The 274,973-nt window shown below is 47.1% G+C and overlaps 7 protein-coding genes and 2 non-coding genes across 18 annotated transcripts; 6 read left to right on the top strand and 3 right to left on the bottom strand.

Annotated features, from left to right (window-relative positions):
• Positions 1–2,562: 2,562 nt before the first annotated feature.
• CPNE2 (copine 2) lies at positions 2,563–40,420 on the top strand. The gene is made up of 15 exons (XM_030924760.1): positions 2,563–3,100; positions 5,464–5,643; positions 7,601–7,675; positions 9,621–9,692; positions 11,937–12,020; positions 12,302–12,391; positions 13,651–13,749; positions 14,232–14,318; positions 16,050–16,109; positions 18,457–18,590; positions 20,502–20,556; positions 27,456–27,507; positions 29,844–29,977; positions 38,568–38,804; positions 39,999–40,420. The coding sequence occupies exons 1-15, from the start codon at positions 2,921–2,923 to the stop codon at positions 40,104–40,106; spliced, it is 1,647 nt and encodes a 548-aa protein (XP_030780620.1). The 5' UTR covers positions 2,563–2,920; the 3' UTR covers positions 40,107–40,420.
• Positions 40,421–44,849: 4,429 nt separating this feature from the next.
• PSME3IP1 (proteasome activator subunit 3 interacting protein 1) lies at positions 44,850–79,532 on the bottom strand. 8 transcript variants are annotated; one of them, XM_030924532.1, is made up of 8 exons: positions 79,241–79,474; positions 72,269–72,330; positions 66,627–66,768; positions 65,674–65,772; positions 65,152–65,273; positions 59,585–59,718; positions 56,477–56,541; positions 44,850–46,892 (listed from the first exon to the last, which is right to left on the bottom strand). In XM_030924532.1, the coding sequence occupies exons 3-8, from the start codon at positions 66,751–66,753 to the stop codon at positions 46,675–46,677; spliced, it is 765 nt and encodes a 254-aa protein (XP_030780392.1). In that variant the 5' UTR covers positions 66,754–66,768; positions 72,269–72,330; positions 79,241–79,474; the 3' UTR covers positions 44,850–46,674. The 8 variants fall into 8 exon arrangements, with proteins under 8 accessions (XP_030780392.1, XP_010363770.1, XP_030780391.1 ...); XM_010365468.2 differs by lacking the exon at positions 72,269–72,330 and adding an exon at positions 67,792–67,860 and having other exon boundaries at positions 79,241–79,446; XM_030924531.1 differs by lacking the exon at positions 72,269–72,330 and adding an exon at positions 67,374–67,458 and having other exon boundaries at positions 79,241–79,446.
• A 180-nt stretch (positions 79,533–79,712) lies between these two features.
• Positions 79,713–132,185, top strand: RSPRY1 (ring finger and SPRY domain containing 1). Of its 3 annotated transcripts, none has more exons than XM_010365472.2 (15): positions 79,713–79,867; positions 94,979–95,483; positions 98,811–98,863; positions 99,961–100,073; positions 104,824–104,950; positions 105,741–105,799; positions 107,981–108,047; positions 108,775–108,906; positions 112,288–112,403; positions 112,829–112,972; positions 118,839–118,950; positions 122,275–122,377; positions 122,725–122,877; positions 128,398–128,502; positions 130,593–132,160. In XM_010365472.2, exons 2-15 carry the CDS (start codon positions 95,134–95,136, stop codon positions 130,687–130,689), a joined length of 1,731 nt encoding a protein of 576 aa, XP_010363774.1. In that variant the 5' UTR covers positions 79,713–79,867; positions 94,979–95,133; the 3' UTR covers positions 130,690–132,160. The 3 variants fall into 3 exon arrangements, with proteins under 3 accessions (XP_010363774.1, XP_010363775.1, XP_030780390.1); XM_010365473.2 differs by having other exon boundaries at positions 79,714–80,207; positions 130,593–132,185; XM_030924530.1 differs by having other exon boundaries at positions 79,714–80,478.
• Positions 132,186–136,763: 4,578 nt separating this feature from the next.
• On the top strand, positions 136,764–145,841 carry ARL2BP (ADP ribosylation factor like GTPase 2 binding protein). The gene is made up of 6 exons (XM_010365474.2): positions 136,764–137,060; positions 137,739–137,800; positions 140,486–140,592; positions 142,018–142,103; positions 142,643–142,739; positions 144,388–145,841. Exons 1-6 carry the CDS (start codon positions 137,023–137,025, stop codon positions 144,487–144,489), a joined length of 492 nt encoding a protein of 163 aa, XP_010363776.1. The 5' UTR covers positions 136,764–137,022; the 3' UTR covers positions 144,490–145,841.
• A 3,065-nt stretch (positions 145,842–148,906) lies between these two features.
• PLLP (plasmolipin) lies at positions 148,907–176,472 on the bottom strand. The gene is made up of 4 exons (XM_010365475.2): positions 176,178–176,472; positions 154,698–154,871; positions 151,279–151,401; positions 148,907–149,853 (listed from the first exon to the last, which is right to left on the bottom strand). The coding sequence occupies exons 1-4, from the start codon at positions 176,310–176,312 to the stop codon at positions 149,737–149,739; spliced, it is 549 nt and encodes a 182-aa protein (XP_010363777.1). The 5' UTR covers positions 176,313–176,472; the 3' UTR covers positions 148,907–149,736.
• Positions 176,473–192,765: 16,293 nt separating this feature from the next.
• On the top strand, positions 192,766–192,848 carry TRNAL-CAG. Its single transcript has one exon. It is a non-coding gene; the product is annotated as a tRNA-Leu (tRNA).
• A 355-nt stretch (positions 192,849–193,203) lies between these two features.
• TRNAL-CAG lies at positions 193,204–193,286 on the bottom strand. Its single transcript has one exon. It is a non-coding gene; the product is annotated as a tRNA-Leu (tRNA).
• A 52,279-nt stretch (positions 193,287–245,565) lies between these two features.
• CCL22 (C-C motif chemokine ligand 22) lies at positions 245,566–254,199 on the top strand. Its single transcript, XM_010365477.2, has 4 exons — positions 245,566–245,675; positions 246,456–246,558; positions 248,495–248,618; positions 251,541–254,199. The coding sequence occupies exons 2-4, from the start codon at positions 246,486–246,488 to the stop codon at positions 251,623–251,625; spliced, it is 282 nt and encodes a 93-aa protein (XP_010363779.1). The 5' UTR covers positions 245,566–245,675; positions 246,456–246,485; the 3' UTR covers positions 251,626–254,199.
• A 6,573-nt stretch (positions 254,200–260,772) lies between these two features.
• CX3CL1 (C-X3-C motif chemokine ligand 1) lies at positions 260,773–273,351 on the top strand. Its single transcript, XM_010365478.2, has 3 exons — positions 260,773–260,955; positions 267,942–268,062; positions 270,304–273,351. The coding sequence occupies exons 1-3, from the start codon at positions 260,886–260,888 to the stop codon at positions 271,334–271,336; spliced, it is 1,224 nt and encodes a 407-aa protein (XP_010363780.1). The 5' UTR covers positions 260,773–260,885; the 3' UTR covers positions 271,337–273,351.
• Positions 273,352–274,973: the final 1,622 nt, after the last annotated feature.

Genomic DNA, 274,973 nt, shown 5'->3' with positions numbered 1-274,973 from the left:
GGTTTCACCACGTTGGCCAGGCTGGTCTTGAACTCCTGACCTCAAGTGATCTACCTGCCTGCGCCTCCCAAAGTGCTGGGATTACAGGCGTGAGCCCACCATGCCCGGCCAAGAGCAGTCTTCTTACTGTAGCATTCCCAGCACTGGAACAGTTCTTGGGACCTAATGGATACTCAGTACACCCTCTAGAGTGAATGAAAGCCTCAGTTTCCTCCTATGGAAAATAAAGGTGATATTACTATACTTGCCTCGTAAGACTGAATGAAGATTAGCGACATTGTGCAGGTGACATGCTCAATTAGTGCTCACAAGCGCAGTGACTTGGATTTGTGTCCACTTACCTCCCTCCACTGGAGAAGTGCAGGGTCAGTAAACCACTTAGCCTCAAGAGGACAAAGTATTAGTCAGGGAGTTGGAACCTGGCCATTGTCGGGTAAGTGTTTAGGGGCCAGGTTCAACCACTGGGATGACGCGGCCAGTGTTAAATGCACACGTGCCGGTGGAAATAAGACCTAACCCATAGGAGGCTCAGAGGGCTGTGTCCTGATGTCTCGTGGGCAGATGGGAAACTGAGCCAGAGAGAGCCAGAGGACTTGTCTGCTGGGCCTGTGATGGGTGTGACCTAGGTCCCCCTCCACCCCTTTGCTCAAGTCTCACTAATACCTTGCACTCAAAGGAGAACAGAACTCCTTCAAGTGATCACATGTCAGTAATTAACCTTGACAGGAGGAGGATACCTGAGGCCCAGGGCACAGAATTTTGGGAAATTGTGTATGAGTGAAAGGGTGAATTGTATGTTGAAGATAAGGACCAACGCTGGCAGGATCTGAGGCATATGGAGGGTTTGTCCATTCATTCATTTATACGCTCAACCTTTTTTCATTCAGCAAATATATACTGGATACTTCCTGTGCACTAGTCACTGTGTACAAACTGGAGATACAGGGTGGACAATGAATAAGGGTGAATTTTTAATGTTACTGTTACAGGAAAGGGGTCCCGATCCAGACCCCAAGAGAGGGTTCTTGGATCTTGTGCAAGAAGGAATTCAGGGTGAGTCCATAAAGTGAAAGCAAGTGTATTAAAAAAGTAAAGGAATAGCCAGGCGCAGCAGCTCATGCCTGTAATCCCAGCACTTTGGGAGATCCAGGCGGGTGGATCACCTGAGGTTGGGAGTTTGAGACCAGCCTGGTCAACGTGGTGAAACCTCGTCTCTACTAAAAATACAAAAATTACCCTTGCGTGGTCACGGGTGCCTGTAGTTCCAGCTACTCGGGAGGCTGAGGCAGAAGAATTGCTTGAACCCAGGAGGTGGAGGTGAGCCAACATCATGCCACTGCACTTCAGACTGGGTGACAGAGCCAGAATCCCAGCACTTTGGGAGGCCGAGACGGGTGGATCGCGAGGTCAGGAGATCGAGACCATCCTGGCTAACACGGCGAAACCCCGTCTCTACTAAAAATACAAAAAACTAGCCGGGCGAGTTGGCGGGTGCCTGTAGTCCCAGCTACTTGGGAGGCTGAGGCAGGAGAATGGCGTAAACCCGGGAGGCGGAGCTTGCAGTGAGCTGAGATCCGGCCACTGCACTCCAGCCTGGGCGACAGAGCGAGACTCCGTCTCAAAAAAAAAAAAAAAAAAAAGAAAGTAAAGGAATAAACGAATCGCTACTCCATAAAGCGACCCCAAGGGCTGCTGGTTGCCCATGTTTATGGTTATTTCTTGATGATATGCTAAACAAGTGGCAGATTATTCATGCCTCCCCTTTTTAGACCATATAGGGTAACTTCCTGATGTTGCCATGGCATTTGTAAACTGTCATGGCGCTGGTGGAAGTGTAGCAGTGAGGACTACCAGAGGTCACTCTGTGGCTGTCTTGGTTTTGGTGCTGGCTTCTTTCCTGTAGCCTGTTTTATCAGCAATGTCTTTATGACCTATATCTTGTGCTGACCTCTTATCTCATCCTGTGACCCAGAATGCCTAATCATCTAGGAATGCAGCCCAGTAGGTTTCAGCCTTATTTTACCCAGCTCCTATTCAAGATGGATTTGCTCTGGTTTAAACGCCTCTGATGTTCCCAGAAGTGAGCTTCCTAGTGGTCAAAGCAATGAGAGAAGTCTGAGCAGTTGTCAGCTCTACTGTGGCCACAAGACACATGACAACATGTTAGTTGCTCAGGAGAAGCCCAGGTTTTCCTGGCACGATGAGTATCTGAGATACCCATGTCCACTGTGATTTGTTGCTCATGTGACGGGGCAACACACAAGGAGCTGTGCATCCTTACAGGTGAAGACTGACCACAGCAGAGAAAAACTTCAAAGACAAATTTAACACATCTACCAGAGACTCAGACTCTTTTTTCTTTTCTTTCTCTCTCTCTCTTTTTCTCTCTCTCTCTCTTTCTTTCTTTTTTTTTTTTTTTTTAGATGGTTTTATTCTGTCACCCAGGCTGGAGTGCAGTAACGTGCAATCACAGCTCACTGCAACCTTGAACTCCTGGTCTCAAGCAATCCTCCTGCCTCAACCTCCCAAGTAGCTGGGACCACAGGCATGTGCCACCATGTCTGGCTGATTTATTATTATTTTATGCAGAGACATGATCCTCCTGGTTGTCAGGTTGGTCTTGAACTCCAGGTTTCCAGGCACCTGACCTCCCCAAGTGCTGAGATTACAGGTGTGAGCCACTGCGCTTAGCTCAGACTCCCTTTTCATGCATTTCCTCGCATTCTTCTTTCTCCAAACCTTTGCCCATGTTATTTGACAACCCACCTCAATTTGCCTTCCATCTCTCCACTCACCTCTTAAAGGCCAAGTGGTAATGCCTCTCTGTGGTGGGGCAGCATAGCAGGTGTCTGTCTACTTTCTGACCCTCACTCCTGTTCTCCTAGACTGCCAGGAACTCCTGCCACCGCCACCGGCTCCCATGGCCCACATACCCAGTGGGGGTGCCCCAGCAGCGGGGGCAGCCCCCATGGGTCCCCAGTATTGCGTGTGCAAGGTGGAGCTGTCGGTGAGTGGCCAGAACCTACTGGACCGGGATGTTACCTCCAAGTCCGACCCCTTCTGTGTCCTCTTTACAGAGAACAATGGCAGATGGATCGAGGTGAGGCTCTTCCGTGTGTCTGCAGTGGGTAAGGGGGTGGCTAGGCTGCTGGGGAGGAGGAGTCTCCCAGGACTGGGATCCAGGGACTCCAATAGAAGTAGTTGGAGTGTGGGCTGGTGGCAGGGGATTACTCGGTAAACTGTTACTCTTAAAATAAAATTTTATTTTAAATATATTTAAAATATTACTTTGTGTTTATTACAATTAAAATCTATAGATTTATAGTTATATATTTTATATTGATTATTTGATATCTCTTTTTTTTTTTTTTTGAGACGGAATCTCTCTCTGTCCCCCAGGCTGAAGTGCAGTGGTGAGATCTCAGCTCACTGCAACCTCTGCCTCCCAGGCTCAAGCGATTCTCCTGCCTCAGCCTCCCAAGTAACTGGGGCTACAGGTGTGCACCACCACGCCCAGCTAATTTTTGTATTTTTAGTAGAGACATGGGGTTTCGTCATGTTGGCCAGGCTGGTCTTGAACTCCTGACCTCAAGCAATCCACCCGCCTCAGCCTCCCAAAGTGCTGGGATTACAGGCATGAACCACCACACCCCATCTTGTTATAAATTTTTATATACAGTTAAAATTTATAGTTTTACAAAATGTTTGCTTCCACTTTTAAATAACCTTTCCCTATTATTTCTAAATGAATACATGGTCAGTAAGAAATAGAAACAGTGAACTCAGGCTTTGGGAGCTGTTCCAAGGCCCAGTGATGCTACTCCCTGCTGTGTGGCCTTAAGCAAGTGGCTGTCCCTTTCTGAACCTGTCTCCTCATCTGTGAAATTATTATATATTTTTTTCTGCTGACTCCCTTGGAAGGCCCAGATCTGGGGATATTAATGGTGCCCCAGGCAAGGACTTCTGAGCTGGAAGACTTTGGCTTGAAGGTTGGAAAGAGTTGCAGCTTGAGGAAGGATGTTGAGAAACCTAAGCTGTTAAGACCTTCAGGTTTTAAAACTTGCTTTGCTTTTGCAGAAGGAAACTATTGGAGTAAATGTAGAGAATCCAGATAAACCCAAAGGAGAAAATCAAAATTGTTGGGAACCCACCTGTCATAGAGAACCACTGTTAACAGTTTGGTATCCAGCCTTCCAGATGGCTTTATATGCATGTATATTTCCCAAAAGATGTGTGTACTTTCTAATGGATATTTAACTAGGCCACGGTGGGAGTTCACCTGAACATACTGTGGTTTACAAAGAGTTCCTATGGATGTTGGCTCCTTCTTGTGATGCCAAGAAAACAGTGTGGGATTGTTGACCCACTTTACAGAGGGGGATACAGGGCCCCAGAGTGGGTAGGGACTTTTTCGTGTCACCCAGTGTGTTGATGGTGTAACTGGAAGTGGGAGGTGGGACATGGGGCCAGCTGAGGACTCCTGGGGGAACCCTAGGCCTGTGAGAGGCGTGTCTGGGGGCACAGTTCCCCTCTGCCAGGTCTCTAGAACCCCTGAGTGCCCCTCAGGGAGTGGCATCCCCCTGACTCACGGCACACCCCCCACCCTCCCTGACAACCTCTGCCCCCACCCAGGCCAGCCACCCTGGATAAAAATAGTCCAGGGCCAAGACTTCCTCAGTGCCTGCTGCTCCAGCCCTTGGAAATGGACTGGGTGGGAGGTAAAGTCAACACAGCCTGGGCCCCAAAATAGACTGTCACCCAGACTCCGCGGTTTGAGGCCTCAGCATCCAGAGGCCAGGAGGCGGGTTTCCTGTCCCAGGGCCACTGCTGACCCACAGTCCAAGGCCCTGTCCTCAGCCAGGCTTTGGTATCCACAGTAGGTGGGGTGTTGGGCTGCACAGTGTCAGGATTCTATAAAGATACAAACATCTCCCTGCACCCCCGTGGGGCGTCCCTGACCCCACCTTCCCCCAAGAATCCTCCCTTCTTTTTGTTTCCTTTCTCAGTTTCCATGTAAAATGTGGTTTGAAAAAGGGGTTTTCCCCAAATAAAAAGTGAAAACCACAGGGAGTCAAATCCTTTCCCTTTACAGAGGTGGAAACTGAGGCAAAGGTGGGGAAAGGGCCTTGTGTCCTCCATCTCTTAACCAGACAGGGCAGGGCCCGAGCTCTTACCCTTGCACCTGGGTATGGAACCAGGACCGAAGAATTAAGAGTACAGGTAGTAGAGTCAGACCTCGGTTTCAAATCTCGGCCCTGCTGTCCAACCTTGGGGAAGTCACTTAACCTCTCTGTGCTTCAGCGTCCTCGTCTGTGAGCTGAGGGTAGTGAGTCACAGACCATGACCACGAGAGCCTGGCACAGAGTAGGCATTGTACAAGTTAGCAGAATGATTTCCAGCAGCCTGCGAGGGCTTGGACCAGCTGCCTTCACTCTGACTTCCATTTCCCTGCCCCTCTGCTAGTACGATAGGACAGAAACCGCGATCAACAACCTCAACCCCGCCTTCTCCAAGAAGTTCGTGCTTGACTATCACTTTGAGGAGGTACAAAAGCTCAAGTTCGCGCTCTTTGACCAGGACAAGTCCAGCATGCGGCTGGATGAGCATGACTTCCTGGGCCAGTTCTCCTGCAGCCTGGGCACGGTGAGCTGGGCCCTCCTGGGTGGGGGAGCAGGGACCCAAAGACTGGACAGCCCCTCAGAAAGTCTCTTCTCGCCCCATCTTCCTGGGTAGGTCCCAAAGTGCAGATGCAGAGTAGGGAACAGCCTGGGTGGGTTTGAGGCCGGGCTGAAGAGCTCCCATCTGGAGGGGCAGCCAAACAGACCGGGGCCCCAGGTGGCCAGGGATTCTGATTGTTAGATGTAATCAGGTGTGGTCTTGACCTCCTGGGGTGGGAGCATCTGACCAGCAACTAAGACACCCATAGTAGTCCCGCTTTGTGGCAGACTCACTGTGTGACCTTGAGCAACTTCCTTTCCCTCTCTGGGCCACACTTCCCCGTCCATCTCAGTCCTTGGTAAGTTCCTGGAGGCCGGGAGCAAGCAGGGCTAGGTGCCCCTGACACAAGTCTCAATCATTCCTTATGGCTGTATGCCCTTGGGCAAGCTCCCATCCCCCTCTGGGCCTCAGTTTCCCCACATTTCCCTTGGGGATTATGATGACTGCTCTGCCCAGCCTAAACTGTTGATGAGGGAATGAAATGGAAAATGCTTTGAAGGGTCCTAGTGGAGACTGAAATGTCCGGGGCCTTCCAGGAGATGGTGACCATGCAGAAAGCAAGTGACTGCCGTGGTTGTGATGTCTACTTTTTGTGTAAGAAGCAGGGTACAGTAGTCAGGGTCCCTACCCTGTGGTGTAACTGAGAAGAGAGTTTAAGGGCTTGTGGACTGGGCAGGGAACTGACAAGAGATGGGGAAACCAACCCAGGGCTTGGCCCCAGAGGAAAGCTGACCACCTTCACTTGGAAGGAAGGCAGGGTGAGGAAGTGGCATTGCCAGGGCCTGATGAGACCTGTGGCCATAGAGGGAGGCCTCTGGACTGCAACTTAGGCAGAAGCCAGAGTAATGAAGAAGCTCCCATCAAACCGGGGCCCCCACTGCTCACGCCACCTGCTCTCCCGTCTCTTGCCTGTCCCCTCAACTGGCTGAACCTCTGAAAGTCAGAGGACAAAAGAGCCAGGTGGCACAGTCCCAGGGCACAGAGCAGGTGCATGGATCTGGGGAGAAGAACTACCCCCGCAGGAGCAGGACTAGATCATACTGGTGTGTGCTCCCCACTGCACAGGATGACGCTTGCACTGCACCCAGGAAACATGAACCATGCTGGCCCCTGAGTGCAGTGGGCAGACACAGGTGGGAGGGCGACTTTTCAATGTGGCTCACTTTTCCTCTCTATGTCGTTTTGATTATTGCACCCTGTGTGAGTGTATTACCTATTCAAACCAATAAAAATACATAGAACGATTTGGCTGGGCTCTATAGCTCATGCCTGTAATCCTAGCACTTTGGGAGGCCAAGGCGGGAGGATCGCTTGAGGCTGGAGTTCGAGACCAGCCTGGGCAACATAATGAGCCCTTGTCTCTACCAAAAAAAAAGTTAGCCAGGCGTGGTGGCACATGCCTGTAGTCCCAGCTACCCAGGAGGCTGAGGTGGGAGGATCGCTTGAGCCCAGGAGATTGAGGCTGCAGTGAGCCATGATCAAGACCTGTCTCTAAAGGAAAATACATAGAATCAGAGCTTGACTCTCCATCAGAGATCATATCCTGAGGCAGTTGTGGTCTGTGGAATGCCTCTGGAGAAGGCAGTTGGGGGCTAACCTCCCACAGTTGTCTCCAAAATGCCTTTTCCTAGGGGCAAACCCAGCAGTGGGAGTCCAACTGCAGCCGGAGACCTCAGGCAGGTCTCTTACCCTCTCTGGGCCTCAGGCTCCTCACTGCCCAGATTGGCTGCTGTCCACCTCCCAGGGTGACAGTGACGTTCAGGCAGGTCACCAGCCAGCCCAGGACGGGAGGCAGCCCTGCCGAGTGGCGCCGGTGGAGGATTTTTCCTCCCGGGGCTTCCCCCACTTCCTCCCTGTGCGCCCTTTCTCCTCTCTCCCCTAGATTGTCTCCAGCAAGAAGATCACTAGGCCTCTGCTGCTGCTGAATGACAAGCCTGCCGGGAAGGGCTTGATTACGGTACCAGTCCCCTCCCGCACCCCCTCCACCCCCACTCCACACCCTCCCCCATCAATGGGCCGCTTCCCTGGCAGATAATCACCAGCTTTGTTTGGAGTAAAAAGGCCCAAGTTACAACTTAGCAACAGGTCTCTTAGCAACCGGCTCCTGGCTCTACAAATGATGCACTGGGGGCTGACAAGCTGGGGAGGCCTCCAGAGCCCCGCCAGCAGCCTCCTCCCTGCACTGGCCCCTGCCTGCCCTCCCCTGGGGGTCGTTCAGAAGCGCCTTGCCCATCAGCGCCCTGCCTGTGGCTGCGACGCGCAATGATTCCTGCAATGCGCAACGATTCCCGCGATGCGCAGCAATTCCCCCTGCGATGCGCAGGCCCTTCGCAGGAATGAGCTCCTTGGTCCTCAAAGACTCCCAGAAGCCAGGGCACCCCTGAGGCCCAGAGAAGAAGTTCCCTTGGGCAGCTGAGCTAGCGAGCTCGTCCCCTGGGTTGTCTGGCTGGCTTCTGAGCCCATGTGATGCCTGGGGAGCCGGCCAGGCTGGAGGGAGAAGCCATGCCTTTGTGTGTTCCCGTGCATTACTCCCCTGCCCTGGAACCTCCCAGGGCTCCCCACTGCCTGACCAACCCTTCGGTTCAAGGCTGTGAAGGACCCTCAGACCCTGCCTGGCTCTCCTGCCTTGGTGTTTTTTAATCTCCTTCACTTAAATGCCCTGTGTTCAAAGCAAACTGAATTCTTAGCATAGCCTGAACATACCCCAGGCTCTTACTGTGTTCCTGCCCCATGGGTCGCCACCTCCCAAACAACCTCCCCCCACCTCTTGGTGTTCTAACTGCCCCATCTAAATGCTTTTCCAGGCCAGGTACATGGCTTGCACCTGTAGTACTACTACTTGGAAGGCTGAGGCAGGAGGATCCCTTAAGGCCAGGAGTTTGAGGCGCAGTGGGTTATGATCATGCTACTGCCCTCCAGCCCGGGCAAGAGAGTGAGACCCCATCTCTAAATGAATGAATGAATGAATGAATGAATGAATACCTTCACAAGGCAGCTTCCCTCCACCTAGAAGCCATCCCAGACAGACCCCACTCAGCTGGGTATGCCATCACCCCCAGCATTTCTGGCAGTTCCACTCTAGGCCTCCGTCCCTTCCCCTGGGAAATGGGGGTGATAATAGGACCTACCCTATAGGATTGTTGAGCAAGTCCCAGTGGGAGGATGGCAGGGGAGAACGGGCAACCTGGCTGGCCTCTGTCTGTGGGTCCTGAGGGCTGGATGCCTTGCATTGGGTGAGGCCATCCTAGAGGCAGGAGAGGAGACAAGGCCCCAGCGAGAGGCCCCAGCCCACTTGTGTTGCTGTGGGCAGCAGGGGAGGGAGAGAGGCCTAGAGAGGGCCTCAGCAGCCTTGAAGTCACCCAGCTAGGCCATCACTGGCTGAGCTGGGGTCAGGGAACCATAGCTGATGGGGAATGCATATAGGACAGATGACCAGTGTGAACTGATGGGACTCAGTTTCTCCCCTGGGCCTCAGTTTCCCTAGCTGCACAATGATGTGGCTGTGATGCTGACACCTTGGTGTTCTGAGGAAGCTGTGCTCTCTGTGGCTACAGCAGAGGCAGGAGGAGGCCAGTCATGCTGCTCTCTGGCCCAGAACCTCTCCCCAGGACTCAAGACCACCCCCGGTATCTGCTTCATCTTCCCCCACCACCCCATGGGCCCTGCGGATTTGCATAGATCCACTTCCTGATTCCTCATCTCCAGATGGGTTATTTCCCCCATTTTCCAGAAGATGGAAACTGAGGTGTGGGGAAAACAAGAGATTTGTCCGAGATCACCTGGCACTGCCCCTCCCTTCCCCCTCCTGACCCTGGTGGATTGCTCCTGGGGCACCCTGTGCCATCCTGCCTGGCAGGAGGCTGGGGGAGTCTGAGGAGCCCCTCATGTTCCCGGCCTTACAGATTGCTGCCCAGGAGCTGTCTGACAACCGGGTCATCACGCTGAGCCTGGCGGGCAGGAGGCTGGACAAGAAGGTAAGGCGGGCAGAGGAGGGGCTCCGAAGGGGAGCAGTAAAGCCCCACCAGCCCCAGGGCTGTGTGGCCTCACTCCGGGGCCCCGGGCCACCACCTCCATCACATTCCAGGGACTGATCCAGCACAGGGCCCTCCTGGCCACTCCAGATTAGGACTCCTTCACCTCTGAGGTAGTGAGTGTTCCATCCCTTAGGGGTATTCAAAACACAGCTGGAAACCTGCTCATCGGGGCATCCCCATCTCACATAGTGTAAGTACATGCCAGGGTCCTTACACAATGGGGCCCTACCTGATGTGTCCCCAGTGCCTCGACTCCCCGACCTCACCCCTCCTCCCTGCATGTCACTCTGCTTCAGCCAAATCTAGCCCCTTGTCCGTGAATTAAACGAGGCACTTTCCTCCCTCAGGAGCTTTGCACTTGCTGTTCCCTCTGCCTGGGATGCTCTCTTCCTTGAATTTTCACACGGCACTCTCTCACCTCCATCAAGCCTTTGCTCCCACATCACCTCCTCAACGAGGCCTTCCCTGAAATTGGTCTTTGATTTCCCACCCTCTCCTGCTTGTCTCCTTAATACTTACTGCTGTCTAGCATACTTCCTTTTCTTTTTCTTTTTTGAGACCGAGTCTCACTCTGTTGCTCAGGCTGGAGTGCAGTGGCGCGATCTCGGCTCACTGCAAGCTCCACCTCCCGGGTTCACGCCATTCTCCTGCCTCAGCCTCCCACATAGCTGGGACTACAGTCGCCTGCCACCATGCCCAGCTAATTTTTTTTTTTTTTTTTAAGTAGAGACGGAGTTTCACCGTGTTAGCCAGGATGGTCTTGCTCTCCTGACTTTGTGATCCACCTGCCTCAGCCTCCCAAAGTGCTGGGATTATAGGCATGAGCCACTATGCCTAGCCCATACTTTCTTTACTTATTTTATTTTCTGTCTCCCTCATTTGAATATAACCTCTTTAAAGTAACACTTGCCAGGTGCAGCAGCTCACACCTGTAATCCCAGCTACTTGGGAAGCTGAAGCAGGAGAATCACTTGAGGCCAGGAATTTGAGACCAGCCTGGGCAATATAGTGAGACCCTATAGATGGGTGGGTGGATGGAGGGATGGATGGAAAGAAAGAAAGAGAGAAAGAGAGAAAGAGAGAAAGAGGGAGGGAGGGAGGGAGGGAGGGAAGGAAGGAAGGAAGGAAGGAAGGAAAGGAAGGAAAGGAAGGAAGGAAGGAGGAAGGAAGGAAGGAAGGAAGGAAGGAAGGAAGGAAGGAAGGAAGGAGGGAAGGAAGGAAGGAAGGAAGGAGGAAGGAAGGAAAGGAAGGAAAGGAAGGAAAGGAAGGAAAGGAAGGAGGAAGGAAGGAAGGAGGAAGGAAGGAAGGAAGGAGGGAAGGAAGGAAGGAAGGAAGGAGGGAAGGAGGGAAGGAAGGAAGGAAGGAGGAAGGAAGGAAGGAAGGAAGGAAGGAGGAAGGAAGGAGGAAGGAAGGAAGGAAGGAAGGAAGGAGGAAGGAAGGAAGGAAGGAAGGAAGGAGGAAGGAAGGAAGGAAGGAAGGAAGGAGGGAGGGAAGGAAGGAAGGAAGGAAGGGAAGAAGGAAGGAAGGAAGGAAGGAAGGAGGGAGGGAAGGAAGGAAGGAAGGAAGGAAGGAAGGAGGAAGGAAGGAAGGAAGGAAGGAAGGAGGAAGGAAGGAAGGAAGGAAGGGGAAGGAAGGAAGGAGGAAGGAAGGAAGGAAGGAAGGAAGGAAGGAAGGAAGGAAGGAAGGAGGGAAGGAAGGAAGGGTCACACACAAAAAGTGGCCCTTTTTAAACCTTAAATGATTGTTTAAAGGCCATGATATTCCTTATGTCATGTGCAGGATAGTTTCAGGATAGTTTTCACATTCCCAATAAAATAGATTTAAATGACATCCTGCTGGGGGCCTCACCCTACCTTGGGAATAGGCGCCCTCTTGAAGTCCTGGCCCATCTAAAGTGCTGGAGTTCTGACTCACACAGGGTGTAGGTCTCGGGGGTCTCTGAGCACAAGCTCTGACAGCCTCAGGGTGGTGGATTTCTGCTGGGGGACCTGGTTGATCCTAGAGGGCTGCAGCTGCCCTGGGCCTCTGCTGAGCCTTGCAGAGGCTGAGGAGAGGGGGCCAGGCTGGCTCTGCCCACAGCTGCCACCCTGACACCCGGCTGGGGAGGCAGCAGGGCCACACCCCCATCTGCCTGAACCTGGCAGGGCTGTGCCTCTCTGACCCACATCCTCCCATTTCTCCCAGGACCTCTTTGGGAAGTCAGACCCCTTTCTGGAGTTTTATAAGCCAGGAGACGATGGCAAGTGGATGCTGGTCCACAGGACTGAGGTGGGTACGTGGGGGCCCAGGGGTATCTAAGCAGTGGGCCTGCAGTCCAGCCCCTCCACAGCTCTGAAAAGGGCAATGCAGTCACAGCTGCGCAGTGTGCAGGAAGACCCACAGTGGCACCTGAGGGACGTGCTTCCTGCCGGCCACAGGGACGCTCGCTTCCATCTCTGGAAGTGTGGCTGTGGGTCTCCATTTTGTCACCCTGTCCCTATTGGGCTGACCCAACCCCAGAGCACTGCTGCCCAGGGCCTGAGCTCACCATAGCCCTCTCTGTCCCACAGGTAATCAAGTACACACTGGACCCTGTGTGGAAGCCATTCACAGTGCCCTTGGTGTCCCTGTGTGATGGGGACATGGAGAAGCCCATCCAGGTGAGGGGGGCTCTGGGGACCCTGCTCCCCACCCTGCCAGCTCCAGCCTCCCTGTCTATCTGAGGCTCCCAGGGATGCCTTGTAGAAAGCTCTTTCTCATACAAATGGAACGAGCCCCCATCTTTGGAGGAGGGAGGGCTGGAGACTGGGTCCTCATCCTGGATCTGATGCCCTGAAGTACCCAGGCAGGGCCCCCACCTTTGAACCCCTCTCCAAAACTGTCTTGCCCTCCCCAGAGGGCTGCGGAGCTGCTAGCTAGGGAAACACCTTGGAAACGATCAAATGTGGCATGGTAAGGACAGTGATTACCAGTCTCTCTAAAAGCTCTCAGTCCTCTGGCCGGGTGCAGTGGCTCATGCCTGTAATCCCAGCACTTTGGGAGGTTGAGGCAGGCAGATCACTGGAGGTCAGGAGTTCAAGACCAGCCTGGCCCACACGGGAAACCCCATCTCTGCTAAAAATACAAAACAGCCAAGCATGGTGGCGCACGCCTGTAATCCCAGCTACTCAGGAGCCTGAGGCAGGAGAATCGCTTGAACGCAGGAGGCGGAGGTTGCAGTGAGTCCAGATTGAGCCACTGCACTCCAGCATGGGTGACAGAGCAAGATTCCGTCTAAAAAAAAAAAATTATAAAATCAAATAAAATAAATAAAAGTTCTTGGTCCTCAGGGGCTGGGTCTTAGAGCAGATGGGGTTGGGGAGACAGCTAGGTCAGGACAGGGATTCCCAAGTAGGATACCAGGAATCTTGGGTTCTAGTACTGGGTCTGCTACTGCTGCTGCGAGACTTTGGTCAGTTACTTCTCTTTCAGGGCCTCAGTTTACCCATCAGTGGGATGGGAACAATAATCCTTGCCTTCCTCCTAGGAGGGCCATGGCATCTCAGTTAGACAGCATATAGAGCTGTGATTTCTGTGCCCATCTCAGAAAAAAATATGTCTAGAGAGGACCCCAGGCCATAAGCTGGGTGAGTCACAACCCGAGGCAGAGGGGAAGCCAATTGCCAAGTGTGTAAGGAGTGGAGTTGCCTGCACTAGAGGGTACAGCCTCCATCAGTGGGGCAGACACATCTTCTTTTCCCAGCAATCATGGAAGGCTTCCTGTAGGAGGTGGTTCAGGAGCTATCCAGGCCAGCTAGGCAGATGCTGAGGGGAGGCACTACCCAAACAGAAGACAGAGGGTTTGCTTGGGGAGTTGAGAGGGGCTGGAGAGCACCTCTTGGGGGACAGCTCTGAGGTGACCGTGCTGAATCCACCCCAGGTCATGTGCTACGACTATGACAACGATGGGGGCCATGACTTCATCGGCGAGTTCCAGACCTCAGTGTCACAGATGTGTGAGGCTCGAGACAGCGTCCCGGTGAGATGGGCATGTGTATTATAACCCCAAGACCTCAGCAGGGCTGGGGGAAGGGGCACCGGGTCTTGGGTCAAGCAGCCTGGGGCTCAGATCCCCCTTCTGGCTGCATGACCTTGAGCAAGGCATTCAGTCTAAGACTCAGTTTCTCCATCTGTCAGTGGGGGCAGAGGATTTGGGTGGGGATTGATGAGATGATGTGGGTAAAGTACCCAGCACACAGTGAGCAGTCAGGAGCTGTCCATCATCCCATGATGTTGGGCCCTCAGCTGCACAGGATAGGGATGCGTTATCTGGGGAGGAGGGAGTCAGATGCTGATCCTGCTGCCATTTCTGGGTGTGGACATCCTGGAAGTCTCCCTGGAGGAAGCATACTGCCCCCGTTGTCAAGCCTGTGGAAAGGATTATAGGGCCAACAAGGAGGATCTGTCCCCAAAGAACAAAGAAGCCCCGAGTTGAGTGTCTCTTTCTTCTGCGTTGCCCAGCTGGAGTTCGAGTGCATCAACCCCAAGAAGCAGAGGAAGAAGAAGAACTATAAAAACTCAGGCATCATCATTCTGCGATCCTGCAAGGTGAGCCAGTGCGGGCAAGCATGAGCCAGGGGCCAGGTTTCAGGCCACACAGAAGGGAAAGACAGGGCATTGGGTCTGGAGCCAGTGAGGCCTGTGTTCAAATCCCAGCTCTGCTACATCCTGGCCCTGTGGCCTTCTGAGCTTCACCTCACTGGGCCTCAGTCTCCTCATCTGTGGAATGGAGATATTAATGAGGCAGAGCATATCCAGGGTTACTCTTCTCTCATATTCCTGTGTGGAGGCCGAAGAAGGCACGGGCTGACCTTCCAGGGCCTGTTCTGGTGGGAGAATTGTCATTGCAAGCCGCTACCACCCACGGTGGGCTTGCAAGGGGCAGAGGACATTGGGTGGGGGCACCCTGTCCTCTCTGGTATCAATGTCACTGTGACTCCCATGGTACAGCTAGGGCCAGAAAGGCAATGAAGTTCATGTCAGCAGTGGCCAGGCTGTGGGCGGAGGCCAGGAGACCTGGTGGGCAAATAACTGCTGGATCTGGCAGAACATTAAGGAAGGCAGCCTGGAGCAGGAGAGCAAGAGCCCTGGGCTCAGGGCCTGACAGCTCAGGAGTCTGGCCGCTGCTCTCCACCATCGGGTGGATCCCAGACCCCAGCCTTATTTGGAGCCTCGTCTGGCTGGGGTTTACACGAGATTCAGTGATGTCGCGACAAAAAAGCACCCTGTTAAAGGTCAAGATGTCAGGTTGCAGCCTCGCGATGGATGGTCCTTGTTTCTGAAATTTCCATCATTCACATCACTTTTCACAATTTCTGGCACCTGCCTTACTTACTTTTTTCAATCAGCCTTTCTTCCCTGCATTATTGTTTTTCGTTTTTGTTTTTGAGACAGAGTCTCACTCTGTTACCCAGGCTGAAGGGCAGTGGCGTGATCTTGGCTCACGGCAACCTCCGCCTTCCAGGTTCAAGGGATTCTCTTGCCTCAGCCTCCCGAGTAGCTAGGATTACAGGTGCACCACCACACCTGGCTGATTTTTGTGTTTTTAGTAGAGACGGGCTTTCGCTATGTTGACCAGGCTGGTCTTGAACTCCTGACCTCAAGTGATTTGCCTGCCTTGGCCTCCCAAACTGCTGGGATTACAGGCGTGAGCCACTATACCTGGCCCCTTCCTTCCTTCCTTCCTTCCTTCCTTCCTTCCTTCCTTCCTTCCTTCCTTCCTTCCTTCCTTCCTTCCTTCCTTCCTTCCTTCCTTCCTTCCTTCCTTAAATACATTTGTTTAGAAAGGAATTATTAGAACTCTACCAAAATTAAAAAGTCTGGCTTCTTTGCCAAAAAGAGACAGAGACCATCAAAACGAATACAGTCTTAATGGCTTGATCAACTTCTAGAGGAAAGCGTTGAGCTGGAGGCCTGCTCTTTCTCTTTGTTAAAAAGGTAGATTAATAAGGGCCAGGAGAAGGTAAGTACCTAACAGTGACAAATTGAGACACTCTATGTCGGGTAACTGACACTGGGCCCTGGGACCCTCCCTGGAACCAGCATGTGTCTGTGTATCTGTGGGATGTGGGGGTCTCTGTGAGTCCCCCACCCACTGGGAACCATTGCACTGATGGCTTTGTTATAGAGAGATTTGGGTTATGTTGTAATTAGATCAGGCCCATCAGCCTTTTTTGAACTCCTTGTCCCTACTGAGGCTGCAGGACATAGAGCAACAACTCTCCCACCGGGAGTGTGACCAAGTCAAGGGGGCCCACTGACTCGTCTGCTTTCTTCCAGATAAACCGAGACTACTCCTTCTTAGACTACATCCTGGGAGGCTGCCAGCTCATGTTCACCGTAAGGCTCTCCCCTCTGGCTCCCTTTGCACCCCCATCCCAGTGAGGGTCCTCCCTGAAGACTAGGGCCACTAGTGCAGCCAGAGGGACTTAGGATAGACTTCAGGAAGGACTTCCCTGGGGCAAGGAGTGTGTCTGGCCCAGTGAGGAGGGCATTAAGTGGGCTGTCTGGTCCTGCTGGATGGGGCTGAGTTGGGGCTTAACTACAGGTCAGAGCACAGGTGCATAGCTCTCAGTCTGGTGGCTACACTCCTTCTGCAGGTGGAAGAAAACAAATTCCTCCTCACTGGCCACAAGACCTTCAGCGATCACTGCGTCCCTCATCTGCAGTCTCCTTCCTCCTCGCTCACTGGCCTCTAACCACACTGTTCCTCTGTTTGCCCAACACGCCAAGCTCTGCTTCGTCTTAGAACTTTGCATTTGCTGTTCCTTCTGCATTTGCTGTTCCCTCTGCCTGAAACACTTCCCCAGAACCTTTGCATGGCTGCCCCCTGCCATTTTTCAGGCCTGAGGAGGTAACGGAGGTCATCTTCCAGGGAGCCCTCCCTCCCTCAATGCCTTGCTGCTCTTCTGTCATATCTTCCTATTTTCTTTCTTTTCTTTTCCTTTTCCTTTTTTTTTTTTTTTTGAGACAGCGTCTCACTCTGTCACTTAGTCTAGAATGCAGTGGCACGTTCTCAGATCACTGCAGCCTCCACCTTCAGGGCTCAATTGATCCTCCCACCTCAGCTTCCTGAGTAGCTGGGATTACAGGTGCATGCCATCACACCCAGCTAATTTTTGCATTTTTTTGTAGAGATGAGGTTTTGCTATGTTGCCCAGGCTGGTCTCAAACTCCTGGGCTCAAGTGATCTGCCCACCTTGGCCTCCCAAAGTGCCAGGATTACAGGCTTGAGCCACTGGGCCTGGCCCTCCATATTTTCCTGTTTTCTGGGCACTTGCCACCCCAAGATTCATATGCATTTGTTGCTTCTCCCTGATCGTTGCACCCACTGGAATGAGTGCTTTAAGTGTGGGCACTTTGTTCATTTTGCTTCCACTCCAACCCCAGCATATCACACAGCACTTGGCACACAGTAGGTGCTCCATCATTTCTCGTTGGAAGAATGAGCTGCCACCTTGCCTGTGGCCTGGAGTCTTTGCCTCACAGACTCTGGGCCATTCATCCTGGCTTTGCTTCCTCACCCCAAGGGAGCCTCAGTCCCAGAAGGGAGGAAGCTGCTGGGGTGCCACACTCTGCCCACCTCCCCATGTTATCTCACTGCTCCCCATCACCACCCCTAGATCCCAATGGGAGATGGAGGGCATCGCAGGATGCCATGGAGTCAGAGGACTGGCCTTGCTGACCTCTGACCCTGCTGCCCACCACTGCCCCCTCCCCTGCAGAGAGGCCAGGCCCTCCTGGACCTCCTGCATGGGTTTGTTCATTCAGCAAACTCACACTGACTGCCTCCTTTGTGCCAGGCTCTAGGCTGTGTCCCTGCAGGGGCCCCTCAAGGACTAAGACCTTCTGCCCCTGGCCTGGGGGGGTGACCCTCTAGCCATACGAGGATTTGGATGGGTGGCCCCTTCTCTCCTACCCCACAGCAACTGAGTTCCCATGTAGCCAAATCTTCCCCTAGGTCCTACTTCTAACCTTCCCCTGCTGGGTAGGGGTCGTCCTTGCCCACCCGTCTGTGCCGTTTCTCCAGGGATTAATCTGGGATTCTTTGGGGCTGAGAGAGCAGGTAGAGCCCCAGTCCCTGCCCGCCTATCATCCCTGAGTCCCTGTTAAGCACGTGCCTTGTCTGCTGTTCCCAGCCCTGGGCCAGGCTCCTCCAGGGAGACTGGCACTGTTCTACCAGGCAACCCCAGGTCCCAGGCCCCTTGATGGTCTGAGGGATAATGGGGAGATGGCTTGGGTTGAGGGTGAGGTTATCTGGGAAGGTTGCAGTGGAGCAGTGGCATCTGAGTTGGGCCTGGAAGATGGAGCAAAGTTAAACGGGGAGAAATGATAGCCTGGCACTACATGCAGAGGGAAGCTCATGAATAAATGCCTGCATATGGGAACAGATGTATGTGTGGGTAGGGATAGTAAGGAGAAAAAGGAATCTGGGACTGTATGTTAGTCTTATGTCATCACATCTAGGCAATGGATTTTATGCTTGGGCAATAGAGAGCCATCGATGGCATTAGAGCAGAGGAGTGACACAATCAGACAGTTTCTAGGTTTCAGATCATCATATTGTGGGGAGGGCTGGGGGATGAGTGGGCTTCCCATGTCCCATCTACGTCTCCTATTCCCTGGGAGTGGGATAGGGTGCCAGGGTCTCTGGCCCCACTGGGTGGCCTTTTTCTCCACTCTGCAGGTTGGAATAGACTTTACAGCCTCCAACGGGAATCCCCTCGACCCTTCCTCTTTGCACTATATCAACCCTATGGGCACCAACGAATATCTGTCGGCCATCTGGGCTGTTGGGCAGATCATTCAGGACTATGACAGGTAAGGTTGGAGAGGGGCTCTGAAGGTCAGCCAGGGTTCCATCCAACCTGGGAAGCTCAGTGTGTCAAAGCTAGAAGGGACCCAGAAATCATCAAATCTAGGAATGGACAGCAAATGGCATAGGTGTAGTTATTACCCATTCCCTTACCCTTGACAGACATTGCTAATCAATTGCTGAACTCCAACCTGCCAAGCCCAGATTCAAACTGGGATCGTTTTCCACACAGTACACCAAGTAGCTAATAAGAAAATGAATCAGGATGGAAGATGAAACTTGTTCATTATTGCTGCATCCTCTCCTTTTAGAGCTAGGGAATGGGAGGCCTGGGGTGGGAGTGGAGAATTTGTTCCAGGTCCCGCAGATCATGGGACTGGAGGTCAGCCATTCTGGTTCCTGAGCCTGATACTAGTTCCCTAATGGTCTCACTTCTGTTGGGAACGTCTGAGGAGCAGCCAGCATGCATGGACCCTCCTCCCATGACCTTGCTTCCTGGGGACCTTTGGGTCAGGGTGGGTACCATGGAAAGCCAGTGAAGGGAAGCTGTGTGAAAGTATGGCAGGTGTAGCCACTGACAGGATATGACATCACTGTCACAGATGGTGCTGGTTGGGAGCTCCAGGTCAGAGGATTGAATGACCAGGAGGCTGACACATTGGGAACAGGGGAGGAAGGAGCAGTTGCCAGAAATTTGGCAGGAATGAGAGCAGGTTCAGGAGCCCTATGTGGACTTGGCCTCCTAGAGAGGGGCAGCCGGGGACCAGCATTTGACTCCCAGGGGGCCCAGGGCCTGAAGGGTGGCTGTGATCCCAGGCCACATTAAGAGAGGTACAACATGCAGAACAAGGGAGGTGGAAGTCGTCATCAGCATGGTTGGGTGGAGTCCCAGGTGTCCAGCTGCCCATTCAGCCCATCACTGAGCTGTCTAATGGGCATTAAGACTTAGCATGGCCCCAGTGAGCTCTGGTTGCCTGGGTGAGCCACTGTCACTTCCTGCCAAGATCATTTCATTAGCTTCCTCATCAGTCTCCCGGCTTCTGCCTTGGCCGCCAGCTGTGTGTCCTTTCCACTGCAGCCAGAGGGATCCTTAGTAGATGTATGTTGAGTGCGTATGCAAATGAAATGTGGTCCCTGTCCTCGGGGAGTTCCTACTTGAAGAGGAAGATAAGGAAGAAATTGTTGGAGTTCTGAGAGACCAGTTTACATGTGAAGTAGGAGCTATGGGAGCACAAAAAGAGAGGCATTGTAGGGTATCGAGGAAATCGACAGAGAGAAGGGGCCATTTTGATTGGGCCTTAGAGGATGAGTAGGAGTTTGCTAGGGGAAACAGATTAGGGAGAGATGTTACAGATGGGGGCACAACAGCATTGAAGTTGGAATGTGAAGGTACCCTGTGTGTTTGGGGAATAGCAAGTGGCTAGTGGCCAGGGCTAGGGGAGTGGGGTGTGAAGGGGCACAGGTGGAAGGAGATGAGACTAGGCTCTGGGGCTGGATGACACAGCACCTTGAATGCCACAGGAGGGTTCTCATATTAGTAGAGTTTTCCCTAGCTATGAGCAGGAGGCTGAGAGACAGCCGGTACATTCATTCTACTTCCGTCTTGACCTTGGTTTAGTGGCTGGCCGGGGTCTTAGTTTGAGAAGGATCTAGAAGCTACGCCCAGGCCCATTGGTTAGAAGTACCATTGTTGTGTCTGCCATAGGTATAGATATGGTCAGGCCACAGGTTCCCCAGGTCCCCGGAGGTGGGTTGGGCTCATTAGGTAGATGATCCTAACAGCTTTTTCTAGAGGTGGTGAGCTCCTCCTTTCTGTCCTTGAAAGTGTATGAGGCTGAGCGGGCCCAGCCCTGGGCAGAGGGTCAGGCGGTGTCCTCAGGTGTCTCACAGTGTGTTTCTCTTCTCTCTCTGATTAGTGATAAGATGTTTCCAGCTCTGGGATTCGGGGCCCAGTTACCCCCAGACTGGAAGGTAAGTGAAACCGGAGTTAGTTTCCTTTTGGTTGAGATGGGGTTTGTGTGTATGGTCTCTCTGGGATCTGCTCTGGAAAGGTCTTGGGCTGGGGCCCTGTTGCCCTACCTTCCCTGTGTTCACCCCAGGCCACGCTCATTTCTCAAGTCTGATTCTTGGGCAGACACTGAGGCTGTAACGGGGCAGCACAGTTATGTGCTCTGCTCATGAGACCCATATGAAGTGGGGAGGACAGACAGGATGGCCAGATGTCACAAATCAAAATACAAGACACTCAGTTAAGTTTGAATTTCAGATAAACAATGTGTATTTTTATGTATTGATATTTATTTATTTATTTAGAGACAGAGTCTTGCTTTGTTGCCCAGGCTGGAGTGCAGTGGCACATTCTCTGCTCACAGCAGCCTCCACCTCCCAGGTTCAAGCAATTCTCCTGCCTTAGCCTCCCGAGTAGCTGGGATTACAGGTGCCCACCACCACCCCCAGCTAACTTTTGTATTTTTAGTAGAGATGGGGTTTTACCATGTTGATCAGGCTGGTCTCAAACTCCTGACCTCAGGTGATCTGCCGGCCTCAGCCTCCCAAAGTGCTGGGATTACAGGCCTGAGCCACTGCGCCAGTACAGATAAACAATTTTTAAAGTATACATATGTCCTGAATATTGCATGGAACATACTTATACTTAAATCATCCATTGTTTATCTGAAATTCAAGGTTTTGTCTGAATCTAGGGGTACAAGTATTGTTGTATTACCAGGATGTATTGTGTGAAATATGGACTTTTAGTGTATTCATCACCCAAATAATTTACGTTGTACCCAGTAGGTGGCATTTCATCCGTCATCCCTCCACCCCCCAACTGTGTGGAGTCCTCAGTGTCTGTTATTCCCCGCTGTGTGTCTGTTCTGTGTGCACCCATTGTTTAGCTCCGTCTTATAAGGGAGAACATGCAGTTTTTTGTTTTCTGTTTCTGAGTCATACTGGGCATCCTGTATTCTATTTGGCAACGCTAAAGACAGGGCAGTGGCATCAGTGCTGAGGCGGGGGCACTGAAGGCCTGCAGGGAGCCGAGGAGGGAACCCAACCCAGCTGGGGGCCATTAGGCTTCCTGGAGGGGGCAAGCTCTAAGCCAAGAGGGGAAAGGGAAGTAGCAGAGTGACTAGGAGTGGCAGTGGGGCAGGGGGAGCCTTCAGGGCAGAGAACAGCCTGTGCGAAGGCTGCAGGATGAGCTGGAGGAGCTGGCAGAGGTGGGTGATGGACCCTCCATTGGAGGTGAGCAGGGTGGAAACAGACGTGGGCATTAAAGGACCGTGGGGACCCCTGCAGGGACCACATAGGGGCTCATCAGCAGATTGGCATTTCTGAAGGCCTCCCCGGGCTACTGAGTGGGGCGTGGCTAGGACAAGAGTGGGCAGAGTGGAGGGCGGAGAGAAGGCGCAAGGGCAAGGAGACTCAGGGCAGAGGCCAAGACTATCTGCGTGACCAAGTGCGTGTGGGCCGAAGAGCTCACCAAGATTTCCAACTGAGCACTGAGGCAGGGGTGGTACTGCTTACTGAGATGAGGAACGGGATGGGTGCTAGGCTCGGCAGGGGAGATGGTAAGGTGGGAGTCCCAGAAGAAAGGTGGATGATGGCTGAGCACAGTGGCTCACGCCTGTAATCCCAGCACTTTGGGACGCTGAGGCAGACGGATCACTTGAGGTCAGAGAGTATGAGATCTTCCTGGCCAGCATGGTGAAACCCTGTCTCTACTAAAAATACAGAAATCAGCCCAGCGTGGTGGCATATGCCTGTAATCCCCGATACTTGGGAGGCTGAGGCAGGAGAATCACTTGAACTTGGGAGGCAGTGGTTGCCGTGAGCCGAGATTGCGCCACTGCACTCCAGCCTGGGCAACAGAGTGAGAACCTGTCACACAAAAAAAAGAAAAAAAAAAAGATAGGTTGATGATGGGTCAATGGGTTCAGGCTCTGGGGAGACAGAGAGAGACCTGGCCACCTGGGCCAGGACCCATGGTGCCACCTCTGGGAGGATGAGATTGCTAGGGAGACAGGTGGAGTGAGAAACAGCCACATGAGGTGGGGCACAATGGCTCATGCCTGTAATTTCATGCTTTGGGAGGCCAAGGCAGGAGGATTGCTTGAGCCAGGAGTTCAAGACCAGTCTGGGCAACGCAGTGAGACCCTGTCTCTACAAAATTTAAAAGTTGGCTGGGTGCAGTAGCTCACGCCTATAATCTTAGCACTTTGGGAGGCCGAGGAGGGCAGATCACAAGGTGAGGAGTTCAAGACCAGCCTGCCAATATGGTGAAACTCCATCTCTACTGAAAATACAAAAATTAGCTGGGTGTGGTGTGGGCGTCTATAATACCAGCTACCCAGGAGGCTGAGGCAGGAAGATGCCTGGAGCCCAGTAAGCTATGAGTGCACTGCACTCCAGCCTGGGTGACAGAGTGAGATCCTGTCTCTAAAAAACAAAATTAATTAATTAATTTATGTATTTAATAAAATAAAAAAAGAAACAGCTGCATGAGAGATCCAGCGGAAGCAGAGGAAGTAGAGATTGAGCCAGGCAGGCAGAGCGGGGAGGAAGCAAAGGAGGGGCAGCATGAAGCCCATAGAAAGCAAACCCATAAGTAGCAGCATTTATTGGTCCCTTAGAATGTTCTAGATACCACTCTGCCTGCTTTACCAGTTTCAACTAATTCTCACCAAAGCCAGTGAGGTAGGCCCTGTTATGAACCCATTTCGATCACTGAGGAAGCCAAGCAGTCAGGGCTCGGGGAGGAGGGAGTGGGGTTGGAGGCTGCCCCGGGCCTGGTGAGGTGAGGCTGAGAAGAGATTGCCCATTTCACTGACCACAGCTGGGGCCATTATGGCAGAGACAAGACGGGGAGGGGAGAAGGGCATGGAGACATCAGTGTGGCAGTCAGCCAGCACGGAAGTCACCCGGCTGTGAGGGAGGGGAAGGGGCAGGTCAAGCAGGAGGAGCCAGGAGAGGCATGGAGGTGAATTGAGGGGGGGTCCCTTAGGTGTGGCTGTGGGTAGTCCTGGGGCAGGAGGCGGGGACTCCTCATAGAACCCCGGGCACCAGGGGAGGGGTGGTTTGGTGGCTCAGAGATGGAGATGTCAATGAGCGCAGAAGCTATAATGCTGGGGAGTCACTGCGGACAGGGGCAGGGAATGCTGTCCCATTTTACAGGGCAGTAAACTGAGGCTTGGAGCCTCAAAGTGACTTGCCCAAGGCCATGTTCACCAACTGGACAGATGGACTCTAAAGTTTCTTCTCAGAGTCTGTTGCTTCCCCATGAGAAGCCTGTGGGGTGTGAGCCCAGAGAGCTCCTAAGTCTGCACATGGCTCTCGCTCGGCCAGTGCCCCTGCTTGGCTGCCCTGCTGTGCCGCATTGCTGTTTCCAGAATGAATTTTTGCCTCCCGCCCTTTCTGGTCCTCTCTGGGGAGGATGATTTTCACCTAGAATTTTGGGGAGTGGCCCGAGGGCCAGGGCAGGAGAGGTGGGCATCCTGGCTCCCTGTGGTGTGAGGCTACGCCTCAGATGGGACCAAAGCTGGGCCACATGATGCCATTGGGGGGGCAGGGCGAGCTGGTGCGGCTGGGCCCAGCACGAGCCCGTTGCTAGGACACCAGCCAGCTTTCAAAGAACTGAATGAGATGTTTTCTTGAGCAAAAGCCTCCTTGTAAATGTCACAGGGCGATGCTGGGGAGGCCGGGGCTTGGCCAGGCTAGAGTGCCCAGCGGTGCCAAGAAAGATGCTGCATCCAGGCTAGGAAAGGACAAATGCTGTGTCCTGCCTCCCCCGCCACGGGAGCCGCCAGGCCTGGCTCCTCTGGCCCCTCACCCTCTCTCGCATTCTGACTTGACTCACTCCTGCTGCCTGAAGCTCCTTCATTCACTCCCACCTCAGGGCCTTTGCACATAGCCTTCACTCAGCCTGCACTCCCTCTCCTGGGCTTCCGTCACCGATTTTCACCTAGAATTTCGGCGAGTGGCCTGCCCTCTGGGAGCCATGCTCACGCTCACATGAGGGCCCTTCTTCCTGCCCAGATCCCTGCCCTCATGGAACTCTGTGACTTGTTTGTGATTGCCTGGGGAAGGCACTGGGTTTCCCTCTGCCTGCATCCCAGCACCTGGCCTGCAGTGTGCACTGCGTTGTTTGTTGACAGTGAATTTGGGACCCAGCCCAGATTTGGGGCCCCAGGCCTGAGCAAACAGAGGGGTTGGTTCTCTGAGGGTGGGAAGCTAGAAGGAGCCAGAAGGAGCATGCCACCAGGCTGCCTGCCTTCGAGACCTCAGTTTCTCCCTGAGGGTGGCCCAGATGAGCCCAGAGAGGAATCCTGCCCTAGAGAGTGGCTGAGGGGCTCAGGACACATTTCCCTTTGGAGATGGCATGAGGTCTTGGCCCTTCAACGTGAGCAGAGTTACTCACATGAGGAACAGGATCTGGGCAGAAGGCATAGTCTGTGCAAAGGTCTGGGGGGAGGGGGAGCATACTCGGTGGGGAAACTGAGGCTCGGAGAGGACAGTCACTCTGAGATCCCTTGGGCTTTCTCCATGCCCCACCCCCTGCGCCCACCACCTGCCTCAGCCAGGGCCGCAGGGAGCTGAGCCTGAAGTAACTCCCTGACCTCAGGGCCGAGGCAGGCCAGGTTGGGTGAACAGGGCCATTGGCTGTCGGAAGGCAACAGGGAGTCCGAGGACAAAGGCCTGTGGCAGGCAGCCAGTCCCCAGGAGCCCCTCATCAGCTTCTGTGTCCTCCAGGAACTTGTCCTGTTTATGACTTTTCTCAGGCAAACCAGGGCAGCCAGTACGGGAGGGGCTGAGCTGCCACTGCTGGTAGCATGGACACTTGTCCCCAGGCCCCACTGTGTGACCTGGGCACTCCCTGGCCCTCTGGGAACCTCACTCTTTCCAGCTATGAAATGGAGCTGCTGGAGGAGGCAACCTCTGGGGCCTCTGGGGTGAATGGACAACCTTCCACGGCCCCCATGACCGCAGGCTGGGCCCTCCCCAAAAAAGATGGGGGGAAGAGTGGGGATGAAGAGTGGGGGGCCCGAGAAGGCAGAATATTCCTCCACCCCTATCAGCAGGGGGCTTTCCCACTGTGGTCTCTAAAATCTCCTAAAATCTGATTTTTCGGGAAGTCATTGGCCCAAGGGAGGCCTGTTTCCCTGGCAACCATTTTCTCTCTCAGACCCTCCATACAAGCCCCCCTGGTAATCTCTGTAGAGGCTCAGGAAATCTCCATGGCAACAGGGACCTCCAGCCCCCAAACCTGGAGCCCAGACTGGGGACAGGGTGAAGGGGGCCCTGGACAGGGACAGGACCCAAGAGGGACACCAGAGGACTGGCTCTGAGCCGGGCACCTAAAGCGGACAGCAAAGAACAGAAAACCCCATTCCCTGAAACAGGGAGGAATCCTCCCACCGCCTCCCCATCCCCCGGGCTACCAGGGCTGCCAGACTGAACCCCACTGCTGCATCCCTGCCCTCTCCCCCAGGAGTAGGACCAACTCCCACCCCCAGGGGAGGGGAGGGCACTGGGTCTCAGGCCTGTTTGACTGTGTGGCTCTGGTGCCTGGCTTCCCTTTTCTGGGCCTCGGTTTGTTTATTTGTAAAATGGGGACACTGGATGCAGGACAGCCTCCCAGCACCCCCATCATTGTGTCTTGGAGCTGAAGGGTCTGTCTGGGATTGTCTGTGCCCAGACAAAAGCCTTCCTCTGTAGCTGAGGACTGGGGAGGGGGTCACTTTGCCCTGGGCACCCCTCCACCCTCCTCACTGAAAATCCCTGGGGGAGGAATGCCTATGGAGGTTAGCGTGAGCTCTGGGGGCAGCCTGACCTCAGTTCAAGTCCCAGCTCTGCCCGCCAGGAAATGTGGGAAAATTCTAGTCCACTCTGTGTCTCAGGTTTGTCATCCATAAGATGAGGTGATAACAGCTGCCCTTCCAATGGGGCGTTGTGAGGAAGGAGTAAGGGGATCCCTGCACAGCACTGAATGTGGATGTAGTATGTGGTAGGAAGCGGGCTGAGGGGAATTTGGGGCGGTGGGACTGCAGGGGAGGGAAGAAAGGAGGGGCTGTCCCCCATCTGAGCTCTGCAGCATCTTCCGAGGCCCAGGTTCTGCAGGCACTGCAGTCTCACCCACAGCCCTGAACGGGGCCAGTTATGAGTCCCCCTGTACCCTGAAGCCATGCAAGCAGCAGCAGCCAGATGTGATGGGTGCAGCAGTGTCCCGGAGTGTCCAGGTCAGCCTCTGATGATCCTCCGGGGCTGGGTGCTGGGCCTGGAGGCAGAGAAGCAGGATCAGTCCCTAGGGAGCCTGTGACAGCCCCATCTGACCCCCTTGCAGCCCCTTACACTCCCTGATCGCCAGGTCAGCTCTGAGCGGGCTGTCAGCTTACCCCTGTTTGGCTATCTGGCACAAGGCAGGCTCCTCTCCAAGCCCCTTTGCTTACTATTAAGGTAGGAAAAGCCTCTGAAGCCCAGAGAAGCAGTGCTCTAATGGTAGAGCCCACATCCAGCAGTAGCAGTGATAAGGGAGCATCCTGGAACCCTGACCCACAGGGGAATCCTTGTCCCACCCAGGACTCTTAGAGGACTGATGGGGCATAGGCAGCCCCAGTCCCCAGAAGAGCCTGGGGTGACACGCCAGGGTCTCAGTTTCCTCCACTATGAGGAGAAGGTGGTTGGGCCTCTCTGTGGGTCACACCCAGCAGTGGAGGTGAAAAGCAGATGTGGGGGGTATCAGTGGTCTAGAGGAGGGTAGGGGTGGGGGTTACGAGCCAGGTGCTCTCCAAGGAAGCCTTGGCCTGGCAGTGGGTGGTGGCCTGGGTCTGGGTTTGGGGGCGGGAGGCTGCAGCTCTTTTTTCTCTGCGTTTCAGGTCTCCCATGAGTTTGCCATCAACTTCAACCCCACCAACCCCTTCTGCTCAGGTGAGTGTCAGACCCGCCTGTAGCCGCCCAGTGTTTGCGACAGGCCTGGCCAGCTCCCTGGGTGGAGGGTGGGCAGAGGACAGGTTTTCATTTCTTTCTCCTTTCTCCTCCCCCTCACTGTTGCTCAGAGTGACAGAGCGGGAAGAGCTACAGTTTGGAGTCAGATAGTGCTGGATTCAAGGCCAGCTGCTGCCCTTCCTAGCTGTAGGACCTTGGAAAGGTCACTGTACCTCTTGGGCCTTTGCCTCCTTACCTGCTCCAGGATAGCTATGATGGCTGCTCTTCTCACTTTACTGGGTGGTTTGGTCAGAATTACAGGAAGCCACTGACAGGAAACCCTGTGTAAACCAGGAGGAGGTGAGGGTGGCACCAGACACACCTGCTTTTACCTCCTTCCCACCCGCCCCCTTGCTGGGAAGGCCAGCCCTGCTCTCGGAGTACTTGGCAGGGGATCAGGAGGAGGCAGGGGCTGGGAAGTGAGTGTGGTGTCTGTGTTCATCCCCACCCCTGGGCCTAAGAGGATTTCTGAGTCTCCTAGGGACAGTTAAGAAACTATTAGAGGCCGGATGCCATGGCTCATGCCTGTAATCCCAGCACTTTGAGAAGCTAGGCAGGACGAGCACGTGAGCTCAAGTTCAAGACCAGCCTGGGCAATAGAGGGAGACCCCATTTCTACAAATTAAAAAAATTACCCAGGCATAGTGGCATATGCCTGTGGTCCCAGCTACTCAGGAGGCTGAGGTGGGAGGAAAGAAAGAGATGGGGAGGGAAGGGGAGGGTCATACCTGTAATCTCAGCACTTTGGAAGGCCAAGGTGGATGGATCAGAGGTCAGGAGTTCAAGACCAGCCTGGCCAAGATTGTGAAACCCCCGTCTGTACTAAAACAAAAATTAGCCAGGCGTGGTGGTGCGCACCTGTAATCCCAGCTACTCAGGAGGCTGAGGTGGGAGAATCGCTTGACCCAGGTGTCAGAGGTTGCAGTGAGGCGGGATTGTGCCACTGCACTCCAGCCTAGGTAACAGAATGAGACTCCATCTCAAAAAAAAAAAATAATAATAATAATTTAAAAAAAAAAGAAGAAAGGAAGGAGAAAAAGAAAGGAAGGAGAGAGACAAAGAAAAGGAAAGGAAAGAGAGAGAGAGAAAAAGAAAGAGAGAGAAAAAAGAGGAAGGAAGGAAGGAAGGAGGGAAGGAAGGAGGGAAAAAAGAAAAGGAAAGAAAGAAAGGGAGAGAGAGAGAAAAGGAAGGAAGGAAGGAAGACGGAAGGGAGGGATAGAGGAAGGAGGAAGAAAAGTCTGAGTCAAGGAGGGGGATGCATGTGGGTATGGAAGAGGGCTGTTTCTACCATCATAAGACCTTTCGGCCTAGGACTTGGCTTCAACATAGCATCTACCTTCCCTGGGGATCTCCAAAGCTGGGCCAGGGTGTCTGATTTGGGATAGATCTCCAGTGACATTTTGGTTGGTCAACTTCATCCCTGGCCAGAGGCCTTCTGGGTAGGGCTACATGGCACTGTGCTCACAACAGCAGCTATTTACAGAGCGCCTACTCTGTACAGACACTGTGCAAATGCCTCGATTCCCCAACCCTGAACAGAAGCCATAGCATGTCCAGAATGGACCTCCAGATGGCTTCCCATTGTCTCCAAGCATCACTGCAAGCTTTGCCAAGCCCCTTCTCTGGAAAGGCCTGAGAGACCCCCCTCCTGCCAACTGCCAGAGTGTAGATTGTCAGTCCCATTGACAGACAAAGACGTAGCCTCAGAAAGATTAAACCACTTGCCCCAGGTCCCACAGCTAAGAAAGGCAGGATTCAGGCCGGACACGGTGGCTCACCCCTGTAATCCCAGCACTTTGGGAGGCCCAGGTGGGCAGATCACCCGAGGTCAGGAGTTTGAGACCAGCCTAGGCAACATAGCAAAACCCCGTGTCTACTAAAAATACAAAAATTAGCCGGGCGTGGTGGCACATGCCTGTAATCCCAGCTACTCGGGAGGCTGAGGCAGGAGAATTCTTGAACCTGGGAGGTGGAGGTTGCAGTGAACTGACATCCTGTCACTGCACTCCAACCTGGGCGGGAGAGCAAGACTCTTTCTCAAAAAAAAAAAAAAAAAGGCAGGATTCAAACTCTTCAGGCCTGTCTGACTTCACATTCAGGGATCTTGACTTTTTACCATGCTGGCCTTCCCTCTGGGAGCTTCCAGTCTCACGAGGCCTATGCCAGCCGTGGCAGGGACATTTTGGGTAAGCATGAAATAGATGCTTCATCAGCAGTGGGATGAGAGCGGGTGTGGGTTCAGGGACACCTGGCTGATCCAGACTCTTCTCCCGAGGCAGGTGTGGATGGTATCGCCCAGGCGTACTCAGCTTGCCTGCCCCACATCCGCTTCTACGGTCCTACCAATTTCTCCCCCATCGTCAACCACGTGGCTCGGTTTGCGGCCCAGGCCACACAGCAGCAGACGGCCACGGTGAGTAGTCAGCTGCAAGCCAGGCATGCCAGGAACCACGCACATCCTCTGGGCTGGGGAGTAGGATATTCTGCCTTCCCTTTGCTCTAAATCCTAGTGGACACCTCTGGGCCTCAATTTACCTTCACGTATTGTAAGAGAGTTGAGTCAAGCTCCTGGCTTCCTGGAGCACAGACTGGAGAAAGTAAATCCATTCGTGCTGAGCGGGAGGCAGGGCTGTGATCAATGGGAGCTGTCTCCCCAGGGTGAGGCACTGGTTATTCCCATAAGAGAAACAAGATGGAAAACTGGAGGCGGTGATCCCTGAGGCCCTAATGCTGACCCTTCCGAGCCACCTAGTTCTAATCACAGCTGCCCCTGCCTCACACTGAGGGCTGCTGAACTGTCTGGCCCTGGCCCTACACTCAGCAGCAAGCCTAGAGCCTCACTGCCCCAGCCTGAGGCTGCCAAGGCAGCTGCGTGGCATCTGGAATATATGGTGAGCAGCCATCCCAGGCATCTGCAACTCTGGTCTCCCTTCCCTTCTCCCGCCCCCAGCTGCAGGCTGGCTCCCAGGCAGGCCCTACTGGCAGGACCTGATGCCAGTGATGGGGTCACCAAGGGTCACCTTGCCCACCTCCCAATTTCCACCATGACCTGCCCTTGCCTCCCTCTGCAGTATGAGTTGAGGGGTCTTCTCCCCCTGCCCTAAGGGCAGTTCTCTGATGTCCCTTCTGCCGTCTCCTGACCTTGGGGACCTGACTGACCTACATGCCCTTTGCATAGGACTTCTCAGCCCCTGACCCAGCCCTGCTCCTCAGGCTCCAGCGCCATGATGGGGCATCAGGCACCCAGCCCGGAGCTGTGGATGCTGGTCTGGGTTGAGGAGACTTGACTCCATTTCCTTTCTGGCCACCACCTCCTGGGAGACCTCGGCCAGCCCCCACCCCTTTCTCATCTTCTACCTCCATTGAAAGAAGAGGGTTGCTGAAGTCGCTTCTAGAGTGTTCATTTCACTAGATTCTAAAATATCCCAAATTCACCCACTTCCCCATGGCCACAGGTCTCACTGGACCCTGCAGCCGCCCTCACCACTCCTCACACCACCACTCCACACACTACCGTTTGTTTCCCCCACTGGAGGGTCATATCCAGCCGCTGCCCTGCCAAAAACCCTCCGCCATCAGATTGGATCCTCTGAGGCCAGCCTCTGCCTTCCTTACCGACCCCCTCACTGACTGCACAGCCCCTTCCTTCTCTTAGGATGATTCTGCCACCCAAACCCCTCTGTGTTCCTCAAGCAATCCCAGCTGTTCCCCCGCAGGTCCTTCCTGGACTCTGCAGAGCCCTCCCTCAGGGCCTCCTCCCCCAAGCAGCCTTCCCTAACCACCTATCTGAAGCAGATCTCTTGCCTTCTCTGCCTGTTCCTGGCTGACCCTGATGATGGTCGGCAACATCTAGTTCACATCCTTCTTTCCACGCCTGGTCCAGCGCCTGGGCTGTGCAGGCTCATCGTGCTCTGTGAATGGATGAAGTCAGCGCTGGCTGAGGGATGTGAGCTGTACAAGTTCAGTCAGAGCCTCCTCCCCCAGGGAAAGGGACCTGGTCCCATGCCTAAGGGAACCATCTAGGGGAAGGAGGCACCTGGTCATCAGGGAGGTGGCAGTTGGCTTCCGGGAGATGGTGGGAAAGATAGTGCAACCGCCCAGTGGGTTCACCTTGCCTGCTGCCTAGACAGAACTGATTTATCAAGACAGGGGAATTGCAATGGAGAAAGAGTAATTCACACAGAGCTGGTTGTGCAGGAGACCGGACTTTTATTATTACTCAAATCAGTCTCTCCGGGCATTTGGGGATCAGAGTTTTTAAAGACAATTTGGCGGGTAGAAGCTTGGGAAGTGGTGAGTGCTGATTGGTCAGGCTGGAGATGGAATCATAGGGGGTCAAAGTGAGGTTTTCTTGCTGTCTCTGTTCCTGGGTGCGATGGCAGAACTGACTGAGCCACATTACCGGTCTGGGTGGTGTCAGCTGATCCATGGAGTGCAGGGGCTGCAAAATATCTCAAGCACTGATCTTAGGTTTCACAATAGTGACATTATCCCCAATTTGGGGGAGGTTCAGACTCTTGCAGCCAGAGGCTGCATGACCCCTAAACTGTAATTTCTAATCTGTAGCTGATTTGTTAGTCCTGCAAAGACATACTGGACCCCAGGCAAGAAGAGGGTCTTTTTGGGAATGGGCTGTTACTGGTTTGTTTCAGAGTCAAACCATGAACTGAATCCATTCCCAAAGTTAGTTTGGCCTACACCCAGGAATAAACAAGGACAGTTGAAGGGTTAGAAGCAAGATAGAGTCAGTTAGGTCTGATTTCTTTTGCTGTCATAATTTCTTCAGTTATAATTTTGCAAAGGCGGTTTCCATAGGAGCGGGGAGGGTCAGAGCCTGTTCTGATGGTTCAGGAGGCAGCAGAGGGTCTGTGGGAAAAATGGGTACCCTGGAGTGGCGGGTGCCAGGGTTTGAATCCTGCCGCTATCCCTTCCTCACTGTGTGACTTGGACAAGTCACACAGTGACAGGCCAGCAAACAAGGACAGGCCAGCAGAGAGCTCAGGGAAGAGCGGCCCGGGTAGAGGGAACAGCAAGCGCAGGACGCGGAGGCAGTGCCCAGCCGGAAGGAGCTCAGAGTGCCAGAAGGAGCGTCCTGGCAACCCTGAGCCTGGGGCATGTTTCTCCTTATGGAATGGAATGTTTCCGGCTCTGAACCCATTTCCTCTTTTTGTTTTTTGAGACAGAGTTTCACTCTTGTTGCCCAGGCTGGAGTGCAATGGTGTAATCTCAGCTCACTGCAACCTCCGCCTTCTGGGTTCAAGCGATTCTCCTGCCTCAGCCTCCTGAGTAGCTGGGATTACAGGTGCCCACCAACACACCCGGCTAATTTGGTATTTTTAGTAGAGATAGGGTTCCACCGTGTTGGCCAGGCCTGTCTCGAACTCCTGTCCTCAGATGATCCTCCCGCCTCAGCCTCCCAAAGTGCTGGGATTACAGGTGTAAGCCACTGCACCCAGACCCATTTCCTCTTATGAAATGGGCGTAGTAAACCCCTAGTGTGCTGTGAGGACCTGGGTGCAGGCTTAATGGGCAGTAACTGGGAAAGGCCTGGGAGGGATTTTTTTTTTTTTTGAGACAAAGTCTCATTCTGTTGCCCAGGCTGCAGTGCAGTGACACAGTCTCAGCTCACTGCAATCTTCACCTCCTGGATTAAAGTGATTCTCCTGACTCAACCTCCTGAATAGCTGGGATTACAAGCACCTGCCACCATGCTGGGCTAATTTTCGTATTTTTAGTAGAGACAGAGTTTCACTATGTTGGCCAAGCTGGTCTTGAACTCCTGACCTCAACTAATCCGCCCACCTCAACCTCCCAAAGTGCTGGGATTACAGGCGTGAGCCACGGCACCTGGCTGGGATTTTTTTTTTTTTTTTTTTTTAATTCCTGGGGTTGCTGGGCTAGAACTGGCTAGAGAGGGCACAGCAAGAGGCAGGCTTCAGCTTGCACTCCCTCCTGTTTGGGTGCCAGGCCATTGTCCCACCCAGTCTTGTCCACCTGAGCAGGTTTCAAAGGGATAGAAAAAGAAAGTCCTGCATGTTTGTTTAAGGGGAAAAATGTGGGGCAGGGAGTGGGCCTGTAGCCCAGTGTTAGCGCCAAGGCCCTTTCACCACTGCACCTGCAGAGCCGGGGCAGGACTGGGTAGGGAGGTGGAGGACCGGGGCAGGACCTGGGGAGAGGTGGGTCTGTGTCTGCTGGACCCAGATCTGAGGAGGTTTGGGCCCCAGGAAAGGCCAGGAAGGGTATTTGTGTGTTCTGGGGAGCAGCTGCGGAGAGCTCCCCAGAGGGAAGAAGCAGAAGGACTTGAGGCCCAACCACCTGGTGCTAGTCCTCTGGACATCCCAGCCACTTCTACTGCGACTTGGTCCTCCCAGCCTGGGGGAGGCAGCCACCTCCTGGCTCCCTTCTGCTGGAAAAGCTCTGTCACCCACCCAGGCTGTGTGATCTCAGGGCATGTCTGAGCATGTCTAACCTGCAGGAGTGGGCCCAAGGGGCCTGTATCAGGCCCTCCCACTCTGATGTCCAAGAACAGTCAAGGCCATTCTCTACCTCCTGCCTTACCTTATCTCCTTGGCCTCAGGGTGCACCAGTGGAGGGGAGGTGGGGTTGCCTGGTGGTTCGGCCTCAAGCTCTGGGAGGTTCAAATCCCAGCTCCCCCACTTGCTGACTTTGTGGGACCCAGAGCTGGTAGCTTAAACTCTGTGAACTTGTTTCGTCTGTGCGACGAGGATAATGGAAACAGTTCCTGCCTTCTAGAACTAGCTAGGCATAGAAATTGCTCAGCATAGTGCCTGGCACACATAAAGTGCTTCCCTGCTGGCCAAATCTTTTGGGGACAGCTCTTGGGCTAGCATTCGGTGATGCCAAGCACAATTAATCCCAAAGCAAAAGGAAGTCATTTATGAATTATCCCCTGATGCTTTTGTCAGCCGTTTTTTAGTTTGGGGAAGAATATTTGGTGTGGCTTCACCCTCCCCATCCCCAGACATATGTGCACCGATGCACACCCACGTACAGGAAATTGAGAGCAGGTGGTGGAAGCCTCTCTCTAGGCAGGGCTGCACTCTCCCATTCATTCACTCAACACATCTTTACCGAGCAACTTCTGCATAGCACTGGGGAGACCATGATGAGTGAGACAGGGCCTCTGCCCTCCAGTGCCTGCAGTCTAGTGAGGAGCCCTAGGCCAGGAGCAGGAGACAGGGGGACTAAGCCCAGTTGGAGGGCTCAGGAAAGGCTTCTTGGGAAAGTGACATGTGAGCTGAAACTTGGAGGATGCTTGAGTTAGCCTCATAAAGGATGTGTGCGCGTGGAGTGTCTCAGGCGGAGGGAACGGCACGTGCAGAGGCCTGGAGGTTTGGTGTGTGGGTGTACCGGAATGAAGGAATGTGTTGAAAGAGGAGGAGGTGGGGTGAGGTGAGGCTGAAAGGTAGGCCAGCTCCTGTGGGGCCTCAGAAGCCATTGAGAAATCTGGGTTTTCTCTGGAGGGCGGTGGGGAGCCACTGGAAGGTCTTATGCAGGTTTGAGTGGGCCTTGCGGGGACTCCTATCTCAGGCCTTCATCTTTCCCTCTGCCTCGGCCCCTGAGACCTGGGCCTTGCTATTCATGGCCCATTCCTGGTTGGTCGCCCAGGTGTCTGTTGTCCCAGTGGAGGGGGAGCTGGGAAGCTGCCAGCTCCCTGGGAATTCCACCTACTCCCCTGGCAGGGTCCTCAGCAGCCAACTTCCCTGAAATGAGCCAGGGAGTAAGTGCAACTTCCCTAGACTCTGCCTGGAACTGTTGTGGTCAAGTCAATTTCTTATAAATCAAATCACACGTTAAATGCATTAGGGGAAGCAGTTGTTTACAGCCCTAGAAACCTGAAAAACCTCGGGGTAAAGGCAAGAGTTGCTTCATCCTTTTTGGGAGTTGGGTTTCGGGATTCAGTCTGACAGTGATGGGCTGTTTCCAGAGGTGGCAATGCTGGGGACAGGGTGAACCAGGACCATCTGCACGGACAGCAGAGCCTGCAGAGCCTCTTCCAACCCCTCACACCCGATTCCACCCTCCGTTCTCTCCATCCATAACCCCTTCCCCTTTGATCTGTCCTGGGGGTAGGGCTGTGTAATAGACGTTTGAGGCTCCTGAACAACTCTGGCTTTGTCCAGGCTGGGTGGGAAGCCGGGGACTTGTCAGCTGCACTTCCGCTGCCGAGGTCTGGGCTGCTGACCTCAGGCGTGGCTGGGCACTCGCTGAGGCCAGGCCCCTGGATGTGGGCATGGTGGCTGGCTGATTGGCACACAGGGGTGCGGGTTAAAGTCCAGTACCAGGGCTCTGGGCCCCACCCTGGGCTGCTATCCTGGACATTCAGGCCCTCAGACACTGGCGTGCTAGGTGGGAAGAAAGCTTTTCCCTGCCAGGCCCCTCTGCTGGAGACAATGACAGGCCACTGGTGCCAGTGGGCGGTGGAGGAGGACATCATGTAAAGAGCCCCAGAGTCAGCCAGGCTGGGTTCAGTCTGGACTGTGCCAGTTCCCGGCTGTGAGGCCTCAACAAGTTACATCACCTCTCTGAGTTCGACTCCTCTAGAATGGGAGTCTGTGTGAGGGTGACAGGCAGGGTCTGGGTAGTGCCGTCACTGTGTGGTATCACCTCCTCTGGCCACTGGTGCCCACAGTCCTGCAGGAACTGTCTGCCCCCAGGCTCCCCAGGGAGTGGGAGCTGCCAGCTAAGAGGGAGGCCCAGGCCTGAGTCCCACACATCTCCTAGGCATGGGGCTGATAGAAACGAGGGAGCCAGGAGGGCCACGTGCAGAGGGAGTGGGCACTGCCTGCCTGAGCTGGAACGGGCTTGGAGACAGATCCCACCCACTGAAAGGTGGGGCCCGTTAGACCAAGGCCAAGCATTCTTTTCTTTCCTCATTGTCCGGCCTCTTAGTGTCTTTCCACCTGTCTGCTTAGGTGTCCCAGAAATATTGCCCTGGACTGTTTCTGATGGTATTGAGGTGGGGTTGGAGGGCCGCCTAAGGGAAGGGGCCCAGGAACGATGGTGGACTGTCCGGGGTAGGGTCTGGATGGGCTTCTGAGGCCCCTCACAACCAGGGATGGGGGGCTGGCAACAGCAGCCCTCCACTGTGGGATTCAGGCCGCCATCTCCATGGCAACAGGTATCCCCAGCCAAGGGATTGGTCTCTTAAAGGCACAGTGCTGGAGCTAGACCACTGCTGCCTGGAGCTGGGGTTGAGGATGGTGGGGTCCGTGTCTCCACACAGCTCACCCTGCTCCTTCCCTCCACAGTTGTACTTGGGGGGCAGACAGGGGGACAAGACACCTTGGAGGGCTGAGCTTGTAGCCTCTACAACCTCCCCAGGGAAGAAGCGGCTTTGCTGGATATGAAGGTGGCCAAGGGCTGACCTGGGGTCCAGCTTAGTTCCACCCTCCTTAGCTCCATGACCTTGACTAGTCCAGGCCCCAGTTTCCTCTTCTGGAAGATGAAAGCCCCAAATAGAATATGAAGACCACAAGAGCTGATCTGTTGATGTTAGGGGTGGGGGAAACTCAGCTTCCCCTAAAGGGTCAGTGGGTACTAAGGACATAGCTGAGCTGAAAATGAGTTCTTGGCTGGGTGCGGTGGCTCACGTCTGTAATCCCAGCACTTTGGGAGGCTGAGGCAGGTGGATCACCTGAGGTCAGGAGTTTGAGACCAGCCTGGTCATCGTGGTGAAACCCCATCTCTACTAAAAATACAAAAATTAGCAGGGCATGGTGGCGGGTGCCTATAATCCCAGCTACTTGGGAGGCTGAGGCAGGAGAATCGCTTGAACCCAGGAGTTGGAGGTTGCAGTGAGCCCAGGTCGTGCCACTGTACTCCAGCCTGGGCGACAGAGTGAGACTCAGTCTAAAAAAAAAGAGTTCTTGGCCGATTTGGAATCCTGGGCCCTCACCCTCAGATGGTCCAGTGAGCCTCCCTGCACTTCACTCAGGCACACCCCGGCCCCACTTCACAGTTTGTATTTTATATATCTCCCACACTAATTATTCAGTATTTTTTAGATTTAATTTATAAAGAAACTCTATATCCCAGTGTATGTGAAAAAAGCAGTATCACTTGCCATAAATAGAGAGTAACAAAAATAAACACAACAAGCTGTACAATGGTATTAAAGTCTAGCTGGAGACTATTGTCTCAAGTTCTGGGCTTCCTGCCTTCCCTTTCTGTTGATAAGGAAGCTCAGCAAATGTTAGATGTGAAAGACACAGTAGTACCAAACCAAGACTTGCTCCTGGGCGCAGTTCAGAGAATTGAAAGGCCACTGCAAACCAGTCCTCTTCCCGGGGTGACTTGATGGTGCTCAGTGCTGTGTTTGGGATGTGACCCAAATCGACTGATTTGCCAGCAGAGTCCCACACTCCTGGAAGCCCTGGCCCAGATGACCTGCTTTAGCTCCTGCAAGGTGTCTCAGATTGCCGTGTTGAGTAGGGAATGGAGGGGGTCACAGGTGCCCATGCCCAGGTGCAGCAGAGAGGAGGAGACCGATCCCAGAGCAGCCCGTCAGCCAGATGTGTCCTCCTGCACCAGCCGTGGGCCTGTCGGGAATGCAGCTGACTGGGCCACTGCCACATGTCAGGCACATTATCTGCAACAAATCCCACTCTGCAGATGAAGAAACTGAAGCACTACAAGTCAAGTCAGTTGCCTAGAGTCCTACAGTGTAGCAACCGGCAAGGCCAGGCCAGAGTCCAGGGCTCTCAGAGGCCACAAGGGGGAGTCTAAGATAACACACAGCACAGGAGGGGAGAGCGGTTTGCACTTCCTGCTGTGACCAGGTCAGAGTTTAGAGCGTGAGAGGCCTGCAGGGGTTGGGTGCCGAGAGCAGGATGCATAGGGAGTTGTCTGGGACTTGGCTGCAGCTGGGTAAGATGCACTGCCTCCCTCCAGGACTCAGAGGGTTTGGGGTGAAGGAGGGAAGGAGAAGGGGTGCCAGGGCCTCGGCCTTGCTGAGTGTCCCGTTGACCCCCTCCCCGCAGCAGTACTTCATCCTCCTCATCATCACGGACGGGGTCATCAGTGACATGGAGGAGACGCGGCATGCCGTGGTGCAGGCTTCCAAGCTGCCCATGTCCATCATCATCGTGGGCGTGGGCAATGCCGACTTCGCTGCCATGGAATTCCTAGATGGGGACAGCCGCATGCTGCGGTCCCACACGGGGGAGGAGGCAGCCCGCGATATTGTGCAGTTCGTTCCCTTTCGAGAGTTCCGCAACGTGAGTGTGGGCCTGGGCTGGGAGGCAGCGGTTACAGGACCCCAGGCACCATAGCTCATAATCAAGCTTGAGAGTCTTGGGTTGTCTGGCCCAATCCTAGACTTCTCCACTCCATTGACTATGCTCTTCTGAGGGCCTGCTATGGCCAGGTGCCATGCCAGGCCTTGCCCTGGTGGTGGCCATTGTGATAGTGTGCGCACTTGCTTCCATAAACTGATGGAACATGGAGCTGTGGGCATCTAGCCTGAGGCTCTGGGGTGGGGCTTCCTAGAGGACCTGCCCTCTAGTGGGGTCTGATGAGAGGCTCGGGCTATCCATGTGGTGTAAAGTGCGGGAGGAGAGAGGGGTTTTCCTGATCATCACACCCCAGCCAGCTCCCTCATTTTGCAGATGGAAAACAAGGCCTCCCCGTCATCTTAGGTTGACCTCCTCTCCCTAAAGGGCTCTGCCTGGGAGAGTGGTGTCCCCTGCCTTGTTCCTGGAAGTGGCTCTGGCTTTATTTGCAGGTGATCCCAGGTCTGCCCACAAGGAGGCCAGGGTTGGCTTCCTGATCACTGCCCTAGCAGCAGGGCCCATGAGGAGTCCCATAGGGGAGCAGTCTCTCCCCTGTACTACTGGCTGGGGACTTAACCCAGCCTCAGCAAGAACTGCCCACGGTGGTTTGCACCCAGTGGCCCTCACCTCTCTGCCCAGCATCCTCTGGGGTTGCCTGCGATGGTTCTACTCCTTCCTCTGGAGCATTCGCTTCCTGAGGACAAACGCTGGGCATCAGTCACCCCTTCATGCACAGGTCGGTGACCGAGTACCTCCATGTGCCTGGCCTGTGGCTGGCCGTTCACCAGTGAACCAGACTGTTAGGCCCATTTATTCCCACCAAGAAGGTGCTCAGGAGATGTTTGCCAGATGCATAGGTGCTTCCCACAGACGGAGTCATCCTAACCCATTACTCCCAGGCATCTCAAGTGCTCCAGGTAACACTTACACCTGACTAAAGGAAGGTAATGTGATCAGGGGGAATTTCAGGCCTGGGCTGAGAAGAGGGACGCCACTTGCAGACAGCCCTGGCCCGCAGCCCTAATTTTGTCCTCAAAGGACACCTGCTGCAGCAGCCCTCTGGGCATAGTGCCGCTCACAACTTCCGGTCATTAATCCTTATTCTCTCTCTTCCCCACCCCACCCTCGTCCACCCTGCAGGCAGCAAAAGAGACCTTGGCCAAAGCTGTGCTGGCGGAGCTGCCCCAACAAGTTGTGCAGTATTTCAAGCATAAAAACCTGCCCCCCACCAACTCGGAGCCCGCCTGAGCTCCAGTGCCCAGCAGCAGCATGTCGGCTGAGCCTCCCGCCCTCCCCCAGGAACATGCACGCTCACCCTGCTTCCTTGTGGGTGGCCTTTTTTTACCAATCCACATTTTTATTTTTTACAACCGGACCTCCACCCCCAACTTCCTCCAGCCCAGCTGGGCTTCCTTTGTTGGAGTCAACTGTTGATGCTTCCAGGCCAAACTGGGTTCCTCTCCTCCTCTCCCCACCTTTGCCATTCTTAAGTATTGAATGTACTTTGTATAATTTTAGTGGAATTATTATTGTTATTGAGAATAAAATTTTTACAATCATAACTGGCTTTTTCCAAGTAACTATATGCAGACTCTGATGAAAGGAACGTGTCCTTGGTGCATACTTCGTGTCGTAGCCTGCACCTAATTAATTCCGGCTGTTTTTTTTTTAATACTGTGACTGTGTTCTATTTGTTATATACTCAGGGTAATAAACGAGTTTCAGACGTCCCTGCGTCAGCTCCTTCCTCAGCAGGGACCTGACAGGCTCACTGATCTGAGAAAGGAAATGGAAGATGAAAATCCACCCTGCAAGTCTGCTAAGTTGGTGTAGTCATCTCTGCATGGGGACATGCATTCCAGATGATAAGCTGTTAAATCGCTGCCAGTTAACAGTGATAACCTGTTAAACTGGCACAGAACCGGGCACATTGTACAAACTCAATAAATATTTGTGGATGAATAGAATGAATGTACAGGACCACACCAGTTTCTGGTTGGTTGCACTCAGGTGCAACCAATACCACATATCCCTACCCCACAACTGGACAGCAGTCCCAGTCACCCATCTGCTCCTCCTTGGGTCTCCCGGGTGTTTGGGTGGGCCACTGGGAGTCTGTGAAAGCCTCTCTGGCTTCAGGACCCCAAATGGGGCTGCTTCTGACCCTGTTGTTTCTTCCGCATCCCCCTCTCTAGGCTCAGGCCCAGTTTTATGAAACCAGTCAGAGGACCCCTCTCTGAAAGTTCAGCCCCCCTCCCAGGTCCCTCCTTTATTCCACATACATCTCCTTCTCTTTTAGCCACCTGACTCCCACTTGGAGCTCCAGGTAGCCCCTTGGACATGGGCTTCCGTGTAATCAGTAACAGCTAACCCTCCTGTTAAGCACTGATTACAGCTCCATGTTCAGTGTTTTGCAGGCACTTTTTCTTTTTTGAGACAGGGTCTCACTCTGTCCCACCCAGGCTGGAGTGCAGTGGTGTGATCTCGGCTCACTGCAGCCTCAACCTTGTGGGCTCAAGCAGTGCTCCCACCTCAGCCTCCTGAGTAGCTGGAACACAGGCATGCACCACCACGCCCAGCTAACTTTTGTAGACACGGAGTTTCACCATGTTGCCCAGGCTGCAAGCACTATCTTGGTGAACCCTTACCATAGCTCCTGACAGTGACCATTTCAGAGATGAGGAGACAAGCAGAGAAGCAAATCAAGTCTACTAGAGGCAGAGCCAGGCCTCTTACCCAAGTCTGGCTGCCTCATGGCCCTCACTTGCTCCACTGCACTGAATGCCTTCCCTTGGCTCTGGATGGGGTTCTTCTGCTCAAGCTGCTAATGAATTAGTCACTCTGTGCCACTGACATTAGAAAGTCACTTGTACCCATCTACTCTTCTGCTCAGTAATTCTTACTGGGGCCTGCTAGGATTGGGCACCACAGCAGGTAGATTCCCATCTCTTAGTGCCTGGTGAGCTCCAGCCAGAGTTTTTCTGGCAGGAGCGAGTAAGGGATACCTTCATCCTAAGCTTCTGGTGCCCCTGCCGATTCTGTGGACACCAAGAATCAGCTGAAGGATCTGTTAGGGACACTTCTCTCAAGAGGGCCACAGGATTGCACAGAGCCCTGATTTGCAGACTGTCCTTCGGAAAACCACAGTGCACTGGCCCCCAGGCTGGCAACATGGGTGGAATCCCACCCCTCCCTTACACCTTCCCATGGGAGCGGCTTACAAGCTTAGTGAAACTAGGGAGACTGCCATCCACTGGGCCATGTCAGACCCAGCCTTGCAGTGGGGGTCTGTCCCACATGCTCCCACTCTCAGGTCACTTCCTCAGGTGTGGTGGCTGCAGTCCCCACATCCAGGCTTCACATGGGGGCAGATCCAGCCATCTCTGCTCTCTGTCTGCCCCTTGTCAAGAGTTTATCTAAACTCTTGACAAGGCCAACCAAATCACTTTTTATTTTTTTATTTTTGAGACAGAGTCTCACTCTGTCACCCAGGCTGGAGTGCAGTGGCACAATCTCAGCTCACTGCAGCCTCTGCCTCCTGGGTTCAAGTGATTCTCCTGCCTCAGCCTCCCAAGTAGTTGGGACTACAGGCGCATGCCACCTTGCCCGACTAATTGTTGTATTTTTAGTAGAGATGTAGTTTCACCATGTTTGTCAGGCTGTTCTCGAGCTCCTGACCTCAAGTGATCCGCCTGCCTCCCAAAGTGCTAGGATTACAGACATGAGCCACGGCGCCTGACCCCAAATCACTTTTGTAAAATTCCAAGCTTTGGTGCCGCTACTTGGTTCCTGCACATGGATGGGAGGCTGAAAAGTGAACTTGAAAACTGAGCCAGAAAGACTCCTTTACCCTTGAATCCCCTCCACGGAGGCCTGGGCACTGGCATTTGTTTAGAAGTTTCACTGAAACCAAAGAAAGCCAGACTTAAAAGTTCAAATGAAAATTCTGGTTCTGTCACTTAGCTATGCAACCTCAGACAAGCCATTGAGCCCCTAGGAATTCTGATTTCCTGTAAAATATAGAGACAGGCTGCTTCACAGGACTTTTTTCCCCCAGAATGAAAGACACTACAGTCCACAAAAATAACGCACAAATGCCCCAAACACCCTGGCACATACATAGCAAGCTCTCAGTATACACTGAATGAAAGAAACCAACACAAGCAATGATGTGCATGACTATTACTAAAACAGTAATGGAAGACCAGCTTGCACTATAAAGCATAGGTGAATGGCTGTCCCTCAGGGTTTTTCTGCCCCTCCCCTCTGCAAAGCTCTCATGCTGGGGCCATGTTACCACCATGAGGCTCCCTCTCTCTCCGAACTGCTGCTCCAGCAGGTAAGGGAGCAAAATGTCAGCCCTTGCCAGTGTCACTAAAGCACAAATGTGTGACTGGTTTCTGTGTTCAACCTGTAACTACAAAAGTGTTGCCAAGATCCTAGCGTCCCACTGAGCAGAACTTGCATTCCATCCTGTGACGCGTAAGTGGGCTGGGCATGCCAGAAAATCAAGAAAATACCCAAGTCCAAATAATCTGCACCACCATGGAGCTGTTTTTCTGGAAGGGCCGAAGATGACAGCTGAGCCATATACCCACGGCTAGGACAACTGCGCCAAGGAACCGGGTGTGCCTAAGCAATTAACATTTAGCCAAAAGGGAAGCATACAGCAAAAGCTGGTGGTTGGAGCTTTGATGACCAGATCTGACCCTTCGCCCATGCCAGTGTTCTAGCTGCAACTGAGGAATGCCAGTGGAATGGATAAACCTGCATAAATCACCACTAATGGAAGCTCTGGCTACACCACCCAAAAACAAGGGAGGGCTCTTGGTAACAGCACTGAGGGTGGTCACCAGTTACTAAACACTGTGTGTCAGATACTGCACACCTAGCACCTAATCTAGGTTATCTCTAACTCCCTAGGAAGTTAATGGTGTTATTCCTATTTACCAAGGAGGAAAGTGAGGTCCAGAGAGGTCACACTAACCTTGCCCAGTGACACAGCTAGTCACAGCTGGCTCCTAACTCATAACCACTATGGTGGAACTAGGCTGAGTTCCCAGAGAGGAGCAGCAGAAACAGCGGGGAAGGGCTTAGGCAAATGAAGCTCCTCTCTTGGGTGGGAAGGAGGTAGCCAGACGGGAAGAACTCAGGAGCTACAGTGAAAGAAATGAGAATGCCTGGCACTAAGTCACCCGACTTAGGGGCTCCTGACGCCCAGTATAGAATGATCCTGAAAAAAGCTGAAGCCACTCCCCACCCCACCCCTCTGAATTTGGGGAGCCAGCTCTCAGTCTCTTGCATCCTTAGATTCAGGGAAGATATACACAAGTAGGTAGCCAGCCACCTTTTTGGGGTCTAGTCACATCAGCTTCCCTGGTTTTTACGGATGGAAAAATAGATGCTTTGAATATCACATTCACTTTCTCCACCCAGTTAGGTGACACAAGCCAGATAATCCTCCCCAAATAGAAGTGGCAGTAGGATTCCTATTAGCTTTCTCCCTCACGTGGTTGGAGAATTATAAGAATCCAACCACTCAGGACAAAGTAAGCGAGTTTAAAGAAACCCATGCCAAACTTTGTTTTTGTCCCGTAATTACCCAGTTATAAAATCCCAATTATTAAGGCAGGAGTACTACACTTTACAGTTTAAAGCAGTGTTTCTTTCCAGCCCTGTTTATTCTATTCTCCTTTGGGTTTGAACTTCAAGTCTACACTAGATACTTTCCCAGGCTGCTTCCTCTGTTGGTCAGATCAGATGCTGCTTTGTTAGCTGTGGTTTCTACAGAAGCTCTGTTTCAGTTCCAGAGCTCTGTGCTAATGGGTACAAGGGAATATGATGCAATGATCACCAGTGATTCTCAGTCTCTCCTGAGACACCAAAAGATAAGTCACAGTCTGGAGCCTCACTCAACTTTCTCAACACAATCTAGCTGAGAGACATGGGGAGAGTTGGAAGCACAATATTCAGTAGAGGAAAAACAAGATCTTGTTCTCTGACAGGTTTATTAGCTTTCATGTTAATGTATGTTTTTAAACCCTGCAACCTTTTGTCAAGTTCTTTCCACATCAAGAGGCCATGAGGTACAGTAATGTGGCTTGACTCAAGCCACATAAAGATGGTGACCTGAAGCCCTAGCCTGCCTCCTGTAACAATGTGAGGCTGTTTTGGGTACATGCTGTAATAACACGACTATCACAGGAACAATGAAGCAGAGAAGCAGAAGGTGCCTACACAGTTTTACCTAAACATCTTGTTTGTTAGGATGGAGCTGACGCGCCCATACTGGCAGTCAGGAACAATTAGCACAGAGTAGTTCTGAAAAGGAGGAAGAATTCACAAAGCATCAGTTATGGGTGCAGGGAAGTCGCCATCTGCCAACGGGCACCGGAGTGTCACTGCACTGGAAGGGGAAACTGAGTGGGCTGGATGAGATCCAGGGGCCTCTCTGCCCACGTTCAAAGTCAGTAGCTGTTCTGCCTGCCGGCATCACAGTGTCAACACATTTTGTGTGTGTCTCACTCAGTCTCACACCCAAGACAGTAAAAACAATTGACGTAGGAACAAGGGGAATGGATAAAGAACGGTACACGCTCATTCTAAAGCAGGAGAGCCTACAGATTGTCATCAAAGCTCATATCTTATCTCTTTCCTAGAGGCCTCCAAACCGTCTCCCTCTCCCTCCTCCAGAATCCAAGGGATGAGCCCGTTTCCCTTTATGAGACAAGGTGGGGCAGCACCTCTAGTTTTTGGCTGCTCATGGCCTCGGAGTTGCTGTTTGGAAAGGAAAAAGAGCAGCAGGGGCAGCAAAGAAAAGTACTAGGGCAGCACCTTTAGGTTAGAAATAGATTCCACAGTGAAAAGCACAAGTATAATGTGCATTAAACAGAGAAAGGCCTCAGTAGAACAGTCACAATATGCAAGTGTGTCCCACTCATTTACAATATCAGGATTCCAGGAGCTGCCAGAAATAAGTCATCTCATTAACATACCTACCCGCAGTTCTGATGTCTGGCTATGAGTAAACAAGGCCTACGTTTGTTTCTCTAAAATTTAGAATCTTAAACTAAATCCTTTATTTCAAAAACAAACATAAAATAATTTCCCAGGCAGAGAAAAGGTTTGAGATGGAAGCTTTCTTGTTAGCAGTCCCTTCCTGCATAAATGGGGTTGGATAAAGAGGGGAGAGAGAATGGCCAAGGGTATGGAAAGCTTTCACAATGCATGCCGAGTGTGAAGTGACACCCCCAGCAGATGGGGTTTATCATCTTTACTTAGTCATATAACATCAAGGACTGGTTAGTTCCAGGGAAGGACTCCATTTCATCACCTGGGTCAGTTCTCTTTCCCCGCATGCTCCACAATGCAGTAGAACCAAACAACACATTCACCTACAATAGAATGTTTAAATAACACCTGTCCAATAACTGCCCTTACTTCTTTGTGCTGTCGGGAAAAGAAAAAAACAGAAAGCAATAAAACCCAAACCCTTTGGCAAGCCAGCCGGTGCCTATTCTCCTAGGGCATTTTTAGTGGAACTTCAGCTGGGCCTTGCCCTCCTCCCAGTATCAGTGAGGAAAGTGGCAGCGGGACAGGTTTGCTCATGTGCACTGCAGTAGAAAGAGAAACCAAACACGATTCGGGCCACAGGTGGATTCTGGCACATTTTTAAATTGGATTGGTTAAAAATGTCATGTTGTGCACAGGATGCAGGCAAAGGAGTTTTTTTTTTTTGAGGGATGTAATGCCCGAAGGCAGCATGAACGGTCCAATCTACCCTTGGGGAGGAGCTCCCTGTGTAAGGACAGAGAAACTAGGGGGCCTCGAGGAAAGTGTTGGTTCGGAAGATGGAGGAGACAATCTTTCCGGTGGCATTGATGGTGCCTTCGCTGTCTGAGCTGGACTCGGAGTCGCTGCTCCCAGAGTAGGCGCCCAGGCCCGGGAGGATGCCGATACAGACTGCAGCAGAGGGGCAGTGGATGGAGGGGCCACTCAGGGAAGTGTTTCCGAGAGACTTGCAGGATGAGGGCTCTGCAATAAAAGGTGAAAGACTGTCACTTTGTCACCCTTTTCCAAAGTTGGAACTGACTTACCATGTGCCAGGCACTGTACCACCGGCTTTTCCCACAGAGAAGCCTCAGAACAACACTATGCAGCCAATACTATCATCACCCTTAGAGGTGGGGAAACTGAAGGAGGAAGGGAGGCTCCAGAAGGTGAAAGGACTTCTGAAAGGGGCAGAGCTGAGACTTGAATTGAGGTCTTTTTAACTCCAGAGCCTGACTACACTCTCTTGTCCCCCATCAAATCTGAGCTGGAGAACAAGCGACTCTGGAGTGCAGCCTAGACTGCTTTGATTTCCCCGTGCTCACACAGCCGTGAGAATCTGAAGACAGATTAAGAGAGAAACTGTGAGCAATATTAACAATTCCATTAAGTTCTCAGCATATTACGCCATTCCTTATTTACTGACCAATAAGCCAGCTGGCACAGATACAATTTCAAGGACAAACATCAGCTACAAAACAACATTCTTTTCTTTTTAAACATTTTAAAAAATCGGGTAGCCCCCTGGACTAGAATAGGCTTAGAAGGACTCACCAGAATAACGTTCTTTATTAAGAAGGGCCGCTTTTCCCAGATGGGAGAGAGGAGCAATTCAGAAACCAATTTAACACAACCTTTGCTTTCTAGTTGTATTCTTTTACAAATGATAAAACTGAAGCCTGTCAGGTAACATTTTAAGGCCATGCAGAATGTAACCTAGGAGCTGGGACTCTTTTTCTTACAGGAAACCCAAAGTTACTCTGCCACCTCAATGACAAAGATCTCAATCTAGACAATGCAGGACTTGGCTGGGCATGGAGGCTTATGCCTATAATCCTGACCCTTTGGGAGGCTGAGATGGGAGGACCACTTGAGGTCAGGAGTTTACCAGCCTGGGCAACACAGCGAGGCCCTGTCTCTACGAAAAAATGTTTTGAAAAATTAGACGGCGCCAAGCGTGGTGGCTCATGCCTGTAATCCCAGCACTTTGGGAGGCCAAGGTGGGTAGATCACTTGAGGTCAGGAGTTCAAGGCCAGCCTGGCCAACATGGTGAAACCCCATGTCTACTAAAAGTACAAAAAATTAGCTGGGCGTGGTGATGTGTGCCTGTAATCCCAGTTACTAGGGAGACTGAGGGAGGAGAATAGCTTGAATCCAGGAGGCAGCGGTTGCAGTGAGTTGAGATCATGCCACTGCACTCCAGCCTGGGCAACAGAGCAAGACTCCACCTCAAAAAAAAAAAAAAAAAAAAAATTAGTCGGGTGTAGCTGTGCATGCCTGTGGTCCCAGCTACTTGTGAGGTTAATGCAAGGATTGCTTGAGCCCAGGAGTTCAAGGTTACGGTGAGCTATGATGGTACCACTGTACTTCAGCCTGGGCAACAGAGCAAGACCCTGTCTGAAAAAAAAAAAAAAAAAGAAAGAAAGAAGAAGAAGAAGGAGAAAGAAAGAAAATGCAAGACTTGAAGACTAAAGAAAATGTTAAGAACTCTACTCCAGCCCTTCCGTTCTTCCCTGAAATGTTTCCAGCCTTATTTAATCACTACAACCTGATGTATAGGCATTATCCCCATTTTACTGATGAGGAAAGTCAAATGACTTGGCAAGGCTGCAGGTTGCTTAGGGCAGAAAATGTGAAACTAAACGTGAATCAAAAGAGAATATCCTAAAATGTTAACCTGAGCTCACTGCAGAGTTAAGGGTTGGAGTTCATACTTTGTTGCCATAGGCTGACAAGCATACTACCTTCTAGGGTTTTGCCTTAGATGTACTAGTACCTCATTTGCCCAGACACCTCAAGTAAATGTGAAGGGAATACACAGTTCCAAGTAGAGGAAACCAGGAGTAAGCAAACAATACCACTGAGGAGTTAGAAGAGATATCAAACGGCCCGCACACAAAGTTCAGATCAATGCATTTGCTTGTTTGTGCAAGAAGCTCTAAGAAGGGAAAAGGAAGCTGCCAAAGATAAGCAATGTTAAAACAGGGAGATGGAGAAAAGTAACATGAAAGCCAACAATGGCTACAGAGATAGAGCAAGGCAACAAAAAAGGCAGGAGCAAATACTTGCAATATCGCAAAAGTAAATTTCCTTAAAATACTAAGAATTCTTTCAAATCTGTTAAAAAAACAACCAACAACCAAATAGAAAAGTGAACAGAAAACATGAACAACTCACAGAAAAAGAAACAGGTGAATTTTTAACATAAGGGGATAAACAATATATTAGGAGGGAATGTGTTGGGAACAGCAAACTTCGTATGCTGTTCAGGGGGTACAGAGAAATTTGGCAATGTTCTTTGAACTTAAATGATGTTCATAAAAGAACATTCATTGCAGTACTGTTTATAGTAGCAAAAGAGTACAGACAACCAAAATGTCCATTAGATGACTAGTTAAGTAATGGACTACTATTCAACCATTAAGATGAATAAAGTAGCTGGGCATAATGGCTCATGTCTGTAATCTCAGCACTTCGGGAGGCCAAGGCAGAAGGATCACTTGAGCCCTCCAGGAGTTTTGAGAACAGCCTGGACAACACAGGGAAACTCTGTCTCTACAAAAAATTTTAAAAATTAGCCAGGTGTGGTGGTGCACACTTGTAGTCCCAGCTACTCAGGAGACTGAGGTAGGAGGATCACTTGAACTGGGGAAGTTGAGGCTGTAGTGAGCCATGATCACACCACAGAACTCCAAACTGGGTGACAGAGTGAGAACGAAGAAGAAGAAGGAGAAGGAGAAGGAAAAGGAGAGGAAGAAGAAGGAGAGGAAGAAGAAGGAGAAGGATAAGGAGAGGAAGGATAAGAAGGAGAAGGGGAAGGAGGAGAGGAAGAAGAAGGAGAGGAAGAAGAAGGAAAGGAAGAAGGAGAGGAAGAAGAAGAGGAAGAAGAAGAAGAAAGCATCTCTGTGTGTACTGTTATTGAATGATCCCCAAGATATTGTGCTAAATGAAAAAGGCAAGGAGCAGGACAGTGTGTGAAAGTTATAATTTGGGGCAAAGTGGTCATGCCCATGTATACGCATGTCAGTGTCTGAGAACAATAAAAACTGGTAGCAGTGGCTGCTCAGGGGAAATGAACTTAGTGGTTGGAAAACAGGGGAGACTTACTTTTTACTCCACATTCTTTTGTCCCTTTTGAATTTTTCCTTTTCTTTTCTTTTCTTTTTTTTTTTTTTTGTTAGAACATAAGTCTCACTATGCTGCCCAGGTTAAACGCCTGGGCTTCAAGCGATCTTCCTGCCTCAGCCTCCCAGAGAGCTGGGATTACAGGCATGAGCCACCTAGCCTGGCCTAAATGTTTTATTATGTGCATATATTACCAATTCAGACAATTTTTCAAAATGCAGCTGTGCTTGGGTAGATAATTTTTTTAAAAAACAAATACAAAAAATTCAAAGAACATCCTGAGCACTTAAACTAGGGAGGAACAGTCCCGTTTATCTCTGTAACCCCAAGAGCATCCCAGTATTAAAGCTAAGAAGGCTGCAGAAGACAAGAGGGGTTGCTTGTTTGTATTCTCCACTAACTGTAAGCCCCTTGAAGGCAAGCACTCTTTTATCACCATTCCACCCCCAGGCCATATAGCACAGGGCCTGGCTCAGAGCAGGCTTGCATCCACAAGGGTCAGAAAGCAGAATGAAAGAAACTGTGTCAGACAGTTTACAGTTTCATTGCAAATGGCTAATTTGGGGGGAAGGGGTATAAAAATGTGATGCTCTTTTAACATTTGGAACATAACATCAAACTATACCATTCATGACTTAAACATACATTGTAGTACTTATGTATACCATATAGAATGATACTTTCAGCATTCTGTTAGAAAAATTTGGTTGTTTAAAAAAAAACAAACCGGCCAGGCAGGTGGCTCATGCCTGTAATCCCAACACTTTGGGAGGCTGGGGCAGGTGGATTACCTGAGGTCAGGGGTTCGAGACCAACCTGGCCAACATGGGGAAATCTTGTCTCTACTAAAAATACAAAAATTAACTGGGCGTGGTAGTACACGCCTGTAATCCCAGCTACTTGGGTGGCTGAGGCAGGAGAATCACTTGAGCCTGGGAGGTGAAGGTTGCAGTGAGCCAGGATTGCGCCACTGCACTCCAGCCTGGGTGACAGAGTAAGACTGTCTCAAAATAAAAAAAACAAACCAACAAACAAAAAAACCTTATAAGGGTATATAGATCAGTTACCTAGAAAACTAATTTATGTGAAATTGTTGAATGAGGTATTTCATTTTATCAAGTATAGACACTCCTGCTTAATGATGGGAATATGACCTGAGAAATACATCATTAGACAATTTCATCATTGTCAAAATCAACATCATAGTTATACAACCTAGATGGTACAGCCTACTACACATGTAGGCCATATGGTATATAGCCTATTGCTCTTAGGCTACAAACCTGTACAGCATGTTACTGTATGAATACTGTAGGTAGCTGTAATACAATGGTTAGTATTTGTGTATGTAAAAGTAGCTAAGCATAGAAAAAGGCACGGTAAAAATACGATATTATGATCTTAGGGGACCACCATCGTATATGCACCCATCATTGACAAAAATGTCGTTATGTGGCACATGACCATATTTCAAGGGCGAATGGAATTTAAAGGTCTATTTTATATAGAAAAGAAGGATGAGAGTCAGAGTGCCTGTGGGGGTAGAGAACTGGCCTAATGGAAGGACGGAAGTTAGCTACAGAAATATAATCAAGGAATCTGGACCACTGTGGCATCAGAAGAGTTTAAGTAAAAAAACCAAATACCCCAATTATCTAGGAGGTTTCAAGAAAGAAAAGAGACTGCAAATCTGACAAATTTCATTCCAAAAGCAGTTAACTGTCCAAAGAGAACAAAATGGTGCCCTCTGATCTCACCCATTTGGTGAAGTTTCCTGCCAGCTTCTGCATTTGCAGGACCACATTGTCATACTAAATTAACACAGAAAATTACTAATAGAGAATGTTCTTAGTATTCAGACAGATGCGTGACTTGGGAGTAGATGGGGCCAACTTGTGCATTCACTGGCTCTGCTCAGTGCTTAAGTTCAGAGTCTTCACTGGGGAAAGCCTGAATCTCTATCAGAGTCATAGGGGCCCAAGGAGGAAATCCTCCCACTGCTAAGGACAGGGCTGAAGCAAGCTTCAGGGAGCATTCTTCTTGTGGCGCCTTAATTCCTAGCAAAGGAGGATACTTCCTGCCTAGGTTCTGTTGCCAGAATGCAGGAGTAGGAAGAAGGGATTTAGAATGACAAAAAGATGGCTCTAAAACACGACTGTCTGCCTGAGATAGTTCAAAGAAGCTACACAAGTTTTCCTTTCCATTGATTCATTTGTATAGTTCCTACCAGGAAATAAGTACCATATAGTGAGCAAATAGCTTACTTGTGGAAATACATTTAAGATTCCTATGCCAAGCGCGTTTAACCCCAGCTACTCAGGAGGCTCACGTGGGAGGATCGCCTGAGCCTGGGAGTTTGTGGCTGTAGTGTGCCATGATTGCATCTGTGTATAGTCACTGCACTACAGCCTAAGCAACAAAGTGAGATCCTATCTCTAAAATAAATTAATTAAAAGAAAAATATTCCTATGAAGTTTTATATGTGTGTGTGTGTATACACATATACAGTTTAGATTTATCCTATTTAAGCAAGTTTCCTACTTATTAAAAAGATGTCAGTGAAAAATTCCAAAATTGTTGAAGGTAGTATAAATTGGGATAACTTAACTGAAGGGCAATTTGGCAATATTTACCTAAATTACAAATGCATATCCTCTCTGACCTATCAAATCTACTTCAAAGTATTTAACTTGATAGATCTGTGCATGTGAAAAATTATGCACATGCAGGATTATTACTGAAACACCAGAACAGGGGAAGAATGGAAACAATCTAAGTGTTCATCAATTAAAAAGTGGGATAAATGATATACCCATACAATATACAATACTACACAGCCTTAAAAAGCAACGAGGAAGTGCTCTATGTCCAATTATGCAATGATTCCCAAGGTATAATAACTGCTGAATTAAGCAATGAACAGAGTAGGTTAGATTACAATACTACTAATAACGAAAGTATAAAAAAATATATAATGTATTCCTGCTGAAAAAACCAACCTGATCAAGCTTCCAGATCAAATTACCATTTTACAGGAAACACAAGGTAGCAGGAAACAGCATGGGGAGGCCATCAGTAAAATGTAGAGCCAGAGAAATGCTAAAGAACAAAGACCCAGTTTCTCCACAAATAAAATACAAAGAAAACAAAATATAAATTTAGAAAGGAAGAACTTACAGATTAAATTCAAATTAAAAGGTGTATTAGCCTATCGCTAAGATGGCAATATTGCCAAATTAATCTACAGATTCCAGCAATTCCTGTATCAAAATCTTAGCTGCCTTTTCTGCAGAAACTGACAAGCTGATCCCAAAATTCATATGGAAATTCTACAGACTCCAAATAGCCAAAACAATCTTGAAAAAGAGGAGCCAAGTTGGAAGACTCACACTTCCCAATTTTAAAACTTACTCCAAAGCTATAGTGATCAAGACTGTGTGGTAATGGCATACAGATAGACATATATAGCTCAGTGGAAGAAGAAAGTCCAGAAATAAACCCACACATTTATGGTCAACTGATTTTTTAAAAATATAAACCACTGAGTTGTATCCTTTTAAAGGGTGAATTTTATAGTATGTGAATTATACTTCAATAGTTTTTTTTTAAAAAAAAGCCATAGTAGCCAAATATAATGTCTGGTCCTTGTTAAGATCATAATTTTTTTTTTTTTTTCTTGAGACGGAGTCTCTCTCTGTTAACAGCCCAGGTTGGAGTGCAGTGGCGTGATCTCTGCTCACTGCAAGCTCCGCCTCCCGGGTTCACGCCATTTTCCTGCCTCAGCATCCCAAGTAGCTGGGACTACAGGCGTCCACCACCATGCCCGGCTAATTTTTTGTATTTTTAGTAGAGATGGGGTTTCACCATGTTAGCCAGGATGTCTCGATCTCCTGACCTCGTGATCTGCCCGCCTTGGCCTCCCAAAGTGCTGGGATTACAGGCGTGAGCCACCACGCCCGGCTAAGATCATAATTTTTAAAAAAAAAGTTTTTTTTGAGACAATGGGAGAAAATACTAACTTAACATTTGATAATATTTGGTAATTATTGTGATTATTATTTTTTTTTTTTTGAGACGGAGTCTCGCTCTTGTTGCCCAGTTTGGAGAGTAATGGTGCAATCTCGGCTCGATGCAATGGCTCACCGCAACCTCTGCCTCCTGGGTTCAAGCGATTCTCCCGCCTCAGTCTCCCAAGTAGCTGGGATTACAGACATGCACCAGCAGCCCAACTAATTTTGTATTTTTAGTAGAGGCAGAGTTTCTCCATGTTGGTCAGGCTGGTTGCGAACTCCCAACCTCAGGTGATCTGCCCGCCTCAGTCTCCCAAAGTGCTGGGATTATAGGCATGAGCCACCACGCCTGGCCTGTGATTATTAATATAATTGTATTGTAATTGTTAAAACAAAGAAACAAAATAAGAATTTGTATTTGCTAGAGACACATATTAAGAATTATGAATGAAATGATAATGTCTGGAATTGTCACAAAATATTACAGTTGAGAGATATAAATGAAATAAAATTGGCTATGTGTTAGAAACTGCTGACTGGGTGTGCTGGCTCACACCTGTAATTCCAGCACTTTAGGAGGCTGAGGCAGGTGGATCACTTGAGGCCAGGAGTTAGAGACCAGCCTGGCCAACATGGTGAAACCCCATCTCTACTAAAAATACAAAAATTAGCTGGGCATGGTGGCACATGCCTATAGTCCTAGCTACTTGGGTGGTTGAGGCATGAAAATTGCTTAAACCAGGAAGGCAGAGGCTGCAGTGAGCCAAGATAACCCCACTGCACTCTAGCCTAGGTGACAGCAAGACTGTCTCAAAAAAAAAAAAAAAAAAATTGTTGAAGCTCTTTCCTGTAGGATAGCTTACAAACGAACAAAAAAAAATCACTGAAGCTTGGTAATGGGGGTTTACTATACTTATCCCAACTTCTGAATGTTGCTTAAATTATCCATAATAAAGCATTTAAAAAATACATATTTACAATTGCTTGCACATGCATAGAATAGCTCTTGATGGATACATAAGAAATGTGGCTGGGCTTGGTGGCTCACTCCTGTAATCTCAACACTTTGGGAGGCCGAGGCAGGCAGATTACTTGAGCTTAGGAGTGCAAGACCAGCCTGGCTAACATGGTGAAATCCCATCTCTACTAAAAATACAAAAATTAGCCAGATGTGGTGGCGCACACCTATAAATCCCAAATACTTGGGAGGTTGAGGCAGGAGAATTACTTGAGCCCAGGAGGTGGAGGTTGCAGTGAGCTGAGATTGGGCCACTGCACTCCAGCCTGGGCGACAGAATGAGACTCCATGTCAAAAAAAAAAAAAGTATAATTCTGTTTCCCTCTAAAGAGAACTAGATGGAAGAGGATACGGTAATGGCAGACTCTTTTTTTCTCCCCACACTCTTCTTTTTAAAAGTAGGTTCTAGAGCAAAAGGATAACAGCAACAGACCACCACCACTGGTGCTTAGTAGATGCATAATAAAAAGCATCTTTTTTTTTTTTTTTTTGAGACAGAGTCTCGCTCTGTCGCCTGAGCTGGAGTGTAGTGGCCGGATCTCAGCTCACTGCAAGCTCCACCTCCCGGGTTTACGCCATTCTCCTGCCTCAGCTTCCCGAGTAGCTGGGACTACAGGCGCCTGCCACCTCGCCCGGCTAGTTTTTTTTTTTTTGTTTTTTAGTAGAGATGGGGGTTTCACCATGTTAGCCAGGATGGTCTTGATCTCCTGACCTCGTGATCCGCCCATCTCGGCCTCCCAAAGTGCTGGGATTACAGGCTTGGGCCACCGCACCCGGCCGAAAGCATCATTTTGAGACAAATTAATGTAAGCCCTGCTGATTGATGGAATTTAGTTCAGAGTCTCAATCCCACATGGAGTAAGAATAAAACTGAAAACACACTCTTGAATTTCTCACCCCTAATCCAGCCCCAGTAACATTCACCTTCACTTACAAGTTCTTGCCACTTAATACAGAGGCAGATTTTCATCACATAAAGGTAAAAACCAAAGAAGTATACTCCTGGAGACTGTATTAAGCTTCTAGGCTCAATCCAATTCAACAATGAGCAGGAGCCAGGTATTTACCTCCTATTGGTAGCAAACCAGGTGAAATCAAGAAACTTGACATTTGGGGGAAACAGAAAAAAATCTTTTGTGAGCAGAGGTGGTATGACCAGGGCCTGGTAAGCATTCCTGGGAGAGTACTATTTTCATTGATCAGTTTCACTGGTTTCTAATATGATAACTTTTGCAGGTATAAAATCCTGCCTGGTATAAAATCCCGCCTGGCATAGAAAAGTTGGGTAAATTAAGTGTAGGTAGGCTTGCTTGAAGACAGAAATGCATTCATTTGCAGATGCAATGCATTACAGCCCTTTACTGTGGTTCGTGTGTATTCTGAGTATAAGGAAGTAATGAAGGCTGCCACCCACCTTGATTCTTGTCATCTGGCTCAGGGTCCGGTTTCAGTCTTTTCACACTGTGGCCACTCTCTGAGCTGTAACAAAACACATGGTGATTTGAGCCATGTCCAATCTTGCAGATCAAAGCTTAGGGAATCAGGAGCACCAATAACTATTTATATGTGTCTTAGGCAGTCTCAAGAGGCTGGGATGATAAAAATGAATGAAAAGTATTCATTTCAGATTCTTAATCTCCTTCCAATTGCATCATTAGTCATAAAGACAATTTAAACTCCTGACAAATCCAGGGAATAAAGCACTGTATCTTCAAGCATCACTTCAGCTTCAGATTCTTGGCCGTCTTTATCACTCAAATTGGTTAGAACCACAGATGGATTTCAAGAATATTTAGACATGTTCATAAATGACAAACATTTAGTAATTACAGATTGAAGAAAACATCTTTAGTGACAAGCTAGAGATTCTGAGAGTCACCCAGAAGACTTTCACTAAAAGAATGTATAAGGAATATATTTCAATGAAGAAAGAAATGATCCCAGAAGGAAGGAATTCCAGAAGGAAGGCGTGGGGAACAAAGAAACTGGCAAAAGGAAATATAAGTCTAAACAAATACTGTCTGTATCAAAAAATAATGTCTAGTTTGTGGTGTTCAACACGACCATACTGAAGTCACCTCTAAGACTGGGACATTGCTGTGTGTACGTACTACCTGGCATTTTCTTGCAGGGAGTGCAGAGCAGGTTCCAGAGTTATGTGGGAAACCCAGGCGCAGTGGCTCACACCTGTATAATCCCATCACTTTGGGAGGCCAAGGCAGACGGATCACCTGAGGTCAGGAGTTTGACACCAGCCTGGCCAACATGGTGAAACCCTGTCTCTACTAAAAATACAAAATTAGTCAGGCGTGGTGGTGTGTGCCTGTAATCCCAGCTACTTGGGAGGCTGAGGCAGGAGAATCACTTGAACCCAGGAGGCAGAGGTGAGCCAAAATCGTACCACTGCACTCCAGCCTGGGCGACAAAAGCGAAACTCCGGCTCAAAAAAAACAAAAACAAAAACAAAAAAAATCAGTGTATACAAAACCACAATGCAATTAAGTTGGAAATCAATGACAAAAGAGAAACGTATTTTGTAGCCTCTAAGACACTGTTACATATATATATCATCATAAGGTGTTAAAATGTGTGTGTGGCAAGGGGGAAGGCTTATCTTCCCCCTTACTGAAATATGGTTGTTACCTCAATATGGAGATTTAAAAAATACATTTCTAAATAATTCCTGAGTCAAAGAAGAAATCATAATGGATATTTTAAAATACTTAGAAGGAAATATAAAACTTATATACAATGAAAGCTAAGGAAAATTTATAGCTTCAGATGCCTATAACTAAAAAGGCTGCACATTCATGAACTAGGTATCTGACAGTTTTTTCTAACAATAAATAAAAGAATAAACTAGAAGAGAGTAAAGAATATTCCTTTGAAGAAGGTAAGAAATTGCTGCTTGTTTTGTTCTTACGCTTCATGACATATACATGCCAATGGCTTCCAGACCTTCACCAGGCAGCAGAATCACTCATGGAACTTTAAAAACTACAACTCCCAGATTTCACTTCAAACTTACTGAATGAGAATTAGTGCGAGGCCTACAAATATAAATTATTAACAAACTCCCAGGTGATTCCAATAAACTCAGGGTCGGACAGATTAGGAACTCCTGCCCCAGGAGACTAATTCATCACCTTGCTACACAAAGCAACATTAAGTGATGTTGTTTCAAAATCCAAAAAGGGGTTATATGCAGGTCACCAAATATGCTACAGAGCCTTTTCCAAAAGTGATCTAAGGACTAAAGGAGACAGCTACAACACCCATTCTGCGACCATCAAGAGCAGTCTCAAAGGATAACAAATTGATCACCTGGAGAGCCCTCCCTTGGCATATTCCAGTAAAACTGACCCAGATCCAAATCCTGCGAGTCCCTGGTCTTGCAGGAAAGCTTATGTGAGAACTTGAAAGGAATAATTCATGGTTTGGGTAGTGAGCACTTCTCAGGATAACTCCTCCCCTCTGCTACTATACCAGCATGACATTTTTACATGTAGGCAGTGTTCCTAAGAACATCTGCAGCAGATGGGTGGTGTGCCAAACCACAAGACTGCATCAATACACTCCCTTCAAAACATATGGCTGGTTGCCAATATATCATATTGATTTTCCTAACAGACTTCACTTAAACTTATCATTTCGCCCACAGTCTGTTGGGTCAAATCGAAATGACCAGATTCAAGCACTCTGATGCCATTTCAGGATTTGGAAAGGGAGGAGCAAACATAGCAAAGAACTTATCATAGCCTCAAGACAGTGCTATCACTTCCCCATCAATCCAACCTAGCCACAGCCTAGGTTTGTAACCCTAGGCTGTACACAGGTCTGTAACCCTGTCAGGGCTGCCATGTTCTCTCAGGACAGGATGTCTTTGCAGCAGCTATTCCCTCTGCCTAGACTGTTCTCTCCCTTTTTGCTTGTCAAAGCGCTAGTCGTCCTACCTAATCAGCATCTTTCCAATGGTTTCCCCAACCTCCCCAACATGGAGATGCACACACCCTCAAAGCAGCATTGTATGCTCCTCCTCCTTGCTCTCAGTACACCCTACATAGATCCTTTCACAAGACTCACTACCTCATTTGTCTAGACAGAAGCCCAAATACTGAACTCGAGCTCTCTATTTCTCTATGATCTTGCACAAAGAAGGGTCTCAACCTCTCAAACTCTTGGTCTTCTCATCTACAAAACAGGGATTATAATTGTACTTTCATAGGATTGTTGAAGAATACATGAGATTATGCACAGGAAGCACTTAACACAATGTCTGGTGTGGCAGATCCCCACTGAAGAGTAGCTAGTATTTATATTTGTTGAATAAATGATCAGAGAGACGAGGGTTGAAGCCTATAGAAGCCCCCAAATCTGGAAAGGGAGAGAGGCATAGGTGAGCACAGAAAGGGAACTTCACCAGGACTCAGGCGAAGTAAGCGTTGGCTCTGTCTTCCATTACAAGTGGTGTTTCAGAGTACATGGTCAGAGCGAAATCTAAGTTGTGTGAGTGCTGACTGACCTCTTATGCTTCACAGCTCCTGCCAACAGCTTTGCCTGGGAGAACTTGTTCTTGGTTTCCATGGGCTTCACAGTCAGTTTCTTTTCCACTTCCTTCTTGTTCTCTTGAGAAATTCCAACCTTCTTGAGGTTATTGTGAGTTACCAGTTAAGGGTCAAACTAAGCAAAAGGAAGGACAACAAATATAACCCACTAGCCCTTCGGCTGTGCTATGTAATGTCTGGCCTACTTATTTAAATAAATGCCCCACCCTTCTTTATTCTGCCAGTCAAATCCAGTCAATTCAAAGATAAATGAAAGAGACCATGGAGGAAGACAGCATAGAAAGCCCAAAATAATACAGATAAGCAAGCTTCTCCTCTGATTCTCAAGGAAAATCTAAGCATAGCCACAAAACCCACTATTACCAAGGACGTGGCCAATATCATGCTTGATGGGGAAAACAGATCTTAAGAAGTATAAAGAAAACACACGGCCGGGCGCGGTGGCTCAAGCCTGTAATCCCAGCACTTTGGGAGGCCGAGACGGGCGGATCATGAGGTCAGGAGATCGAGACCATCCTGGCTAACACGGTGAAACCCTGTCTCTACTAAAAAAAAAAAAAAAAAAAAGAAAACACACACACAAAAATGTGGCTCCCCTGAAAACGTGCTTCCCCCTTCAAGGGTTAAATCAAATTTTGCAGAATGTTGTTATGACTATCAGTGGCATTTAATCTTAGACATTACTAAGACTAACTCCTGCTCCACTGGTGCAAGGAAGCATCAGAATCACCCCAAGGCTCATCAGACATGTCAAATCCCTCCCTGCCCCAAACCTACTGAATGAGGACCTCTAGAGGTCAGGGAGTTTGTTTCAAACACTCTCTGAAGGTGATTTTACACTTGATCTTAGCCAAAAGACTGAGAAACGATCAAAGGTGATTTTAATGAGAAATCCTGTGCATGTATACAACAACTGAAAAGCTGTTTTTAAAAGCATGACCAGTTCACCTGTAACATCAGTTTTTCATTCTTGATGCCAATCCCTGGCTCTCAACTTTTTATTTCTTTGAAGTGAAGAAAGGCCCCAAATTTTTGTCGGGGAGGTCACTTTCACTTGTTCCCTCCACCAGCCCTCCCTCCTCTTCCTCCACTTCTCCCTCCGTTTTATGCTCTCTCTAAACGTCTTAGACAACAGATGTCTGGCCTACTTATTTAAATAAATGTCCCACCCTTCTTTATTCTGCCAGTCAAATCCGGCTGATTCACAGATAAATGAAAGAGACCATGGAGGAAGACAGCATAGAAAGCCCAAAATAATACAGATAAGCAACCTTTTCCTCTGATTCTCAATGAAAATCTGACACGGTGCAAGTCCTTATTTACGATGCAGTAGTGCCTGGAACAATAGTGACATCTAGTGCCCAGGAAATCTAAGAAGCATGAATTATCAGCCCAAAGAAGTGGGTGGAAGTAGAGAATGTATGGTTAAGGTTATTTGTCTAGGCATCTTTGAACAATGGAGAAAACTGAGTTCCAGAAATCCTAAGATTCTAATTCTAATCACTCTCCAGGCAACTAACTCTGTTCTTATGGGCACAAGTTACCTTAAATATTTGCAGTATGCAACGGAAATTAGATATAATGCTCAGTACTATTGAGTTTAATGAATTTAATGTTTTTAGGGTCATCATGGAAATAGATAATGTTAATACTCATTTTTATTTAAAAAAAAAAAAAAGAGAGATTGGCCGGGTGCAGTGGCTCACGCCTGTAATCCTAACACTTTGGGAGGCCAAGGTGGGTAGATCATCTGAGGTTGGGAGTTCAAGACCAGCCTGACCAGCATGGAGAAACCCTGTCTCTACTAAAAAGACAGAAAATTAGCTGGGTGTGGTGGCACATTCCTGTAATCCCAGCTACTCGGGAGGCTGAGGCAGAAGAATCACTTGAACTCAGGAGGTGGAGGTTGTGGTGAGCTCAGATCATGCCACTGCACTCCAGCCTGGGTAACAAGAGCGAAACTCTGTCTCAAAAAAAAAAAAAAAGATTTCATCTTTCTAGGAGAAAATGCCAAAAAAAATTAGCATGTTGTGAGGGGTAGGGGGTGTTAATAATCTTTTTTTTTTTTTTTTTTTTGGGACGAAGTCTCGCTCTGTCACCCAGGCTGGAGTGCAGTGGCACGATCTCCACTCACTGCAAGCTCCGCCTCCCGGGTTTACGCCATTCTCCTGCCTCAGCCTCCTGTGTAGCTGGGACTACAGGCGCCCGCCACGGCACCCGGCTAATTTTTGTATTTTTAGTAGAGACGGGGTTTTCACCGTGTTAGCCAGGATGGTCTCGATCTCCTGACCTTGTGATCCGACCATCTCGGCCTTCCAAAGTGCTGGGATTATAGGCGTGAGCCACCGCGCCGACCAGTAATCTTATTTTTGATCCACAAAGTATAAGCAATTTTTCCTTCTTAAGCCCCTCTTCTCCCAAAATGCTTTAAAAACACAAACACACCTCAAAAACCTCAAGAAACTCATTAGATGCAGCATTCTCTTAAAATTGCACCATTTTTAACATACGCAATACTGCTAAATACTGGTTTAACCTGAGAGGAAACAACAAGAGTTCTGTTATTTACATGGTTTAAACCACAGTTTATTTGTATTCAGAAGTATCCTATTATACAACATATTATATAGTAATCAAGCAAAGCCAAGAACAAGTTCCTAACTTAGAGCTTCAATAAACAAATGTCTAATCCTTCAATTCCTATCTCAACATGTCCTGGCTACTTGCATGCTTGGGATTAGTGCATTAGATGTCAGTGAGTTGAAAGGCCTGCTTTTTTTCGGTTTTTCTAGACAGTCAGAACTTTCCAAATTTCCAGTTAAAGCCCTTATCCCTGGAGCCTCATTGTACTGCAATGTTACCAGGACACAAAGGTTTCTTTTGTCTCATTGCTGCCCTGTTCATTCTTCCCTTTTAATTGAAAACCAAAGGGCATCTCACACTCAACAGCACTTCTCCCCAGATGCTGCTTTGGGGGACACTATATGTCTTATTTGCTAGTCTGCCAACATAAAACAAAATATCATTCAAGTGAGAAATGTAATGAATGTATTTCCTTGGAGGAAAAAGCTTTGTGTCTGAAACAACGCAATATGGGTGTCTGCCTACCTCTACAAAGGAACACATATTATTCTGGGGTCATCAGGGTCAGGGAAGGGGGAGTTCAGAATAATCAGCCTCAATCCTACAGTTGAGATTGAGGTATAACTTTCCATAAACTTCTATCTCCATGTTGCACATGAATGCCAGTAACAGAACTGCGACTGGAAGCCAGGTCTTTTCTGGTACAGAACACCAGTTCTAATGTAAATCAATTCCCAGGGTATCTGTCCATTCCATGTCTTCTCCCACATAATCCTTTTTTTTTTTTTTTTTTGAAGACGAAGTCTTGCTCTGTCCCCAGGCTGGAGTACAGTGGCGTGACCTTGGCACACTGCAGTCTCCACCTCCCGGGTTCAAGCGATTCTCCTGCCTCAGCCTCCTGAGTAGTTGGGACTATAGGCACAAGCTACCATGCCTGGCTAATTTTTGTATTTTTAGCAGAGATGGGTTTTCACCATTTTGGCCAGGCTGGTCTCAAACTCTCAAACTCAGGTGATCCTCCTGCCTCGGCCTCCCAAAGTGCTGGAATTATAGGCATGAGCCACCGTGTCTGGGCTTCCCACTTAACTCTTAAAATGGAAGCTGCTGCACATTCTGTGCAAGAAAATACCAACTAGTACATATACACAGTCAAGTCGTCCATTTTAGAGGTGAAGCCTGTTGGATTATACCAGTGATGTTACTCAACATATAAGCCTGAAATATCCAAATAAGCTTCCTCACATGAAGACAAATGGTCCTATTAATATCTCTTATTAATCATTTATTAATTTATTCACATATTTACTGAGAATCTACTATATGCCAGGCACTAGGGAAATCAGAAGTGGCCAAAGTCAGATAGTCTTTTTCTTATGGAGCTCATTTATTTCACATTCTAGCAGGAAAGAGATAGACAAACCAGTAGGCAAATAAATAAAGACAACTTTCAGATAGTGACAAATCTATAAAAATTATATTACTGGCCGAGTGCAATGGCTCACACCTGTAATCCCAACACTTTGGGATGCTGGAGTGGGCGGATCACCTGAGGTAAGGAGTTCGAGACCAGCCTGACCAATATGATGAAACCTCGTCTCTACTAAAAATATAAAAATTAGCTGGGCGTAGTGGCGTGCACCTGTAATCACAGCTACTTGGGAGGCTGAGACAGGAGAATCGCTTGAACCCGGGAGGCAGAGGTTGCAGTGAGCCAAGATCACGCCACTGCACTCCAGCCTGGGCAACAAGAGAGAAACTCCTTCTCAAAAAAAAAAAATTGATATTACCGATAGCAATTTTAGGTGGGGTGCTTAGGGAAAGTCTCTAAAAGGGAGAGCTGAGCAGAGGGCTGAGCTGTGAAATGCGTCTTGCAAAATCTGAGGGCAGAACATTTTGGGCTGAGGAAACAGCAAGTCTGAGGCCTTGAGATGGACTCAGAAAGCATGGTGAGAGAGAACATAAAGAAGGCCAGCAGGCTGCAGTACAGTCAACATGAGAAAGAGTGGCTTCAAGATGCAACAAGGAGGTGGGTTGGCCTAAATAATGTAGAGCCTTCAACAGCCTGATACAGAATAAGACTTTAGTCTAAATATAAGGGGAAGCCACTAGAGTGTTTCAAATAGAAAAGTGACATAATGCCATGTATGGTTTTTAAAGTTCCCTTTCTTGTCTACGGAATAGATTATTGAGGATGAGAGCAGAAACAAACCAATTAGATGGTCACAGGAGTCCAGAAGAAAGTCTACTACTACTACAGTAGCAGTAGATACCTAGAATTCAAGAGATTTGGAGTATATTTTGGAAGCAGTTCTTGGCCCAGGCACCTGGAAGCATAGGACTACCAGTTACTGGGACTGGGAGAACCAGAAAAAGAAGAGACTTTGGGGAAGAGCAGTGTGATGAGTGGGGGTTATGTGGCACAATATTGAGAATTTTGATTCGGCTAAGTTACATTTGGGATGTCTATTAAGACATTTCAGTGGATGACCAAAAGGCAACATTGAGCCACAGCAAAGTCATCTTTGCAGATTTCTCAGCCCTTCTATGGAGAGAGGGCATGCTATAACCAGTAGAGAACATCTCACTAAGAATATAGGAAAGTTGCTAAACATGTTTTTAAAACTCAGAGGCCAATTTCTTCCCTGGATGAAGCTGGCTGCACTGCCCACCTGTCTGAGAGTCTAATCCCAGTACTATTAGGATTGATGCCTTGAGTTAACCCTAAGAAGGATGTGGACTTTTGACTACAACACTCTTGCACACAACACAAACTCCACAAACCGTTGCCAGCTTTTCAGAATCACAGGAAAATCAGTGTTGAAAATGACTTGAGAGATCACCAGGTAGAAAACCCCCCTTCTGTTGATGAGGAGACGACATCCATAGATGCTGATGAGAAAATGGAAAACCTTACAGGTTTTCCTCCAGGTACAAAGGATATTCTGTATTCCTTCAGTTCTTTCAGTTCTTCTTCTCTTCGTTGTTTTTCTATTAGTTCCTGCTGTCGAGAAACCTCATCAAGGAAGTTGGTCTCATCTTCATCTAAGCCTCTTACCATATTTTCTGAGGAAATAATTAAACAGGGAACACTTAGCAGGCTAAAGGGAAAAATAAGATTTTTCCTTTCCCCTTTTTTAATAAACAGCAGATTCTTCAGGGGATTAAAAAAAAAAGAACTGGTAAATACCATGGCGTTTGAATAGATAACAGGGCATAAAAAAACAGGGCATTTTTCCCATTACTAAATATTACCATAGAATTAAAATGGGTGTTTTGAGCTCTAAACAAAAATATTCAATGTGGTCTAGAAGGCTGAAGGCTGTCTCTTTTCCACCAAATGAGCATCTGGAGACTCGAAAATCAAGACAATTCCATGGCTAGTTAGGAAAAGTGCTGCACGAGGCAGAAGTGCATCAAAAATACCCCACAGAGTCCCTTGAACTCTGTGTTTTCGGAAGCTTACTGAATTTGAACTGTTCCTCATACTCCTGCTGCTTCCTGTCCTTCTGTTCCTGTAGTCTTTCATATAGAGAGCGAGGGTCATAAACCTCCTCTGGACATTCTGAAAGGAAAAGGAGATGGGAGAGAGGTGGAGGGGGAGGAGATACATACTTCAGATTGTTTTCGTATTATTTTGGAATCACAAAAGGTTTTAAAGACAAAGTCAAGTCTCTGCATGATCTGAGGGTGTGGACAACACAAAAATAGTACAAAGTCCAGTTTCCCTTTGGACCTCAGAGAGGGGCCAGCAGTTCTCAAAGCCAACTATCAATGTCAATAGCGCCCATGGCCTGAAACAGTTAACTGATTGAGGGGCCAGCCCTAACCCTCCACAGCAGCAGTGTTCTCAGTTGTTCAGACCATGGATCCACCTGTATAGATGGAGGAGAGGAGCAGAATCTCTTGGAAGGCAGTGTGGTAGGCAGAAAACGAATAGGATGTGAGTATCCTGGCTCTACTCCCAGCTGTGCAGAACCTTACACAGGTGACTTAGCCCCTCTGAGTCTCAGTTCCTCAACTCTAAAGTAAGGACAATTGGCCAGGTGTGGTGGCTCACGCCTGTAATCCCAACACTTTGGGAGGCCGAGGCAGGAGGATGACTTGAGCTCAGGAGTTTGGAACCAGCCTGGCCAACATGATGAAACTCCATCTCTACCAAAAATACAAAAATTAGCCAGGCGTGGTGGCAGGTGCCTGTAATCCCAACTACTCGGAAGGCTGAAGCAGGAGAATCTCTTAAGCCTGGGAGGTGGAGGATGCGGTGAGCCAAGATCGCACCACTGCACTCCAGCCTGGGCAAGAGTGAGACTCCGTCTCAAAAAAGTAAATAAATAAAACAAAGTGAGGACAATTAATACCTACTCTGCAGGGCTACTGCGTGGATCAAAGACCATTATACTGAATGTCACAGTATACCTTCTGGATCTTCAGGTTTCCGAACTTTCTCCCATTCTTCTTGCCTCCTTTTGCGCCGTTCATCTAGTTCTGCCTCAGACACAAACCTCTTTTTGATAACAAGGTTACCATCATCCCCTCCATCCATAATGAAACAACCAATCTACAAAACAAAAACAAAAACAAAAATATCATTTCAAGTGAGAACTGCAATTAAAATTCTAAAGAGAAACAAGGACATTTAGCTCTGTCTCACCCAGCAACAAACTAAAAATTATCTTCTAACTTTGAATTGAAAAAATTCTCGGCCGGGCGCGGTGGCTCAAGCCTGTAATCCCAGCACTTTGGGAGGCCGAGACGGGCGGATCACGAGGTCAGGAGATCGAGACCATCCTGGCTAACACGGTGAAACCCCGTCTCTACAAAAAAATAGAAAAAACTAGCCGGGCGAGGTGGCAGGCGCCTGTAGTCCCAGCTACTCGGGAGGCTGAGGCAGGAGAATGGCGTGAACCCGGGAGGCGGAGCTTGCCGTGAGCTGAGATCCGGCCACTGCACTCCAGCCTGGGCGACAGAGCGAGACTCCGTCTCAAAAAAAAAAAAAGAAAAAATTCTCAGCAGGGCGCGGTGGCTCATGCCTATAATCCCGGCATTTTGGGAGGCCAAGGCGGGTGGATCACGAGGTCAGGAGTTCAAGACCAGCCTGACTGACATGGTGAAATCCCATCTCTACTAAAAATACAAAAATTAGTCAGGCATGGTGGCACGTACCTGTAATCCCAGCTACTCAGGAGGCTGAGGCAGGAGAATCACTTAAACCTGGGAGGCACCCAAGCCTGAGCGACAGGGCAAGACTCTGTCTCAAAAAAAAAAAAAAAAATACTCTCAAATAGTTTAATTTATAGGCCATTGATGAAAGCACATGAATATACTTTTCCTATCAGGGAATTTTTATTAACATCGATGTTATCTACACAGTTGGCAAGAGGACCTGGAATAATTCTTATTACCTGGTGTTCCATAGTAAATCTCACATTGCAGATACTTCTCTGTCCCTCTAATCTAGATAAATTGGCCTCCTGAGCATCCCATCCTTTTCCCAGCTCTCATCCTCCTTTATTTCTGTAACATCTGACATTGTTTCTTCTTGAAATTCCTGTTTCTGGGACATTACACTATCTTGATTCACCTGCTCTTGCCTCCAAGTAGATGAAGATGGAGAATCTCAGCTACCGAAGATTTAGTGATCAAGTCCAGTCTGTACAAACCATGAATGGAGAAAGTGAGACTGGAAGAACAGATCTCCCAACTCCAACTTCAGTTCCATGTACTTTCCTGAATACTAATCTGACTCTTCATTGTCATTCTCCTGACCTTCCTCCTTGTAAACCCCTTGTCTGTGCCATTTAAGATTTGAACTTCGTGGCCGGACGCAGTGGCTCAAGCCTGTAATCCCAGCACTTTGGGAGGCCGAGACAGGCGGATCACGAGGTCAGGAGATCGAGACCATCCTGCCTAACACTGTGAAACCCCGTCTCCACTAAAAAATACAAAAAACTAGCCGGGAGAGGTGGCGGGCGCCTGTAGTCCCAGCTACTCGGGAGGCTGAGGCAGGACAATGGCGGGAACCCGGGAGGCGGAGCTTGCAGTGAGCTGAGATCCGGCCACTGCACTCCAGCCCCCGGCGACAGAGTGAGACTCCGTCTCAAAAAAAAAAAAAAAAAAAAAGATTTGAACTTCAATCCTTCTCTTTTCTCACTCTCACAACCACCTCAACCATTTTATGCATATTTTGACACAGAAGATTACCTAATCTGTTATTTCTAACTGAGCTTTTCTTCAGAGGAGAGAAGGAAATAAAGATAGCAGAGTGTGTATTACTTATTACTCCTTTTTTTTTTTTTTTTTTTTTTTGAGACGAAGTCTCGTTCTGTCGCCCAAGCTGGAGTCCAGTGGTGCACTCTCACTGCAACCTCTGCCTCCCGGGTTCAAGCAATTCTCCTGCCTCTGCCTGCTGATTAGCTGGGACTATAGGCATGTGCCAACACACCCAGCTAATTTTTGTATTTTTAGTAGAGATGGGGTTTCACTATGTCAGCCAGGCTTGTCTCGAACTCCTGACCTCGTGATCCACCTGCCTAGGCCTCCCAAAGTGCTGGGATTATAGGTGTGAGCCACCGCAGCTGGCCGTATTACTCCTTTTAAACTAAACCTCTGTTTTTCTTTATTGGTTTCTTTCCTTTTGAGTAACTGTGGAATCAACCCCTACCCAGACATGTTATGTGTTATTCACAGCACTATGTGCTAACAAGGAGGCACATATTCAATCCAATGTCCATTCCAAGATGAACACTAACAACAAAAACAGTAAGTTTCCACGCTACCACAAAAATAAGGCAGCTAACCGCTAATGAGCTCTTACCATGTACTGTATACTTTTTATGGATATTATCTAATTAACATGGTCATTGATCCTATGAGAAATATTATCTGTTTATAGATGAAGTTGAGGTCCAGAGGAGTTAGATTATTTGTCTAAGGTGATACACGTGGTGAATGGTAGAGCTAAGAACCAAAGTCAGGCCTAACATCAAAAATTCATACTCTTACCAACTTTACCATACTCTTCCCCAGAAAACACTAAATCTTGGTTGAAAACAAAGACATGTCAACTTCAGCTTTCTTCCTACTTCAAATTCCAGTGTTGAGAATATTCATGCAACATTTTTATTTAGTAAAGCTAGAAATGGAAGCTGAAAAAACAAACCCAAACGTTCAGAACAAGAGAATAATCTCAGCCTGTTGCTGAGGTTTAGTTTAATGTAACAATAACAAGAAAGAATTGTGAAAATTACTAGAAAGAAATGAAATCAACTGACAGACGCTATTGCTCCCACCTAAAGCCCACAACCTGGACACTTCTGATTTAGCAGCACTCAACGACTCCAGCCAGAGGCTCATTACTGAAGCAGAACTATTCAGTCTCTGTGAAAATGCCAAAAATTCCTCAAGTTCTACAGAACAACCTCTTATGAAAACAGAGCCAACAATTTCTTAAATGTCTCTGGCAGAGAAAACGTGAACTTTCTAGGGCTCTAATGGTTGGGAGAGACATTCTGGACAACCCTCAGTTTCCCCCTTTCTTATACCCTATTAACCATTAAGTCTCCTTTCTCATCCTGTATTAATCACCTGGTTTCTTTCCATCACCCATTTTTCCTAAATAATTCAGAGTAGGACAGGTCCTTATAGCCTACCTAACACGATAATCACTCGACATCTGAATTTACCATACACACCCAGGAGAAGGTCATCCACCTCATATATTAAAACTTCAAGAAGGACCACTGCACTCCCTTCCTATGCAGCCAACTCCCTCTCTAAGCAGATTTGACCGTTAGGACAGTTCTTCCTTAAACTGAACTAAAATCTGTTTTACTATAAATTCAACACATAGGTTCAATCTGCTGGGACTATACAAAAAGAATCGAATCTTTTCTAACATGACCATACTTCAGTTGTTTGAAGACAATTCCCATGTTCCTCCTAATTTGTTGTTTTTCTGAGCCAAACATTCCTAGTTACTTTAATCTTGTAAGATGGAGAAAAATAATCATGTCTCAGGGAAATGAATTTATCAGATTAGATATGATTTAAACCTGGGAAATAAATACTAGGATATGCCAATGCCATTGGCGCCCCAGTAAATGTCTCTCTTCATTCTTGTTATATATATATAATTTTTTTTTTTTTTAGGACAGAGTCTCGCTCTGCTGCCCAGGCCAGAGTGCAGTGGCATGATCTTGGCTCACTGCAACCTCCGCCTCCCAGATTCAAGCAATTCTCCTGCTTCAGCCTCCTGAGTAGCTGGGATTACAGGTGTGTGCCACCATGCCCGGCTAATTTTTGTATTTTTAGTAAAGATGGGGTTTCATTATGTTGGCCAGGCTGGTCTTGAACTCCTGACCTCAAGTGATCCACTGGCCTTCGCCTCCCAAAGTGTTGGGATTGCAGGCATGAGCCACTGTGCCCGGCCTATATTTTTAAAACAGAAAATTAAAAAATCTTCCAATATGCCAAAAAAAAAAAAAAAAAAAAACCAAACCCTAGATTTTTACATTTCTATCTAAATAAGAAATCAGAGAGCCTCCTGGCTTCAAGCAGTTCTCATGCCTCAGCCTCCCGAATAGCTGGGACTATAGGCATGCACCACTACACCTGACTAACTTTTTTTTTTTTTTTTTTTTGCAGAGACAGGGTTTCACCATGTTGCCCAGGCTGGTCTCAAACTCCTGGACTCAAGCGATATGATCTGCCCACCTCAGCCTGCCAAAGTGCTGGGGTTATACATATGAGCCACTGCACCCGGCCTACAATCTTTTATACACAGGGACAAAATCAGAAATCAGTTGGTTAATGAAAATAAAAAAGCAAATGCATACATTAAAAAAAAAAAATTAAAGACAAGTGCTGCAGAGGCGAAAACGGGACAAGAAATGTATTTCTCATCAGCTCTCAGTGGGTTGGTCTCCCAAAAGCACAGTCACACTGTCAAAACTAATGCACACTTATAAAAGTCTGCTCTTTAAAACTAATATCTTAATTCAGGTTGGGCATGGTGGCTCATGCCTATAATCCCAGCACTTTAGGAGGCCAAGGCAGGAGGACCAGCCTGAACAATAAAGCAAGACCCCCCATCTCTACAAAAAAATTTTAAAAACTAGCCAGGCATGGTGGTGTGTGCTTGTAGTCCCAGCTACTCAGAGGCTGAGGTGGGAGGATCATTTACTCCAGGAGGATCATTTACTCCAGGAGGCTGAGGCTGCAGTGAGCCATGATTGCACTACTGCGCTCTAGCCTGGGCAACAGAGTGAGACCCTGTCTCAACAAATAAATAAATTAATAATAAAACTAATATCATAATTCTGGCATTCCCTTGATCCCCAAATAAAGAAAGTAAGCCAAGTTAGATGGCCACAATAGTAATAAATTTCTGTAAGTTTAAAAGGACTAGACTAAAACATAGACTGCTTTATACATCTTTTTTCAAATTAGCATTTTCTTCTGTAGGTCCTCATTCTCTGCAATGGCTTTGCTCAGGCTGTTCCCTCTGCCAGGAATACCCTTGCTTTCTTTTCACCCCATGCAAACTGCTGCTCCACCCACCCAGAATCTCACTGAAGACCATCTCCTTTATGAAAAGACCTCCTAGAGTAGTTAACACGTATTTCTTTCCTTTGTGTTCCTGCTACGATCATTCATAACTCTACTACGGCCCTTATTCATTGTGTTTTATTATCTATGACTGTTCCAACAGCTCTTCGTCTCCACAGTGCTTATTATTATTAGCACAGTGTCTGGCATATATCAGGTATTCAAATACTTACTAAATAAACCAACCATGAGGAGCTGAAGAATCTGAGCAGGGAGGAAGGAACTCACATGAATATTCCTAGGTACTGTCCAGTGTAAGCTATAGAGATTGGCAGCCACCAAGCAAGTATTTGCTGAAGTGTCAGTATCATAGGAATACACCATACAATTTATGCAGTAAGAAACAAAGGACCAAAACTTACATCACTTTACTATATCATATATCGACATCATCTTTCAAAAATAACTGCTACTTTCCTTTAATTTCAACTGATTAAAAATGGTCACTTAACCTGCAAAAGCAGTACTTGACGCAGACAGCGTATTTCTTTGAAGAGTCCAATGGCTGTTTATTCTGCAAGAAAGAGGTGATAAGTACCTGTAACTTACTGACCTGCTGGAAGTAGACAGAGAAGCTAAAAAACTAGATTGTAGTGACTTCTAATTCCTATTGTCTAGGTAAATTTTCACAAGTCTCTTCTTTTCCCCTTTTGTTTGCTAGAGTAATTAAAAACAAAACAAAAGACAGCCCAGGGATATGGGGGATATAGGCTCTAACTGTGAAGACCCCTATAGGAATGCAGAGGACTTACATTAGGAATGCTTATTTTGTTCCACTTTAGAAAGAGTAAACAAATGCTGTCAGCTTTCCTTTACTCACATGTTTTTCAAAGTGACTCAAGTTTAATTATCAAACTAAACATTACATTATTTTTTAAAGGATTTATTCAAGTTCTTCAAATAGGGAATTCATAGAAAACTAAAATCATTTCAAAATTCACTTTGTCCACCAAACTTAGAGTTCAAACTGGCATAAATAAAGAACGTGGTTTTCAAATCTGCCTGACAGTCAAGAAAACAAAGTTCTTATATTTCAAGCCAAAGTAATGGTTAAACACTAAACTACTGGGTTTACATTGGAGACCGTGGTATTTAATTTCCAGGGTGGTGGGACAAAATGGGCTCAGTTCTTACATAGCACACTACACATTTTAAAATACAAAACTTACATTGCTGCTCCCCAAATAATTGCTATTCCTAACTTGAAAAATGACTCCATTAAGCTGGTGCCATGGCACGGGTAATGAGATCTGGTTTCCTACGGAATTGAATCCTGTGATGGCAAACGACTTAAGCGTTTACATCACTGGCCACCATATCCTTCTAATTCTAAAATTAGACAGATTATACATGTAAAAACACACTGGAATCAGGTTTCTGTGTTCTGTTGTTTTAAGGCTTCACTCTGAGTAGCAAAAGCAATAGGTCAATTCATTTCCTTCTGTCAGTAAATATAGATTATTGCTTTCCAATATTTTTTACTCTGATGTTCAAGTCACATTGTACTTCAAAATGCAGGACAGCAACTAAGAGGAATTTGCCATCTGGCTAACTCAATTATATTCCAAACAAAGACTGCTTTCTGGACAGAAGGCACTTCTACCAAGATACAATAATTTAGATTTTTAAAAATTTAGCTGACTTTTCCTATATCATAAAATATATTTAGAGGATGATAACTGCTAACAGAGAGCCCGCTGTTAGTATTTATTACTAGGCAAAGTAAAGTCAATCTTCTAACACTGAAGCTTATTTAACATACTCCAGTAGCAAAGAAGACTAAAAGAATCTAAAAACTAAACCACAGAAAAAGCAATTTAATCCATATTTTAAATGTTTATTATAAGGGGCAATTTACAATAACTTTTCAGGCATCTATGAAACACATACAATAAAAAATTCGGCTTTGCAATAACCTTTCAGGCATCTATCAAACACATATAATAAGAAATTTGGCCAGGCGCGGTGGCTCACACCTGTAATCCTAGCACTTTGGGAGGCCGAGGCAGGTTGATCACTTGAGGTCAGGAGTTCAAGATCAGCCTGGCCAACATGGTGAAACCCCATCTCTACTAAAAATACAAAATTAGCCAGGTGTGGTGACATGCACCTGTAATCCCAGCTACCTGGGAGGCTGAGGCAGGAGAATCACTTGAACCCAGGAGGTGAAGGTTGCAGTGAGCTGAGATTTCACACCACTGCACTCCAGCCTGGGCAACAGAGTGAGACTCCGTCTCAGAAAAAGAAAAAAAACAAAAAGAAATTAAGGTCTGGTGCAGTAGCTCACACCTGCAATCTGAGAACTTTGGGAGGCGAAGGCAGGACTGTTTGAGTCCAGGAGTTCAAGACCTGCCTGGGCAACATGGAGAGACCCCATCTCTATTAAAAATAAACAAACAAACAGATTGGGCACAGTGGCTCATGCCTGTAGTCCCAAAGCTGTGGGAGGCCAAGGTGGGAGCATCACTTGAGGCCAGGAGTTTAGGACGAGCCTGGGCAACACAGTGAGACTCTGTCTCTACAAAAAAAATTTTTTAATTAGCCAGGTGTGATGGTGCACTACTTAGGAGGCTGAAGCGGGAAGATGGCTTCAGTCGAGGAGTTCCAGGCTACAGTGAGCTATGAGGGCCACTGCATTCCAGACTGGGCAACAGCATAAGACCCTGCCTGGGGAAAAAAAAAAAAAAAAGTTAAAAAAAAGTATTGATTTATCTTTCCATAGCGCAAGAGCAGAGTCTCAAATATGCGTTTATCTTGAATTCATCTATATGCACTAGAAGACAACTAATTTAAATATCGGTTCCCTTAGCTGATCCTCATTCACACATGCCTCTCCAAATATGAACACTTCCCTCACTATGCATGATTGTATTCATTGCATTTTTTACATATTGTGACTCCTAAATACAAACCAACAACTTCATCTGGGGCTCACAGGAAGAAAAACAGCAGTTTTTTCCAAAGCCAAAATAAAACTTGCCTGAGGATCTAGAGAAAAAAACCCCAAACCAAAGTGTTTTTCCTATTCTCTCACTCAACAATCAACACAGTATAATTCTGTGAGGGATGTGTCCCCACACACCAAGCAATCCACCAATTCTGCAGCAGACACCAACCGGCTGGGTGTCCTCTAATTCAGTTCAATTCTGACACTACCTACTTGGACAGAGACTGCATCAGATCCCACAGGCTGAGGGCTGAGTCCCACAAGACTAGCCTCCATTGTAGATACCAACCACGAGAACCAGGTTGTTTTACCTGTGGTTCGGACCAACTGGCTATTAATCGGGGTTCCCATGACCCCCTCCTTAGGTTCTATGAATTTTGCTAGACCAGTTCACAGAACTCAGAGGAACTTAGAGGAACACTTACATATACCGGTTTATTATAAAAGGATATTACAAAGGACACAGATGAAGCGATGCATAGGGCAAGGCATGTAGGAGGGGCACAGAGCTTCCATGCACTCTCTGGGGCACCATCATCCAGGAACCTCCCATGTCCACCTATTCAGAAGCTCCCCAAACCCAGTCTTTTGGGGTTTTATGGAAGCTTCATTACTTAGACATGATTAATTAAACAGTGACCACTGGTGATCAACACAATCACCAGCTCCTCTGCCCTCTCCTCTCCCCAGAGGTTGGACACTGGGGAGGGGCTGAAAGTCCCAACTCTCTAATCTTCCCTGGGTCTTTCAAGTGACCAGCTCCCATCCTAAAGCTACTTAGGGGCTGCCAGCTACCAGTCAGCTCCTTAGCATATAAAAAGACACCAATCATTTTGGAGATTCCAAGGATTATAGGAGTTGTATGCCACAGGAGACAGGGAAGAAGGCCAAATATGTATTTTATAATATGACACTGGCCATGTCAGAATTCTGCAACACTAGTACTACAATTAACATGCTGCTTCCCTGAAATTTCAAGGGTAGCTTTGCTTGTAAGCTATTTTGTCATCTAGGCTCGCTTCAGAACCTAACCCACACCTCAAGTCATACTCCATCCTCAACCCCCACCCTATGTAACTCCACTTCAAGACCAAATTAAAAACAAAATAAAACAAATAATCGCAGTCCCAGTTACTCAGGAGGCTGAGACTGGAGGACTGCTTGAGCCTAGGAGTTCAAAGCCAGCCTGGGCAACATAACGAGATACCCATTTCCCTTTAAAAAAAAAAAAAACACGGTGGGGGGGGGGGAGGGCTTTGCATTACAATAACCAGACAAGGCCAAATAATTTTTTTTTTTTTTTTGGCACAGTGGCTCATGCTTGTAACCCTAGCATTTTGAGAGGCTGAGGCAGGTGGATCACCCGAGGTCAGGAGTTCGAGACCAACCTGACCAACATGGCGAAACCCTGTCTCTACTCAAAACACAAAAATCGCTGGGCGTGGTAGCACATGCCTGTAATCCCAGCTACCCGGGAGGCTGAGGCAGGAGAATTGCTTGAACCCGGGAGGCAGAGGTTGCAGTGAGCCAAGATTGCACCACTGCACTCCAGCCTGCGTGATGCGAGCGAGACTCCATCTCAAAAGAAAAAAATTTTTTGAAGCAAATATTTACAGAGAACCTATTACGTGCAAGATACAATGCTATGTACTAAACAGGCAACTGAGGAACTTACACTCATTCAGTAAAGAAGTAAGGTTGGCACACAGCAATTTAAGGAAAAGTAAAACTAGGTTATAGGCCATTAAGAGGCACTAAAGAGTAAAGAAAGGAAGACTAGGATAAGCATTGGGAAAGCTTAATTTTCACAGTGGCTGTGACGACGCACAGTGAAAGTGGTGGAAATTTTAGGTATATGAAGAATAACCATCTTTAACCTAAGGATGCTAGAAATCACACAAATTTCACATTCCAAAAATCAGAATACAGGGGGATTTTCATTTCTTGAAATAGTGGGCTAGGTATTTGAGATCAATTATCCACCTCTGCACTAAATATGCCTGAAATTTGTTAAAAAAAAATTTTTTTTTTGAGACAGGGTCTTGTTCTGTCACACAGGCTGGAGTGCAGTGGCACGATCTCGGCTCATTGCAACCTCCACCTCCCAGGTTCAAGCGATTCTCCTGCCTCAGCCTCCTGATAACTGGGATTGCAGGTGCCCACCACCATGCCTGGCTAATTTTTGTATTTTTTTAGTAGAGACAGGGTTTCACCATGTTGGCCAGGCTGGTCTCAAACTCCTGACCTCAAGTGATCTGCCCACCTCGGCCTCCCAGAGTGTTGGAATTACAAGTGTGAGCCACCATGCCCGGATAAAAATATTAATTCTTAAATAGAAAAGCTAACAAGATAGTAAAGAATTTGGACACAATCTAGAAGGTGAAAACCAGAAATTAAGCCCAATATTCAAAATGGATTTCATCCTGAGGATTTCTCTGACCTAAAAGCTAAAGTTTCAGTGCCTTTATGAGATAACAGAAACAATTTCAAGCCAGGAGCCCATCCAGGGAGTGGAGTCTGACAACTACCTCCCTCTCCATCTTAATTTGGTATCCAAAAGAACTACAGCTTCAAAGTAAAGATGAACTGGGAAGTAAAACAGCAGGAATAATGGACAACAGAAACAGACTCTCCCAAAGGGAATTCAGACAGTGGAATTAAACATAGAGATTACAAAAACAACTATACTTTCCATGTTTAAAGAAATAAAATTAAGCCTCAAAATTAATAGTAAGAAATAAGAAACTGTAAAACTGTGTCAAAAAAGAAACAGAACTTCAGAAACTAAAAAATGCAATACATGATTTAAGATTTCAGTGGCCGAGGTTAATAACAATGGAAATAACTTGAGAATAAAGAAATTATCCAGAATGTACTATGAAAGAACAGAGTAAAAGATATAGAGAAAAGAATGAAAAGGTTAGTTAATTCAACAAAAAAGAGAGACAATGGGAAGAAGCAGTATATGCATATAAAGTGGCTGAGAATTTTTACAGAACTAATGAAAGACACTAATCCACAGATTCAAGAAGTCTAATAAATACCAAACAAACTGAACAAAAACAAACCCATAGTTCCATACAGCATGGTGGAAATACAGAAAACCAAAGACAAATCTTTTTTTAAACTTGTCGGTACTTCATTTTAGACAAAACAATCAACATTCTATAGTGAAGAATGAAACATAATATTTAAGAATGAAGACAAAGTATGTTCAAAAGGTTACTAATAGTGAACACGTTAAAATGCTTAATTTAGCTGCCGTAAAGGCATAATTACACTATGACCCTGTACTTACACTGCACTTGTTACTTGATTTACCACATACGTGGTTTTCAATAGCTAAAACAGCAGCTTGACTCTAACCAAGCATCACGATTCTTGGAAGATGACAGTGAAGACTGATAATCAACTAAATGGTTTTGACAAAATTATTCCTTTCTTATATCATGAAGCACTTCCCCACAGGGTAAGGACATGAAGACTTCAGTTGAGAAAGATAATCGGGCAGCCTATACTTTCAGACCCTTACAAATTGTTCGCAGGTTATCTAACTAAAAGACTGTAAAAGCTGCTGTCGGCTCAATATTTTGTATCAAAAAGGAGTCTACCCACTGATTTCCTTCAAAGATTTCAGAAGGGTGCCTTCTATTTTATGGTGTCCCTGTGGACACATGAATACACCAAATAATTGAAGAATCGACAAATCTTATCTCACAAGTGGTAGGCAAGAGGTCATCAGGAATTCCGACCACCAGGCTCACATGTGGCTTCTTGGGCCAGTCGGACTACCCGAGGGTGCGGGGATCTGAGAGTCTGTATTTTAAAAGGGCCCCAGGAGATGTTGTTTTCCACTAACGTTTAAGAAGCACGACTACCAACAAACAGGTCTTCCCTTTTCCTCTGTGTGGACTGACAGTCACAAGGACCACCAACTCTCAAGCATGACGCTTCAACTCTCCGTCTTTGTTCCTTAAGTTTTCTGCAAAACGGGCCAGCTGGCTTGTTTTCCGTAATAGAAAATGCGCTTGGCACAGCAACTGGTACATGGCACACAATAAATGTGCTTCCCATCCTGCACTTCCATTCTGGGATGCAACCATTTCCAACCAGACGCCGCACATCGGAGTAACCTGGACCTGTTCCAAGACCTCTGGAACGCAGCCTGCTACTCACTTGAAGCCTGGGTGGCCCTATCTAGCAGAAAAGTGGGGAAAACCCACTAAACGCCCGGCAGTGTTGGGCCCGCCTGAAAGGGTCCTCCCCCGCCACCCAGATGCCTTCCCGCGGGCACCCTCAGCTACCCTCAGGCTGGGCCTGCAAGCCCCAGGCTTCGGCTACTCCGGGCAAGGGGCGGGTGGGCGGACTGAGAACAGGCCTGGCCCTATCCCTAACAGCAGCTACAGCTCCCCTTCTCTTCGGCAAAGAAGCTGGAACCCAGGTGTCGCCGCCAGGCCAGGACCGAGGCCGCACTCACCTACCGGCGCGCGGGAGGCGAGACGCCCTCACCTTGGCGGCGCCTACCCCAAACCGCCACCGCAGAGCCGCTCGCTCTTAAAAAAGAAAAAAAAAAAAATGAGAGGAAGAAAGAAAGAAACAGGAAGGAACGAATGAAAGAAGGAAAAAAAAAAAGAAAATAGCCTTTGCTTTTGTATTCCTTTTGACCCTTCAGGGCTTCCTGTTCCTCACCGCCACAATAGAGTCCCGCCCCACTTCCGGCGACGTAACCCAATCCGCGGAGCTCTTCCTCCCCGGGAGCCCGATGGAAATCCGGTACCCTGAAAACTGGCCGGAGAGACTTGATTGGGCCGTTCATGTCTCAGTATGAGGATTGGCCAGTTTACGCTTGGGGGGCGGGCCGGTTCTTCTGATCACGTGACACGATTTTTGAAAGGTGATTGGCTGTCAAGGAGAGGGATTGCCACCGAGGAAGGGGCGTTTCCAAGGGGACTGAGGGAGGGCTGGGGCGGTACGAAGCGGGGGTGGGCTGTGCGCGTAATGGCAGCGCCGTGGCTTCGCGTCCATCTTTACCGTTCTCTCGGACCTGTCACAAAGGAGTCGCGCCGCCGCCTCCTCCCTCTGGTGGGCCCGGGAGCTAAAGAAAGTCAGTGCCGCAGCCCGACCGCGCTGCTCTGAGAAGCCCCCTGGGCACGCGGAGCGGGAGGGAGTGTGAGGGTTGGAGGCGACTGTGAGGAAGGGAAACAGCCGCTCGAGCCTGGGGCGGGCGGACCGGAGTGGAGCCGGGGCAGGCTCTGGGAAAGGGCCCGGGAGAGAGGTGGCGTTGCTCAGAAGTCGGGAAACAGCCGAGAGGTTTTCCACCGAGGCCCGCGCTTGAGGAATCCAAAGAGGTTCCTAGAAGAGGGTGTTCCCTCTTTCGGGGGTCCTCACCAGAAGAGGTTCTTGGGGGTCGCCCTTCTGAGGAGGCTGCGGCTAACAGGGCCCAGGTGAGAGGCAGCTATCTAACTCCTGGGGTGGCTCCTGGTGCTGAGGGGGTCCTGACCCACTCAGGGGTGCCCGGGATAGAAAGGGTAGATGAGGGGACGCTTTGGGAGGGTTCCTTTTGTGGAGTTTGCGGTCTAGGTGGCACGGGTGAGAGGCGGACCTCCCCTGGGAGATTTAGAAACGCCTTGGGATAGAAAGACAGAGAATGGGGCTGGGAGGTAGGAGCCAGAACTAGCGGATTCTCGTACTACGGAGGCCGGAGCTGAAAATTGGGTAAGGACCTTGGGGAGAGGGGGTTTCTGGGCGGTGATGGGAAGAAGACACCTCCATCCATAAGAAAGCCAGAGTGGGGAATAGTGAAAGGGAAACGGGAATTCATCGACCAGGTGTCCCAGACACAGGATCCAACTGCTTCCGGGCTTAGTGCCCGAGTAGGGTGGGGAGAGTCCATCTCACCAACACGTCCTGCGTGAGTCCAAATTAGGCATTTGTCTCTGCCTGCTGCCTCACTTTCCCCGTCTTTGGGGAGGGAAACCGACCGAGACCGAGACGGTCACCTGAGACTTTGAGGTCCTGTCTTGTATAGTTCTCTCAGTGAGGTTGCTCCCCTTGGAGTGTTGCACTTTGAACTTTGAAGGGTTAGAAGTGTCTGTTACTGACTGAGTAGAATCCCGCAGTTTTCCAGGCCCTTCACCTACCATCTGTTTGTGCTTAGTGGAGTGACTTAACCTCCTTAAGTCTCTTCTGTAAAATAACCAGCGCAGTGTGTGAAAGTACAAACTACAAGCTGCGTGAACGTAAGTTACTGTGATTCTACCACCAAACGGGTTGCTGTTGAGGAATAAAAGTGAAGGCATTTTATAAATTGTAAAGCAGTATGTAGAGGTAAGGGGTGAGATTAATACAGTAGTTGTCTGCCACCTGCGGAGTGCTGGGAGCCATATTGTACTGAAAGCTTCAAGGTTCACAGCTTCTTAGGTCATATTATGATCTAAACCCATGGTTTCAAACCCTGCTTAGATGGGGATGGTGGGATTTCCAGCTTTTACTCTCAGAATTTTTACTTACTTTGAACTTCTTATGGTGCTGGCAGGAGTTACCATTGTAATATTTTTTCCTTCAGGATTTTTTTCCCCGACAGCTGAAATTTTCCTCTAAGTAATTTGATCTCAACATTATAAACCTCTTCCCCCTTTTGCATATATGTATATATAGACAGAGAGAGAGGCATGGCTTTTGGATGTCTACAGCTAGTGAATATCATGCTTTCTCCCTCAGTTGTGATTTGTAAAGACTTGCCTTTTTTCCTCCACGAATACTATGCGTTGTTGTGGTAGCCCCAGACTATAGATCATGAGGCACTTTGGAAGTTGCTTTTAAATTTCTCTTGCACAGTAGTTCTCTTTATTTTTCCCCTTATGTGGAGTTTGCATTTCCTGGGATGATATCTTGCTTTGTAGATCCCTCTATGAGATTATAAGAGACTTGTGTCCCTGTGTGACATTTTACTAGTGTTTGGTTCGTGGTACTTGTTAAAGATGGTTTTTCAAATATTGGGCAATTTATGTGGGATTTAGTTGGGTTTTTTTTTTTTGTTTTTTGTTTTTTTGTTTTTTGAGACTGAGTTTCACTCTTGTTGCCCAGGCTGGAGTGCAATGGCGTGATCTCGGCTCACTGCAACCTCCGCCTCCAGGGTTCAAGCGATTCTCCTGCCTCAGCCTCCCAAGTAACTGGAATTATGGGCAAGCACCACTGTACCCGGCTAATTTTTGTTTTTTTTAGTAGAGAGGGAGTTTCACGGTGTTGGTCAGGCTTGTCTTGAACTCCTGAGCTCAAAGTGAGCTGCCCACCTTGGCCTCCCAAAGTGCTGGGATTAGAGGCATGAGCCACCGTGCCCAGCCCTCAATTATTATTTTTAAGTTACTGATTATAGGAGGTATTCTAGCATACTCTATATGTGGGCTTCTGCTTTTTTCAGCAAAATAACTTCTCATTTAGCAAGTATCAAAGGGAAATAAAAACAGCATTTTGTATAATAGTGTGTTAATCTGTAGTGAATCAGGTAAAAACAGCAAATCTGAGTTATGTAGCTCTATGGGGCCTGGAGGCAAAAAAAAAAAAAAATATATATATATATATGTTTTGGCAAGAGTTTAACAAACAGTTGTTCTGTATTTCTTTTTTTCTGTTTTTTCTTTTTCTTTTTTTTTGAGACAGGGTCTCATGCTGTCTCTCAGGCTGGAGTGCAGTGGTGCAACCGTGGCTCACAGCAGCCTCTACCTCCCCGGCTCAGGTGATCCTGCCACCCCAGCCTCCCAAGTAACTGGGACTACAGGTGTGAGCCACCACACCTGGCTAATTTTTGCACTTTTTTTAGACAGGGTTACGCCATGTTGCCCAGGCTGGTCTCCCAAGGTGCTAGGATTACAGGTGTGAGCCACCATGCCTAGCCTCATGAGCTTAATTTAGTCTATCGAGAATTGTATATACTTTCCTTAACAATGAAGTAATTTGTTATAATGAAGTGGGAAATCCCTTTGCATCTTTTTAGATACAGCTTTCTTTCACACTCTTTATAGTTTAGAGAAAACGTTAGGAATTCTTGAGGATAGTAATCACTATTACACTACTTAAAATTGGAAGTTATGGCTGGGCATGGTGGCTCACACCTATAATCCCAACACTTTGGGAGGCCAAGGTGGGAGGATCACTTGAGCCCAGGAGTTCAAGACCAGCCTGGGCAACATGGCAAAACCCCATCTCTACAAAAAAATACAAAAATTAGCCCAGCGTGTTAGCACATACAGATAGTCCCAGCTACTTGGGATCCTGAGGTGGCAGGATCTCTTGAGCCTGCGAGGTTGCAGCTGCACTGAGCCACAGCGCTCCAGCCTGAGTGACAGAGCAACACCCTGTCTCAAATAAATAAATAGGAAATGTTCTGTATTTTTGAGTAGGATACTTGTAAAGTAGGGTGTGATAGTCTCAGGATTGCAAAATAAGTGGAAAGTCAATAGTCACCACAAATGGGAAACACAGGGGAACAAACAATCAATTTCAAAAGAATTATTTGGGGATAATAAACTATGGATATAGCTTCTCTTCAAGCTTTTGGCATTTTCAAGGCAGTTATCATTGAATTTGGGTAGTTTTTTTCCCTGGTATTCAAATTAGAAAATTGAAAAACAGAATAATCACGAAGTAGTAAATGCCATAATTTGGGCCACAACCTTTTGGAGGGGACTTTTACAACTTTTAGAAGTGCGAAGGAATGAATATTTCCCTTTGGTTTATGATTCAGTAAGTCAGCTTTTGAAATCCTTTTCTTGCCAACCTTTGTGAGTAGAAAAAACATACAAATGTGTCCATTCCAAAAGGGAGTGGTTGCTGGTTAAGTATGTAAAAGCAATAACTTTAGATAAATGTGTGGTATATACAAGGTTAAATCAGGAAAAGTTATAAATAGTGGTGGCCTCTTAGAGAACATTCCACTTTGTTTCTAAGCTTTTGAAAACTGAGAATACATTTGAAATAGTAAGGAATTTATATACTCCTTAAATTTGTTAAGGAATGAACTCTGCGCATAGCTTGAAATTATAGTTTCCAGGCATAATTTCATGGGTCCTATATACCTCAAATAGAAGGTTTGAAATACCTTACTCAGCAAGTATATTACCTCATAGTTTAATGTTTGGTGTTAGTTTTTTCTTACCCCTTTACCTCCTGAAGAATTATTTTCGTTCCTGTGTTCCCTTAATACAGTGATTCTCAAGATGTGGTTCCTGCCCAATCCCTCCACATGGGAAATATACCTCCTTTTTTTTTTTTTTTTTTTTTTTTTTTTTTAGGTTCTTATTGCTTCATAGTTGTTCATACTTAGGTATGCCTAAGGGCTACTTATTAATAACCTATCAAGTAAATTACTAAGGATTACTAAAACATGGTATTCATAACCTAAAACTAGAACAATATTGGAGTTTACTGTGATCTCTTAATACTTTTTTCACCCAGGAAGTCTGTCCTGGGAAACCTGGTACCAGTGCAAGCTTCTCACGTGTCATATGCAGAATGGGTATTCCTGCAGTATTCAGGAATGGTGCTTAGTTTGGGGTGCATCATCTGTATTGTCTCAAAATTATCTTGGTTTTCATCATAATTCCTCTTTTTTTAATTAGAATTTTTATTTAGCTTCATCTTTATCAATTTAATTTATAGGTTTTTGGTTAACTTTTCACTCTGTGGGCGAGGATATTTATACCAATATTTTGGCTTATAATGTAAGATATAAATGTGTTACAATGCAAAGATAGATTCTCTATTCCCCTTTTGCTATTGCTGATTTGTATAGTCACCTAAAAACTTGCTCACACAGAGATACTTCAGTGTTACCAAAGTTCCCTTTTCCACTGGAAAACTGATGGAATGGGAGGTCTCCTTCTAGTAGATGCTTTATCTGTAGGCTTTGGGTAGGGAGCTAAGTTTGTCCCTAACCCCAGCTCCCTTTGTCAGAAGCATGAGGGACCTTTTTCCATCTTTCCTCACTGCCCGCCGTATAAGCATTGGATATATATTTATTGAATGGTGTTGTCTCAGTTTTTCCAAATGGTAAATATTTTGGAGAGACTTTATGTTTTTACAGATTTTAGAATACACCTAAGATATTTATTGAATATGTATTAGGGTCTAATAAGTATCGAAATGAGTTTGCAGTATGAGTGTTTTAGACATCATTTAAAGTAGACATCATTAAGGAAAATGTTGATATTCATACTGCTTATATATTTTATTTGCTTTTCTTAACAGCAAAGAGTTTTCTATAATAGAAAAATCCTTTCCTTCAGATCTGTGTATATTTGAATAACATATGATCTCCTATTATTTGGCTTTCTGGAGGGAAAACCACAAAGACTATGGAATATTACATTTGTTTTTCTCCCCTGTACTGCAGCTGTCATAAGCACTCACGTCAGTTCTTCCTCAGTATTTTTTGGAGGTCTAAGGCAAATTTTTCAATCCTTAAGACTTTGGGCAGGGATTATTTACTTCCTCTTTTTTACTATTATTTGCTTCTGGAAATTCCTTTATCTTAGGCCTAAATTTTATTTTTTAATAAATTCTTTGAATGCTGAAGGGATTTGTCTTTTTCTCCTTTGTACCGTTTTAGGTCAGAACTAAATTCTGTAATTCTTTCTGACCACAGATGCACTGCTACTAGGTTAAAAAAGCTCTCAACATTTTAGATGAAGGTTTTTCCAGATACTTTTTTTTTTTTTTTTTTTTTAAGGTCTCACTCTGTCTCCTAGGCTGAAGTGCAGTGGTGCAATCATGGTTTACTGCAGCCTCAACCTCCCCAGCTCAGGCGATCTTCCCACCTCCCCACTCCCACCACCCTTCCCAGTAGCTGGACTACAGGGTCCAATCCGCCATGCTGGCTCATTTGTGTATTTTTTGTAGAAACAGGGTTTCGCCATGTTGCCCAGGCTGGTCTCAAATTCCTTAGCTCAAGCTGTTTGCCTGCCTTGGCCTCCCAGAGTGTTGGGATTACAGGTGTGAGCCACCAAGCCCTGCCCAGATACTCTTTCAACCAGAAAAAATATCTACTTTCAACGGCATGCTTTCTTAAAGATCTTCAGTGCATAAGGGAAGTGTCAGAATCATCCAGTGCTTTTCCCAAACTTCTTGACGGTTACAATTCAGGGGATAATGGTACCCTGTGTGACTTAAACCTCCAGATAGATAGCTTTGGACATCTGGGAGACATGTAAAAACACCTTATCAAGGCAGCCTTTCTTTTTGGGGGAAAAGTAAAATTCCAACCAAATATTTCACAATCTACCCCCTTCTTACCTTCCCCAACAAAATACCAGAGGCTTTAGAGTCTAAAGACAGAAACACTCTTGTTGAAACATCTTTAGGTAGTTTCTGTTTCAGCTGGCAAGTGTAATCTTCTTGCATTACCAAATCAGTATTGACTTCAGAGTTTTCCCCATGTATACACAATCTTCAGCAAGAAGATTGTGGTCTTTGAGGTGTTCTGCAGGCTTTTGTTGTTGTTGTTGTTTGAGACAGAGTCTTGCTCTGTCACTCAGGCTTGAGGGCAGTGGGATGATCTCAGCTTGCTGCAACCTCCACCTTCTGGGTTCAAGTAATGTTCCCACCTCAGCCTCCCAAGTAGCTGGAATTACAGGCGCACACCACTGTGCCTAGCTAATTTTTGTATTTTTTAAAGCAAATATGTTTCTAGATAACGTTCTCTATCTTGATAGGGTTTGAGTCACAGGTGTATGCATTTGATAAAACTCAGCACATTACTGTGCTTAAGATTTGCACATTTCTGCCAGTGCGGTGGCTCACACCTGTAATTCCAGCACTTTGGGAGGCTGAGGCAGATCACTTGAGGTCAGGAGTTTGAGACCACCCTGGGCCACCTGGTGAAACCCCATCTCTACTGAAAATACAAAAAAGCTGGGTGTGGTGGCATGTGCCTATAATCTCAGCTACTCGGGAGGCTGAGGCAGGAGAATTGCTGGAACCCGGGAGACAGAGGTTGTGGTAAACCAGATCACACTGCTGCACTCCAGCCAGGGCAACAGAATGAGGCTCCGTCTCAAAAAAAAAAAAAAAAAAAAAAATTTGCACTTTTCAGTGTGTGTAAGTTTGATTCCTAAAAACTTGAAGTTTATTGAAGTCTAATTAGTGATGTGCATGCTGAATTATTTAAGGGAAAGTATACTGATGCCTGTAGTTTACTTTGAAATATGTAAAAAAAAAAAAAAACTGCATGGATTGATGGTTATAGAGATAGATAGTGATAAAGCAAGTTTAGTAAAATGTTAGTAGTAGAATCTAGGTGGTGGGTATATAGTTCACATTTTACAGTGAACTCTAATTCAATTTTCTGTATGTTTGGAAAATTTCATAATAAAATATTGGGAGTAGGGGGTAAATGTGATGATAGAAGCTATCGCTTTAACACACTTAGGGAAAAATCCAAAAACATTTTCTAATGAGAGGACATCATTAAAATTTTCAGGATGTTACACATTTTGCTATTCATGCTATTTGACTTAGCCTTTGCGGGGGAGAGTTGGAAAAAAATGTCGCATCCTCTAACACTATTTTGGAATGACAAGGTGAAGATTATAACAATAGTAATTTAGTGCCTGGTTTTTCTTCTTTATGGTCACTCTTTTAATCAGCTTTTCCTTCCTTGGCAGTGTAATTCTGCAGTCCTATTTTCAAAGAAAAGAAAGTGTTCTTTCTCACTGATCTGTACTAGGGCTAAATGCAAGCAAATATTTGAAGAGATGAATCATTGATTCCTGGACCATTTGTCAGAGAGGGTTAGACCAGTTGGCCAGATGTCTCCATGGTGAGTTGTTCATGATGGTAGAGGTCTGTGTTTTATAGACAGTGAGTACCAGAACCTTACTGCTTTAACACCAAACTTACCAAGACCCTAAGTTTGATTATTTTTCGTCTCAGAGCAGCTTTAAAAAAATATAAAGTGTTAGGTGCTTCATTTGCCCCCAAGAAAAAAGAAAAAACATGTAAAATGTAAAAATCTAATAAATAATATAGAAATGGAGGGAATAGTCTTTAGTTTCTTTTTTAAAAAGGCAAGAATCAAAATCAGTAATACCACACTTCAGAGAAATAGATTTGCAAAGGAAATATTTGATCATAAAGGTGCTTTTGCAGCAAAATTGTTATCAAGAGTGTATTAGGCTGGGCATGGTGGCTCACGCCTGTAATCCCAGCACTTTGGGAGGCCAAGGTGGGCAGATCACCTGAGATCAGGAGTTCAAGACCAGCCTGGTAAACATGGTGAAACCCCATCTCTACTAAATATATAAAAATTAGCTGGGCGTGGTAGCAGGCACCTGTAATCCCAGCTATTTGGGCGGCTGAGGCAGGAGAATCGCTTCAACCGGGGAGATGGAGGTTGCAGTGAGCCCAGATCACACCATTGCACTCCAGTCTAGGCAATGAGAGTGGAACTCCATCTGAAAAAATAAAATAAAAATAAAAAAAGAGTATAATGATATTAAAAGTATTGCCATTTAGGTGGTGAGAAGAGTCTTTCTACTAAGCACTGGCATCCAGTGATAAAAATTATTAAATCAGTTGATCATTGCCACAGATGTGTATTTAAATTCTGTGACTAGCTTTTTTTTGGTCTCGAAGTTGACTTCACCAGCTAATGTTGTCTTTGAAGTTAAGGTAAAGAATATAGGTATTGGCCAGGCACAGTGGTTCACGCCTATAATCCCAGCACTTTGGGAGACTGAGGTGGGTGAATCACAAGGTCAGGAGTTCAAGACCAGCCTGGCCAACATATTGAAACCCCGTCTTTACTAAAAATACAAAAAAATTAGCTGGGCATGGTGGCACGCGCCTATAGTCCCGGCTACTCGGGAGGCTGAGGCAGGCGAATCGCTTGAACCCAGGAGATGGAGGTTGCAGTGAGCCGAGATCACACCACTGGACTCCATCCTGGCGAAAAAATGAGACTTCATCTCAAAAAAAAAAAAAAAAAAAAAAAAAAAAAAAAATATATATATATATATATATATATGTATGTATTACAGATGTGTTGTCTTTATAAATCTCATCTTACTCATTTTCTATTCCATTCAGTCTCTTAACCTTGGATGATATTAGCCTTAAGCAGCATACCATTTAGGTTCATTTTGATGCTTCATAGGATGGACCTCGGGAAATATATAGAGCCGTTTTTTTCTTTGTGTTAATATGTACTGTATATGTCACTTCTGGATATAACTCTTCTAATGGCTTTTTAGGCTTACCTCTCCAAAGGACTGCATTCAAAGATAGTCTCAGTTCATTTTACTGGATAAAGAAATTAACATTTTTGACCCGAGAAGAATCTCCCTTTAGTATTTCAGTTTGCCCCCTAATTTAGTCAGTGGGTCCTTCCTGCTGTGCCAGTTTCTGTGGTAGGTTCTATACACAGTGATTTCCAAATGTGGCTGCCATCAGAGTCACTTGGGGAGCTTTTAAGAAAACACAAGCTTGAGCCGGCATCCTAGAAATTCTGATTCTGGGTATTTGTAGTGGGACCAGGGATTTGCATTTTAGTAAGTACCCTAAGTGATTCTAATGCCACCTATGGGGTGATTAAGCTACAATCCCTCCCAAGATTCTCTGTCCAAAAATATAGGTAAGTATAGGTTATAGGTAAGTAGAAATTAGTTCAGTATGGGGTAGTTCTGTAAAAGTTTTCTTAGTGCTTTTAACTCAAGTTTTACTCCAGAATCCCCCTCCCCCAGGTTATTTAGTTATTTCTGATTAGATATGTGCTCATTTTATGACATCTTGCATTTTTTGATCCAGTTTAAGTTTTAGACACTGTGCCATGCATATTACATGCATTATTTTGTTTAATCCCCACAGTGGTACTTTGAGATAAGAACTATTACTGTCTCTGTTTCTTAACATGTGTCAAGAGTCAGGTTAATTAGGATGCATGTCAGCAAATATTGCAGGGCTGGGACTTTCACCTAGTCTGACAACAGAGTGTGTACTGTGCTGTGGTGGCCTTTCATATTGTGTGTAAAATCTGTAAACTGAGTTTTATTGTCTTAAAGCAGTGGTCCTTGGAAAGTGGGCCACATAAAGCTTTTTCTGAATGGATAAAACAAAGTTGTCTAAAGTGTAATTGATTAGCTTTCAGCCAGTCTTTTGCTTACAGTCCATCACTTCTCTGTAAAAAAAAAAAAAAAAAGTACCGTGAATGACAACCATTTCCAATTGAAAACCTACAGGGTTTTAGTGCCAAATAAATCTGAAAGATCATATACTTGTTCATTTATGTGCCCTGTCTGTGGCTGTAGCCCTCAAGAGTACTCTGTGTAGTCATCTCAAAAGGTATTTAGAGGTAGTAGCTCTTGTTTTGTCCTTGTATGTTTCATAGGCTTGCCTTTATGAAATGCCTTACAGCTTCATCCACCTAGTTAACCTCTTCTTTACACTTGGTTTTCACAGCTGGTCCTTTTTATTTAAAAAAAAAAAAAAAGTCTTTGGTTTTAAAGTATTTAAAGTTTTTTTTAAAGCCTCATTTTCTTCTCTGACAAATTTTATAGTCGACATTTTCTGAGTCATTTAAGGTAAATTGCTCTTTTGGAAGAAACTGACTCAAAACGCACTTTAGTTCAATTTGGAAAAAAAAATTTTTTTGTCTTACCTTCATATTTAGTCAGTTTTTGTTTTTTGTTTTTTGTGTTTTTTTCCAAAAACAAGAGTCTGGCTCTGTCACATAGGCTGGAATGCAGTGACACCATCAGGGCTCACTGCAGCCTCGACCTCCCAGGCTCAAGTGATCGTCCCACCTCAACCTCCTGAGTATCTGAGACCACAGGTGTGCACTACCACACCCAGCTAATTTTTTAATTTTTTCTGTAGAAATGGGGTCTTGCTACATTACCCAACCTGCTCTCAATCTCCTGGACTCAAGCAGCCCTCCCAACTCAGCCTCCCAAAGTGCTGGGATTACAGGCGTGAGCCACTATGTCCAGCCTATCAGATTTAGTCAGATTTTTAAAAATATCTGCATGTATTGGATATCTTCCAATCACCTTAAAATTGTACTAAATGGGCTGGGCATGGTGGTTCATGCCTGTAATCCCAGCACTTTGGGAGGCCGAGGCAGGCGGATCATGAGGTCAGGAGATGGAGACTATCCTGGCTAACACGGTGAAACCCCGTCTCTCCTAAAAATACAAAAAATTAGCCGGGCCTGGTGGCAGGTGCCTGTAGTCCCAGCTACTCGGGAGGCTGAGGCAGGAGAATGGCATGAACCCGGGAGGCGGAGCTTGCAGTGAGCCGAGATCGCGCCACTGCACTCCAGCCTGGGCGACAGAGCGAGACTCTGTCTCAAAAAGAAAAAATTGTACTAAATGGAAATCTGCATAGATTATTCTGTATTCAGTGTATAAAAACCTTAGAAAAAAATGATAAAATTAAGAATTTAAGATCCAACAAACCTCTTTTTAACTTCTTTCCTCACAGGCACCCACAAGATGGTTTCTTGTTAATCTAAATACCTTTATGTGTTGGCATTAAGTTGTAACTTTTTAGGATCCCCTATCCTTTTTGCTTTTTTCCCCCCCTGAAATTACTGAGCTTCAGCAAGATCCCTGTTCTCTCCCCTTCAGGGCTTTGTTTTCTGGAACTTGACATTCTCAAATCATTGCCAATTATTTTTAGTATGTGATTAGCCTCCCTTCCTCAGGTATGTTTTCCCCAATTTGGGTTTAATCTACTGTTTGTATCTTGTTTCCCATCCTACCTTCATACAGATTGTGTGGAAAGGCTGTGGGATAGTAGAGAAGCCAGTGGAGTTCCCCTCTGCTGTGGCAATGTTGACACCACAGAGCACAGTCCTAGGACCCTTACCACTGTGAGGAAGGAGTTTGGAGTTAGCACTTCCCCAGGGGATGACGCATTCCGCAGAAGAGGTCCCATGTCTCTAATCCTGGACTACTCCCTTCTACCATCCCCAAAATGTTAGTTGGGTTAGCCACAAGTTTTTTATAGCATAGTGGTCAAGAAATTATGATAATCCAGAGTATGAATTTCTATACAACCTTTAAATGCATGAGATAGTTATATATATACTGATATAGAAGGTTGTGGTATTAAAAAGAGCAAATCATAGAACAGTATTTATGGCTTCATTCTAGTTAGATTTAAAGAAAAAGCAGCCAGGCGCGGTGGTTCATGCCTGTAATCCCAGCACTTTGGTAGGCTGAGGCGGGCGGATCACTAGGTCGGGAGTTTGAGACCAGCCTGACCAACATGGTGAAACCCTGTCTCTACTAGAAATACAAAATTAGGCATGGTGGTGTGCACCTGTAATCCCAGCTACTCAGGAGGCTGAGGCAGGAAAATCACTTGAACCTGGGAGGGAGAGGTTGAGTGAGCCGAGATCGCACCATTGCACTCCATCCTGGGCGACAGAGTGAGACTTCATCTCAAAAAAATAAATAAATAAAAGAAAAACCTAGTTTATAAGTATATAGTAACAGGTGTGGGAGCAAACATATGAAGCTTTTAAGAGGTTATTTCTGGGAAAGGCATGGGCTAGGTAGAGCAGAAGAGGAACTTTCACTCTATAGGCCTGTGTAGCATTTAGGTTTTAGAAATGAATGTGTATATTTTTAAGTTTCTAGATAAAGATTTTTTTAAATAAGACACTTTATGATTTCAAATAAATACTCTAGTGGCACAATCATCTGAGCTACTGCCCAGAGCCACACCTGTCCAAAAACCTTGCATTGTTTACCTCTTTTCACCTGAAATACTCTAACAGCACCTTATCAGTGAAATTTCTGTGAGAGGACCCAGAGCATAGCTTCTTAAATGTTGCTTTTATCTTTCTCAGAAACCAGCATAATTTATAAGATCTGTAGAAATTCATTCCAGGGACCCTTTAAAGAGTTATTCCTATTTCTGATTTCTGTTTCCTCTCTTCTTTTAAGCGTTGAAATCTCTTAGTTATCTACCCTCTAAAGCGAATCATACTCTGATCCGCACAGTAATGGCGATGTTATTACTTCGACTCTGCTGGTTTAGAATGTGTTCTTTTAAAAAGCTATTTCCAACTGGTCCTTGCATCATGCTCCTACCTATATATTTCAGTCACATCCTTTTCAGTACAACCTCCAAATTTTGAAGACAGCCCGAGTGGTTTGGGGAAACCAAGAACATCTGTGGTATCACTTGGCCCAGCCATTGCTGTCTTAATAGCGAAAACATCTGTTGCCTCTCATTTCTTTTCTCTCTCCTTTTCTTTCTCCTCTCTTGTTCCATCCCATTCCATTCTTCTCTCTCCCTTCCCTTTGCTTCCTCCCTCTTTATGTATATTTTATTACATATGATTATATATACATATATATATATGTGAAGACTTTCTGTCTCCATTTATCTCTTTTTCTTCTGTGTTTCCTCTGTAGCAGTAATCAAACTGGGAAAATAATAAAAAGAATTTGCCATGAATCTGTCTAAAATAATGGAAGTAGGCTGGACACAGTGCCTTACACCTGTAATCCCAGCACTTTGGGAGGTTGAGGTGGGCAGATAACCTGAGGTCAGGAGTTCGTGGCCAACATGGTGAAACCCCATCTCTACTAAAGATATAAAAACTTGCCGGGTGTGGTGGCAGCACTTGTAGTCCCAGTTACTCGAGAGGCTGAGGTAGGAGAATTGCTTGAACCCGGGAGGTGGAGGTTGCAGTGAGCTGAGATCAAGCAACTGCACTCCAGCCTGGGTGATAGAGCGAGACTCCTCAAAAATGAGTAAATAAATACATAATGGAAGTAATATTTCTCTCCTAATTCCACTGAATTATAAATTTTGTTTATATTATTCCTGGCCAGTGCTTAGGGTATGAGGAATTAATTGTAACTTGCCAAATACTGTATAGAGACTACACACTAGCATGGTCTATTCCTTATGTGACCTATTCTCCAGATGTCAGCCTGTTTGTTGTTTTTTACTTTTTGCTACCAGCCCATGTAAGTCTCCTGTTTCTAAATCTTTACTTCCTTCCAGAATCTAACCAGATTTTATCAGCTTCATGAAGAACTAATTCTTTCATTAGGTTTTTTTTATGATAAACATATTGTGTGGGATGAGAATGGCCATCCATGAATTCCTAGAGGGCAGGAACTATTCCTTATTCATCTTTATTCTCCTAGTCCAGCGTGGTACCTGGCACAAGGTGCTTAGTCAGTATTTTCAGGCAAAGAAATTGGTAGATCTTATTCTGAACTTTGTAACGGACATGTGCAACAAACTGATCTTTGTGAAAATACAACTTTTGTGATATCAATTTGCCTTTCCCAAAACAAAGCCTTGCTTACATAACAGAAACACTTTGTAACAACTTTATGAATTCCGTCAATTCTTGAGTGAGCTTCCAATGGGGAACTCTATCCTTTTATTCTCCTTGATATCAAATGGTGCTATCATATTTGTATCGTAAAACTTGTTAAATTATCCTGTGGGTTTAAAGCAAGGAGACAATTCATTTTTTTAAAGATTTTTCTCGGCCGGGCGCGGTGGCTCACGCCTGTAATCCCAGCACTTGGGAGGCCGAGGCGGGCGGATCACCAGGTCAGGAGATCGAGACCATCCTGGCTAACAGGGTGAAACCCCGTCTCTACTAAAAATACAAAAAATTAGCCGGGCGTGGTGGCGGCGCCTGTGGTCCCAGCTCCTCGGGAGGCTGAGGCAGGAGAATGGCGGGAACCCGGGAGGCGGAGGCGGAGCTTGCAGTGAGCCAACAGGGCGCCGCTCACTCCAGCCTGGGCCACAGAGCCAGACTCTGTCTCAAAAAACAAAAAAAAAAAAAGATTTTTCTCTTTTTAACACCTATCTCTTACACAGAAAGACAACTGATTTTTTTTATGATAAAAGGAGCCCTTGAAAAAAAACACACACATCCTTCTAATGTATTTCTGTATACCTAGGAAAAACTATACATGTGGTTTTTAAAAAATGATAACTCCTCTGGTCTATAAGAATATGGTTTGACAATCAACTTTGTAATAGAATAATAAAAAGAAATTACTGATTGATTGCTAATTCTGTTATCCAAAGCTGTCTCTTGGTATTGGAAACCCATAAAAATAACCAAAGATGATTCTTCATTAGAATCCTAATATCTATAAAATCAGACTAGGAAAGTTTGAGTAATTAAGTGGTCAAGAATCTTCTATTCATTTTCCTTTTTCTCATTTTCTTTTAGAACTGCCATTGGATGACCAGAATTCCCTGTAGTTGATAATGTTGGGAATAAGCTCTGCAACTTTCTTTGGCCTTCAGTTGTTAAAAACAAATAGGATGCAAATTCCTCAACTCCAGGTTATGAAAACAGTACTTGGAAAACTGAAAACTACCTAAATGATCGTCTTTGGTTGGGCCGTGTTCTTAGCGAGCAGAAGCCTTGGCCAGGGTCTGCTGTTGACTCTCGAAGAGCACATAGCCCACTTCCTAGGAACTAGAGGTGCCACTACTACCATGGGTAATTCCTGTATCTGCCGAGATGACAGTGGAACAGATGACAGTGTCGACACCCAGCAGCAACAGGCCGAGAACAGTGCAGTACCCACTGCTGACACAAGGAGCCAACCACGGGACCCTGTTCGGCCACCGAGGAGGGGTCGAGGACCACATGAGCCAAGGAGAAAGAAACAAAATGTGGATGGGCTAGTGTTGGACACATTGGCAGTAATACGGACTCTTGTAGATAAGTAAGTATCTGACTCACAGTCACCTCCAGTGGAATGAAAAGTGTTCTGCCAGGAACCATGACTTTAGGACTCCTTCAGTTCCTTTAGGACATGCTTGCTAAGCCTTGTGCTCACAGGGCAAAGGAGAATATTTTAATTCTCCTCTGATGGCAGAGTAAATGAGATTTGATGTTTTTGCTTGCTGTCATCTACTCTGTCTGGAAATGTCTGTTTCTGTAGCAGAAAACACTAATTTTTTTTTTTGAGACGGAGTCTCGCTCTGTCGTCCAGGCTGGAGTGCAGTGGCTGGATCTCAGCTCACTGCAGGCTCTGCCTCCCGGGTTTACGCCATTCTCCTGCCTCAGCCTCCTGAGTAGCTGGGACTACAGGCGCCCGCCACCTCGCCCGGCTAGTTTTTTGTATTTTTTAGTAGAGACGGGGTTTCACCTTGTTAGCCAGGATGGTCTCGATCTCCTGACCTCGTGATCCGCCCGTCTCGGCCTCCCAGAGTGCTGGGATTATAGGCTTGAGCCACCGCGCCTGGCCCCAGAAAACACTAATTAAAGCTATGATCTTTGTTAGAGAATAGAATAAATATGGAGTGAGTTTATGTTGCTAGCTACAACAGGAAATGGTTTCGTGTAGGCTCACTGTTAATGGTACATGCCTGTGTATTCCACTGACCTCAGATTCAAGATAAGCTGTTTTACCGAGAACATGGCTACAGGCAACTTCTCTTGGCAACATAAGGACCAAGGTCAAGGAGAGTTTTCATTATCGTTTATTTGATCCTTTATTTATCCCTTATTTGACTGTCTTTAATCCGTTTAGGAAGCTTGTCAGTTGAAACTGCAAGGCACACCTGTACCTGTTTTGTCTTTTCCTCTGCTTTCTCTACCTCTAAATACAAAATCCCAGATTGAATAACAGTGAAATTAAAGGACATCATTCAAGTGGAAAAAACCATTTAACTTAAAGTTGTATAGTTCAGTAGTTAAGAGCACAAAGCTTAGAACCAGGATGGGCCTGGCTCAACTGCATGACATTGGGTAAGTTACTTCTTGAAGCCTCAGATTCCTCATCTGTAAATGGGGGCATAATACTGTTCCCATAAGGATTATCATGAGATAATGTACATAAGGCATTTAGTGTGGAGCTTTGTACTTAACAGTTGCTCAGTAGATGGTAGTATTTTTTAAAAAGTTACTTAGGTGTTCTTTTTGCTTCAGGCCCTGCTAGTAAATTTAAGTATATAAACATTTGATAATCACGTTTATAGAAACCTAGTTTCATTTAGTTCCTCAAAAATTAAGCATAAAACAGAGTGTATCTGTGAATACAAATGAATTTTTAGAGCTGTATTAAAGTTTTCCATAAAATACTGGAGCATTTGTTAGTCTTCTAGAAGAGTAATTTTTTGGCCAGACACAATGCCTCCTACCTCTAATCCCAACACTTTGAGAGGCTGAGGTAGAAAGATAGCTGGAGGCCAGTTCAAGACCAGCCTGGGCAACATAGGGAGACCCCCCATCTCTACAAAAAAATTTAAAAATTATCCAGGTACAGTGGCGTGTGCCTGTGGTCCCAGCTACTCAGGACTCGAAGACCAGAGTACCGCTAGAGTCCAGGAGTTTCCAGCTGCAGTGAGCTATGATCACACCACTGCACTCCAGCCTGGGCAATAGAGCAAGACCCTGTCTCAAAAATAAATTAATTAAAATTTTTTTAATCTCTTTTACCAAATTGTAATAGAAGTTTTCCTTCCCGAATCAGGAAGTAAACCACAAGCAATGTTAATTTAAGCTCATTGGAAAAATGGGTGCAGAATAGACTTTGAGAGAGAGAGTTTTTTTGTTTTGTTTTGTTTTTAAAGAGACAGGGTCTTACTCTGTCACCCAGGCTGGGGTACAGTGGCATGATCATGACTTACTGCAGCCTCAACCTCCCAGACTCAAACAATCGTCCCACCTCAGCCTCCTAAGCAGCTTGGACTACAGGTATGATACTGCATCTGGCTAATTTTTTAAAAAGCTTTTGTAAAGCCAGGTCTTGCCATGTTGCCCAGGCTGGTCTCAGATACCTGGACTCAAGTGATCATCCAGCTTCAGCCTCCCAAAGTGCTGGGATTGCAGATGTGGGCCCCCATGCTTGGCCCCTTGCAATGTATTAAAAGACAGTAATGTAGTTTTACAAACCTCTTTGTTTTTAACTTCTTTCAACATTGAAATCTATCTTGCTATATATAAATCTACAACTGCTTCTGACTATTACAGAGTATTCCCTTGTATGCCTGAAAGTATTATATTTTGTTACATTTTCATCTGGTGATGGTCACTTAGGTTACTGCCAAATTTTTGTTCCTACAAATAGCACTGCAGTGAACAGCACAAATATGCATCAATTTTTGGACCTGTGTAAAAATTTATCTAGAAGTGTTGGATATATGCATACTTAATTTTATTATTGCCAAATCATTCTTCAGAAATGTTTGCATCAGTCAATTATATTGTTTAAACAGGCAGCACCTAGTGAGTACCTGAAATTGCCATACTAATTCCCATATCACAAGGTTATTCTCAGGATTAAATGACTTAAGATGATAGTTTTTTAGGCTTTTTTTTTCCCCACAGTAAAACAGAGACCCACAATATGTAAACAAGTAAGTGGTGAGTTCTTAAGCAGTTAGAATTGTTTAATGGAAAACATTTCATTATTGAAGTTCCCCTGAAGACTTTTTAAAGATCTCTCGATCACACCACTGAATTAAGGTATAGAATGCTACTTTGGATCAATGTCTAGAATGTTAAATAGCTCCTTAAGTTTGGTTTTGTTTTCTTGTAATGCCATTTTATGAAGTATAAGCATGTAGTGGTATTTCCAGAAGAAAACTTCAAAATGAAGATGTGTCTATAGACCCTTGCTTCCATAAGTCCTCAGCCAGGATTGTCATCTCTTCCTGGCATTTCTCTGAGGTAAGTATGAAGATGATGTTGACCTTCCTGGCTTGTCTCAGTTGGCACTGGGCCTCTGAGTGTAAAGCTGAGAGTAGGCTGTGGTCTCCAGTTTAGTCCTGTGCTTTTACCCCAGGACACAATAGTCCTTGTCTGTACCCACCTGCCCATTTTGTCTGTGGGTCATTGTGGACAATGACTGGAAATTAGCACATATGGTATACATTCATCCTTACAGGTCATAGCTCAGGTTGTCTCTTCTATCTCTTTCCTTACATTTGTGTTCATTTCTTCTGTCCCTTTTTACCTCCACACCTCCAGTTTGAATTTTTATTTGAAATTGTCATTTATTTCCTCAGGTTTAATGCCTTGAATTTTTTTTTTTTTTTTTTTTCAGTGATCAGGAACCTCCCTATTCAATGATAACATTACACGAAATGGCAGAAACAGGTATTTTTAGTTTTGTTTTTATTACTTTGTAAAGAATATATAATAAGAAAAGTAGCCACCTTTTGTTTTTTGTTTTGTTTTGAGATAAAAGACTCCAAAAAGACAGCATACATAACAATGAAAAAAGCCCTTACTATATGGAAATTTCCCTGAATAGGTATAATAGGCAATGTGCATAATGGCATTGCCCGGCCTATATTTTTAAAAGAGAAAATTTAAAAATCTTCCAGTATGCCAAAAAAGAAAATAAAAACCAAACCCTAGAATTTTACATTTCCATCTAAGTAAGAATTCAGAGAGCCTCCTGGGCTCTCACCATTTTCTTTTTTTTTTTTTTTTTTTTTTTTTGGCATTGATGGATCTTCGACCATACTGTGCTGGAATGGAGAGATTATTTATATATAAATTTTTTTTTTTTTTTTTTTTTTTTTTTTTTTTTTGAGACAGAATCTTACTCTGTTGCCCATGCTGGAGTGCAGTGGCACAGTCACAGCTCAACTGCAGCCTCAACCTACTCTGGCCCAGGTGATCACCCCACCTCAGCCTCTCAAGTAGCTAGCACCACAGGCACATGCCACACTACCCAGCAATTGTTCTGTTTTTTGTAGAGACAGAATTTCACCATGTTGCCCAGGCTGGTCTTGTACTCCTGGGCTCAAGGGATCCTCCTGCCTCAGCCTCCCAAAGTGCTGGATTACAGGTGTGAGCCACAGCCCCTGGCCAAGGATATTTTTTCTTCCTTAGTTTCCTAAGTATCATTCTGAAAACAAAGCCAACTGCTGAGTATACTTCATTTTCTCAGTTAACTCCTATGTAGTAAATAAGATGCTTAAAACTATTTTAATGTGAGAACACAAGACCATAGCTTAACCTTTTTCCAAATACAGGTACCCACAAATCACCAGACTCCTGTAACTTAAGATGTTTTTACTTCACCACGATGACTAGCAATTGATGATTATGTCCATGCCAAGTATTAGCTGCTAAAAATCTATAGACCAGAAGTCTTTCTTTTAATGTGAATTGATCTTGTGTGACATATTTTCACATTTTAAAAATAGTGACTCCATCATATAATCTTCTTGATTTGCTCTTAGATGAAGGATGGTTGGATGTTGTCCAGTCTTTAATTAGAGTTATTCCACTGGAAGATCCACTGGGACCAGCTGTTATAACATTGTTACTAGATGAATGTCCATTGCCCACTAAAGTAAGTTAATACTTATCTTTTAGGAAACTATCATTTTTGCTTAAGCACAGGATAAATGACCACAAAGAACATTTGATGTAATGTGTTTCATCTTTATACATTTGGGGTCTGTTTTATTCAGTATTGATTTTATTATGTAAATTTATTTTGTATTATGAAGAATTATGTCCTCTTTTTTTTTCTCTTTGAGACAAGAGTCTCGCTCTGTCGCCCAGGCTGGAGTACAGTGATGTGATCTCGGCTCACTGCAACCTTCGCCACCCAGGTCCAAGCGATTCTCCTGCCTCAGCCTCCCAAGTAGCTGGGATTACAGGCGCCCACCACCACACCCGGCTGATTTTTGGATTTTTAGTAGAGACGGGATTTCACCATGTTGGCCAGGCTGGTCTTGAACTCCTGACCTCAAGTGATCCTCCTGCCTCAGCCTCCTCCCAAAGTGCTGGGACTACAGGCATGAGCCACTGCGCCCAACCCTCTGTCTTTTTTTTTGTTTATTTTGAAACAGGGTCTCACTTTGTCACCCAGGCTGGAGTGCAGTAGAGTGATCACAGCTTACTGCAGCTGCAACCTCCCTGGGCTCAGGTGATCCTCCCACCTCAGCCTCCCATGTAGCTGGACCACAGGTGTATGACCCCGTGTCTGGCTGATTTTGTATGTTTTGTGGAGATGGGGTTTCATCATGTTGCCCTGGCCGGTCTTGAACTCCTGCGCTCAAGCAGTCAGCCCACCTCAGCCTCCCAAAGTGCTGGGATTGTAGATGTGAGCCACCGTGCCCCGCCACATTCTCTATCAAGACTTTATTTAATTTCTTTTTTTTCTTCTTTCCCTTCCCTCCCTCCCTCCCTCCCTCCCTCCCTCCCTCTCTTCCTTCCCTTTCCTGCTTTCCTCCCTTCCTCCCCTGGCCCCACCTAGGCTGGAGTGCAGTGGTGCAGTCATGGCTCACTGTATCCTCAGCCTCTCAGGTTCAAGTGATCCGCTTGCCTCAGCCTCCCATGTTGCTGGGACTACAGGCGTGCACCGCCATACCCGGCTACATTTTTTTAATTTTTTGTAGAGAAAGGGTCTCACTGTATTACCCAGGCTGATTTTGAATTCCTGGGCTCAACGGATCCTCCCACCTTGGCTTCTCAAAGTGTTGGGATTATACACGTAAGCCACTGTGCCCAGCCTAGGTTAAAATTTTTTAAATGTTAAAAATAGAAGCATTTAAGGCCAGGCGCGGTGGCTCACGCCTGTAATCCTAGCACTTGGGGAGGCTAAGGTGGGTGGATCACCTGAGGTCAGGAGTTCGAGACCAGCCTGGCCAGCATGGTGAAACCCCATCTCTACTAAAATACCCTGTCTCTACTAGAAATCAGCCAGGAGTGGTGGCAGGCACCTGTAATCCCAGTACTCAGGAGGCTGAGACATGAGAATTGTTTGAACCTGGGAGGCAGAGGTTGCAGGGAGCTGAGATCGTGCCACTGCACTCCAGCCTGGGCGACAAAGCAAAACTCTGTCTCAAAAAAAAAAAAAAACAGAAGCAGCAGTTAGGTTGGGTGCAGTGGCTCACACTTGTAATCTCAGCACTTTGGGAGGCCAAGGCAGGCAGGTGGTTTGAGTCCAGGAGTTCAAGTCCAGCCTGGCAACATGGTGAAACCCTGTTTCTACAAAAAAATCCACAAGTTAACAGGGTGTCATGGTGCATGTCTATAGTGCCAGCTGCTCAGGAGGCTGAGGTGGGAGGATCATTTGCACTCAGGAGGTCGAGATTGCAATGAGACAAGATTACGTCACTGCGCTCTAGCCTGGTTTTTTTAAAAAAAGTAGTATTTGTATCTGAGGTGGCAATCTTTTTTTTTTTTTTTTTTTTTTTTTTTTTTTTTTTTTTTTTTTTTTTTATTGAGACGGAGTCTCGCTCTGTCACCCGGGCTGGAGTGCAGTGGCCGGATCTCAGCTCACTGCAAGCTCCGCCTCCCGGGTTTACACCATTCTCCTGCCTCAGCCTCCCGAGTAGCTGGGACTACAGGCGCCCGCCACCTCGCCCGGCTAGTTTTTTGTATTTTTAGTAGAGACGGGGTTTCACCATATTAGCCAGGATGGTCTCGATCTCCTGACCTCGTGATCCGCCCGTCTCGGCCTCCCAAAGTGCTGGGATTACAGGCTTGAGCCACCGCGCCCGGCCGAGGTGGCAATCTTTATTCAGAAACTAGAAGAGAATGTTGAGTTGCTGAGCTGATTTTCTTATCTTTCTCTAAGTGATTTCCTCAAAAGTTTTAATAATGTTTTTTATTAGGAGGAAAAACTGGGCTGGATATAGTGGTTCGTGCCTGTGATCCCTGTGCTTTGGGGGACCGAGACAGGAGGATCAGTTAAGCTCAGTTGTTTGATGCCAGCCTGAGCAACATAGTGAGACCTTGTCTCTATTTAAAAAAAAAAAAAAAAAAGCCGGGCATGGTGGCTCATGCCTATAATCCCAGCACTTCGGGAGGCCAAGACAGACAGATCACTTGAGGTCAGGAGTTCAAAACCAGCCTGGCCAACATGGTGAAACCTCATCTCTACTAAAAATACAAAAATTAGCCAGCACGATGGCGTGCACCTGTAATCCCAGCTACTTGGGAGGCTGAGGCAGGAGAATCACTTGAACTTGGAAGGTGGAGGTTGCAGTGAGCCGAGATTGTACCACTGCACTCCAGCCTGGGCGACAGAATGAGACTCCGTCTCAAAAAAATAAAAAGTTAAAACTGCAAGCACTTTTGAATCTTACTCAAATGTATTAATGATTAGTGTAACCCTGGTTATCCCTTACATAGAACAAAAGCATCAAACTTTCATTGTCTTAGTCCATGTGTTTTACATAGTCCTTTTTTTTTTTTTTTTAATTGGATTCTCGCATCTTTCATTTTTAAGATGGAGTCTTGCTATGTTGCCCAGGCTAGTCTCAAACTCCTGGGCTCAAGCATCCTCCCACCTTGGCCTCCCAAAGTGCTGGGATTGCAGGCATGAGCCACTGTGCCCAGCCTCGATTCTGGCATTTTCATTCATCTGTTTAAGCCCAGCACAGAAAAACATTGTGGACAGAAGGGGAAAGGCTTTAGCCTACTCGCTGATGAATTTACCTTTGCCTAGGCTTATAAGAGGTGCCTGTTTCAATTTGCCTTCAACTCTGTTGGGTCAGGGTGCAGTGGTTCATGCCTGTAATCCCAAAATTTTGGGGGGCTGAAGCAGGAGGATCACTTAAGACCAGGAGTTTAAGACCAGCCTGGGCAACATAATGAGATCCCCATCTCTACAGAAAATTAAAATTATCTGGGCATTGTGACATGTGCCTGTAGTCCCCAGCTGCGAGGGAGGCTAAGGTAGGAGGATCACTTGAGCCCAGGAGGTAAAGGCTACAGTGAGCCATGATCACTTCACTGCACACCAGCCTGGGCAACAGAGCGAGAGCAAAAAGAAAAGAAGAAAACTGTTGGGATTTGTTTTTGCTTAGTAAAACTTTTTTTTTTTTTTTTTTTTTTTTTTTGAGACGGAGTCTCTCTCTGTCTCCCAGGCTGGAGTGCAATGGCGTGATCTCAGCTCACTGCAAGCTCTGCCTCCTGGGTTCATGCCATTCTCCTGCCTCAGCCTCCTGAGTAGCTGGGACTACAGGCGCCCACCACCACGCCCAGCTAATTTTTTGAAGTTTTTAGTAGAGACAGGATTTCACTGTGTTAGCCAGGATGGTCTCGATCTCCTGACCTCGTGATCCGCCCACCTTGGCCTCCCAAAGTGCTGGGATTACAGGCGTGAGCCACTGTGCCCAGCCGTAAAACTTTTTTTAAAGTAACTTTTTGCTTCAACATCACTAGCCTTTAATGTTTTCTTTTTTTTTTTTTTTTTTTTTTTTTTTTGAGACGGAGTCTCGCTCTGTCGCCCGGGCTGGAGTGCAGTGGCCGGATCTCAGCTCACTGCAAGCTCCGCTTCCCGGGTTCACGCCATTCTCCTGCCTCAGCCTCCCAAGTAGCTGGGACTACAGGCGCCCGCCACCTCGCCCAGCTAGTTTTTTTTGGTATTTTTTAGTAGAGACGGGGTTTCACCGTGTTAGCCAGGATGGTCTCCATCTCCTGACCTCGTGATCTGCCCGTCTCAGCCTCCCAAAGTGCTGGGATTACAGGCTTGAGCCACCGCGCCCGGCCAGCCTTTAATGTTTTCATAATGGCGTTTGAGTGGGTTTAATCTGTTTAGTGATTCAAGAATATGTAGCATATATTTGATACAACTTAAGCATTCTGAATGAAATGGAATCTAGTAAGTCATGAAAGGAGACTTTCAGGTTGATCAGAAATTTCCCATCAATGATATCATTGGAGTACATTGCATAATTTTTATATGGTCTTTCTGAGTTTATTTAACACCTGGTTATAGCTCCCCCCACCCCCCTGAGGCGGAGCCTTGCTCTGTCATCCAGGCTGGAGTATAGTGGCGTGATCTCAGCTCACTGCAACCTCCACCTCCCGGGTTCAAATGATTCTCCTGCTCTGCCTCAGCCTCCCGAGTAGTTGGGATTACAGGCACGTGCCACCACGCCCGGCTAATTTTTGTATTCTTACTAGAGATGGGGTTTCACCATGTTGGCCAGGCTGGTGTCGAACTCTTGATCTCGTGATCTGCCCGCCTCGGCCTCCCAAAGTGCTGGTTATAGCTTTCGTCTCAAAAAAAAAAAAAATGAGCCTGGGAAAACAACCTGTGTAGTATATGGGTCAAACCCACTTGTACTTTTTTGTTTTAGGATGCACTCCAGAAATTGACTGAAATTCTCAATTTAAATGGAGAAGTAGCTTGCCAGGACTCAGGTCATCCTGCCAAACACAGGAACACATCTGCAGTCCTAGGCTGCTTGGCTGAGAAACTAGCAGGTAACTTTGGGACACTCCGCAGTGGAAGATCTTAAGTTGTTTGACATTAAAGGGAAATTTGTACTGTAAGTCTTTGATCAAACCTGCTATACCAGAAATAAATCTCTTAACAATGATATTGAGAGACATAGACTAACTGGAAGAAAATTACTGAAAGGCTACAGAGGTGAATGCAATTTAATTTAGCTTTGTGGATTTTCAGGGGAAATTTTAAAAGAAAAAAGTTGTGCTTATTTGCTTTAAGAATAAGGAGCGGGGAAAAGAAAAAAGGGGAAAAAAGCTAAATTCAGCATAACAAAGATATGTATGTATGTATACAATATATAATTTGCATATATACACACTATAAAGTTTAGCTAGATTATGAAGACATACAAGGTAGGGGGAGAGGAAAAGGAACTTCTGATTGGAGCAGTTCCTGAGAAGCAGATATTTAATTTGTTTATGAATATTACCCATTTTAAGAAAGTTAACAGCAAAGTATAGGGGCATAGCTCAGCTACTTACATCACATATTGTGGAAGAAACAATGGATTAGAAATCAGAACATGTGACTGCTGGGTTGGACTCTCCCATGTGCTCGCCAAGTGCCCTGGAGTTAGTTGCTTCACTCTGTGGGCTCACTTGCTTAACTGTGAGATGGGGCTGGTACTATTTTCTACCTTAGAGCAGGAGGCTTGAATAAGATACCGTGCGTGAAAGAGTTCTACCAAAACAATTTGATTGCTACCAGTGATTTAAAATAATATGGCATTTTAATTTATATAAAGTGTTTGTTGTATTTGTCTAGGTCCTGCAAGTATAGGTTTACTGAGCCCAGGAATACTGGAATATTTGCTACAGTGTCTGGTAAGTGAGACATCAAAACTATTTATTCCCAGTCATCTAGAAGTAGGCATCATCTAGAACTGTGCATTTTCTCAAATTGCTGGCATAGCCACTGGCACAGAAAATGGAATCAATTGTAAATTTTATTTGCAGGTGTTTCCTGGGTGCTTATTTATTCCCTCCTATGTTTAAAAAAGAGAGTGGGATTGGAATTTATCCCAACCAGCAAAAACAGCTGAGTTGGTCTGGTTTTAAATTTAGTCATAAGATAGCTGCTATGATTGGCTCTTTTGCATGTTCCTAGAGTTTGCCAAATGGTAATAGGGACCTCCACAGTGGAAACAAAATTACATGGTGTTCCAAGCCAGGAGGCCATCAAGTCAGATTCCCAGTGTATATAAATCTCTACTCCTCCCTGCCCTCCCTGTCACTGCTACTGTTCTTAAAACTGTTGTCACTGGAGTATTTAACATATTATGTGTGAAGCTTGTGGTTTGCTGAGGCTGTACCCTCAGATCTCTCATAGTTCTGGCCTGTGGTCTTGAATGGTCTGTATTTTTAAAAGTTATTTTTGTAAGCCTAGTGAGCATTGGCCTTTTTCAAAACTCTAGTCTGAAAACCCTTATTTGTCAATAGACACTGATATGTGCTTAAAACACTTACCTTACTCTCAATGAGCACTCTGGGGATACAGCATGGCAGTCCTTTGATTTCAAGAAGTTTATTGGTTAGTTGAGGAAACAAAACTACTCAGACAAGATAATTAGCCTCCATTTTATCACAGGATGTGATCGTGGGATAAAGTACTTCGTCAAGACTAAATGAGGGCCGGGCACGGTGGCTCACGCCTATAATCCCAGCATTTTGGGAGACTGAGGTGGGCAGGTCGCCTGAGGTCAGAAGTTCAAGACCAGCCTGACCAACATGGTGAAACTCGGTCCCTACTAAAAATTAAAAAATTAGCCGGGCACGGTGGCATGTGCGTGTAGTCCCAGCTACAGGAGGCTGAGGCAGGAATTCACTTGAACCTAGAAAGCAGAGATTGCAGTTAGCTGAGATCTCACTGCACTCCAGCCTAGGTAACAGAGCGAGACTCCATCCCAAAAAAAAGACTAAATGAGAAGGTGAGGGAGGTGGGTGGTATGAGTAATGAGAGCTGGGGTGTCATGAAAGTCAGACTTCCTGATGAAGGTGGGCCCTCACCTGGGTCATGCCATAAGATTAGGATTTTACTGTGCCCAGAGGAGGAAAAATTGGATTTCTTAGCTAAGGGAACATCACAGGCAGAAGCCCAGAGACAGAGAAGTATCTGATGAGAGAAGACAGTGTTCAGAGATAGGACACAGACTGAGTAGCCAGCTAGAAAGGGTTCAGGGCCTGAAAAGCCAGGCAGAGGGATTTAGATGGATTTGAGAAGAAATAGAATGCTGAATAGGCTTTCCAGCAGCAGGGATGGTGGTTATGTGAGCTTTCCGGAACTTAGGTGGGTACCAGGGAAGTCAGTGGGAATCATCTGATGTTCTGGAGCTCCTCTGGTGGCTCCCAATGCAGCAGTAGGGAAAGCATGGCTATGAGAAGGTGTCATGTTCAACAGATAGACCTTTCCTTAAAGGGGAACTCGTGACATGAACTTAAATGTAACTAAGAGAGTTCACTTGTTGCTTTCTCCTGTCTACCATCAGCATTTGTAGAATTCCTTTCAGGAAACAGCTTAAAAACTAAGCTATTAATTGTTAATTTAATTATTTATAATTTTGGAACTTGGTAGTAATAAGTGGTTCTTTTTAGGGTTCTAAGTAAAAGATCATTTTTAGTTTATAATTCAGGGTTTCTGTTTAGCTTGCATAAATGAATGTGAGAATCAATGTTTTATTTAACAAAGTCCTAATATAAGTTTTACTAAGTAAAATAACATAGTGTATCTAACAGGATACTTTTGAAATTTCCAAATCTATAAATTAACCTAGTGACTTTAAGAAAAAATTATAAGATTAAGAGAGCCTGTCCAGTTCATTACTGTTACTATCATTACTAACATTGTTAGCCAAACGGATAATTGAGGACTTGAATGAATGGAACTTTTCTGACCACTCAAAAAAACATCTAGCACATACTGGGCAAGGAAATGAAACTGATAACTTGCCACCTCTGCAGGGGAATGATTTTTTTTTTTTTTTTTTTTTATCTTTTGTTGTTTTTCAGAAGTTACAGTCCCACCCCACAGTCATGCTTTTTGCACTTATCGCACTGGAAAAGTTTGCACAGACAAGTAGGTATAGTGACTTCTTGCACTAATGATCTTCTGTATTGGTTGTTAAAAATTTTATTTTTCTTAGTTACTGGATGAGCCTACACTTTCAACCCCATCAGATGGGCATTACATTCTGTTTTCGTCTGGATAGACACGTTAAAGCCAATGAAGTATAACAGGGACAAAGGCAAGGATTTTCTCACCTAAGAATCAAAACTTGGTAACCATGATTACTCACTTTTTATAGCCAAAAATTTAGTAATGCAATTGCTACTTTCTAGAAAGAAGTGTGGTGGCTCATGCCCATAATCCCAGCACTTTGGGAGGCCAGAGCCAGAGGATCACTTCAGGCCAGGAGTTCGAGACCAGGGTGGGCAACATAGCAAGACTCAATCTCTACAAAAAATTTTACAAAATCAGCCAGGCATGGTGGCATGCACCTATGTTCCTAGCTACTTGGGATGCTGAGGCTGGGGGATCACTTGAGCCCAGTAGTTCAAGGTTACAGTGAGCCATGGTTGTGCCACTGCACTCCAGCCTAGGCAACAGAACGAGACCCTGTGACTAAAAAAAAGGAAAAGAAAATAGTCAAAGCTCTTTGGCTATGTTATCCCTAGAAATTTTAATTGAAGTCTAATCTAGTCTCCAATTCTTTAATTGCCTCTTCCCCTTAGCAATACTAATTTGCTGAGCAAATCATTCTACTCTTTCATTGTTAATTCAAGAATTATGTCTTTCCAAACAGGTGAAAATAAATTGACTATTTCTGAATCCAGTATTAGTGACCGGCTTGTCACATTGGAGTCCTGGGCTAATGATCCTGATTATCTGAAACGTCAAGTTGGTTTCTGTGCCCAGTGGAGCTTAGACAATCTCTGTAAGTGAGAGTTGTCCTTTATTAAAATGTCTGTTTCCATTTCCAGACTCATTTCTTTCATAGGCTCACTGGTCTTCCTTTTGCAGTGGTAAGTATGAGTCCTTATAAGGACCTCTAACTGGCAGGTTGGATATATTCTAGCAGAAAAGTATCCTAGAGACCCTTTAGACAAGAATTGTATAGTATGCTTCTAATTCCAGCATTTCTTGTTCAAAAACCTTTACTGGCACCCAGTTTCCTGCTGCATCAAAGCCCTTAATTATATGGCACTGTCTAACCAGCTCTTTCCAATACAAATCATCTCACTGTCCTACAAACAGGTCCTGATGATTCCTACCTCTGGACCTATTCCCCTCACTTGGAATTCCCTCTTTACTCCTCTCCCTTTCCCAACTTTGCTCTTCAAAACCCAAGTCATGTCTTACCTACATCATGAGAACTATTCCTGATTTTTCTCTTTTCCTCCTCCAGGGGCTTCTGGAACAAAAACTACTATAGGTTGAGTTTCTCTTATAGGTTGAATTTCTCTTATCTGAAATGCTTGGGACTGAAAGTATTTCAGATTTCACATTTTTTCAGATTTTGGAGTATTGGCAGATACCCGGTTAAGCATCCCTAATCAAAAAATCTGAAATCCTCCATTGAGCATTTCCTTTGAGCCTCATGTCTGCACTCAAAAAGTATTGAATTTTGGAGCATTTTGGATTTTCAGATTAAGAGTGATCAACCTGTATACTTCTGTAACCTCACTCCCCCATCCATAGTTAGTACTGTGCTAAAGCACAACTGACATGTAAATCCACCCCCACTGTTACCCCAATATTGTGGGAAGGAGCTTCCTGCACAGCCTGTGAAGTGCCAGTTAAAGAATAATTCTGAAAGAGTGCAATTTGGATTTTGTTCATACAAAGTGATTCTCTAGGGAATGGAACCATAAATCTAGCAGTGCTGCCTTTCCTAGCATTTGTTTGGTTGATCTTCAAATGGCAATGCTGCAGCAAAGCTCTGGCTATGTCTCCCCACCTATTCTGCCATTTACGAGCACCTCTACTCCTTAACTAGGATAGCACTACCTTATTTATTTGTTTGTTTATTTTTAATGTATGAAAAATCAGTGTGTTTTACCTTCCAGGAGGATTATTTTTAATGGAAATATAGTAATACATATTTCTGGAGCACATGAGATATTTTGATACAGTCATACAATGAGTAATTACCACATCAGAGTAAATGGGATATCTGTCCCCTCAAGCATTTATCATTTATTTGTGTTACAAACATTCCAATTATACTCTTTTGGTTTTTTAAAATTTCTTTGTTTTGCACTTTTCTTTTAGTTATTTTTAAATGTACTATAAATTGTTGACTGTAGTCACCTGTTATACTGTCAAATACTAGGTGTTCTTCATTCTATCTAGCTATATTCCCATTAACCAACCCCATTTCTCCCCCACCCCGACTACCCTTCCCAGCCTCTGGTAACCACCCTTCTATTTTCTATTTTCATGAGTTCAGTTGTAATTTTTAGCTCCCACAAAAATTAGTGAGAATGTGCAAAGTTTGTCTTTTTGTGCCTGACTTATTTCACTTAACGTCATGTCCGACAGTTCCATCCATGTTATTGTAAATGACAGGATCTCATTCTGTTTTTGTGGCTGAACAGTACACTATTATGTGTATGTGCCACATTTTCTTTATTCATTTGTCTCTCTATGGACACTTAGGTTGATTGCAAATCTTGTCTATTGTGAGCGCTGCATGAAACATGAGATTGCAGATATTTCTTTGATATGCTCATTTCCTTTCTTTTTGGTATATATCTAGCAGCAGAATTGCTGGATCATATGGTAGTTCTGTTTTTAGTTTTTTGAGGAACCTCCATACTGTTCTCCATAGTGGCCGTACTAATTTACATTCCTACCACCAGTGTGCAAGGGTTACCTTTTCTCCACATCCTCACCAGCATTCACTGTTGCCTGTTTTTTTGGATAAATGCTGTTTTTACTGGGGTGAGATGATAGCTCATTGTAGTTTTGATTTGGATTTCTCTGATGATCAATAATGTTGAGTACCTTTTCATATATCTGTTTGCCATTTGTATGTGTTCTTTTGATAAATGTCTATTCAGTTGTTCTGCCCACTTTTTAATCAGATTATTGGATGTTTTCCTATTGAGTTATATGACCTTTTTATATATTCTGGTTATTAATCCTTTGTCAAATGGATAGTTTGCAAATAGTTTCTCCCATTCTGTGGGATGTCTCTTTACTTCGTTGATCATTTCCTTTGCTGTAAGAAACTTTTTAGCTTAGTATGATCCCATTTGTCCATTTTTGCTTTGGTGCCTGTGCTTTTGGGGTATTCAAGAAATCTTTGCCCAGGTTAGTGTCCTGGAGACTTTCCCCAATGTTTTATTTTAGTAGTTTCATAGTTTGAGGTCTTAGATTTAAGTCTTTAATCCATTTTGATTTGATTTTTGTAGACTATGAGAGATAGGGGTCTAGTTTTATTCTTTTGTTTATGGATATGTGGTTTTTCTAGCACCATTTATTGAAGACACTGTCCTTTCCCCCAATGTATGTTCTTGGCACCTTTGTTGAAAATGAGTTCAATGTAGATGTATGGATTTATTTCTGGATTCTCTATTCTGTTCCATTGGTCCATGTGTCTGTTTTTATGCCAGTACCATACAGTTTGGGTTCCTGTAACTCCGTAGTATAATTTGAAGTCAAGTAATGTGATTCCTCCAGTTTTGTTTTTTTGCTCAGGGCCAGGTTTTTTGCTATTCTGGGTCTATTGTAGTTAGGATAAATTTTAGGATTTTTTTTTTTTATTTCTGTGAAGAATATCATTGGTATTTTGATAGGGATTGCATGGAATCTGTAGATTGCTTTAAGTAGTGTAGACATTTTAACAATATTGAGTCTTCCAATCCATGAACATGGTATATCTTTGTGTCCTCTTCAATTTCTTTTGTTAGTGTGTTTTATAGTTTTCATTGTAGAGATCTTTTACTTCTTTGATTAAGTTTATTCCTAGGTATCTTATTTATAACTTTTGTAAATACAATTTCTTTCTTGATTTCTTCTTCAGATTGTTTGCTATTGGCATATAGAAATGCTATTGATTTTTGTATGTTAATTTTATATCCTGCAACTTTATTGAATTTGCTTTTTAGTTCTAATAGCTTATTGGCGGATTTTTTTAGGTTTTCCTAAATATAAGATCATATTATCCACAAACACGGATAATTTGACTTCTTCCTTTCCATTTTGGATGCCCTTTATTTCTTTCTCTTGTCTGATTGCTGTAGCTGGCACTAGCTGCTTCTTTTCCCCACAGCTGCCTGCCTTAGAAACATGAACACTCTTTCTTTTGCAGTTTTAAAAGAAGGTAGACAGCTGACCTATGAGAAAGTGAACTTGAGTAGCATTAGGGCCATGCTGAATAGCAATGATGTCAGCGAGTACCTGAAGATCTCACCTCATGGCTTAGAGGTAGGTAATGCTTCTACAGTTAGACCCTTTGGGGGATGAGAGAGTCATTATTATAATCCTTGCATAGCCAGTTGTCTTAGGGCTGGTGCTTCCCTCTCTCCCTGTATTTTGGAAATGTTGCTGACTTCATGGGGAAGTCTTGATGAAAGAGCTGCTTATGAACAGAAGGTACCATAAGGCACTAAATGTGTCAGGATTAAAGAACTGTTTGAAGAATGGCTGCAAACAATTATTTGATTCTGTATGTTGCCAAATGCCTTATATAGTTTGATTTTGTACTTTTTGTCACTGAGGATGGACAGAGGAAACAATAGTCCACCAGAAGCTTTAATAAGGAAAAATACACTCAGCCTTCCCAGTAGTCAGTTATCTTGGGTGGTCTTCAGGCCCTCATGGTTGATTGTCACATTTTTTGGTTTTGCCAGGCTCGCTGTGATGCCTCCTCTTTTGAAAGTGTACGTTGCACCTTTTGTGTGGATGCTGGGGTATGGTACTATGAAGTAACAGTGGTCACTTCTGGCGTCATGCAAATTGGCTGGGCCACTCGAGACAGCAAATTCCTCAATCATGTAAGTACCCTAGAGAACTGTGAAAATGGGGGCAGTGGCAGTTTGCTTTTTCCCCCTAGTTGGTGGGTGGAAAATACTTAGACATACTTATTTTTCAAATAGATTTGCTCAATAATCTTTTCTTGGGCAGAGCCACATAGTACCATATCCCTAACAATGATCTACTAAACCGATAGAAAAATAGGAAAACACAGGTGAAATTGCCCCTCAGCCTTTTCTTTTTCTTGAATCTTAAGTTCACACTAATTTTTCACCTAGAGGCTGGATGTGTCCTTTGTCTTTGTAGGCTCTGCTTCTGCCCCAGCCACATATTTGGCTCATTTCTTATACAGGAAGTAGTGCTGATTATTACCTTGAGTTTAAGCTCTAAGAGCTTTGTAGAGATTCTCTTCCTTTCAAGAAATAGAGTGTTGGCTTGACTTCTTTCACTTGACTTTTACCTAGTAATTAGTTGGCACATTTTTCTCAATATTTAGTTATTTATCTTTTGTTATAGAAAGCTGTAATATAAAGGGGAAAATTAAATCCTGGCGTAAGTAGCATTGAAGGTGTTGGAGTTCCTCCCTTTCCTACAGATGTATGATTTCTTGCCACTTTATACCCTTCTAACGCCCAGGCCATCTGGCTTTCTTCTGTTGATCAAATTATAAGCTGTTTGGAATTAATCCAGTTTTGATCAGGAATATTTTGTTTTCATATGATTTCTATCATTTGAGGTGGGAGAATCCCCTCCCCCGTCCAATATGTAAGATCCTGGAATGGGTTTTAGAAGTGATCCAACAAAATCAAATTAAACTTGCCGGCCATAAGCATGGTGACGTTTTCTGGTTTTTTGCTTTGCTTTTAGAGACAGGTCTCACTGTGTTGCTTAGGCTGGCCTCGAACTCCTGGGCTCAAGCCATCCTCTTACCTCAGCCTCCCGAATAGCTGGGACTATAGGAACATCCCATGGTGAGCTACTTATAAGCATAGTTTTTAAAGGCCTATTTCAGCAAGGCTGTATTTCACCCTGGAATTGTTGATGGTGTATTATTAAAACTCCTAGGCTGGAGAGAGACAAATTGGAGGAAAAGGGCCAGTGGAGAGGTCAAGTCTGGACTCTTGTCTGGGGTGGAGAACTAGACCCCAGTCTGCCAATCATCTGATTCCCACAATAGCTTTTACTGTTAGAATTTCCATTTCACAGGTGAGAAAACTGGGACAGAGTAGGAAGAAACTCATACCAGAATTTAGTGGCCTTCCTATTCTACAGCAGTTGTTTTCTTTGTATTCAAAAATGGGGAAAATCTCAGAGAATTAGCCGGTTTCCTCATTTGGAAATGAAAAATTGTTCTAGAGCTAGAAGTAATATAGGGGATTCTTCCACAGAGGAAGCTTCAATATAAAATGTGTTTCTCCTGATTTGGCAGCAAACGCACTACAGATCTAGATCTGACACCGAATGTTACAAATGTGTTTTTTTAATGACCAGTGAAGCTGGATCTTTTCATTTGCTCGATGAAACTATAATTTTTGCCATGTAGTTGCAGACCTTTGGCTTCTCAAGTTAAAGACTTAAATACTGTTTTTTTATCCTCCAGATCACTTGACAGGCTATTGGTTTCTTTAAAAGCAAACATTCTTCCCTGATCCAAGCATTAGTTGATTCCCTATTAGAAACTGATAAAGTCTGATATGATGTCTTTTCCCAAATACAGGATTTTAATGATGTTGCCATATTTAAAACTTTGCTTCAAATGTACATTGTTCTGGTGATTCTGAATCTTTTTGCCTATTCAGACAGGGTGTGATTCTATGGAGTAAGTCATTCCTAGGATACATCCAGTTTCAAAAGATTCCAAGTGTCTCCATAGTGCCTCTTACTTGAACTCTTGCTGCTTAGGTTTCCATTTTAAAAGGCTGGCCACTGGGCTCAATTTTAGGTCATTAAAATAAGCTTAAGGATAGTTCTGTTCAGGTAATCTACAGAACAGTTTGTCTTGTTGTATTGTATATTTTTATGGAGGCTTAGGAGGAGCAACTCTCCAAGGTTGTACTCTGATTTATCTAAAATATCTTTTCCCTTTTGGCTGGGCACTGTGGCTCACACCTGTAATCCCAGCACTTCAGGAGGCTGAGGTGGGTGGATCACTTAAGGTCAGGAGTTTGGCCAACATGGTGAAACCCCGTCTCTACTGAAAATACAAAAATTAGCTGAGTGTGGTGGCGGGCATCTGTAATCCCACCTACTCAAGAGGCTAAGGCAGGAGAATTGCTGGAACATGGGAAGCGGCGGTTGCAGTGAGCCCAGATTGCACCACTGCACTCTAGCCTGGGCGATAGAGTGAGATTCTGTCAAATAAATAAATAAATAAATAACTTTTGCCTTTTCATGAGCGTCTGTCATGTGATAGATCTTCCACATATTCATCTTTAATCTTTTTGAGAGTTTGGAAAGATATTATTCTGCCATTTAAAGATGAGGAAAATCAAGTTCAGAGAAATTAAGAAACTTGTCCAAAGCCATCTAGTCTCCAGCTGCTAGAGATTTCAAACCCTGGTCAGGATAGCCCATGCTCCTTCCCCTGTTGAAGCATCCTGCCTTGGAGAAAATGACTCTGGCTATCTCAGACAGAAAAGGAATGACTTAGAAGCCTTTCCGGGGCCTCTAGATTATGGAGAAGTTTGGGAACTAGACAGGCTCCAAGGCAATGTCAGGGCCAAGAAACAGGAAGTACAACAGCCAGTGTTTTAGGGGAATGATCTGGCCAGCATGTAGCCACCATTGCTGCTGGAAATCAATCCTAACTATCCCTCTGTGTGGGATCACTTGCACCATACTGAGTGTTTGATGGGAAGGTGCAGCTGGCCAAGGCTAGGTCATATCTTTACCTTTCCACTTCCAAAGGAGGCGGCAGAACACTGTCTTCATACATTTCCCATAACAGGAAGCAGTTGGGATGCTCTACAGCAGGAAAAAGACAGTGTCCACCACATGGGACTATTCCCTGAATGACAAGCTGTGGATAAACTTTCTTTTGTTTGTATTTGGTAATGTTTCCATTGCTAAAATATGCATGACCAAAAAACAGTTCAAAATAAATACCAAGCTAGCCACTCTATTCTCTCATTTATCTGTCCTAGCCAATGGAAACCGAAATTAATCCTGCTGGGAACATTTTGAGCTGAGAGAAGGTGTAGAACATCTAGATTGTTCTCTGAGATGTAAGCTCAAGAGATTTTTAAAGTGCATCTCAGCTAGGCAGAGGCATCTTCTCCTTAAATCTGTAGATACTGCTCTGTAAAGTTATTAGAGTTCCTTCTTTGTGCTACAGTGCCACTCTGTTGTGGAACTTATCCAGTCATCAAAGACACTGCATGGTAAAGAATGTGTAATGAGTCTGCTCTTTACCAACTCATGGTGGCTAGTTTCTAGGAATTTCTTTCAAGTGTTCTATCAAGGACTTATCAGGACATTAAAAGGTGAAGATAGAAAAGAATTGCTTGCCTTTTACCTATGCCCCAATGCCTACACTTTAGTGGTTTTTAAGTTTTTTACTTACTGACTTGTTCAGCCTTTGAAAGGGATGGCAAGGCATTCTTTCTAGCAAGTGGTGAATTTGTTTTCTTTTGTTTTGAGACAGAGTCTCACTCTGTCACCCAGGCCAGGGTGCAGTGGCACGTGGTCTCTGCTCACTGCAACCTCCGCCTCCCAGGTCCAGGCAATTCTTGTGCCTCAGCCACCAGAGTAATGGGGGTTATAGGTGTGCACCACCACACCCAGATGATTTTTGTATTTTTAGTAGAGACAGGGTTTTGCCATGTTGGCCAGGCTGGTCGCAAACGCCTGGCCTCAAGTGATCCGCCTCCCAAAATGCTGAGATTACAGGCATGAGCCAGCACTCCTGGCAACCTTGGGTGGTGAATTTCTAAGGCAATTAGATGCAGGCTCATTTAACTCTTGAATAGTCTGAATAGTGAATATCAGTAGTTATTTCAGAAGAGTCCCTTTGGAGAGCATTCATCTAAATTCAGTATGTTGTAATCCAAAAATTTAGTACAAAATCGTTGCGTTTGAACTTTTTTTCCAATCTATCTCCTCACTGTATTTTTTGCCCCATAGAAGAAGCAGGCCATCAGGACCTGATCTTACCTGGATTTGGCCATTTTCAATTTCTTTCTCTAGTAAAACTTTTCACCATTGTTCCTTAAAGATAGCAGTTGTCTGATTTGCATGCTGCTTCTATTTTTTATAAGCACTCAAAATAATTTGTTAAGATCTCAGCCACCCTTTTATTTTAACAGTTCTGTGAAATAATTGAAAGGCAGTAAGTAAGAAAAAGAAGAAACTGCCAGGTACAGTGGCTCACGCCTGTAATCCCAGCACTTTGGGAGGCCAAGGCGGGCAGATCGCCTGAGGTCTGGAGTTCGAGACCAGCCTGACCAACATGGAGAAACCCTGTCTCTACTAAAAATACAAAATTAACTGGGCATGGTGGCTCATGCCTGTAATCCCAGCTACTCAGGAGGCTGAGGCAGGAGAATCGCTTGAACCCGGGAGTCAGAGGTTGCAGTGAGCCAAGATCGCCCCATTGTACTCCAGCCTGGGCAGCGAGTAAAACTCCATCTCAAAGGAAAAGAAAGAAGTAACTGCCAAGGACCTGTACAATCCTCAAATCAAGCTGATCTCAAAATAGCTTTTAGCTGAGTCTCCACTATAACCTTTCTCTTGACTCCAGTTTTGAAATCTCTGAATATTTGGGTATTTTGAAGTCTGCTACATGCAAGAAAGGTATTTGCCTGATCTGATCTTGTTACTTGAAAGGGTCTGGATCCAGATCCCAAGAGAGGGTTTTTTGACCTTGCACAAGAAAGAATTTGGGGCGAGGCTATAGAATAAAGTGAAAACAAGTTTATTAAAGAAACAGAAGAATGTCTACTCTATAGGCAGAGCAGTGGCATGGGCTGCTCAACTGAGTGGACTTAGGTTATTTCTCGATTATATGCTAAACAGTGGTAGATTATTCATGAGTTTTCTGGGAAAGGGGCAGGCAATTCCCAGAACCAAGGGTTCCTCCCCTTTTTAGACTATATAGAGTAACTTCCAAACTGCCATGACATTTGTAAACTGTCATGGCACCCGTTAGAGTGTCTTTTAGCATGCTAATGCATTATAATTAGCATATCATGAACAGTGAGGATGACCAGAGGTCACTTTTGTTGCCATCTTGGTTTTGGTGGGTTTTGGCCAGCTTCTGGCTGGCTTCTTTGTCGCATCCTGTTTTATCAGCAGGGTCTTTGTGACCTGTATCTTGTGCTGACCTCCTGTCTCATCCTGTGACTAAGAATGCCTGACCTCTTGGGAATGCAGCCCAGCAGCCCAGCAAGTCTAAGCCTCATTTTACCCTGCCCCTATTCAAGATGGAGTCTCTCTGGTTTGAATTCCTCTGACAATCTTGTACTGATACACAAGTGTACTGATCTTGGAATCAGAAGAATTTAGGTTCAAACCTGGCTCTCTTTCTTGGGCAAGTAATATATGCTTGGGCAAGCTGGGTGACCTCTCTGAGCGTTTGTTTCCTCTTATAATGGAGTCTGATGCCACCAGCCTCATGGTAGTTAGTGAGAATTAAATGAACTAACAAATGTGAAAGTGCCTGAACAAAGGAGGTACTGGGCAAATATTTGTTGATGAAGTCATTATCTGTTCACTTGGGACCAGCCCTCTAAGTCATAATTTTAGTATTTTCCGAAAACCATGAGCTCTCTCTTCATCCAGAAAGCTTAGAATCCCAGCCACTAGGTCAGTGGTTGTAAAAAACACACTCTCTCTTCCCAGGTCAGAGCAGGCAGACTTGCTAATCTTCTGGACCTTGTCTCCCTCCAGGAAGGCTATGGCATTGGGGATGATGAATACTCCTGTGCATATGATGGCTGCCGGCAGCTGATTTGGTACAATGCCAGAAGTAAACCTCACATACACCCATGCTGGAAAGAAGGTATTCATTCCCTCCATTATAAATTTATCAAGTGGGTTAAGACATATGGTTATTATGAGGCATTGATTACATTAAGCCTTAAAATGTCTTAGAAGAAGATCAAATGTGAAAAGGGATATTAACTTTTGTGTCACTGCCAAAGATAAAAGTGGTACTCCTCCAATAAATTTACCTCTGGTGGAGTCCTTCCTGTAGCAAAAACATTTCAGAAAATAAATTTTTTACATTCGTCAGAAAATGATACTGTTAAGATTAGTATGAATTCTCTTCCTCTTTGGATCTATTTTGAATTAAAACAGCCATGCCAATATCAGGGACACTGGAATTGTAATGCCACTAAAATGAGGATTTTTCAGGGACAAGATGGCTATGGAACACATCCTATCCAGTGACCACGCTCTAAGGAAGAAGGGTCATATGGTAGAAGATATAACCTCTGGAAGGATTGGATTCCTAGCATCAGAGATAGATAGAGGATATAACCCAGCTCTTTCTCCAAGCATCCCTCTCTCATTTTGCTACCCTAGTCAGCATTGTGGATATAAACTGAATTTTTAGGCATGCTAATAAAGCAGAAATTTAGGCTGAGGCGGGTGGATTGCTTGAAGTCAGGAGTTCAAGACCAGCCTGGCCAACATGGTGAAACCTCATCTCTACTAAAATACAAAAATTAGCCAGGTGTAGTGGCACCCACCTATGGTCCCAGCTACTTGGGAGGCTGAGGCAGGAGAATCACTTGAACCCAGGAGGCAGAGGTTGCAATGAGCCAAGATTGCGCCACCGCACTCCAGCCTGGGCAACAGAGTGAGACTCTAAAAAAAAGGAAAGAAAGCAGGAATTTGCCCACCCCCATGTGGAAACAGCTCCACTTGATTAAATTGATAGTGTGGGAAAAAAAGTCAGAAAAGCCAACAGGAACACTCATTTTAATGACTTGCAGGTTCTTGAAGGAACATAAAACTTCTTCATTTAATTAAGCGTATAATAAAGGCACTGTTTTCAAAAACTAGCTTGTTTTTTAATAAGAATTTTTAAAGGATTATTCGAGTAATATGTTTATTATAAAAATGTGAAAAATAGAAAAAGAACAAAATGAATAAACTAAAAATCCCCTGTAATTTCTCCAGAGCTTTTTAAAAATGCTTAAATTATATATGTGTGTGTGTGTTGTTGTTGTTATACTTAATACCTTGAACAGCTTTCCAGCTTATTAAATAACATTACTTTTTATTGTTGTTGTTTTTGGGACAGGGTCTTACCTATCGATAGCCCAGGCTTGAATGCAGTGGTGTGATCACAGCTCATACAGCCTTGACCTCCCAGGCACAATCCATCCTCCCACCTCAGCCTGTCCAGTAGCTGGGACTACAGGGACACACCACCACGCCTGGCTAATTTTTGTATTTTTTTGGTAGAGACAGGGTTTTGCCATGTTGCCCAGGCTCATCTCAAACTTCTGGGCTCAAGTGATCCATCCAACTCTGGCCTCCCAAAGTGTCGGGATTACAGGCCTGAGCCACCATGGCCCAGACAGTAACATTACTTTTCTTTTTTTTTTTTTTTCTCACACACACGCTCACACTCACTCACTCACTCACTCTCCCATACACTCAAACAGAAAGGCCAGTAACATTACTTTTAATGGCTTCTCAATATTCCATTATATAGTTGTACTGTGATATACTAATTGATACCTCATTGTTGGACATTGACATTTTTGCCTTTTGAAATTATCATTATAGACCATTCTGGATGTTCTCAAGACAAAACCCTTAGAAGTGAAACTTCTCTGGCAAGGGGGATATAGAATTTCAGAGCTTTTGCTGTATATTGCCAGATTTTCCTCCACCAGCATTGAGTGTCCATTTTTCTTGTCATTGCTGTGTAATTTCATTTGTTTATCTTTGACAAACAAATTTGTTTATCTCATCTTTCAAAACCAAAATTGGGCCAGATGTGGTGACTCATACCTTTAATCCCAGCAGTTTTGGAGGTCGAAGTGTGAGGATCCTTTGAGAGGATCACCTGGGGCCAGGAGTTTGAGATTAGCCTGGGCAACATAATGAGAACCCCCGTCTGTAAAAAAATTTTAAAAATTTGCCAGGTATGGTGGTACATGCCTGTAGTCCTACTTACTCAGGAGGCTGAAGCAGGAGGATCACTTGAGCCCAGGAGTTTGAGGCTGCAGTGAGTGAGCTAGGATTGTACCACTGCACTCCAGCCTGGGTAATGGAGCAAGACCCTGTCTTAACAACAAAAACAACAAAACCAAAAACTGAAACCTTAAGAGTTTTACTTTATTGGGTAAGTGAAGATAAATGCTCTTTTTTTTTTTCTTTTTTTTGAGACAGAGTCTCACTCTGTCACCCAGGCTGGAGTGCAGTGGTGTAATCTCAGCTCACTGCAACCTCCACATACAGGGTTCAAGCGATTTTCCTACCTCAGCCTTCCAAGTATTAGAGGCACCCGCCATAACACCCGGGTTATTTTTGTATTTTTAGTAGAGATGGGGTTTCACCATGTTGGCTGGGCTGGTCTCAAACTGACCTCAGATGATCTTCCCGCCTTGGCCTCCCAAAGTGCTGGGACTACAGGCATGAACCACCATGCCCTGTCTTTTTTTTTTTTTTTTTTTTTTTTTGAGACAGAGTCTTGCCCTGTTGCCCAGGCTGGAGTGCTATGGCATGATGTCAGCTCACTGCAACCTCCACCTCCCGAATTCAAGCGATTCTCCTGCTTCAGCCTCCCGACTAGCTGGGATTACAAGTGCCCACCACCACACCCAGCTAATGTTTGTATTTTTAGTGGAGACAGGGTTTCACCATGTTGGCCAGGCTGGTCTTCAAACTCCTGACCTCAGGGGATCTGCCCACCTTGGCCTCCCAAAGTGCTGGGATTACAGGCGGGAGCCACCACACCCGGCCTGCCTTGCCTTTTTTTTTAAAGAAAGGCATATTTTGGGGGTAGTTATCTAGGGAGTTATAAATCTCACCAGAAAGGCAAGTAAGCACATGATTTTGATCTTACCATATTGCACTGAGCCCAAAATGCATATTTTTCCCCACATTTTAACATCTTTGAAATTGGGGTGCATCTTAAGATTGGCTTGTCGTAATTTAATTGGCGGTATTTTTTTCTTATTGTTACATTAAAATATTGGTGTGTAGGGGTCAGATTAGTTACAGAAGAAACAAAAATGAACATGTTGAATGCATAGCTAAAGATGCAGACTTAATACAGTGCCACTGAAACACTTGAGATGCTTATCAGAGAATCCTGGTAATACACATCATTATCCTAACAGTGTTTCACTTTATCCTCTAGGAGATACAGTAGGATTTCTGTTAGACTTGAATGAAAAGCAAATGATCTTCTTTTTAAATGGCAACCAGCTGCCTCCTGAAAAGCAAGTCTTTTCATCTACTGTGTAAGTAGCTCTTCTCAGTCAAAAATTTGAGTAGATGCATGGAATGCCCTTTTCTCTAGGAAAAAAAAGTCTTTGTCCATTTATGTACGTAATTGTGATGAGAAATTGATTAATTTCAAGTGATTAGGAACCCATTTGATCAGACCTAAAACTATCCCGAAGTTTGATACAGGAAGATAAGGCACAATATTCTCTGGTCACAGACTTGTGTGGGTTATAAACACAATCTGTCACTCTTCTGCCAGGGTAGGACTGACTCACCCTGCCTTTCTGAAAACTGTTCTATCTATTAACTCAATTTTGATTTTTATTAATTCTGTTGGCCTCTGTACTCGTTTTATTTGTAGATCTGGATTTTTTGCTGCAGCTAGTTTCATGTCATATCAACAATGTGAGTTCAATTTTGGAGCAAAACCATTCAAATACCCACCATCCATGAAATTTAGCACTTTTAATGACTACGCCTTCCTAACAGCTGAAGAAAAAATCATTTTGCCAAGGTAAGGGATCTGCCCAGGCTATCTCCAGACTATCACATGAATCTTAGGAGAAATTGAACAATTTATAATCAAGTTTAAAAGAACATAACCAATACATTTTGAAAACCTGAGTAAAATGGATGACTTTTCAGGAAATATAAATTATTAAGATAGATCCCAGAAGAGATATACACAAACCAATTATTGTGTATATCTGTCCCCAGAAAGCACCAGACCCAGGTGATTCCACAGAGGATGTCTACCAAATCTTTAGGTAACAGATAACCTTATTGTTATTTAAAATGTTACCAAACCCAGAAAGAAGGAACACTTTCAATTTTTTTTTGTAAGATAAATAAGATTGGTATAAAAATCAGAAAAATATGACACACGTACACACAAAGAAGCTGCAAACTAACTTCACTTGAATGTCAGTGTCAAAATCCTAAATATTAGGAAATCCAGTGCACCTTTTTAACAGACTCGGTTTTATTGAAACAGACTTTTTTTTTTTTTTTTTTTTTTTTTTTTTTAATATTTTTTCATGTTTATTCTGCAATAGTTTGTGTATTTCTTACAATTTTTAAAAAGCTGAAATGACCAGTTATGACTGCATTTTCAAGATTGTCAGAGGAATTTTTTAGGCAGTACATATTTTGCTATTTTGATTAATAAACTAAATTATTCATCCTTCAACATATGTCATTTATTCCTAGAGAAAAAAATAAACAACACAAAATGTCGAGAAAGTGAATTCATTATATCATCATATATTTTAAAGGTTTTTAAACATTAATCTTATTAATATTTACCTCTAGATCAATTTCATTTCTGAAATATATTCATATAAAAATAATTACTGAAAACACAGAATTCTAACTTTAATCCAGCTCCCTATTTTATGCAGCATATTAAATTGTATTCACACATTATTTCCCACAATGTAGTGCAAATGTCAGAAGAATTTAATCAAAATTCTGGAATATATTTTGACGTTTTATGATCGTACTTGTTTTATTATTTTGTGGAAAGATTATAAAACAGTCACTTGTCATTTATTAATTTACCTACAATTTAATTTTCACTTTTTAAAATGAGATTAGTATTGAGCATTAATTACATTTGCATTTAGGAAAAATATGTGACTTTATTTTTTTTTTTTTTTTTTTTTTTTTTTATTTATTTATTTTTTTTTTTATTATACTTTAAGTTCTAGGGTACATGTGCATAATGTGCAGGTTTGTTACATATGTATACTTATGCCATGTTGGTGTGCTGCACCCATCAACTCGTCAGCACCCATCAATTCATCATTTATATCATGTATAACTCCCCAATGCAATCCCTCCCTCCTCCCCCCTCCCCCCTCCCCATGATAGACCCCAGTGTGTGATGTTCCCCTTCCCGAGTCCAAGTGATCTCATTGTTCAGTTCCCACCTATGAGTGAGAACATGCGGTGTTTGGTTTTCTCTTCTTGTGATAGTTTGCTAAGAATGATGGTTTCCAGCTGCATCCATGTCCCTACAAAGGACGCAAACTCATCCTTTTTTATGGCTGCATAGTATTCCATGGTGTATATGTGCCACATTTTCTTAATCCAGTCTGTCACAGATGGACATTTGGGTTGATTCCAAGTCTTTGCTATTGTGAATAGTGCCGCAATAAACATACGTGTACATGTGTCTTTGTAGTAGACTAATTTATAATCCTTTGGGTATATACCCAGTAGTGGGATGGCTGGGTCATATGGTACATCTAGTTCTAGATCCTTGAGGAATTGCCATGAAACAGACTTTTTAAGTGGTTTTAGCTGTGTGGCAAAGATGACAACAGTGTTCCACAACCATCAGTGAATACCATCTTGCATAAAATTTCACAACCCTTATTTGACAAAATCTGTGTTTGGCATTAATTTATCAGATGAATGCCTGCTTTGCTTCCTTGTGAGATGAATGTAGTCTATTCCTTAGGCTGGGGAAAGACTCCAGCTGCTTCCTGGTAATTATTACTTCAAGTTGAAGCTTGTTTCACAATGTGAGCTAAAGTTTATCATTTTAAACAGAGCAGCTGCCTGTTTAAAGGGTATTCCTATTACAAATACCACATGTCTTATATCAGTAAGAGAGCCTCTCTCAACAGGCAAGGCCAGCATACTGGCCATGACATAGCTAATGTCGCACTGTTATGCCCCAAAGGTATCTGTGGCATAATCCTAGCTCTTGTTTTGACTCAAAAAGCAGATCTGCAAGCAGCGCTCTGGGCTGTGCTTCACCTTGGACTCACTGTCTCAGTGTTTCAATAGTTTCCAGATGAACTAGAAAATGGCATGATGATGGTAGCATTGTCTGCAGCAGCAGAGCCTCGGTAATAGCCCAAGAACATAAGGGTTGCGTATGTTCCTGCTCAGGGTTCTGAGGTTAATTCCTAGAACTTTTCATTCAGCCTCATCCTTGGTGCCTGACAGAGATTCTGAACTTTAAATTCCTCTTGGCCAAAGTCTGAGAGGACATCTCTCCCTTATCTGTCATACCCCATTCTTTTTCATCTAGCCTGCCTTTTCCTTGGATGAGGCCCACAAATAAGTCTTCTCACATGTACCCTAAAAGGGACAATTGATCCATCTAAGTTCCCCTGGGGACTGGCCATAGTTAAAATGCTTCAGCATTTAGTTAACTGCTCCTGCAGAATCAAACCTTCCAAAACTCAGATGGCAATGGGCATCAACTGTCAGAAAGTCTCATTTTATGGACAGCTTATACACACTCTCTTGGTAACCATGTATATAAATTTGGTACCCAAAGTTCATCTTGTCTTGAATAAGAACAGCTGAATTTCAAGCTATGTCAATCCTGTGCTGTCTTTTTTTTTTTTTTTTTTTTTTTTTTGAGACGGAGTCTCGCTCTGTCTCCCGGGCTGAGTGCAGTGGCCGGATCTCAGCTCACTGCAAGCTCCGCCTCCCGGGTTTACGCCATTCTCCTGCCTCAGCCTCCCGAGTAGCTGGGACTACAGGCGCCCGCCACCTCGCCCGGCTAGTTTTTTGTATTTTTTAGTAGAGACGGGGTTTCACCGGGTTAGCCAGGATGGTCTTGATCTCCTGACCTCGTGATCCGCCCGTCTCGGCCTCCCAAAGTGCTGGGATTACAGGCTTGAGCCACCGCGCCCGGCCTTTCCTGTGCTGTCTTTAGACTGTTTTCTCTGACAGTAACAAGAAGAGTTGTCAGGAGCCTAATTGAGTGGCCACCTTAGTGCCAACCTCCTTCTTGCACCTTGCTGCCCTTAACATTCCAGTTGTGCTTAATTATAAATTGTGGCATTAAGTATGAACTTAAACTTAAGACCATTTTCTGTACCGTTAATATTTTCATCCTGTGTTCCAAAAATGTATATTCAGTGATACTTTATATTCATTGGAATATTACTCCTTTCTGGCATCAGGGTAGGAGATCATGGTCCTGTTACTACTAACTGGGATTTTATAAATTGTTCTATGTTGTATATACTCTCTGTCTCTAATTCTTCTTCCATTCATTCTTTTTTTCTTTAACCTTTTTATTATGGAAAATTTCAAATACATACAGAAGAAAAAAATAATAGTACGGTGAAGCACCACATACCCACTCTCAGCTACAAGTCACCCACTCACAGCCGGTGCTTCTCCTACAGTCTTCTCTCATCTCTGTTTTTTTATTTTTATTTTTTTGAGACACGGTCTCATTCTGTTGCCCAGGAGTGCAGTGGCACAATCTCAGGTCATTGCAACCTCCATCTCCCAGGCTCAAGCGATCCTCCCACCTCAGCCTCCTGAGTAGCTGGGACTACAGGCATGCCAACACACCCAGCTAATTTTTGTATTATTTGTAGAGACTGGGTTTCGCCATATTGCCCAGGCTGGTCTCGAACTCTTGGGTTCAAGCCATCTGCCTGCCTCAGCCTCCTAAAGTGCTGGGATTACAGGCGTGAGCCACTGTGCCCGGCCCCTCATCTGTTAATAACTACTTTATCATCCCTGTTTTCCTGGCCATAACCGTAGCCTGGGAGATGGAGGTTGCAGTGACCTGAGATTGTGCCACCACACTCCTGGGCAACAGAGTGAGACCCTGTCTCAAAAAAAACAAAAATAAAAATAAAAAAACAGATGAGAGAAGACCTTACTTTCTGCTGTTCCCACATTCAGTCCCTCAGCAAATCCAGTAGGCTGTGCCTTCAGAATATATCCCAAATCCAACTACTCATCACCCTCACTGCTGCTACCATGGTCCAAGCCTCCACCATTTCCTACCTGTATTATTTTTGTCTTGCCTTCGACCTTGTTCCTCCCCAGAACCTCTTCAGTCTATCCAACACAGCCTCCAGAATGATTTGTTACAGCGTAAGTCAGATCGCACACTTCTCTGCTCAAAAGACACCAGTGGGTGGCTTCCTATTCACTGAAGGGAAAAGCCAAAACCTTTCCGGTGACCTCCCAGGCCCTGTACAATTTGTCCTCTCCCTTCCCCATGTTACTTTTCTGACCTCTTTGCTACCCTCTCCCATTTTCTCATGCTCCTTCAGTCACCCTGGCCTCCTTGCTGCTCCTGAAACACACCAGGCCTGTGATAGCTTTAGGGCACTTGCTGTACCTGCTACCCAAAATGGTTCCTCCAAACAACCACAAAACTCACTTCCTCACTCCCTTTACCTCTTTACTTAAATATTACCTTAGTGAGACCTTTCCTGGCTGCCGTATTTAAAATTGTTTTAATAACTCCCCACCTCTGATGTGTACACTCCTTGTCCTTCCCATTTTCTCTTTCTTCATAGTATTTATCAGCATTTAACACTGTATTTTACTTATCTTGTTTATTTCTGTCTTCCCCCACTGGAGCATAAACTCTCCAAAGGCAGGGATACTTTTTTAGTCCTCTGTTCACTGCTGAATCTCTAGGGCTTGGAACAGTGCCTGGCACACAGTAAGCCCATAAGTGAACTGAATAAATGCTTCATACTTCTGTTGCCTATCTATTTGGGCTGTACCTTCAGCAGAACAATTTTGCCTGTCTGCTTCCATTCCACACTGAGTGAAAGTATAATGGAAGGGTTCTAACTTGAGGTGTTTGGACTTGCAGGGAGTCTAACATGGACTGTTATAAACCCCTTGAAATTGTATAAAAACTTGTATATGTGTGTTTTTCTTGAGAAAGGCTCTATGGTTGTCAGCAGACTCTCACATATGTGACTTAAAAGGTTGAAATTTGCTGGTAACATAAAAAGAGCACTGGACTTAGAACTAAAGGATTTGAATTTCATTCCTGACTGCATGCTTTATATAAGTCACTTCCTTGAACTTTGTCTATAAAATGGAAATGGTTATACCTCCTTCATTCCCTACTTTAGAAAATGATTATAGGATTGAAAGGAGATAGCACGTATGAAAACTTGACTGAACAATGTTTAAGGAATATATCTCACAGGTGCAGAGCATTTTCAAAACATTTCATATGCATCACTGCTAACAGGCCCCCTGTTGACAAAATGCATTTCAAATTGCTTTTTCTACTCAGGCACAGACGTCTTGCTCTATTGAAGCAAGTCAGTATCCGAGAAAACTGCTGTTCCCTTTGTTGTGATGAGGTAGCAGACACACAATTGAAGCCATGTGGACACAGGTAAGAGGATTTGTTTGGTTGTTTCCTCTTTTGTACGTTAGGCAAAGTTTCATACTGTTCTTGAATTGCTAGTTCCATAGCTAGATGAGGGCAGGTTTTTTTGAGATGGAGTCTCACTCTGTCGTCCATGCTGGAGTACAGTGGCACGATCTCAGCTCACTGCAACCTCTGCCTCCCAGGTTCATGCAATTCTCCTGCCTCAGCCTCCCAAGTATCTTGGATTACAGGCGCATGCTACTAGGCCCAGTTTTAATTTTTGTATTTTTAGTAGAGCCGGAGTTTCACCATGTTGGCCAGGCTGGTCTCGAACTCCTGACCTAAAGTGATCCACCTGCCTCGGCCTCCCAAAAGTGCTGGGATTACAGGCATGAGTCACCACACCCGGCCTACAATATAGAAATACTTAATATAATTACTCAAATAGGCCAGAGGCAGGAGGGGCAGTTATCACTTTCTTCAAGAATGCTGAGAGAGCATTTATTAAAATTCTTTTTTTTTTTTTTTTTTTTTTTTTTGAGACGGAGTCTCGCTCTGTCACCCAGGCTGGAGTGCAGTGGCCGGTTCTCAGCTCACTGCAAGCTCCGCCTCCCGGGTTCACGCCATTCTCCTGCCTCAGCCTCCCGAGTAGCTGGGACTACAGGCGCCCACCACCTTGCCTGGCTAGTTTTTTGTATTTTTAGTAGAGACGGGGTTTCACCATGTTAGCCAGGATGGTCTCGATCTCCTGACCTCGTGATCCGCCCGTCTCGGCCTCCCAAAGTGCTGGGATTACAGGCTTGAGCCACCGCGCCCGGCCGCATTTATTAAAATTCTATATCCATTCCTAATGGATGAAATATTGCAAAACAGAAATGAATGGAGGGATGAAAACAATATAAAAGAGAAGTGGATGGATACTTCCGTAACAATATAAAAAACACATCTATTTCATCCAAATGCTAGCATCTTTTTATTTTTTTATTTTTATTTTTTATTTATTTTTACTTTTATTTTTTGAAACGGAGTCTTGCTCTGTCACCCAGGCTTGAGTGCAGTGGTGCAATCTCTGCTCACTGCAACCTTCACCTCCCAGGCTCAAGCTATTTCTCCTGCCTCAGCCTCCCAAGTAGCTGGGATTACAGGCGCCCGCCACCACACCCAGCTAATGTTTGTATGTTCAGTAGAGACAGGGTTTCACTAGCTAGCATCTTTTTAATGGTGACACGCGGGAAGCATTTCAAGATATACAAAATATACAAAACTCAGTCGCTTTTCTAGCTATATATATAAATAGCAGCCAATTAGAACATATAATTGGAGATCCCTTTTACAATGGTTAAAAAAAAAAAGGCTAAGAATACATAGCAAGAAATATGTAGAGCATATATGAAGAAAACTTTTAAACTACCAAAGAGTATAATAGAAGACTTAAATAAATGAGTCCCTTCTTGGATAGGAGGACCTCTCAGTATTGTAACGGTGACAGTTTTCTGTAAACTCTAAGTTTAATTTGGTCAACGTAAAAAGAGCAACATGATTTTTTTCTGGAACTTGACATGCTGATTTAAAAGGGTAAGGCAAGAAAATTCTGAAAGTTATGGAGATGACAGCCATACCACATCTTAAAATACATTAAAATAAATGTTAGTAGTTTGGTCCCATTACTATTATGACAGGAATGACAGAATAATGGAATACAATAAAAGCCCAGAAATAGAACTAAAAATGAAAAGTTACCATATGACAAAGGCATTGTGTCAAAACTGTGGTAAAAGATGGACTGTTTGGTAAATGATTCTGGGATAAATGGCTTTCTGGGGAGAAATACTATATCCCTACCTGTATGTACACATCTGTATGTATATGCTATGCACGTATAGAGTGTCTGGAAGAATGCATATGAACTTTTTACTTGTTCCTCAGACTAAGACAATTGAGGATCAGAAGTGTAAAATTTACTTTTTATTTAAATATTCATTTTTTTAAACCATGTATAATTATTAACCCTTTCAATGAACAAACTTGTTAACATTTTAGATTTAGTTGGCAGGCAGTTGGAGTTTGACCTTTTGAAGCATTAAATTGACTGGCTTTTCTGTGTTTCTCCCCAGTGACCTGTGCATGGATTGTGCCTTGCAGCTGGAGACCTGCCCATTGTGTCGTAAAGAAATAGTATCTAGAATCAGACAGATTTCTCATATTTCATGACACATGTGAAGAGGCATCGTGGACTTTTTTCTACTCAATTCCAGCCAATGTTGAAAAGAAAAAGAAAAAAAACTCTCTAATCAGTTGTACACATACTGAAACTTATAGCCATGGCCAGATTTTATGCTAAAAATGGTAGTTTGTCAAAGACAAAATTCTCTTAGAATCTAATCCAACTTGCCAGCCCTGAGAAAATCCCTTTAAGGCCACGGAAAGCTGAATGCTAGCAGCCAGGCCTGTGGTACTTCCATGAAAAACCATAGGAGACAATACCCTCCCAAGTACTGAAATCACACTGGAATCCTCCATGTTGGGTTCATTTGATTGTTTTACACAGGACGTGTTGTGTCATTCTGAAGTTTTTATTTGGGGCAGAAGTCTTATATGGAGATGTAAATGACAGCATTTCTGGGTTATGCATTACTTCTCACTGGTTGGAGAGACACCGGTGCGTTAAGCATGGATATTGCATTGCAAGACTTGAATCTATAAACATTAGAATCACACAGTCAGTACTACAAGCAAAACAGAGAACCTGAAAGAAGGTGCACAGACTGTAAGAAAAAACCCAAGTTTGTGATATTTCAGTGATTCCAAAGAACATTCTAGGTTTTTTGTTGTTTTATTGTTTTTTGTTTTTTGTTTTTTTTAACTGCAGAAAATTGGTGGTATTTTCACATTCATAGTGTTCCTATCCAATTTCAATACCCACATTTTATGAGGAAAAAATGTTTTACCAATGCAGAAGGAATTCTTAAATTAGCTGTAATGTTAGGTTGGAGAAAATTTGGTATTTAGGGTATTTTTAAGGTACCATCAAATCAGATTTCTGTTTTTTTGTTAAAAAATTTTTTTTAATCAGTATTGTTTTTACAAGTAATATACTTTGAAACTCTTGAACTAATAGTCTCACAAACTCTAGAGGACAGTCTGAGAACACGTATTTCTATTGTTCTAAATAAATACATGTTTTCGAATAGTAAGTTCAATCATGAATTATTGACTATGTCTTCATCAAAGGTGTTAATCCCTCTCAGGGTCTCCGGTGAAGACCTTCAAGAGTTTGGTTTTTTCTCCCAGGAAATTGGAAGGTAGAATTGTAAATTCATAGAACTTCTTTTATAATGGTGTACCTCTGCAGCTGCCTTTCAATTTATGCCAAGTCCTTACAGAGTTTATACTTGAATAGTAAATATGTCTTCTGAGTTTTACAGTGTCTTAAACTCAATGCACATTTTTTTTTCTTCTTTTTCCGCCCCTTCTTGTTTGTAGTTCATTATACCTGTCCTATTACAGAGCTGATTTCCTTCCTGGCTGTACATGTTGGGGTGCTGGATTTTCTTCCATGTCTTTAGTCTTCCATAAAACCAAACAAATATATATATATATATATATATATAAATATATATGTAGATACCTGTTCTCTTCTTTAGCTTGTGGTGAATACAGTAATTTGCATTGAAGAATAAAACATCTGTTGCCTTTTTTGACTAAGATTTCACAACTTTCATTGGTATGTACTGCTAGGTTCCAAGACATTATACTCAGACTTTAAGGGCCACTTTTGGGAGTAGGAGAGAATCAAGTATTAGAATTAAGAATAAGGCCAATCACTTACTTATCCAGCAGATTGTTATTGAGCACCTAATATGTGCTGAGCACTGTGCCTATGTGGCATACAAAATACCTGTTTGTAGAGCTTATGTCTAATAAGCTTGTCTAATTATTGTCTATTATTATGTCTAATAATAACTTGGAAGTGGTCCAGCTGAGACTAAAGGTAGTCTGTACATTTAGTGGAGAGAGGGAAAAATAGATGGAATTAATAGATAATTTGCCAGGCCAAGGAATGCAGGAGCCTAACAGCTTTCTAAAAATCTACCCTTGAAGTTTGTTCCTAAGGTGGGGAGAAGACAATATATTTGTGTTTATTGTAACAAATTTGTAGTGGAAAAGAATAGGGTCCTAGAGAGAATGAGGGGGAACTAATTTAGATAGTGGTTGGAGTGTCAGAAGAAACCTCACTGAGGAAGTAACATTAGTGAAACTTAAAGGAGGAAGTAGGACATAGCCTGGCAGAGACTGAGGACTAGCTTCTAGGACTGGGTAGCTAGGCGAACACAACATTATAGGCAAAGGCACTAACTGAGGAAGAACGGGTCTCAGTGGGTTTGGGGATCAGATGGAAGGCCCCTGTAACTAGAAAAATAGGAAGCAAGTAGGTAGAGTAGGTAATGCTACAGTGTTGAAGAGGCCAGGGAACTGCTCAGGAAGGCTATGTGAAGGGTTTTCTATTTTATACTAAGTGCAGTAGAAAGCAAAGGTGTTTAAGCATGGAAGTGCCTTGATAATTCTAACAGATGGCTCTGGCTTCTATTTGGAGAATGAAATGGAGGAGTGGGGTGAGCTGGGGGTAAAGGATAAGCAAAAAATGTAAATAGACCATTAAAGAAACGGTGGTCCAGCCGAAACTAAAGGTAGTCTGTACATTTAGTGGAGAGAGGGAAAAATAGATGGAATAAATAGATAATTTGCCAGGCAAAGGAATGCAGGAGTCTAACAGCTTTCTAAAAATCTACCCTTGAACTTTGTTCCTAAGGTGGTTTACTTTTCCTGTTCTTAACTTCTAGATCATAAAACAAAAGGGCTTCAATATTACATTGATCAAATCATCCAGGATGGAAGCTAAGTTGTAAACGTGGAGCCACCTCCAAGGGAAAGACAGGAATTCCGTATCAAAGAAAAAACTAGGGGTTAGCAAGCTATGTGGAAAAGTAAAATCGTACATCCATATTCTGAACTGAATGTAAGCATTTAAGAGAAAAGCTAGACTTTTACTACTGATAAATTGTTACCAGGGAGAAAAACAAAAAATTACGGTATTTTGTCAGGTGATTCATTGGGGAAATCCAGCATTTCAGCCAAAAACATTGTAATGAATTAGCCCCTTTTTAAAATGACATAGAGCAGAAGTCATGGTGCCATTTGCAGAGTGCCAGGAAACAATGATTCACAAAACTGACACAATTTCACTAGCAGAAAATGACTTTTACACAAGTTTCAACCATCTTGAATGTGTATCCATGAAAAACCAACTAAGGTCAAGTCTTTCCAAGATTGCCCATCATTTACCTTTTGCTATTCACTCAGAATTCCTGGTGCCAACCCCCAAAGGATTTAAAAAATGAGTATTAATGGAAAAACATTTAGTATATTCAAGTCAACTTTTAATTTTGCTACAAGTGGAAAAAGACCATTCTGTATTCAGGAGAAAACATGTTCTGATTTCCAAGAATATGGTTTAACAACCCAGGGATTAGGGGCTATACAGCATGATGGTTGAAATAGGCCTTTTGGGTGGGATTGGACCCAGGTCCCACTACTGCTTGGTTTTCCAGACTGTAAAGTGGAGATACTACCCACCTCATATCGGTTTTTTGTTTTTACGGGGTTTCAAATATTTCAAAAGGTGACGATGTATTTATAAATGTTTAGCACACTATCTGATACATCCCTGAGTGGGTACTTTTTATCTTTATCCCCATTTGTTCCTAGAGTCAATAAGGGTGGTGAAATGGATTAAAAGATGGCCACAAATTATTTGACATCCCCCCCCCCCCCGTCAAGAAATGAGGTTTATGTCCACTCCCCTTAAATTTGGGTGGCTCTGTGTCTGCTTTATCAGTGGAACACAGTGGAAGGGATGCTGTGCCAGTTTCCAGTACCAGGCCTTTAAGTGACTGCCAGCTTCCATTTCTGTGTCTCTAGAAACACTTGCTCTTAGACCCAGCACCATGGTGTGAGAAAACCCAAGAATCCCCTGAATCCTATACATGGGGAGGAACTTGGACCCCCAGCCCCCAGCCCCAGTTCTCTGGCCAATGTCCACAACTGAGAGCCAAGAGCCAACACTAACTTGCCAGCCACGTGAGTAAACCTTGGAGGGAGCTCCTCTAGTCCATTCCAGCTGCCCCAGCCGACACCAACTGGAATAGAGACTAGCTGGCCCTGCCAAGCCCTGCCCAAATTACAGATTAGTGAGCAAAATGGTTATTTTAGGCCACTAAGTTTTCAGGTTTGTAACAGCGATAGATAACCAGAACAGATCAAATCAAGGTGTATTCCTCCTCCACTCCATCAATGACTTAGGAAGGGCAGGCAAATTCATTTTGTCCAGAAATGTGTGGTATATAGAGAAAGGTCATAAATTATGAGTTTGCTGTGGAGCTGCGTGACCAGGGCTTGACTAAACTCAGTCCAGTAATTCAGCAAACCTTTTAAAATGCCTATCTTCCACTTGGTGCTAAACAGAGCAACTCATAATTGATGTCACCTGACCGGGCGTGGTGGCTCACGTCTGTAATCCCAACACTTTGGGAGGCCAAGGTGGGCAGACCACCTGAGGTCAGGAGTTCGAGACCACACTGGCCAACATGGTGAAGCCCCGTCTCTACTAAAAATACAAAAATTAGCCGGGCGTGGTGGTGCACGCCTGTAAGTCCAGCTACTCAGTAGGCTGAGGCAGAGGTTGCAGTGAGCCGAGTCTGCGCCACTGCATTCCAGCCTGGACGACAGAGCAAGACTCCGTCTCAGAAAATAAAATAAAATAGGCTGAACACAGTGGCTCGCGCCTGTAATCCCAGCACTTTCGGAGTCCGAGGCGGGCGGATGACCTGAGGTCGGGAGTTAAAGACCAGCCTGACCAACATGGAGAAACCCCATCTCTACTAAAAATACAAAAAAAATTAGACGGGCATGGTGGCGCATGCCTATAATCCTAGCTACACGGGAGGCTGAGGCAGGATAATCCCTTGAACCTGGGAGGCAGAGGTTGTGTTGAGCCAAGATTGCGCCATTGCACTCCAGCCTGGGCAACAAGAGTGAAACTCCGTCTCAAAAAATAAATTAGTAATAATTGATGTCACCTTGGTCACAGCTGTCACACCCAACTGTGTCTTTGTAACCATCTTTGTTCCAAATCCCACAGATATCTATTTTACGTCCATTCAAAGATGCCTGCTAGGCCGGGCGTGGTGGCTCACGCCTGTAATCCTAGCCCTTTGGGAGGAAAAGGTGGGTGGATCACCTGAGGTCAGGAGTTCAAGACCAGCCTGGCCAACATGGTGAAACCCTGTCTCTACTAAAATAGCCGGGCGCGGTGGCGGATACTTGTAATCCCAGGTACTTGGAAGGCTGAGGCACGAGAATCGCTTGAACCTGAGAGGCGGCCAGCCGAGATCATGCCACTGCACTCCACCCTGGGCGACAGAACACGACTCTGTGTCAAAAAAATAAAAATAAACAATGTATGCGAACCCATTCTGACAGGCCACCTGACCCTCAGTTCATACCTTAAATATCTCTAGTTTCTCTAGTCATATACCACACTTTGGCCAAAAGATATCATGCAACTAAAGAGACACAATGCTTAGTTGTCCAATCAAGAGAAATCAGCTCAAACGAATCCTTTGTTTCAAAGTTTGGCAGTTTTGCAGAGGCCTTTTCCTGAAAAGTATCTGATTCCCGATTGCGTGGTTCAAAACAGTTCTTCGACTCTCATCTTGTATAATTAGTCAAGAAACCAGTTATTGCCGAGTAAGCTTTATGATGCGAAGATTATAATGCAAATTACAAGACATCTACTTCTTGCGATGGCGCTTCCTTTCACGAGGGGTAGGAATTGTCTTGAAATCAGACGTCAGCATCACCTGGTTTTAAGGGATAAAGGACTGGCTCTCCAGCGACTTGGCAACTTAGAAGCGCTCTTCAAACGCGCCTTAAACTATTTAATTTTCCACACTCTGGGAGGCGCAATTTATTCTCGAATTGCGAGTGAGGAAATTCAGGCTCGTGGCTTCGTTTCCTTCATCCGTAAAATGGAGCGACTTGAGACTGAGTCGCCACGCAACGGGGACTTGGCCAGGCCCCGCATCCCTCCGCATTCCCTTCCGGGACTTCCTCTCCCTGTCTTGCCCCGCCCCGGCATCGGTGACGCGCGCCTGTGATTGGCTGTCGGCCCGCCGTGAGGCAGCGGAAGGGGTTGCAGTGGCCATGGTGACGGGAGGCGGGGCGGCAGTCACCTAGGCCTGGACCTGCGGCGTCGGCTGCGCGCGCAGAGGGCCCGGCGGGGCGTAGAGGCCGGGCGGAAAAGTGGACGCTGCGGGTATCCAAGGCGGTGCCTGGCGCGCAGGCGCTGACCCGACCTGGCAGTGAGCGGGCCGCGGCCTTGGCTGAGAGGCCTTAATCCCGCAGGCCGCCGCGACCTGCATGCGAGTTGGGCCGCGGGCGGGATAGGAGCCTACTCGGGGCAGGAGCCTACTCGGGGCGGCGGCGATGGACGCCTTAGAAGAAGAGAGCTTTGCGCTGTCTTTGTGAGTAGCCCCGCCAGGGGGCAGGTGACTTGGGGACGGGGACAGCGGGCGTTTGCCCGGGCCTGACCCTATAAAACAGGTGTCGTTAGGGGCGGGGCAGGGTGGGGACCGCCAAGGCGCCGTCCCAGCCCAGGCCTTCGTTTTGTAGAGTACTAAGGCCGCAGGTTTCAGGCCCCGCAGGACAGGAGTGCGAGTCGGGTGTCACCGTTGATCAACACCTCCATCACAATCCCCAGCCGCCAACCCTCAGCTGTCAGCCAAGCCTGGTGGGGTTGAGCTGCCGAGGCCCGGCCCCGCGCCCGAGGCCCTTCCACGCCTCCCTGGCCCCCGCCTCCCGGACTCCTGACCAAATGACCCCCCTGGCAGGTGTTTCACCCGTGCCGGGTTCATGCTCACAAGCAGACAGGTATGGGGTGATAGCGAAGAGCATGGAGAACCAGTTTTTATTAAAGTGGAGTCATGACATTGAACGTTCATGTCACAAACGTGCCGAGTGTGTTTTCTTCTGTTTGGACTTACTAGATTAGACAGTCATTCTTATATTGTTGAAGATGGGTGATGGGAAGTTCGTTTTGCTTCTCTTTTTTTCCTCTTGTGCGTGTTTGAAAACGTCCATACTAAAAACATTTTTTTTAATGCATTATTTGAAATAGCACCTAATCCAGGCATGTTTTTCAGCTCCTCCGCCTCTGATGCAGAATTTGATGCTGTGGTTGGATATTTAGAGGACATTATCATGGGTAAGCTTTTAAGATACTGTTTTTAAGGACTTGCTTGCTTCTTCTTTAAGGACACTGAAATCAATTTGGAGAGTTAATTTTAAAAAGAGAAAACATCAAGCTGCCTGCAATTTTTAATGTAGCACAATGTAATACTTAAGTAAAGGCTTACTGCAGTTTGTCTTAGAAACAAACGGCCCAGTACTCCTGAAAACATCTAATAAGCATAGATTCAGAGGCCTGAAAGGGACTGACTCAGGTAATGGGGCCCCAGTAGTGTGGAGTTCTTTGCAAAACTATAGGAAATAATGATCTACTCTATTTCTTATGTAGGGTGAGAGCAATTTCATTTTTAGATAGTTTTGAGTTTTAACATTTTCATGCCATAAAACACGTAAAACCAGGCCAGGTGTGGTGGCTCACGCCTGTAATCCCAGCACTTTGGGAGGCCGAGGCAGGTGGATCACGAGGTCAGGAGATCAAGACCATCCTGGCTAACATGGTGAAACCCCGTCTCTACTAAAAATACAAAAAAATTAGCCAGACGTGGTGGCGGGCGCCTGTAGTCCCAGCTGCTCAGGAGGCTGAGGCAGGAGAACGTGAACCTGGGAGGCGGAGCTTGCAGTAAGCGGAGATCGCACCACTGCATTCCAGCGTGGAGGCGACAGAGCGAGACTCCGTCTCAAAAACGAAAAAAGATACATAAAACCATAACCACAAGCATACATGGCTATAAAGAAAACAAAGTGTTAAGCTTCAGCTGGTTCTGTATTTTCCTAGGTTTTGAGTTCCTACTTGTGGATGTATTTGGGCATCCATGAAACCTGCTAAGTAACAGACAAGCAGTAACAGTCCCCAGAGGTTTAAGACAAGTATGTGGGAGGGGAAAACTTACATTTGCGAAATTCTGTTGACTTTAAGTTTTATGAGAATTAGGAAAAGAACACTGTTATTTGGTGGTGTTGGCTGTATGGCTTAATCCATTTAGTATGAAAATTACTGACCAGGCCGGGCATGGTGGTTTATGCCTGTAATCCCAGCACTTTGGAAGGCTGAGGCGGGCGGATCACAAGGTCAGGAAATCAAGACCACGGTGAAACCCTGTCTCTACTAAAAATACCAAAAATTAGCCGGGCGCGGTGGCGGGTGCCTGTAGTCCCAGCTGCTGGGGAGGCTGAGGCAGGAGAATGGCATGAACCCGGGAGGCGAGCTTGTAGTGAGCAGAGATTGCGCCACTGCACTCCAGCCTGGACGACAGAGCGAGACTCCGTCTCAAAAAAAAAAAGAAAAAAGAAAATTACTGACCAATGTTTTATACCTTCAGGTATAAAGGTTATAAAGGTTCATGCCCTTAACTCCTGAATATAGATGTTTCATCATTAAGTTCGTTTCCCATGTGGACTTGGGGATTTCTGGGGAATACTGAAGAATCCATTCAGTTATCTTGCCTATTATACCCTATATGCTATGGGAAAATGAGCCTTCTGTGAGCCTACAGTATTTATCCCAAGGTCTAGGTCCTTTCTGAAACTTTTATTTTTAGAAATAATCTATTCAGTTGTTAAGATTCCTTATTCCGGGCTGGGTACAGTGGCTCACACCTGTAATCCCAACACTTTGGGAGGCCAAAGCAGGTGGATTGCTTGAGTCTAGGAGTTCAAGACCAGCCTAGGCACCATAGGGAGACCCTGTCTCAGTTAAAAAAAAAAAAGATTCCCTCTTCCCTATCATCTATTAAGTGTTCACTATGAACTAATCTATTTACATGAATTCTCATCTAAATTCCACTTCCAGTCGTATATGATAACTACTATAAACCATTCTTATTTTCCAGATAAATGAGAAGTTTATATGGGGTTTAGAGAAATTAAGTAAATGACCCAAGGTCACACAATTAGTAAGTAGCTGAGATGCGATTTAAACCCAGACAGGCTAGCCTCTTTCAGACCCCATACTTTTAATCACTACAGTGTTTCCACAATTGCTGCTAAAGTTATATCAAAATAAGAGAGAACCAATCCATTCCTTTCCAGAAAAGTAATGTGAGGGAGTTCCCAAGCCACCCTGTGTGGATGTGGTTAAAATGGACTGAAGGATGGTGATGATCACTGCACAACAATGTGAACATACTTAAAGCCACTGAGCTGTGTGCTTCAACATTAAAATGATAAAAAAAAAAAAAAATTTGTATATCTCACCACAATTTAAAAAGAAAACAGGGCTGGGCGTGGTGGCTCACACCTGTAATCCTAGCACTTTGGGAGGCTGAGGCAGGCAGCTCACCTGAGGTCAGGAGTTCGAGACCAGCCTGGCCAACATGATGAAACCCTGTGTCTACTAAAAATACAAAATTAGCCCAGCGAGGTGGCACACGCCTGTAATCCCAGCTACTCAGGAGACAAAAGGCAGTAGAATCTCTTGAACCCTGGAGGTGGAGGTTGCAGCGAACCAAGATTGCACAGTTGCACTCCAGCCTGGGCAATAAGAATGAAACTCCAGCTCAAAAAAAAAAAAAAAAAAAAGAAAAACAGGATTGGTCTATTTCAACATCAGGGTCCCATTTAATACCCTCTTAAAACATTAGCTTTCCTTCCAGAGACTGACCATTGAGAAAGTAGTACTGCTGACATAGATCCTGCCTACTTATAAATCATAATGGTTGGTAATCTCCATTAAAAAGAATAAATTTTCCCCATTGTGGTTCAGATGACGAGTTCCAGTTATTACAGAGAAATTTCATGGACAAGTACTACCTGGAGTTTGAAGACACAGAAGAGAATAAACTCACCTACACACCTATTTTTAATGAATACGTAAGTAGATTTCTATGTCTCCTACCAGGAGGTCAGAGTTTTAAAAATTTAAATTTAGAATCAAAAGACATTGAAATTTGCTGCTTTTTAAAATATGCCACCAGTACACTGCCAGGAATCCTCTTTAGAATCTGGTTTAAGTTCATTTTCCTCTGCACAGCCTTTGGGGCTATTTTCCAAAAGGCTTTCAGGCAAATATTTGATTAGCTCATCAGCTTCTTATTTAAAAGAAGTTTGACCTGGGCTTGGTAGCACACCTGTAGTGCCAGCTATTTGGGAGGCTGAGGTGGAAGAATCACTTGCGCTCAGGAGTTTGAGACCAGCCTGGGCAACAAAGTAAGACCTCTTTATCTAAAAAAATATATAATAAATATAATAAATAAAGTTTGGCTTATCATAGTCCTGCTTTCAATCACAGTACATGAGTTCTTCATACTTTGCATTTGCATGCTTTTGACAAACCTTTCTGCTTTCACATACTCTTTCTTTCTTCTATATAATCCAGTCATAGTATGCATGACTATTAAGTAAAAGTGAAAACTGAGACCAGGATCACTAACTATTTGGTAGAAAAACCAAGACTGGAACCCAGGAACCTCAGCTCGTCACCCTTGGGTCTCTACACTTTACCCTGAGGCCTCTTGCAAGCCCCTGGGATTCTGTCTTTTTTTTTTTTTTTTTTGAGACGGAGTCTCGCTCTGTCGCCCGGGCTGGAGTGCAGTGGTGAGATCTCAGCTCACTGCAAGCTCCGCCTCCTGGGTTTACGCCATTCTCCTGCCTCAGCCTCCCGAGTAGCTGGGACTACAGGCGCCCGCCACCTCGCCCGGCTAGCTTTTTGTATTTTTTAGTAGAGACGGGGTTTCACCGTGTTAGCCAGGATGGTCTTGAACTCCTGACCTTGTGATCCGCCTGTCTCGGCCTCCCAAAGTGCTGGGATTACAGGCTTGAGCCACCACGCCCGGCCCGGATTCTGTCATCTAAGAATCCATTTCAGCCTCCAAGACTTTATTTTCTTAACACAGAAGCATGACATAAACAAACCTGCCCAGAAGGAACCTGTGACTGCCTCCATGTCCATATGTTCTGTTTACACAGATGCCCTCTACCTAGGAGGCAAAGCCTCCATTTATTGCATCCTGCACTGGGTTGTGGGTGTGGGCACTGTGCTACTCACTGTCTCCACCTGTGTCAGAGCATTCACCCTGCTACAGCATCATTATCAGCTAATGCTTCTCTTCCACACCAGGCTGAGTTCTCCAGGACAGGAGCTGTGTTTTGGTCCTCTTTGGTATCCTTGGCACTCAGTGTAGGTTGTGGCACACAGACCTCAGGAAATGTTTAGGAAGGGCTGGAGGGCAGGCTTTCTGAAAAGAAGTCTTGTTTTTCCAAAGTGTGGTCTCACCAAAATCCTTTCCACTGTTGCAGATTTCTTTGGTAGAAAAATATATTGAAGAACAGCTGCTGCAGCGGATTCCTGGGTTCAACATGGCAGCTTTCACCACAACATTACAGTGAGTTGAGCTTGACTGATTTTTGTGTTTTGTTTTCTCACTTTCTTCCTTCCCTAGGCTGACCAAAAGACCTTCTTGTTTTGTTTGTTTTCCTGTGCATGCCCTTGGTGGTTAGGTCCCATCAAACCTTTTAATGAAATCTTGAAAAGACCAGGCAGTGGCTCACACTTGTATTCTCAGTGCTTTGGGAGGCCAAGGGAGGAGGATCACTTGAGCCCAGGAGTTCAAGACCAGCCTGGGCAACATAGTGAGGCCCCAACTCTACAAAAAATAAATTAGTTAGGTGTGGCGTTGCATACCTGTCGGCCTAGCTACTCAGGAGGCTGAGACTGCAGGATCCCTTGAGCCCAGGGGTTCAAGGCTACAGTGAGCTATAATTGCACCCCTGTACTCCTGCCTAGGTGACACAGCAAGACCCAGTCTCTTAAAAAAAAAAAAAATGCAGGGGGTGGGGCTGGGGTGAGGGAAAGAAAAACAAAAGCAATCTTGAGGACTGTCTCATCATTCATTCACGAAACAGCCGTCTGTTCCATTTGCAGGCACCATAAGGATGAAGTGGCTGGTGACATATTCGACATGCTGCTCACTTTCACAGATTTTCTGGCTTTTAAAGAAATGTTTTTGGACTACAGAGCAGTAAGTTACTACTGCCTATTTATTTAGCCACTTTGAGCCACTTAGAAAGTTCCAGGTAGAAATACCGAACACAAACCTCCCACGCTTCCCCCATCATTCTCCCTTCAAACTGGCCAGTATCAGTCCAGCAGCTGATGAGGCATCAGAAGAGTGAGTTGCTATTCTACTGTGGCTGGGACCTTCTCATGTTTTCATGAACGAAGCCCCAGGTACCATCTTAGAATTCCTAATCAGAAGGACAGAACCCAAAAAGCAGGTCTCAGGTCTCATTCTGCCTTGCCTTTCTTTTTTTTCTTTGAGACAGAGTTTTGCTATTGTCACCCAGGCTGGAGTGCAGTGGCACGATCTTGGCTCACTGGAACCTCTGCCTCCCAGGTTCAAGCGATTCTCCTGCCTCAGCCTCCCGAGTAGCTGGTACTACAGGCACCTGCCACCACGCCCAGCTAATTTTTGTATTTTTAGTAGAGATAGGGTGTCACCAGGTTGGCCAGGCTGGTCTCAAAACTCCTGAAGCATGGTCCGCCTTGGCCTCCCAAAGTGTTGGGATTACAGGCATGAGCCACTGCACCTGGCCCTGCCTTGCTTTTCTTACAATGCAAGCTCTTTATAAGAAAAATAGGAGACTGGATATGGTAACTCACACCTATAATCCCAGCACTTTGGGAAGCCGAGGCAGGCAGATGGCTTGAGCTCAGGAGTTTGAGACCAGCCAAGGAAACATGGCAAAACCCTATCTCTATGAAAAATACAAAAATTAGCTTGGTGTGCTGGTGTGCACCTGTAGTCCCAGTCAGCTACTTGGGGGGCTGGGTGGCAGGACCGCTTGAGCCCAGAAGGTTGAGACTGCCGTGAGCTGTGATTGCCCCGCTGCGTCCAGCCTGGGTGACAGAGTCAGACCTTGTGTCAAAAAAAAAGAAAAAGAAATGGTGTTGGGTATGGTGGTGCATGCCTGTAGTCCCAGCTACTTGGAAGGCTGAGGCAGGAGAGTCACTTGAGCCTAGGAGTTTGGGGCTGTGTTGCACAGCAGTGATGCCTGTGAATAGCCACTGCACTTCAGCCTGGGCAACATAGCAAGACCCCTATCTAAAAAAAGAAAGAAAGAAAAATGTTTTCCAGTGAAGGGAGGTACATTTTAAGAGTGCACTTTAAGAATGACCAGGGCCAGGCTGGACACAGTGGCTCATACTTACAATTCCAGCACTTTGGGAGGCCAAGGCAGGAGAATCACTCAAGCCCAGGAGTTCAAGACCAGCCTAAGTGACATACCAAGACCCTGTCTCTACAAAAATAAAAAAGTTAGCCAGCTGTAGTGGTGCACACCTGTAGTCCTAGCTACTCAGGAGGCTGAGGCAGGAAGACCATTTGAGCACAGGAATTCCAGGCAGCAGTTAGCTATGATCAAGCCACTATGTTCCAGCCTGGGTGACAGAGCAAGACCCTACCTCTTTAAAAATAATAATAAAAAAAAATTAAGACTAGGGCAGGCCAGTATTGAGCAGAAATGCAGAATAACCAATAACCTGTGTTCCCTTCCTATGTACTCTGGAGGTCCACGTTCCCACCTTCAGCTCTGCCTTCGCCATATCAGAGGCAAGATTCCAAGCCAGGGCTCTTTCTAGTCCTTCCTTTTGGTTGTTTTCTCATATAGGAAAAAGAAGGCCGAGGACTGGACTTAAGCAGTGGCTTAGTGGTGACTTCGTTGTGCAAATCATCTTCTGTGTCAGCTTCCCAGAACAATCTGCGGCACTAGGTCCTACCTCCAGCCAATGAATGGGATCATTCTGGATGTCACCAGCCCAATAGGCCCAGCTCATGATGACAGAACACATCTTGGAAAGACTGACTCTGTTATGTAACTCATTTATGTTAAGTATTGATAGGTCAAAACCAAAAAGACCTAACCCTCCTGGACCTATTTCTCCTGAAACACCTCTTGTATTCATTAACCATAGTACTCCTCCCCTCCTCAAGTAGACACCTCTCTCAGGAGCTTCTGGGTCAGACGCCTCTGGAGCGAGCCCATGTCAAGCACTCCACCTGGGGGGTCCTTCCCCAGCATACCTGCTGGTGTGTAAGTGTGAACTAACCCACTGCCACCACCCTGTGTTCCAGCAGCCTCTGCATGAATCTTTGTGCACTTGCACCTCTTTTTCACATGGGTCACAGTTTCAATACTTCAGCTGCAGTGGGGTTCCTGATTTTTATCTAGGGTGTTACTCAAGCCCAGCTTGAGATTTCGGAATCTCCTGTGATCATATCTTGTCTTGGCTGTAGGAATCAACAGAAAGAGATATCCTCTACATAAAAGCTCCATATGAAAAGCTACTCCTAGTCTTAACATTTGCAGTCCTTGTGTCACTGTCTTCTGGTCCTGATGTAGTCCCACTGTTTCTAGATGTCTCTTTTAGCATTATTTTTGGGAAAAAAATATATTTTTATAGATGAATACTCAGGCTAACCTAGTGGATGTGATCTTGGAACTTCCATGATTATCCACTTAAAGATCAAAGTATTATATGCTGTGTGCTTTTTAGGTGTTAGTACTGTGAAGGCAAAAATGCTTTCTACATTGGCATTCGTTCCTATTGTACTGGGCACCTATGAATGTATGCTGTGTGCTAGAAATAGACTAAAACATTCTTATAGCATGTTAGTATGTTTGCTGAAAATCCTTTCTGTATAAACCAGTTTGTAAGGTTCTCTGGGTTAGGTAGGGACTCTGCAGTTTCTTCCTGTCAATATATCTCTTACTAAGATGGTGTTCCACTGTCCAGCCCAGCATGAGTAGCAGGTAGGGCACAGCTTTACTGGCTGTTTGTATGCTTTGGTTTAGTGCAATGTGTGGTAGATTACTTATCGGAAAACATATATGTCATCTCTAGAATGAAGAAAAAGCATAGTAGTTCAATTCCCAGTGTGTCCCTTTGATTTTTTTAATAGTAAAAATAATCTGTACAGACTTTTCACTTGGCCATTCTGGTTTTAAAGGACAAGCTATAAGCTTTACCTAAGCTCTGTTTTTCTGTACTGATGTGTCACTTATTAAATACTTTTGTACCATGAGTAAAATTTGAGGTGTTTTGCAAGAACCACCATTCTCAATGAGTCGTACTCTTTCTTTAACGTAGCTACTGCCATCAGGTTATTATTGCTTTGGTCTTTTTTTTTGGCGGGGGAGGGGGGTGCGGCTAGTCAAGTAAAGCAATGGGAGTAGAGAAAGAACAAAGAAATCTGCCACTGGTTGTGATCTATTAGTTATAAACACCACTGCACTCGCACCAGCCCACTTTGGCCCTTTAAAATCACTCTCAGAGCCAGCTTTTCAAAATACCACCTCTCCTGGGCTTGTTTTTTCCCTTGCTTTGTCTATAAATGAGACTGTCCACCTCAGCCCAGGCAGGTTGGGGGCACTTGCTAAGACCTGTGGACCAGCCTGCCTGCTTGAGAAAAGGCCAGTGGACAAGACCAGAGATTAAATGATGAAAAAACGACAATAAAGGCAAATTGATTTTTCACCCTTTTTTTTTTTTTTCTTTTTTTTGAGGGGGGATGGAGTTTTGTTTTTGTTGCCCAAGCTGGAGTGCAATGGTGCAATCTTGGCTCACTGCAATACTCGCCTCCCGAGTTCCAGTGATTCTGCTGCTTCAGCCTCCCAAGCAGCTGGGATTATAGGTGTCCACCACCAAGCCCAGCTAATTTTTGTATTTTTAGTAGAGACAGGGTTTCACCATGTTGGTCAGGCTGGTCTTGAACTCCTGACCTCAGGTAATCCACCCGCCTCCCAAAGTGCTGGGATCACAGGTGTGAGCCACCATGCCTGGCTGGTTTTTCACCCTTTCTGCTCAGTAAAAAGGAGGCAAGTCTGTTGTCACTTAATATTATAAGTAGAAGTTCTGATTTATCTTAAAATAAACTGGCAGCCTGTCTCTCCATCCACAGACACTTAGACTGTGATGTCAGGTGCCACCTTTGATGGGGCTCCCACCTGGCCTGGGGTGAGGAAGCCCCAGTCCTCTTGCTTAGGACTCCTCCCCAATGAGAAGCAATAGTCACGCAAACTGCTGAGCCTTAGCATTGACTGAGCGCCTTTAATGTTCCCCTGAAACAGGCTTTTTGATTCATGTCGGAAACATAAGAGGGGTGAGCTCTCCAACTTGCCTGCGATTTTGTTTTGCATTTAAGTGCACTGTCCTTCCTTAAAACCAAACTCTTATAACTTACTCCTGGAAGGACTAATTTATTATTCAAACTCGGAGAGACTTGAGAGTAAAAAGTGATGGTATTAATATTTATACCAGGGCCAGGTGTGGTATCTCAGCACTTTGGGAGGCTGAGGCGGGAGGATCACTTGAAGCTGGGAGTTTTACGACAAGCCTGAGCAATATAGCGAGACCCAGTGTCTACAAAAAAAAATCAGCCGGGCGCGGTGGCTCACGCCTGTAATCCCAGCACTTTGGGAGGCCGAGGCGGCCGGATCACGAGGTCAGGAGATTGAGACCATCCTGGCTAACACAGTGAAACCCCATCTCTACTAAAAACACAAAAAATTAGCCGAGTGTGGTGGCACGCACCTGTAGTCCCAGCTACTCGGGAGGCTGAGGCAGGAGAATCGCTTGAACCCGGGAGGCAGAGGTTGCAGTGAGCCAAGATCACACCACTGCACTCCAGCCTGGGTGTCAAAGCGAGACTCCGTCTCAAAAAAAAAAAAAAAAAAAAAAATTAGCTGGGCATGGTGGCATGCACCTGCAGTCCAAGCTACTGAGGAGGCTGAGGTGGGAGGATTGCTTAAGCCTGGGCAGTCAAGGCTGCAGTGAGCTGTGGTTGTGGCACTGTACTCCAACCTGGGCAACAGGGCAAGACCCTGTCCCTTAAAAAAAAAAAAAAATTGGCCGGGTGCGGTGGTGGCTCATGTCTGTAATCCCAGCACTTTGGTAGGCTGAGGCGGGCGGATCACGAGGTCAGGAGATTGAGACCATCCTGGCTAACATGGTGAAACCCCATCTCTACTAAAAATGCAAAAAATCAGCTGGGCGTGGTGGCGCTCACCTGTAGTCTCAGCTACTCAGGAGGCTGAGGCAGAAGAATCGCTTGAACCCAGGAGGCAGAGGTTGCATTGAGCTGAGATCATGCCACTGCACTCCAGTCTGGGTGACAGAGCGAGACTCCATCTCCAAAAAAAAAAAAAAAAAGAAATTATACCAGGATAACAACAGCACAAACTGGGCTTGTCCCAGGTGGACTGGGACATAGGTACTGGATTTAATCTCCCATCCCTGAGTAACAGAGTAGCTCATCTGCAACTGTTTGAACTTAGTTACATTTTAATTCCCAACTTTTAAAAAGGGACCAGAGGCTGGGGCGGTGGCTCATGCCTGTAATCCCAGCACTTTGACAAGCCCAAGTGGGTAGATCACCTGAGGTCAGGAGTTAAGACTAGCCTGGCCAACATGGTGAAACCCTGTCTCTACTAAAAATACAAAAATTAGCCAGGCATGGTGGTGCATGCTTGTAATCGCAGCTACTTGGGAGGCTGAGGTGGGAGAATCGCTTGAACCCAGGAGGGGGAGGTTGCAGTGAGCCAAGATTGTGCTATTGCACTCCAGCCTGGGCGCTAGAGTGAGATTCCATCTCCAAAAAATAAAAATAAAAATAACAAATAAAAAGGGTACAGAGGGTGCCTAGAAATGCTTTTATCTTATTGTTCAGAGAACGTTGCTCTGTGGTCTTGGAAAAATAAGCTCAGGAGTACTCAGCTGCTTTCCTCTGCTGTCTCTACCAGCTCTGAGTAGGCAGCATGGCCAGCCACCTTGATTATATGACCTCCAAGCTTCACAGACCTTCAAGGTAGGTGATATTATTGAAATCTTTCATTTAGTAAGCTCACCTAACCTGCTCAAAGCAAGGGTGACTAAGTTATTGTCAAATTGAATCACTTGTGAGAATAAAAGGCCGTGCTATTCTACTTATGCCAGCACAAACAGCATAAACCAGGACTGTTCTAGACCCAGCAAGCAGGAAGTAAAAGCAGCTTTCCTTGGTCAAAGAGTTGGCAGGTGGTGCTGAACGACTCCGGAACGTGAACTGCCCTGCAGCAGGCATCTTCTACAGTCAAGCTGAGGTCTCCTGGAGGTTACAAGCACCTGCAAAAGTGATTCCCCAACATCTTGTCCAAATAACTTCTCTTATCTTTTTATTAAAAAAAAAAATAAAACAGTCACCACCAACCACATGACAACTTGCCAGGCAAGGCCTCACTTCCCTCCCTCCTTCGCGTCCCGTGTGCCTAGTCAGCAGGGTCAGGGAGACAGTCAGCACTAATGTTAGCTTCGCCCAAAGGCAGTATTACAGAGAGAGGCTTGGGAAAGTGAAGGAAACCTGGACAGGCTTTTCAGCATTGAGAAGTCACTTAAAACTGATTTGTTTCCAGTAACTGGTATGTCTAAAATGCAGGGAGGGAAGACCATGCTGTCAACAATCATAACCCACTTTTTACAGGTTGGCTCCAGGGAGAGGTCGGTTGGAACAGTGTTTAAAGGAAGGAGAGTGGTTTCATAAGCTTGCTCAGCTCTCCTGGAACGAAGACTAAGATGCTACATGTTGCTTGTTAGGCTTATACTACGGTGGGTCTGGGGCTGCAGGTCAGGAGTCCTTGTTAGTGCATTTAGTGCTGGTGAGAAGGGTAGGCCCCAGTCTTGGACGCTGAAGTCCTCTAAAGACAAGACAGAGACACAGCCTCAGATCCCCCGTCACCTTCCACTGAATAAGGGGGATGGAGAGGAGGTCTTAGTGGTTGGCCTCCTGTAAGCCCAGATGCCTGCCAGCCTGGGCCTGCTTCCTTAGCGCTATGAGAGCTTGTGTCTGATGGGCAGAGAGGAGCAAGTGCAGTCGCTCTTGGGTTGACTTGGTGCAGGGCTCCCCAGCTTCGGGCTTGCAGGGTGACCCTGCTCTGTGACCCAGCAGCGGCTTCAGCCCCAGAGAGGGCCGTGGCACAAGTGGTTTAGGCATAGCCACCAGCCATTTGACTGGTGGCTGCATTGCTGCCTACTCCTCGCCAGGCCTGGTAGCTGAAGAAGGCACTCACTCCATAGGCGATCATCACCAAACATGCAAAGAACTGAAAGAGAGGCAAGAAGGGTGTAAGGACCAAGAGGGTAACAGTGACACAAGCTCCAACCAGATCTCAGGCCAGGCAGGAGGGGTTTTGGCAGCTGCACCATCTCACACTCAGCCAGATGCATTTCACAGCTGTTTATCATGGAGCTGATGAGCACCAGGGTCCTGGGATGCCAACATTACCTTCTAAGCACGGGAAACAGCTAAGAACCACAGGCGGGGCCTATCAGATTGTGACAAGGACAATGAAGGACAAGATAAGAGTGACAGAGGGGACATCTCACAAGGATTTAGTTCTAAAAAGACAACATTCAAAGGCCACCCTAGGAATTTTTCTAGAACCAGTTCACACCTCTATACTAACACCCGCAGCCACATTCAGAAGCTCCCTGTCTCTGTCCCCATCACTGAATTTGCTGATTTCAAAACTGCCCTCATCAGGAAGAGTAAGGAACCAAATGAGTGCCCATCGAGGCCCTGCCCTCCCCTGGGCTTGGCCGTGGCTCCAGGCCCGGAGTCCAACCTCTCTGAGCGGGAGCCTCCTGTCTGTCAAAAGGGACTGGTAGTCCCTTCCTCTCCCTCACTGTGGGTGCCGCAGGATCTTGGGAGGAAGTGGTGTGCAGGGCCTGGTGGTGTGAAGGGTGACAGGCGTGGAGGGGACTGCAGCCACTTCACTGGCCACCTGATGTGGGCCTGGAGTCTGGGTTTCACGGGAGAGCCTATGAATGTCCCAGAATGGTTTAAACCAAAAGGTTTTTGCACGTGCACTTGTCAGTGGGAGAGCATCCAGTTTTTCACATTCGCCAAGGGGGCACGTGACCCTAAGTCAGTGTGGCACAGTTGATTTACAACAAGGTTCCATAGTTAACCCAGGCAGGGTGTGGTAGCTCACACCTATAATCCCAGCACTTTAAGAGGCCGAGGCATTTGGATCACCTGAGGTCAGGAGTTCGAAAGACCAGCCTGGCCAACGTGGTGAAACCCCATCTCTACTACAAATACAAAAATTAGCCGGGCGTGAGACTCCATCTCAAAAAAAAAAAAAATAGCTGGTGTGGCAGCATACACCTGTAGTCCCAGCTACTTGGGAGGCTGAGTCAGGAGAATCACTTAAACCCAAGAGGCAGAGGTTGCAATGAGCCAAGATCGCGTCACTGCACTCCAGCCTGGGCAACAGAGCGAGACTCCATCTCAAAAAAAAAAAAAAAAATAGTTAACCCAAAACTTCCATTGCCCACCACACATCACTCCCCACTGTTAATTATGGAAGCCTGGAGGCAGCCCAGCTCCCCTCTGAGACCCACTGAGCACTCAGGTGACAATTTCTCAGGAGCTGACAGGTGCCTGGCCTCAGACCAAGCAAGCAGCGTGAGTCCTGGGGCCGAGACCCTGCAGACCACCGAGGGAGCCTGGGAAGCAGACTCACCGAGGCAGCCGCACGCTGGTTATACGGCCGGGTGCCCCTCAGGGATGTCAGGTCAACTGCTGCAGAGCAGGCGATGAAGGCGGTGATGTAGAGAACGGTGGCGCTGATGTTAAAGATCATTAACTGCAGGACATGGGGGTAGGGAGTGGGGAGAGAAAAGGCTTAAGACACAAAGAGAGGCTGGGCATGGTGGAATCACACCTGTCATTCCAGCACTTTGGGAGGCTGAAGTGGAAGGATCGCTTGAGCCCAGGAGTTAGAGACCAGCCTGGGGAACATAGGTAGGCCCCATCTCCACAAAAAATAAAAAAGGTAGCCAGGCATGGTGGCGCACGCATGTGATCTCAGCTCCTTGGGAGGCTGAGATGGGAGGGTCACCTGGTGCCACGAGTTGGAGGCTGCAGTGAGCCATGATCACACCACTGCACTCCAGCCTGGGTGACAGAGTGAGATCCTGTCTCAAAAAAAAGACACACAGGAGACCAACAGTTGGGGCCTCTTTGTTCCCACTGGCACACCCCTTGAGTAGCCACTGGAAGGGGACGCAAACACCTGGGTCTTTCCCACCAACAGGGCCTCAAGAGGCCGTGGTTTCCAGGGGTCAGCCTATCAAGCCCTGGTCCCCAGGAAGCCTGCTAAGCAGGGAGCATGAATACACCTGAGGCTGGGGAAGGGGAATGACAGGAAGGCCTCAGTGATGGGGTAGGGGCCGTGCCAAACCCATTCCTCACAGAAAGAGGCCAGTCCATTACCCATCTCTTTGTACCAGCTAAAGAAACACAGGCCACTCCTCCAAGTGTGGCCCAGGGCCAAGCCCAGGCCATCCCTGGTACCACTGCAAGGTTTGGCTCTGTGGCCAGTCCTGGGGCTGGGCCTCACATCCCTCTCTGCCTCCAGGGGGAAGAATCTTTGTCTACCTTTTGGCCACATCCTAAGCTCGAGGCTCTAAGCAAATGCCAGGGTCAGAACCAGGAGGACCAGGAGGACCAGATATTCCCAGCTGGATACAGAACCAGACTGGCAGGAAGGGGCCCTCCCTCTGCTGACAACCAGGCCCCAATCCCTCATCTCAAACGCTTGGCCCCAGGAGCCCATTTACAGTCTTCAAACGCATGGCTCTCAAACATTCATTCAGTTTGTCCAATATACCTTTTAAAAATTACCAACATTATAAAATTAGATTTCATGAAAACCTGAAAACTTCATGTAAAAATTTCGTATTAAAAAAATCTTGGCCAGGTGCAGTGCCTCATGCCCGTAATCCCAGCACTTTGGGAGGCCGAAGGCAGGCAGATCACTTGAGGTCAGGAGTTAGAGACCAGCCTGGCCAACATGGTGAAACCTCGTCTCCAATAAAAACACAAAAATTAGCCAAGAGTGATGGTGAATGCCTGTAATCCCAGCAACACAGGAGGCTGAGGCGGGAGAATCACTTGAACCCAGGAGGCAGAGGTTGCAGTGAGCTAAGATTACGCCACTGCACTCCAGCCTGAGCGACAGAGTGAGTGAGACTCTGTCTAAAAAAAAAAAAAAAAGAAATCTTAAGATATCAAAAGATTCTGCGCCAAGGGGGTTGCACTCCCACTAGCAACAGATGAAGTGAGTAGAGGCAGCTTACGCTGGGCAGATGGATGCTGGCTTCTCCAGGGTCCCTCCTGACCCAATTCACTCACATATCTTGCCTGGATCCTGTAGGGGTCTGCAGCCCCCATGCCAGAAAATCCCAAATTGGCCATGCTAATCCAGCCTTCTCTAGATGCAATTAAGCCCTCTCTGCCCCATTCGTTGAGGGTCCAGAAGCACAAGAAGCAATGCCCTGCCATCGTGGCAGAAAGGAGCCTCCTTCCATTAACAGCCACGGCTGGAGCCCCAGATCCGCACCTAAGAGACACACAGGCTTTTATCTCCAAGATTTCTCTGTTAGAGGCTCCTGGGACATGAGGGAGGGGTGGACCCTGAGCCCGGAAATCAGGGTGCCGCCTCCTTGCTGCAAAATCTTCCCTGCAAGCCCAGCGACCCCTGCAAACGCTGCCTGTTTCTGCCAGGGACGTCAAGATCTAACAAACCCATTCTGTCTTGAGGATGACTCACGTTTCCTCGGTTTAAAAAGTCATTGAATTCCAAACAATGCTGCCTAGTCCCAGCCTTGCTTGTCTTACAATCATGTGCCTTTCTCGCCTCTCTTCTCACTGAAAGCCTCAGACCCCAGCTGCAGGGGTTTTCCGGGTCAGAGGAAAAAAAAAAAACCAGCAGCTTTCTGTGTGTCTGGCCAGGGTACTTCCCATGACCGCTCTCAGCCTTGTGTCCTGGGAAGACTGTCCTGGGGCAAACCTGGGGAGACCAGCCTCTCCCAGGCCTCAGAGCCTCACCTGCAAGCAGCCGGGTGCCCGAGCTTGTCCTGCACACTTGAGGCCCTGGCCTAGGCAACATCTGACAGCTTGCCCCCAGCCTCCAGCCACAGGGCTGCCTGCCTGGGCCCGCTAGAATCTCACAAACCCACACAACACAGGCACAAATTCTGACCACCCGGAGAAGGAAAATTTTTTTTTTTTGGAGGTGGAGTCTTGCTCTGTCACCCAGGCTGGAGTACAATGGCGCGATCTCAGCTCACTGCAACCTCTGCCTCCTGGGTTCAAGCAATTCTCCTGTCTCAGCCACCTGAGTAGCTGGGACTAGAGGGGTGCACCACCACAGCTGGCTAATTTTTGTATTTTTTGTAGAGATGGGGTTTCACCATATTGGTCAGGCTGGTCTCAAACTCCTAACCTCAGGTGATCCACCCGCCTCAGCCTCCCAAAGTACTGGGATTACAGGTGTGAGCCACCACACCCAGCCGGGAAAAATATTTTTAAGATTCCAAATGGCCTCTTATAAATCTACTCAACAGCCCCTCACTTCTACTCTCCTCCTGGGACAAAGTCAAGCCTGTGTCCTTCCTGGCTCATGGTTCCCCAAAAAACCGTACACCTAGGCTGGGCATGGTGGCTCACTCCTGTACTCCCAGAACTTTGGGAGGCCAAAGTGGGAGACCTGCTTGGGCCCAGGAGTTCAAGACCAGCCTAAAGTGAGACACCCTCCTCTACAAAAAAAAAAAAAAAATTAGCAGGGCATGGTGGCACGTGCCTATAGTCCTAGCTACTGGGGAGGCTGAGATGGGAGGATCACCTGAGCTCAGGGCTTCAAGACTGCAGTGAGTCATTATCAAGCCACTGCACTCCAGTCTGTACATAGTGAGACACTGTTTTGAAGGAAAAATAGAAAAACTGGACCCCTGAACCATCAATCCTTACCTCCACCCCTGGCTCTGCAGACCAGCTTAGATCAGTGAGGATGTCAGGAGACCCCCTATACCCTGCCACTTCTTTTAGGGAAAGTCACGTCCTGTCATAGCCACTTCCAGTACCCCCACCCAGACTCACCACCAGTGGCCAGGGCACCATGTACAACTTCATGTGCAGCTGAAACAGGTAGAGAATGAAGAGGATGATTGTCACCAGCCAGAGGAAGACAGCGACGAACATCACCCAGCCATAGGCCGGGTACAGGTGGTACGGGGTGTCCGCAATCAGCGCCCACACCAGCAGCCCCAGCACCTAGGAGGGTCAGACAGGGCAGGGTCGGCCAGAGATGCGGTTTCATTTCTCATCTAGCTAAGAAATATTGGCCAGGCACAGTGGCTCATGCCTGTAATGTCAGCACTTTGGGAACCCACGGTGTGATAATCGCTGGAGGCCAGGAGTTCAAGACCAGCCTGGGCAACAGAACAAGTCCCCATCTCTACAGAAAAATTAAGGCCGGGTGCAGTGGCTCATACCTGTAATCCCAGCATTTTGGGAGGCTGAGGTGGGCGGATCACCTGAGGTCAGGAGTTCGAGACCAGCCTGGCCAACATGGTGAAAGCCTGTCTCTACTAAAAATACAAAAATTAGCCGGGCGTGGTGGTGCGTGCCTGTTATCCCAGCTGCTTGGGAGGCTGAGGCAGGAGAATTGCTTGAACCTGGGAGGCAGAGGTTGCAGTGAGCTGAGATCACGCCACTGCACTCCAGCCTGGGTGACAAAAGCGAAAATCCATTTCAAATAAATAAATAATAGTCAGCCAGGTATGGCGGTGTGCACCTGTGGTCCCAACTACTCAGGAGGCTGAAGTGGAGGATCACATGGGCCCAGGAGTTAGAAGCTGCAGTGAGCCATGATCATGCCACCACAAGCCAACCTCAGAGACAGAGTGAAATTGTCTCAAAAACAGAAAAAATTCAAAAAAGGAATGTTGATTTGGCTCATGCGGTACACCACTGTACTGGGGCCCTGACCTGTACTCACACTCCTCTTCCAGGTCTCAGCTGAGATGTCAGGTGCTCCAGGACACCCCTACACCTCCAGCCTGCATCCCAGAGCCCTTGTCAGTGCTCACAGGGCCCCCCAGGCACCCACCATCCAGGGCCACAATTGTTCCCTGCCCCAGACTGCGAGCTCCACGAGGGAACGGCCGTGGCTGTCTCACAGCTGCGTCCCCACACCCAGCACAGGACCTAGGCCCTGCCAGGGGCTCAGTAAAAGCTGCTGAAAGAAAGTTCAAGTCACCACAGTCCCAGAGGCAGGAAGACAACAGCCCTGTGTCCTCCCTCCCAGCTGGGCCCAGCAGAGAACATCACAAGGGCCTCTGCCTGACACCCCACGTCTCTGGCTCTCCCAGATGCCCTTCTATACTGGTATTGCCATCTCACAGGTGAAACTGGGCCTCCAGGAAGCCAAGGGGCCTACCTGTCATGCCGTTCCCACGTGGCAGGATGGGCCCGACCATCCCAGCAGAGCATGGGTAGTGGCTAACAGCATGGACTCTGGAGCCCAGCTGCCTGGCTTCAATCCCGGCTCTCCTTACCAGTTGTGTGGCCTTGGGCAAGTGTATAATCACCCTTGCTTATCAAATGAGTATAATGATCATTCCTACCTCGTAGAGCTACTGTGAGGACCCACAAGTTCATGTACATAAATGACTGCAACAGAAGTGTTTTTTTTATTATTATTCCACAAGTCCAAGGTAGACTGCACAGGCCCCAGTCCTCACAGCCACAGAGAATTCTCTGTAGGCAGGTTTGTCGACTCACCATGCAGACTGTCTCTGGTGCGGGCCAGCAAAGGGCCAGCAGGGGCAGGGCCCAGGGAGCTCCTGGAGGCCCCCCAGAGGCACCTCGGATGTGGCCATCCTGGGCCTCCCCAGTCCCTCCTACCCACCCCCACTTTTCCATGAGGGCACTCTCTGGAATCCCTGGCCACAGAGAGGACACAAGGGTCTAGCTTTGGAGAAAGGCTCCATTGCCAATGAAGACACACAGAAGTGTCCTCTTTTTCCCCTGGTCAGCACCCAGGTACATGGCACCAAGGCTGCGGAGTGACCTTGCCACCAGCCCAAGGACAAGTCAGTGGGATCAGAGAAGCGGTTCCGGAGCAGGGCCCTCCTCTGGCTGCTAGGCTTTGGAGACAGAAAGTCCTGGCTGCTTCCAGGAGCTGAGGGGTGCCGCCAGCCCCTAGAGGACCTGAGGGCCCCAGGCCCAGAGCACAGCTAGAGCTGGGGTGCCTGCCAGGCACCCCACCCAAAAGCACCCTCGCTGAGGACCAGAAGGGAAGCTCCTGCATGGATCCCTGCAGAAGCCAGGGACAAGACTGGGGCGCGCCTGTAGCTGAGCTGGCCCAGGGAGCCCTCAGCCCTCACAATCCTCCTTCCTCCACCTCCTCCCCATCCCCCAAGGGTCTGGCTCAGGAAGGGTGTGGCCCAATGGGGAAGTGGCAGGTGGGGTCTGGAGCTTGGAATTCAAAAGCCGTGTGGCTGTGTGACACTGACCGAGTACCTTCCCTGCTCTCCGAGGAAGATTCTGGGTTTTGTTCATTGCTATATCTTCAGTGCCCAACAGTGCCTGACACATAATATACGCGAAATACACAATGTGCTTAGGAGCTAACAATCCTATTCATCCGTGACAGAGATCAGAACTCTGCACAGGTGCTGTGTATTAAAAGAGGAAGCCGGATGGCCAGGCGCGGTGTCTCACGCCTGTAATCCCAGCACTTTGGGAGGCCGAGACAGGCGGATCACGAGGTCAGGAGATCAAGACCATCCTGGCTAACACGGTGAAACCCCATCTCTACTAAAAACACAAAAAATTAGCCGGGCGAGGTGGCAGGCGCCTGTAGTCCCAGCTACTCGGGTGGCTGAACCAGGACAATGGCGTGAACCCGGGAGGCGGAGCTTGCAGTCAGCCGAGAGATCGTGCCACTGCGCTCCAGCACTCCAGCCTGGGCGTCAAGCAAGACTCCGTCTCAAAAGGAGGCTGAGGCAGGAGAATGGCGTGAACCCGGGAGGCGGAGCTTGCAGTGAGCTGAGATCCGGCCACTGCACTCCAGCCTGGGCGACAGAGCAAGACTCCGTCTCAAAAAAAAAAAAAAAAAAAGAGGAAGCGGGGGGGCTGGGTGTGGTGGCTCATGCCTGTAATCCCAGCATTTGGGGAGGCCAAGGTAGGAGGATTGCTTGAGCCCAGGTGTTCAAAACCCCATCCTGGGCAATATACAGGGAGCCCATCTCTACCAAATAATTTAAAAATTAGCCAGGTGTGGTGGTGGTGTGCCTGTGGTCTCAGCTACTCGGGAGGCTGAGGGGGGAGGACCGCTTGAACCTGGGAGGTTGAGGCTACAGTGAGCCATGACTGTGCCACTGTACTCCAGCCTGAGCAACAGCAAGACTCTCAAAATAAACTAAAATAAATAAAATTAAAATTAAGTAAAATTAAAATTAAATTAACAAAATAATAAGAAGCAGGTGTCCATCTGTGAATTGCCCCTGGCCTTGCCCCGCCCCCCAACCCAAGTAAGGGGCTCAGCCCAAAGTAGGAGGCCCAGGGAAAGTGTCCCTCTCTCCAAGGCTCAGCAACTGCTCCTCCCCACACTGGGGTGAAGCTCCAGGGACCCATCCCCCCCACACACAGCACCCTGCCCGCCTCTCCCCTACACACAGCACCCTGCCTGCCTCTTCCCTACACACAGCACCCTGCCCTCCTCTCCCACACACACAGCACCCTGCCAGCCTCTGCTGCCCGTCAGCACTCTCCTTTCACCGCCACAAGCAGGCCAGGTAAGGGTAGGGAGGTGAGGAAGCCAGGGCGGAGCCGCACACTGCTGTCACACACCAAGCTGGGGGCAGAGCCCTTACCAGTGTGGACCCAGGGCAAGATGTCTCACAACAGCCACACCTGGAGAGGCCACGAACCCCCAGAGCCGGGGAGGAGGCCAGTGTTCTGAAGGAGAACAAACACTTCAGGCAGCACGCCTCTGTCCCTTCTCCAGGTGAGAACTGGGCGTGTCCTGGATAAACAATTATTTTTTCATTGAAAGCCAGTTCTTTATGGGACTCTGCTGCCACTGTGTTGCCTGCTTCCAAGTAACTAAAGGAAAGTCAGAAAATGCAATGGACCAAAAATCAAGAAAAGACCAATTCAGGTTTCCACTATCATACGCCTATCAATCACCTGTCCCATGACTCACAGCCTAGGCCACAATAGCCCCTCAATGCCCTCCCACTCTGTGCCAGACACGTCTCATTGATTTCTCCATCACCAGACCCTCCTCAAATGTTCTGTTTGTTATCCCCATCTTCCAAAGGGAATCTCAGGAGGCGATGTGCCTGTGGTGACTGTGGGTAAATGATAGGGCAGGAGGCTGGGTGCAGTGGCTCACATCTGTAATCCCAGCACTTTGGGAGGCTGAGGTGGGTGGATTACTTGAGCTCAGGAGTTCGAGACCAGCCTGGGCAACATGGGAAAACCCCATCTCTACCAAAAATATAACATTTAGCTGGGCATAGTGGCATGTGCCTGTGGTCCTAGATACTTGGGAGGCTGAGGTGGGAGGATCAATGGAGCCCGGGAAGTCAAGGCTGCAGTGAGCTATGATCGCACCACTGTACTCCAGCCTGGGTGACAGAGACCCTATCTCAAAAAATAAATAAAAATTTTAAAAGGATAGGGAAGGGCAGGAACCCAGATCTGTGCTTCCTTGGAACCTGCGCTACTATGAGTTATTTAGTGAAGCGTGAAAAATGAGGACACTTCGGCTGGCTCCAAGAGCTAGGCTGGGCTGGGCACCCAGGCTCCCTCCGTCCCTGCCCTGCCCTGCCCTGTGCTCTAGCCCCACCCCTGGTTTCCAGATCAGCGAACGCAGCGTCCAGATGAAGCTGGAGGATAAGCAGTGGGAATTTCTGGCGTTCTTCTGGCTGTGCTGCCTGGCTCTGTGCCTGGGGAGCCGCCTCGGTTTCTGCCCTAGAACAAGGAAGGTTCTTTCCTGTATTTGAACCACACAGACTGGTTTCTCCTGGTCCCTGAGCTCCCAGCCCAGTCCCCCCAGAGAGACCCTGCTCAGGACAGGGCACCCAACACAGGCCTCACTGTGGGCATCTCTCTGGGTTCATACATTTAACAAATGTCTATGGAGAAGGGGAATGGGGGTGGCAACGGGGTCATGGTTGCAATTCTGGATAAGGGGCCAAGAAAGATCTCACCGGGAAGGTGATGATAGGCAAAAACCCAGGGAGGTGACGGAGGGGCAGGGAGGGTGCCATGTGAGTATCTGGGAACAGAACTCTATGCCTTCACCTCTGGGCCCTGTAGGTCTCTTTCTCTTGCTTACGTGTTCATCTGTCCCCGAGTTTCTCTGGAGGTGTCTACACCAACATCTAAGTGTCTCTCCCCTACACACACAGGAAAACCACATCCTCCCCTCCTTCCTAGCTCTCTGAGGTCCCTGCCATGCCTCCCCAGACAGGTCCTGCAGATAAACAAAGGGAACTGTCTGGAAATCTCAAGGGCACAGGGCCTTTTTTTTTTTGCTTTTCTGAAAACCTGAAGAATTCGGATTAGGAACTTTTTTTTATATATGAAGACTACAGTGTCAAAAAGGACCTTTGCATCTTCAAAGAATTTCCAAACAACTGGGTAACGAAGAGATGTTTTTGTTAAAACCACCTGCAGGATCAGAGAGAAGATTCATCACAAATGCCTGACCAAGAGGCACTCCTCACTCCAGCGAAACCCTGTTATTACAGTTTTCCCAGAAGCTGCCAACACTGACAGCCAGACAGGCCAGGTTCCTGCAGGGCGTGTGCCCTTCAATGACTCTAAGGGAAGTTTTTTCTCATCTCTTGTTGTGGTTTGCAATGTGTTCCCCAAAATATGTTCAAGTTCTAACCCCTAGTACCTGGGAATGTGGCCTTATCTGAAAACAGGGTCTGGCCAGGCCTGGTGGCTCAAACCTGTAATTCCTGCACTTTGGGAGCCTGAGGCGCGTGGATCAGTTAAGGACAGGAGTTCGAGACCAGCTTGGCCAATATGGAGTAACCCATCTCTAGTAAAAATACAAAAATTATCTGGGCATGGTGGCGGGTGTCTGTAGTCCCAGCTACTCAGGAGGCTGAGGCAGGAGAATCACTTGAACCCAGGAGGCGGAGGTTGCAGTGAACTGAGATCACACCACTGTACTCCAGCCTGGGGGACGGAGCAGGACTCTGTCTCAAAAACAAAACAAAACAAAACAAGGCCTGGCGCAGTGGCTCACGCCTGTAATCTCAGCACTTTGGGAGGCTGACGCAGGCGGATCACCTGAGGTCAGGAGTTCAAGACCAGCCTGGCCAACATGGTGAAACCCCGCCTCTACCAAAAATACAAAAAATTAGCCAGGCATGGTGGCACGCACCTGTAATCCCAGCTATGTGAGAGGCTGAGACAGGAGAATTGCTCGAACCCAGGAGACAGAGGTTGCAGTGAGCCGAGATCATGCCACTGCACTCCAGCCTGGGCGACAAGAGCAAAACTCCGTCTCAAAAAAAAAAAAAAAGAAAGAAAAAAAAGAAAACAGTGTTTGCAGACATGCTCAAATTAGGGGGGGTTATACTGGATTGGGGGCATCTCTAATCCAATGACCAGTGTCCTTATAAGAGAAATGTGAACACAGAGGCCACAGGGGTAGACTGCCATGTGAAGACAGAGGCAGAGATGAGAGTGATGCATTTGTAAGCCAAGGCACACAAAGGCTTGCTGGTCACCACCAGAAGCCAGGAGGGGGACATGGCACAGACTCTCCCTCAGAAACCCCAGAAGAAAGCAACCCTGCCAACACCTTGATCTCAGTAACTGAGACAATACATTTCTGCCTCCCTGTTTGTGGAACTTTGTTACGGCAGCCCCAGAAAACGAATAGGTTTTTCTCAGCTGCTCTCTGAATCTGTGAATGGGTGTCATAATCTTGTTCACCTGAGTGACACTGGCATCGGTTCTGTTGGAGGGGTGGTGTATCGACCCCTTGAGTTCACGCTCTGACCCTGCCAACTTTACCAGCTGTGTGACCTCAGGCAAGTAGCTTAGCCTCTCTGTGCCTTAGTCTTCATCTTCCTTCATCTTCAAATGTGTCTACCGCCTAGGGTGGTTTGGTTTGGTTTGGTTTTTGAGACAGGGTCTCACTTCGTCACCCAGGCTGGAGTGCAGTGGCACTACTGCAGCTCACTGCAGCCTCGACCTCCTGGGCTCAAGCGATCCTCCCACCTCATCCTCCCGAGTAGCTGGGACTACAGACATGCATCACCACACCTAGCTATCTTTAATTTTTGTAGAGGTGGGGTCTCCCTGTGTTGCCCAGGCTAGCCTAGAACTCCTAGGCTTAACCAATCCTCCTGCCTGGGCCCTGTGGTAGTTTTGAAGAGGGTACTTAGGCCGGCAACCAGCATAGGCTTAATATTCAACATGGCCAGGTGTCATGATCACCCTGAGGGGTTAAGAACATGGCTTTTCAAGTCAGCACCCTGGGCCTACTTTCCTGCATTCGCCATGGTGTGTGCGGCTCCTCAGGAGTGTGAGGCCTCACTGAGAGAATGACGGTATCCACATTCAAGTACGAGGCACAGCCCAGGCACAGATAAGGACCCACGCCCGTGCCAGACCCACCCACCTGACAGATAAGGCAGTGGTGCTCCCACAGGAGGCCTCAGAAATCCAGCCCGCCCTCAGATCTCCCTTGGAGCTGCACTCTCTCAGCTCCTCAGAGGCTGAGGGGCCTTGGGCAGACCCCTTCACCCCTTGGCACAGTGGAAGCAGGGAGGTTTGGCTCACTGATCTCTGAGATTCCCCACGGCCTGAGGTTAACAGTCCTGAACATGGGCCTCCTCCAGGGGCCCCAAAGGGAGGGGTTCGACCAACCCTATTGGCACTGAGCTAACTGTCATGCAAAGACAGTCACCCCAACTCTTTTCACTCTCCTCACTTCCGGGGTAGCGTCAGACCTTTGTGGGCTCACTGTGTGGCCTTGGGGGAGTCACCTAACCTTTCTGGTCTGCTTCCTCATCTGACAAGTGAGGGAATTAGGGTATGGGGGCCCTAGGGAGACACCTGGTCACCTCACAGGTGTGTCATACATATGAACCTATGTGAAAGAAAATGTTAAAAGCCATAGCAGTCATGAGCAGTAGTGAAGGCTGTGAGACAGTCCGGGGCTGGGGGAGGGAAATCCCAGAGAGGGGAGCCATGAGGCAGGAAGGCAGCCGGGGCCTGGAGGACACTCCAAGGCTTAAGCTCAGCAGCTGCCAGGGCTGGCAGGTCACAGGAATGACTACAGTGGGCTGGGGAGTCCCTGGAGTGGCTGCTGGGAATGCAGGCCTGGGGTGACCAAAGTTTCTAATTTTTCAAGAGACACTAGAAGTCTGGATTTTATGTGCAAATCAGCTATTTATTTATTTATTTATTTATTTGATGGAGTCTCACTTTGTTGCCCAGGCTGGAGTGCAGTGACGCAATCTTGGCTCACTGGAACCTCTGCCTCCTGGGTTCAACTCATTCTCCTGCCTCAACCTCCTAAGTAGCGGGGATTACAGGTGTGCGCCACCACCATGCCCAGCTAATTTTTGTATTTTTGGTAGAGACAGGGTTTCACCATATTGGCCAGGCTGGTCTCAAACTCCTGACCTCAGGTGATCCACCTGCCTTGGCCTCCCAAAGTGCTGGGATTATAGGCGTGAGCCACCGCACCTGGCAAAAATCAGTTTTTTAAACATAGGTGACTGAACCAAAGGTTTTAGAAACAATGTGATGGCCAAACGGGCCAAGGCAGCGAATCCTTCCATGGCCCCCGAGTCCATCCGCAGTCGCTGAGTCTATCCACAACCCCCTTTTCTAGCCCCCGAGTCCTTTACTGGCCCCCGAGTCCTTGCCTGGCCCCTAAGTCCTTCCCTGGCCCCCGAGTCCATCCCCAGCCCCCGAGTCCATCTCCAACCCCCGAGTCCATCCCCAGCCCCTGAGTCCTTCCACAGCCCCCGAGTCCTTCCACAGCCCCCGAGTCCTTCCCCCACCCCCAAGTCCATCCATGGCCCCCGAGTGCTTTCCAGGCCCCTGAGTCCTTCTCCAGCTCCAGCCTCTCTCTCCCCACTGCTCCATCCAGGAAACGCACACAGGGTGGCAAAGTAAACTCTTTCTGGGGTCCCCCTCACTGAGGACACATCTGGGCAAGCCAAGGACACTCAGAACTCAGCCTGGCCAGGCTCGGCCCCCACCCCCGCTCTGGCCCTTCTCTCTACAGTGAAAGGGACTTTATGGGGACAAAAAGCCACCCATTGTATCACACGAGACAAAGGGGCAGGGGACAGAGGCTCCGGGCGCCTGAGCTGGCCACAACACAGCCACACACCACCCCCTGCCTGTGCGAAGGGGAGGGCACCTTGGAATTCCCGTGCCACGCACTCCAGCATTCGAGGATCCTAGAGTCATCCCTGCTCTCCAGGAAGGCGACAGCAGACTCGGAACCCAGCCCCAGATCCACTAGACCTGGGCAGTACTGAACAGCCCTAAGCTCTCTTTTGTCATAGGAAAAATGGGGATGTAAGTCACCAAACAGAGTCATTCAGTCATTAAACAAACTGTGCCAGGCGCTGTTTTAGGCCCTGGGAACACAGTGGGGAGCCTGGCAGCCAGGGTCCCCACCCCAGGCCACAACCACCCCACCCCCACCTCCCGCATGGGCCCTGCTTCCTGGGGCTATGGCAGGAGGACGATGCTGGAGGTGAGGGCTCAGACCTGGTCCTCCTCCAAGGCATGCATCGTATCATCTGTTATTTCTGAGTCCTGGGTCTCAGAGCAGAGAGCACTTCAATGCCAAAGGCAGAAGAGGTTGCAGCACACGTACCCCGGTGGCTGAGCCACCCCTAGAACCCCAGCAAGGTCCTGCAGCCCCCACGTGTACTTGCAGCCAAGGAGCCACTACCACTGCATCCTTGCTGTGAGGTCTCCCCTTAGGGCTTTAGAAAAGTCTTCCCAGCTGGGCATGGTGGCTCACACCTGTAATTCTAGCATTTGGGAGGTCGAGGCAGGTGGATCACCTGAGGTCAGGAGTTCCAGACCAGCCTGGCTAACATGGTGAAACCCCATCTCACCTAAAAATACAAAAAAATTAGATGGGCATGATGGCAGGCACCTGTAATCCCAGCTACTTGGGAGGCTGAGGCAGGAGAATTGCTTGAACCTGGATGGCAGAGGTTGCAGTGAGCCAAGATCGCACCATTGCACTCCAGCCTGGGCAACAAGAACAAAACTCCGTCTCAAAAAAAAGAAAGAAAAGAAAAAACGTCTTCCCAACTTGAACTCAAACTGCCCCCTACTTATTCCTACCCCATTCCCATTCTGCTCTCTGGTCAGACCAAGCAGGTCCTCCCTCCACAGGCAGGCCTCAGGTGTGTGAAGGCAGGTGGGGGCCTCTTGAGTGACACTCCAAGGCCCTCTCTGGCTCCCAGAGCAGGTGGCAGCACTCGCAGGTGGGATCTCAGAAACTCAGAGCTCCCTGCCTGCAGGTCCCCTTCTCTGCTTCCTCCCTCCTTCCCAGGGTCTCCTAGGCCTACTCCACAAAGCCTACCCGAGCCTCCCCAGCACCCAGGCCCCTCCAGCTACACAGAGCGTTCCCAGGAAGGCCTTACCCTCCTTGTAAAGTCCCAGGTGGAGCCCTGCATTCATTCCCTCCAATCCTCGACCCCGCAACTACCTTGCCAGGCCCCTGATGTTCATGTCACCCAGAACATCAGTGCCAGCAGTGGGTGTAGAACCAGCGTCGCAGGAAGTCCAGGAAGAGAGGAAGACCCTCACTTTAGCACCCCCCATTCCTCCAGCAGGCCAAGACCAGGGTACACAGGGCTGGTGAAGCTCTATATGCTCCCAACAGCAGCTGGTTCTTTCTCTGGAGGGGCCGATGGAAGGATGAGGTGGCCTTGGGGTGCTGAGACTATAAACTTCTTGTTATCCCAGTTGCCCTGGGTTCGAGCTGTGCCACTGCCCCCTCTCAGCTCTGGCCTCAAGAGCAGTAATGCTCTCTTCAAATAAAGTAGTCTCCAGGGGAGTGTCCCCACATCCTGGGTGACAGGGGAAGGGGAGCTCATACCTGCAAACCCAGCACTTTAGGAGGCTGAGGTAGGAGGAACGCTTGAGCCCAGGAATTTGAGACCAGCCTGAGCAACATAAGCAAGATCCCCATCTCTAAAACAAAACAAAACAAAACAAAACAAAACAAAACAAAAAAATTAGCCAATTAGCCAGGCATTGTGGCACATGCCTGTGGTCCCAGCTACTTGGGAGGCTGAGGCAGGAGGATCATGTGAGCCCAGGAGGTCGAGGCTGCAGTGAGCCATGATCACACTACTGCACTCCAGCCTGGGTGACAGAGTGAGACCCTGTCTCAAAAAAAAGTTGGGGGGTGGGCGCTGGACACAGTGGCTCACGCCTATAATCCCAGCACTTTGTGTGGCTGAGGTGGGCGGATCATGAGATCAGGAGATCGAGACCATCCTGGCTAACATGGTGAAACCCCATCTCTACTAAAAAATACAAAAAATTAGCAGGGCGTGGTGGCGGGCACCTGTAGTCCTAGCTACTCGGGAGGCTGAGAATGGCATGAACTCGGGAGGCGGAGCTTGCAGTGAGCTGAGATAGCACCACTGCACTCCAGCCTGGGGGACAGAGCGAGACTCCGTCTCAAAAAAAAAAAAGAGGCCGGGCGCGGTGGCTCAAGCCTGTAATCCCAGCACTTTGGGAGGCCGAGACGGGTGGATCGCGAGGTCAGGAGATCGAGACCAACCTAGCTAACACGGCGAAACCCTGTCTCTACTAAAAAATACAAAAACCTAGCCGGGCGAGTTGGCGGGCGCCTGTAGTCCCAGCTACTTGGGAGGCTGAGGCAGGAGAATGGCGTAAACCCGGGAGGCGGAGCTTGCAGTGAGCTGAGATCCGGCCACTGCACTCCAGCCTGGGCGACAGAGCGAGACTCCGTCTCAAAAAAAAAAAAAAAAGAAAAAAGAAAAAAAAAAAAAAGTTAGGGGGACAGTGTTCCCATCCTGCCACCCTCACACAGAGTGGCAGATGTGAAAAAGCTCATCTGGTATCTGACCCCAGCCCCAAATAAAAGCTGGAACATCCCAGAACAGGCCTGGGTCTGTTCCCTAGCAGCTCAGGCTTTGGGCTCTGCCTCACCTTTGACCTGTCTCCCTGCCCACAACTCCCTGTGAGACCCTGGGGTACCACCCTGGCCTCTCCCCATTGGACAAACAGGAGGGACCAATCCAGCCCTTTGGGAGGCTGAGGCAGGCAGATCACCTGAGGTCAGGAGTTCGAGGCCAGCCCGGCCAACATGGTGAAACCCTGTCTCTACTAAAAATATAAAAATTAGCTGGACATCGTGGCTCATGCCTGTAATCCCAGCACTTTGGAGGGCTGAGGCAGCAGATCACCTGAGGTCAGGAGTTCAAGACCAGCTTGGCCAACATGGTAAAACCCCATCTCTACTAAAAATACAAAAATTAGCCGGGCATGGTGGTGCATGCCTGTTATCCCAGCTGCTTGGGAGGCTGAGGCAGGAGAATTGCTTGAACCTGGAAGGCAGAGGTTTCAGTGAGCCAAGATCGCGCCATTGCACTCCAGCCTGGGCAACAAGAACAAAACTCTGTCTCAAAAAAAAAAAAAGAAAGAGAAATGAAAATGATACTACATTGACCTATCATTTTGGTCTATTAGATTGGGGCACATCCAGAAGTGTGTTAAATCACCATGTTGGGAGGCTGTGGGAACAGGAACCTTCCAGGAGGCATGCTGTTGCGGGCAGGAAGGGTGTGACCTCTCCAGAAGGCTGGCAATCTACATCACAATCCCAAATGCACATACCCCCCCACCCAGTAGTCCCACTTCTGGAAACGTATCATACAGATGCACTTGGTGGCATTTCTTGCAGCAGGGTGCGCAACAGCAAAGGAATGGAAAACCCAAAGTGTCGGTCAACAAAGGGACTGACCACACAGTCACACCACAGCTGCATCATGGAACACTACAGAAGCCACAAAGAAAGAAGCAATTGCACTCCACACACTGAGACAAAAGGACCCCCAAGATTCATTTTTTAAGTGTAAAAGAAAAAGTGCAGAAGGATGTGGCTAGACTATATATCTTGGGGAGAGTATAGAAACTGAGGAGAGACAGGAATCTAGAGCCACATTTGCATAGATCTCCTTAAAGAAAGTCTTAAAATGGGATATAGGAAACTGAGAGTGGGCATGAAGGAATCAACTTTAACCAAAAAGGAACAGAGATTTTTCACTGTACTCTTTCCCACTTTATTTTATTCTCGAGCATTGTAAATACATTACCTATTAAAAAAATTAGGGGCTGGGTGCGGTGGCTCATGCCTATAATCCCAGCACTTTGGGAGGCCAAGGCGGGCGGATCACATGAGATCAGGAGTTTGAGACCAGCCTGGCCAACATGGCGAAACCCCATCTCCACTAAAGATATAAAAATTAGCCAGGCTACGGTGGCATGTGCCTGTAATCCCAGCTCCTTAAGAGGCTGAGACAGAAGAATCGCTTGAACCCAGGAGGCAGAGCGCTTGCAGTGAGCCGAGATCACATCACTGCACTTCAGGCTGGGTGACAGAGCAAGACCTTGTCTCAAACAAAAAAAATAAAGAAAAAGAAAAAGAAAATTAGGTAAATAAAGGTATGAAAAAAATGGACACAGCTTGCCGTGCGCTCATACAGAATATCCCTAGGTGTATTTCCGTGGGGGAAAAGCATGGCTTGGTGCATGCACAGAGAGCACCCATCTGTGGTTAAGTGAGGATATGGGTTTTATGTAGAAATATGCATCCACTCACCCTGGAATGAGACACATGGCATGTGGTTGCCTGGGGTGAGGGCAGCTGTGGGGCGTGGTCAGTCAGGGATGAGCGTGATTGCATTTTCATGATTACCCTTTCTACCATTGGAGTGCTTTGTATTATGTCTCTGTAATTTTTTTTTTTTTTTTTTTGAGACAGAGTCTTGCTGTGTCGCCCAGGCTGGAGTGCAGTGGCGCGATCTCGGCTCACTGCAAGCTCCGCCTCCCAGGTTCCCGCCATTCTCCCGCCTCAGCCTCCGAGTAGCTGGGACTACAGGCGCCCCCACCGCGCCCGGCTAGTTTTTTTTGTATTTTTAGTAGAGACGGGGTTTCACCGTGTTAGCCAGGAGGGTCTCGATCTCCTGACCTCCTGATCCACCCGCCTCGGCCTCCCAAAGTGCTGGGATTACAGGCTTGAGCCACCGCGCCCGGCTTCTCTGTAATTTTTTTCAAAGAATAAAACAATTCCATCAGTAGAGAAACAGCTAAATGAGCAGAGGCTACTGGGACACTGTGGGTTACTCCAGAACAGTTTACAAGGAAGGAAGACAAGTCTCAGAACATGAAGAGTGGCGGGGCGCTGTGGCTCATGCCTGTAATCCCAGCACTTTGAGAGGCTGAGACAGGCGGATCACCTGAGGTCAGGAGTTCGAGACCAGCCTGGCCAACATGATAAAACCCCCGTCTCTACTAAAAATACAAAAATTAGTTGGGTGAGGTGGCAGGCACCTGTAGTCTCAGCTACTCGGGAGGCTGAGACAGGAGAATCGCTTGAACCCGGGAGGCAGAGGTTGCAGTGAGCGGAGATTACACCACTGCACTCCAGCCTGGACGACAGAGCACATGAAGAGCTCTCAGATGCACTGAGTATGAGAAAAGCAACTTGCTGAACAAAGGATACAGAATAAAACCATCAATGTTTTCAAAAATGTACAGGAAAAAAGACTAGAAACACCCCAAATAGTTGTCCCCTTAGGGACAGAGGTGGGTAATCCAACTACAGCTTTAGGGTAATCTGTACAGGTTTTTATTTTGTGAGGAGAATGTATTCATATATTCAAAATGTAATTACAAATTAATTCCCAAACACTCAATATTTCCCCCGTGGCAGTAAGTGGGGAGTGTCGGGGGAATTAACAATACAAGGCATTTATTGCTCTGTGCAGCAGAGCTGGGTTGGATGAAGATACTGGGCATGCAGAGCCTGGCATGCTGTACTAAAAAGACTGAACCACCCACAAATCTCAGTGCTAAGGGAGGCCCTGCGAGTCTCAGACATTGCAATCCCAGTGTGACCAAGCCCTGCTCACACCTCTCTCAGACTCCAACAATCTCATCTAGGCAGCCCCTTCCTGGAGACCAGAGCTGACTTTCAGTCCCTGCCCTGCCCTCCATCTGCAGAGGAGCTGGTCTGCCTCCTGGGGCTGGAGACAGAGCCGGTATCACCATAAGGAAGAACTTTCCAACACTCCCAAGTACCCAAGGATGGAGCAGGGAGCCTTAAGAAGAACTGAACTCTCTGCCTCTGGAAGCATGCAAGTTCATGTTGGAGATGCTGCAAAGGGACCTCTTATGCTTGCATAAGAACCCGCGGATCCTATAACCCTGTGAATCCAAACTGTCCTTCATTCCCACATACAGGGCTAGGCTAGCTCTTTGCAGGCATGATCTAGATCCTGCCACCACCATCTGACAGACAAGGAAGTGAGGCTCAGGGAAATTCGGGAATTCCCCCACGATCACGCAGCCAGAAAGGAACAGAGCCAGTTGAACCCAAGGCTCTCAGCGTCCAGGCCTGTGTTCCCATCAACACTCTCCATGCCACCCCATAGATCATGGAGATCTAGGGAGATCTAGGGAGATGGAAGATCAGGGAGATCTAGGGAGATCTAGGGAGATCTAGGGAGATGGAATTGTTTTATTCTTTGAAAAAAATTACAGAGACATAATACAAAGCACTCCAATGGTAGAAAGGGTAATCATGAAAATGCAATCTCGCTCATCCCTGACTGACCACACCCCACAGCTGCCCTCACCCACATGCCATGTGTCTCATTCCAGGGTGAGTGGGTGCATATTTCTACATAAAACCCATATCCTCACTTAACCACAGATGGGTGCTCTCTGTGCATGCGCCAAGCCATGCTTTTCCCCCACGGCAATATACCTAGGGATATTCTGTATGAGCGCACGGCAAGCTGTGTCCATTTTTTTCATACCTTTATTTACCTAATTTCTTTTTCTTTATTTTTATTTTTTTGTTTGAGACAAGGTCTTGCTCTGTCACCCAGCCTGGAGAGCAGTGATGTGATCTCAGCTCACTGCAAGGACTCTGCCTCCTGGATTCAAGCGATTCTCCTTCCTCAGCCTTCTCTTCTGTTTTTTGTTGTTGTTGTTGTTGTTGTTGTTATTGTTAAGAGTAGAGGGCTGGGTGCAGTGGCTCACACCTGTGAGCACTTTGGGAGGCCAAGGCAGATGGATTGCTGGAGCCCAGGAGTTAGAGACCAGTCTGGGCACCATGATGAAATCCCATCTTTACAAAAAATATAAAAACTTAGCCAGGCATTGTGGCATGTACCTGTAGTCCCAGATACTCAGGAGGCCTGAGGTGGGAGGATCGCCTGAGCCTGGGAGGTTGAGGTTGCAGTGAGCTGTGATCACACTACTACACTCCAGCCTGGGTGACAGAGCAAGACCTTGTCTTGAGGAAAAAAAAAAAGTAGGGGTCTTGCTCTGTCACCCAGGCTAGAGTGTAGTGACGTGATCAAGGCTTACTGCAGCCTCAAACTCTGAGGCTCAAGCAATCTTCCTGTCTCAGCCTCCCAAGTAACTGGAACTACAGGCATGTGCCACCCTGCCACCTGCCCATAGGTGAGGTTTTGATCTGTTATTCACCTAAGTGGGAATTGTGTGGCCACCCCCAATCCCAGGAGGTGGGGCAAAATGGAAGGACAGAAGGTACCAAACCAAATGGCCTTACTGCCACAGGGCATTCACACAGCTTCCACGTCCTGGGCCTCAAGGGCGCCTACTGACTGACAGGTCTCTGTACAAGCTCTGGTCTGTCCTGATCCTCCTTCTCCCTTCCTATGGCAGGAAGCCCTCTCTGATGGCCTTGGCCCCTGATGAGTCTCCCTTCCTGAAGTCCCCCTTTTCCCACTCCAAAGCACTCTAGAACTTCACACCCCCAAAATAAACAAGATGAGGATTAGCTAGAGTCAGGTTTTGGATTTCCAGATCAAAGTGCAAAGCCAAGCTGTCACTCTATCCTGTGTGACCTTGGACAAGTTCCTCACCCTCTCTGAGCCTATTTACTTATTAATAAATCCAGATAAGATCATCCTTCTCCCCACAGCTTGGGGAGGCTTGAAAAAATAAGAGATGGGCACCTAATAGCAATACTTTATACTCATTGTAAAAAGGCTTTGGGAGCTCCCCTTAAGCAAATAACCACGCCTTCTGCATTCTTCCACCTGAGTCACACAAAAATGTATAGCACTGAGGCCTTTTTTTTTTTAACCAAAAGAGTTGTCTGTAAATCAAACTTGCATGCCTTGTGACATGAATCCATTGGTCAGAAAAAATAAAATAAAAAAAACAAAGACCTGCCTCCTTTTTTAGAGGCTATCTGCATAGATTCTTCGTTTCCCTTTTTGCCTAGGCTGCTAGGAAGTTCAACAAAGAATCAACAGCCTCAAACTTGCTGCAAGTCAATTCTCCCCTCCACACTGCCAGCTTTTTTTTTTTTTTTTTTTTTTTTTTTTTGAGACGGAGTCTCGCTCTGTCACCCAAGCTGGAGTGCAGTGGCCGGATCTCAGCTCACTGCAATCTCCGCCTCCCGGGTTCACGCCATTCTCCTGCCTCAGCCTCCCGAGTAGCTGGGACTACAGGCGCCCGCCACCTCGCCCGGCTAGTTTTTTGTACTTTTTAGTAGAGACGGGGTTTCACCGTGTTAGCCAGGATGGTCTCGATCTCCTGACCTTGTGATCCGCCCGCCTCGGCCTCCCAAAGTGCTGGGATTACAGGCTTGAGCCACCGCGCCCGGCCGACACTGCCAGCTTTTAAAGACACATTGCTTTAACTCTTCTGTCTTATGTGATTTAATATCATATTCCATTTGGTGTTCTTTCTGAATTTACAAGGAATAAGGATAGTGATAAATCAATGAACACCACCAGACATCTGTAAAGAATACTGAGGTTGGTTCTTCAGGACACATTCTGATACTGAATGAAAAGTATATCTCCTTCTCCAGGAGCTGGGGGCTTTTCTACCCACCTCTCCTTCCTCCCAGCACACCAGGAACATTCATCAAATCCTGGGAAACAGAGGGGTCTGATGGGGAATTAGCTTCCATCTTCTCATTTATTTCCTGCTCCATGCAGCCTTCTTCGATCCCTCCGAGAGAAGCACATCCTCTGGGCACCTCTCTCACTGACCAAGAGCTCCTGGAAAGTGGGCACTGGGCCTGGGGTCCCCACCACTCCCTCCATGACAAACCCTGGGAAGGTAGCAGCAAAGCCCCATGTGGTCATTAAGACCATGGGCCAGAAAAGTCAGAAAAATCACTCCTGTGGAGGAGGGCTGTGAGATCTTGGGCAAAGAAATGACCTCTGAGCCTCAGTTTCCTTACCTGTAAAATGGGGCCGACTAAGAGGATCTAAAGCCCTTGGCAAAGGGCCTGAGCCTAGTGCTGGCCTGATAGATGGGAGCTACGATGGCTTCCCAGCAGATGGCGGTGACTGTTGGATGAACGCCCACATACCCCATTTCAGACCCAGTAGAACTATCTGTTGCCAGAGAAACAGCTCAGGATGCAGCTTCTCCAACAAGCAGATTTCTCTTTTTTTTTTTTTTTTTTTTTTTTGAGACGGAGTCTCACTCTGTCGCCCAGGCTGGAGTGCAGTGGCGTGATCTCAGCTCACTGCAAGCTCCGCCTCCCGGCTTCATGCCATTCTCCTGCCTCAGCCTCCCCAGTAGCTGGGACTACAGGTGCCTGCCACCACACCTGGCTAATTTTTTGTATTTTTAGTAGAGATGGGGTTTCACCACGTTAGCCAGGATGGTTTCGATCTCCTGCGTTGTGATCCGCCCACCTCGGCCTCCCAAAGTGCTGGGATTACAGGCGTGAGCCACCACACCTGGCCCCAACAAGCAGATTTCTAAGGCACTAAAATGTGCAGGTCATTTTCAGAACTCTGATGGGAGACCCTCATCCTCCCAAAGGCACTGCAGGTAGGGGGCAAAAGGAGCCCACTTCCCTCACACCCAGTCCCTGAGAGTCAAGAGACCCAAGTGCCAAGCTCTATTATAGGACTCCTGGTGAGTCCTTCTACCTAGACCTCAATGTCTACATTTATGTAATGGGACCCAGATGCTCAGGGCTGGATTGCTCAGCCCACAAGGGATGCGCCCCCGCCCCCCAATCAGGAACACAAGCCTTCTCTAGAAGCTACCAAGACCCTTGCAGCCCACAGCAACATCCTTCTCTTACTCCAATGCCTTCCACTCCCCCTATTGTTAGTCTCTTTCTTTCTTTTCTTTTTTTTTTTTGAGACAAAGTCTCATCCACCCAGGCTGGAGTGCAGTGGTGCGATCAAAGTCACTGTAGCCTCAAACTCTCAGGCACAAGGGGTCCTCCTACCTCAGCCTCCCAAGTAGCTGAGACCACAGGTGCACGCCACCATGCCTGGCTATTTTTTTTTTTTCCTTTTTTTGTAAAGACAGGGTCTCAATATGTTGTCCAGGCTGGTCTTGAACTTCTGGCCACAAGCAATCCTCCTGTCCGTCAGGGGCCAGCCTCAGGATCTCCTTTACCAGGTATGCTGAGGGATCCCTCACAGGGATCTTGCTGGTCATCATCCTGCACCCAGCAAGATTCCTCTTCTGTTCCAAAACCTCTTAAGGTCACCAACAGACCCTAGACCCTGTAGCTTGCAGAGATGACACAAGGCCCTTGGCTTCTGTCCACATCAGAAACAAGTGCTTCAACTCCAGCACCATCAACCTGTTGGCTACTCCCTGCAAATTAATTCAACTTTCTCATCACTACATCTTGGCTCACACTGTTCCCTGCCCTTGGAACATCCTTTCCCTGCCTCTGCCTCAGATTTCAGTGAAGTCTCTGCTCAAAAACCACCTCCTCCAAGAAGCCTTCCTGGTCGTGGAATTGCTCTCCTCCTCCTCTGCCCTTTTGCACCACTTCTCACACCCACCTGGCCCAGCAGCTGCTCATGGCTGTGCCCCTCACAACCATCTCAGAGGCGAGCACTCCAGCAGTGGCGGGGTCAGTGGCTCTCCCCATCTGCAGAATTAAATGATTCCAGGAACTAGACCTCTTTCCTCAGAAGATAGAATCTTCTCCCCCACCCAACAAAAGAGAAACAAACAAAAAACTCTGGGAGAAGAGTTAAAAATGTAGATTTCTGGCTATACTTCCTGAGATTCAAATTCCAATTGCACATTTTTTCCGGGGGTGGAGTCCAATAATCTAAATTTTAAACAAACCCGCCAGGATGATTAAGAGGCTGCGGAGGGGGCCCACAGAGCCCTGAGAAATCCTGAAATGAGATAGCACTGACCCAGGTGGAGGTGGGCCCGCACCTGGAGAGGTCAGCGGAGGGAGACTGGACCTCAGCCCAGGGTCTGGCACCAAAGCGACCACTCTGCCCTCCAGCTCGGGCCTGGCAGCCCTGCTAGCACCCAGCAGTAGGAGACAGTGGGAAATCTCCACTCGCTGGATTGCAAAGGAAAATAGGTCCCGGCGCAACTCCAAATCCACCGAGTCCTCTGAAAATGTATCAGGCCCTCACCCACCCAGGGCACCCACCCAGCTTCCAGACCCTCACGAAAGGGTGGCAGAAGCAGCAGCTAACATCCGGTCCTGTGGCTGGGAGTGGAGGATGTTCCCATGGGTCCGCCTCAGTTGGGGTCTGTACAGGGCTCTGGGAGAGAGTAGGAGTCTTGCCCCTGGCTACCCACAAACCCCTCCCTCCAGCGCAGGGTGCGATATCTAGGCCCCGTGGGGCTGGCCAAACCGGCTGAAACCTGGCGGGTCACCCAGAGAAAGCTAGAAGAGCCCGGCTCCTGCGCGGGCGCCCACAGTTTAGTACCTGAGTGTGCGTGTTGGGGAGTCGGATGTGCCCTCTAGATTAGATGAGGAATGTTCTGGGGTGCGGCCACGCGGAGCCGCTGGGAGCAGAAGGTGGTTAGAGTGGACTTTACCTCAGACTAGGTTCCGTGGAGGGCTGGGGGCACTGTTCGGGCAGAAAGTGGGGTGAAAAAGAGAAAGGAGGGAAGGGAAGGGTGGGAAGGGTTGGGGGGTTGTGCGCAGTGACTGTGGCTCCAGTGGGGGCCTCTCTGTGGCCGCTGGTAACCACCTTGGAGGGGGCACGATGGGGCACGGGCAGTGGGCACTCTGTACACGGTGCACAGAGTAGGGACGGCCCTACTCTGTAGGGACACTCGCAGGGACGGCCACAGGGGAGTCTCGTGGTGAGAGGGTTGCAGGGCCATCTTGAGGGCGTCCGTGCGGGAAGCGTCCTAGGGGTACGCGCAGCGCTTCGGTGAGCGTGTGAGCCCGGGTGGGGAGCGCAAGGTTCGCGAAGAATGAACGCAGCGCCGGAGTCCCTCACCCATTCCGGCCGAACCGGGAGCCCCCGGCCAGCCCAGTGGGCCCGCGCGCGCTCTCACCAGCTGCAGCAGCATGAGCGCCCCAAGGCTGGAGCGCACGAAGCCCAGGTCCGGGCGCAGCGCCGACACCGAGACTCCCGCGCCCTGCGCAGGACTGCTGGTCCGCGTGCTCACTTTCGACGGGAACTCGGCCATGGCGGCTCCGCTTGCCTCCCGAGGTCGCTCCGGCCGCCGTCGCCGCCCCTCCAGCGGTGGGTGCCGGCTCCCGCGCCGCTCTTCCCCGAGGTTCCCGATCCCGGTGTTGCTCCCGGAGCTGCAGGAGGCGTCGGGGCCTGGAGCCTGGGGCGCCAGGTGCGGCCGAGATCCCGGCCCCGCCCCCGCCACCAGGGCCGCCCCCTTAACCCTTTGCTCGCCGCCGCCGCTCCAGCCGCGACAGGTTCGTGGGCAGCCGCGTCCACTCCCGGGACCAGTAAACAACCCCGGGTCCGTGAATCGGCTCCGCCAGCACCAGCCTAGACCGCTTCGCCGGCCTTCCCCGGGGCAAATCGCCCAAGCCGTGGTGGCTTCCGCGCCTAGGGATAAACTGGTGATGGCTTACGGGGGACACCGCTCTCCCAGGCGCTTCCTGCGCGCTGTGCACCTTCGGCCTAGGCCCTGCGCAGCGACTCTTGGAGAGTCCCGGGGGGCTGGATGCAGTGGCTCCTGCCTCTGATCCAAGCACTTTGGGAGGCTAAGGTGAAAGGATAACTTCAGGCCAAGAGTTCGAGACCAGCCTGGGTAACACAGTAAGACCCCTGTCTGTATTTTTTTTTCTTGTTTTCCCTTTTGAGACAGATTCTCTCTCTGTCGCCCAGGCTAGAGTGTAGTGGCGCAATCACGGCTCACTGCAACCTCCACTTCCCAGGTTCAAGCGATTCTCCTGCCTTAGCCTCCGGAGTAGCTGGGACTACAGGCGCTTGGCTAATTTTTTTTTTTTTTTTTTTTTTTTTTTTTTTTTTTTTTATTTTTAGTAGAGACAGAGTTTCACCATATTGGCCAGGCTGGTCTGGAACTTCTGACCTCATGATCCGCCCACCTCGGCCTCCCAAAGTGCTGGGATTACAGGCGTGAGCCACCGCGCCCGGCCCCCTTTCTGTATTTTATAGAAGAGTATCCCAGGAGACCCAGCTCGGGGAAGGGGAGGGTCTGGGTAAGCAGTGGGTGCGCAGGAGAAGGGGGAGGTCCTTTTCTGCCTATTAATGCAGTTTTCACTTCTGAACATATTTTATATAACTCAGATGATCGCGGAGCCTCAGTTTCCTCGTCTGTAATATAGATATGAAGGAAACTTAACCTCACAGAGCGTTGTAGGAAGTAAATGAAATATTCTGTAGAGAGTTCCTGACCGCGTGAGGAAGGAGGGGCCACTCAGAAGGTGGGAGGTCATATCGAGGTTACAGTTTCATTGCCACACATGCACCCTAAAATCCTTACACATACACACACACACACACACACACACCCCTTGAGCCTAGAGGTTTGCACAGATTGGTCATTCATGCATTCATCAACCAATGTTTGCTGAACACCCACTACATGCCAAGCCCTGTGAATACAGCAGGAAACGAACTAGACAAGGCCTTCTTGGCTCCCACATTTTTTTTCCCCAAATACCCACACTTCAAGGAGAGCCACTTAAAAAATTGTTTTTAATTGACATGTAATATTAGGTTGGTGCAAAAGTTATTATGGTTTTTTGCATTTAAAAGTAATAGCAAAAACCGCAATTACTTTTGCAGCAACCTATTATTGTACCTAAATGTGGGGTACCATGTGATGTTTTGGTACCTGTGTACATTGTGTAAAAAATCAAATCAAGGTACTTAGTATATCCATCACCTCATACATTTCTGGCTTCTTTGGGATGAGAACATTCAAAATCCCCACTTCTAGCTACTGTATTTTGAAATATACAATACTAGGGCCAGGTGCGGTGGCTCACGCCTATAATCCCAGCACTTTGGGAAGCCAAAGTGGGCAGATCACCAAAGGTCATGAGTTCGAGACCATCCTGGCCAACATGGCTAAACCCTGTCTCTACAAAAATATAAAAATTGGCCGGGCGCGGTGGCTCAAGCCTGTAATCCCAGCACTTTGGGAGGCCGAGACGGGCGGATCACGAGGTCAGGAGATCGAGACCATCCTGGCTAACATGGTGAAACCCCGTCTCTACTAAAAAAATACAAAAAACTAGCCGGGCGAGGTGGCGGGTGCCTGTAGTCCTAGCTACTCGGGAGGCTGAGGCAGGAGAATGGCGTAAACCCGGGAGGCAGAGCTTGCAGTGAGCTGAGATCCGGCCACTGCGCTCCAGCCTGGGCGACAGAGTGAGACTCCGTCTCAAAAACAAAAATATAAAAATTTAGCCAGGCATGATGGCGGGTGCCTGTAGTCCCAGCTACTCGGGAGGCTGAGGCAGGAGAATCACTTGAACCTGGGGAGGTTGCAGTGAGCCGAGATCGTGCCACTGTGCTCCAGCCTGGGTGACAGAACAGGACTCCATCTAAAAAAAAAAAAAAAGAAAAGTGCAATATTGGTATTTTTTACTTTTCACTTTTATTTATTTTGAGGTGAGGTCTCACTCTGTCACCCAGGCTGGAGGGCAGTGGCATGATCATAGCTTACTGCAGCCTCCAACCCCCAGGCTCAAGCGATCTTCTCACCTCAGCCTCCCTAGTAGCTAAGACTACAGGTGCACACCACCGAGTCCAGCTAATTTTTTTTTTTTTTTTTTTTTTTGAGATGGAGTCTTGCTGGAATTACAGGCTTGAGCCACCATGCCCGGCTAACTTTTTGTATCTGTAGTAGAGACTGGGTTTCACCATGTTGGCCAGGCTGGTCTTGAACTCCTGACCTCGTGATCTGCCCATCTCGGCCTCCCAAAGTGGTGGGATTACAGGCGTAAGCCACCGAGCCCAGTCCCAACTAAGTTTTTAAAAATTTTTTGTAGAGATGGGGTCTCACTATGTTGCCCAGACTGGTTTCACACTCCTGGCCTCAAGTGATCCACCTGCCTTGACCTCCCAAAGTGCTGGAATTACAAGTGTGAGCCACCATGCCCAGTCCTAACTGTAACTTTGTACCTGTTAACCAACCTGTCTCTATCCTCCTGCTACACCCCAGCCTCCTGTAACCACTATTCTACTCTACTATGAGATCAATTTATTTATTTATTTATTTATTTATTTATTTATTTATTTATTTATTTATTTATTTGAGATGGCGTTTTGCTCTTGTTGCCCAGGCTGGAGTGCAGTGGCGCGACCTCGGCTCACTGCAACCTCCGCCTCCCAGGTTCAAGCGATTCTCTTGCCTCAGCCTTCTGAGTAGCTGGGATAACAGGCGCCCACCAGCACACCCAGCTCATTTTTTTGTAATTTTAGTAGAGGCGGGGTTTCACCATGCTCGCCAGACTGGTCTCAAACTCCTGAAATCAGGTGATCCGCCCGCCTCGGCCTCCCAAAGTGCTGGGATTATAGGCATGAGCCACTGCACCTGGCCGAGATCAACTTCTTTATTTCATTCCACATATACGAGAGACCATGTGGTGTTTGTCTTTCTATGCATGGCTTATTTTACTCTCATGATGTCCTCCAGGTTCATCTGTGTTGCCACAAATGACAGGATTTCAGTCGTTGGATCCCACTGTCTGATGGGGATGAGAAGTAATAAACCAGGGAGGAATAATACTTTCAGATAGTGACAAATTCTGTGACTAAAGTAAAATGGGGGAATGTGACACAGAGTCACCCACAGGTGATTTCTGGGTTAAGGTGGTCAAGAAAGACCTGTGGGAAGAGGTGACATTTATGCAGAGACCCAAATCATGAGTAGGGGCTAGCCTTGGGAAATCTGGGGGAAGAATTTAATAAGTGCAGGAGCCCTGAGGCTGGACCAGTTTTGAGAACAGGGAAAGGTCCTTGGTGGGGCTAGAGCCAAGTGAGTAAGGGTGAGATTGGCAACATGGGCCAGGGCCGGTTCACACAGGGCTATTTAGAGGGTTGTATTAGTGCCCTGTGGCTGCTATAAGTTGCCATGAACTTGGTGACTTAAAACAACAGAAATGTGGCCAGGCATGGTGGCTCACGCGTGTAATCCCAGCACTTTGGGAGGCTGAGGCAGGCAGATCACCTGAGGTCAGGAGTTAGAGACCAGCCTGGCCAACATGGCGAAACCCTGTTTCTACTACAAATACAAAAAATTAGTTGGGCATGGTGGTGCATGCCTGTAATCCCAGCTACTTGGGAGGAGGCTGAGGCAGGAGAATCACTTGAACCTGGGAGGCAGAGGTTGCAGTGAGCCGAGATCGAGCCATTGCACTCCAGCTTTGGCAACGAGAGTGAAATTGTCTCAAAAAAAAAGAAAGAAAGGGAAGGGAGGGGAGGGGAGGGGAGGGGAGGGGAGGGGAGGGGAGGGGAGGGGAAGGGAAGGGAAGGGAAGGGAAGGGAAGGGAAGGGAAGGGAAGAAAAGAAAAGAAAAACCAGAAATTTACTCTCCCATAGTTCTGGAGGCCAGAAGTCTGAAATCAGCTTCACTGAGCCAAAATCTTCCAAAATTTGGGAAGAGCCAAAATCAGTTGTCCCAAGGGTCATGCTCCCTTTGCAGGGTCTAGAGGAGAATCCCATCCTTGTTCTTCCAACCCTGGTGGGGGCTGCTGGCATTCCTCAACCTATGACTGCATTGGCCGTGTCTCTGCCTCCTACTTCACATGGCCTCCTCCTCTTCTGTATGTATAACATCTTTGTCTGCCTCTCTTATAAGGACACTTATGATTGGGTTAGGGCCACCCAGATAGATACTCCAGGATAGTCTTCCCCAAATAAAGAATCTTAATTTGAGACTGGGCGTGGTGGCTCATGCCTGTAAACCTAGCACTTTGGGAGGCCAAGACAGGAGGATGGGTTTGGCTCAGGAGTTCGAGACCAGCCTGGGCAACATAGCAAAGACCCCGTCTCTAGAAAAAAAAAAAAAAAATTGACCGGGTGTGGTGGTGCACACCTGTGGTCCCAGCTACTCAGGAGGCTGAGGTAGGAGGATTGCTTAAGCCCCAGGAGGTTGAGGCTACAGTGAGTCATGTTTTTGCCTCTGCATGTTTTTGCACTCTGCAAGGTGACAGAGCAAGATCCTGTTTCAAAAGAAAAAAAAAAAGAAAAGGAATCTTAATGTAATCACTTAATCTGTAAAGACCTTATTACTTTATAAGGTAAGATGGACAGGTTCCAAGAATTAGGATCTGTTTTGTTCGTTTGTTTGTTTGAGACAGGGTCTCACTCTGTTGCCCAGGCTGGAGTGCAGTGGTGCCATCTCGGCTCACTACACCTTCCGCCTCCATGGTTCAGGCAATCCTCCTGCCTCAGCCTCCTGAATAGCTGGAACCACAGGTCCTTGAGCCACCATGACTGGCTATTTTTTGTATTTTTTGTAAAGACTGGGTTTCACCATGATGCCCAGCTGGTCTCGAACTTGAGTTCAGGCAATCCTCCTGCCTTGACCTCCCAAAGTGCATAAGCCACTTATATCTTTTAGTGGCCGTTATACAGCCTACCGCAATGATGGAGAAGGGCTAACATTTTATTTTAAGGCCTGGAGTGTTTTGTTTTGTTTTGTTTTTTTAGATGGAGTCTCGCTCTGTCGCCCATGCTGGAGTGCAGTGGCACGATCTTGGCTTACTGCAAGCTCTGCCTTCCGGGTTCACGCCATTCTCCTGCCTCAGCCTTAGCCTCAGCCTCCAGAGTAGCTGGGACTACAGGCACCCGCCACCACGCCTGGCTAATTTTTTGTATTTTTAGTAGAGATGGGGTTTCCGTGTTAGCCAGGATGGTCTCGATCTCCTGACCTCGTGATCTGCCTGCTTTGGCCTTCCAAAGTGCTGGGATTATAGGCGTGAGCCACCGCGCCCGGCCAAGGCCTGGAGTGTTTTAATCAGGTGAGAGACAAGCTCTGATGAACACTTTAAAAATATCATTGGTTGATGCTGACTTAACCCTTTACTCACTCAACAGGATGTTCAACCCCTTCCCCTCAATGCACCTGAGACCCTTCCCCTGTCCCAGCACCCCACTTGCAGTAGGTACTCTGGAAATGAGAAGTGCTTCTTGGTAGCTGCAAAATTGTTACTGAGAGACCAGCCTCTCTGCAGACCAGTCCAAGTGCAGAACAAAGCTCGGGTGAGCCCTTAATTTTATTATGACACAGAAAACAAAAAGATTATTGTTTCTGAGGCAGATTCTAAAACAGTAGGGTGTTTTTGTTTTGGTTTTGGTTTGGATTTTGTGTGTGTGTGTGTGTGTGTTTTTTTGTTAATCCCACTTTCATTCCTTTCAAATGGCAGCAAGCAAGACTGAATCACTCCACTGTTTTTCACTTTGACATTTTCTTCCAAACAAACTTCAGTCGACCCCTAGTCAGAAATAGTGGGAAGGAACCTGTCCCCAGACTGGAACCAGCTGCCCACCCACAGTCTCCTCTGGCGCCATGGGGTCCTGGATTCTTAGGATGGGGTTGGGGGACAGACAGCCTGTCTACGGCCAGGACTGGCCTCCCCTTCCCAGGCTCTGAGTAGCCATCTCCACACAGGATACCTGCAGTACATGTCTTGCCTCAGTTTTCTTCAGTTCTACAATGTTCCCTATTCTGACCAAATCCCCACTGGGTACTGGGCCTGCCCAGCTGTGGTCCCAGCTACTCAGCTACTCAGCAGTAGGGGTTCAGCACGAAGCAGATGGTTAGTGTGTGCCTTGGGAGTCCCAGGCCCTGGGTACAGAGCTGTGAGCTGTGATGAGGGCCCCCACCTTCAAGGAGACTAGTGGGGGAGACAGTCTAGATGTACAAACCCACCAAGAAATAGCAACTCACCAATAGTGATGATGCCACCACAGAAAAAGAGCAGGATGCCAGGGGAGAGAGTAATTCTGAGGATTGGGGGTTGTCATTTAGATAACTGGGTCAAGGAAGGTCTAAACATTTTAGCAGAGACATGGAGGATGAACAAGAATCAGACAGGAGAATAACATTGCAGGCAGGGAAAACTACCTTCTGTGCAAAGGCCCTGAGTCAGGGAAGACTTTGAGATCTTTGAGGAAGGACAGAAGACTAAGAGTTGGGAAGACAGGGAGAGATGAGGTTCAAGAGGCAGCCAAGGGTCAGATCACCTGGGTCTTAAACCACTGAAGGATTTACACTATTAGATTTACAGTTGTTGTTGTAGCCGGGTGCGGTGACTCACACCTGTAATCCCAGCACTTTGGGAGGCTGAGGCGGGGGGTAATTGCTTTGAGCTCAGGAGTTTGAGACCAGCCTGGCCAACCTGGTGAAACCCTGTCTCTACTAATAGAAAAAAAATAGCCGGGTGTGGTGGTGCATGCCTGTAATCCCAGCTACTTGGGAGGCTGAGGCAGGAGAATCACTTGAACCTGGGAGGGGGAGGTTGCAGTGAGCTAAGACTGCACCATTGCACTCCAGCCCGGGCAACAAGAACGAAACTCCGTCTCAAAAAAACCAAAAACAAAAAAACGACAATTGTTGTTGAGACAGGGTCTCACTCTGATGCCTAGGCTGGAGTGCAATCGTGTGATCATGTCTCACTGCAGTCTTGACCTCCTGGGCTCGAGCAATCCTCCCAGTTTAACTTCCCCAGTAGCTAGGACTATAGGCATGCACCACCACACCCAGTTAATTATTTTATTTTATTTTTATTTTTAATTTATTTTTACTATTTGTTTTTGAGATGGAGTCTCGCTCTGTCACCCAGGCTGAAGTGCAATGGCGCTATCTCAGCTCACTGCAACTTCCGCCTCCCAGGTTCAAGCGATTCTCCTGCCTCAGGCTCCAGAGTAGCTGGGACTATAGGCGCCCACCACCATGCCTGGCTAATTTTTTGTATTTTCAGTAGAGACAGGGTTTCACCGTGTTAGCCAGGATGGTCTTGATCTCCTGACCTCGTGATCCGCCCACCTTGGCGCCCTAATTTTTTTATTTTTTGTAGAGACGGGGGGGGGGGTCTCGCTGTATTGCCCAGGATGGTCTCGAACTCCTGGCCTCAGGGAATCATCCTGCCTTGGCCTCCCAAAGAGCTGAGAGCACAGACATGAGCCATTACGCCCTGCCTGATTTACAATTTTAAGAAATTCACAGAAAGGTTCCCGTGGGGGTTCATCTAACAGCTTCCAGAAGCCAACTTCCATGAGTTGCTGATTGCAGTCAACGAATATTGATTGAGTACTTTTCCAACTGGCCGTATGCTTGGTGCTGTGGGAGTGGCTCCTGTTTTTTTTTTTTAATGCATTTTATTGTGTATATATAAGATATACAATATGTTATAAGATACATATACAGTAAAATGGTTACTGTAGTGAAACAAACTAACATATCCATCATCTCACATGGCTACCCATTTTCCTCCCTGTGGCAAGAGCAGCTATAATCTACTCATTTAGCAAAGATCCTGAATACAACACAATGTTATTAACTATAACCCTCGGCCGGGCGCGCGGTGGCTCACGCCTGTAATCCCAGCACTTTGGGAGGCCGAGGCGGGTGGATCATGAGGTCAGGAGATCGAGACCATCCTGGCTAACACGGTGAAACCCCGTCTCTACTAAAAATACAAAAAATTAGCTGGGCGTGGTGGCGGGCACCTGTAGTCCCAGCTACTCGGGAGGCTGAGACAGGAGAATGGCGTGAACCCGGGAGGCAGAGCTTGCAGTGAGCCGAGATCCTGCCACTGTACTCCAGCCTGGGCGATAGAGTGAGACTCCATCTCAAAAAAGAAAAAAAATAAACAAAAAAACTATAACCCTCATACTGTGCATTAGATCTTTCCACTTCTTCATCCTACATGTTTGCCACTCTGTACCCTTTGAGCTACATCTCCCCATTTCCTAGTTAGTTTTGAGGGCTTTTTTTTTTTTTTTTTTTTCCTGAGACGGAGTCTCTCTCTGTCGCCCAGGCTCAAGGCTCGAGTGCAGTAGTGTGATCTTGGCTCACTGCAAGCTCCGCCTCCTGGGTTCAAGCCTTTCTCCTGCCTGGGACTATAGGCACCCGCCACCATGCCTGGCTAATTTTTTGTATTTTTAGTAGAGACGGGTTTTCACTGTGTTAGCCAGGATCGTCTCAATCTCCTGACCTCGTTATCTGCCTGCCGTGGCTTTCCAAAGTGCTGGGATTATAGGCGTGAACCACCCACCCGGCAAGATCTAGCTTTTGTGCTCAGTATCTGGGTGTTGACCTCCAAACCCTTGGAATATCATATCTGATAGCCATTGTTTAGGGTGGAGCTGGCCACACCCGATAGTCTAACAATGTGGTTTAGCATGGGGTCTGGCTGCAGCAGGTCACCAAACAGTGTGGCTTAGGGTGGAGGCTTTGGGATGCAAGATATGGACCCACATAGCTGGACCTTAGGAAGAGCTGGAGTCTGAGATTTGCTGCCCGGGCAATCAACCCTGCCTGCATGATGGGACCTCAATGAAGACTCTAGAAACCAAGACAGTGAGTTTACTAGGGTGGCAATAGTCTGCGTATTGTCACACATTGATGCTGGGAAAGTAACGCTGTCCCTGATTCCACAGGGAGAGGATAATGGAGGTTCCAGGTTTGGAACTTTCCTGGCCCCTCCCTATACACCATTTCCCTCGGCTGGTTTTAATTTGTATCCTTCAGCTGTAATAAACTGCAGCTGTGGTTATACAGCTTTCAGTGAGTTCCGTGAGTCCTGGCTGATTATGGAACCGAAGGATGGTGAACCGAAGGATGGTTTGGGGAAACCCCTGAACTCTGTCATTGTGTGAGCAGTGTCACTCAGCCACCTTGTTTATGCTTTTCTTTCTTTTCTTTCTTTCTTTCTTTTTTTTTTTTTTTTTTCTGAGACGGAGTCTGTCCCCTAGGCTGGAGTGCAGTGGTGCGATCTCAGCTCACTGCAACCTTCGCCCCCGCTGGGGTTCAAGCGATTCTCCTGCCTTGGCTTCCCAAGTAGTTGGGACTACAGGGCTGCACCACCACACCCAGCTACTTTTTGTATTTTTAGTAGAGACAGGGTCTCCCTGTGTTACCCAGATTGGTCTTGAACTCCAGGGCTCAGTGATTTGCTCCCCTCGGCCTCCCAAAGTGCTGGGATTATAGGTGTGATCCACCAAGCTCAGCCCGGTCAACTTGTTTTACTTGAAACAGGCTGGGTGTGATGGTTTGTGCCTATAATCCCAATCCCAACACTCTGGGAGGCGGAGGCCAGTGATGGTGAGGGCATGATTTGAGGCTAGAAGTTCGACACAGCCTGGGCAACAGAGTGAGACTCTGTCTCTATTTTTTCAAAAGCAAAATAAAATAATTATATATATATGTGTGTGTATGTGTGTGTGTGTGTATATAATTTCTCAAATATATATATATATATATTTGAGATGGAGTCTCTATCGCCCAGGCTGGAGTGTAGTGGCGTGGTCCCAGCTCACTGCATCCTCTGCCTCCTGGATTCAAGGGATTCTCCCACCTCAGCTTCCCAAGTAGCTGGGACTACAGGTGTGTGCCACCATGCCTGGCTAATTTTTGTATTTTTAGGAAAGACGGGGGGGGGGGGTTTCACCTTGTTGGCCAGGCTGGTCTCGAACTCCTGACCTCAGGTGATCAACCCACCTTGACCTCCCAAAGTGCTGGGATTACAGGTGTGAACCACCTTGCCCAGCCAAATAATATTTTTAAAAAGATATTGCATTTTCCAGTGGCTGGGCGCGGTGGCTCACGCCTGTAATCCAGCACTTTGGGAGGCCGAAGCAGGCGGATCACGAGGCCACGAGATCGAGACCATCCTGGCTAACACAGTGAAACCACGTCTCTACTAAAAATACAAAAATCAGCCGGGTGTGGTGGTGGGCACCTGTAGTCCCAGCTACTTGGGAGGCTGAGGCAGGAAAATGGCATGAACCCAGGAGGCGGAGCTTGCAGTGAGCCGAGATCGTGCCACTGCACTCCAACCTGGGTCTCAAAAAAAAAAAAGAAAAAGAATCAATGTTTGGCCAGGTGTGGTGGCTCACACCTATAATACTAGCACTTCAGTAGGCCAAGGTAGGTGGATCACTTGAGGTCAGGAGTTTGAGACCAGCCTGGCCAACATGGCAAAACCCTGTTTCTACTAAAAATACAAAAATTCGCTGGGCGTGGTGGCGGGCACCTGTAATCTCAGCTACTCAGGAGGCTGAGGCAGGAGGGTCACTTGAACCTGGGAGGCGGAGGGTGCAGTGAGCCGGGATTGCACCATTGCACTCCAGCCTGGGCAACAGAAGGAGACTCTGTCTCAAAAAAAAAAAAAAAACAAAAAACAAAAAAAAAACGTTTTCCAAAGTGGCCTCACCATTTTACATTCCCATTGGCAATATATTAGAGACTTCTAGCAGTAGCCTCTCATCCTTGCTAATACTTAGTATTGCCAGTTTTTTAAAAAAGCCATTTTAATAGGTGTGCAGTAGTGTCTCATTGTGGCTTTAGTTTATTTCCATAATAACTAACAACGTTGGGCATCTTTTCATGTGGTTGTTAGACATTCATATAGCTTCTTTGCTGAAGTGTCTATTTAAAGTTTTTGCCCATTTTAATATTGGGTTGTCTCCTTATAATTGAGATATAACTGGATGCAAGTGCTTTATCAGATATATCTGATTTTAAAAAAACTTGCAAATATTTTCTCCCAGTCTGTGACTTGTCTTTTACTTTTTAACAGTGTTTTCGACTGGGTGGTGGCTCACACCTGTAATCCCAGCACTTTGGGAGGCCCAGGTGGGCTGATCGCTTGAGCCCAGGAGTCTGAGATCAGTGTGGCCAACATGGTGAAACCCTGTCTCTACCAAAAAAATACAAAAATTAGCCAGTCATGGTGGCGTGCCTGTAATCCCAGCTACTTGGGAGGCCGAAGTGGGAGGATCACTTGAGCCCATGAGGTGGAGGTTGCAGTGAGCCGAGATTGCGCCACTGCCCTCCAACCTGGGTGACAAAGCCATGCTAATTTTGAAGAGCAAAATTGTTCTTTTTTTTTTTTTATTTTAAAGATAGGGCTTCCTTCTGTCACCCAGGCTGGAGTCCAGTGGCATGACCATAACTCACTGCAACCTCAAACTCCTGGGCTCAAATGACCTCAGCTTCCCAAGTAACTGAGACCCCAGGTGTGAGCCACCTTGCCTGGCTATTTTTGTTTTTTTTTTTTTTTAGAGTCGGGTGTCACTATGTTGCCCAGGCTACATTTGTGTCACAACTAATGAGCCAATATTGCTACATTGTTATTAAATACTTATTCAGAGTTTTCCAGTTTTCCCCTAATGTGGTTTTTCTGTTTCCAGGATCCCAACCCGGTTACCACAGTACATTTAGTCATCCTGTGCCTGTAGACTCTGCTTGGCTGTGACAGTTTCTCAGACCTTCCTTGTTTTGGATGACCTTGATCATTTTGAGGAGTACTGGTCAGGGTTGTTTTTTTTTTTAATTTGTTTTTGTTTTGTTTTGAGACAGAGTCTCACTCTGTCACCCAGGCTGGAGTGCAGTGGCGTGATCTCAGCTCACTGCAACCTCCGCCTCTCGTGTTCAAGTCATTCTCCTGCCTCAGCCTCCCGAGTAGCTGGGACTACAGGCACGCGCCACCATGCCCAGCTAATTTTTGTGTTTTTAGTAGAGACAGGGTTTCACCATGTTGGTCAGGCTGGTCTCAAACTCCCGACCTCGTGATCCACCCGCCTCAGCCTCCCAAAGCGCTGGGATTACAGATGTGAGCCACCGTACGCGGTCCTGGTCAGGGGTTTTGTAGGATGTTCCTCAACTGAGATTTGTCCGATATTATTTTCTCATGATTAGACTTAGAGTAATGCATTTTTGGAAGGAAGGCTACAGAGGTAAAGTGCCACTCAAGGGTACCTGCTATCAATGGAACCTATCACTGTTGACGTTGACCTTGATCACCTGGTAAGATTGTATTTATGCATTTATTTTTTACTTTTTGAGATGGAGTCTCACTCTGCTGCCCAGGCTGGAGTTCAGTGGCACAATCTTTGTTCCTTGCAACCTCTGCCTTCTGGGTTCAAGCGATTCTCCTGCCTCAGCCTCCTGAGTAGCTGGGATTATAGGCATGCGCCACCATGCCTGGCTAATTTTTGTATTTTCATTCGAGAGGGGATTTCACCATGTTAGCCAGACTGGTCTCAAACTCCTGACCTCAAGTGATCCACCTGCCTCAGCCTCCCAAAGTGCTGGGATTACAGTTGTGAGCCACTGTGCCCAGCCCGTTTCTGGTTTCTACTTAGCTTTTTTCACTTAATCTTTGTCTTGAGATTTCTCCATGGTATGAACCCTTTTTTTTCTTTCTTTCTTTTTTTTTTTTTTTTTTTTGGTAAGTTAGGATTGTGTTATTTATTTCTTTCATTACACAGCAAATATGGACCAAGCCCTATTATGTGCCAGGCCCTAGTCCCAGGGCTCCGGCTAATCACCAAGCCACAGAGTGACCAGAGTTTGGTTTTGGGGGTTGTTAGGGAGAGCCATTAAACAAAGGATTACCCAGATAATATGCTTGGATGGAGACCCAGGCAGCTGGGAGACACTGTGCCAGACAACTCGATTTATGGGAGTGAGCAGGGAAGGTTTCCCAGTAGTGGAAAGATCTGGAGTGTGAGGGTGGCCCTCTTGGTGTTGAACAGAGACAAGGTCCTGGCCAGAGCTGCCTCCAGAGAAGCAGAGAGGGGCACAGGTGGGAGAAGTTCTAGTCCCTCACTTCCTGGGGCCCCTGAGATCCAGCAGCCTGCCTGCCCACCCCACCTTCTGTCTCATGAGCCAACAAATCTCCCTTTTTTTGCCGGCCGGGCGCGGTGGCTCAAGCCTGTAATCCCAGCACTTTGGGAGGCCGAGGCGGGCGGATCACGAGGTCAGGAGATCGAGACTATCCTGGCTAACACGGTGAAACCCCGTCTCTACTAAAAAAATACAAAAAACTAGCCGGGCGAGGTGGCGGGCGCCTGTAGTCCCAGCTACTCGGGAGGCTGAGGCAGGAGAATGGCGTAAACCCGGGAGGCGGAGTTTGCAGTGAGCTGAGATCTGGCCACTGCACTCCAGCCTGGGTGACAGAGTGAGACTCCTTCTCAAAAAAAAAAAAAAAAAAAAAAAAAAAAATCTCCCTTTTTTGCCAAAACGAGGGCAAGCTGGGTCTTTTACACCCAAAGAAACCGATGGATGGCGTTACAGTCCCCCTAACTCAGTGGTCCCCAGCATTTTTGGTGCCAGGAACTGGCACTGGTTCTGTGGAAGACTATTTTTCCCAGGGAGGTAGGGGTGGGTTAGGAGGGTGGTTTTGGGATGATTCAAGCACATTACGTTCATAATGCACTTTATTTCTATTATTATAACATTGTAATATATAATAAAATAATTATAGAACTCACCATATTGTAGAATCAGTGGGAGGCCTGAGTTTGTTCTCCTGCAACTCGATGGTCCTTTCTGGAGGTGATGGGAGATCATCAGACGTTAGATTCTCATAAAGAGTGCACAACCTAATCCCTTGAATGCACAATTCACAATAGGGTTCACGCTGCTATGAGAATCTAATGCTGCCCGAATCTGACAGGAGGCAGACCTCAGGCAATAATGCAAGCGATGGGGAGTGGCTGTAAATACAGATGCAACTTCCTTAGCTTGCCTGTGGCTCACCTCCTGCTATGCCACTGGTTCCTAACAGGTCACCGACCGGTATGGGGTTAGGGACCCCCGCCTCTACTCCTCTCTTCCTTCCTATATGGCTCAGAGAGGTGAAGTCATCTACCCAAGGTCACGCAGCAGGAATTCAAACGCAGTACTTCTCAACCTGTTCAAGGTTTAGCAGGGGCCTCTGGGATCCACCAGCCAGGTTTGTGATGAAGGAGGAGGTGAACTCAGAGCAGTTTTTGGGAGACTGAACAGCGAAGTGGTAGGGAAAGTTGGTCTCAGACCAAAGATATTACAGAAAATTACCCCTGGATGGAATCTTCCAAATCAAATTGTGCTTTAGGTCACTGTTAGAAGAATGAGTCTCCTCACCATATCCTAATCCCTGGAACCTGTGCCTCTGTTACTTTAAATGGTTAAAAGAGAGTTTGCAGCTGTGGTTAAATTAAGGCTTTGGGCTGGGCGTAGTGGCTCACGCCTGTAATCCCAGCACTTTGGGAAGCGGGTAGATCACTTGAGGTCACGAGTTCAAAACCAGTCTGGTCAACATGGCGAAATCCTGTCTCTACTAAAAATACAAAAATTAGCCGGGCGTGGTGGTGTGTGCCTGTAGTCCCAGCTACTCGGGAGACTGAGGCTGAGGCAGGAGAATTGCTTGAACCCAAGGAGTCGGAGGTTGCAGTGAGCCGAGTTCGTGCCACTGCACTCCAGCCTGGGCAACAGAGTGAGACTACGTCTCAAAATAACAATAATAATAATAATAATGGACTTGGAGATGAGGTGATGACCCTGGTTTATCAGACGGGCCCAGTGTAATCACAAGGGTTGTTATAAGAGGTTAGGCAGGAAGGTCAGAGTCAGAGAAGGTGATGTGAAGACACAGCAAAGGTTGGAGTGGTGTGGACTGAGGAGCCAAAGAATGTGGGTGGTCTCCAGCAGCTAGAAGAGGAAAGGAAATGGATTCTCCCTTCTGGCCTCCAGAAGGAATGTAACCCTGTGGTCCATTTTAGACTTCTGACCTCCAGAACTGTAAGATAAATAAATGGGATGATTTTAAGCTACCAAATTTGTAGTTACATGTTATGGCAGCAATAGAAACTCTTGAATCTCCTTGGCAGCATTTCCACCAAGTTACCATCCATCCTCGTCTTGAATGCCTCCAGCGACGGGGATATCACTACCAATACAGTCACCCTGTTTCCTTTCCAGCAAACTCTTTCTTCTCCCAAACCCATCCTCTGTAACTCTCCACCCACTGCACCCCCACCTCGGGCCCCAGTTCTGGGAGCAAAAAGGACAAGCGGACACAATCCCAACCCCTTGTGTATCAGGCTTTTGTAGACAGATAATAATTCTCTTCCCCAAGCTTAACAATCTCCAACTTTTCCCCTCGATCAGCTTATTATAAAGGTCTAAAAGCCAACTCTTTCTGGATGAGGCCCTAGGTAATCATTTGCAGAGTGGGATCTCCCAACCCAAGGCCTCCCGTCCTGAAGAGCGGATGACAAAAACCTTACAGAGTATCCTCCTTCCAGTAATAATTCTCCAAACCCCGCCCCCTACTCCTCCAGTGCCCCATTCACAACCAGAAACATCCTACCGGTGTTAGTAATAGTTCATAATAATACCAACACTTGAGGCTCAGAGCCTGGCCAGGCGGCTAGAATTTAGCAACGTTTTTTCGTTTTCATTGTGTTTATTTCTGTTGATGGTAAGGGAAACTGATTTTCCATTTAAATTATCTGTGTATTCAGTAGAAAGCGCCAGTTTGAGAGCAGCAGTGAGTCTCGGCTGCACCCGGTGGGTTTGGTTGTGGATAACCTAAGCTGTCGGCCGGACTCAGAACTGCCCCGGAGGCCACTTCTGGGTTCTGGGTCCGGAGCTTCGTTGAAGCATGAGAAGAACTACATCAGACCCCAAAGGATCCCCTTTTTACCAGAAAGTCAGGATGGCCGAGCGGTCTAAGGCGCTGCGTTCAGGTCGCAGTCTCCCCTGGAGGCGTGGGTTCGAATCCCACTTCTGACAAGTGATATTTTCCGGTATTTTAAAAGAAATCTTAGACGATCCCTCCCACCCTTCCCACCCCAACAGGGGACGTACATTTTACAATCCAAAGTCAAATGAAAGTCTGTCAGGAAGAAAAAGTTCGACAGGACGTGGTGGTGCGATTCTGAACTCCCTACTTCTGAGGAGGTTGAGGTGGGAGGATCCCGCCACTGCACTCCAGCCTGGGCGACAGAGCGAGATTCTTTTTAAAAAAGGAAAATGCTCGTTAATAAGAAAAAACTCGTTTTGTGAAAGAATAAAAATGTTATGAGAAGATACACACAAGCCATTATAACCTCATTAATCTGCGGTCTTGATGAGAAAAACTAAGCTCTGTCAGAAGTGGGATTCGAACCCACGCCTCCAGGGGAGACTGCGACCTGAACGCAGCGCCTTAGACCGCTCGGCCATCCTGACTGCTGGGGAAACGGTTTGCGACAAGCCTCTTCACAAGCGCTGTAATGTGCGCATGCGTAGCGGACAGCAAAGACCCAGGCCTAGTTCTCCGCCCGGCGTTGGGTAGAGCGAGATACATTCACTTGCTCCAAGGGGCGTGGAGAGATGGGACGAGGAGGGTCAGCGCGATACACCTAGGCAACGCCAGAGGGTGCGCAAGGCCTACTAGAGAAGGCCGAGACGGAAGACCATTACTTTAATACACATGCATTCGTGCCTCCAGAATGTATTCATTCTGCATGCATACATGTACTATTCATGTCAGCTTTGATTCCTGAAATCTGCAAGCAACCTTGCATTTCCCTTGTGCACAATGCAATCAAGTCCGTATATCTGCACTGATCTGTAGACATTTCCGTGGGCTGGCGCCCAATCTAGGTAAAGCCTGGTTATTGCAAGGCCACCTGGCACTCTTAACCGCTCTCTCCTTCCAAATACTCGCCCCAGCTGCAGCTTCACATTTGTATGTGTGTTTAACTCATTTACTCAGGCTCTGGAGTAGAATGAGGCCTGCAGCGGCACGGCCAGACCCGCCCTATTCCTATGTTCACAGTGCCCAAACCGTGCCAGGCACACAGTATGTACTCAGGGAAGATCCCGTGGATTCATTCTTCCCTCGCTTCCTCTTTCCTGCATCCCCTCATTTCGTGACTCATCTCTTTTCCTGGCCCTTGCAGTATCTTCCTCTCTTCCCTTGCGCCCCCTCTAGGCTTACGCACGCCGCGCACAGGCTGTTTCCAGGGGCCAGAAGACCTCCGTACCGGGAGGGTGCCCTTCACCACGTGATTTCTAGGATCTCAGGGTGCTGGGCCGCTGACCTGGTGTGGAACAATTACACATTAATTAATGAATTCCCTCATTAATGACTCATGTTCCTACAATGGCAGCTGCTGCCCCTCTTTGTACACAGGCACTGACAGAGAGGGTCCGAGACCCTCGGACATCTGTGAGCCAACTCTGGAATCCCCAGGGGTCAGGCCCAGAAGGTGTGAGCTGTGGGGTCACATTAACCTTTTAGTGCCCTTGGACTTGTCTGAGATGGTATCACAGAGCGGCCTCAGCCAGAGAACAGCAGTCCTTACCACCCTTGGATCAGATTCCCTTTAGATGCTTGGAGCTTGGGATGCAGCCCCTTGGGGGTGAGCAGAGGTCCTGGTTATTTGAAAGACGATGAAGCCCTCCTCTTTCCCCGTCCCAAATGTCCTCCCCTCATTGACTGCCAGATTTCTTTCCTTTAGGTTTAGCACTAACCTCTTTTGTGTCCTCTTCTAAAATACAAATTGCCCTGGAAGCTGGAAAGAAAGTCAACAAACATTTATTAAGCACGTGCTATGTGCCACTCTTCTAGATGCTGTGAACGAAACAGAATTTCCACTCTCAAGACACATTCAGGCATGGAGCAAAAGGAGAAGGATAAGAAACAGGTGAACAGTTATGTCCAGGTGTTGTTAAATGCTGGGTAGAGGATGCATCAAGAAACTCAGGAGAGACTTTAAAACAGGCAAAAAAGATAGCTGGAGGTTCTGTCTGGAGCACCCATCAAGCTGTCTGATTCTATAAGGGCTTGCACCTTTCATTACTTTTATGTCCAAATAATTCTTGTTTACAGAAATGCAGGTGAATTTTGTTAGGGTAAAATGCAATTGATCATTGTCCTGTGGATATTGACCAATTTTGCAATCTACTTATAAATTCATTTCAGCATTCCTGATTGCCAATATATGTGTGTCTTTGAATTCTCTTTTGAATTGGCTGTAACATTGAACAGGTCCTCCCATTAATTAATGACTAAAATAAAATCTTTGACGTGTTCATTTTATATTTATATCAGAATTATGATTTTATATTAAAAATTATCCTTTTGGCCAGGCGAGGTGGCTCATGCCTGTAATCCCAGCACGTTGGGAGGCTGAGGTGGGCAGATCACGAGGTCAGAAGTTTAAGACCAGCCTGGCCAACATGGTGAAACCCCATCTCCACTAAAAATACAAAAATTAGCCAGAAGTCGTGGCACGTGTCTGTAATCCCAGCTACTCAGGAGGCTGAAGAAGGAGAATTGCTTGAACCCAATAGGCGGAGGTTGCAGTGAGCTGAGATCACACCATGGCACTTCAGCCTGGGTAACAGAGTGAGACTCCGTCTCAAAAAAAAAAAAACAAAACAAAACAAAAAAAAAACCCTTTTAACAGTGATCAAGAGTGATTGGGGCTCTCCTAGGCAGGGTGGTTAGGGAGGGCCTCTGTGAGGAGCTGACACTGAGTTCAAAAGGAGAAAGACAAGCACTATCAAAGCTGCAGGTGGCAGCATTGCAGATGAAAGACATAACTGGTGCAAAGGCTCTGAGGCAGAGAGGAATATAGTCTGTCGCAGGGACAGCAAGACCAGTGTGGCGGGGTAAGGTTATGGGAAGGTTCAGACCATATCACACAGGGCTGGAGTGCCAGGGAAAGGAGTTTGGATTTTCTTCTGTGATGGAGTAACTGGTGTGTTTTTGTTTGTTATTGTTGTTTTGAGATAGGGTCCAGCCCTGTCACCCAGGTTGGAGTCCAGTGGCACAATCTTGGCTTACTGTAGCCTTAACCTCCTGGGCTCAAGCAATCCCTGCCTCAGCCTCCCAAGTAGCTGGGACTACAGGTATGCACCACTACACTTGGCTAATTTTTGTACTTTTTGTAGAGACAGGATCTTGACATGTTGCCCAGGCTGGTCTCAAGCTCTCGAGCTCCAGAGATCCTCCAGCCTTGGCCTCCCAAAATGCTGAGATTATAGGTGTGAGCCACTGTGCCCAGCCTGGAGTGTTTTAAACAAGGGAGTGGCATGGTCTTGAGGGCCCTTCAAAGACTATCGCTTTGGCTGCTGTGTGGAGGATGGACGGGAGGCCAAGGGAAGAATTGGAAGTCCAGGGAGAAGGCCAGGGCAGGGAGGGTAAGAGATGATGGTGGCTGGACCAGGGAAGTGGAGATTGCAAAAGGTGGTAGAATTCAAGAGTCAGGATGTGTTTTGGGGTAAAACAGACAAGCCCTGCTGGCTGACTAGTGGGTGTGTGGGGTGTCAGGGTGGAGACAGAGGATGCAGGGATGCAACAGGATATCACCAAGCCATAGAGGAGCCAGGTTACTAGATGCTTGGTTTCCCTTGGAGGCAAGGGCTTTGAAGTAGGGGCTGCTAGCTTCCCACTTGCACCCCATTTTGCAGACCAGGGAGGTAAGGCTCAGGTGGGCTGAGTGACTTGCCCAAGGTCCTCTTTGGGGCAGAAGTCCTGCACTCTCCACCACTGGAACCCTCCCATCATTTCTTCCATCACCAACCTCTCTGAGTGCACATCATTTTAGAGAGGAGGAAACAGAGGTAAGACCAGAGCTGGAGCCCACACCAGCCCCGCCCTGCCTGCTGCCCTCCTGGCTTGCCTGGGAGAAAGTGTTCCCTTGATGGGGCTCAGCACCAGGTTCCCACATAGCCCTGTCTCCTGGGTTTGCATGGATGATCAGCTGTCCTCCCTTGACACCTTTCATGTGACAGCCTCCTGGCCTGGAGGAAGCCTTGCACCCCTAGGTCCCTGACACCAAAATTGGGAAGGGAGAAGGCCACTATTTCTGTTTACGTCCTATTTCCACCTTATCAGCAGCCCAGACACCAAAAATGAGCCCTGTGGGACAGGCCTCACCCATTCCCTGATCTGGGCATTTGTCCAGCTTGGAAGAAAAAAGTCCCCTGAGTGGAGCCTGAAAAGCCCACAAACAGCTGGGGAAGCCCCGACATGGCTCTTCCTGTGCTTTGCCCTATTTTGCAAGATGAAGTCAGATGGCCAAATGAGGACCTAGCGTTTGTCCAGCCAAGGTGCCTGAAAGGGGTAATTCCTAGCATTCCTGGGTCTTTGGCACACATCACCAGCCCTGCCAGGGATACGTGTGGCAGGAAGCTGAGTATTAGAGAATATTTCCTTTCCATGCATTATCTCACTTAATGTTCATCACAGCATCATAAACACAGGTCATCATTTCATTACCCCCATTTTACAGGAAAGTGAGACTCAGAGAGACCACATGAATTGCCCAGAGTCACAGAGCTGATAAATGGAACTTGATTTGTCTGGCTCAAAACTCCTTGAGGCCAGGTATGGTGGCTCACACTTGCAATCCTAACACTTTGGGAGGCTGGGGTGGGAGGATCATTTGAGCCCAGGTGGTCGAGGCTGCAGTGAGCTGTGATCATGCCACCACTCCAGCCTTGGCAACAGAGTGAGATGCTGTCTCAAAAACAAAACAAAACAAAACAAAACAAAACCCCTTCTTGAAAATTGTGTGCCAAGCATTGTGCCGAGCACTTTCTTTATATTGTCTCCTTAAAAAAAAAGGCCATGAGGGCCAGGCACAATGGCTCACACCTGTAATCCCAGCACTTTGGGAGGCCTAGGCGGGCGGATCACCTGAGGTCAGGAGTTCGAGACCAACCTGACCAACATGGTGAAACCCCCGTCTCTACTAAAAATACAAAAAATCAGCCGGGCATGATGGCAGGTGCCTGTAATGCCGGCTACTCAGAAGGCTGAGGCAGGAAAATTGCTTGAACCCAGGAGGCAGAGGTTGCAGTGAGCTGAGATCATGCTACTGCACTGCAGCCTGGGCTCGACAGAGCGAGACTCCATCTCAAAAAAAAAAAAAGAAAAAAAGAAAGAAAAGCTACGAGAGCTTGCCAATTCACATGGCAGGATGCACTTTGAGATGCTGTTTTTAGTCCTGTTTTCATTATCGAGGAGATTTAAAAGAAAGGGTAGGATTTTCCCCGTAAGGCAGTCCAAGTAGCATGGCCAAGCTTTTGTTGTTCAGGCTCTGGTTTCCTTGGCTGAGGGTGGAGGGCAGAAGCCACTGGATGCCAGGAGTGAATGCCTGTCAAGGTCCTGGTTTGGACATCTTGACCACTGAGGGGGAAAAGCCAGGCCAGTCCCAGGAAAATGGGGGAATCCGAAGGTGAAGTGGATGAGGCAGGCAAAGATGTCTAAGGATGGGGTGGGGAAAGTTTGGTCCCTCGGGAGCTGGAGCCAAAGACCCCAAGGTCCACCCTTGGCATGGAGGGAGACAGGCGGCTCAATTTCTTGGTTATGAGTAGATCACGTGGACAGTGAGCATTTCAGTGACAACCAGAATAGACCAAGGGCCAGGAGCTCATTTCCAAGTTCTCTGGACTGCTTCTGCCCGTGCCCCCTAGGTCTTTGGCCATCCTAGAAGGAGAACCCCAGGAATGGATGAGATGACAGCTTACCACCCTGATAGGCAGGAAGTAAAGGGCCATTCTTTTGTTTGTTTGTTTTAATTTTTGAGATGGAGTTTCACTCTTGTTGCCCAGGCTGCAGTGCAACGGTGCGATCTTGGCTCACTGCAACCACCACCTTCCAGGTTCAGGTGATTATTCTGCCTGAGCCTCCCGAGTAGCTGGGATTACAGGCGCCTACCACTACGCCCAGATAATTTTTGGGTTTTTTTTTTTTTTTTTTTTTTTTTTGAGACGGAGTCTCGCTCTGTCGCTCAGGCTGGAGTGCAGTGGCCGGATCTCAGCTCACTGCAAGCTCCGCGTCCCGGGTTTATGCCATTCTCCTGCCTCAGCCTCCCGAGTAGCTGGGATTACAGGCGCCCGCCACCTCGCCCGGCTAGTTTTTTGTATTTTTTAGTAGAGACGGGGTTTCACCGTGTTAGCCAGGATGGTCTCGATCTGCTGACCTCGTGATCCGCCCGTCTCGGCCTCCCAAAGTGCTGGGATTACAGGCTTGAGCCACCGCGCCCGGCCAATTTTTGGGTTTTTTTGGTATTTTTAGTAGAGACAGGGTTTCACCATGTTGGCCAGGCTGGTCTTGAACTCCTGACTTCAGGTGATCCACCTGCCTTGGCCTCCCAAAGTGCTGGGATTGCAGGTGTGAGCCACCACGCTCCGTCGGCCAATTTTAATTCGAGCCCTCATGGCCGAGTGCGTGGACTCTGGGACCACCTGAGTTCCAATCCTGCTTCTGCCATTTGCTAGCTCTGTGACCTCAGGGTAGTTACTTAGCCCCTCAGTTCCCCAGTTCCCCCATCTGTAAAATGGGCTTAGTACTGGTATCTATCTTAGAGGATTGTTGAGAAGATCAAATAAGTTAATACATGCTGAGCACTTAGAATGCCTGGAACAGAGTAAAAGCTTTATGTGTTAGCCCCACAAAATAAAACAATGTGACTTTTTTTTTTTTTTTTTTTTTTTTTTTTTTTTTTTTTTTTTGAGACAAGCTCTTACTCTGTCACCCAGCCTGGAGTGCAGTGATGCAAACACAACTAACTCCAGCCTCAACTTCCTGGGCTCAAGTGATCCTTCCACCTCAGCCTCCGGAGTAGCTAGCACTACAGCCACATGCCACCACTCCTAGCTAATTTTTGCAAAAAAAAAAAAAATTCTGTAGAGATGGGGTCTCAATATATTGCCTAGGCTGGACTTGAACTCCTGGCCTTAAGCATACCTCCCACCTCAGCCTCCCAAAGTGCTGGGATTATAGGCATGAGCCACTGTACCCAGCCCAATATGATAGTTCTTGTGCCTGGTGAATACTATGGGGCCAGTTTGACCTGCCAATCTGACTTTGTGGAGAGAATCTCTAGCCTGCCCTCTCCACAACCACAGTGCATCCTGACTGCCTCACCTGAGTCAGCCATGACCAGCTCTCCAATCTCTTCCCCCACCTTCATCTCCCACCTCCATTTTTTCTGGTTTTCCAATACAGAACGTACTCCCTCCGCAGGGCCTTTGCACTGGCTGTTTCCTCTGTCTAGAGCCATCTTTTTCAAATGACTCTTCCTCAGCGCATGGCTAAAGCAGCCTCCACCTCTTCTCCCACTCACTTGCTATCTGGCCCCCTATATGAGATTCGAAGTCACTGTGCTCATTGGCTGGCTTATCTGTTGATCGTGTTTCTCCCTGACTAGGCTCTGGGCTCTGCGAAGGCAGGGACCTTGGCCATCTAGTTCACCAGGGTATTCCTGGCAGGTAGGGCATTCCTGTCACATAACAGGAGCTTGGTAAATAAATAGTACATGAGTGGGTGAACGGACAAAGGAATGCATGGATGGATGGATGGATGGATGGATGGATGGATGGATGGATGGACGGACGAACGGACAGACAACTGAGTCAATTCTCTGGGCTCTTCAAGTCAGCTTTTTGTGCCTTTCCAGGCGGAGCTTAAGAAGCCTACCCCCCGCCCCGCCCCCGCCGCCGCCCCAGCTGGGAAGGCCATTCATGACCCTTGCCTTCCCCAGGAGTCTTCATCTCTGAGTCCTGTGCCCAGCCCTCCCCATTGGGATAACAGCCCTTTTGCCTGCCTGGGCTCGGGGACCTCCAGACCCTCTGAAAGGTCCGTCTGCTCTGTCTTTTTGGGCTAAAAGGTTTCTGTGTTCTGCTTAGAGCTGCACCAGTGCAGAGCTTTCACTCAGGGTGGGCTGCATCCTTAGTGTGGGGTGTGGGATGCAGTGTCTGAGGTCAAGGCCTCTGGATGGTCTCCTGATGTGCTTCCTATGGCCATATCAGTGGCGACAGGTGGAAATACTGCTGTTCTCCTTGGTAAGCGGGGCTGCAATGAGCCTCCCATAGTCCCCATGACCATCCCGGCCCGTCCCCTCTCCGGGATTCCCCACAACCCCAAAAACTCCTGGGCACCCAGCACTAAGGCTATTATCAGCTCTCATTGGCATGTGCCCTACCAGCCATCACATCTTTTGAACATTTCCGGCAGACTAAGACCATGTCTTTCCTGTTCAATCTCATACTCCAGTCCTCTTGGGAGCCTCTTTTTATTCAATCCAACCTGCATTCTGAATGCACCTCACATCCCTCTCCCTCCCCACCCTGTGTGGTCCTCTTAGTCCTCGGGTACCAAGCCTCCTGATTCTCCTTTGGGAAACCCCTCCATGGCCACTCTCGTCCCAGCAGGTAAGGTGAGGCTGACTCTCCTCGCCTGTGATGCTGGGAATGGTCAGACGACTCTCGTCTGACTAGTCAGCCATTCCGCCCATCTTGCCATAACACTGATTGGTTCAGAAATGAGTGCAGAATTCCAGTTGGTCCAGTGGGAGTCTGGTTTGGGGGAACACTTGTAATAGAGAAGCTGGATGCGGGGTCAGGTGGCTGAACTGGTGGTAGCTGTCTTTGCTATGCCATCCAGAACCTACTTGAGAAGGAAAGCTGGAAAATATACAAGATCAGCTCTCTGATGACATTGACATCATTGGAACACCTGCATCTAGCTGTCCCTCAATTTATCTCTTTTGGTCTTGTCAGTTTCATGAGTCAATGCCCTTTTCACTTATGCCAGTTTAATGTGAACCTCTGTCACATGTAACCCAAAGACAAATACAGCCTGGACCTGCACCCGCCCACACAGTAGTCACTCACTGGCTCTTGAGCTTTTGAAATGTGGCCAGTCCCGACCAGGTGTAGTGGCTCACACCTGTAATCCTAGCACTCTGGGAGGCCAAGGCAGGCGAATCACTTGAGGTCAGGAGTTCGAAACCAGCTTGGCCAACATGACAAAACCCCATCTCCACTAAAAATACAAAAATTAGCTGGGCACAGTGGTGTGCACCTGTAATCCCAGCTACTCAGGAGGGTGAGGCAGGAAAATCACTTGAACCTGGAAGGCAGAGTTTGCAGTGAGCTTAGATCACGCCATTGGACTCCAGCCTGGGCGATACAGCAAGACTCCGTCTCAAAAAAAAGTAAATAAAATAAAATACAATAAAAAAAGAAATGTGGCCAGTCTGAATTGAAAGGGATCATAAGTGTAAAACACAAAGTAGACTTCAAAGACAGTATGAAAACAAAAATGTAAGCTATTTTATTATTAATTTTCAATGTGATTATACTTTGGCCATGTTGGGTTGAATAAAAATATACTATTAAAATTAATGTCCACTGTTTCTCTTTACTTTTTCAATGCTGCTACTAGAAAAATTTAATTTCTGGCCGGATGTGGTGGCTCATGCCTGTAACTCCAGCACTTTGGGAGGCTGAGGCAGGTGGATCACTTGAGGTCAGGAGTTCAAGACCAGCCTGGCCAACACGGTGAAACCCCATCTCTACCAAAAATACAAAAAAATTAGCCGGGCGTGGTAGTGCGCGCTTGTAATCCCAGCTACTCGGGAAGCAGAGACAGGAGAATCTCTTGAACCCGGGAGGTGGAGACTGCAGCAAGCCGAGATCACGCCACAAGATCAGGATTGCAGTGGTGCAATCCTGGCTCGCTGCAGCCTCAAACTCCTGGGCTCAAGAGATCCTGCTGCCTCACCTTTGTGAGTAGCTGGGGCTACAGGTGTTTGGCCACCATGTCCCACTAATTAAAACAACAACAACAACAACAACTTTTTTTTTTTTTTTCTTGTAGAGACAAGGTCTACGTTGCCCAGGCTGGTCTTAAACTCCTGGCCTCAAGCAGTCCTCCTGCCTTGGCTTCCCAAAGTGTTGAGATTACAAGCATGAGCCACTGCTCCTGGCCCTATGTGCATGGTGAGAGCCCAGAGCCGGTACAGCCATTTCTCCAGCCTTCCAGAGTCAGAGCTAGCCCCTAAACTGCTTGGACCCAGTGTTGCAGGTCATATCCAGGATGCAAACCCATCCAAGTGGGGCTTCCAAGGAGGGTAAATGGGGACCACAACCCTGGGGAGGGGCAGGAACCGGCAGCTGCAGCCCTTTTCCACCTGTGTGGAGCCACTCAGAGTTTCGACATTTCCTCCGGAAATTCTTTTATCTTCAGATAGCTCCCCGTTTCCCTCTGGATTTTGATATGCCTAACGCTGTTTTCTCTAGGACTGTTTGTTGCAGTCTTTCTCTATGGTTGCTGGGACTCAGATCCTGGAAGACCAACCTATGTCCTTTGTCCTGGGGACCTTAACAGAGGATGTGCCAGCAGGGGCACAATGGGTCTGCCCAGGGAGGTGCCTGGACAGGCAACAGGTGGACTCTCAAGAGTCCCAGGAGGTCATCACAGGGTGGTACAAGTCAGGTGCCCTGTTCCCCAGCCAGAGACACGTTGTGTGTTGGGTGGGTGAGCTGGGGGAGTCATGTTTCCCAAAATGCACTGCTTTTGCAATGTGAAAGGAAAAACAGCCATGAAAATTACTATTCAATCCAAAAAAAGAACATTACTGATACCTCCTTTGTTCTCCAAAGGTTTCAGCAGATATATAGAGCAAGTTTCTTCGTTTATCAAGTTCCTCATAAAAATGAGGAAGTCTGATGCAATATTTTTCTAGGTCAGGTGGTCTGAAAAAGGTTCCGCGTTGCTGAAGGAGCTCAATGCCTTCACCTGCCCTGGGCTCTCCTCTGGTCCCTTCCCCGGAGAGCCTTTCCTGACCTCCAGCCTGGGTCAGCTCCCCTGTCTGCACCAGAACCCTTGGCATGGTGTGTGTGTGTGTGTGTGTGTGTGTGTGTGTGTGAGTGAGTGAAAGAGAGAGACAAACAGAGAGAGAGAGAGAGAGGAGAGTCTTAGGCTATATGTGTCCCCACCAGAACCCACACTTGCGTGGGCTGGGACTCTTCAATCCCCACAGATCTCAGTGCCTGCTACCTTGTAGGAGTTTTTTTTGTTTTTGAGACAGGGTCTTGCTCTGTCACCCAGGCTGGAGTGCAGTGGCTCTATAATGGCTCAATGCAGCCTCGACCTTCTAGGCTCAAATGATCCTCCCACCTCAGCCTCCCGAGTAGCTGGGATTTCAGGCATGCACCACCACGCCTGGATAATTTTTGTATTTTTTGTAGAGACGGGGTCTCACTATGTTGTCCAGGCTGGTCTCAAATTTCTGGGCTCAAGTGATCCTCCTGCCTTGGCCTCCAAAACTGCTGGGATTACAGTCACTGAGGCCAGCCTCCTTGTAGGAAGTATTTATTAATTGAAAGAATAATTGAATAAATCTCCCAGTAAATCCCCAATTCAGGGTATTTCCTCCATATATTCACAGCAGCCCAACTAGGGCCCTCAGTACTTGTGCTCAAGTCCTCAAGATTACATTTTGGGGATCCAGTTCTCTCCTGGTTGATGTCTGACTATGGAAGAGAAAGGTGTTCTTCTCTCCACCTACCCAGCTCTTCAATTGACCTCTTGGCTATCAGATTGAGTGGCCACCCTGTGCCAGCCCCCAGAGACCCCACGTGGGTCTGGGGGCAGGACTGTGTGTTTTCATGAAGTTCCTAGTTGTCTCTGGAGTGTTCAGGAACCACATTTACAGGTGAGACAAATGGAGCCACGACTGAATGTTCAGGTCCCCATCCTCTGAGAACTGTTGGGAGAAAACTGAAGTAAGGGATTTGGAAACGTTCAGAGAAAATGAAGAGGGTCTGGAGCGAGGGTGAGCGCAGATTCTCAGGAACAGATGGCCCCTTTCAAGCTATGTGTGCACACCTCAGGAGGCAGGAGTGGTGAACTCTGAGGTTCTTCATCAGATCTCTTCAAGGCACTAGTGCCATGTGGGTGACAGAGGCAAGGACAGGAAGCCCTAGAATTCTGCTAGCTTGGCTGGGCGTGGTGGCTCCTGCCTGTAATCCCAGCACTTTGGGAGGCCAAGGCGGGCAGATCAGCCGAGGTCAGGAGTTCAAGATTAGCTTGACCAACATGGGGAAACCCTGTCTCTACTAAAGATACAAAAAATTAGCTGGGCATGGTGGCACGCACCTGTAATCCCACCTACTCAGGAGGCTGAAGCAGGAGAATGGCTTGAACCCAGGAAGTGGAGGTTGCAGTGAGCCGAAATCGTGCCATTGTACTCCAGCCTGGGCAACAAGAGTGAAACTCCGTCTCCAAAAAAAAAAAAAAAAAAAAAATTCTGCTAGCTTACAGGCAGATCACCTGAGGTTAGGAGTTCCAGACCAGCCTGGCCAACATGGTGAAACCTCGTCTCTCTGAAAAATACAAAGATTAACTGGGAATGGTGGCACATGTCTGTAGTCCCAGTTACTCAGGAGGCTGAGGCAGGAGGATTGCTTGGGCCCCGGAGGTGGAGGTTGCAGTGAGCTGAAATCATGCCGCTGCACTCCAGCCTGGGCGACAGAGTAAAACTCTTTCTCAAAAATAAATACATAAAATAAAAAGAATTCTGCTGCCTTGGAATCTTGGGCAAAAGGGCAAGGGCATTGAGGGAGGGGCCCAGCTTTGGCTGGGGGACAGGTGGCATCTGGTTGGCACAATAGTGTGCCTAGGAGACCACAACTAGGGCTTGATTGGGTAGAAGAGGACAGGACTTTGGTGGTGATGGCTTGGCTACGAGATGGATGTGGGGTCTCTGAGGGGTGTGCTCTGACAGAGGGTATGAGGGGAGGCTGGTGGGGATGGGTGTGTGCCAGCATCTATGGGTGTGTAGAAGTGTGCGTTTGTGTCTCTGAAAGTGAGAACACGTGTGAGTGTCTGAAGTGTGTTTTTGTACATTGCACATGTGTAAAATTAAGTGTGTGCAAATGTATATGTTGGTTCAGAAATTGTCTATGGGGATGAGGGCACTGGGCTGGGTGAGTGTGTGTATGTGTGTGTGGGTATTTTCATGCAGCTGGGTTAGTCACTGTGGGGTTTTGTGTGTATGTGGGTACATATGTGTATATGTGTGTGTGTGTAATGTGTGTATGTGTGTATGTGTGTATATATATGTGTATGTGTGTATGTCTGTGTATGTGTGTGTATATGTGTGTATGCATGTGTATGCATGCATGTATATGTGTGTGTATGTGTGCATATGTGTATGTGTGCACGCGTGTGTATGCGTGTATGTGTATGCATGTATGTGTGTGCGTGTATGTGTGCATATGTGTATGTGTGTGTGTGTATATGTGTATGCATGTATATGTGTGTGTGGTCGGGATGAGGAGTGATAAAGATGGGGCAAAGAAGCACTGTGAACTTGGGACTGAGCTGATCAGAGCTGTATCCCTGGTAGACTTGTGGAAAGTTCTATACTTGGGGGCAGAAGAGCCATATTCAAATCCCACCTTTGCCACTTTTCAGCACATGGTCTCAATGGTTTCTCCCCCTCTCCATGCCTCCGTTTCCTCATCTATAAAATGGGCATCATTTTACGATCACCTTACGATCTCCTGGGGCTGACCGGGATGCCAAAAACCCTGGTGGCTCAGTTCACCCTGGAGAAAGGGAATGAGAAGGGGGCTCCTGCTCTTCTGTGCTCTTGGAATTTCTTACCGTGAACATGTGTTATTTTTATAATAAAAAAGAAGCTGGAAAAAGGTGTTGGTGTCCTGGAACCCCTGGACACATTTCTCAGCCCAGCTGGGGAGATGCTTGTGGTTCTGAAGAGAGAGGTTCTGGTCAAGCTAATCTTGAACTCCTGACCTCGGCTGATCTGCCCGCCTTGGCCTCCCAAAGTGCTGGGATTACAGGCAGGAGCCACCACGCCCAGTCAGGGCTTGAGGTTGTTCGCCAGGGGATAGGGTGTGAGGCTAGGTAGGTTCTGGATGGCCTCCCCCTCCCCAGGAGCCGGCTCTGAATGTCACTGCCTAACTTTGAGAAGATAGGGATGCTGCTTTCAGGAGGCCTCCCGGCTTGTATACCTGACCAAGGAGAATGGAATCCCACCCAGTGCCTGGACAAACAGGACAAAATCACCTGCAGAAACAGCTCCTACCAGACATGAGATTCAATCCAGTGGAAACTTGGCTTTCACAATGTCAGTTTGTTTTTCTTTTTATTTATTGACTTTTAATTCTCCCATGTCCCCGATGAATCACAAAACACTGGCATCAGAGATTTCCTCTGATTACCTTGCCTCCGGGGAGGAAGGCAAAGGCTTTCACTTTCCTTTTTTGTACCTTTCATAATAAGGTTTGAATTTTTCAACCTTGTATATCTCTTTTCCCTGTTTCTGCCCCCGCCTCCTCCTCCTGCAGGCATTAGGTCTCTGACCAGAGATCCTGCCTTTTGGGGGTTTTCTTCTTGGAATCTCAGTGTATTAAAAGGAAACCAAAACTGCAGTCAATGTTACATAATTTTTTAAAAATACCAAAGTGCTGGATTTCAATACTTTTCTATTTTTTACAGTGCATGTATATATAAATATATATGTATACATGTGTGTGTATATATATCCCCCCCACAGGGATTACATTTGCATAATTTGACTTTCAAAAGGTGCAAAGTAAGAATAAACAGATAAAAACTTTCCTTCCTGGGCGCGGTGGCTCAAGCCTGTAATCCCAGCACTTTGGGAGGCTGAGGCGGGCGGATCACAAGGTCAGGAGATCGAGACCATCCTGGCTAACACGGTGAAACCCCGTCTCTACTAAAAAATACAAAAAACTAGCCGGGCGAAGTGGCAGGCGCCTGTAGTCCCAGCTACTCGGGAGGCTGAGGCAGGAGAATGGCGTGAACCCGGGAGGCGGAGCTTGCAGTGAGCTGAGATCTGGCCACTGCACTCCAGCTTGGGCGACAGAGTGAGACTCGGTCTCAAAAAAAAAAAAAAAAAAAAAAAACAAACAAACAGAAAAAAAAACTTTCCTTCCACCCCTGACTCCTGCTTCCTTCCCCAGAGGCAAGCCCTGTGGTGCTGGTTCCTCATGTAGCCCTCCAGGAAATTTTCTGCATATGCAAGCTGATGTATACAGGCATTCCCACCTCCCCACACCCTTCTCAAACTATCATCTTCTATGCATACTGGCCTTGTTCTTTTTCCTCCTCCACTTAACAGTGTATCTTGGTGGCTATTTGCAAGAGCACAGGAATGCCCATAAAATCTGTCATTTTACAGAAGGGGAAACTGAGGCCCAGAGAGGTCTAGAACCCAGTCTTGAATCACGATTCAGGGCTCCTTCTTCAAGTCGAAGGTGAAATCGGTAGGGATAAACTTTTCCTGCTCAGACACATCCTTTTACAAGGCTCCTTCATTGAGTGAAATGGAACTTAGGCCAAGATTTGTTTGTTTGTCTTAGGTGCCTTGGATTCTCAAAAGGGAGACAGGAAACCAGCTCCCTCAGAGACGGCTCCCTCAGAGATGGCTGCCTTCCAGCCCAAACAGGGGTCTGGTCTGTGGAGCTCCCTCCAGCTCTGCCACAATAACTGTGTGGCCTTGGGTGGGTTGCCTCCCCTCTCTATATCTCCCCAGCTGGAATTTGTTGCTGTCTCTTCTGGGTTCCCACAACATGATTCATAACCATTTCTACCGACTCCCCAGCTTCCTCTTCTCATCCTTAAATCATCTTTACTTAATTGAGCATTTATGATGCTCCGGGGCTGTGTCCAGCACTTTTCATGTGTTGAAGTCTCAAAACAATACTGAGAGGCAGGGGGAATTTTTTTTTTTTTTTTTTTTTTTTTTTTATGAATAAGGAAACCGAGGCTGGCTCATGCCTGTAATTCCAGCACTTTGGGAGGCCGAGGTGGGCAGATCACTTGAAGTCAAGAATTTGAGACCAGCCTGGGCAACACGGTGAGACCTTGTCTCTAAAAAAAAAAAAAAAAAAAAAAAAAAAAAAACTAAAAAACAAAACAAAACAAAACACCACACACACACACACACACACACACACACACACACACACACAAATCGTGAGGCTTAAAGAGGTAAAAGAGTTTCCCTTCTTCCCTTATATCACACAGTTAGTGTTGAAGGCAGAAATCATACCAGGCCAGCTCTGCCAACAGCAGAGTTCCTAATGTAACCCACTGCTCCCTTGCACCTAGATATTAGAGTGTGAGCTTAGGCATCCCAAAAAGGCTGGGCCCAGAGAAGGAAGGCAGATTGCCTAAAGACACACAGCTACTGGGGCTGAGTGGGAAGTGGAACATTTCTTAGGCTTTTTGGATATTTATCATGTGCTGGATGCTGGTGACATGGAGATGAATAGAACACCTTCTGTTTGCTCCCAAGTTGCTCAGGGGATCTTCTCATCTGTATAATGGTCGGAGTCAGGTGTTGGCCAGTACCTACCTGGCTTAGACCACTGGTCCCTCCAGAGTGTTGAGCAATAGCTAGGCACCAGGCACTATGCAGTTTACACATGTATTCTTCATAGCGACCTAAGGAAACAGGTGCCCTTGTCCCATTTTACAGATGAGGAAACCGAGGCGTGGAAAGGCGAAGAAGCAGCAGTCCTGGCGCCAGAGCTCTGGTCTGGCCCAGCCTAGTCCTAGCTATCCCACAGCTCTATCTCCTTGGCTTGAGAACTGCAGGGCACTGTGAATGAGTATGGGAGAAGGTAGTGTATAAATAATACTTCCGATTATTATTATCAATGGGGTATTGGCACTGGAGGGTCATCATCAGGTCTGGGTGGGAAGAGTAGATGTTTGAACAGAGGCCCTTTCCTGGCCTTTCATCATCTGAAACAGAGCAGGCAAACTCCTTCCTCAGACAGGAAGGTGACTCACATGTTCCTCTAGGAAAGTCCAAGTCCAGCCTAGGATCCCAGAAAGTCCCTCTGGCCCTCCCAGCAGCTCCTTGGTTTCTCTCCACCGCGTGGTCTGAGAGGAAAGTTCCCAGGTGATTTCTCTGGCAGGAAAACATAGAGCTTTCAGCAGCTGAGGAACAATCAGAAAAAAATTTTTAAAAATGTCAATCCTGGGATCCCTAGATATGGGGAAACTGAGGCCACAGAGAGGCAGAGGTTTACCCAAAGTCCCACGGAAAGTCAGAGGTGGAGGCCAGTCCTATCTGGAATGCGGAATGGCACTGACCAAGGCTGCTGTGTGCTGGAAGCTGAGGACACTGTGATGGGCCAAGCCCAGGGAAGTGCTCCTGGCTCAGCAGGGGGCAAGGCCCTGGCTGGGCAAAGGCTGCATGACATGTCCACTCTGTGCTGGAGGGAAGTAGCTGCCCAGTGACTCAGAGGAGGACACCATGAAATTCTGTCTGGTGTGTGTGCACGTGCTGGGGACATATCAGGGCTCTCAGATTGGGGTCTGGAAAGATGCATTTTGCCAGGTGGAGAAGGGAGGAAGGGCATTCCTGTAGGAGGGAACAGCATGAGCTGAGGCTCAGAGGTGGGCACTTTGCTCAGGGACTGTGAGGATCAGTGGAATGTATGAGTTGAAAACATAGATGTTGGAATTGCACTACTTAAGTTTGAATCCTGGTTCCATCACCTACACCTGTGCACCTTGGTAAGCATTCTAACCTCTTGGTGCCTCAGTTTCCTTCCCTGCTTTTGTTTGTTTTTCAGATGGAGTCTCACTCAGTCACCCAGGTTGGAGTGCAGTGGCGCAGTCTCGGCTCACTGCAACCTCCACCTCCCAGGCTTAAGCAACTCTTGTGCCTCAGCCTCTTGAGTAGCTGAGGCTACAGGCATGCACCACCATGCCCTGCTAAATTTTTTGTATGTTTTGTAGAGACGGGGTTTCACCATGTTGACCAGGCTGGTCTCGAACTCCTGACCTCAAGCAATCCACCAGCTTTGGCTTCCCAAAGTGCTGGGATTACAGGCATGAGCCACTGCACCCAGCCTCAGTTTCCTTCTCTGTAAAATGGAGCGAAAAATAGTACCTACCTCAAAAGATTTTGGTGATAAATGAATTAATCCACATAAAAGGCCTAAAAAGAGATAGGCACATAGTTATTACTTGCTATTTCGAACACTGTATTCGGGTTCAGCGTGGTCTGGAACTAGATCTGGATTCTCCTTCCATGCTCTTACCTCTGCGCTCAGTTCCATCTTGCTATTTTGGGGCTCAAAGAAACCCTTCTCACAACCTCATCCAGTGTTGAAGACTCCATCTCAAAAAAAAAAAAAGAAAGAAAAGGCAAAAGTCAAACCAAAGAGTGGAAAAAAATCATTTCATTTCATTTTCTTTTTTTGTAGACAGGGTCTTGCTATGTTGCTCAGGGTGGTCTTGAACTCCTGGCCTCACACGATTCTTTCACCTCGGCCTCCCAAAGGGATTACAGGCACGAGCCACTGTGACTGGCTTGGAAAAAATAATTTCTTTTTTTTTTTTTTTTTTTTTTTTTTTTTTTGAGACGGAGTCTTGCTCTGCCGCCCAGGCTGGAGTGCAGTGGCCGGCTCTCAGCTCACTGCAAGCTCCGCCTCCCGGGTTCACGCCATTCTCCTGTCTCAGCCTCCCGAGTAGCTGGGACTACAGGCGCCCGCCTCGTCGCCTGGCTAGTTTTTTGTATTTTTTAGTAGAGACGGGGTTTCACCGTATTAGCCAGGATGGTCTCGATCTCCTGACCTCATGATCCGCCCGTCTCGGCCTCCCAAAGTGCTGGGATTACAGGCTTGAGCCACCGCGCCCGGCCAGGAAAAAATAATTTCTTATCCAGAAAAAAAAATTCTACAAAAATCAATAAGAAAACAACAGACTACTTAAGGGGAAAAAAGGGCAAAAATACTTGAATCAGCATTTCACAAAGAGGATTCCCAAACAGCCAAAAACCAAAAGAGAAAAACTTAAAATAGTGTTTACTTTCACAACCATAATAAGGAACCACTACACACCCAGCAGAATGGCCGAACAGTTGCCAAATGTCAGCAAGGGAGTAGAGTACCTTAGTTCATTTCATGCTGCCATAACAAAATACCCAAGACTTGGCAATTTATAAAGAACAGAGATTTATTTCACACAGTTCTGGAGACAGGGAAGTCCAAGGTCAAGGAAATTGCATCTGACCAGGGCCTTCTTGCTGCATCATCCCATGGCGGAAAGCGAAAGGGCAGGAGTGCTCATGTGAGAGAAAGGGGAAGCAGGCAGAACGCACCCTTTTATCATGAACCAACTCCAGCGATAACTAAATCACTCCTACCATAATTACATTAATCTATTCATGAAGACAGAGCCCTCATGATCTCTCATCACCTCTTAAATGACCCACCTCTCAACACTGTTGCTTTGGGGATTAATTTTCCAAGACATGAACTTTGGGGGACATATTCAAACCATAGTATAAAACAAGTAGAAATTTCATATACTGCCAAAGGACATGTAAATTGGTAGCAACCCTGGAAAAGTCTTTGGCAGTATCTGCTAAAGCAGAATATATGCATACTCATGACTCAGATGTTCTACTCCTAGATATACACTCAACATAAATGTATACATATGGGCTAGGCATGGTGGCTCATGCCTGTAATCTCACGGCTTTGGGAGGCTGAGGCGAAAGCATCCTTTGAAGCTAGGAGTTAGAGATCAGCTTGGGCAACACAGCAAGACCTCATCTCTGCAAATTTTTTTTTTTTTTTTTTAAGTTAGCCTGGTGGCATGTGCCTGTAGTCCTGGCAACTCAGGACTTTGTAATTACAATGAGCTATGATTGCACCACTGCATTCCAGCCTGGGTGAGAGAGCAAGACTCCATCTCTAAAAGACAATGGAAAAGTTTACAGTTGTTTACTGCGTGACATAAACAAGAATGTCCACAGTAACAGTATTTATAATAGTTCCACACTGGAAACTACTCAAATATCTATCAATAGTAGAATGAATAAACAAACTGGTTTATTTACGTATTTGTGGTTTATGGTTTTGTTTTGTTTTTGGTTTTGTTTTTTGAGATGGAGTCTCGCTTTGTTGCCCAGGCTGGAGTGCAGTGGCACGATCTCGGCTCACTGTAACCTCCGCCTCCCCAGGATTCAAGCCATTCTCCTGCTTCTTCCTCCCGAGTAGCTGGGACTACAGGTGCGTGCCACTACACCCGGCTAGGTTTTTGTATTTTTAGTAGAGATGGGGTTTCACCATGTTTGAGGTCAGGATGGTCTCAATCTCCTGACCTTGTGAGCCGCCCGCCTCAGCCTCCCAAAGTGTTGGGATTACAGGTGTAAGCCACCGTGCCCAACCAGTTTATCTTTTTAAACTATTTTTGTTTTAGTCAGGTCTTTTTATTTTATTTCATTTTATTTTCAAGTGTACAATTCAATGATTTTTAGTAAATTTACAGAGTTGTGTAATCATCACCATAATTCAATTTTAGAACATTCCATTACTCAAGAAAGATCCCTCATGACTATTAACAGTCACTCCCGGCCAGGCGCAGTGGCTCACGCCTGTAATCCCAGCACTTTGGGAGGCCGAGGCAGGCGGATCACGAGATCAGGAGATCGAGACCATCCTGGCTAACCCGGTGAAACCCTGTCTCTACCAAAAACACAAAAAATTAGCCGGGCGTTGTGGCGGGCGCCTGTAGTCCCAGCTACTCGGCAGGAGAATGGAGTGAACCCAGGAGGCGGAGGTTGCAGTGAGTCGAGATCGCACCACTGCACTCCAGCCTGGGCGACAGGCACCACTGCACTCCAGCCTGGGCGACAGATATAGGCTCTATCTCAAAAAAAAAAAAAAAAAAAACAGTCACTCCCCTTTCTAACCAGCCCCAGTCAACTGTTGTTAATCTAATTGCTATCTCTGTAGATTTGCCTTTTCTGGACATTTCAAATAAATTGAATTATCCAATATGTGGCCTTTTATGTGTGGCTACTTTCACTAAGTATAGTGTTTTTGATGTTCATCCATGTTTTAGCATGTACCAACACTTCATTCTTTTTAATGGCTGAATAGTATTCCATTATTCAGTGCCACACTCTCTTGACTACTGTAGATTTATAGTAAGTATTGAAATTGGGAAATTATGTCTTCTAGCTTTGTTACTCTTTTTCAAAATTGTTTTTGCTATTCTAGGCTCTTTGCCTTTTAAAATAAATTTTAGAAATAGCTAGTCAATTTTTGAAAAAAAAGCCTGCTTGGATTTTGAGAAGAATTGACTTGGATCTATAGATGAAATAGAGGAGAAATTCCTTATTAATAATGTAATAATGAGTCTTCTGATTCATAGACAGAGAATGTCTATTTATTTAGACCTTCTTTAATTTCTCTCAGCAAAGATTTGTAATTTTCAGTGTAATAATATTGCATGTCTGTTAAATTTATTCTGAAGTCTTTTTTTGAGACAGAGTCTTGCTCTGTCACCCAGGCTGGAGTACAATGGCACGATCTCAGCTCACTTCAACCTCCGCCTCATGGGTTCAAGCAATGCTCATACCTCTGTCTCCTGAGTAGCTGGGATTACAAGTACGTGCCACCACATGTGGATAATTTTTGTATTTTTAGTAGAGGTAGGGTTTCACCATGTTGGCCAGGCTGGTCTTGAAAACTCCTGACCTCAAGTGATCCTCCTGCCTTGGCCTCCCAAAGTGCTGGGATTGCCGGCATGAGCCACTGCCCCCGGCCCCAAAGTATTTTATACTTATCAATATTATTGTGAATAGAATTATTTTCCTAATTGTATTTTTGATTGTTCATGAGTAGTATATATAAATACAATTGATTTTTTTTTTTTTTTTTTTTTGAGACAGAGTCTTGCTCTGTCGCCCAGGCTGGAGTGTGATGGCACAATCTCGGCTCACTGCAAACTCCACCTCTTGAGTTCAAGTAATTCTCCTGCCTCAGCCTCCTGAGTAGCTGGGATTACAGGCGCCCACCACCATGCCTGGCTAATTTTTGTATTTTTAGTAGAGATGAGGTTTCACCATATTGGCCAGGATGGTCTTGAACTCCTGACCTTGTGATCCACCCACCTCAGCCTCCCAAAGTGCTGGGATTATAGGCATGAGCCACCGCACCCGGCCGCTTTGATCTTTTAATATTGTTGTTCTATCCTGCAACCTTGTTCTACTCCTTCATTGTTTTTTTGTTTGTTTCCTTTTTTTTTTTTTTTTTTTTTTTTTTTTTTGAGACCTTTATCACCCAGGCTGGAGTGCAGTGGCATAATCTTGGCTCACTGCAACCTCTGCCTCCGGGGTTAAAGTGATTCTCTTTCCTCAGCCTCCCGAGTAACTGGGATTACAGGTGCCGTCATCATGCCCGGTTAATTTTTGTATTTTTAGTAGAGACGGGGCATCACCATGCTGGCCGGATTGGTCTCAAACTCCTGACCTCAAGTGATTTGCCTGCCTTGGCCTCCCAACGTGCTGGGATTACAGGCATGAGCCACCGCGCCCGGCCTGCCTTCATTGTTTAGTAGGCTTTGATTGTAGTTCTTTTAGGATTTTCTTTGTATAAGATGATAGCACCTGTAAATGGGAATAGTTCTTCCTTTCTGACCTGCATGCCTTTTTTGTTGCCTAATTGCCTGGTTAGAACCTCCAATAACATGTTGAATAGAAACGGCCAAAGCAGACATTCTCGTTTTACTCCTGATCTTAGGGGGAAATCATTCAGTCTTTTACCACTAAGACTGATGTTAGTAGTTTTTCACAGATGCCTTCTATCAGCTTGAGATCCCTTCTATTCGTAGTTTTTGAGTTTGTTTGTTTTTTTAATCATGAAAGGTGTTAGACTTTGTCATTTTTTTTTCTTTTTAATTTTCCTCTTTTTTTTTTTTTTTCTTTTGGAGACAGAATCTTTTTTTTTTTTTTTTTTGAGACGGAGTCTCGCTCTGTCACCCAGGCTGGAGTGCAGTGGCCGGATCTCAGCTCACTGCAAGCTCCGCCTCCCGGGTTCACGCCATTCTCCTGCCTCAGCCTCCCGGGTAGCTGGGACTACAGGCGCCGCCACCTTGCCCGGCTAGTTTTTTGTAGTTTTTAGTAGAGACGGGGTTTCACCGTGTTAGCCAGGATGGTCTCGATCTCCTGACCTCGTGATCCGCCCGTCTCGGCCTCCCAAAGTGCTGGGATTACAGGCTTGAGCCACCGCGCCCGGCCTTGGAGACAGAATCTTGCTGTGTCTCTCAGGCTGGAGTGCAGTGGTATGATCTTGGCTCACTGAAACTTCTGCCTCCCAGGTTCAAGCGATTCTCCTGCCTCAGCCTCCCGAGTAGCTGGGACTACAGGTGCATGCCACGATGCCCAGCTAATTTTTGTAGTTTTAGTGCAGATGGGGTTTCTCCATGTTGGCCAGACTGGTCTTGAACTGCTGACCTCAAGCGATCCCCACCCAACTCGGCCTCCCAAAGTGCTGGGATTACAGGCATGAACCACCACACCCGACCTGTCAATTTTTTTTCTGTGTTTATTGAGGATCGTGTGGTTTTTGTCCTTTATTTTACAGATATGGTATATTGCATTGATTGATCTTTATATGTTAAATCAACTGTATATTCTTGAGACAATTCCACTTGGTCTTGGAGCATATTTGTTTTTGGAGAAATTTTGCATTTATATTTATAAGAGACACTGGTGTTAGTTCTCTTTTTGTGTGTGTCTTTTTCTAGTTTTGATATCAGCGTAACATTGACCTCACAGAATGATTTAGGAAGTATTCCTTCCTCTTCCATTTTTGGAAGGTTTTGAGAAAGACTGGTGTTAAATCGGGGCCTGGGCTCTTCTTTGTGGGAAACTTTTTGTTTTGTTTTGTTTTGTTTTGTTTGAGACAGGGTCTCACTCTGTCTGTGCAGTGGTGTGGTCATGGCTCACGATAGCCTTGACCTCCTGGGCTCAGGTGATCACCCCCCCAAGCCTCCCTAGTAGCTGGGACTGCAGGCGCATGCCACCACGTCAGGCTAATTTTCGTATTATTTGTAAAGATGAACTTTTGCCATGTTGCCCAGGCTGATCTTGAAACCCTGGGCTCAAGAGATCCACTTGCCTCAGCTCCCCAAAGTGCTGGGATTACAGGCATTAGCCACCACATCTGGCTGGAAACTTTTTTATTATTAATCCAATCTCTTTACTTGTAAATAGATCTATTCAGATTTTCTATGTCTTCTTTAGTGAGTTTGTGTCTTTCTGCGAGTGTATATGTTTTATCTACATTATCTAATTTGTTGTCATAGAATTGTTCATAGTATTCCATTATAGTCTTTTTTTCTTTCTGTAATGTGGGTATTAATGCCTCCTCTCTCATTCCTGATTTTTTTTTTTTTTTTTTTTGAGACGAAGTTTCACTCTTGTTGCCCAGGCTGGAGTGCAATGGCGGGATCTCGGCTCACCACAACCTCCACCTCCCGGGTTCAATCGATTCTCCTGCCTCAGCCTCCTTAGTAGCTGGGATTACAGGCATGCGCCACCACGCCCAGTTAATTTTGTATTTTTAGTAGAGACAGCGTTTCTCCATGTTGGTCAGGCTGGTCTTGAACGTCCGACCTCATGTGATCCACCCGCCTCGGCCTCCCAAAGTGCTGGGATTACAGATGTGAGCCACCGCACCTGGCCCTGATTTTGTTAATTTGTGTCTTCTCTCTTTTATTTGTAGTAAGTCTAGCTAAAGGGTGTCAGTTTTGTTGATATTTTCAGGGAACCAACCTTTGGTTTCATCAATTTTCCCTATTGTTTTTCCAGTCTCTATTTCATTTATTTCAACTTTAATCTAAATGATTTCATTCCTTCAGCTTGCTTTAGGTTTATTTTGCTCTTTTAAAAAATTAATTTCTTAAGGTAGAATGTTGGGTTACTGATTTGAAGTCTTTCTCTTAATATAGAGATTTATGAGGAAGCTGCAGCTGTATCCTATAAGTTGTAGTGCGTTGTGTTTTGTTTCATTTATCTCAAGTCTCTAATTTTCCCTATGATTTCTTTTTACCCACTGGCTATTTAGGATTTTATAGTTTATTTTTCACATATTTCTGGATTTCTGAAATTTCCTTCTGTTATTTTTTTCAACTGTGGTTGGAAAACATGCTTTGGATGATTTCAATCCTTTAAGATTTATTGAGGCTTGTTTTATGGTTTAATATAAGGTATATCCTAAATAATTTTTCATGCACCTTTCAGTAGAATGTGGATTCTGCTTATTGTTGGGTGGAGTGTTTTATAGATGTCTGTAAGATATACTTTTTTTTTTTTTTTTTTTTTTTTTTTGAGACGGAGTCTTGCTCTGTCGCCCGGGCTGGAGTGCAGTGGCCGGATATCAGGTCGCAAGCTCCGCCTCCCGGGTTTACGCCATTCTCCTGCCTCAGCCTCCCGAGTAGCTGGGACTACAGGCGCCCGCCACCTCGCCCGGCTAGTTTTTTGTATTTTTAGTAGAGACGGGGTTTCACCGTGTTAGCCAGGATGGTCTCGATCTCCTGACCTTGTGATCCGCCCGTCTCAGACTCCCAAAGTGCTGGGATTACAGGCTTGAGCCACCGCGCCCGGCTAAGATATACATTCTTTTGGAGACAAGATCTTGCTCTGTTGCCCAGGCTCGCGTGTGGCGTGCAGTGGCAAGATCATAGCTCACTGCAGCTTCAACCTCTTGGGCTCAAGCAACCCTCCCACCTCAGCACCCTGAGTAGCTGTGACTACAGGCACACACCACCATGTCTGGCTAATTTTTAAACTTTTTGCAGAGATAGGGTCTCACTATGTTGTCCAGGTTGGTCTCAAACTCCTGGCCTCAAGTGATCCTCTGGCCTTGACCTCCCAAAGTATTGGGCTTATAGGTGTGAACCACTGAGCCCAGCAGATCTAGTTGTTAATGTTGTTCAAGTCTTCTATTATTAATCTTCTAGCTAGTTCTGTTCATTATTGGGTATTGAGTTCTCCAACAATTATTGCTTCTTTTTGGGGGGGGGATGAAGTCTTGCTCTGTCACCCAGGCTGGACTGCAGTGGCATGATCTCGGCTCACTGTAACATCTGCCTCCTAGGTTCAAGCAATTCTCTTGCCTCAGCCTCTTGACTAGACGGAATTATAGGCACCCGTGTTGGCCAGGCTGGTCTCAAATTCCTGACCTCAAGTGACCCACCTGCCTCAGCGTCCCAAAGTGCTGGGATTACAGGCATGAGCCACTGTGCTGGGCCTATTGTTTCATTTCTATTTGTCCATTCAATTCTGTCAATTTCTGTTTCATATATTTTAGGGGTACTCCTGCTAGATGCATATATGTTTATAATTGTTACATCTTCTTTTAACTCAAGTAAAAGATTTTGCCTTAAAATCTATTTTGTCTGATATTAGTATAGGTACTCTAGCTCTCTGTTGATATATTTTCATGGCATATCTTTTTCTATCTTTTTTTTTTTTTAACAGGCTTAATTCGTTTTATTTTTGTTTGTTTTTTAAAAACCTTGTATTGTAGCCACAGTTGGAGCCTGGGTCCTCTATACAGAGACTCTGGTTTGAGTCTTGACAAGATGGTCAGTGAATTCCTAATAGGAAGAGTTGGTGATATTATCTCTTTCCAGATGTTGAGGGTCAGATAGCTGTAGGTCTTGGCATCAAATGTGGGCTTGGCAAAGTTGCCTAGGGTGACAGTGCAGCCTCTGGCTGAAGTGTAGCAGCCCTGGATGCCACTGTGGAAGCCTCCGGGTCCTTCTACTGTACCGGAGTCACCTGGTATTTGATATTTTCTTGGAGAAGAAGCTCTTTTTTATCATGTAACTTTCAATCTATATGTGTCTTTGACAAGAAAGTGTGTCTCCTGTAGACAGAATATAGTTGAATCATGTTTTTTAAGAAATCCATCCGATCAAACTGTTTTTAATTGGGGAATTTAATACATTTATATTCAATGTAATTACTGAAAAGATAACACTTACGTCTGCCATTTTTCTATTTGTTTTATATGTATATATTATATCTATATTTATAGTCTTTTTTTCTTTTGAGTACATTCATGTGTAATTTTTTTCTTCTGAGTCTTTTTTTGTTCCTCTATGCCTCCATTATTACCTTCTTTTATGTTGAATGTAGTATTTTATTTCCTGTGTGTGTGTATGGTTTTTTTTTTTTTTTTTTTTTTTTTTTTTGAGACGGAGTCTCGCTTTGCCGCCCAGGCTGGAGTGCAGTGGCGTGATCTCGGCTCACTGCAAGCTCCGCCTCCCGGGTTCACGCCATTCTCCTGCCTCAGCCTCCGAGTAGCTGGGACTATAGGCACGCACCACCATGCCAGGCTAATTTTTTGTATTTTTGGTAGAGATGGGGTTTCACCGTGTTAGCCACGATGGTCTCAATCTCCTGACCTTGTGATCCGCCCGCCTCGGCCTCCCAAAGTGCTGGGATTACAGGCGTGAGCCACCGCGCCCGGCGTGTATGGTTTTAAAAATAGTTTTCAACCATATTTTTAGTTATCTTCTTAGCATTTCCCCTGGGGAGTACAATTAAGAACTTAATTTAAAAGAATCAAATTAGGATTAATGCCAACTTAATTTCAACAGTATAGAAAACCTTTGCCCCAATATAGCTCCAATCCCATTCTTCTCCTTGTGCTACTATTTTCCTATAACTTACATCTTTGTACATTTTAAACACATCAACATAGTTTTAATAATGATTGCTTCATGCAGCCATTTTGTAAATCAGATAGAAGATTTACAAACAAAAGTAATTTATACTATCATTTATATTTACCTATATAGTTACCTTTGTTAATGCTCTTTATTTCTTTGTGTGAATTTGACTTACTGTCTAATGTCCTTTCATTTTAGTTTGAAGAATTCTCTTTAGTATTTCTTGTAGACACAGGTCTGCCAGTGACAATTTTGCTGTTTGTGTTTATATAGGAATATATTTTATTTCTTTCTTTTTTTTTTTTTTTTTGAGACAGAGTCTTGCTCTGTCGCTCGGGCTGGAGTGCAGTGGCCGGATCTCAGCTCACTACAAGCTCCGTCTCCCGGGTTCACGCCATTCTCCTGCCTCAGCCTCCCGAGTAGCTGGGACTACAGGCGCCCGCCACCTCGCCCGGCTAGTTTTTTGTATTTTTCAGTAGAGACGGGGTTTCACCATGTTAGCCAGGATGGTCTCAATCTCCTGACCTCGTGATCCGCCCGTCTTGGCCTCCCAAAGTGCTGGGATTACAGGCTTGAGCCACCGCGCCTGGCCTAGGAATATATTTTATTTCTAATTTGCTTTTGAAGGACAGTTTTGCTGAATATTAAATTCTTGGTTGATAGTCTTTTTTTTTTTTCTCAACACTTTGAATAGGCAATTCTACTACCTTCTGGAATCCATAATTTCTGGTGAGAAAACGCCTGTTAATCTTTTCTTTTTGAGATGGAGTCTAGCTCTGTTGCCCAGGCTGGAGTGCAGTGGCGTGATCTTGGCTCACTACAACCTCCATCTCTCGGGTTCAAGCAATTCTCCTGCCTCAGCCTCCTGAGTAGCTGGGAGTACAGACGTGCACCACCACATCCAGCTAATTTTTGTATTTGTAGTAGAAATGAGACTTCACCACGTTGCCAGGTTGGTCCAGAGCTCCTGACTTCAGGTGATCTGCCTGCCTTGGCCTCCCAAAGTGCTGAGATTACAAGTGTGAGCCACCATGCCCAGCCAACAGCTATTAATCTTATTGAGGATCCTTTGTCTATGATGAATGGGTTTTCTCTTGCTGCTCTCAAGATTCTCTCTTTAGCTGTCTTTCTAATGTTTTACAATAATGTGTCTAGGTGATGGTCTCTTTGAGTTTATCTTACTTTAAGTTCATTGAGATTCTTTTTTTCCCTAACCCAGCTTCACACTGATAGATTCTTAAATGTGAGGATTAATGTTGCTCATTAAGTTAGGAAAGCTTTCAGCCATTGCTTTTTCAAATTTTTTTTTACTTTTTTCTCTTTTCTCCTTCTGGGACTCTCACTACACATATATTGGTATGTTTGATAGCATAACACAGGTCTCTGAGGCTCTGTTCACATTTTTCATTCCCTGCCCTCAACCATTTTATAGACTGGATAATCTTTCTTTCTCTCTTTCTCCCTTCCCTCCTTCCTTCCCTCCTTCCTTCCTTCCTTCCTTCCTTCCTTCCTTCCTTCCTTCCTTCCCTCCCTCCCTCCCTCCCTCCCTCCCTCCCTCCCTCCCTCCCTTCCTTCCTTCCTTCCTTCCTTCCTTCCTTCCTTCCTTCCTTCCTTCCTTCCTCTCTCTCTCTCTTGCTTGCTTGCTTGCTTGCTTGCTTGCTTTTCTTTCTTTTCTTTCTTTTTTGACAGACTCTCGCTGTGTTGCCCAGCCTGGACAATCTCGGCTCACTGCAACTTCTGCCTCTGGTGTTCAAGCGATTCTCCCACTTCAGCCTCCGAGTAGCTGGGATTACAGGCATACACCACCACATGCCCGGCTATTTTTTGTGTTTTTAGTAGAAACAGGGTTTCACCACATTGGCCAGACTAGTCTCAAACTCCTGACCTCAGGTGATCTGCCCACCTTAGCCTCCCAAAGTGCTAGGATTATAGGCGTGAGCCACTGCGCCTGGCCAAGACTGGATAATCTTAATTAACCTATCTTCAAGTTCACAAATTATTCCTTCTGCCAGCTCAAGGCTGCTTTGGAGCCCTTCCAGTGAATTTTTTCATTTCAGTTATTATATTTTTCAACTCCAGAATTTCTGTTTGTTCCTTATTTTACAATTTCTGTCTCTTTATTGGTATTCTCTATGGGTGAGACATTGTTTGTATACTTTAATTCTTTAAACATGGTTTATTTGTGTTCATTGAACATATTTATAGCAGTTGACTTAAAGTTGTCATCTCACAGTTCAGTGTTTGGGCTTCCTCAGGAGACAGCTTCTATTGACTACTCTCCCTCACCTAATGTATAGGTCATACTTTCCCATTTTTTGACATGTCTCCAAAATTTTTAAATTAAAAACTGGGAATTTAAAATGATATAACATGTTATCAAGCAGGGTCCCACGGAAATAAAAGAAAAAAATAAAATGATATAACATGGAAACTCTGGCAATCACATTCCACCTTCCCAGAGCTTGTTACAAACTGAATGTTTGTGTCTCCAAAAATCCATATGTTGAAGCCCCAGTATGGCTGTATTTAAGGTTAAATAGGTCATAAGGATGGGGCCTTGATCTGATAGGATTAGTATCTTCATCGGAAGAGATACCAGTCAGCTCGATCTCTTAGTGTTAGCTACACTTGCATTGATGTGTGAGCAGTGTCTAGAACATCTTCATTTTGCAAAATGGAGCTCTATGCCCATTAAACAGCTCCCCATTCCCTCATCCCCCACAGCCTTTGGCAACCACCATTGTACTTTCCGTCTCTGTGAATTTGACTACTCTAGTTACGTCACATGAGGGAAATTACACAGTATTTGCCTTTTGAGACTGGCTTATTTTACTTGGCATAATATTCTCAAAGTCATCCATGTTGTAGTATGTGTCAGAATTTCCTTCCTTTTTAATGAATAATATTCAATTTGTGTATATGCCACATCTGGTTTGTGCATTCATCTCTTGATGGACACTTGGGCTGCTTACACCTCTTGACTGTTATGAAAAATGCCACAGTGAACATGAATGTGCAGATATCTGTTCACGATCCTGCTTTCAGTTCTTTTAGATACACACCCAGAAAAGGAATGTCTGGATCACATAGTAATTCTACTTTTTTTTTTTTTTTTTTTTTTTTTGAGACGAGGTCTCGCTCTGTCGCCCAGGCTGGAGTACAGTGGCGCGATCTCGGCTCACTGCAAGCTCCGCCCACTGGGTTCATGCCTTTCTGCTGCCTCAGCCTCCTGAGTAGCTGGGACTACAGGCGCCCGCCACCACGCCCGGCTAATTTTTTGTATTTTTAGTAGAGACAGGGTTTCACCGTGTTAGCCAGGATGGTCTCGATCTCCTGACCTCGTGATCCACCCGCCTCGGCTTCCCAAAGTGCTGGGATTACAGACATGAGCCACCGCACCTGGCCAGTAATTCTACTTTTAATTTTTTCGGGAACCACCATACTGTTTTCCATAGTGGCTATACTATTTTATATTCCCACCAACAGTGAACAAGAGTTCCAATTCCTCCACATCCTTGCCATCACTTGTTATTTTCTGTCTTTTTTTATTTTCAGTCATCCTAATGGGTGTGGATTGATATTTGTCTTGATTTGCAGTTTCCTAATGATTAATGATGTTAAACGCTTTTTCACCTTGGCCATTTGTATATCTTTCTAGGAGAAATACCTATTCAAGTCCTTTGCTCATTTAAAAATTGGGTGTCTTTTTCTTATTGTGTTGCAGGAATTCCTCATATATATATATATATATATATATTATTTATTTATTTATTTATTTATTTATTTATTTATTTATTTATTTTGAGACAGAGTCTCACTTTGTCACCCAGGCTGGAGTGCAGTGGTGTGATCTCAGCTCACTGCTGCCTCTGCCTCCTGGATTTAAGCAATTCTCCTGCCTCAGCCTACCAAGTAGCTGGTATTACAGTGCACACAACCACACCTGGCTAATTTTTTGTATTTTTAGTAGAGATGGGGTTTCACCATGTTGGTTAGGCTGGTCTCGAACTCCTGATTTCAAGTGAACCACCTGCCTTGGCTTCCCAAAGTGCTGGGATTACAGGCGTGAGTCACTGCACCCGGCCAAGTTCCTCATATATTTTGAATATTAACCCTGGATATGTAGTTGCAAGTATAGTAGTATAGTCTCTCGTTCTGTAGGTTGTCTTTTCACTCTGTTGATTGTGTCATTTGATGCACAGAAGTTTTAGATTTTGATGTAGTTTAATTTATCCATTTTTACTTTTGTTATCTGTGCTTTTGGTATGATAACCAGAAAATCCTTGCCAAGTCTGATGTCATGAAGCTTTCTTGTATGTTTTCTCCTAAAAGTTTTATAGTTTATTTTTTACATTTAGGCTTCTGGGTCCATTTTGAGTTAATTTTTGTATATGGTGTATAAAGTAAGGATCTAACTTTATTCTTCTGTATGTGGATATTCAGTTCTCCCATACCATTTGTTGAAGAGACTGTCCTTTCTTCATTGTGTAGTCTTCGCACTCCTGTCAAAGCTCATTTGACCATATGAACAAGAGTTTATTTCTGGGCTCTGTATTTTGTACCAGTCATTTATATGTCTGTCTTTATACTGGTACCACACTGCTTTGATTACTGTTGCTTTGCAGTATGTTTTTTATTATTTACTTTTATTTTATTATTATTATTATTTGTAGAGATGAGGTCTCACTTTGTTGCCCAGGCTGGCCTCAAACTCCGGGCGTCAAGCATTTCTCCTACTTTGACCTCTCAAAGTGCTGGGGTTATAAACATGAGCCACACTGCCTAGCCTGTAGTATGTTTTTAAGTCAGAAAGTGTGAGGTTTCCAACTTTGTTTTTCTCTTTCAATATTAGTTTGGCAATTTGGGTTCTCTTGAGTTTCCATATAAATTTTAGAATTTTTTAAAAAAATGATGTTGGGATTTTGATAGGGATTGGTTTAAATTTGTAGATTGCTTTGGTTACTATTGACATCTTAACAATATTAAATCTTTTGATCCATGAACATAGGATGTCTTTCCGTTTATTTGTGTCTTTATTTCTTTCAGAAACATTTGTAGTTTTCAACATATAAGCCTTTCATCTTGTTGGTTAGGTTAGGTTTATTCCTACATATTTTATTCTTTTTGATGCTATTGTAAATGGAATTATTTTCTTAGTTTTATTTTCAGATTGTTAATTGTTAGTGTGTGGAGATGCAATTGATTTTTTTTTTTTTTTTTTTTTGGACAAGATCTGGCTCTGTCACCCAGGCTGGAGCACAGTGGTGTGATCTCAGCTCCCTGCAACCTCTGCCTCCCAGGTTCAAACCATCCTCTCGCCTCACCATCCCAAGTAGCTAGGACCACAAGTGTGCACCACCACACTCAGTGAATTTTTGTATTTTTTGTAGGGACAGGGTTTTGCCATATTGCCCAGGCTGGTCTTGAACTTGTGAGCTCAAGTGATACATCTGCCTTGAACTCCCGAAGCGCTGGGATTACAGGCACAAGCCACTGTGCCCAGCTGCAATTGACTTTTATGTGTCCATTTTGTGTCCTGCAACTTTACTGAATGGTTTGTTAGTTCTAATAGTTTTTGTTTTTGTTTTTGTTTTTTTGTTTGTTTGTTTGTTTTTGAGACGGAGCCTTGCTCTGTCACCCAGGCTGGAGTGCAGTGGCCAGATCTCAGCTCACTGCAAGCTCCGCCTCCCGGGTTCACGCCATTCTCCTGCCTTAGCCTCCCGAGTAGCTGGGACTACAGGCGCCGCCACCTCGCCCGGCTAGTTTTTTTTTTTTTTTTGTATTTTTAGTAGCGACAGGGTTTCACCATGTTAGCCAGGATGGTCTCGATCTCCTGACCTCGTGATCCGCCCGTCTCGGCCTCCCAAAGTGCTGGGATTACAGGCTTGAGCCACCGTGCCCGGCCAGTTCTAATAGTTTTTTAAGGGACGTAATTTTTAGGGTTTGCTACATATAGGATCATGTCATCTGCAAATAGAGGTAATTGTACTTCTACATTGTCAGTATGAATGAAAGTATGAATTATTTCTCTTTCTTGCCTAAATGCTCTGGCTAGGATTCCAGTACTATGTTATTAGAAGTGGTAAAAGCAGGCATACTTACTTGTTCCTGGTCTTAGAGAACAAGCTTTCAGTCTTTCACTGTCAGGTTTTTTTAAATCTGTACATAACTATGTTCAGGTAGTTTCCTTCTATTCCTAGTTTGTTGTGTATTCCTCCTTTGTTTTTGACAAAAGTCATGTCTTAATCTTATTGTCATTTCTATCTATATGATGGATTTTCTTTTCTGCTTTCAAATTTTTATTTTTTTCCTTTCAACAGTATAATTATAATGTGCTCATGTGTGGATCTCTTTGAGTCTATCCTACTTCTGGCTCATTCAGATTCTAGGATGTGTAGATTAATGTTTTCATCAAATTTTGGAATTTTTCAGCCATTTTTTTCTCTGAATATTTTTTTCTGCCAATTTCTCTATCTTTTCCCTCTTTCTCAGAGTCCTGTTACCAGGATGTTGGTGCATTTGATGATGGGCCACAGGCTTCTGAGTCTCTGTTCATTTTCTTCAGTCTTTTTTCTCTCTATTATTCAGCTTGTATAACCTCTGCTGATCTATCCTCAAGATCGCCGATTCTTTAGTTTGTCAGCTCAAATTTGCTTTTAAGTCCCTCCAGGGAAATTTTCATTTTAGTTACTATACTTTTAAAATCCAGAATTTCTATTGGTTCTCTTAAAAATAATTTCTCTTGGCAGGGCACGGTGGCTCACGCCTCTCTAATCCCAGCACTGTGGGAGGCTGAGGCAGGTGGATTACCTGAGGTCAGGTGTTTGAGACCAGCCTGGCCAACATGGCAAAACCCCATTTCTACTAAAAATACAAAACTTAGCAAAATTTACAACAAAATACAAAACTTATAACAAAACTGTGAGAAAAAATAACCATTTGAAAACTGGAGATTGATCAAAATTATAAGTAGTAGGTAGAATAATGGGTGACAGAGCGAGATTCTGTCTCAAGAAAAGAAAAAAGAAAAAACTAACACAGTATGTAAGAAATTGAGAAGTGTTTACTTTGAAAAGTCTTGAACCTTAATGAGAAAAGAATGAGGGCTTTGTGTGTGTGGGTGGGTGTTTCAGAGCTTCCCCACTCAGTCATTCTGGAAGTCCCACCCATATATGATACATTCTTACAATGGAATACTGTGGAGGAATGAGGATGAAGTAAAAGGACAAGCAAAGATATGGCTGAATCTCCTAAACATAATGCTGAATGAAAGAAGTCGAGCACAGGCCAGGTGCAGTGGCTCATGCCTGTAGTCCTAGCTGCTAGGGGAGCTGAGGTGGGAGGATAGCTGAGGTTGAGGCTGGAGTGAGCCGTGATCGTGCCACTGCACTCCAGTCTGGGCGACAGAGCGAGATGCTGTCTCAAAAAAAAGAAAAGAAGTCAGGCATAAAGGAATGCTTTGTGTATGATTCAGTTTTTTTCTTTTTTTTTTTTCTTTTTTTTGAGACAGCATTTCACTCTGTCACCCTCTGGCTCACTGCAGCCTTGGCCTCCCAGGCTCAAGTGATCCTCACACCTCAGCCTCTCTAGTAGCTAGGGCCACAGGCTTGTACCACCATGCCTGGCTAATTTTTTTTTTTTTTTTTTTTTGGTAGAGATGGGGCCTCACTACATTGCCTAGGCTGTTCTCGAACTCTTGGGCTCGGGTAATCCTCCTACCTCAGCTTCCCAAAGTGCTGGGATTAGAGGCATGAGCACCCAGTGCACGCAGTCACTTTTTCTATGATTTAAACAGAAATAACTAGTCTAAGTATTAGGAGCCACTGTGATGGAAGAGGTCATGAGGGGGTTTCTGGGTTCTTCTTCTTCTTCTTCTTTTTTTTGAGACGGAGTCTCACTCTGTTGTCCAGGCTGGAGTGCAGTTGCGTGATCTCGGCTCACTGCAACCTCCACCTCCCGAATTCAAGCAATTCTCCTTCTTCAGCCTCCTTAGTAGCTGGCACTACAAGCGCCTGCCACCAGGCCCCGCTAATTTTTGTATTTTTAGTAGAGATGGGGTTTCACTATATTGGCCAGGCTGGTGTTGGACTCCTGCCTTTGTGATCTGCCTGCCTTGGCCTCCCAAAGTGTTGGGATTACAGGTGTGAGCCACCATGCCCAGCACTTCTTCTTCTTCTTCTTCTTCTTTTTTTAAACTTTTTATTTTCAAGCAATTTCAAACTTACAGCAAATTTGCAAAAATAGAATAAAGAAATCCTGTATTTCCATAACCCTGATCCACCAACTGTTAACATTTTACCACTTAAAAAATAATAATTCTTTGCATACGAGGAGTCCAAGCCCATGCAGATACAGCATTCCTGCGACAGTGACTTCCAGGATCCCACACTAGAAGAAGGGCAAGAGGAGGGGCCTTGTGCCACATGGTTGGTTCTGGGGGACCCACTCCTTAGTTAGGTGGCCACTCACCACAGAGAGAGATGACACTGTTCATTGTCCAGTTTGAAGGCTCCTGAGATTCCAAATGCTCTTGGTTCCCCTCTGTTCTTCTCTATAATTCTCCATCTGTGTCTAGATTACCAGGTTATAGGGTGAGTAAATAGCAGGGAACTGAGGGTTGGCGGGGGCACTGTGGAAAGAACCCTGGGCTCTGGGATAAATGTCCATACATTTTCTTTGTTCTTCCCCTCACACCATTCCTCATGCTTTTCTGCTTCCCCTTTCTGCTTCCTTCCCTATAAGCTGTCACCTCCTCTCAGTTTCAGCCACTACCTCTTGTCTGGGGACTGGGAGTTGGAGTTTCCCTGGGTCAAGCATGTCACCTTCCAACTCGGGTGTTCTATCTGTGAAATGTGCAAGGGACGTTTATACGCTTTCAACCACCAAAGGCTGTTGTAAATATCATTTGGAGCAAACTGGCAAGTTTTTGATCCTCAAATAGCCTGGCAGTGGCAGGCATGACCACTCCCTTTTCACAGAGTCACAGCCTGAGTCCCAAGGGCATGGGGTCTGGTAGTCAAGCTTCACTGCCAGTTGGTGGCAGAGCCCTTATCTCTGAGACTTAGGCTACAAGCCTCTTAGACAGGCTACAAGATGACTCTCATTTTTATAGAATACCGAAAAGCCAATTGGAAGCCCACAAAACATATCAAATGGCAGAAAAGGTAGATGGAATGTGTAGAATTGTTTGCTTTTCTAAGGGTTTTCTTCTTGAAGAAAGAGGAACTGTGGTTTTACGATGGGACTTGCTCTGGGAATACAGGCCAGGACAAGCTGCTTATTCAGAACAAAGTCCTGGAGGGCAAATCATCTTCTCTTTGCCCAATCATTGCTCCTTGGAGAACGTCCATTATTTGCAGAGCCTGGTTGACTCTTTACCAAACCTATTTCCTCTTCTTGGGCACTCAGCTCTTCTGTTTCCCAGCCTTCCTTGCAAAGAGGTGAGGCCAGGTGTCTGAATTCTGGCCAATAGAATGTGATCAGAGCTGATGCACCCAACTTCCAGACTTGGACCAAAAGTTTCCCATGCTCCAGGCCTGCTTCTATTTTCCCTTTTATGACTTGATGCAGATGAACACAGTGATCTGTTAACAACAGCAGAACCACAAATGGGAGGAGTCCGGGTGCCTGAACTGCCACTTGGAGAAGAGCTGCTCATTCATCAGGAACATCTGTTTTGAACTTTATGTGGTGAGACATAAACTTACTGTGTCGGAGCCATTATACAATTTGAGGTTTGTTTGTTATGACATCTGACGTTACATTATCTAATACATGCTAGTTTACCTGATTCCAGTGGTTCCTTTTTTAACTACGGAAGACATTTATATTCTTCACGTGTTCAACAATTTCTCCATCCCACATAAACCATAAGTATTTTCTTAATCCCCTATTAGAACCTTAGAAATAAAGTGTGCTCCAGAGTTTCATCTCTCCCCTCTTTGAAGTGGATCTTCTTCTTGTGACTCTGCCATCCCAAGGAATTTCTAAGAAATATTTGCAATCAGAATTGGAATGAAGAGACAAGGAAAAGGAGAACTGATGATAGCAAGTATTGACTGTTCTTTTGAGTTTTGCTGTAAAGATCCAGCACCTGGAAGGGGATGTGAGATCTGTTTTCCTAACGCACTATTTTCTTAAGATGGGAGAATTACTGGTTTGTTCCATGCCAATGAGAATGATACAGTAGGACTGGGCACGGTGGCTCACACCTGTAATTCCAGCACTTTGGGACACCGAGGCAGATAGATTGCTTGAGGTCAGGAGCTCAAGGCCAGCCTGGTCAACAAGGTGAAATCCGTCTCTAAAAAAAAAAGTACAAAAATTAGCCAGAAGTGGTGGGTGGGCACCTGTAATCCGAACTACTCGGGAGGCTGAGGCAGGAGAATCGCTTGATCCCGGGAGGCAGAGGTTGCAGTAAGATGAGATTGCACCAGTGCATTCCAGCCTGGGCAACAGAGCGAGACTCTGTCTCAAAGAAAAAAAAGAGAGAGAGAGAGAGAGAATGATACAGTAGAAAGGAGGAAATTGACGATGCAGGAAAGAAACAGGAGAATAGAGGAGTGATGTCCTTCAAGGGTGTTCAAGCTTTTGGCTTCCCTGGGCCACACTGCAAGAAGCAGCATTGTCTTGGGCCACACGTAAAATACACTAACACTAACGATAGCTGATGAGCTAAAAAAAAAAATCGCCCAAAAGTCTCCTAATGTTTTAAGAAAGTTTACGCATTTGTATTGGGCCGCATTCAAAGCTGTCCTGGGTCTCATGCGACCCACAGGCCCTGGGTTGGACAAGCTTATCCTTGAGTGAGGAACAAGGAAAATGCAGTGGGCAGATGTGACGGTTGCAGGTGGGTGGGATCTTCTGATAACTTCTCCTTTCTTGGGGACATGGAACTCAGGGTCATAGGTTTCAAGTGCGGATAAGTGAAGAGGAGTTTGAAGGTTTGAGTGGAGAGAGGAAAGTACGAAATAGTCAAAGAGAGTGGGAGAGCAAATGAGTCAGGGAAATGCAGCGGGACTTTTGGGTGGCACTGAGGTGAGTGATCTTGGATTTACCATTAGCATGACTGAGTGGCTTTCTCCAGCCATGTCAGCTGCACTGGGCAGGTGCAGAGTTGGTGGAGAGTTGGGTTTTCTGGGTTCTGGATTTACCGTTAGCATGACTGAGTGGCTTTCTCCAGTCATGTCAGCTGCACTGGGCAGGTGCAGAGTTGGTGGAGAGTTAGGTTTTCTGGGTTCTGGTTTTACCAGGAGTTAGCAGGAATGAGAGTTGAAGTTATTTGGGAAGGGAGCCAAGGGTGCAGGTAAACAATGCCTGTAATGAAAGACCATGAAAGTTGGGAGCTCAGTAAGGTGACAATTAAGGACGTGAAAGAGAGGCAAGAGAAAAGGGCAGGATCAGGCTGGGTGAGTCTAAAGGACTATTGGAGTTGGATGCTCAAGGCAATGAGCTGGACAGACAGACGGTGGTGGTTGGAGAGTGGGGTGTTTTATGTTGAGATTATGTAAGTGCAATTACTGGTAATGACACAGTCCAGGATATGACCTTGGGAGTGAGGGGCTGAGGCAGGTAGAGGACAAGCTCACTGGAGGAAAGGAGACCGTAGCACAGAAAAGCTGGTTACTGAAATCAACCATGTGGCTCTGAGATACGAGTGCCTTGTTTGCTTTCCTAGCTGTACACTGTGTGGGTCACCAAGCTCTCAGTTTGGTATTAGCAATTTATTTGTAACGCAGAGGGCCTTACCTGGGGAATTTAGCCAGATTGTATATTTGTAGTCTGCTCCCAGAATGTCTTTTTTCTTTTTCTTTTTCTTTTTTGAGATAGGGTTTTGCTCTGTTGCTTGGGCTGGAGTGCAGTGATGCGATCACTGCTCACTGCAGCCTTGATCTCCTGGGCTCAAGCAATCCTCCCACCTCAGCCTCCCAAACAGCTGGGACTACAGGCATGTACCACCATGCCCAGCTAATTTTTAAAGTCTTTTGTAGAGATAGCATCTCGCTATATTGCCCAGGCTAAGGTCTCAAACTCCTGGCCTAAAGCGATCCTCCTGCTACGGCCTTTCAAAGTGCTGGGATTACAGGCGTGAGCCAGTGCACCCAACCCAGAATCTTACTTTCTAATGACTGAACTGCATTTAGTGTTAGTTACACATGTATATGGTTAAGATATATGAAAATTCAATATATTTTATAGCTGAAGTATTCTAAAGTAATGGATGTTTCTAGCAAATAGTGGTGACTTCAGTTAATGAAATATTCCTTTTGCACCACAGTCCTTGGCTTAACAAAGATGAGAACCTTTTAACACAACTTTGTGTTAAAGAGATGTGATCATCTGAGTTTAATGTAAGGGGAGGGAGTGTGTTTCCAGCATGAGATACTCTTATTTAGTGAGGAATTGTGAAAAATGGATTAACCACTATATCTAAGAATCCTGCAATTAAAACATTTTCACACACACCCCCAAAAGGAAATCATGATTGTGTCAGAATCATGTTGGAGAGAATGACTATACGCTGGAAGCTGTAACAGACATGGAGGGAGGGGGAGTGACAGGGGTGTGTAGGTGGCTGCAACCAACCGGAGGGAGCAATGGATGGTAAAGTGGTGACTTGCATTTCAAAGAAGCTGTAGGGCTGGGTGAGGTGACTCACACCTGTAATCCCAGCACTTTGGGAGGCTGAGGCAGGAGGATCACTTGAGGCCAGGAGTTCAAGACCAGCCTGAGAAAGATAGTGAGACCCTGTCTCTATGTTTTTAAAAAATTGAACTAAGGAAAGAAGCTGGGGATTTTAGGGAGCAAAAATGTGTGGTTTGGAAGTAGCTATAAAGAGCAAGGGGCAATGCCTCGTCTATCCTCAGCCCCACAGTAGAATGGCTATTGAGGAGATAATAGCCACCTCTTAGAAGCCTGCAGGGGAAGCAATCCCTCAGTGGAGAACCAAGTTTAGAGCCAAAAAATAAACAAAAAGATGAAGGGAACAAGAAGGTACACATTGGAATGTCCATTCATTACAGAACTACCAGTAATAGTGAAAATCTGGAAACAACCAAATATTCACTGCCAGGGGAATCCAGGAATAAACAATAGATGAAACCAAAATAGAACTTGCTGCAAAGTAAAAATGAATGGACTAGGTCCATGTGGATCAACATGGAGAAAAAGCTTACAAAGATAAACGTGAACAAAACAAGCAGGTTGTAAAAGGTTACATCCTATAAGATGCTACTTATGTAAAATACTAAGGCCCACAGAACAATGCTGTGTCTTATTTATAAGGCTATAAAAGTACAATGGCATCCTTGGGAAGGACCCTGTAACTTCCTAGGTGGTTTTGTGGTTACCCAAAAAGAGAGAGGGAGGGGAAATGGGTGGGGGTGGGGGTAGGGTAGATAGCTTTGGTTGTATCTAAAATACTTTATTTCTTCTTCTTCTTTTTGTTTTGTAGAGACGAGGTCTCGCTATGTTGCCCAAGCTGGTCTTGAATTCCTGAGGTGAAGCGATCTGCCCCACTTGGCGTCTCAAAGCGCTGGGATTACAGGCACGAGCAACCACGCCTGGCTCTATCTAAAATATTTTATTTCTTAGTGAACCAAAAGACAGTAAAATGTTAACTGCTGTTAAATCTAGGTTGTGGATCCCAAGGTTTGTTTTACTTTTCTGCATATTTGAAAGATTTTGTTTGAAAATTAAAAAGAATAAGAAGACCTAGGAGGAGGGAATTACTATGAAGCACTGTAATCAAGATTGTGGACCGGGTGTGGTGGCTCATACCTGTAATCCCAACACTTTGGGAGACTGAGGTGGGAGGATTGCTCGAGTCCAGGAGTTTGAGACCAGCCTGGGCAACAAAGGGACCCCCTGTCTCTCCAAAAACAAACAAACAACAAAATTAGTCTGGTACAGTGCTGCATGTCTGTAGTTTCAGCTACTAAGGAGGCTGAGAAGGGAGGATAGCTTGAGCCCAGAAGTTTGAGGCTGTGATTGTACCACTGCAAGCCTGGGCAACAAAGCAAGCTCCTTGTCTCTTAAAAAAAAAAAAAAAAATTGTGTAGAAATTGAGAGTCCAGAAATAAATGAATACATTTATGGGCGGTTGATTTTTGATAAGAGTGCCAAGATAATTCAATGGGGGAAAGAATATAGTCTTTTCAATAAATAAGCTGACACAACTGGATAGCCACATGCAAAAGACTAAAGTTGGATCCCTAACTCACATCATTTACCAAATGTAACTCAAAATGAATCAAAATATAAAACTCTTAGAAGAAAACATAGGAGCAAATCTTCATGGCCATGGGTTAGGCACTGTTTCTTAGATATAATATCTAAAGCATAAGTAACCAAAGAAACAATAGATAATTGGATATTATCAAAGTGAAAAGGTTTTGTGCTCCAAAGGCGTTATCAATAAAGTGAAAAGTCAACCCAAAGAATAAACTATGTGTAAATCATATATCTGATAGAGATCTAATACCAAAATACATGAAGAACCGTTACAAGTCAACAACAAAAAAGACAAACAACACAACTAAAAAATGGAAAATGGGCAAAAGACTTTAATAGACATTTTTCCAAAGGAAATGACAAATGTCCAGTACACACACGATAAGATACGCAGCATCATTAGTCATTAGGGAAATGCTAATCAAAGCCAAAGAACGGCACGTCACCCCCACTCGGATAACTGTAATCAAAAGGACAGGCAATAGCAAAGGTTGGTGGGGAAATGGAGAGAACACTCGTGTAAAATGGTAGAGCCTCCTTGAAAATGAGGCAGGAGAATAGCAAAGGGAATTGAAAGTTGGATAAAGGACAGAGTAAGTAAAAGCAGAGAACAGAAACAAGGTGAAGGGGTGGGTGAACAAGAAGTGAGATGAAAAGCAAAGGTTCAGCAGCCAAAACAAAAGTGAGATGAAACAGTGAGCAAGGAGGCAGGGCATGGTGGCTCACACCTGTAATTCCAGCATTTTGGGAGGCCGAGGCGGGTGGATCGCTTGAGGCCAGGAGTTTGAGACCAGACTGGCCAACATGATGAAACCCTGTCTCTACTAAAGATACAAAAAAAATTAGCCAGGCGTGGTGGTGCCCACCTATGATCCCAGCTACTCGGGAGGCCGAGGCAAGAGAATGACTTGAACCCAGGAGGCGAGGTTGCAGTGAGCCGAGATTGGCCATTGCACTCCAGCCTGGGCAACAGAGGGAGACTCGCCCCCCACTGCCCAGCAAAAAAAAAAAAAAAAGAAAGAGTGAGCAAGGACCCCATGGCAGGCAAGATCCAGAACAAACCAGTAAGCGGAAGCGCTTCAGAGATGGGCATACACATTAGAGAAAAAGTATCTTTCACATAATCCTGCATGATTATCAGCTACTTAAGGTTCATGCATATGGGCTGTATATCATGCACGTACTTAAAATTATGGGATAGGCCAGGCGCGGTGGCTCAAGCCTGTAATCCCAGCACTTTGGGAGGCCGAGACGGGCAGATCACGAGGTCAGGAGATCGAGACCATCCTGGCTAACACGGTGAAACCCCGTCTCTATTAAAAAATACAAAAAACTAGCCAGGCGTGGTGGCGGGCACCTGTAGTCCCAGCTACTCGGGAGGCTGAGGCAGGAGAATGGCGTAAACCCGGAAGGCGGAGCTTGCAGTGAGCTGAGGTCCGGCCACCGCACTCCAGCCTGGGCGACAGAGCAAGATTCCGTCTCAACAAAAAAAAAAAAAAAAAAAAAAAAAAAATTATGGGATAGAGGAGACACAGAAGCACACAAGGGCCCAAAATAACTGAGCAACACACCTATCAATCAAAAGCCAAACACTGGCTAGAGATTAGGCAGCCTTGGGGAGAGAAGAAAAAAACACACGAAAAGACCCAAATTACACCAAGCTGATGCTGATCTCGTCTGCAGAGGTCAGTCCGCTCCCCCATCCGAGAGTGGACACTGTGCTTCTTACCCTGTTGCTGCTTTGCTTTGCTCTCTGCGTGTGTCTCCTCCAGTTCTTTGTTCAGGACACCAACAGCCCAGAACTGCACGGCACCATCCAGTAAAAAACCAGCCTGGTAGGTTCTCCAAAAGTTAAACCTAGAGTTGCCATATGACCCAGCAATTCCATTTCCACATATATGCCCCAAAGAATGGAAAACACGTTTACATAAAAACTTGCACACAATGGTTCGTAGCAGCATGATTCACAAGAGTCAAAAACTGCAAATAGCCCAAATACCCATCAGCTGATGAATGGATAAACAAAATGTGGTCCATCCATACAGTAGAATATTATCCAGCAATGAAAAAGAATGAAGTGCTGATACATGCTACGATACAGATGAACTCTGAAAACACTAAGTGAAAGAAATCAGACACAAAATGCCAAGTATTATATATATGATTCCATGGATATGAAATACCCACAAAAAATAAACTCAGAGAGATAGAAAATAGATTCATGGTTGCCAGAAGTTGGGGATAGGGGAAAATGGGGAGTGACTGATAATGATATAGGGTTTCATTTTGTGGTAATGAAAATGTCGACAGGGTGCAGGGGCTTATGCCTGTAATTCCGGCACTTTGGTAGGCCGAGGCAGGAAGATTCATTGAGCCCAGAAGTTTGAGACCAGCCTGGGCAACATGGTGAAATCCCATCTCTATTAAAAAAAAGTCTTGGGCTGGGCGCGATGGCTCATGCCTGTAATCCCAGCACTTTGGGAGGTTGAGGCTAGTGGATCACTTGAGCCCAGGAGTGAGAGACCAGCCTGGGCAATATGGTGAAACCTTATATCTGCCAAAGATATAACAACTGAGGTGGGAGAATCACCTGAGCCTGGAGAGGTCGGGGCTGCAGTGAGCTGTGATTGTGAAACTGCACTCCAGCCTGTGTGACAGAGTGAGACACCGTCTCAAAAAAAGAAATCAGTGGTTGAAGTGGTCCTCCCAACCCCATGCAGAGCCCTCTCCCCCGGGACGCCCTGCGTCTGCTGAAAAGAGGAAGCTCCGAGACAGCTGTTCAGGGCAGGGGCTTTCTTTTTAAATCTCTGTGGATATATAAAAGCCCAGCCACCCTACTTCTAGGAATTTGCCCACCAGAAGCATTCCCCCTTGCAAGTACACTCAAGTAAGGTTATTTTGACATTATTCTGTAAATGAAAAAGACTGGAAAAACCCAAAATATCCATCAATAGGGGACTGGCTATAGGCATTATGGTATATGCATATCGTGGAAAATCGCCCAGTCAAGAGAAAGAACACAGTTTAGCTAGATGTTTTGATAGAAGCATTTTATGTGAAAAAAGTAAGGTGTAAAACAGTGTTTTTGTATATCTTACCTGCTTCTCTTCCTTCCTGTCTCCTTCTTCCATCCTTTCTTTCTTCCTTCCTTCTCTCGCTCTTCCATCCTTCCCTCCCTCCTTCCTTCCCTCTTTCCCTCCCTCCCTTTCTTTCTTCCTTCCTTTTTACCCTCCTGCATCCTGCCTTCCTTCCATCCCTTCCTCCCTCTCTTCCTCCTCACTTCCCATCTTCCTTCCTTTACACAGAAGCTTGCATATGCCTAGCCTATTTCTGAAGGACAAACAAGAAATCATTAAGCCTGTTTGCCTCTGAGGAAAGGAAATTAAACCTGGCATGGGGGTGAGGGGCATCTCAGAGGTGGGAAAACTGCTTTTCATTATACCCCTTTTGGAACGCATGAATTTAAAATTTTATCTTTTTGCATAGGTCAGTCATGCACATGGAAAAATGTTCAAACATATGAAAGGGTATTTGGTGGAAAGCAAGTCTTCCCCTCTGAGCACCTGCCCCACCCACTACCCTGAGTCCGTGCAGGCAACTAATAGAGATTGTTTGTGTATCTTTCCACATATAAACTATACACTTGTGCAAATACACATTTATATGTTATTGTGTATTTTTATTGTGCTAAAATATACATAATATAAAATTTACCATCTTAACTATTTTAAGTGTACAGTTCTGTGGTATTAAGTACATTCACATGGTTGTGTAACCATCACCACGTTCCACTTCCAGAATGTTTCATCTTCACAAAATGAAATTCCACCCCCATTAAACAATAACTCCCCATCCCCCACCTCCCAGACCCACCCTGGCAGCCACCATTCTACTTTCTGTCTCTGTGAGTTTGACTGTTCTGGGTACCTTATATTAGTGAAATCATACCCTGTTGTCTTTTTGTGACTGGTTCTAGAATTTCTTTTCTTTTCAAAGTTGAATAATTTTATTTCTTTTCTTTTCTTTTCTTTTCTTTTTTTTTGAGACAGGGTCTCACTCTGTCACCCAGGCTGGAGTGCAGTGGTGCCATCTCGGCTCACTGCAGCCTCTATCTCCTGGGTTCAAGCGATTCTCATGCCTCAGCCTCCCGAGTGGCTGGGATTACAGGTGTGCACCGTCGTGCCTGGCTCAGTTTTTTATAGTTTTAGTAGAGACGGGGTTTCACCATGTTGGCCAGACTGGTCTCGAACTCCGGACCTCAAATGATCTGCCCACCTTGGCCTCCCAAAGTGCTGGGTAAGGCTGAATAATTTTCTATTGCATATATGTACCACATATATTTTATGTTTTAAATTGAGATTTCATAGTCGTATATATTTTGGGGGTGCATGTGATATTTTGATAACTGTATACAATATGTAATGATCAAATCAAGGTAATTAGGATATCCATCACCTCAAACATTTATCATTTCTTTATGTTGGGACCATTATAAATCTTTTCCAGACCGGATGTGGTGGCTCACGCCTGTAATCCCAGCACTTTGGGAGGCTGAGGCTGGCCGATCACGAGGTCAGGAGATCGAGACCATCCTGGCTAACACGGTGAAACTCCATCTCTACTATAATACAAAAAAAAAAAAAAGTAGCCGGGCATGGTGGCAGGCGTCTGTAGTCCCAGTTACTCGGGAGGCTGAGGCAGGAGAATGGCATGAACCCGGGAGGTGGAGCTTGCAGTGAGCTGAGATCGTGCCGCTGCACTCCAGCCTGGGCTACCGAGGGAGACTCCGTCTCAAAAAAATATATATATAATATATATTATATATATTTAAATATATTATTAAATATATATTTATTATATATTATTAAATATATATTTAAATATATATTTTATATATATAGTATATATATTTTTTCCAGCTATTTTGAAATATATGATAAATTACTTTTAACTATAATCTCCCCACTGTACTACCAAATACTAGAACTTACTCCTTCTATCCAACTGTATTTTTTACTTCTTAACCAATTACTGTTTATTCCCCCCATACCTCTCCCTTGCCTCTGGTAACCCACCATTGTACTCTCTGACTCCGTGGGATCAACTTTTTAGCTCCCACATATGTGAGAACATATGATATTTGTCTTTCTGTGCCTGGCTTATTCCACTTTACATAAGGACCTCCAGTTCCATCCATGTTGCTGCAAATAAGAGGATTTCGTTCTTTTTTATGGCTAAATAACATTCCATTGTGTATCTATACCACATTCCTGTTATCCATTCCTCCACTGGTGGACACTTTGGTCAATTCCATGTCTTGGCTATTGTGAACAGTGCTGCAATAAACATGGGTGTAGAGACACTTCTGATATATGGATTTCCTTCCTTTTGGATAAATACCCTGCAGTGGGATTCCTGGATCATACGTATATGACATTTTCTATATCCACTCATCAGTTGATGGACATTTGGGTTGTTTCTACCTTAATGTATTTTTAATGAACACATTAATTTAAACAAAAGAAGAAGAAGGAAGGTTGAGGAAAAGAAGGTTAGATCTGGGAGTTTTCCACACGTTGCAGTGTGGATAGAAGGATAACAGTAGCATAAAACACCTGCCAGGAGGAGAGAAAACACCCCCAGCAGCAACAGCTGCCCTCTGTGTCCCTGGTGAATCCCCACCTGCAGCCCCAAGAGGAACTCCTCTTTCCTTTCTTTGAAAGCTGGTTCCCCGTGTCCTGTTTGGCCATGGCATTGAATGCCATGCCTGCCTCTTCTCCAGCTCCCAGAAGGTCAAAGGCACTGGGGGTGCAAAGGCTGCTGCTGGCCTCCAGGTGTGACTTACCTTCCTTGTAAGTCCAGAGAGAGGGGTGATGGGCAGGGTGGTTGCTGCAAAGGCTGAGCCAGCAGTAAGGACTTGGAGCCCTGCTGAGTCCCTGGGGACTCAGGGACTCTCCAGGGGGGAGCCCCTGAGCCTACCTATGGAGGGGCCTAGGTCTTGGAGTGCCCCCTGTAAGAAAACCCCAGGTTCAGGTGAAGAGCCACCAGACCAATTCTGTGTCACTCACTTTCAGTCCTCCAACAGCTGCTCATAGGCCACAGGATGACTTCCACATTTAAAGAAGATTTCTTCTTCGCCACCCCAAGTTTTATTATGACACATTTTATTCTTATTTATTTTGTTCTTTCTTCCCCCTCCAATACCTTCAGCTGCCTTTATATGATACATTTTAAATATTCAGGAAAGTCCTTAGAGTAGTTCAATGATCACCAGTATATCCACTGCCAAGCTGCAACATTGTTGACGCTCAGTTTACCGCATATACTTAGTCTCTCCTTTCTCTCTCTGGGAGATATGCACACACACACACACACACACACACATACACACATACATCTATATCTGTACATGCACACATGCATATATATAAACACATACATACTACATATACATCCATATATACACACATATACAGACACATATTACATAAATATTCATATATATACACATACATCTAGATATGATAGGCACATACATCTATGGTTATACATACACATATATATACACATACTACATACATACACATCCATACATACACACATATATAGATATCTACATCTGCAGCTATACACACATATGCACATATATTACATACATATTCATATATACACACATATGTAGATGTGCACATACATCTATAGTTATGCATACACATATGTATACGCACATATTGCATACATATCCATATATGTATACACACTTTTTTTTTCTCCTGAACTCTTTGGGAGTAAAGTGATCATGACCTTTATCCCTACATACTTCAGGGTTTTATGACCTTTATCCCTAAATACTTCATCTTCTAGGAATGAGGACATTTTCCTACATTACACTGAAGAAAATCAACAATAAAGCACTAATATCTACTATACTATCCAGCCCGTAGTCACATTTTCACATTTCCACACTGTCCCCAAAAGATCTTTTTAGAGCTGTTTTTTCTTTTTTTTCTTTTTTTTGAGATGGAATCTTGCACTGTTGCTCAGACTGGAGTGCAATGGTGCCATCTTGGCTCACTGCAACCTCTACCTCTTGAGTTCAAGCAATTACCCTGTCTCAGCTTCCTGAGTAGCTGGAATTACAGGTGTGCACCACCATGCCTGGCTAATTTTTGTATTTTTAGTAGAGATGGGGTTTCACCATTTTGGCAGGCTGGTCTTGAACTCCAGACCTCGGGTGATCCACCTGCCTCAGCCTCCCAAAGTGCTGGGATTACAGGCCTGAGCTACTGCACCTGGCCCCCTGTTTTTCCTTTTTCTTTTCTGAGATAGGGTCTTGCTCTGTCACCCAGGCTGGAGTGCAGTGGCGTGATCTTGGCTCACTGTAACCTCCACCTCCTGGGCTCAAGTGATCCTCCCATCTCAGCTTCCCGAGTAGCTGGAACTACAGGCACATGCCACTACACTTGGTTAATTTTTTTGTATTTTTTGTAGAGACAGGTTTTCACCATGTTGCCCAGACTGGTATAGACTTCTGGCCTCAAGCGAGCCTCAGACCCACAAACTGCTGGGATTACAAGCATGAGCTACCATGCCCTGACTGTTTTTTCAAAACTAGGATTCAATCAAGGTCCAATGAATTACATTTGGCTGTTATATCTCTTAAGCCTCTTTTAATCATAAATGTTCTATTCACTTTATTATTTTTCTAAAACAACATTAACTTTTTTTTAAATTTTGGAGACAGAGTCTCACTTTGTTGCCCAGGCTGGAGTGCAGTGGCACAATCTCGGCTCACTGCAACCTCCTCTTCCCAGGTTCAGGTGATTCTCATGCCTCTGCCATCCAAGTAGCTGGGACTACAGGCATGCACCACCACATCCAGCTAAATTTTTGTATTTTTAGTAGAGATGGGGTTTCACCATGTAGGCCAGGCTGGTCTCAAACTCCTGACCTCAAGTGGTCTGCCCGCCAGGGCCTCCCAAAGTGCTCACAGTCTTGAGCCACCGCGCCGGACCAACATTAACTTCTTGATGATCTGAGTACAGTTATCCTGAAGAGCATCTGGAAGGTTTCACCTTCTGGCGTTGTCTGATTGCTTCCTCATGGGGCCATTTATCTTCTTCCTCTAGCCCCTGTATTTCTTGTCCACTGGTAATTAATACTAGGCACTTGATTTGATTCTAGGGAAGCACCTTTTAAAAAAATGGTAAAAATATGAATAACATATATTTACCATTGTAGCCATTTTTAAGTGTACAGTTCAGTGGAATTCAGTACATTCACATTGTTGTGTAACCATCACTACCATCCACCTCCAGAACTTTCATCTTGCAAAACGGAGACTGTGTCCCCTTGAAACTCTAACGCCCATTCCCCCACCTCCAGCCTCTGGCAACCACCATTCTGCCTTCTGTCTCTGTGAATGTGACTATTCCACGTTCCCCAAAGCAGCAGAATCACACAGTATTTGTTGTTTTGTGACTGGTCCTGGGTCATGGCTTTTGACAAGAGGTCCTCCGAGGTGATGCCGTGCACTTCAGTTTGCATCCTAGCCGGAGCTCACGGGAGCCCTGCGGTCCCTGCCTGCCAGCCTCTCCACTCAGCTGTGCTCTGCATCTCTACCCATTCTGTCTCTACCCACTCTGTCTCAACTGTTCAGCCCTCTCAGTCTGTCTGGGCCTTTGCATCTGCTGTGTCTCTCCCTGGCAGGCTCCTTCCTATCTTTTTTTTTTTTTTTTTTTTTGAGATGAAGTCTCTCTCTGCCACCCAAGCTGCAGTACAGTGGTGCAATCTTGGCTCACTGCAACCTCTGCCTGCCTCCTGGGTTCAAGTGATTCTCCTGCCTCAGCCTCCCAAGTAGCTGGGATTACAGGTGCACACCACCTTGTATGGCTAATTTTTATATTTTTAGTAGAGATGGGGTTTCACCATGTTGGCCAGGCTGGTCTTGAACTCCTGACCTCAAATGATCTGCTTGCCTCAGCCTCCCAAAGTGCTGGGATTATAAGCATGAGCCACTGTGCCTGGCCTCCCTTCTATCTTTGAATTTCAGCTGAAATGTCACCCCCTTCTAGAGGCTTTTCCCAACTGCCTATCCCAAAGCTGCTTCTCTGTTTCATTCGCTTCCTGGTGTTCCTCCCAGCCTGACATTACGTTGTTTGCCATGTTTGTCTGTTGTGGAAGACAAACTCCATCAGAGCAGGGGCCCCTACTCTCCTGTTCAGGCTGCCTTCCCAGGCTCTGGCAGTGCACTTGGCACATAGTAGGTGCTTGTATGAGCTTCCTCTGGCTGCTGTAACAAATGACCATGAACTTGGTGGCTTAAAACATCACAAATTTATTATCCAATCGCCTGGGAGGTCAGAAGTTCTAAATCAGTCTCAGTGGACTAAACTCAAGGTGTAGGGAGAGATAAGTTATTTCTGGAGGCTCTAGGGGAGAATCTGTTTCCCTGCCTCTTCCAGCTTCTCCAACCCGCCTGCATCCCTGGGTTCAGAGTTCCACGTCACTGGGACCTCTGCTCTGTCATCCATCATCTCTTCTGACTCTGACCCACTGCCTCCCTTTTGAAATAACCCTGTGATTGCCTTCAGCCTGTCCAGATAATCCAAGAAATCTCCCTCTTTAAAGATTCTAGGTCAGGTATGGTGGCTCACACCCATAATCCTAGCACTTAAAGAGGCCGAGGTAGGAGGATTGCTTGAGGCCAGGAGTTCGAGACCAGCCCTGGCAACATAGTGAGACCTCCATCTCTAGAAGAAATAAAAATTAGCTGGGCATGGTGGCACACACCTGTATTCCCAGCTACTTGAGAGGCTGAGGCAGTAGGATCGCTTGAGCCCAGGAAGTCAAGGCTGCAGTGAGCTGTGATTGCACCACTGCACTCCAGCTTATGTGACAGAGTGAGATCCTGCCTCTAAAACAACAACAACAAAAATCCTAAACCCTAAACAGTCACATCTGCAAAGTCCTTTTTACCACATAAGGTAACATATTCATAGGTTTTGGGGATTAGAATGTGGACATTTAGGGGGGCCATTATTCTGTCTACGACAGGGTTCAATAAATATTTGCTGAATGAAGGAATTGGATGAATGGATGGCTCCCTTTATAAATGGAGTCCCAAGTTCTGAGTTCCAGGCCTGGCATAGCCTCTGTGTGGCTGTGTGAACTGGGCAAGTCCTCTCTTTCTCTGAACCTCAGTTTCCTCTTTCATTAGATGTGTTGTTTTTGTTTGTTTGTTTGTTTGTTTGAGATGGAGTCTCATTCTCTCACCCAGGCTAGAGCGCAGTGGCGCAATCTTGGCTCACTGCAACCTCTGCCTCTCACCGGATTCAAGCAATTCTCCTGTCTCAGTCCCCCGAGTAGCTGGGATTACAGGCGCGTGCCATCATGCTCGGCCAATTTTTGTATTTTTGGTAGAGATGGGGTTTCTCCATGTTGGCCAGGCTGGTCTTGAACTCCTGACCTCAGGTGATCCACCTGCCTGGGCCTCCCAAAGTGCTGGGGTTAGAGGATTACAGGAATGAGCCACCGTGCCCAGCCCATGTGTTCCAAGCACCTACCATGTGCCTGATCCTCAGAAGGCACTGGGAATGCCAGGAAAAATGAAGGGAGACCCCAGCCTCCTAGAGCTTGGAGTCTGGCTTCTAGGGAGGGGCTTGAGAAAGAGAAAACCTGACACAGTCTGCCCAGGGCCACATTCCAGGTCCCCTAGAAGGCTTTGAAGTCCTGAGAGGGTATGCTTACCAAGGACATGACATTTCAAACAGCTTTGACGCATGAGTAGGAGTTTATGCGGTAGAGATGTGGAAAGTGACATTAAAGGCCAGGGACAGGCCGCAGTCCCTTTTGAGGAACTGTGAGGAGTGTGGTGTGATCCCTCAGGGGAAGGAGACCAGTGGGGAAAGGCCTGTCCGGAAACCGGGCCTTGAGGGCCACAGACAGGAGCCCAGGCCCTGCCCTTAGGTGAATGGGGAGCCATAGCAGGGTTTTGAAGCAGGAGAGAGAGTGTGTAGCTCGGGACCACGCACTCTGGCTGCTGCAGGGTAAGGATGGCATTGAGGGGGCCAGCATCCCAGCCTGAGGTGGAGGTGGCCTGGACTGGGCAAGGACAGTGGGGTTGGAGAGAAGAAGCGGATCTGAGAGAGATTCAGGAAGCACAATCAACAGGACATGGACATGGTGAGGGACTGAGATGGCAGAAGGGGAGGGAGAGCCTGGCAGCCACTGGGAAGGAAAATCAGGCAGGATACAAGTGTGGGTGGACGCTTTTCAAAAACCGTTGAGAAATCTATGACCTGGCCCAAATGTGGACTTCGCGAGAAGCCCCAGAAGAGGCTGGTGATGGGGTCAATGGGTCCATAGGCCTCTCCCATTGAAGAGAGATCAGTGATGCCGTCATTAAGGGTACAAGACAGGCCTCAATTCCAGGTGAGGGTTGGTCCACATTCTCACTTGATTTACAACCAGTGAAGTCAACAAGGCTGTGAAACCATCTCCCTTATTTCCAGATGGGAAAACCAAGTCCCAGAGACAACTAAACAAGGCCACACAACGTGGAGACCCTGGGGAGCATGAGTCTATAAGAGGGGGATTTTACAAGTCTCTCTGAAACCAGGGGAGAGGACAGATTTGGGGGGGGTCCCCTCTGAGTGGTTCCCCGCCAAAGAGAATTTCTCCACTTTGGAGGAAGTGGGAGGTAGTTCTCCTTTTGAGATGTGAATGTCAAGTGACTCCGGGCACCCCGGTGACTAAGAGGTAAGTAAGTGAGGCTTGTGGGTGGAGCCAGCATCTTAAATAGCAGGTCTTCCTATGTCCCTTTGCAGACACCTGGGCTGAGACATACAGGACAGAGCATGGCCCGCCTACAGACTATGTTCCTGGGTGTCCTCGTCCTCCTTGCTGTGGCGCTTCAAGCAACTGAGGCAGGTGAGGCTGGGGAGCAGGAAGGCCCCCTACAGAGGCCAGGGCGGATGCTGGGGTGTCTTCCCCATGTCTTGGACAAGCACTGGACTGAGAACAGAAGACCCCAGTCTGCTGTTGGCTCTTGCGGCCCTCGGCTAGTTGCAGCGCTTCTCTGGGCCTCAGTTTACAAGTCTGTTGAATGGGTAGTCTTGAAGGCTTGGAGTCTAGGATCTGTCTCAGTTGGGTTGGGGGTTGTGGTGCGCATAGCCTCAGGATCTCTTGCTCCAGAAAACTCAAGCATAGGGCCCTAGGGGTGTGGGTGAGGAGCTTCTAAGGGGTCAGGTCTGAGTAGGGGAAGGCAGGTCTGGGGCAAGTGGTTCTCCCTTGGAAAGCTGGTGCTGCCCTCCTACCATCCATTTTTAAAAATTTTAGTATTTTTTAAATTATTTTATTATATTTTATTTTATTTTTTGACACAGAGTTTCGCTCTTGTTGCCCAGGCTGGAGTACAGTGGAACAATCTTGGCCCACTGCAAACTCCACCTCCCAGGTTCAAGCGATTCTCCTGCCTCAGCCTCCTGAGTAGCTGGGATTACAGGCATGCACCACCATGCCTGGCTAATTTTTGTATTTTTAGTGGAGACAGGGTTTCACCATGTTGGCCAGGCTGGTCTCAAACTCCTGACCTCAGATGATCCATCCACCTCCGCCTCCCAAAGAGCTGGGATTACAGGCGTGAGCCACTGTGCCTAGCCTAAATTTATTTTTTATTTCATTTCATTTATTTATTTTTTGAGATGGAGTCTCTTTCGCCCAGGTTGGAGTGCAGTGGCACAATCTTGGCTCACTGCAACCTCCACCTCTGGGGTTAAAGTGATTCTCCTGCCTCAGCCTCCTGAGTAGCTGGGATTACAGGCACCCACCACCATGCCCGGCTAATTTTTGTATTTTTAGTAGAGATGGGGTTTCACCATGTTGACCAGGCTTGTCTTGAACTCCTGACTTTAAGTGATACTCCCATCTCGGCCTCCCTAAGTGCTAGGATTACAGGTGTGAGCCACTGCGCTGGACTCACTATCCATTTTTGTCCAGAACCTGTCCTCAGTATGGGTTCCTGACTCCTTCTCCACCCCACTCTATGCTTGTGCTGTGTTGGGTGGAGGAGTGAGCACTGGAGTGGGGGGGGGAGCTATAAACAAGAATTGCTCCCAGCTGCTGGGCTTTCTGAGTACTTTTCATGCATTAAACACCCTCTGAAGCTGGTACTGTTATTACCCCTTTGGTGGGATGAGGAAATTGGGCCTCAGAGGATTCAATGACTTGGTCAGGGTGGCCCAGTGAGTCAGGGGAAAGCAGGACTCGAACCCGGGTCTATGTGACTGTCCTCTGTTGAGCCTTGGTCCTGACTCTGCTGCATCTTGCTGTGTGATCCTGGGCAAGTGCCTCTCCCTCTCTGGACCGCAGCCTTCCCACTGCACACATATGAGCAGAAGCTGACTTCTCAAGTGCCCATGTGCTGATGGATCACTGGGGAGCTTGTCAAAATGCACACTGGATTCAGCAGGTCTGGCGCCGGGGACTGAGCATTTCTGACAAGCTCCCAGGTGATGCTGATGCCATGGACCATGGACCTTACCTTGAACAGCAAGGATCTAAGGCACCTTGTGGCTCAGAGTCACTGAGTCCCATCTTGGGGTACAGCTGATGCTTAGTTGTTCTGAATCCCTGTTCCTAGAGCTGACTGTCCCAGAGTGTAGACATCAGACCGTAAGTGTCTTCTCAGAAGCTCCAAGGGTAGGATCTTGGAGGGCTCAGAATCCTCTGGTCACCATCCTTCCACATGAGAACAGAAAAACTGCATCTCTTTCCTGGAGCCTGGAGAGGCCGAGATCAGGGGCTGGGGCCGAGGGTGACCTCTCCGGGCTCCAGCTTGGGAATTCACTGGGCACCCCTCCGCTAGGCCCGTATGGCGCCAACATGGAAGACAGTGTCTGCTGCCGTGATTACGTCCGTTACCGTCTGCCCCTGCGTGTGGTGAAACACTTCTACTGGACCTCAGACTCCTGCCCGAGGCCTGGCGTGGTGTGAGTAGGCAGCTGGGGCCACAGGGTCTTGGTGGGTCTGATGGGTACAGCCTGGGATGGCCCAGGTGCTGGTGGATGGGACACACCCAGGGATGAGAGGGATGTGGCAGGGCTACCGGATGCCTGCCAGGATGGCTTGGCTGGAAGAGATGACTCAGTTCAGGCTTGGGTGTACTACAAACAAAAATAATGTGATCATTTAGCAAATATCATCAGGTGCTTACTAGGCGCCAGGCAACATGTCAGGTTCTGAGGATGCCAAGCTGAGTGAACAGGGTGCCGCCACAGTGTGGGCATGGCAGTAGGCCGTCAGTAGCTGTGGCATCTAGGGTATTTGGGTATAGCAGGTATAGGAGTATGCCTAGCGCCACTGAGTCAGCAAAGATGCTCCCAGGTTCTGGGCAAAAATGGATGGTGAACCAGGCGTGGTGGCTCATGCCTGTAATTCCAGCACTTTGGGAGGCCGAGGCAGGCAGATCACTTGAGGTCAGGAGTTCGAGATCAGCCTAGTCAACATGGTGAAACCCCATCTCTACTAAAAATACAAAATTAGCTGAGTGTGGTGGTGCGTGCCTGTGATCCCAGCTACTTGGGAGGCTGAGGCAGGAGAATCGTTTGAACCTGGAAGGTGGAGGTTGCAGTGAGCTGAGATCACTCCACCTCACTCCAGCCTGGGCAACAGACCGAGACACTGTCTCAAAAAAAAAAAAAAAAAAAAAAAAAGCTCACACCAGAAGTGTCTTGGATCCTCTCCAGGCTCCCAGAAGTCCGAGGCAACCCATTTTGACCGGAAGAATAATATTAAGAGCTAAAATTTCCAAGGTGCCTCCCGAGTGCCAGGCACTGTTCTGATCATCACCTGTGTTAACTGGTTTGATTCTCACAACAATCCTATGAGGAGGTTCAACAATTCCCATGGTAGAGATGGAGAAACAGGCTTAGCAAGGGACAGTGACCTGCTCAAGGCTGCCCAGGCTGGAGCCAGAACTCACTCCTGGTTCCTCGTTCAGGGCTTTCTCCTGAATTTCTTGCTCTCCTTTGCTTCTTTCTCTGGCTTCTTTGCCTCCTTTTCCCTGGCCTGGAGCCTGCACCTGCACCTGGCTGGGTGATGGGTCCTGCTCTCTCTGCGGTAGCCTCTCTGGCTCCTTCTCCAACTGCTCAGAGCCTGCTGTCCACCAGATCACACACTGGGGGAGGCTGGGTTTAGGGACTCATGACCCGCTTTGGGCCTCTATTATCTTCTTCTCGTCTTCCTCCTCCTTATTGCTGACACCATCTCTTAGAGGGATCTGCAGGTGAATAATAAAGAAGGCTGAAGCAGGAAGCCCTCCCAGAGTTCTTCTCTCTTTAACTCTGAGCCTCAGTTTCCCCAACAGTATAATGAAGTAATAACCTTTACTTATTTGACTTATTTGTATTTTCAAACACATAGAGAGTGCTTGCTAAGTGCTAGGCACTGTTGTAAGCACTTTATAGATATGAACTCATTTAATCCTTGAAACAATCCTACACAGCAGGTGCCATCATGACCCCCTTTTCACAGATGAGGAAATGAGCACACAGAGGTTAGGGGGCCTCTTGAGCATTACAGGGCACAGTAATGTAAGAGGAAGGTGAAGAGCTGAATGTCTGGCACATAATAGATGCTCAACTGCTGGGCACGGTAGGGCCTCTCAGCTACTTGGGAGGCTGAGGCAGGAGGATTGCCTGAACCCTGGATTTTGAGGTCAACCTGGTAACTTAGTGAGACTTTTTTTTTTTTTTTTTAAATAAAAAAAGCTGAGTGCAGTGGCTTACACCTGTAATCTCAGCACTTTGGGAGGCCAAGTTGGGAGGATCACTTGAGACCAGGAGTTCAAGACAAGTCTGGGCAATAGAGTGAGACCCTGTCTCTAAAATCAATCAATCAATCAATCAAATCATATGTGATCATTGGATTTTGAGCCAGAAGGGACCCCAGAAAGAATGTGTCTTGAAGCTCAGAGTAGTTAAGCGTATTATAAGACTCTTGGGGATTCTGGCTTGGCGAGGTGGCTCACTCCTGTAATCCCAGCACTTTGGGAGGCCGAGACAGGCAGATCACTTGAGGTCAGGAGTTCAAGACCAGCCTGGCCAACATGGTGAAAACCCATCTCTACTAAAAATACAAAAATTAGCTGGGCGTTGTGGTGGGCACCTGTAATCCTGGCTACCTGGGAGGCTGAGGCAGGGGGATCTCCTGACCCCGGGGAGTGGAGGTTGCAGCGAGCCAAAATCGTACCACTACACTCCAGCCTGGGTGACAGAGACTTCATCTAAAAAAAAAAACACAAAAACACCCAACTCTTGGGGATTCTATTTCATGACCTCACCTGGAACTCAAGGCCGGGACTAAAGAACTGAGGGTCTTGGAAGTCCTTGCTGCTCCTCTTCCTTTTTTTTTTTTTCCTGACACATGGTCTCATTCTGTTGCCTAGGCTGGAGTACAGTGGAGCAGAGACCTGGGCTCACTGCAGCCTCGATGTCCTGAGCTCAAGCAATCCTCCCACCTCAGCCTCCCAAACAGCTGAGATCACAGGCACATGCCACCATGCCTGGCTGACTTGTACATTTTTGTAGAGACAGGGTTTTGCCATGTTTCCCAGGATGGTCTCAAACCCCTAGGCTCAAACAATCCTCTTGCCTCGGCCTTCCAAAGTGCTGGGTTTACAGGCATGAGCTCCCGGCCTCCTCTTCCTCTTTAGAAATAATTCTTTTCACACCACAGGTGACTCGTAAATTTTGAACCACTCTATTTAGCAGGTAATGTCACGTGCAGTGGGTGACTCATAAATGCTGAGCCCTGCATAAAGTAGGTGGCTCATAAATGCTAAGTTCCTGAGGGTGTGGCCTCCTTGCTGCATGCTAATGTTGCTGCATTGTCTCTGGGGTCTCCCCTTCCAGGTTGCTAACCTCCAGGGGTAAGGAGATCTGTGCTGATCCCAGAGTGCCCTGGGTGAAGATGATTCTCAATAAGCTGAGCCAATGAAGAGCCTACTCTGATGACCATGGCCTTGGCTCCTCCAGGAAAGCTCAGGAGCCCTACCTCCCTGCCATTACAGCTGCTCCCAGCCGGAAGCCTGTGCCAACTCTCTGCATTCCCTGATCTGCATCCCGGTGGCTGTCACCCTTTGTCACCTCCGTGCTGTCACTCCCATCTCCCCCCGACCCCTCTAACCCATCCTCTGCCTCCCTGCAGCCAGAGTGTCCTGTTCCCATCAGCGATTCCCCTGCTCAAACCCTTCCATGACTCCCCACTGCCCTAAGCTGAGGTCAGGGCTCCCAAGCCTGGCACGTGGCCTTCTGGATCTGGGTTCCATCTCTGTCTCCAGCCTGCCCACTTCCCTTCAAGCATGTTGGGTTCTACCTCCCTATTCTCCAAACCCATATCACACATCCCACTTTTGGGTCTTTGCCTGGGATGTTGCCGACACCCAGAAAGTCCCACCACCTGCACATGTGTAGCCCCACCAGCCCTCCAAGGCATTGCTCACCCAAGCAGCCGGTAATTCCATTTCATGTATTAGACGTCCCCTGGCCCTCTGTCCTCTCTTAATAACCCTAGTCACAGTCTCCCCAGATTCTTGGGATTTGGGGGTTGTCTCCCCTACCTCCCCACTAGTTGGACCAAGTTTTATATCTAAGTTACTCTGGTCTCCCGGCCTTTAGCATAGAGCACTGCAGACAGGCCCCAGCTCAGAATCAGAGCCCAGAATGTGGCTGCAGACAAAATCAATAAAACTAATGACCCTCCCCTCTCCCTGCCGAAAGGCAGTTACATATCAATACAGAGACTCAAGGTCACTAGAAAGGAGCCAGCTGGGTCAATGTGAAGCCCCAAATTTGCCCAGATTCACCTTTCTTCCCCCACTCTCCCCCCCTTTTTTTTTTGAGATGGAGTTTTGTTCTTGTCACCCAGGTTGGAGTGCAATGGTGCGGTCTTGGCTCACTGAAGCCTCCGCCTCCTGGGCTCAAGTGATTCTCTTGCCTCAGTCACCCAAGTAGCTGGGATTACAGGTTCCCGCTACCATGCCCGGCTAATTTTTGTATTTTTAGTAGAGACGAGGCTTCACCTTGTTGGCCAGGCTGGTCTCAAACTCCTGTCCTCAGGTAATCTGCCCACCTCAGCCTCCCAAAGTGCTGGGATTACAGGTATGAGCCACAGCGCCTGGCCTCTTTCCCCACCACCTTTTTTTTTTATGACCAGAGTCTCACTCTGTTGCCCAGGCTGGAGTGCAATGGCGTGATCTCAGCTCACTACAACCTCAACCTCCTGGGTTCAAGCGATTCTCCTGCCCCAGCCTCCCAAGTAGCTGGGATTACACGTGTGTGCCACTACGACTGGATAATTTTTGTATTTTTAGTAGAGACAGGGTTTCACTATGTTGGCCAGGCTGGTCTTGAACTCATGGCCTCAAGTGAACCACCTTCCTTGGGCTCCCAAAGTGCTAAGATTACAGGCATGAGCTACCACACCTGGCCTCCCCCTTTTTTTCCTAATAGGAGACTCCTGTACCTTTCTTCCCCGTTTTAGCTATGTGTTGTGTCTGCTTACACTTCCTTCTCCCCTCAGGCTTTTTTTGGTGGTCCTCCAACCTCCAATACCCAGGCCTGGCCTCTTCAGAGTACCCCCCATTCCACTTTCCCTGCCTCCTTCCTTAAATAGCTGACAACCAAATTCATGCTATGGTGTGAATGACTTGGTATTATAAGCTGGAGTTATATATGTATTTGAAAACAGAGTAAATACTTAAGAGGTCAAATGGATGAATGGAAGAATTTTAGGAACTGTGTGAGAGGGGGACAAGGTGGAGCTTTCCTGGCCCTGGGAGGAAACTGGCTGTGGTAGGGTAGCGCTCTCTCTCTCTCTGTGGCAGGAGGCAAAGAGTGGGGTGTAATTGAGTGAAGGAATCCTGGGTAGAAACCATTCTCAGGTGGTTGGGACAGGCTAAAGACTGGGATTTGGGTCTATCTATGCCTTTCTGGCTGATTTTTGTAGAGACAGGGTTTTGCCATGTTACCCAGGCTTGTCTTAAACTCCTGGGCTCAAGCGATCCTCCTGGCTCAGCCTCCCAAAGTGCTGGGATTACAGGCATGAGCCACCGCGCTTGGCTTCCTCTTCCTCTTGAGAAATATTCTTTTCATACTGCAGGTATGGGACAGCAGTGTCCCAGGTAAAGGACATACATGTTACAAGTGCCTGGTCCTTTCTGAGGGAGCCTGGTGCCGCTCTGCTGGGTATTTGAAGCTGTGAAACTGGAGGAGGTCATTTCACTCTCTGAACCCAGCCTGACAAATCACAGTGAGAATGTCCATCTTATAGGCTTGCTGTGGGGCTCAGGTTGAAAGTGTGGGGAGTGACACTGCCTAGGCGTACAGCTCAGTGTCATCCAGGGTCTGTGTCCCTCCCAAACCCAGGGTTAACCTGCCTGCCGCAGGCACTAGGAGGACTAATCTGCCTACTGCCCATAAACGGGACCCTCAAGCATCCTGGGATTTCCTTTCCCCTCCTGTCCTGCCCTTGCCCCTCAGGCTTTCTGGAAAATAAATCCTTTAAAATAGTGTCTGCTTTGGTTTCCTGGCATTTGCTGTCCCTGTGAGATGGGGCAAGGGACACCATTGATCCTCTCTATCCCACTGGGGAAGTCTTCATGTTGAAATAGGTGGTGACTTGCCCAAGGTCACCCAGTGAGTGGTGGGAGTCTAGGCTGGACACAAGCGCCTGGGAGGTGGCTGCACAGGTGCTGACAGGGAAGCCCAGACATTTGTCCCAGAGTTCCCAGCCCACCTTGGGACCCGCTGTCAGGAGGATTTTATAAACCATTAAAGCAGTCCCCACGTCTCGAGCTTTCAGCAGCATAATCACTCAACCACTCAGCCTTCACCTTCCCCCTGCACGGGCAGACACTGGAGAAAGGGAGGGAGTATTAGTCAGGAGAGCCTACCTCCTGCAACAAACACCTCCAAATCTCAGTGGCTCAACTCAACAGAAGCTATTTCTTCTCACACGAAGTCTAATCAGGCATTCTCAGTCTTAGGCAACCTTCCACGTGGTCATTTCAGGGACCCAGGCCCCCTCCTTCTGGTACAGCCAACGTGGTCACAGGCAGAGGAAATGCTAAGCACCCATGGGCAACCCTCCTTGCTGGCCAGAAAAGATAAGCTGGGAGAACTGGGTGGGGCGGGGCCCCAGGGGCCCTGGAGGTGGTGGCAGGGGTGGTCCCCGGTCACGCCCATCCCTTCTCCAACCCTGGTCCTGCAGGAGTGCCCTGATCTCCCCATCCTCCTCTCCAGAGCTGTTTCTGTGCTACTTCCGGGGCTGGGGGAGTGCCTCGTGTCCCCAGAGAACAGCATAGGCTCCCTGCTCCCTGGGGCACAGGGTCTTGGCCACCTGAGGGCTTGTGGAAGGTGAGGACAAGGACACCCCCATTCTCACCACCCCCACCCCACCCCAGAGGAAACTTTTTGCATCCAGTGCTACCCATTTTTTTTTTTTTTTTCTCATCGTTACTCTGGTTATCCCTCAGCCCAAGACCTTCCCGGCTCTCTCCAGCCTGTGAACAGCGTTCTCATTCTTCACTCCCGCTTCACAGTTCTCTGCAGTTGGGCCCAGCTGCAGCCTCCATTGGAGCCAATGGCATTGGACCATTCCCCGCCCCTCAGTACGTCCTGTCTCTTCCACCTTGGTGAGGCTTTCACCTCTGCCTGGAATGGTCTGTCAAAATCCTGCCTAGGTTCATGCGGCAGGGTGCCAGCCCAGCATGCCACAACTGACTTGCAAATCACAAGGGGACTAATTCTTCTACAATAAAGATGTTTAGCAATCACCCATCAATCCCTCAATCCCATCCATCCAAGGAAAAGTGGAGCAACCGGTGCTTGTGAAGTGTATGGTATTACTCATAATAGATTCTTGCCAAGAGTATGTAGCCTGGGTCTAATCAAGCCTTTAGATCTAATTCTCAGTTTACAGGAAATAAATAGGATAGAGGAACAAATTAGGTGACATCACAAGGAAATAACTAAATTAAGAATGAGAACATTGTATAAGACAATGGACTTGACTTTGCTCTTTTTTTTCTTTTCTTTCTTTTTTTTTTTTTTTTTTTGAGACAGAGTCTCACTCTGCCGCCCAGGCTGGAGGGCGGTGGTGAGATCTCGGCTCACTGCAACCTCCACCTCCAGGGTTCAAGCAATTCCCTAGCCTCAGCCTCCCATGTAGCTGGGATTATAGGCGCATGCCACCATGCCCAGCTAATTTTTGTATTTTTAATAGAGACGAGGTTTCACCATGTTGGCTAGGCTAGTCTCGAACTCCTGACCTCAAGTGATCTGCCCACCTTGGCCTCCCAAAGTGCTAGGATTACAGGCGTGAGACACTGAACCTGGCCGACTTGACTCTTAGGAAAGTTGAAATCAATAAAAAGTGGTCTATGTAGACTCAAAAGAAATACCCATATGTAGTGCATGAACCAGATCCGATCCTGGTTAAAAAAATAAAAGAAAGGAGGGAATAAAGGAAAGAAAGAAGGAAGGGAGGGAGGGAGGGAGGCGCCAGGTGTGGTAGCTCACGCTTATAATTCCAGCACTTTGGGAGGCTAAGGTGGATGGATCGCTGGAGCCCAGGAGTTTGAGACCAGCTTGGACAACATGGGAAAACCCTGTCTCTACAACAACAACAACAACAAAAATACAGTAACTAGCCAGGCATGGTGACGTGAGCCTGTGGTCCCAGCTACTTGGGAAGTTGAGCTGGGAAGATGGCTTGTGCCTGGGAGGTCGAGGCTGCAGTGAGCTGAGATTACACCACTGCACGCTCACCTGGGTGACAGACAGGGACCCTGTCTCAAAAAAATAAATACAATAAAAAAGAAAGGGCGTGAGGGAGAAAAGAAAGGAGACAGAAAGAAGGAAAGAAGGAGAGAGGAGAAACTACAAAATACATTTTAGGACAATTGGAGAAATTTGGATATGAACTGGGTGTTAGATGACATATAGGAATTATTGTTAATTTTGTTAGATGGGATAATGATATTATATTTATGTAAGACAATAGCTTTATTCAGAGGAGATGCATGCTGGAATATTTAGGGGCAAAGTGTCAAGCATCTATCATTTACTTTGCAATGGTTTGGCTAAAAAATAAAAATAGAAAAGATAAAACAATTATTAAAAAATGCCAATCATTGGTTGTAGAGGTTTTGTCTGTTTGTTTGTTTGAAGCAGAGTTTCGCTCTTGTTGCCCAGGCTGGAGTGCAGTGGTGCAATCTCGGCTCACTGCAACCTCCGCTTCCCGGGTTCAAGCAATTCTCCCGCCTCAGCCTCCCAAGTAGCTGGGATTACAGGCATCTGCCAACACACTCGACTAATTTTTTGTGTTTTTAGTAGAGACAGGGTTTCACCATGTTGGCCAGGCTGGTCTCAAACTCCTGAGCTCAGGTGATCCACCTGCCTCGGCCTCCCAAACTGCTGGGATTATAGGCGTGAGCCACTGCGCTTGCCCATTGGTGGCGATTTGAAAGTCTTTGTATGATTCTTTCTTGTGTATTGTTGAGTATTTTCCAAAATGGAAATTTTAAAGAGACAAAGCAAATTCTGCTCATCTTCAGATAGAAAGATAATCTCTCTCTCACCCACCTTTCTTGTTTCCCCAACAAGCATGCAGTTCTCCCTTCCTCCCCAAGCCCACAGCATCTAGCTCTCTGGTAGGGCTGGCAACTTCTCTCTTACTGAGCTACAGCTCCTGGGGGCAAGGACTTCAGCTTACTTGCCTTTGTGTCTCCCATCCCACCACATTGCCCGGCACACACCGGGCTCAATTAACAGATACTAATGTCTCCTGCGTGCCAGGCACTGTGAAAGTCCTTAATTTTATTCACTGTCGTGGTGGCTTGATGAGGTGGCTGTTTGCATCCCATTTTACATATAAGGAAGCTGAAATGCAGAGAGAGCTTAAGTCAGTTGCCCAAGGGAATACCCCTTTTCCGTGTTAGAGTCCTGCTCATGCATTTATTTATTTTTTTTCAGACAGGATCCCACTCTGTGCACAAGCTGGAGTGCAGTGGCATGATCACGGCTCACTGCAGCCTCAACCCCCCCGGGCTCACTTGATCCTTCCACTTTAGCCTCCTGAGCAGCTGGGACTGCAGGTACAGGCCACCACACCCGGCTAATTTTCACATATTTTTGTAGAGAGGGGATTTCGCCATGTTTGTAGGGAGGGGGTTTCACCAGGCTGGTCTTGGATTCCTGGGCTCAAGTCATCCTTCTGCCTCGACCTCCCAAAGTGCTGGGATTACAGGTGTGAGCCACCGTATCCGGCCGGAGTCCTGTTTAGCCTCAGGTCTGGCTAGCCTGAAAGGCTGTTTATTGCGTCCAAATTAAATCTAAATTCAGTCCTTAACATCCTAATAAGATAGTTGGAGGTGATCATTCCACTTTATGGGGGTAGAAGCTGGACCTGGGGAGGGTAGAGGGTGCCCGAAGGGTTGAATGAGGAAAAGCAGAGCCATGCTTTACATTTTCGCTTCTATTTTATGCCAGGCTGTGACCCGCACCCTGTGGACATAAACTCACTTAGTTCTTACATTGGTCCTCGCAGTGGGGGTGGAGGCAGGTGGTGGACCCTACTGGTCTTGAGCTCAGACCTCGGAGCCAGCAGGCTGGGCTGAATCCAGGATCCCTCATTTCCTGGCTGGTGAACTAAGAAAATGTCTTTTTTTTTTTTTTTTTTTCTTTTTTTGAGAGTTTTGCTCTTGTTGCCCAGGCTGGAGTGCAATGGCGCAATCTCGGCTCACTGCAACCTCCGCCTCCCGGGTTCAAGCAATTCTCCTTCCTCAGCCTCCCAAGTAGCTGGGACCACAGGCACACACCACCACACTCAGTTAATTTTGTATTTTTAGTAGAGATGGGGTTTCACCATGTTGGCCAGGCTGGTCTCGAACTCCTGACCTCAAGTGATATGCCCGCCTTGGCCTCCCAAAGTGCTGGGATTACAGGCATGAGCCACCGTGCCCAGCCCCAAAGCCCTTGCTTTCTGAATACTTCTTTGGAGCATAGTGGGGGGCCAGGGAATAAGGGCCTCTACTCCCCAGTCCTTGCCCCACCTGGCTCCTGTCCTTCACGAGGTGTAGCGCTTCCCAGAGTGGCTGCCTTCTTCCTCTCTGCCTTCTCCCTCCTCCCCTCTCTTCCTTTCCACCCCTTCCTTCCACCTCTTCCTCCCTGCTTCTCTCTCTTCCCTTTTTTCTCCTCTTTCCCCTTCTCCCTCTCTTTTTCCTCCCACCCCTACCCCTTCTTCCTCTTCTGTTCTTTTCTTCTTCTTCTTTTTTTTTAGACAGAGTCTTACTCTGTCACCCAGGCTGGAGTGCATTGGCATGATCTTGGCTCACTGCAACTTCTGCCTTCCAGGTTCAAGTGATTCTCCTGCCTCAGCCTCTCAAGTAGCTGGGATTACAGGTGTGCGCCACGCCCAGCTAGTTTTTGTATTTTTAGTACAGACGAGGTTTCACCATGTTGGCCAGGCTGGTCTCGAACTCCTGACCTCAGGTGATCCACCCACCTTGGCCTCCCAAAGTGCTGGGATTACAGGTGTGAGCCACTGTACTTGGCCTCCTTCTCTGTTCTTACATGAACAGAGCAGAAAGAACACAACCTCAGTTTTTATCCCTCCTTGTCCCTCTCTGGGCCCCAGTTTCCTCAGTTATAAAAAGAGGGATTGGACACTGGGAATGAGAAGGCTACTCGCTTCCCATGTGCACAGGCCAGGACAGATTCTCTGAGCACGAGTGGACTTTGGCCCCTGCCAAGGGTGCTCTGCTACTTCAAGAAGTATCTAGCCTCCTAATCCCTAACTCCATGCCCCAGGCAGCCCATTGGGTGGGGGGTGGTTGAGGAGAGAGAGGTCCCTGGCCTTGGGAGCCGTAGCCCCTCTGGCCAACCCAACTGGCTCATAGCATGGGATGCTGGCTCCACAACCGGTTTCCCTCAGATTGGCAGCCTGTAGACACCACTACAGCTCAGTCCTGGCCCAAGGCGGAGCTGCTAACTCTTCTGGAGTCTCAGGGATTGTTGCCACTGCCTTTAGGGAAGGCTGCCATGAAGGGAGACTGTGTTTTAATGTGCTCCCAAGGCTGGCAACCCTTCGGTGAGAGCCTGTTGGCTGGCCCTGTGTGGTCCTGTTGCCACCTCTCATGGAGAATGATCTTGGAGGGCCAGTGCTGGGAAGCCCCCTCCACAGTGCACTAGCCCAGTGTTCTCCTTGGGCAGATAGAGAACTCAGGCCCCACGAGAGGCAAGGCTTATCCAGGGCACGGCTGCAGAGCTGAGGAGCCAAGAGCCACAGAGTTGTCAGGGATGGGTTGGCAGCCACGTTGTTCTTTGCGCTAGCAGGGGCCAGAGCAGAGGTGGGAGTGGGTGCAAAGCAGGGAGCAGGAGGCCGGGAGGTGGAGGCAGGGAGGCCAGGGCTCTCTCCTGGGTCCTGAGCTGTCCACATTCTACTCATCACGGTGGTGGGAGGGGGGTTCTCCACTCTGATGCTGTGGATGACCTGGGATGGCTCCGGGCCTCAGTTTCCCCATCTATCCATATGAAGCTGGACTCAATCCTTCTTTCAGCAGACCCTGCAGCAAGCCCCTGACGACTTCAGGCTCCCTGCCGGACTCTGGAGATGCACCGATCAACAAGGTCCCCCAGGAGCCTGGGATTCTGAGAGGGGAAATTTGGGGGTCCATCCTGATGTGGGCAAGGCATTCCCTGGATCAAAGAAGAGCTTGTCAGACCCAGAATGGAGGGGCCCTGAGTCCCTCCCGGCCCCTTGGCATCCCGCTCTCTATTCCACAGCCTGCTGGCCTTTTGTGTGTTGCCCACTTAGGAGTGAGGGCCCCAGGCCACATCCTAGGGCATGTTCCCAGCTCGTGGCAGGAGAGGAGGCCTTTGTACCCAGGCAGGCCCGGTCCAGCCTCCCGGGGAAGGTCCCAGTATGACGAGCCTAGGATGATGAGAAGCCCAGGGCCACAGAGCCGGCTTGGTTCCTTGGCAACATCCCGAGGAATCCAGTGGCTGCACACTGGCTCCCTTCCTCTCTCCTCCCACCCTCCTGCCTGCGGGGGCTGGAGGCGGAGGCAGCCAGCACCATTATAAAAAGCCACAGAGCTCTGGCGGCGGCGGCAGCGAGGGAACAGCACTAAGCTCTGCCGCCTGGCTCTAGCCGCCTGCCCTGGCCCCCACCCGGACTCCTGCCCACCCTCAGCCATGGCTCCGATATCTCTCTCATGGCTGCTCCACTTGGCCACCCTCTGCCATCTGACTGTCCTGCTGGCTGGTAAGTGGGGCCTGGACTTGGGCACCAACAGGGTGAGGAGCCCCCGGTGGGGAGCCCCCAGCCCCTTGTCTGTCGCTCAAGCCTGACATCAGGGGTCCCAGACCCTGCCTGGGTAAAGCTCAAGGCCGGTGGCAGCCCCTATTCAGAGATGTGCAGGAGGGGGCTGGGCACCTTCCTTTCCCCAGATGCAGCACTGGACAGATTTCCACTTGCCAGCGACTGCTCTGCCTGACCCAGGGAGCAAAGTGGCTGTGCCTGGAAGCACAGAGAGGTGGTGTGGGTGGCATAAGGGAGCAGGTGTGGGTGTGCCAGGAGGATGGGGTGGAGGGAGCCTGCAGAGGCTCCTGGTGGGCACTGGGGTGGGAGGACCTGGCTGACAGTGGCTGGCTCTTTCCATCCAGCGTTAATGTGTAACCCGCAGCCCTGGCCCTGGGCCAGGCCACAGTTGGGACTTTCTCCTGCCCTGTTTTCAAAGCCCCCAGGATTAGGGGGCCAGGACCAGTGAAGGTCAAAGTCACTGCAGCTCATGGTTGGGGCTTGCCGCTGCTGTGCTGGTCTGTAGCCCCAGTTGCTCTGCCTGTCTACCCATCATGCTGTCTTCCTCCTCCAAGCACAGTGTAGAAGATGCTTTTGCCTCTAGTCACTTGCTTACTGAAGCCCAGGACCTGGTAGGGGTACATAATTGACCATCCTACCTGATATGGATAAGATGGAGGCCCAGAGAGGTTTAGAAACTGGCCTGAGGATGCACAGCCAGCAAGTAGGGCAGGAGAGGGTAAGACTCATGGGACTGAATGCAGAAGAGAGCACAGATGCACGCTCACCACCTCTGTGGGCCACACCACCTCCATAAACCGCTAGCCAGCCCCCTCCTCAGGGATTGCCCCCACCATCCGGCAGGGTGACATTCAGCGAAGGTGAGACTTTGCCTGTGGGCACACAGCAAGTCTAGGAAAATGAGAAGTAGTCCCCAGCTTCCAGATATTTCCATGGAGCAAACTCACCCTGGGGCAGGGAGCAGGTGCGTGGGTGGGTGGGCACGTGGGGATGGTGGAGGCGAATTCCTGCTGGCTGCTTGCTTTCTGGGATTGGGCCCTGAAGCCTGAGGTGTCTGGGGACAGTGAGAACTGGAAAGTGGGGAGTCAGATGGCAGCTGCTTTGCCACAGTCTTGCTGTGTGACCCTGAGAAGGGTCTTGCCTCCTCTGGTCCCAGCTGCTGCATCTTTAAATATAGCTATTACCTCTCCGGTGGGGTGGGGGAGGGTGATGAGGCTCCAATGCCTATGGGGGTGTTTTGAAGAGGGTGGCGGAGGAAGATTACTTTTACTAAGCTTACAGGGGAAAGGGTCCTAGGCTAGGATGGAAAGGGACCCTGGGGGACTCTGGGTGCTCTGACTAGCAGCCTGAGGCTTTAGAACCAGGCTTCTGCCCTCATCTTGGTCATTGGCTTTACTGGAAGATCCTGGGGATTACTGGAACCTTTCTCAGCCTCAGTTTCTCCTCCCATAAAACTGGGCATTTGACCAGGCTCACCTTGGAAGTCCTCTCCAGCGCTGACATGTATGGCTCCGAGAGGCCCTTGGGAGCCCCTTTAGGATGAGGGGGTGGTTTGGAAGCCAGAGAGACCCCGAGAGGAGGCTGGGGGGTTCGTAGCTGCTGCCCTGACTAGTGTGGGGCAGCTGCGTCAGTCCCCAAATGTGGGTTTGTGGGGCTGTGTCAGGCAGGAGGCTTCTGTGCTTTATATAACGAACCTGCAGCTACGAGTCGGCGCAGAGCATTGCCCCCCCACTCCAAGAGCTGACGCATGCACTCCCACTCAAGTCCTGGCAAGAAAGGAAAAAAACGAATCTGTTTTAAGCTCCTATGGCCTATCCCGCTCATTAGCAGTGGGGGTGGATGGAGAGGGCATGGGAGGATAAATTCAAGAGTGTCAGATCCAGGCCCCTGTCAAATTTAAATAAAAATTCCTCCATTTTTCTGTTGGTTAAGGTATTATGTCACAAAGCGCTTCCTTGGGCATTTTGTCCATTCATTCAACAAATACTTATTGGACACCTACTGTGTGACAAGCCTGGTACTAGGTACTGGGGCAGCATCAATAAATAAAACAGCCAAGGACCTCAGCCCTCGGGGTGCTGTAATTCAACTGAAGAGGACAGATAATACACAAACTAAATCAGTAAACAATGTGATCTACTGGAAGGAGAAAAGGTACTGTGATCAAAAAATAGAGAGGGGTGGCTGGGCGCAGGGGCTCATGCCTGTAATCCCAGCACATTGGGAGGCCAAAGTGGGCAGATCACCTGAGGTCAGGAGTTCAAGACCAGACTGGCCAACATGGTGAAACCCTGTCTATACCAAAAATACAAAATCAGCCGGGTGTGGTGGCGCATGCCTATAGTCCCAGCTACTTGGGAGGCTGAGGCAGGAGAATCACTTGAACCTGGGAGGCAGAGATTGGAGTGAGCCGAGATTGTGCCACTGCCCTCCAGCCTGGGTGACAGAGCGAGACTTCGTTTCAAAAAAAAGAAAGAAAGAAAGAAAAGGAAAAGAAAAATAGAGAGCAGGGAAGAGAGGTGTTGACATTTTAAATAGGGGGTGAGGGAAGCCCACTGAGTAGGTGGCTTTGCACAGTTTGGAGGAGGCTGAGGGAGGGAGCCAGGTGGATATCTCTGGATATCTCTAGAGCAGTGGTCCTCAGTGAGTAATTTTGCTCTCCCAGGGGCCATTTGGCAATTTCTAGGGACATTTTTACTTGTTACAAATGTCCCAATGTTTTTGGTTCAGTTGAGCTACTTGCCTCTAATGTGTAGAGGCCAGAGATGCTGCTAAACATCCTCCAGTGCCCGGGATAGCCCCCAAAACAAAGAACTGTCTGGTCCAAAATGTCAGTAGTGTCACTGTTGAGAAACCCTGCCCTAAGGGAAAAATGCTCCAGATGTTAAAAAATGTTTATTCTCACAACCACACTGTGAAGCAGGTATTGTCACGTCCATTTTACAAGTAAGGAAACTGAGGCTCAGAGAGTCTGAGTGACTTGGTTAGGACACACACCTGAGCAATGGCTCAATTTCTCTCTTTATCACCTCACCCAGTGACCCAGGACATTTCCTGAGTCTCCTTCTAAGACCCTGGAAGACTCTTAGAAGTCCTTGAGGTCCAGCCTAAAGGAGACTTCCTCCAAGAAGCCTCCCCTGATCATTTGAAGTTGGAAGTGGTTTCTCCCTCATGTAAACCCCAGTATATTTGTGGTATGTTCTGGAACACCATGTTTCCACCTGGCATCTAGAGTAGCCTAGAACAGTGGGTGTTTAGGGGCTGGGTAGAAAACTAGCTCTGCCACCATGCAGCTGTGTGGCATTGGGCACATTTAACCTCTCTTATTCCCAGCTTCTGCATCTGTGAAGTGGGGATAATAATACTCCCTTTGCAGGATAATAATTCCCTTTGATGTTGGGAATTAAAGAGAGCAGATGTGTACATGCTGGACACCGGGTCTGATACACAGTAGGTGCTCAATTAAAAAAAAAAGCTCTGATACTTTGTGTGCCTGTTTTACCTGTCCATCAGGCTGGGAGCCTTCTGAGGCCAGAGGCATTCCTTATTCATCTCACTGTACCTCACAGCACCCGGCACAGGGCCTGGCAAGAGGAACCAGCATTTGTTGGTTGACTGAATAAGCAGAGTGATCTGATGGCATTTATTGGGATGGAAGCACTCTCTCCAAGCTCAGCACCCGTGCCTATGGGAGAAAGAGCTCAAGGTTAAGGATAAGAGGGCCTGAGATTTTTGTATATACTCAAAAGTAATTCCAGCCAGTGTTGGCTGAATCAGGAAGGGGATGGATGGATGGATGGATGGATGGAAGAAGGGATGGGGAGGGGACGATGAGGGATGGATGAGTGGGTGAGATAAAAGGGGGTGGAAGATTGACAGGTAGGGGAGAGGGAGTGGGTAGATGGATGAATGGAGATGAGTAGGGGATGGGTGGGAGGTGGCAGGTGGGTGAGGAATGGGTAGAAGATTGATAAGAGTGGGTGGACGGATGGATGGATAGGTAGATAGATGCATTAAAGAGAGATAAGTAAATTGAGACTAATTTCATTCAATGGATATTGATTGAGTATCCACCTTGTGCTTGATGCTGGGAAACTGTGATACTAAGACAGACGAGTTCCCTGCCTTCCTGACACTCCTATGACAGATAATAGATGACTGGCTGGATGAGGCATTGTCTCCATTTACAGAAAGGAAAACTTCAGCTCTGAGAAGGGACAGGCTCCCCAGGTTAGTTAAACAATCTTCCTGGCAGAACCAAGAACTTAGCTGGGCCAGGACCATTCAGGGACCGTGGCAGAGAGTGGGGACTTTGGAGACAGGATGACTCTGTGGCTCTTTAAAGCCCTGAAGGTGGGTAATGGCTTTTCCCATGTTGGATTTGGGGCGCACAGAATGGACCTTCTTTCTTATCCATTGGGCAGCCTCCCTTGCCTCCTCCTGTCTCTGGTCACTCAGGGGCACCGTATTTTCTGGGGCTTCCTAAAGAAGACACCTGCAGGCCAGTTTAGGGGACTGCCACCTGGCTCCACTCAACAGGGCCTGGGGAGAATGCAGGTGCATCGTTCTGAGGTCCCATTGCAGAAGGAGGGTGGCCAGTCCACGCAGTGACTTTTATATCCTGGTTACTCAGAGAGAAAGGACAGCCCTGTGACCTGGGGAGCCTCTCCTGCACACAGCCCCCAACCCCCTGAAGCTACTAGTGCTGCTCCTTGATGACTCAACCCAGACCTGCTGGTCCTAAACCACCTTCCCACAAAGCAGGGTGGGCCAAAGCTAAGGGGGAGCGATGGAGAGAGGAAGCAACAGACTCTACAAAATCTCTGTGTGTGTGCACACGTGCATGCACCTGTATTTGGGAAAGTGGAGTATGTTTGCATGACCACATTATGTAAGTATTTATGCATGAGCAATTTGTGTTCTGGTGGAGCCCAGGGATGGGCTGGGGGTTTCCCAGGCTCTGAAGTGCTAGATAAGATCAGCTTGCTCTCTTGACTGCCCTGGCCTCCAGATGTTTGCAAAACCCTCTGGGGTCTTGCTTTTGCTGCACATAACCTTGACCCAGATCTGAAACTCCAGCTCTTCCTTGATTTTTACACTCATCCTCCTTGAGCTCACGCTAAGCAGAAAAAAAAAATTTTTGCTGGGGATTTTAGGCGAAGAGAAAAGGTGGAAATGCAGTGTAAACAACTTCAAATGTTTATATCAAATAGTTGGGTTTATTTGTCCTGTCCTGAGGTTTCTCTCTGGCTCCACGTGACACTCAGCTACTGCCTGCCCCTTCTGCCCCACTCTGCCCTTACCCTATTCATACCTTCCATCTCCAACCCTTCCTTCTCCTTACTCTTCTTGCTCCAGGAATTTCAAATGCCTCTTCCCTCCTAGGCAGGATGACTCAGTACCTTTCAGCAACTACTCTCAGGCTCATTCTGGCTCTTAACAGCAGAACAAAGGATCATCTATTCATCAGACCCCACCTTCTTAGAAAGCAGTTGTACTTATACACTTTTAAAAAGTTTATTGCTGGGCATGGTGGCTTGCATCTGTAATCCCAGCTACTCCGGAAGTTGAAGTGGGAGGATCGCTTGAGGTCAGGGGTTCAAGACCAGCCTAGGCAACATAGCAAGACCCTGTCTCTTAAAAAAAAATTAGCCAGGCATGGTAGCATGCACCTGTAGTCCCAGCTACTTGGGAGGCTGAGGCAAGAGATCTCTTTTTTTTTTTTTTTTTTTTTTTTTTTTTGAGACGGAGTCTTGCTCTGTCACCCAGGCTGGAGTACAGTGGTACGATCTCAGTTCACTGCAACCTCTGCCTCCCAGATTCAAGCAATTCTCCTGTCTCAGCTTCCCTAGCAGCTGGGACTAAAGGCGCCCACCATCATTCCAGGCTAATTTTTGTATTTTTAGTAGAGACAAGGTTTCACCATACTGATCAGGCTGGTCCCAAACTCCTGACCTCAGGTGATCCACCTGCCTTGGCCTCCCAAAGTGCTGGGATTACAGGTGTGAGCCACCACACCCAGCCAGGAGAATCTCTTGAGCCCAGGATTTTGAGGTTGCAGTGAGCTAGGATTATACCACTGCACTCCAGCCTGGACAACAGAGCAAGACCCTATTTCTTAATTAAAAAAAAAAAAGGCAGCAGAGAGAAATAAGGCAGAGGTGAGGGAACAGGCAATGCCACAGGCCCAGTGGGGACTGCAGCCGGCTTGGTAGGAGAACCTGTTCCATCACTTGCTGGCTGTGTGACCTTAGCAGATCCCTGTCACTCTCAGATTCATCTCCCCTGCTGCACAATGGACCAGCTAATTTTAAAAATTAACCTGGGCGTGGTGGCTCACGCCTGTCATCCCAGCACTTTGGAAGGCCGAGGAGGGCAGATCACCTGAGGTCGAGAGTTTGAGACCAGCCTGACCAACAAGGAGAAACCCTGTCTGTACTAAAAATACAAAATTAGCCAGGCGTCGTGGCAAATGCCTGTAATCCTAGCTACTCGGGAGGCTGAGGCAGGAGAATCACTTGAACCCGGGAGGCGGAGGTTGCGGTGAGCCGAGATCGTGCCATTGCACTCCAGCCTGGGTGACAACAGCGAGACTCCATCTCAAAACAAACAAACAAACAAACAAACAAACAAACTTTTAATATGTGCCAGTGCCAGGCAAAAAGAACTCTGTAAATAAGAATTCACATTTCTTATTCTTACAACAAGGCTATGAGGTAGATACTATCTTTGTTCCTATTTTACAGGTGGTAAAACTGAGGCATAGAGAAGTTTGGTGGGGGAGGGAGGCTGAGTCAAAGGCCTTGAAGGCCAGGGTGTACAGGTGGTCAGCTTTGGCTTGGGTGGTGTGGCCGGGACAATCTGGCACAGGGTTGGGAAGCCAGATGCCCACAGACATCCCTGCTGACCAGGAACCTCTTTGGACTCAGGACAGCACCACGGCGTGACGAAATGCAACATCACGTGCAGCAAGATGACATCAAAGATACCTGTGGCTTTGCTCATCCACTATCAACAGAACCAGGAATCATGCGGCAAACGTGCAATCGTGTAGGTACTGCCCCCGAGGCCTCTGAAATCCCCTTCAGGCCCTTGGAATATTCCCAGACCTCTGAGAATCTACGTTCACACCTCCCCTCCCAGACCTGGTCTCCTAGGCGAAGGCCTCAGCACACGCTTCTCTTGCCCCTGGCCTGCAGGCCACTTCACTGACCTTAATTTCTGTGCCATATGGCTAAGGTGGAGAGTGGCTTCCTGAATGGCCCAGTGTGGCTGGGGGGGCAGCCGCCCTGGCTTATGGCCTGGAGCAGCCATGAACGGTGGTAATTCCTCCTGGACTGAAGCACATGTTACCCCACACTCGAACCCACTATATTTCATGGGGTGGTGTGGGTAGGCGTAAAGCATGAGGGTCTTATTTAAAATGCAGGTTCCAGACTCTAACAGACCTGGTGCAAATCCTGCCTTCCCCTTTTACTGGCTGGGTGGCCCTGCTTCCATTGCTTATTTTTTGCACCTTGGTTTTCTTGTCTATAAAATGGGTAGCTAGGACAGGATGTAACTAAAGTGCTTGGCAAGGGCGTGGTGGCTAATGCCTGTAATACCAGCACTTTTGAAGGCCGAGGCTGGTGGATCACTTGAGGCCAGGAGTTCAAGACCAGGCTGGCCAACATGGTGAAACTCCATCTCTACTAAAAATACAAAAACTAGCTGGGCGTGGTGGTGGGTGCCTGTAATCCCAGCTACTCGGGAGGTTGAGGCAGGAGAATTGCTTGAACCCAGGAGGCAGAGGTTGCAGTGAGCCGAGATGGCGCCACTGCACTCTGGCCTGAGCAACATTGTGAGACTTCATCTCAAAAAAAAAAAAAAAAGAAAAAGAAAAAAAAAGAAAAGAAAAGAAAAAATAAAAATTAAATTAAAAATAAATAAAGTGCTTGGCAGGGTCTGTCAGTAGTTGCTGCAGAGATCACTATCTCCATCTGACAGAAGAGGAAACAGGGTCATTTGGAGACTTTGGGGAGGGATTGAGTCATTGTCCTCCTGGCTGTTAAGGACCCTGGCCATCTTGGTCACTTCCTTCTCCTGGGGGCTCTCTTGGGTCCTGCCTAACCAGCCAGCCCTGAGGCCTTTCCCCAGGACTGACTTTTGAGCCCTAAAGCAGCCTCAGCCAGACCTAGGGGTCAGGCAGCAGGAAATGGCCAATGGCCCTTTGCTTTCTAGGCTCAGTTAAAGGAAGTCTGGCACTTCCTCTCCGCAATTATGCAGTTTCTAAGGTGGGCAAGGTACTGAGCGTGCTCCTGCCTGACTTCTTTGCTGATCGGTCAAGGCTTACTTCCCCAAGACACCCCCAAGTATTTTTTGTTTTCTAGATGAAAGGGAAAAAGGAAGTAGGGGAGGGGATCACTGTGCCCAGGGGGCCTGCAGGGTCATACTCGCTTCCTGGACTTCTCTAGCTTCCCGGTATCCTGGAGCCAGGTGCCTTTACTTCATCTCTCTGAGCCTTGGTTTCCTCATCTGTAAAATGGACATGAGCCTGGTAGCCACCTTGTGGGATGGATGTAAGGTTTGAACATGGGCAAATGCCAAGCACAGGCCGTGGCATGGAGCCAAGATTTGGAGGGCACTCAGGGTCCCAATGAGGCTGCCACATATTTGGCTCTAACCCCTTCTGCCCGTGAACACACATCAGGAGGGGAGGAGAGGGGCCTGGAGCACAGCCTGTAGCTGTGAAACCGAAGGAGAAGAGCAACAAGACTCACAAAGTCTCATAAGGCCTGTTCCAGAGTGAGGAGGCCCCATCCAGAGCTCACCTGAAGTCCTCTCCCCAGCAGGAGAGTCAAAGCCCAGAGCCCCCTGCCTTAATGGTAACAATATTATCGACATTGTTATTATTTTCAGCTATTACTGATCTGCTCTGAGCCATAATTTAGCTTTTTTTTACAGTAACACAGAAGTAGGGTGATCAACTCGTCCCTGTTTGCCTGGGGACTTTCCCGGTTTTAAAATGGAAAGTCCCTCATCCTGAGTACCCCCTGCATCCCATTTTTTCTGGGATGGGTGGTCACCCTACAGATGGGAGGTTTCCTATCTCCATTTCTCAGGTGAGGACCTGGGAGCTCAGGAGGGCGGGTTTCCCCAGCTGGTCAGCGGCCTCACAGCCGCTAAGTGGGAGGGCAGGATTTCCAGCCAGGTGTGTTCACCTGCAGAGCACTGGTGCTGTGCCCCCACACCACGCTGGCCCGGGTTTCTGGTATCTGGGCATCACTGGATCCCTGTCTTTCTCCCCTGTAGCTTGGAGACGAGACAGCACAGGCTGTTCTGTGCCGACCCGAAGGAACAATGGGTCAAGGATGCGATGCAGCATCTGGACCGCCAGGCTGCTGCTCTGACTCGAAATGGCGGCACCTTTGAGAAGCAGATCGGCCTGGTGAAGCCCAGGACCACCCTTGCTGCCCGGGGAATGGACGAGTCTGTGGTACCGGATCCCGAAGCCACAGGCGAAAGCAGTAGCCTGAAGCCGACTCCTTCTTCCCGGGAGGCACAGACGGCCTTGGGGACCTCCCCAGAGCAGTTGACGGGCGTGACTGGTTCCTCAGGGACCGGGCTCCCCCTCACGACAAAGGCTCAGGATGGAGGGCCTGTGGGCACGGAGCTTTTCCGAGTGCCTCCCGTCTCCACTGCCACCGCGTGGCAGAGTTCTGCTCCCCACCAACCTGGGCCCTGCCTCTGGGCTGAGGGAAAGACCTCTGAGGCCACGTCCACCCAGGACCCTTCCACCCAGGCCTCCTCCACCCAGGCCTCCTCCACCCAGGCCTCCACTACTTCCTCCCCAGCCCCAGAGGAGAACACTCCGTGTGAAGGCCAGCCTGTGTGGGGTCAGGGACAGAGCCCCAGGCCAGAGAACTCTCTGGAGCGGGAGGAGATGGGTCCCGTGCCAGCACACACAGATGTCTTCCAGGACTGGGGGCCTGGCAGCATGGCCCACGTCTCTGTGGTCCCTGTCTCCTCGGAAGGAACCCCCAGCAGGGAGCCAGTGGCTTCAGGCAGCTGGACCCCTAAAGCTGAGGAACCCATCCATGCCACCATGGACCCCCAGAGGCTGGGCGTCCTTATCACTCCTGTCCCTGACGCCCAGGCTGCCACTCGGAGGCAGGCAGTGGGGCTGCTGGCCTTCCTTGGCCTCCTCTTCTGCCTGGGGGTGGCCATGTTCGCCTACCAGAGCCTCCAGGGCTGCCCTCGAAAGATGGCGGGAGAGATGGTGGAGGGCCTTCGCTACATCCCCCGGAGCTGTGGTAGTAACTCATATGTCCTGGTGCCCGTGTGAACTCCTCCGGCCTGTGTCTAGTTGTTTGATTCAGACAGCTGCCTGGGATCCCTCATCCTCATACCCACTCCCACCCAAGGGCCTGGCCTGAGCTGGGATGATTGGAGCGGGGAGGTGGGATCCTCCAGGTGCACAAGCTCCAAGCTCCCAGGCACACCCCAGGAGGCCAGCCTTGACCATTCTCCACCTGCCAGGGACAGAGGGGGTGGTCTCCCAACTCACCCCAGCCCCAAAACTCTCCTCTGCTGCTGGCTGGTTAGAGGTTCCCTTTGACGCCATCCCAGCCCCAATGAACAATTATTTATGCCCAGCCCCCTCTGACCCACGCTACCCTGTGAGTACTATAGTCCTCCCATCTCACACATGAGCATCAGGCCAGGCCCTCTGCCCACTCCCCGCAATCTCATTGTGTCTCTTGGTCCTGCTGCAGTTGCCAGTCACCCCGGCCACCTGCGGTGCTATCTCCCCCAGCCCCATCCTCTGTACAGAGCCCATGCCCCCACTAGTGACGTGTCTTTTCTTGCATGAGGCTAGTGTGGTGTTTCCTGGCACTGCTCCCAGTGAGGCTCTGCCCTTGGTTAGGCATTGTGGGAAGGGGAGATAAGGGTATCTCGTGGCTTTCTTCTTTGGTCTACACTGTGCTGAGTCTGAAGGCTGGGTTCTGATCCTAGTTCTACCATCAACCCCCCAAGGTACTCCCATCTGTGAAAGGAAAGAGGGAGGTAAGGAATATCTGTCCCCCTGACATCACTCATTGACCTGAGGCCCTTCTCTCCAGCCCCTGGATGCAGCCTCACAGTCCTTATGAGCAGAGCACCTTAGACAGTCCTTGCCAATAGACTAGCTTGTCTTTGGACCCGGAGGCCCAGAGGGCCTGCAAGGGAGTGAGTTGATAGCACAGATCCTGCCCTGTGGGCCCCCAAATGGAGGTGGGCAGAACAGAGACCATCCCTGAAGGCCCCGCCCAGGCTTAGTCACTGAGACACCCCGAGCTCTGCCTCCCCTTACCCCCTAAGAGGGAGGAGGGAGGGCTCCAGACACATGTCTAAGAAGCCCAGGAAAGGCTCTGGGAGCAGCCACACTCCTGACTCTTCTTCAGAGACTCCTGCAGGCAGCCAGGCCACAAGACCCTTGTAGTCCCACTCCCCACACGCCAGATTCTTTCATGAGGCCTGGGTTCCCCTCCCACCTCTCTCACTCCTTGAAAACACTGTTCTCTGCCCTCCAAGACCTTCTCCTTCATCTTTGTCCCCATCGCAGACAGGACCAGGGATTTCCATGATGTTTTCCATGAGGCCCCTGTTTGTTTCTGAAAGTGATGCTACCCGGGAAGGGGGCTGGGACATGGGAAAGGGGAAGTTGCAGGCATAAAGTCAGGGGTTCCCTTTTTTGGCTGCTGAAGGCTCGAGCATGCCTGGATGAGGCTGCACCAGCCGGCCTGGCCCCTCGGGGTCTCTGGTGGCAGCTCACCACTCCCTTGGATTGTCACCGAAGGTGACCCTTGCTCTACCTGAGGGGCCTCTTATGGGCTGGGTTCTACCCAGGTGCCAGGAACACTCCTTCACAGATGGGTGCTTGGAGGAAGGAAACCCAGCTCTGGTCCATAGAGAGCAAGACGCTGTGCCGCCCGGCCCACCCGGCCTTTGCACTCCCCTGCTGGGCGTGGTGCAGTATATTCAGGAAGTTCAGGGCCTGGCTCAGGTGGGGTCACTCTGGCAGCTCAGAGAGGGTGAGAGTGGAACGATGCACTTTGTTCTGGCTCTTCTAGGCTGGGAGAGCCTTCCAGGGGTGGGGCACCCTGTGATGGGGCCCTGCCTCCTTTGTGAGGAAGCTGCTGGGGCCAGCTGGTCCCCCTTCCATGGACTTTGTTAGTTTCTCCAAGCAGGACACGGACAAGGATGATCTAGGAAGACTCTGGAAAGAGTAGGTTGATCCTTTTACTTTTCCAACCCTCATCACCAATGTCTGTGACATTTTGTATTTTACTAATAAAATTTAAAAGTCTTGTGAATCAATACGGGTGATTTCTCTGGGGACAAGTCCAGCAACCAGGGCTTCAGAGGGGAAGGAACGGGGCAGGGGTGGGCAGGCCAAGACCCCTTTCAGCCCTGGAGACCCCTATCTTCAGTTCACCTGGGGCAGAAAAGCAGACATTTTTACAGTCAGCAAGAGAAGAAGCACCAGGGATTGGAGTGAGGAGTGCTGAATCCTTGGCCCAGCTCTGTTCTGCCCGGCTGTGTAATGTTGGGCCAGGGCCTTCACCTCTCTGGGTCTGCATAAATGTGAGTATGGGGCCTCTCCTAGTCTGGCAGGACTCTCCCTAGTCTGACAGGACTCAGAATCCCTCATGAAGCCCTACCCCATGCCTGCTGAACCACCGTCCCAGGGGCCCTGGGACCACTGTCAGTGACCTGGTGCCCCATATGGAAACTGGCCCTTAGTTTCCTCTTTGCAGCCTTCCTAGTTCAGATGAAGATCAAAGAGGGATTACTTCTTAAGGGACTTGGGAGTTCATAGATGTGCCCCAAGTGTGAGCCTCCTGGTGGCCTAAGCTCTTCAGTGTCCTGGGAGGCTTCCTAAGAGCTGCTGTGTACAGTTGTGCAGGTTGGAAACTGCACAAGGCTGCCACAGACCAAGTCCAGCCTACTGGTATCCAATATTTCATGAATGTTAGGATGCATCCTTTTCACACTATAACATGTTTGGAATTGAGACTCGTTTTGTAATCAATGGCTTGTCACCGCTTAATTGGCAGGCTTTTTTTCTTTATTAGTAATTTATTAAATATCAGAACATCTTACCATCAATCATATCTTAGATTCAATGTCTACATGAATGGTGTTTTTTAGTAGGCAGGTCCAGGCAGCAGCTGCCATTTGAGACAGAGCAGGCTTGGGTCAACAATCCCATTTCCTACAATCCCCTCCACCTCCTGAATCTCCTGGATCTTGTAGCCACATCAGTTACCATTTATCATTGCCTTTCTCTTGTTTTTCGTATAGTGAGGATATTTTTCTATGAGCCCAAGTCTCCATCAAAAGTAGGTCAAGGGCCGGGCATGGTGCCTCACACCTGTGATCCCAGCACTTTGAGAGACTGAAGTGGGCAGAGCACTTGAAGTCAGGAGTTCGAGACCAGCCTGGCCAACATGGTGAAACCCTGTCTCTACTAAAACTACAAAAATTAGCCAGGTGTCGTGGCACACCCCAGTAATCCCACCTACTTGGGAGGCTGAGGCAGGAGAATGGCTTGAATCTGTGAGGCGGAGGATGCAGTGAGCTGAGATCACGCCCCTGTACTCACTCCAGCCCAGGCCACAGCGAGACTCCATCTAAAAAGCAAACAAACAAACAAAAAAAGTAGGTCAAGGAAAGCCAGACCATGATGGGCACATGGCTTCTCTCATACCCTGCTGGCTTCCCTTGTTTCACTACCTGCTAAACCTCATAGAGATTCGGGCTTGCAGGAATCATTCTGCCTCTGTGCAATGCTGTCAGTTCCAGCTCTCCCCTCTGCAGTGAGCTCCCCCCGCTCTGCCCCAAACCCAAGCTTGTCCAGCTTTCGCCCCTTCCCACCCCGAGGAAGGAGCTCCACCGCAGGCCTGGTTCCGGCCCCCAAACTCTCCCTGCACACCACC

Source organism: Rhinopithecus roxellana, chromosome 20 (genome assembly GCF_007565055.1).
Source record: "Rhinopithecus roxellana isolate Shanxi Qingling chromosome 20, ASM756505v1, whole genome shotgun sequence".
Classification (NCBI taxonomy): domain Eukaryota; kingdom Metazoa; phylum Chordata; class Mammalia; order Primates; family Cercopithecidae; genus Rhinopithecus; species Rhinopithecus roxellana.
This window is presented reverse-complemented; position numbering and strand designations above follow the sequence as displayed.

Coding starts and splice junctions, on each gene's coding strand:
- CPNE2 (XM_030924760.1), top strand. CDS start 2,921: ATGGCCCACATACCCAGTGGGGGTGCCCCAGCAGCGGGGGCAGCCCCC. Junction 12,021..12,301: donor TGCTGGTCCACAGGACTGAG/GTGGGTACGTGG, acceptor TCTGTCCCACAG/GTAATCAAGTACACACTGGA. Junction 18,591..20,501: donor ATCATTCAGGACTATGACAG/GTAAGGTTGGAG, acceptor CTCTCTGATTAG/TGATAAGATGTTTCCAGCTC.
- PSME3IP1 (XM_030924534.1), bottom strand. CDS start 66,753: ATGGATGGAGGGGATGATGGTAACCTTGTTATCAAAAAGAGGTTTGTG. Junction 65,274..65,673: donor TGAGGAACAGTTCAAATTCA/GTAAGCTTCCGA, acceptor TTATTTCCTCAG/AAAATATGGTAAGAGGCTTA. Junction 59,719..65,151: donor AAGAACTGAAGGAATACAGA/ATATCCTTTGTA, acceptor CTGGTAACTCAC/AATAACCTCAAGAAGGTTGG.
- RSPRY1 (XM_010365473.2), top strand. CDS start 95,134: ATGATCGTCTTTGGTTGGGCCGTGTTCTTAGCGAGCAGAAGCCTTGGC. Junction 98,864..99,960: donor ACACGAAATGGCAGAAACAG/GTATTTTTAGTT, acceptor ATTTGCTCTTAG/ATGAAGGATGGTTGGATGTT. Junction 108,907..112,287: donor GTGGAGCTTAGACAATCTCT/GTAAGTGAGAGT, acceptor TTTCTTTTGCAG/TTTTAAAAGAAGGTAGACAG.
- ARL2BP (XM_010365474.2), top strand. CDS start 137,023: ATGGACGCCTTAGAAGAAGAGAGCTTTGCGCTGTCTTT. Junction 137,061..137,738: donor GAGAGCTTTGCGCTGTCTTT/GTGAGTAGCCCC, acceptor CATGTTTTTCAG/CTCCTCCGCCTCTGATGCAG. Junction 142,740..144,387: donor TGTTTTTGGACTACAGAGCA/GTAAGTTACTAC, acceptor TTTCTCATATAG/GAAAAAGAAGGCCGAGGACT.
- PLLP (XM_010365475.2), bottom strand. CDS start 176,312: ATGGCCGAGTTCCCGTCGAAAGTGAGCACGCGGACCAGCAGTCCTGCG. Junction 154,872..176,177: donor CGCTCATGCTGCTGCAGCTG/GTGAGAGCGCGC, acceptor TGACCCTCCTAG/GTGCTGGGGCTGCTGGTGTG. Junction 151,402..154,697: donor TGGTGCCCTGGCCACTGGTG/GTGAGTCTGGGT, acceptor CATGTCCTGCAG/TTAATGATCTTTAACATCAG.
- CCL22 (XM_010365477.2), top strand. CDS start 246,486: ATGGCCCGCCTACAGACTATGTTCCTGGGTGTCCTCGTCCTCCTTGCT. Junction 246,559..248,494: donor GCTTCAAGCAACTGAGGCAG/GTGAGGCTGGGG, acceptor CCCCTCCGCTAG/GCCCGTATGGCGCCAACATG. Junction 248,619..251,540: donor TGCCCGAGGCCTGGCGTGGT/GTGAGTAGGCAG, acceptor CTCCCCTTCCAG/GTTGCTAACCTCCAGGGGTA.
- CX3CL1 (XM_010365478.2), top strand. CDS start 260,886: ATGGCTCCGATATCTCTCTCATGGCTGCTCCACTTGGCCACCCTCTGC. Junction 260,956..267,941: donor TCTGACTGTCCTGCTGGCTG/GTAAGTGGGGCC, acceptor CTTTGGACTCAG/GACAGCACCACGGCGTGACG. Junction 268,063..270,303: donor TGCGGCAAACGTGCAATCGT/GTAGGTACTGCC, acceptor TCTCCCCTGTAG/CTTGGAGACGAGACAGCACA.